Source organism: Eubalaena glacialis, chromosome 6, assembly GCF_028564815.1.
Source record: "Eubalaena glacialis isolate mEubGla1 chromosome 6, mEubGla1.1.hap2.+ XY, whole genome shotgun sequence".
Lineage (NCBI taxonomy): Eukaryota > Metazoa > Chordata > Mammalia > Artiodactyla > Balaenidae > Eubalaena > Eubalaena glacialis.
Window position 1 is genome coordinate 59,908,581 of NC_083721.1, and position 288,358 is coordinate 60,196,938.

The 288,358-nt window shown below is 37.5% G+C and overlaps 4 protein-coding genes and 1 long non-coding RNA gene across 10 annotated transcripts; 2 read left to right on the forward strand and 3 right to left on the reverse strand.

Annotated features, from left to right (window-relative positions):
- Positions 1 to 553: 553 nt before the first annotated feature.
- GCSAM (germinal center associated signaling and motility) lies at positions 554 to 12,345 on the reverse strand. Its single transcript, XM_061193072.1, has 5 exons — positions 12,317 to 12,345; positions 8,934 to 8,978; positions 7,561 to 7,607; positions 1,717 to 1,745; positions 554 to 823 (listed from the first exon to the last, which is right to left on the reverse strand). Exons 1-5 carry the CDS (start codon positions 12,343 to 12,345, stop codon positions 554 to 556), a joined length of 420 nt encoding a protein of 139 aa, XP_061049055.1.
- Positions 12,346 to 25,071: 12,726 nt separating this feature from the next.
- SLC9C1 (solute carrier family 9 member C1) lies at positions 25,072 to 139,549 on the reverse strand. The gene is made up of 29 exons (XM_061192729.1): positions 139,509 to 139,549; positions 138,362 to 138,864; positions 132,492 to 132,596; positions 131,241 to 131,341; positions 128,403 to 128,531; positions 118,703 to 118,868; positions 115,896 to 116,024; positions 110,834 to 110,995; positions 106,555 to 106,654; positions 102,415 to 102,558; positions 100,615 to 100,789; positions 88,274 to 88,355; positions 85,676 to 85,842; positions 83,780 to 83,905; positions 80,267 to 80,361; positions 76,819 to 76,938; positions 68,208 to 68,403; positions 64,414 to 64,602; positions 63,203 to 63,352; positions 61,480 to 61,531; positions 60,104 to 60,252; positions 48,628 to 48,753; positions 47,388 to 47,486; positions 46,686 to 46,859; positions 38,381 to 38,512; positions 38,062 to 38,247; positions 36,432 to 36,555; positions 27,382 to 27,446; positions 25,072 to 25,152 (listed from the first exon to the last, which is right to left on the reverse strand). The coding sequence occupies exons 1-29, from the start codon at positions 139,547 to 139,549 to the stop codon at positions 25,072 to 25,074; spliced, it is 4,068 nt and encodes a 1,355-aa protein (XP_061048712.1).
- Positions 139,550 to 141,947: 2,398 nt separating this feature from the next.
- On the forward strand, positions 141,948 to 179,102 carry LOC133093315 (uncharacterized). 5 transcript variants are annotated; one of them, XR_009701256.1, is made up of 7 exons: positions 141,954 to 142,023; positions 142,690 to 142,817; positions 144,100 to 144,203; positions 157,684 to 158,022; positions 158,754 to 159,053; positions 165,400 to 165,484; positions 178,582 to 179,102. It is a non-coding gene; the product is annotated as an uncharacterized LOC133093315 (long non-coding RNA). The 5 variants fall into 5 exon arrangements; XR_009701257.1 differs by lacking the exon at positions 178,582 to 179,102 and adding an exon at positions 177,758 to 178,233; XR_009701258.1 differs by lacking the exon at positions 144,100 to 144,203.
- Positions 179,103 to 179,167: 65 nt separating this feature from the next.
- Positions 179,168 to 198,337, forward strand: CD200 (CD200 molecule). Of its 2 annotated transcripts, none has more exons than XM_061193075.1 (6): positions 179,168 to 179,314; positions 183,037 to 183,118; positions 186,065 to 186,385; positions 188,745 to 189,017; positions 191,058 to 191,165; positions 197,520 to 198,337. In XM_061193075.1, the coding sequence occupies exons 1-6, from the start codon at positions 179,303 to 179,305 to the stop codon at positions 197,525 to 197,527; spliced, it is 804 nt and encodes a 267-aa protein (XP_061049058.1). In that variant the 5' UTR covers positions 179,168 to 179,302; the 3' UTR covers positions 197,528 to 198,337. The 2 variants fall into 2 exon arrangements, with proteins under 2 accessions (XP_061049058.1, XP_061049057.1); XM_061193074.1 differs by lacking the exon at positions 197,520 to 198,337 and adding an exon at positions 191,537 to 191,739.
- Positions 198,338 to 214,010: 15,673 nt separating this feature from the next.
- BTLA (B and T lymphocyte associated) lies at positions 214,011 to 270,097 on the reverse strand. Its single transcript, XM_061192730.1, is given in 7 exon segments — positions 214,011 to 214,250; positions 235,652 to 235,698; positions 237,228 to 237,386; positions 255,084 to 255,263; positions 255,266 to 255,375; positions 255,377 to 255,401; positions 270,010 to 270,097. Coding segments are annotated over 7 exon segments (849 nt in total).
- Positions 270,098 to 288,358: the final 18,261 nt, after the last annotated feature.

Here is a 288,358-nt window from a genome sequence, read left to right on the forward strand (position 1 = left end):
GGTGTGGAGTAAGAGGAACGCCACAGGTGCCCACCCGGAAGGCTGTGAGTGAGGAGCTGGGTCTACACACGTGTGGAATGAGGACTCCCCTTTGGGTGCACTTACTATGATGGGTGAAGCTTCCCTGTGACTTCAGAGGACAGTCATGTGGACATTTTATAGGAAGAACCTGAACAGAGGGGCAGGGGACCAGGGAGTTCTTCCCACCACTGAGTAGAATGGCCCATTTCTTAAAGCCACTTAGAACCAAAGATGGTCACTTCCTTCTCAGAGAGTGGGTGTTTGGGATAGTTGGTTGATCTTTGGATGTTGGACATTGAGAAGGATCTAAGAGGCCCTGAGGCTTGCAAACTACATTCTCCAGTGACCCCTACAGAAAGGGCCGTTGTGTGTGTGTTGAGGGGGAGATAAGCTGTAAGGGCTTTGTGCCCCATGCCTGCTTCAACCAGAGCTCCCCATCCCTCGCTTTTATTTGCTGGTATTAAGTGCTGATCCAGTCACTTCATTAGAAATGAGAAGATTGAGCCTGAGAAGGGGGCATAAGTGGATGTGGCTATATCAGGGAGTCAGAGAAGATTCTACTGGGCATGAGAAGTTCATATTCATCTTCTGGGGAGGACGGATGCCTAGGGGCTGAAGGCACACAAAGAAGCGAATACTCAGTCCCGTTTCCGCCCAGCGACTCTCTGGGCCTCTCAGCCTTGAGGGAAACGTTCTCATAGTACTCCTCAGCAGCGTTCCCTGATGGCCTTTTCCCGAGGACGCTGTGATTGATGAGGGTGTAACACAGATCCTCCGAGGAGCCCTGGTCAACATTCTCCTGCTGGTCAAAGGACAGCCATCATCAAGACCTGGCCTCTTGCCATTCCCTTTATACTTCGTCTCAACAGAGGTTCAGCCTTGGGCAAAGTCTGTCTTCCATGGTCTCTTCCCTTCCATCTCTTGTGTCTGGTTTTCCTACATGGCTGCCCCAGCCCAACCACTAGCCCAAGCTGCCAGAGTTCTCATGCTGCTCAGAGAACTCAGCCTACTCAGGCATGCATTCTCTGCCCCACGTCCCAGAGTGACCCCAGACCACACTATGTAATTCCCAAAGTCTCAGGACCCTGAGGCTGCTCAGTCTTATATAAGAGAACAATCTGAAGACACCTTAAAGTGCTTGGGTTATGATATTTAACCACCCATTCTAGAGATATCTGCATTATTAAAAAGAGAATCCACTTAAGAGAAGGTCTCATTCAGTGAAATCTCAGGAGATAAAAAGCAAAACAGCAAGGTACAGGAGAAAGAGCATGGATTTGGGAGTGAGACTTGTTTTTGAATCATGCCCCTGCCATCTTGTCGGCTGTCTGGCTTTGAGGGAACATCACTTAATGTCTCAGTTTTCTCATCTGTAAAATGGGTAGGAAAATAATAGTACAAATCTTACAGGGTTGTTGTGACAGTTACATGAGATGATGCACGTGAAGCGCTCAGCCCACTGCATGGCATAAACTAAGTGCCCAATAAATATTAGTTCCTTTCAATAAATTGTACAACAGAGATGGCTGTTGCTTCTGCTGTCAGGCTCTGCATATGTCCCTGGGCTCACAAGCACTGGTGTCTAAAGAATTCAATGTTAATGTCAGAAGGGGTCTTGGAGGTCTTCTTCTGCTATCTGAGGTGTCTGCATTTCTACTGTCATCTCAGAAAAAGTCTCAGAAATGTTTGCATTACCTGGATGGGAGCAGGTGATGTTTCTTCATCTGGAGAAAGAAAATACACTTAATGAATTTCAGGTCATGGGGAGGTTTCTGGGAGGGGAGGAGAGGGGCACTGAAAGATAAGCAACCAGAGAGCCAAGGAACAGCAGGGGTAGTCCTCCTCCAGCTATCCTGATCTTCAACACATCCCTGGGGAGTGACAGGGCCATCTAGATAAGAAACAGCCAGAGCTGTGCTGAGACACTGAGTGGAGGGAAACACATTCAGTGGGTCTTTGGATAGGAAATCACACTTCCCTCCCTTCCTCACTCCTTTCCTTCTCTGTCCTTCCTTACCTAAAATTTGTTGCATGTCTACCCTGTACCAGGAACTGGAGAGACAAAGAAGAATCAGACAGTCCCTGTCCTCAAGGGGCTCACAGGCAAGCATAGGAGGCAGTCAAGGATCTAAGAGAGATCCACAATGCAGAGGAAAGCTGTCATTTCTACTGTAGGTGACGGGACGATGGCAGTGTGGAAGCTGGTGCTCAAGGAAAGCTTTACAGAGAAAGAAACTCTTAAACTGAACATTCCCATTTTTGAGACTGCTGGCAGAAACAAACATAAGCAGACCAATTTTTCAAAAGCCAATGTACTTAAAACCAGCTGGCTCTGGCCACTCAGCAAAGAGGCAAACACACTAGCTCAATGAGCAAACATGAGAATTCACAAAGAAGCCTCATGATATCACCCTACGTGGGAGGTGGTTGTGCCGATGCAGGCCACCTTGCTGTGTAAAGATTTATATTCCCTCAGTACTGACATTCCAGATTCTCACATCTCTATAAATTCCCCTGCTTATCTAGGACTTCCGTGACTATCGCTGCAAGAAAAGGGTCTGTGGGGATCCAAGATGGTGGCGTAGGAAGACCCTACAGTCAGCACCTCCCGTGGACACACCAAATCTACACCTACATATAGAGCAATTCTTTCTGAAGAAGAACTGAGGGCTGACTGAACAGCTTTGCACAATAAATGACAGAAGGACCAAATAGAGATGGGTAGGAGAGACGGTATGGGCAGGAACCCCATCCTTGATACAGCAACCTGCAGGAGGGAGGGGTATCACTGAGGGGCCCATGCGTACATTCACCTGCCCCCCCCTCGGGGGTGGGGCACAGCAATAAGAATAGCAGTTTAAAAGGCACCTAGACTCTGTGAAGAAATCCATTTACTACCCCTAGAGCATCTGCCAAATGGGCAGGGAACTACTGGAACACTCCTCAGGTTCAAAGGCACTGGAGGCCACCATAGTCCAGGTGCCCAGCCAGGCTGCCAAGATGGCCCCTGCATGCTCCAGGCCCACAGAAGCTCCAGCCATCCCCCAAAGGCAACACCAGGGGGGGTGTACTCCGGCTCTCCACCCCCGACTCCTACCCCAGCTCCAGCCATCCCACCAAAGCTGCCCAGCACATACGGTCTACACAGAGGCTACTCCTGCACAAGGCCATGACTGCAAGACTGGGAGAGGTAGCTGTTTTGACTAATTCATAGAAACAAACACAGGAAATCAAACAAAACGAGGAGACAGAGGAGTGTTCCAAATGAAAGAACAAAATCACCCCCCAGATACAAACCCTAATGAAATGAAGATAAGTCATTTACCTGATAGAGTTCAAAATAATGATCATAAAGATGCTGACCAAACTCAGGAGAAGAATGGAGGAACCCAGTGAAAACCTCCACAGGGAATTAGAAAATGTAAGAAAGAAAACCAATCGGAGATGAAGAATACTATGACTGGAATGAAAAATACACTAGAGGGAATCAACAACAGATTAGATGATACAGAGGAAAGGATCAGTGATCGGAAGACAGAAGAGTGGAAATCACCCAATCAGAACAGCAAAAGGGAAAAAGAATTTTTTAAAATGAGGATAGTTTAAGGAATCTCTGGAAAAAACATCAAGCAAACTAACATTCACATTATAGGGGGTCCCTGAAGGAGAAGAGTGAGAGAAAGAGGCAGAAAATGTATTTAAAGAAATAATGGCTGAAAACTTCCCTAATCTGGGGAAGGAAACAGACATCCAGGTCCAGGAAGCAACAAGATGAACCCAAAGAGATCCATACCAAGACATATCATAATTAAAATGGCAAAAGTTAAAGATAAATAGAGAAAAGGCAGCAAGAAAAAAACAGCAAGTCACATCAAGGGAGCTCTTATAAGACTATCAGCTGATTTTTTAGCAGAAACTTTGCAGGCCAGAGGAGAGTGGCATGATATATTTAAAGTGCTGAAAGGAAAAACCTTAACAACCCAAGAAAACTCTACCCAACAAGGTTATTATTCATAATTGAAGGAGAGGTAAAATTTCCCAGACAAGCAAAAACTAAAGGAGTTTATCACCACTAGACTGGCCTTACAGGAAATGTTTAAGGGTCTTCTTTAAGCAGAAAAGAAAAGATTATAACTAAAAATAAGACAATATATGAAAGAAAATATCTCACTGGTAAAGGCAAATATATATTAAAGCCAGTGGAACAGCCGCTTGAGAAGCTAGTATGAAGGTTAAAATACCAAAGTAGTAAAATCAACTATAACTACAATAAGAAGTTAAGGGCTACACAGAATAAAAATGTGAAATATGATGACAATAACATAAACATAGGGGGGGCAGTAAAAATGTAGTGCCTTTAGAATGCATTCAAACTTAAGTAACTATCAGCTTAAAACTAACTGATATACACAGACACACACACACACACACACACACACACAATCACAAGAGACAACTACAAGTAAGCCAACAAACTGGACAATCTAGAAGAGATGGATAATTCCTAGAAACATCCAATCTTCCAAGACTGATTCAGAAAGAAATAGAAAAAATGAACAGACCAATTACTAGTATCAGTAGAATCAGTAATCAAAAAACTCCCAACAAACAAAAGTTTAGGGTGAGACGGCTTCACAGGTGAATTCGATCAAACATTTAAAGAAGAGTTAATACCTAGTCTTCTCAAAGTCTTTCAAAATATTGAAGATGAAGGAATGCTTCCATGCTCATTTTACAAAGCCTGCATTACCCTGATACCAAAAGCAGACAGAAAAAAAAAAAGTACAGGCCAATATCCCTGATGAACTTAGATGCAAAAATCCTCAACAAAATATTAACAAACCAAATTCAACAATACATCAAAAGGATCATACACTGTGGTCAAGTGGAATTTATTCCAGGGATGCAAGGATAATTCGATATCCACAAATCAATCAATGTGATACACCACATTAACAAAATGAAGGATAAAAATCATATGATCACCTCAATAGATGCAGACAAAGCATTTGACAAAATTTAACATCTATTTATGATAAAAACTCTCAACAAACTGAATATAGAGGGAATATACCTCAGCATAAAGACCATATACATCAAGCTCACAGCTAACATCATGCTCGATGATGAGAAGCTGAAATCTTTTCCTTTAAGATCAGAAACAAGACAAGTATGCCCAACACTCACCACTTTTATTCAACATAATATTGGAAGTCTAGCCCCAGCAACCAGACAAAAAAAAGAGATAAAGGGCATGCAAATTAGAAGGGAAAAAGTAAAACTGTCACTCTTTGCAGATGATATAATACTATATATAGAAAACCCTAAAGACGCCACCAAAAAACTATTAGAACTAATAAATTCAGTAAAGTTGCAGGATACAAAATTAACATACAGAAATCTGTTGCATTTCTATACATTAGTAACAAACTATCAGAAAGAGAAATTAAGAAAACAATCCTATTTACAATTGTATCAAGAAGAATAAAATACCTAGAATAAATCTAACCCAGGAGGTAAAAGACTTGTACTCTGAAAACTATAAGACATAGATGAAAGAAATTGAAGACCATGCACAAAAAATGGAAAAATATATTGTGCTCATGGATTGGAAAAACTAATACTGTTTTTCACAGGACTTGAATAAATGATCCTAAAGTTTGTATGAAACCTCAAAAGATGCAGAATAGCCGAGCAGTCTTGAGGAAAAAAAAGCAAAGCTGGAGGTGTCATGCTTGATGATTTCAAACTATATTATACTACTATAGTATGCTATTACTATAGTAGTACTATGGTACAAATACTATACTACTATACTGGATATTATTAAAAAGACAACAAATAACTACTGTTGTCAAGGATGTGGATAAATGGGAATTTTTTTCACTGTTGGTGGGATTGTAAATTGCTGCAACCTCTATGGAAAACAGTATGGAGTTTCCTCAAAAAATTAAATATACAACTACCATACGATCCAGCAATTCCACTTCTGAGTATTGATCTGAAGAAAACAAAAGGACTAATTTGAAAAGATATATGCACCCCAATGTTCATTGCAGCATTATTTACAACAGCCAAGACAGGGAGGCAACCTAAGTGTCCCTCAGTAGATGAATGGATAAAGAAGATGTGTTATGTGTATATACAATGAAATATTACTCAGCCATAAAGAGAAGGAAATCTTGCCATTTGCAGCAACATGGATGAATCTAGAGGGTATTATGCTGAGTGAAATAAGTCAGACAGAGAAAGAAAAATATCGTATGATTTCACTTATATGTAGAATCTAAAAAACAAAACAAACGAACAAACATAACAAAATAGAAACAGACTCATAGATACTGAGGACAAACTGGTGGTTACCAGAGGGGAGGGGGCGGGGGTGTGAGTTAATAGGTGACGGAGATTAAGAGGTACAAACATCCAGTTATAAAATAAATAAGTCATGAGAACATAATATGCAGTATAGGGAATATTGTGAATAGTACTATAATAATTTTGTATGGTGATGGTATATTATATATATTTGATATATATGGTATATATATCAAATCACTATGTTGTGCACCTGAAACTAGTATAACGTTGTAAGTCAATAACTTCCATAAAATTTAAAAAAAGAAAAGGGTCTCTGAGTTTCAGCATTAGAGGTCTTATTTCTACCATTAGAGGTCTATTTCTATTTCTGTTTTGCTGTGATGGAGATTGGGGTTTCCTGCACCCACAATTCCCCTGGGTGAAAAGGCTAGGGGTGGGAGGGCTGTATGATTTTTTTACACACCAATAGGGCTCGTTTTTTCAGAGTCAGAGTGAATGAACCAGGCTCTCCTCTTTAAACCCAGGAAGGCAAAAGCAAAACTCATTTGTTTTTCTTCTTTAGAAACAGTTGTGGCCTGTCCTCAGGCCTGTACTTCCTTTGCTTCCCCCCTTACACGTGACACTCTTCACCACCCTCTCCTTCAAATGCTTTTCTTTCCTTAACTTTAGCCCTGTTCAGTCACCAGAGACCGTTGCATCAGCCTCCTAAGTGGTCTTCCAGCATCCGCTCTTGCCACTCCCTCCTACAATCTGTTCTCTGCACAGCAAACTGGGTGATGTCTTTAATGCAAATGTGGTCATACTTGGCCCTTGTTTAAAGCCTTTCAGTGCCTCCTGTAGCTCTCAAGACAAAAACCCTAACCCTAAACTTGACCCCAAGGCCCTGCCCCTCCTCTGTGCTCTCTGTGCCCACACTGGCCTCCTTGCAGTTCCTTACATGTGCCTCACACCTCCACCTTTTGCTTTTATTGTTCCCATTTAACTCCTTCAGCCTGCAGACCTCGGGAAGTGACAGAAGGCTATGGAGATCGATAAGCCCGTTCTTGCCTCAATGAGCTCCCAATTTAGTGGAGAAAAAGAGACACGCAATTGAACAAATTGCAGCAAATGTGTGAGTGTTATACTAGAAATATGCCCAAGGAGCTTTGGGAGCAGAGGGAAGGGGCAGCTTGGAAACCTAAGTCTGTCAAAAGTAAAAATGATGTGAAAGCAATGACTTACTTTGCTTTGGGGAGTCTTGTCTCACTTTAAAAATGTGCATTTTTTTCCTATAAAAGAAAAGGAAAGGAAATCGGTTGTTTTAATACTCAGAAACTCTCAAAGGGAGTTACACTCAACTATGAAAACTTATGCTTAACTCATTTGTTAAAGTTATAAGCCTCTTATAATACCTCCTTCAGCCAGATAAATAAGAGGATAGGAAAAAGAAAAAATTAAAGATAAGACCGAATAGAAATCTACTCCTTTGTGTTTCTCTCTCTCCCTTTTTCTCATTCCCCCTCCTTTTTCTGAGGCTGGTATGGAATTGATTTATAGATGGAGAACTATGGTTATGTTATACATAACTTTTTTTTTTTAATTGGCTGCGTTGGGTCTTCGTTGCTGTGCGCGGGCTTTCTCTAGTTGCGGTGAGTGGGGGCTACTCTTTGTTGTGGTGTGCGGGCTTCTCACTGCAATGGCTTCTCTTGTTGTGGAGCACGGGCTCTAGAGCGCAGGCTCAGGAGTTGTGGTGCACGGGCTTAGTTGCTCTGCGGCATGTGGGATCTTCCTGGACCAGGGCTCAAACCCGTGTCCCCTGCATTGGCAGGTGGATTCTTAACCACTGCGCCAGCAGGGAAGTCCCCTCTACATAACTTTTTGAAGAGTTTTTTTCTGACAAAATTTCAATTTCTTTTATATCAAGGAACCATTGTTATATCCAATCCCAACCTCAATCCCAATCTATGATATCCAAACAAACAATCAAGCAAGCAAGCAATCAAACACCTCCCGTATGAGCACAGAGGTCACTGCACTGTACTGATGACCCTCGGAAAAACACAGTATAAATATAATGGCAGCCAGTTATCATCACAGGAGGCAAGGACAACATCTGCTCTAAGGAGAATGACCATATGTCCTGGTTTACACAGACAGTTTAGTTAATGTTGTTATCAATCATTTAGTGACACTTAACTATTTTTAGCCTCCTTTTCACTCGCAAAAGTTTCCCAGTTTGGACAATGAATTATATGGTCATCCTGGCTATATGTTCTCTGTGCAAGGGACAGAAATGAATGCTTCTGTCCCAGGTAGACGCTGCGATTTGCAGTGTGATTAAGGGGCCTTTCTCTACATTGATAACCAGTTTCATCCTTGCTTCTGAGGCTTTCCCGTTTGAAGAGTGTGTAACCACCCATGAGACTATTGTTCCTGTTTCTCATCAAACTCGAAGCGTTACTTCCCTGACTGACTCTCAGATGATGGTGCCTGGGCTAGTGCCCAGCTTCCACTGTGGCCACAGACAGTGGGTAATTCACAGGTAACTTACAGCAAATACCACGTTGAAACTACACTTATAGGGAAATAACCCCTGAAAACAGTTCTCCACTCACCATGGAAGGCAGAAACACCCGTCAGCGATGTGGCAGTCCCAGCATCTAAAATACCCAAGAGATGACACAAATCACAAGTTTAGTTTCTGCAGCTTTGTTAGGGTGACTCTCTTCCCTTTGTCATTTCTGTGAAAACCCTTTTTTTTTTTCTCCCCCAAGAGAATATTCATTCTAGGTGACTTGAACACATCTGTCATACTAGAATGGCTTCATCCTCCCAGTACATTAACTGGACCTTTGGAAATATGACATTATCAACTCCTAATCAGAGAAGGAACTTTCTGCTGTGTTCCCAGCAAAGGAAAAAAGGCTTGCTTATCTCCAATTCCAGCGATTTATGTGGCCTCTTGTGATGAAGGACACACAGAGTTATCTCCAGGAAATCAAAGTAAAAGTGTGTGGACATTTGAGAAATTTCTTCTAGGCACCGATTAGGCAATGTTTACATAGGATCCCGCTGCACTCTGAATTTCTCCTATTTACACTCTATTATAATTTTCTGCTCACTTGTCTATATCCTACACTAGAAGGTGAATTTCACAAGGTTGGGGACCATTTTGTCTGTTCATCATGGTATAGATTACCAGCATATGCTACAGTGTCTGGCACATAGTAAATATATTTTCAATAAGTATTTGATAAATGAAGGAGTGGCTAAGAACAGAGCAATTCTAACTGGCTCAGATCATCAGATCTGCCTTACTGACCTCAAGGTATAGCTATATAAACAGGACTTGTTATCTCTTTAATGGCAGAAAGGCTCAGGGTCTCTCTGCAGTCAGACATTGAGGCTAAGTCTGGGCATCTTTCTGAACTGAGTAACTATGTAGAAAAATATGTATTTCTATCTGACACCATATAATGAATGTATGATGCTAAATGTAAAGCAATAAGCTAAATGCAAGAATATCAGTGCCCGAGAAGGGCACTGGCCTTGTCTCATGTAAATTGCAATTTTCACAGAAAACACCAAGGCAGAGAACATGGGATAAAAGGGAAGGAAAGAATTAAATAAAGAAAATAAATTGGCTCATTGTTTGGGTTGGGTTTCTGTACAACTATCTTTTTATTGGTGGGAAGTTTAGGGTATAGAGAAAAAGAAACTAAAAATTAAACACAATTTACTATGTGCTTACTATATATATATATATATATATATATATACACACACATATATATATGCACACACACTATAAATGCTACTTACTATTATATATATATTACTTACTATACATACTACTTCCTAAATGTAAATAACATATACATTTTCTATGTTATATTTCACTTAATCCCAGAATAAATTCATGAGGTAGATATTATGATTCTATGTCTTACCCATGAAGAAATTGAGGTTAAAAAAATTTATGCAACTTGTCTGAGGACAAGTGGGAATAAGTGGGAGAAGCTGAGTTTGCTTCTGGCAGATTCATCCTCTGAAACTCTGAGCTCCTCTCATGAAGGGAATCGGTGCCATTCTGCCTGATGGTAGGAATTTCCCTGCTTTTTGTAACGAATTTGATCTGGAGAGACATGGTGGAGTGTGCTGACTGGATGATGACCAGGTGGTAAGGGTGAAGTTGAAACTCAGATCCAAGTAAGTATAAGACTTTTGAGTATATTAAGGAAGGCATTTTAAGTCAGCATAGAAATGAAGATGCTGGGCCAACTGAGTATGTAGAAAAATATGTATTTCTATCTGATACCATATAATGAATGTATGATGCTAAATGTAAAGCAATAAAACTATCAAAATTATACTTTGGCTTTGTCTTATTTTGGGATGGGGAAATAATTTTAAGCATAAATTGGTAGAAACCAAAAAGCTTCCTAGATTTAATTCAATTATGTTTAAATATATAAGAAAAACATAAAAATTCTGTATGGCACAAGACACTCAGATTGGACAAAAATATTTTTGGTAATATTTATGAGAAAGGGCTAATTTCTTCAAAGTAAAAATAGCTTTTACAATCAATAAAACAAAGTAGACCAAAATCCAAAACAAAAGCGGGCAAAAGGCATATTAGCTCTTCACGGATGAAAAAATACACATCTCTGATAAATATGGACAGTAAAATAAAGATAATGCTTCTAATGTTATAAGTAGTTATAATTGTGACTTCCCAGTTTATTTTCTTGTTTATACTTTATTTATTCTCCAATTTCTTTTACAACTAACATGTATTAATGTCACAATCCTTCACTGCCTCACCAAAGTTCTAAAATACAAAATTACAAATGTAACATCAATCATAACTTTCTCAGTCACATCTTATCTGTATTTTGTTTTATTTTTCTTTTCAAGACAGTATTTATTTAGGTTTCCAATCATTCATTCGGCGTTTATTGAGTGCCTACTATATGCCAGAAACAATGTTAGGAAACAGAAATTCAAAGATGAATAAGGAACAGTCTCTACTTTTGAGGACCTCACATCTAGACATAAAAATAGGGACTTATAATCTGATAGAAGAATGCTAGAGTTTCAGACTGAAGGCTGTGAGGATCTGAGGAGGAGAAGTCCCAGACAACACTGACCCTCAGGGAGGGCCGGGAGACATTCTTCGGGCTCACCAAGCCTCCTTTTGGCAGGTGGCTTTTTGGATTCTATGTTCTAGCTCTCAATGGCATGAACTGAGCTCTGGGACACCAAACACAATCCTGTAAAGACCACCCCCCAACTCCCCAGCTAGCTCATTTTCTCCAAACCACCTCACTTTGTGCCATAGGGATTCCCTTGTTTTGGGTGGTACTAATTTTTACAATGGCTGCTTTGACATTAATGAAGATGATGGTCCAAAAAAAGAATATCTTCTAATTATCGAACCCTACTCTGTATCAGGTACTATGCTAACATCACACACACTAGAACCCTCCAGCATAGGTATTGTGTTATTATTTCCAGTTATCAGGAGGAAACTGAGGCCCAGAAAAGTTAAGCCAAGTTCTCTACCAATTTCAATGACCTCTGCTTACCTGTTGCAGGGAATGTGCACCAGGTAAGGTCTTATGCTATCAGGAAGCTTGCTGTTTATTTCGAAATTTAATAGTGACTAAAAGGGTGGTGGTGTCTTTAACCTCAGAAGAGCGTACCCTCCGGGCCCCCAGAAAGTTGTTCCATTTCTTAGGGGGTAGTCTATTGCACAGAACTTCCTTGATAAAGTCTTGCCTTTCAGCTGTCCTCCACCAGCTGCTCACTGTGATTCTGGGGAGAAGGCCAACCTATAAGGAATTGAACGTGTTCTCTGGCACGTAGTAGGCACTTCATTCTTGTCAGTCCCTTACCCAATTGCTTTCTCCCTAAGAGTAGACCTCTTTTTCTCTTTCTGGCTACATTGCCCAGACCCATCTCCTCTGCTCCCCATTAGGGAGTCTGGGCTCACCTGTTTTCCCTCAGCAGAGAGTTCCCCATCCTCTCAGTCCTCTTGGTGCCTTCCCCTCGGCTTGCCCTGTGTTCTGACAAGGGCTGCTCCTGACTTAGAGACAGGGCTGCGTTGCTCAGCCACCAGGGCAGAGAGAGCTGAGAAGAGAGTATCCCTTTGCAGAGGAGAGGAGGAGCCCGGGGGGAGGAGATTTAGAAGTGCACACATGCACAACTTCCTAAAATGTCAGAGGCTGAACCAACTGGGTTATTGCCCTTAACCAGAAGTCGTTAGTCAATGAGAGTTTTGAACAAATGGGGAAGCCCCGTCTGCAATTGTAAACAAGCCATGGGGGTTTTTCACCTCAGATGCCTGAACTTATTAAAGCACTTTGTAGTCCTAGAAACATCAGATGGGGGGAACTTTGTTTTAAAACAAAAAAGCTTAAAAATCAAGCCATAGACCAGTAGAAAATATTAGCAAAACATACATCTGGTAAAAAGATTTTTATCCAAAGTGTGTAAAGAACTCTCAAAACTTACTAAGAATAGAACAAACATCAAATAACAAAACAGGCAAAATATTTGAACAGATATTTCATCAAAGAAAATACACAGATGGCAAACATTCATGAAAAGGTGCTCAACACCATAGTCATTAGGGGTGTAATAATGTAAATCAAAACTACAATGCAATACTTTTGCACATCTATTAGAATGGATAACATTGAAAACAAAAACAAAAACTGATAATACCAAGTGCTGACAAGGGAAGCGGAGCATCTAGAAGTCTCACATACTGCTGATGGGAATGCAATATGGTTTAGCCTCTTTGGAAAAGAGTACGGCAGTTTCTTATAAAGTTAAACATAGCCTTACGACACAACCTAGCAACCCCACTCTTAGGCATTTACCCAAGAGAAATAAAAAATTAAGATCTCTAAGAACCTGTATGTGTATGTTTATAGCTGCTTTACTCATAATTGCCAAAAAAAACCCAAAACAAAACAGAAAAAAACCCCTGGAAATAACCCAGATAATCTCAAATAGTGAATGGCTAAACAAACTATGTCACATCCACACGATGGGATTCTGCCCAGTTATAAAAAGAAATGGACTACTAATATATACAACAACATAGATGATTCTCAAATGCATTATGCTGAGTGGAAGAATCCAGATTTAATATCTACCTTTTGTGACATTCAGGATGAGGCAAAACTGTAGGAACAGAAAACACATCAGTGGTGGCCAGAGAAGGGGTAGGGGAAGGTTTGATCTTCAAGGATCAGGAGGGAATTTTTTTGTTATTGTTCTGTATCTTGTGGTGGTGGTGACATACATGACTGTATGCATTTCTCATAATTCATAGAGCTGTATACCAAAAAGCATGCATTCTACTATACGTAAATTATCTCAATAGAAAGAAAGGTTAAAAAATGAAAGAAATTAACTTGGGGACAGGAATTACAGATTTTTAAAATTATTCTTATAGTTGATGGTTGGTTCAAGTTTGGCCACTCATTTGTTCCTTCATTCCTTCAACAAGTATATGCTGAGCACCTATTGTATGCTGGGCACTGTGGATTTAGTGGTGAACGAAGCAGATACAGGCCTGCCCTCATGGAGCTCCTTGAAATGAAATGAAACAAAGTGCAAAAGACCTTACTGCTTGTCCTAGAGTAATGGAGAGGTCATACCTGCAACAGGCAGGGCAGCGTGGGGAAGCAGCTTAGAAGAAACCATGTTAGAGAAGCTGGGGTACTAGTCGTGCAACACCAGACCCATCACACATCACTCTTGCCCCCGTTGCTGCTCTCCAGACGTCAGGCTGTCTATGTGGGGGGTTTCCAGGAGCACTTTATGACAAATGGGCTGAGAGGTGGACAACCCTTGCCTAGGAGGACAAAGTATTCTGGAGTGAGTAGGGCTTGTGAGAGGGGAAGGAGGGTTATGCCAGTCTAGGAGGGCTCAATGCATGAAGTAAAATATATTATGATTTATAACATTTTAGTCCTGCAAGGGAAAATACAAATGAAAGATAATATCCTAATTCTCTCTGTTGAAAATAAGGGCAGAGACTTTTTCCCCTCCCTTTTTTTAGAGCATTTATTTTAGAAAACTTGTAAGTTCTTTCTCTCCATCTTTAAGATACATGTAAATCTTTTAAAAATTGAATTAAAAATTCAGGAACATTTCCCCCGGGACCTGGGGCCCATCTTTTTGAAATGCAATCACAAGGAAGATAAGGCCCTTATCTCCCGGTTTTCCTGGGAGAATAGGAACCAAACTTCAGCTGGCCCCTGGCTCCAAATTTCAAACCTACCTACAAGTAAAAGGATAAGAGGAAAATTTCTCTTTTAAGGACAATCAGCAAACATATTACCAAATGCATTTAGGGTGAATAATGTGTGAAAAATAATGCAGTCAAGTCCTCTTATTTGAGGACTAGACATTGTTTATCTTGAAAAAGTGTATACAATGGATTGTATCTGTTTGGCTACATAAAAGGGCAAGATTTCTTTGTTTTTGTAATCTCCTTAGTGGATTGCCTATGATTCTCATTACATTCTGGTTTAATGCTTATTCAATAATAAAACTTTCTCTTCCTTCTACTTTTGTGGAGAGATTTTCTGGGGCAGCAGGAGGTTGTGTGTTTTTAATTATATTTCTCCAGTAGAACCTCCATTCAATTTTTCATTAATCCCTCAGGTAATTTATCCTAGGAAAGATATTAAGATAGCAAATTTTCTTATCTTGGGAATATCTGAAATTCAGGAAACCCTTTCCTCAGTAAGTTAGTTGAACAGTGAGGAAAGAAAATTCTTAACAAAGCATATATAAAAACTAGGGATGTCTACTGCATACAGATCTAAGATATCTGGGGCTGCCCTAATCTGTTTCTCCCATTCTCCTGTGTCAAAACCACTTCCTTTCCCAGGTTGAATAATTACAATAAATTTTAAGGAATTTCTTCCAAGTTATCTAAAGCTTTCTATTCTGTTGTGGGGAGAAAAAAACCAAAACTAAACTGAACTTCCTCTACCCTTCTAGGTTCTTCTGGCTGGTCTAAGAATTAAATCCACAGGAGACAGACTAACAGGAAAAAAAACAAATTTAATTATATACTTACGGGGGCTCCATAAGAATATGAGGCCCAAGGACAAGTTAGGCAGATGAGGCTAATATGCCTTCTGAGAGAAGAAGAAGGGGGTAGGGGCTTGAGACTTCAAAGGGGAGGAAGGCAATTCACATGGAGATGGAGAAGTAAATGTTGGGTAACAAATGTTTGCTGGACCATGCAGAGACAATGGGACACAGACAGGACTTTGGGCTCCAGGCTCTGCTGAACTCCCCATACCACACGTAGCCCGAATTCTTTGTAGGTTTCTCTGGTGGTAGTGCTCTTCCTGGACCAGGCTCTTTGTCTAAATTCTTTTAGGCAGTTAAGGAGGGGGTGGTAAAAAGAAAGAGTTCTTGAACTTTTTGCTTTTTAAAAAAAATCAGCCCCAAATAATTCTCAAGCTAAAGGGATAGTCTAGGGTGGCAAGTTTTGTTCCTCTACACCATATACAGGAAATCTGAGATAACAGCCAATGGTCTGCCATTTTGTGTGTGAAGAAAGTGGTGTGTGTGTGTGTGTGTGTGTGTGTAGGAGAGAGAGAGAGAGTATGAAGGTGTCTTGACACACTGTTATAACTAACCTTTCTCTTCCCTATTACTTTCAGGAAAAAATTAAAAATTTACTTTAAAGTCCCTCTCCTCAGTGGCCTCTCTATGTGTTGTACCACCTAGAGGTCAGAAGCAGGGAACCAGAGTTTTTCAGCATCATGGAGGAAAGACAAAATGGACAAGGGAGTTAGCCAGTGAGTAGGGCAATTGTTGACTCCTCACTAGTATAAATTAAAATATCCTAGACGTTGGGTAGGGCAGCTTGAGCAAACAGCCTGGACTCTGCCCCAAGGGTGGTTTAATTAGTTCCAGTGTTGAGCAAAGCCTTCTTGCGTTCAGAGAGTCAGCACCATAGGGATGAGTGTTGGAAATCAACCTTCCATTATAATTTAAGAAAAGGCTGGGGATGGCTCCCTAACTTTCAACTTTGAGTTTTACTCAGGCCATTAGATGGAGAAGCTGAGCTGTGGAAGCGTTAGCTAATGATCATGAAAATTTCTTATGATTGTGTAAGGTAGCAGGAAGGAGCAGGACACGTATAATATGCACATTTATTGCTGTGAAAACAACTCTGGACTAAATAATCTACCTCTGCTCCACAAATGAAAGTCCAGAAATACTCACACCCACACAAAGAAGCCAAAATAACAAATCTTCGAATCATACATTCTCTGTCCTTCTTGGTGCTTACTCCAGTGCCTAATACATATGAGAAATTATATGAATTAAATTCTAAATAAAAGCCTGGATGTTTGTAAGCAGATGATGGTGAAATCAGAGGAAGGTTGAGTTGGAATCTTTAAATTAACTTTCCTATCCTTAGGCATTACTGTAAGAGAATTAATTACCAATGCAAAGCCTGTTTTGCTATATCTCCAAGATCATAGGATAGTATAATTAGAATAATCATTTGTTGAGCGCTTTCTATAATCTACATGCTGCGTTAAATGTTTTAGGTATAATTTCTTATTAGTTCATGCAAGAATTCTATGGGATAAATGCCATTTCCTCTATATTATGGATGAGGACACTAGGCTCACAGAAGTCAAGGGACTTGCTTAAGACACCCCAATAGTAATCTAGGATATAAGTGCAAACAGGGCATGCACTTTATTCATTTTCCTATTCAATAAGTACTTGTGGAAAGATGGCCTTGACTTTGAACTTAGGTCTGTATCACTCCAATGTGTCCAGAAAGGCTGAAACATATTTACATGTCTGGAGTATGTTATGGCTTCCCAGTTCTTGTGTGGCTTTTGTCGACTAAAAAAAAAAAAAAAAAAGCACAACATGAGAGCTGTGAGTTCAGTTTTATTTGGAGATTTATTAAGGACTATAGCCTGGGGATAGCTCTGAGGAGCTGCTCTGAGGATGTAAGGAGGGAGGTCAGTACATATGTGATTTTTGGAGAAGGGGTACTTGCAGTCAAGCACACATCTCAGTGGAAGGTTGCTGCTAGTCACAAAGAACAGATATCTCTGTTAATGATTTTTCTAAGTACAGGAACATACAAGAAATTAGGTTTATAAAGTTTTCTTCTGAAAATATATGCCAATTTTCCCAGAGCACAGAGTGCCTCATTCCTTATCTCCATCCTGAACTCCTTTCAAGGTGTGTTGAAAGTCAGCGACTGCAGTGGCTAATGACTCAATCCTTGTAGAACCAGATGGCGAGTGACATTTAGTTGGCACTTTCAACTTCAGACTGACTTCAGCTGCCAAGGCCAGTTAGAGGTCTTTTGGATAAGAGTGATTCTTTGAACTTTTTCAGTCTCAAAAAAAAGATGGTATAAATCAAGCCCTAGGTAGTCCTTTTTAGACTTTTGTGATTAGAGATGGGAGCTGGGAGAGCTATTTATGCTAAGGAAAATCATTTTGGAGCATTTTATGACAGGAAAAGAACTGGTTTATTTAAGAATTCTTATAGAGTCAGGAATATAATGGCTTAGTTAAGACATCACCATTCTGCCTTCCCTGCAAAAAGTCTCATAGAGAGGGTGAAGGCTGCATGATGGGATAATATTGAAAGGTCTTCCTGAGTATAATTTTCTAACTACTTACTTTTTGGTACATAATATGAGTTGATTAGGAATCCTGCCTAACGTCAGAGAGTTATGTATTTGAAAACTATGACTGTTAATTGCTGATATTCTTCATTAAGGAGTATTTGGTTTTATTTTTTTTAATTGTATTGAAATATAGTGGATTTAAAGTGTTATGTTAATTTCTGTACAGCAAAGTGACTCAGTTATACACATATATATTCTTTTTCATATTCTTTTCCATTATGATTTATCACAGGATATTGAATATATTTCCCTGTGCTATATAGTAAGACTTTGTTGTTTACCCATCCTATATATAATAGTTTGCAGCTGCTAATCCCAAACTCCCAATACTTCTCCTCTGTCCTGCAACCACAAGTTTGTCCTCTATGTCTGTGAGTCTTTCTGTTTCATAGATATGTTCATTTGTGTCATATTTTACATTCCACATATAAGTGATATCACATGGTATTTGTCTTTCTCTTTCTGATTTACTTTGCTTAGTATCTCTAGGTCCATCCATGTTGCTGCAAATGGCATTATTTCATTCTTTTTAATGGCTGAGTAATATTCCATTGTATATATACACCACATCTTCTTTATCCATTCATCTGTTGATGGACATTTAGGTTGTTTCCATGTCTTGGTTACTATAAATAGTGCTGTTATGAACATAGGGGTGCATATATCTTTTCAAATTTCAGTTTTATATGGGTATATGCCCAAGAGTGGAGTTGCTGGATCATATGGCAATCGTATTTTTAGTTTTTTGAGGAGCCTCCATACTATTTTCCATAGTGGCTGCACCAATTTACATTCCCACCAACAATGTAAGAGGGTTCTCTTTTCTCCACACTCTTTCCAGCATTTATTATTTGTAGACTTTTTAATGATGGCCATTCTGATCAGTGTGAGGTGGTACCTCATTGTAGTTTTGATTTGCATTTCTCTAATAATTAGCAATGAAGAGCATTTTTCATGTACCTCTTGGCCATCTGTATGTCTTCTCTGGAGAAATTTCTATTTAGGTCTTCTGCCCATTTTTTGATTGGATTGTTTGTGTTTTTTTTTGTTATGGAATTGTGTGTGCTGTTTGTATATTTTGGAAATTAAGCCCTTATTGGTTGCATCATTTGCAAATATTTTCTCCCAGTGTGTAGTTGTCTTTTCATTTTTTTATGGTTTCCTTTGCTGTGCAAAAGTTTATAAGCTTGATTAGGTCCCATTTGTTTATTTTTGCTTTTATTTCTATTGCCTTGGGAGACTGACCTAAGAAAACATTGGCACGATTTATGTCAGAGAATGTTTTGCCTATGTTCTCTTCTAGGAGCTTTATAGTGTCTTGTCTTATGTTTAAGCCTTTAAGCCATTTTGAGTTTGTTTTTGTGTATGGTGTGAGGGTGCGTTTTAGCTTCATTGACTTACATGAGGCTATCCAACTTTCCCAATACCACTTGCTAAAGAGACTGTCTTTTCTCCATTGTATATTATTGCTTCCTTTGTCAAAGATTAATTGTCCATAGGTGTGTAGTTTTATTTCTGGGCTCTCTGTTCCATTGATCTGTCTGTTTTTGTGCCAATACCACACAGTTTTGGTTACCATAGCTTTGCAGTATTGTCTGAAGTCTGGGAGGGTTATGCCTCCTGCTTTGTTCTTTTTCCTCAGGATTTCTTTGGCAATTCTGGGTCTTTTATGGTTCCATATAAATTTTAAGATTATCTGTTCTAGTTCTGTAAAAAATGTCATGGGTAATCTGATAGGGATCACATTAAATCTGTAGATTGCTTTGGGTAGTATGGCCATTTTAACAATATTAATTCTCCTAATCCAGAAGCATGGAATATCTTTCCATTTCTTTGAATCATCTTCAGTCTCCTTTATTAATGTTTTGTAGTTCTCAGCATATAAGTCTTTCACCTCCTTGGTGAGGTTTGTTCCTAAGTATTTAATTAATTTATTTATTTTGATGCAATTTTAAAAGGGATTGTTTGTTTATATAAGGAGTATTTGGTTTCAAAAAGGAGGTAGCAACACAGCTCCAATACCTCTCTAAGTGAGCTTTGGGGGAGGGATGTTAGCATATGACTTGCTGGGGGCAATAATAAAACAGAGGATTATTTTTAATGGTAAGGGGACTATTTGAAACAAAATGGGAATTTGTTCGGCTCACTGAGCGGGCTCCTACAGTGTACCCAGGCAGGTAGATAGTATAGCACTCTTCCCTGTCATTTCCTGGACTACTGTTTCAGAATGAATGACCCTTGGGAAGAATATTCCTTCATCAGCAAAGTTTCCTGTTTTTCATTAGTAAGACTAACATAGAATATAGAAAGTTAAGTTATGTATCTGGAGGGAAAAAAAAATACAAACTAGGTTTAAACACTGTAAAAGTTAAAAGCTAAGTTAAAAATAAAATTCCAAGGGTCTAAAAACCAAGTAAAGCCCTTATCTAAAAATATTAAAAGCAGACAATATTCTGGGCCTTGTAAGCAAATAAGTGGGCTTCCCCTGAGGAGTCAAGCAGAAATGAGCTCTAAGCACCTTTCTCAGGCCAAAATCGGCATTACATTCTTTCTGGTGAAGGAGGAGTCCTGGGCACACAATCACCATACCCTGCTGAGGAGGGTGGGTATACACCTTGCAAGGTGCTGCAATTATTTCATATCTCAGTGCCTTGATCAGGCTTCTTTCCCCACGTGGAAATGTTTACCCTCAAGGACACGGACCTAGTCAGACACTGACAATGACTAATATTTTTTGGAGTGTATCCTTCTACATTGGCTTAGATTTCCACCCCCCTCTCCCCACCCCCCCAAAAAATCTAGAGAACTTAAAAAGCGTTGTAAATTATTCTGAATGTATTTGGGTGATTTGAGTACCAGTGTCATCACGTCTAGCTGTGACTTTGAGCAATTTTCTGAATTCTTTAAGCTCCATTACTTTCTCTTTAAAATGGGATGATGATAGTACCTACCACCTAAAGTTCATGTAGTGATGGCTCAAGCTGAAATGAGGGCAAGACCCTCAGAAGAGTGCCTGGTGCACACTAAGCTTGCTGTCAGTGATGGCTACTGGCAGAGAGCACTTCTTCCCCCTCCTGATTTCTGGTTCCAGATTGAGGGCTTCACTCTCCATTGCCTTAACACTCCTGGCCTGTCACCACCTCCTCATTCATTCTGCTGAGGTGGAGTGGCTTATCAGGTTAATGAATTTGGAAGCAGAATCTGGATGTTCTTTGTCCAGCCCCTTCTTCCTGATTCCTTTTGGGGGTGAACTTGCCCTTAGAAATCTTATTTTCTACTGTTCTCAGCTATGCAGTAAGCTTAATGGTAAATGCCTACAGTGGTAAATCTGCCCAAATCTGGGAGTCAAAAGGCAACCATGTATTCCATGTCAGCTCAGTCACTAATAAAGGCATGTGTGTCGGTGTGGGGAGAGTGGGATGTGTGTGTTTTAGGTTCTAAGTGCCTTAATCCTCTGTCTTAATTTTCACTTGGTGCAGAACTCAGGAGAGGAAGGGTACTCATTAATAAGATCCCTCAGGTATTATGCTAAGTGAAATAAGTCAGACAGAGAAAGACAAATACATATCACTTACATGTGGAATCTAAAAAATAAAACAAGCTAGTGAATATAACAAAAAGGAAACAAACTCACAGGTATAGAGAACAAAGTAGTAGTTATCAGTGGGGAGGGGGAGAGGGGCAATATAGGGATAGGGGATTAAGGGGTACAAACTGTTATGTGTAAAATAAATACGCTACAAGGATATATTTACAATACAGGGAATATATCCAATATTTTATAATAACTAAAAATGAAGTATAACCTTAAAAATTGTGAATCACTATGTTGTACACCTGTAACTTGTATAGTATTGTACATCAACTACATCTCAGTAATAAAAAATAATGTCTCTTCAGACATTAAAAGAGCTGTCATCTAACTATCACTGGAAAAGAACTGGTTGAGTTTAGTTTTGGAGAGAAGTGATAGCAGTTTGATTTGACTTTCCCAACAGCAACAAACCAAACTGTCTTCTCCACAAGCACATTTTGTGAATGGAGTCTCTACACTTGGCTTCTGAAAACTGTGCCTCCCACCAGTTGTAGCAAGAAAAAAGTTTGGAATAACATTTCCCAACCCCTGGGTGGAAGCATGATCCTAAAGACATATATTTAAATTTTTATAAATTCTTCAGATACTTATTTAAGACTTACCATACTGGAGGCATATATGGTAAAATAGCTAATCACAGGCTTGTTTTCAAATCTCTGCTCTGCCTCTTACTAGCTGGGAGGTTTTCGGCAAATTGCTCACACTCACTCTTTCAATTTACTCGTTTGTAAATTGAAAATAATAGTACCTACCTTACATGGTTGTTGTGAAGATTATGTAAGTTCATAACTGTACAGCATTTGTCATATACCAGCATACAGAAAGCACACAATATCTCTTCACTGTTAAGATTATCTTTTAAAATTATGTGCTGGGCGTTGTGGTCACTGTTGTAAATATAATGATGAACAAAATGGACACTGGCAGTTTCGCTTAGGACTGAGTTACATGGTTCAGTCTAAATCCATTTCCACTCTTTGCTATTTTAATTCACTGAGTGCTTCCAAGATGAGTGAAGTGCAATGAATGACAAAAATCAATACTTGGTTCAAGAGCAACATCTAAAATACATTTTAATAGCATTTAATTTTCATAAAGTGAAGCAAACCATTTTTGCTCTAAGAGTAATATGCAAATTATTGAGGCGGCATAAGCTTATTTTCTGGCTCTAAAACTAAAACTCACTCTAAAATTTTCTGGGGTGTTTCACATATTTTAAATAATAGATATTTTAAATCAAGGAAATTTTGCAAAAGAAGTATTTTAAACGGAACAGTTGCAAGGTCCAAACTTCTTTCCTTGTGGCAACAAGAACATTCGCACAGGATCCAACTCGAAGTTGCTCCCTCTTGAGGTAGGGAAATGCATTTCAAAAACAGGAGGCATCTCATGACAGCAAGTGCCAATGCATGTGTCAGTCTTCAAAACAGCCTTGTCAACCATTTCTAAAAAAATGGAAAGGAAAGAAAACAAAGGCAAAAGAACTTTGGAATCTTTCAACATTGACCCACAACCCGGGATAGGATGTATTGGCGGGTCATTTTCATTCTCACAAGAAACATCTGGTCATTATTGATGAGGCCAAGGAAGGAAGTTGAGCAAGTGAGTGTGAATCATTCATCCTCATAAAGGGGTGGCAGCGTGATTTAAACTGGGAGTCCGAATCCAAGTAGCCCTTGGCGTCTGCTGAACAGGACAGGGGTATTTTATGCATTATCAGGAGGAGGGTTTTCCATTGTGGGAATAACTCACTGGAGTCATTATCACTCACTGAGTTTCAGCTCTGGCTAGTACCACTCCCTTTCCTAGCACTATGGATTGCTGAGGTAAAGCGTGGTAAAAAAGAAAGGACAATTTTAAAGTAATTTATATTTGAATAATGCTTGATAGTTTAACAATCATATTTTTCATTATAAGAGTAATAAAACTGCATAAAATAAGAGAGGTAAATAAGCCCATCCCTACTCTCACCTTTCCACTTAATTACATCATTTGGATTTATCTTTTCTGGCCTTGTTTTATGCTAAACAAGGTATAAGTACAGTTTTGCCTTCAGCTTTTATATTTTACATTGGACTACTCAACCAGTCTTTTTCATGGTTTTATGATATTCCGTGCACGGATGTTCTGTAGTGAAATTATACACTTTCTCGTTGTTGAACACTTAGGCTCTTTTAAATTTTTTGCCCCTAGAAATAGTAGTGTACTAGACATGTTGTACATATGTCTACTTGAATAATTCGGATTACTCTCTTTGGATTGATTTTTACTCTCTTTGGATTTCAATTTTCAGATTGATTTTTTCAAAAAACACTGAGCCCAAGAGTGTAAGCATTTTTATGACTTTTGTTAACAAATTACTTTTACTTATCCACCAGCTAAATATGAGAAAACAAGTATCACTCTATTTTCAGTTATTTCAAGGGAAATAATTCTACCATTGAATAAAAGTTGCGCATTTAAAAAAACAAATGTTAATACTTCATTGTTGTGTAGTTTTGCATTTTTAATTTTCTCTATATTCTGGGTATTGTCTTTTCCCTGAACTGGCTGTTCATAAGTTTGCCTGTTGGAATCATAGTGTTTTCCTCATCATTTTGTATACATTTTTCCCATGTGTTGCAAATAATTCTTGCAAACACCTTTTCGATGGTGTATTGTTACCTTTTAAATCTATTTTTAAATATGATCTTTGCCATAGGAAGTGGTATGCAAGAGCTAACGTTTTTTAAACGGAGATAAGATTTATCTGAAGGTCATTTTTAACCCAGTGATATTCTTAATGTAACATAGAGTCATATAAAGCACTTATAAACACATATTTCCCCAGAGACACCACATTTTGAATGGCCAACAGTCAGGCTGGTCTACTCATTGTTCCCCCAAAGTCTTGCTCTCTTGTGTCTTCTATTCTGAGCGTCCGCTTCATTTCTCTACAAAGGCTTTGTTTATGCTCAGTAGCTACTTTTTCTCTTTTGAATTCATTTAGCTTCAGCTGACGCTGTCCACGTTGTATCTCGTATTGTTATTTTAATTGCCTTCTGTGTGGTATGTTTTGTCTCCTTAACTAGAACATAACTAAACTTTTGGACATGAAGTCATAGCTTATTGCCTGTTTACATCTTCCACAGTGCATGGCTGCCTGAAAAATGACCTGCCAAATTGGGAGCAACCAGTGTTACATGTGAGACTAAATAGCAGAATATAGAGAGGGAACCACGAGACTATAAAGTTTTCAGAAATCCAGATAAAGGAATCTTATTTTAAAATTAATTTTCCAAATTCGAATTTAGAGCTAGTGCCATTAGCAGCATCTCTGGCTAGTGGAAGGTGGTATAATCATACTATCACACAAAGGCAAATAAACTGGCTTCCTTCTACATCTCCGGGGACAGGTGTGCTCCTGATCATGTTGGAGAAACTGAGGCAGCTTACCAGACTTTCATTTAGGCTTATTATAGGCGTCCTCATAGATGTTCTTATCCTCCGTGGTCTTAACAATTGATTCTGTAGGCTGTTGATTCTAAAAATGGAGATAGGAGTCAAAGTCTGGGACTGTTAATAAGGGTCAGATTTATAAAGCAGAGCTGGTGTCAAATCTGGTCTGTAGATCAGGGCACCTAGAACTGGGACTTCTGCCAGTGACAGCACTGTGTGGGGACCAAAACATTTTGTAAGGAGCCACTTTATGTTGTGTCAGGCTTTTTCATTATGTAAAGGTAAAGCTACAATTCTGGGGTGGTAGTAGTAGGGCAATGGTTTGAGGGGAGTAGGAAGGGAGCTGGCTCAGAAACATAGCCAAGATCTGACATCAGGGAGAAAAAAGCATTTACTAAATAACACAATTTGTTGATCTCTGTATGTCTCACTAGCTGATGTTTCTACCATTTAATGGACTGTCTCTCACTTTAACACTACTTCCTCCATATTAGCAACCATCATGCAATCATTTTTCTTAATTAAGAAAAAGCAGCATTTCGGGGCAAAAGGTACCGGGAGAGCACTAGCTTCCCTGGCTCCTCCCTCCATCCCCTCAAATATGCTATTAAGATGACTCCTACAGGCTTGGCAGCCTGCCAGGGCTAAAGAGAAAGATGGCTTAATCGGTAAACTAGACGAAGCCATCTAATATTTTATCTTAAGTGCCTTCCTCCTCTTTTTTTGTTTTTTAATTGTAATTTCCCTTTGTTATTTCCTAGTCCTCAGCAGCAACTGTGTTTGGGAGAATTAGAGGAGGTGACTGTATCCATATTTTTTTAGAAAATTAATATGGGGAGAGCAAAAGAGGTTTGGAGAAGTAGTTTACAATGTTAAGAAGGGGTTAACAAAGAATAATAGACATTTTGTGTATGTATTGCTTGTTATATGTCAAATACTATGCAGCGTACTTCCCATTTCTTTAATTCCCATGTAGTCGCACTATATGAAATAGGCATCGTTATTATCCTTGTTTTATAGACAGGGAAAAAGTGATGCTCAGGCAGGTTGAGAAACTTGTCCAAGGTCACATGGCTAATATGTGATGGAACCAGGAGACAAACCAGAGAATTTCATGCTAGAGCCCATACTCTTAGCCCCAGAGCTATTGGGTCAGGAGTTCCAGGTAACAAGCAACAACCAGGGAGGGTTTGAGGAAAAGCTTCCCCAGGAAGACTCCAAAATACTTAGGGAGAAAGTGAACTTCCTGCTTTTATGCAGAATGAGAACACGTGTGTTAAAGAAGAGTATTGGCCTCTTGAAGACCTGAGAACTTGGACACATTTGAGTTTAAGACAGACATGAGAAAAACACCTTCAACCTCCCCCATGGAACCTATAATCACCTTTCATTCAACATACACTCATGAGGAGAGTTTCGGGGGAAAGGGAGCATGTGTTTTGAGTTTGATGCCTACTGCTAATAGAGCAAATAGACTTAACTGATGTAAAACATTTTTAACAATCAAATATACAATTTTCGGATGTATTTGCAGTAGATATTTCTCAGATTCTGGTCATGATAATCAACATCTCCTGGAAAAATACAACCAGTTTGGAAAAGACAAGAATTAAAAATAAATTCTCCCCGAAACTAATATGTCAAATATGCCTCAATTGGGCTTCCCTGGTGGCGCAGTGGTTAAGAATCTGCCTGCCAATGCAGGAGACATGGGTTCGAGCCCTGGTCCGGGAAGATCCCACATGCCGTGGAACAAATAAGCTCGTGTGCCACAACTACTGAGCCTGTGCTCTAGAGCCCATGTGCCACAACTACTGAGTCTGTGTGCCACAACTACTGAAGCCCACATGCCTAGAGCCTGTGCTCCCAACAAGAGAAGCCACCACAATGAGAAGCCTGCACGCCACAATGAAGAGTAGCCCCTGCTCGCTGCAACCAGAGAAAAGCCCACGTGCAGCAACGATAGACCCAACACAGCCAAAAATAAAATAAATAAATTTAAAAAATATGCCTCAATTTAAAAAAAGAAAATTTATTAAAAAAATAAATAAATAAACTCTCTACCCCACCTGGAACTCCCTAAAATCCAGTTTACAGGTAGGCTGGTGTAGATCTAGTGAGGTAGAGTCGTCCCTAGGTATCGGCAGGGGATTGGTCCCAGGACCACATTCCCTCTTCCCACGAGGACCAAAATCCGTGGATGCTTAAGCCTCTTATATAAAGTGGCATAGTACAGTTGGCGCCCAGTATCCACGGGTTCCATGTTCTAGGATATGGAGGGCTGACTGTACTTTCACTCTATTTCACAGTTTACCTGAGTACTTGTCTCTTCTTGAGGATGTTCTTCATTGGTTCTGCTTTCAGCTGCTTCAAAAAAGACTGCATTAGTTCAAGCACTGAAACAAAGGACTGTATCAAATTGTCCGACTCTCAAAGTCAACCACGTTCAAGTCACTTACACCCAGGACCTGTGATCTGAAATTGGTGGTAATTTCAATTGGTAACAAGTGGGGTCACTTTTCAACAAAGGGATTAAAAGTCCTCTATTATAAAGATTGTGTAACAATTGTGCAGATGGTTTGGAAAGTAGAGAGACAAAATCATCTATTGTCCCACCATCCCCAAAATACTTTTATATTAATATGTATTGAGCATACCAGGCCCATTGGTAAGCAATGGGGATACATAAGAAAACAAACAAGTTATGATCTGTGCCCTCTTGGAGCAGACGGACCAGCAAAAAAAAATTAAAAATGGGAAAATAGGACTGTGTGCATAGCGGGCTATGGGAGCACACGGGAGAGTGAAGTGTTGTGAATTTGGAATGTATCAGTGATGCTGAGATTTGAAGAATAAGAAGTTAGCTCCATGGAATGGAGAGATGTGCGGAGAGGCATGTTTAGAAGTTCCAGGCAGAAGGAAAAGAAGGAATGTGCAAAAGTTCAGGAATGAGAAAACATGAGGTCTCCCAGATTATGTGAACCATTAGCCGTTTGGTATGGCTATGTTTTAGAGAGTGGGGAGGGGAGATGGCTGAAGAAAGAGAAGATGGTGAAGGTTTCAATACCATGTCCCATTTCTGCTTAATCTAAAGATGAGAGGAGACTCATGTGATGACAGTATTGTGTGTCCACATGGATTCAAAGGTATATAATTGTAACATAATAAAGATAAAATTTGTTTAATATTAGCAACACAATGTTGTATCATTGGTATTTTTACTTGACATGTATCATTGGTCTTTTCCAAGTTACTACATGGGAAATTAATTGTTTAATGGTTATTTAGCATTTAATCATGTGGACTAATGTGTTAATTTAATTAACCATTCATTTATCATTAGCCATTTTGATAACTTCTACTTTTTAGTTTTATAAATAATGCTCAATTACCTTTTTCACTTTTCTGCTTTATTTCTTTACAATAAATGTCTAGAAATTATACTATTAATTAATTTTTTATTGAGGTATAATTGACATATATAGAAATTATATTATTTAGGCAAAGGATATAAATACTTTTATGGCTTTTGGACTCTTGTGATAAATTTATTTTATCAATTAGTACTGGTATCAAGGTAAGAACATATATCAGATTCACAACATTTTTTTTTGAGTATTAAGCATTATAATTCTTTAAAAATCTCACTAATTAAACAGACCAATATTTAATTTCTGTTTCTTTAAATGGTAGTAGTGTTGAACTTCTTTACATGTTGTTTTCAATATAACTTTTCTTGCATGAATTGTCCTTTGCTGATCTCTTGATTGGTAATATTTTTATTGACACAGAATTTTAAAATTAATTTCTATATTTCTAAATTTAGAACTATGTCCCTTTCAGTGAAATGATAAATATTAAATTATATTACTATTTATTCCATAATTTAATTATTTACTATTTAATTTTAAAATCTACCTCAAACTCATTTTCCAAATTTTAATCAATAGGTTAATAGTATTTATTAAATAATCATTTATGTTCTGATTCAACTTTATTCATGCAAAGTTTGTATGAAGAATAGGCTTTATAATAAGGTTATTTATTGGGGCCCTGAACCAAGATGACGGAGTAGAAGGACGTGCTCTCACACCCTCTTGCGAGAACACCAGAATCACAACTAGCTGCTGGACAATCATCCACAGGAAGACATTGGAACTCACCAAAATAGACACCCCACATCCAAAGACAAAGGAGAAGCCACAATGAGACAGTAGGAGGGGCACAATCACAGTAAAATCAAATCCCATAACTGCTGGGTGGGTGACTCACAGACTGGAGAACACTTATACCACAGAAGTCCACCCACAGGAGTGAAGGTTCTGAGCCCCACATCAGGCTTTCCAACCTGGGGGTCTAGCAACAGGAGGAGGAATTCCTAGAGAATCAGACTTTGAAGGCTAGTGGGATTTCATTGCAGGACTTTGACAGGAGTAGGGGAAACAGAAACTCCACACTTGGAGGGCACACACAAAGTAGTGTGCACATCGGGACCCAGGGGAAGGAGCAGTGACCTTAGAGGAGACTGAACCAGACCTACCTGCTAGTGTTGGAGGGTCTCCTGCAGAGGCGAGGGGTGGCTGTGGCTCACTGCAGGGACAAGGACACTGGCAGCAGAAGTTCTGGGAAGTACTCCTTGGCGTGAGCCCTCTCAGAGTCTGCCATTAACCCCAACAAAGAGCCCAGGTAGGCTCCAGGGTTGGGTTGCCTCAGGCCAAACAACCAACAGGGAGGGTACCCAGCCCCACCCATCAGCAGACAAGTGGATTAAAGTTTTACTGAGCTCTGCCCACCAGAGCAACAGTCAGATCTACCCACCACCAGTCCCTCCCATCAGGAAACTTGCACAAGCCTCTTAGATAGCCTCATCCACCAGAGCACAGACAGCAGAAGCAAGAAGAACTATAATCCTGCAGCCTGTGGAACAAAAACCACATTCACAGAAAGATAGACAAGATGAAAAGGCAGAGAGCTATGTACCAGATGAAATAACAAGATAAAACCCCAGAAAAACAACTAAATGAAGTGGAGATAGGCAACCTTCCAGAAAAAGAATTCAGAATAATGATAGTGAAGATGATCCAGGACCTCGGAAAAAGAATGGAGGCAAAGATTGAGAAGATGCAAGAAATATTTAACAAAGATCTAGAAGAATTAAAGAACAAACAAATAGAGATGAACAATACAATAACTGAAATGAAAACTACACTAGAAGGAATCAATAGCAGAATAATGGAGGCAGAAGGACGGATAAGTGACCTGGAAGACAGAATGGTGGAATTCACTGTTGTGGAACAGAATAAAGAAAAAAGAATGGAAACAAATGAAGACAGCCTAAGAGACCTCTGGGACAACATTAAACGCAACAACATTCGCATTATAGGGGTCCCAGAAGGAGAAGAGAGAGAGAAAGGACCAGAGAAAATATTTGAAGAGATTATAGTCGAAAACTTCCCTAACATGGGAAAGGAAATAGCCACCCAAGTCCAGGAAGCGCAGCGAGTCCCATACAGGATAAACCCAAGGAGAAACACACCGAGACACATAGTAATCAAATTGGAAAAAACCAAAGACAAAGAAAAATTATTGAAAGCAGCAAGGGAAAAATGACAAATAACATACAAGGGAACTCCCATAAGGTTAACAGCTGATTTCTCAGCAGAAACTCTACAAGCCAGAAGGGAGTGGCATGATATACTTAAAGTGATGAAAGGGAAGAACCTACAACCAAGATTACTATACTCGGCAAGGATCTCATTCAGATTCGATGGAGAAATCAAAAGCTTTACAGAAAAGCAAAAGCTAAGAGAATTCAGCACCACCAAACCAGCTCTACAACAAATGCTAAAGGAACTTCTCTAAGTGGGAAACACAAGAGAAGAAAAGGACCTACAAAACAAACCCAAAACAATTAAGAAAAAATGGTCATAGGAACACACATATCGATAGTTACCTTAAACGTGAATGGATTAAATGCTCCAAACAAAAGACACAGGCTTCCTGAATGGATACAAAAACAAGGTCGATCTATATTATGTCTACAAAGACCCACTTCAGACCTAGGGACACATACAGACTGAAAGTGAGGGGACGGAAAAAGATATTCCATGCACATGGAAATCAAAAGAAAGCTGGAGTAGCAATACACATATCAGATAAAAGAGACTTTAAAATAAAGAATGTTACAAGAGACAATGAAGGACACTACATAATGATCAAGGGATCAATCCAAGAAGAAGATATAACAATTATAAATATATATGCACCCAACATAGGAGCACCTCAATACATAAGGCAACTGTTAACAGCTACAAAAGAGGAAATCGACAGTAACACAAAAATAGTGGGGGACTTTAACACCTCACTTACACCAATGGACAGATCATCCAAACAGAAAATTAATAAGGAAACACAAGCTTTAAATGACACAAAAGACCAGATAGATTTAATTGATATTTATAGGACATTCCATCCAAAAACAGCAGATTACACTTTCTTCTCAAGTGCACATGGAACATTCTCCAGGATAGATCATATCTTGGGTCACAAATCAAGCCTCAGTAAATTTAAGAAAATTGAAATCATATCAAGCATCTTTTCTGACCATATCACTATGAGATTAGAAATCAATTACATGGAAAAAAATGTAAAAAACAGAAATACATGGAGGCTAAACAATACGTTACCAAATAACCAAGAGATCACTGAAGACATCAAAGAGGAAACCAAAAAATACCTAGAGACAAATGACAATGAAAACACAATGATCCAAAACCTATGGGATGCAGCAAAAGCAGTTCTAAGAGGGAAGTTTATATCTAATAAGCCTACCTCAAGATACAAGAAAAATCTCAAATAAACAATCTAACCTTACACCTAAAGGAACTAGAGAAAGAAGAACAAACAAAACCCCAAGTTAGCAGAAGGAGAGAAATCATAAAGATCAGAGCAGAAATAAATGAAATAGAAACAAAGAAAACAATAGCAAAGATCAATAAAACTAAAAGTTGGTTCTTTGAGAAGATAAACAAAATTTGTAAACCATTAGCCAGACTCATCAAGAAAAAGAGGGCGAGGACTCAAATCAATAAAATTAGAAATGAAAAAGGAGAAGTTACAACAGACACTGCAGAAATACAAAGCATCCTAAGAGACTACTGCAAGCAACTCTATGCCAATAAAATGGACAACCCGGAAGAAATGGACAAATTCTTAGAGAGGTATAACCTTCCAAGACTGAACCAGGAAGAAATAGAAAATATGAACACACCAATCACAAGGAATGAAATTGAAACTGTTATTAAAAATCTTCCAACAAAGTCCAGGACCAGATGGCTTCACAGGTGAATTCTATCAGACATTTAGAGAAGAGCTAACACCCATCCTTCTCAAACTCTTCCAAAAAGTTGCAGAGGAAGGAACACTCCCAAACTCATTCTATGAGGCCACCATCACCCTGATACCAAAACCAGACAAAGATACTGCAAAAAAAGAAAATTACAGACCAATATCACTGATGAATATAGATGCAAAAATCCTCAACAAAATACTAGCAAACAGAATCCAACAGCACATTAAAAGGATCATACACCATGATCAAGTGGGATTTATCCCAGGGATGCAAGGATTCCTCAATATATGCAAACCAATCAATGTGACACACCATATTAACAAATTGAAGAATAAAAACCATATGATCATCTCAATAGATGCAGAAAAAGCTTTTGACAAAATTCAACACCCATTTATGATAAAAACTCTCCAGAAAGTGGGCATCGAGGGAACCTACCTCAACATAAAAAAGGCCATATACGACAAACCCACAGCAAACATCATTCTCAATGGTGAAAAACTGAAAGCATTTCCTCTAAGATCAGGAACAAGGCAAGGATGTCCACTCTCACCACTATTATTCAACATAGTTTTGGAAGTCCTAGCCACGGCAATCAGAGAAGAAAAAGAAATAAAAGGAATACAAATTGGAAAAGAAGAAGTAAAACTGTCACTGTTTGCAGATATGATCTATACATAGAGAATCCTAAAGATTCCACCAGAAAACTACTAGAGCTAATCAATGAATTTGGTAAAGTTGCAGGATACAAAATTAATGCACAGAAATCTCTTCCATTCCTATACACTAATGATGAAAATTTGAAAGAGAAATTAAGGAAACACTCCCATTTACCACTGCAACAAAAAGAATAAAATACCTAGGAATAAACCTGCCCAGGGAGACAAAAGACCTGTATGCAGAAAAGTATAAGACACTGAAGAAAGAAATTAAAGAAGATACCAACATATGGAGAGATATACCATGTTCTTGGATTGGAAGAATCAATATTGTAAAAATGACTATACTACCCAAAGCAATCTACAGATTCAATGAAATCCCTATCAAATTACCAATGGCATTTTTTATGGAACTAGAACAAAAAAATCTTAAAATTTGTATGGAGCACAAAAGACCCGAAATAGCCAAAGCAGTCTTGAGGGAAAAAAACAGAGCTGGAGGAATCAGACTCCCTGACTTCCGACTATACTACAAAGCTACAGTAATTAAGACAATATGGTACTGGCACAAAAACAGAAACATAGATCAATGGAACAAGATAGAAAGCCCAGAGACAAACCCACGCACCTATGGTCAACTAGTCTATGACAAAGGAGGCAAGGATATACAATGGAGAAAAGACAGTCTCTTCAATAAGTGGTGCTGGGGAAACTGGACAGCTACATGTAAAAGAATGAAATTAGAACACTCCCTAACACCATACACAAAAATAAACTCAAAATGGATTAGAGACCTAAATGTAAGACCAGACACTATAAAACTCTTAGAGGAAAACATAGGAAGCACACTCTCTGACATAAATCACAGCAAGATCTTTTTTGATCCACCTCCTAGAGTAATGGAAATAAAAACAAAAATAAACAAATGGGACCTAATGAAACTTCAAAACTTTTGCACAGCAAAGGAAACCATAAACAAGACGAAAAGACAACCCTCAGAATGGGAGAAAATATTTGCAAACGAATCAATGGACAAAGGATTAATCTCAAAAATATATAAACAGCTCATGCAGCTCAACATTAAAAAAACAAACAACCCAATCCAAAAATGGGCAGAAGACCTAAATAGACATTTCTCCAAAGAAGACATACAGATGACCAAGAAGCACATGAAAAGCTGCTCAACATCACTAATTATTAGAGAAATGCAAATCAAAACTACAATGAGGTATCACCTCACACCAGTTAGAATGGGCATCATCAGAAAATCTACAAACAACAAATGCTGGAGAGGGTGTGGAGAAAAGGGAACCCTCTTGCACTGTTGGTGGGAATGTAAATTGATACAGTCACTATGGAGAACAGTATGGAGGTTCCTTAAAAAACTAAAAATAGAATTACCATATGATCCATCAATCCCACTACTGGGCATATACCCAGAGAAAACCATAATTCAAAAAGACACCTGCACCCCAATGTTCATTGCAACACTATTTACAAGAGCCAGGTCATGGAAGCAACCTAAATGCCCATCGATAGCCAAATGGATAAAGAAGATGTGGTACATATATACAATGGAATATTACTCAGCCATAAAAAGGAACGAAATTGGGTCATTTGTGGAGACATGGATGGATCTAGAGACTCTCATACAGAGTGAAGTAAGTCAGAAAGAGAAAAATAAATATCGTATATTGACGCATATATGTGGAACCTAGAAAAATGGTACAGATGAGCCGGTTTGCAGGGCAGAAGTTGAGACACAGATGTAGAGAACAGACATATGGACACCAAGGGGGGAAAACTGTGGTGGGGTGGGGATAGTGGTGTGCTGAATTGGGCGATTGGGATTGACATGTATACACTGATGTGTATAAAATTGATGACTAATAAGAACCTGCAGTATAAACAAACAAACAAAACAACTAATACTAAACTTTCATTGGGTTATTTGTATGGAAATATGTTAATATAAATGTTTCAGACATTACATGAAATTTCTAAAAATCTTATATGTTCTGGTATAATGTTATAAGTCATAATCCTAGTTATTACTTTAAAATGTTTATCTCAGAAATAACTAATTTTCTTGTCAACTGCATTATTATGAACTTTCATCAAATCTTTAACCGTGGTCATTTTTAAGTCTTTTGTCATTTACAGACAGTTCTGGGTATACTCTGATGCTTTTGTAAATATGTTCCTATAAAAGGGTTTCATCTTCAGGAAATTCATGGAAAAGACTCTGACAAGTACAGGTTTCTGGTACCTGACTGTACTGCTGAACTGAATGAATAAGCATTTTCAGAACTCTAATGAAAAACTGATGAGCTCATAAAAGTGCTAACAAAAGATCAAGATGAAAAAAAAAAAATTAATTACATGGGACTGAGTGAACTGATGAGGATGAGTATAATTTTTGTGACTTTCTGGTTGAATTTAAAAAAAGAAAAAATCCCACAAGAACTCAGAGGCAAAGAATATACAAATCAATTTTCACTGCAAAGTAAAGGAGCTGTTGCAGTGGAGGATTACTGGACTGAATGTCAATATTATGACATAGTATGAGTGTGTTTCATGTTTGGTAATTGCAATCATTGTTGCTTTTGTTGTGGTCATCCATGTACAATGCTTGGTGTCAGTCTATTTATCTCTTGTAAAAATAAAATACAGTGTGTGTGAAAAAAAAAAAAAAAAAGAAAGAGAAGAATAAATATCGTATATTGACGCATATATGTGGAACCTAGAAAAATGGTACAGATGAACCGGTTTGCAGGGCAGAAATAGAGACACAGATGTAGAGAATAAACGTATGGACACCAAGGGGGGAAAGCGGTGGGGGGTGGGGGTGGTGGTGTGATGAATTGGGCGATTGGGATTGACATGTATACACCGATGTGTATAAAACTGATGACTAATAAGAACCTGCTGTATAAAAAAATAAATAAAATTCAAAAAATTAAAAAAAAAATAATAAGGTTATTTATTTAGTCACATGATTTATATCTCTGTTGTTCAGACAGTGCAACAATATTTTCATTATTACTGCTATATAAAATATTTTAACTTTTGGGAAGAATTAGAAATTCCCTCATTAATTACTTTTATACACAAATAATGTGTATAATATATAATACATATTATAATTATATGTGTTTGTTTTTATAGATTAAATATTAAAATTTCTAATAACTTAGATGTTCTCAGTTTTAATTCACACATTGGATATCAAATATGGCAGTTAAAAGGATTCCTCAATACTCTAGGTAGAATGCCTACAAGTTTCCAAATACATATAGGACTATTTTACAAAAGGAAAGTAAGTTCCCAATTACTCAAAGAAATCTAACATACCTGATGCTGCAGGATGAGCTGGTTTACGTGAAGCTATATACTTTCTAGTGTTCCACCTGAATTCTTTTGAATCAATCGCAGTTTGAACAATTGTTACCTTTGTGAAATCTTCAGTGCCTTGTATCTGAAAGTTGACAGATTACAAGCTATATCATACAGTTGAATGTTTCTCTGTTAGGCTACTATCTCAGACCCTCTCTAAATATCTGGGCCTGAAAATTGACAATATCAATAGATATTAGATATCTTTAAATACCTGGATATGTTAGTTTTGTGAGAGTCAATATTCTACATACTTTCACTGAGTTTTAATTATTTTGCTCATTTTTATTACAAATGAGAAAAATAATCAAGAGTTAATCATCAATGACCCTTTAAAATATCACCCAGAAAGTTTTTCTATGTGGCAGGGAGAAAGTTTGAAAATCAATGGATTTCAAGAAATCTTCCAACCTTGTGATTGTCTTCAATATGCTTTGAATAACATTGGTGCCCAAATCCACAGTGAGCAGAGCTTTATGCCTAGGAGAGTAGATAAGATTTGGGCAGGTTTGGGCTGCCTCAAGAATCTCTCACCTGGTCATCTAAATTCCCAACCAGCACCCCCTACTAAGCTCTATTATTATGTATTCAAGAATAGAGGTGGGGAGCACCATAGTTAAGAATAATGTTTTACTTCCTCTCACTTGGTATCAAATTGGTGCTAGTGGCATCCACGTAGAAAATTTTCTTCTGACTGTTTCTCAACTTAGGATTCCTATTATTCCCACCTCAGTTTTTTTCTTGTGTCCCAATTCTACCTTTTAAGCACTGCTCCCATAGCTGTAAATGTTTATTCATCCATTTATATATGTTTCTTTTCGCTTGGTTGAGAGATCTCTTGAGGGCAAGCTGAAAGTCTCATTCTTCTTGACCACTTTAGCATCTAGCACTGTTTCTGTCATAGTTGCTTTAAAAAAATGCCTGATTTAATTGACTCTAGGTCCCTCTTTCAAGTTTCTTTCTTTAGCTCTATTTTATGCGTCCTCTGATTCCTCCTGACATGTGCCTCTCTTACTCTACCCCAATACACACACACACACACACACACACACATACACAGACACACACAGAGACACACACATAATACAGTCTTACTTCTTTCTTTCTTCTCATGGCACAGCTTCTCATTTTAATTGGAAGGGTAACCCAACGGCTTAAATATGAGAAGTCCTTCATTTCTACATTCACTTTCAAAGCAGCTGGGGAAATACCACTGGTACTCACTTCAGCATGGGACTGACAGAACATTTTTAGAGCACTGCCGTTACAGTCCAGAGAGAGTAGTCCTTCTGCAATATGTACATGAACTTAATAGGTCCTCTTTTGCTATTTACAGTTGCACCAAAATCTAACTGTGGTCAAAATGTATAGCTTGGCCTAATTCATTGACAGTGAATAGGAATAGCTTGGTGTTTGGGCTACCCAGTGCCAAAGCAATCAATTAATTTGGTGTGTGTGTGTGTGTACACGGAGGTGGTGGGGGAAAGGGAGAGAATGGGAAGGTGGAAAAGTGACAATTTTTCTAATATTAACACATTGTTGGACAAACGGCATATTGACCTGAAGATATGAATCAATATTTCTTTACCTGATGGCATGTTATAGGAATTAAGAAAGGAGCCTTATAAGCTTTTCGTAACTGACAATCTTCCACAGCTCCATGAATGAGGATGACATAAATTACAGTTTCATCATAGATATCAGTTTTGGTGTTCTTTGGTATATCTTTTACATAAATGTTACAGAGTTTTAACTGCATCTTGTAATTCCAATCCTATAAGAAAAACACAATTTCATAGTCTATTGTTTATAAAGTTTAATATAAATTCCTAAATAGTTAATTTCTAACAATACTTTAGGGCAATTTCACTCAGAGAGAAGTACAATTTTATATAAACACCTCTTACCTCATAAGATAAATGCTCCCTGATTTTTTTGGCAGTAATAGAAAGTCCAAGTTTTAGCCACATTTTATATTCAATGTGAGGACAAAATTGTTCAAAAGCTTCATACAAGTGATGTTTGGGAATAAAGTATGCCTGGAAAAAAGAGGATATCAATTTTTTTTAAGTCTTTTATTGAATTTGTTACAATATTGCTTCTGTTTTATGTTTTGGTTTTTTGGCCGTGAGGCATGTGGGATCTTAGTTTCCCAACCTGGGATGGAACCCACACTCCCTGCATTGGAAGGCGAAGTCTTAACCACTGGACCGCCAGGGAAGTCCCAGAGGATATCAGTTTAACATTTCATCCTGTGCACCCATGATTTAATGAAATTAGGTTTTCTCATTTATATATGTAACATTAAAGCTAATAATTTAAATTATATAGATTCATGTTATTGCCTGGAAACCTAATAAAATGTGTCTATTTAATAAATATTTGTGCAATCTTGTCATACACTAAGCACTAAAACACTACATGATCCAATGAGAGGTTCTTTATTATTCTTATAGATTCTGAAAAAAATAGAAAACCAAGTATCAAAGATCATTTAACCTTTTCTAAAGACATAAGTATTTCTAAAAACATATTATTTGAGGGGAGCAAGTGTTTTGGTCAATAATAAAATGCGGATACTAACAATGAACAGACTATTGGCTATTAGGTATAAGTTGCTATGAATACACAAGACATTGTGTATGTTGGTTTTAATTTCTCTTAGTAAGTATCTATGAGTGGGGTTGCTGGGTAATAGGGTAAGTGTGTATTTAACCTTATAAGAAACTGCCAAACTGTGTTCAGATGAAGTTGTAACATTTTACCCTTTAACTAGCCATGTATGAGAATTTCAGTTGCTTCACATCCTTGCTAATACCTTGTGTTCAGTTTTTTTTTAATTTTTAGCCAATGTAGTAGGTATGTAGTGATAACTTATCATGATTTTAATTTGCATTTCTCTGAGAGCTAATGATATTGATTATCTTCTTCATGTGTTTATGGGCCATTTGTGTATTCTTTTGTGAAGTATCTGTTCAAATCCTTTGCCCAATTTTTAAAATTGAAGCATAGTTGATTTATAATATTATACTAGTTTCAGGTGTACAACAGAGTGATCCAGTATTATTATATATTATACTCCATTTAAAGTTATTACAAAGTATTGACTCTATTCCCTGTACTGTACAATATATTTTTGTAGCTTATTTATTTTACACATAGTGGTTTGTACCTCTTAATCCTCTGCCCTTATTTTGTCCCACCCCCCTCCCTCTCCCTATTGGTAACCACTAATCTTTTTTCTGTATCTGTGAGTCCATTTTTGTTTTGTCATATTAATTTGTTTGTTTTCTTTTTTTAGATTCCACATATAAGTGATAACTTATAGTGTTTGTCTTTCTCTGTCTGACTTATTTCACTAAACATAATACCCTCCAGGTCCATCCATGTTGTTGCAAATGTCAGAATTTCATTCTTTTTTTATGGCTTAGTAATATTACCATATATATGTATATAATATATATATATTACCACTTAGGTTGCTTCCATGTCTTGGCTGTTATAAATAATACTACTGTGAACATCGGGGTACATGTATCTTTTCGAATTACTGTTTTCATTTTCTTCATATACCTATCCAAGAGCAGAATTCCTGGATTATATGGTAGCTCTATTTTTAGTTTTTAGGAACCTCCATACTGTTTTCCATAGTGGCACAAATTTACATTCCCACAAACAGTGTATTAGGCCTCCCTTTATCCACATCCTCACCAACATTTGTTATTTGCAGACCTTTTTTTTTTCACTTTTTGACCGCACCATGCAGTATGTGGGATCTTAGTTCCCCAACCAGGGATCAAACCTGGGGCCCCTACGGTGGAAGCACGGAGTCTTAAACACTGGACTGGCAGGGAAGTCCCATTGTTATTTGTAGACTTTTTGATGATAGCCATTCTGACAGAGGTGAGCTGATATCGCATTGTGGTTTTGATTTGCATTTCTCTGATAATTAACAATGATGAGAATCTTTTCATGTGCCTGTTGGCCTTCTGTATATCTTCTTTGGAAAATATCTGTTCAGGTCTTCTGTGCATTATGTAATTGAGTTGTTTTGATATTGAGTTATATGAGCTGTTTATATATTTTGATATTAACCTGTTATTAGTCATGTAATTTACAAATATTTTCTCCCAATCAATAAGTTGTCTTTTTGTTTTGTCAACGGTTTCCTTTGCCATGGAAAATCTTCTAAGATTGCTTTTGTTTCCTTTGCCTTAGGAGACAGATCCAAAAAAATATTGCTATGATTTATATCAAAGAGTGTTCTGCCTATGCTCTTTTCTAGAAGTTTACAATATCCAGTCTTACATTTAGGTCTTTAATTCATTTTGAGTTTATTTTGTATATGGTGTGAGAAAAAGTTCTAATTTCATTTTTACATGTAGCTGTCCAGTTTTCCCAGCAACACTTACTGAAGAGCCTGTCTTTTCTCCATTGCATATTTTTGCCTTCTTTGTTGTAGATTAGTTGACCATAAGTACATGGGTTTATTTCTGGGTTCTTTATTCTGTTCCATTAATCTGTGTCTGTTCCTGTGCCAGTACCATACTGTTTTGCTTACTGAAGTTTTGTAGCATAGTCTGAAGTCAGGGAGCATGCTATCTCCAGCTTTGCTCTTTTTTCTCAAGATTGCTTTGGCAATTTTGTGTCTTTGGTAGTTCCATATAAATTTTAGGATTATTTGTTCTAGTTCTGTGAAAAATGTCATGGGTAGTTTGATAAGGATTGCATTAAATCTATAGACTGATTAGGGTAGTATGGACATTTTAACAATATTTTCTTCCAATCCATGAACACAGGATATCTTTCCATTTCTTTGTATTATCTTTAATTTCCTTCATCAATGTTTTATAGTTTTCAGAGTATAGGCCTTTTACCTCTTTGGTAAAGCTTATTCCTATATATTTTATTCTTTTTGATGTGTTAAATGGGACTGTTTTCTTTTATTCTCTTTCTGATAGTTCATTATTTGTGTATTGAAAAGCAGTATATTAATCTTGTACTCTGCAACTTTACTGAATTACTCTATTAGTTCTAATAGTTTTTTCAGTGGAGACTTTAGGGTTTTGTCACCTGCAAATAGTGACAGTTTTACTTCTTTGCTTCCAGTTTGGATGCCTTTTATTTGTTTTTCTTCTCTGATTTCTGTAGCTAGGACTTCCAATGGAACGTTAAATATAAGTGGCAAGAGTGAGCATTCTTGTCTTGTTCCTGACTGTAGAGGAAAAGCTTTCAGCTTTTCACCATTGAGTGTGATGTTAGCTGTGGATTTGTCATAAATGGCTTTCATTATGTTGAGATATGTTCTCTCTATACCAACTTTGATGAGGGTTTTTATCGTGAATGAATGTTGAATTTTGTCAAATCCTTTTTCTGTGATGATCGTGTGATTTTTATCCTTCATTTTGTTAATGTGGTGAATCACATTGATTGATTTGTAGATAATGAACCATCCATGCATCCTTGGAATAATTCCACTTGGTCATGGTGTATGATCTTTTTTATATATTGTTGAATTCAGTTTGCTAATATTTTATCAAGGATTTTTGCATCTGTATTCATCATAGATATTGGCCTGTAATTTTCTTTCTTTTTTTTCGCAGTAGTAGTCATGTATTGTAGTCATGTATTGCTTAGAATCTTCCCTCTTAGAACTGCTCTTGCTGTTTCCCACAGATTTTGCAAAGTTGTGTTTTTACTTTCATTTGTCTTGAGGTATTTTCTGATATCCTCTTTGATTTATTCATTGACCCACTGTTTTTTTTGGTAACATGTTCTTTGTTATTTATTTATTTGCTTGTTTATTTATTTATTTATTTATTTTTGGCTTTGTTGGGTCTTTGTTGTTGTGCACGGGCTTTCTCTAGTTGTGGCAATTGGGGCTGCTCTTCACTGCGGTACACAGGCTTCTCATTGCAGTGGCTTCTCTTGTTGTGGACCACAGGCTCTAGGTGTGAGGGCTTCACTAGTTGTGGCACGCAGGGCTTAGTTGCTCCATACCATGTGGGATCTTCCCAGACCAGGGCTCCAACCTGTGTCCCCTGCATTGGCAGGCGGATTCTTAACCACTGCACCACCAGGGAAGTCCAACAGTCTCCACGTGTTTGTGTTTTTCCCAGTTTTCTTTCTGTAATTGACTTTAGTTTCATATCATTGTGGTTGGGGAAAATGCTTGATATAATTTCTCTCTTCTTAAATTTGTCAAGACTTGTTTTGTGGACTAGTATGTGATCTATCCTGAAGAACATTCCATGTACACTTGAAAAGAATTTGTCTTCTGCTGTTTTTGAATGGAAAGTTCTGTAGATATTTATTAAGTCCAACTGGTCTTGTATGTCATTTAAGACCACTGTTTCCATATTGATTTTCTGTCTGGGTGATCTGTCCATTGATGTAAATGGGGCATTAAAAGTCCCCTACTATTACTGTATTGTCAGTTTCTCCCTTTATGTCTGTTAATATTTGCTTTATATATTTAGGTGTTCCTTATATTTGGTGCATATATGTTAATGAGTGTTATATCCTCTTCTTTTATTGATCCCTTTATCATCATATAATTCCTTTCTTTGCCTTTTGTTATAGACTTTGTTTTAAAGTCTATTTTGCCTGATGTGAGTATTGGTACCAGAGCTTTCTTGTTTCTATTTGCATGAAATATCTTTTTCCATACCCTCACTTTCAGTCTGTGTGTATCTTTAGCTCTGAAGTGAGTCTCTGGTAAGCAGCATATAAATGGGTTTTGTTTTTTTTATACAATCAGCCAGCCTATGTCTTTTGATTGGACCATTTAGTCCATTGACATTTAAAATGATTATTGATACATACGTACTTATTGCTATTTGTTACTTGTTTTCTGGCTGTTTTTGTAGTTCTCTGTTCCTTTCTCCGTTTTTCATTTCTTCCCTTGTGGTTTGATGATTTTCTTTAGTGGTAGGCTTGTGTTCCTTTTTTCTCTAGTTTTTGTGTATCTATTGTAAGTTTTTGATTTGCGGTTACTATGGGGTTCATATATGTTGACCTATAGCTATATCTACTTATTTTAAACAGATAGTCATTTAAGTTCAAACACATTCTAAAATATCTACTTTTTTACTCCCTTGTCTCAGGTTTTGTGTTTTGATGTCATATTTTACATCTTCATTTTTATCCCTAATTATTTATTGTAGTTATAGTTGATTTTACAATTTTTTGTCTTTTAATCTTGTAATAGCTTAATTAACTGATCCACAACTTTTACTATATATTTGCCATTATTAGTGGCTTTTTTCCTTTCCTGACGCTTTTTTTTAAAAATAAATTTATTTATTTATTTTTGGCTGTGTTGGGTCTTTGTTTCTGTGCGAGGGCTTTCTCCAGTTGCGGCGAGCAGGGGCCACTCTTCATCGCGGTGCACGGGCCTCTCACTGTCGCGGCCTCTCCCGTTGTGGAGCACAGGCTCCAGACGCGCAGGCTCAGTAGTTGTGGCTCACGGGCTTAGTTGCTCTGCGGCATGTGGGATCTTCCCAGACCAGGGCTCGAACCCGTGTCCCCTGCATTGGCAGGCATATTCTCAACCACTGCGCCACCAGGGAAGCCCTCCTGACTCTTTTTTACTGCCATCTCCAAACTACTCTTTTAAGTTCTAAAATTTCCTTTAGATTCTTTTCTATTTTTCAATATTTCCTATGTCTTCTCTCATAAAGATTATATTTTCCTTTAGCTGCTTGAACATATTTCCCTTTAGTTCTTTGAATAAGAACTAAAGGGAATAAGAACTATAAGAATAGTGCTTTCATGTCCTCATTTAATCCGTATTCTGGGCAATCTCACTGTTGGTTTTTTATTTATTAACCCACCCACCCCCAAACACACACACACACACACACACACACACACACACACACACACACACACTATGGGTCACATGTTCATGTTTCTTTGCTTGTTTAGGAATTCATGATTGTTGATGATAAATTGTAGAGATTCCAGATTCTGTTATCTTCCTTTGAGCACTGCTTATTTTTGTTGTAGTAGGCCCTTCATTTACTGTCTGATAACCTTGAGCTTGTATAGGTTGATTTGTTTAATCAGTAGAAAACTCTAGGTATTTTCCATGATTGTGTAATTTCGTGGTACTTAACCTCCAAATTCTGTCTCCACTGTGAAGCCTGCCAGGGCCTGCTCTCAGGCTTTGTTATAGTAAATCTAGAGCTAACCTTACTAAGTCATGGTATTTACTCCTAAGGTCTATTCCTTCTGTTCCCTCACCCCCATGCCTGAGGTTTTAAAAGTTCTATCCTTTCTGGCAAGACAGAACCTTAAACATCTCAAATCCCTGGCACTCCTTGACCTCTAATATCTCTGGTCCATTCTTAGCAATCTGATAATTTAGTTTTGTCTCATCTTGTGCATGTACACCCTATCCCTCAACCAAGGACTTGTGGAGAACCGCCACACAGATCCCTCAGTTCTCCCTCTGTGCAACTCCTGCTCCTATGCCCAGTTCTACAGATTCCAACCACTTTAGCTGCCACAATTTCTTATCTCTCCCATCTCAGCTCAGCAGGATCATGGCCTTCCTCTTGGATTCTTATTGCGCTGTGGTTGGAAACTGTCCTAGTGAGAGGGTCAGGGTGGATATGGGGCTTATCTTGTGAGCTTCTCTTCTCTTGAGGTTTCCAAACTTAACACTGCCTGTTTTCCAATGGCTGAAAATATTTGTCTCATATATTTTGTCAAGTTCTATGGTTATTTGTGGTGAGTATGCTACCACGTTCTCGGTAACTTCATTATATCCAGAAGCAAAAGGCTAGAGTATTTTTATGTGAATGCCCGGTATCATGTAATTTCACTTGTAAATATTCTAATATGCATTGCTGAATGATAGAGACTTTAAAAATTTTCCCTTGCCTTCTTCCTCCTCCCCTCCCTTTTTATTCCTTTGATTTGTTGAAAAAAAAAAAAAAGAAACAGGTCATTTGGCCTGTAGGACCTTCCACATTCTAGGTTTAGCTAATTATTCTCTCCTGGTGTCAATTAACTTGTTTCTCTCCTTCCTGCATTTTCTGTAAACTGGTTGGATTTAGAGGCTTCAGGTTTTCTCTTTTCTTGTGCAAGAAGACTCCATGGTGCTAGTCCTTATGTTGCATCAGATCATGACGTATGTGATGCCCCAGTTGTCATTATTTTAGTGATGCTAAGATTGTCCTTAGGTGGTGTGACCCTGGTTTTTCATTATAAAGTTTCCCATTAACATTCTGCTTAGTAGTTTTAGCATCAATTGGTGATTGTTGCATAGGTTTATTACTTCATTAGGGCTGGCAAAATGGAGATATTCTAATTCTGTCATTCTACATCTGTTAGCTGGAATTCTTCTGCACAGAAGAATTTTTCATCTTTTTTTTTTTCTTTTTAGCTTCCTGGAAAGAGTTCATAGAGGAAAGGCAGGATAAATGTTTAATTTTTTCCTTTTTAAAAGAAGCAATTCAGAATTCCCTGGTGGTCCAGTGGTTAGGACTCCAGGCTTCCACTGCCAGGGGGCTGGATTTGATCCCTGGCTGGGGAACTAAGATCCCGCAAGCTGCATAGCATGGCCAAAAAAAAAAAAAAAAAAAAAAAGTAAAAAAATAATAAATAAAAGACTGTCCTTTAAAAAATAAAAGAAGCAATCCATTTTCAGAGACATAAGTTGATATCCTAGCAACCTTTTTGGAATAAAAAAATAGGTGTCATTATCAACTTATGGGTTTTTATATATTTTGGGGGTTCAATTGTTTACGTCATTATTCTTTCTGAGTTCACATTAGGCCAGTGGGAGCCCCTGCTGCTTTGAGGATTTTGTCCTCAATTGTATGTCAGGAAACTTCCGTCCACTTTGCTCAACTTTTCTAGTAATAAATCCCAGCTCTTTGACTTTTTCCCTTCCTTACCCTCCAAATTATGGTATTGACAGTTAACATATCCCATCTAATTTTCCCATGAGAGATCTCATATAACCAGTTTTTCTGGTTAAATCCTTGTTTCAATACGGTAGGTTAACTTTTACAAACCATTTTGTTAGGACATTATACTGTGTTCATAAAATTTTATAACAAGTTTTATTTCTTTATCATCCCTATTTTTAAAAAAATTGTCGCTAGACTGTAAACATATACAAGTACAAAAATAACCTTAAATTTTGTACTAGATATTTAACAAGGTACAACAGTAAGACATAAGGTGATGGTTTCTGACCTCCACTACAGTTTTGCAGGTGGCAGAATATTTCATGGGTTCATTAGTCAAGCAGTTTAGCTCTCCTATTATTGCCCCACTGATCACAAAGTCTGTGTAAGTTATTTGGTAATCTTTCTCCTCTGACTCCCTGATTATTTGGTCAATTCCCAAACCTGGCTTTGATCTTTGAAGCTGTTCAGGAACAAAGAAAGAAAAAAAATACATATGCCAGTTAATTTACCAAAATTATTTAATTTATGGCTTTTTCCCTCTTTGGTTTTAACAATTTTAATATTTATATATTGTTTGAGAACATGTATTACTCATAACTTTTAAAGTGAATTTATTAAATTAGCAATGACTTGGAAAAAAAGCATTCTTAAATACCCTGATCTTTCTGATCCCACCTACTCACCCAACCTATACCTGTCTTAGAATGGCTAAAAGCCCAACTCAAACATAAGATAAATAACAATTTATATTATAACTTTCCATCTTAATGCTGATCCTTTGAGGTTTCTTGTTATCTATAGGAACGTATGGCTTAAAGGTGATGGCTGGTATTATCATTGTGTCTGAGGAAGAAAATTGTTGTTTGGATAACAGCTGCTGTCCAAAAAAAGGAATAATGGAGTTCTTAACATTGAAAGGTATTTATTCTCTATTATGTAACTTTTTAACTAGTGCTCACAAGTGCATTTATAAATGTCTCTGCCTTACCTTTACCATGCCTGAAATAATTACATAAATTCCTTGGGGCTCATCACCTTCTTCAAATATATCATTTCCACAATCAAATGTTACAATTCTGGATCTTTCCTAAAAAATATCACCAAATACATAAGCTATAAATAATATTTTAGTGGTGATTGAAGTTTACATTTTTTTAAAAGTTGTACATTTTTAAAGTAAATATTACTCAAAAATATCTGAGATTTTCTGTTAGTAATAATTTTGTAAGAGAAAATAGGAATTATGGCTAACAAAGAGAAGAAGGTGGATATTCACAGGTATATGTAATTTCAGATGGGGTGTTCATACATAGATTAGAAAACAATCTAATCTAGGAATAAGAATGTAGTAGAAGGATGAAAATATTTCATTTGGATGAAAAATAGGACAGATGCAAGCTAATGGCACATATGTGTCTTATACATACTCGTGCTCTAAACAGCTGATGAAGTAATAAAAAAATTCACTCATTCAAAATATTTTAAGCAGGTGAAAAAAATACAATTTGTCTTTTGGTACTTACTTGATATAGAAAATGATGTTAATAGAACAGGTTAAATCTGTTTATTTGTTCATCCCACAAACACTTATTGAACACCCGCTATGTGAGCTGCTACATGGTAGGAGTGGAGTATTCAAAAGCTGGATGAGGTAAAAATTATAGTAGGGGAGGGAGATGTAAAGATAATAATTGTAATGTAATGTAATGATGCTATAATAAAAGTATATAGTTACAGTGGTGATTCCTTTGGTCCTCCAAACTCTGGATGGACCATAGGATTTTCTTCTACTGGTGGGGTATATGACTCTAAAGCCTGCTTTTCAGAGTACCTTTGGTGGGGGTGTTTCCAGAGAAGCAATAAGCAGAGGAGGTTTGGGGGGAAAAAAATGAAGGCAAAGAGCATTTCAAGATAAGTAAATAGCACTCACAGAGGAATGGAATTAAAGAACAGTATAAAGTTCTTGGGGTACCATGAGTGGTTCAGTATAAATAGAGTATGGGGTATATGACACATGGGTAACAGAAAGTAAAGATGTAGAGGTAGGCAGGAGGCAGATTGTGGGAGAACTTTGCATGTCATTCAAAGAGATTTTGATTTTATCCTACAGGTAATCAATGACATTTAGATAATTTAAAACCAAAGAGAATCATGGTTAAATCTTTACTTTTTAAAATATCATTTGCTGATACATTAGAGATAGTATTACTAGTAAATACAAATATTACCTGAATAAAGCTTATATGGTCTTGGTCTTTATCTAGCCATGGAATATGATAGAGTGCTTCGTCAACAGTAAGAGGTTTGTACATAGGTTGAAGATCAAGTATCTCTCTTTTTCTGGCCATTATTAACTAAAACCACAAAAGTTAAGAAAGGAGATGAACAAAACTGGTGTTCACAGAATGTTTAAAACAATTATGGTTTTATACTATTTCCTTTTCTTGCTCTTCTGACATTTTTGTTCTTCTATGGAAACCTTCAACCTCTCCCCTATTATAGCATTTTTCTATGTTATCATTATTCTGAAGTCATAGATTACTTTTAAAAGTAAATCTTATATGTCCATGCCACTCTCTCACTTCGTCCCAGCTACCAAATGTAAAATAGATAGCTAGTGGGAAGCAGCTGCATAGCACAGGGAGATCAGGTTGGTGCTTTGTGACCACCTAGAGGGGTGGGATAGGGAGGATGGGAGGGAGACTCAAGAGGGAGGAGATATGGGGATATATGTATATGTAAGCTGATTCACTTTGTTATAAAGCAGAAACTAAGAAAAAAAAAAGTAAATCTTTTACCGAAGTATAGCACATATGCAAAAAGTGCACAAATCATAAATGTCCACTCAAAGAACATTTACCACATGAAAATATCTGCGTAACCAGCACCCAGATTAAAAAATAAAACATTTATTGAACCCTAGAATCCTCCCTTATGTTCTCTTCTAGTCATTACTTCTACCCCAAATTAATCACTCTTTTTCTATTACCATAGTTTAACTTTGTCTGGTTTTGAGCTTTATCTGCATGAAATCAATGAGTATGTACTTATTTGTGTCTGGTTTCATTTACTCAACATTATGTTTATGAGATTCATCTACAATGTTGCAAGGAGCAAACATTCATTCATTTCATTTTCACTGTTGTGTAGTATTATGTTTTATGAATATACCACAGCTTTACTTATCTGTTGTTGATTGACATTTGGGCTGTTCCAGTTTGGGACTTTTGAAATGCTTCAGTGAGTATTTGCTTGCTGTACATATGTACTCATTTCCGTTGTATATATGGTTATGTAATCTAATTTCTGGGTCTTAAGATATGTATATGTCCAAACAATTTTCCAAAGTGATTGCATCAGTTTATACTCCCACTCTAATGTTCCAGTTGCTGACACTTGGTATTGCCAGGTTTTTTGGGTTTTTTTTTTAATTTTAAGTATTCTGATAGTTGTGTATTTGTATTTACTTTTGGTTTTAATTTGCATTAAGCTTATGATGATGATATTTGGCATCTTTTCTTATGTTTATTGGCTTCTAGAATATTCTCTGTTGGGAAGTGCCTGTTCAAATCTTTTGTTGATTTTTTTTACAAATGAATTTTCTGTCCTGTTCTTATTGATTTGTAAGATATTTTTATATATTCTGAACATGAGCCCTTTTTTGGATATATTTATTTTGAAAATTTCCTCTACCTTTTTGTGGATTGTCTTTTCATTATCTTGTATCTTTTTTTGTCTCTCATTTTCTGCATTACTGTCTTCTTTTTTTTTTCAATCTATTTATTTTTGGCTGTGTTGGGTCTTCGTTTCTGTGTGAGGGCTTTCTCTAGTTGTGGCAAGCGGGGGCCACTCTTCATCGCGGTGCGCGGGCCTCTCACTATCGCGGCCTCTCTTGTTGCAGAGCACAGGCTCCAGACGCGCAGGCTCAGTAGCTGTGGCGCACGGGCTCAGTTGCTCCGCGGCATGTGGGATCCTCCCAGACCAGGGCTCGAACCCATGTCCCCTGCATTGGCAGGCATATTCTCAACCACTGCGCCACCAGGGAAGCCTTGCATTACTGTCTTCTTTTGTATTTAGTTGATTTTCTGTAGTGAAACATTTAAAACTCCTTTCTCATTTATTTATATGTAATTCTTTAGTTATTTTCTTTTTTATTACCACAGGGATTACATTTAGCATCCTAGAATATAACACTCTAATTTGAATTTATAACAGTTTAACTTCCATAACATACAAAACTCTGCTCCGTTAAAAGCTCCATCCCCACCCCTTGCAGTTGATGTCATAAAATTACATCTTTATGTGTTGTCTGTCCAAAACACAAACTAAAAATTTTTTTAAATGCATTCATCTCTTAAATATGACATTACAAGCCAAAGCTATAATAATTCTAGCTTTTAGAGTAATAATTACTTTAAAAAATGTATTAGTCTCTTAAATCATGTAGAAAACAAAAAAAATGGAGTCAGACACAATTATTACAATAATACTAGAATTAATAATTGCCCATGTATTTACCTTTACTGAGATTTTTATTTCTTCATATGGGTTTGAGTTATTGTTCAGTGTCCTTTCATTTCAATCTTCATGACATGTTTTAGAATTTCTTTCAGGGCAGGTATAGTGGTAATGAACTCCCTCAGCTTTTGTTTGTCTGAAAATGTCTTAATTTCCCTCTCACTTCTAAAGGACATTTTTGCTGGATATAGGATTCTTAGTTGACTATTTTTTCTTTTAGTACTTTGAATATATCAGCCCACTTTCTTCTGGTCTCCAAAGTTTCTGATGAGAAATCTGCTGATAATCTTATTGAGGATCACTTGTATGTGAAGAATTTTTTCTCTATTGCTGATTTCAAAATTCTCTCTTTATCTTTCAGCAATTTGATTACAATGTGCCTTGATGTGGGTCTATTTGAGTTCACCCTACTTGAAGTTCACTGAGCTTCCTGGATGTTAATATTCATGCCTTACATCAAATTTAGAAAGTTTTCAGCCAATATTTCTTTAAATTTCCTGTCTGTTCCTTTCTCTGTCTCTTGTCTTCTTGGGACATCTACATTGCATGTGTTGGTCCACTTGATGGTATCTCAGAGGTCCCTTAGACTCTGCTCACTTTTCTTCAATCTTTTACTTTCTATTCCTCAGATGCTATAATTTCCATGGTCCTGTTTTCAAGGAGACTTATTTTTTTTTATGCCTTTTAGTTCTTGCCACGTGGTGTTATACATATTTTACCTTAGGCTCATTCTTAAGGATTTAGAGTTTTTAATTGCTATTGTGAATACAATATTTTTCCACATTTTCTTTAGTTGTGGAATAATTTTGAAAGTTGATCTTGTTTCTGGAAACCCTATTGAATTACTTTATTGATCCTATATTATCGATTTTAAGTTAATTCTCTAGGGTTTTAGATTAAACAATCAATAAGCAATAACAATTTTATCCTTTTTCCAAAACTTCCATCTCTCAAGTTCCTTTTATTTTTCTTCTTCTTCTTTTCTTTAAACATCTTTATTGGAGTATAATTGCTTTACAATGGTGTGTTAGTTTCTGCTTTATAACAAAGTGAATCAGTTATACATATACATATGTTCCCATATCTCTTCCCTCTTGCATCTCCCTCCCTCTCACCCTCCCTATCCCACCCCTCTAGGTGGTCACAAAGCACCGAGCTGATCTCCCTGTGCTATGCGGCTGCTTCCCACTAGCTATCTATTTTACATTTGGTAGTGTATATATGTCTATGCCACTTTCTCACCCTGTCACATCTTACCCCTCCCCCTCTCCATATCCTCAAGTCCATTCTCTAGTAGGTCTGTGTCTTTATTCCCGTCTTGCCACTAGGTTCCTCATGACCTTTTTTTTTTTTTTCTTAGATTCCATATATATGTGTTAGCATACTGTATTTGTTTTTCTCTTTCTGACTTACTTCACTCTGTATGACAGACTCTAACTCCATCCACCTCACTACAAATAACTCAATTTCATTTCTTTTTATGGCTGAGTAATATTCCATTGTATATATGTGCCACATCTTCTTTATCCGTTCATCTGATGATGGACACTTAGGTTGCTTCCATGTCCTGGCTATTGTAAATAGAGCTGCAATGAACATTTTGGTACCTGACTCTTTTTGAATTATGGTTTTCTCAGGGTATATGCCCAGTAGTGGGATTGCTGGGTCGTATGGTAGTTCTATTTTTAGTTTTTTAAGGAACCTCCATACTGTTCTCCATAGTGGCTGTACCAATTTACATTCCTACCAACAGTGCAAGAGTGTTCCCTTTTCTCCACACCCTCTCCAGCATTTATTGTTTCTAGATTTTTTGATGATGGCCATTCTGACTGGTGTGAAATGATATCTCATTGTAGTTTTGATTTGCGTTTCTCTAATGATTAATGATGTTGAGAATTCTTTCATGTGTCTGTTGGCAATCTGTATATCTTCTTTGGAGAAATGTCTATTTAGGTCTTCTGCCCATTTTTGGATTGGGTTGTTTGTTTTTTTGTTATTGAGCTGCATGAGCTGCTTGTAAATCTTGGAGATCAATCCTTTGTCAGTTGCTTCATTTGCAAATATTTTCTCCCATTCTGAGGGTTGTCTTTTGGTCTTGTTTATGGTTTCCTTTGCTGTGCAAAAGCTTTTAAGTTTCATTAGGTCCCATTTGTTTATTTGTGTTTTTATTTCCATTTCTCTAGGAGCTGGGTCAAAAAGGATCTTGCTGTGATTTATGTCATAGAGTGTTCTGCCTATGTTTTCCTCTAAGAGTTTGATAGTGTCTGGCCTTACACTTAGGTCTCTAATCCATTTTGAGTTTATTTTTGTGTATGGTGTCAGGGAGTGTTCTAATTCCATACTTTTACATGTCCCTGTCCAGTTTTCCCAGCACCACTTATTGAAGAGGCTGTCTTTTCTCCATTGTATATGCTTGCCTCCTTTATCAAAGATAAGGTGACCATATGTGCGTGGGTTTGTCTCTGGGCTTTCTATCCTGTTCCATTGATCTATATTTCTGTTTTTGTGCCAGTACCAAACTGTCTTGATTACTGTAGCTTTGTAATATAGTCTGAAGTCAGGGAGCCTGACTCCTCCAGCTCCATTTTTTGTTCTCAAGATTGCTTTGGCTATTTGGGGTCTTTTGTGTTTCCATACAAATTGTGAAATTTTTTGTTCTAGTTCTGTGAAAAATGCCAGTGGTAGTTTGATAGGGATTGCATTGAATCTGTAGATTGCTTTGGGTAGTAGAGTCATTTTCACAATGTTGATTCTTCCAATCCAAGAACATGGTATATCTCTCCATCTATTTGTATCATCTTTGATTTCTTTTATCAGTGTCTTATAATTTTCTGCATACAGGTCTTTTGTCTCCTTAGGTAGGTTTATTCCTAGATATTTTATTCTTTTTGTTGCAATGGTAAACGGGAGTGTTTTCTTAATTTCACTTTCAGATTTTTCATCATTAGTGTATAGGAATGCAAGAGATTTCTGTGCATTAATTTTGTATCCTGCTACTTTACCAAATTCATTGATTAGCTCTAGTAGTTTTCTGGTAGCATCTTTAGGATTCTCTATGTATAATATCATGTCATCTGCAAACAGTGACAGCTTTACTTCTTCTTTTCCGATTTGGATTCCTTTTATTTCTTTTTCTTCTCTGATTGCTGTGGCTAACACTTCCAAAACTATGTTGAATAATAGTGGTGAGAGTGGGCAACCTTGTCTTGTTCCTGATCTTAGTGGAAATGGTTTCAGTTTTTCACCATTGAGGACAATGTTGGCTGTGGGTTTGTCATATATGGCCTTTATTATGTTGAGGAAAGTTCCCTCTATGCCTACTTTCTGCAGGGCTTTTATCATAAATGGGTGTTGAATTTTGTCGAAAGCTTTCTCTGCATCTATTGAGATGATCATATGGTTTTTCTCCTTCAATTTGTTAATATGATGTATCACGTTGATTGATTTGCGTATATTGAAGAATCCTTGCATTCCTGGAATAAACCCCACTTGATCATGGTGTATGATCCTTGTAATGTGCTGTTGGATTCTGTTTGCTAGTATTTTGTTGAGGATTTTTGCATCTATGTTCATCAGTGATATTGGCCTGTAGTTTTCTTTCTTTGTGACATCTTTGTCTGGTTTTGGTATCAGGGTGATGGTGGCCTCGGAGAATGAGTTTGGGAGTGTTCCTCCCTCTACAATATTTTGGAAGAGTTTGAGAAGGATAGGTGTTAGCTCTTCTCTAAATGTTTGATAGAATTCGCCTGTGAAGCCATCTGGTCCTGGGCTTTTGTTTGTTGGAAGATTTTAATCACAGTTTCAATTTCATTCCTTGTGATTGGTCTGTTCATATTTTCCATTTCTTCCTGGTTCAGTCTCGGCAGGTTGCGTATTTCTAAGAATCTGTCCATTTCTTCCAGGTTGTCCATTTTATTGGCATAGAGTTGCTTGTAGTAATCTCTCATGATCGTTTGTATTTCTGCAGTGTCAGTGGTTACTTCTCCTTTTTCATTTCTAATTCTATTGATCTGAGTCTTCTCCCTTTTTCTCTTGATGAGTCTGGCTAATGGTTTATCAATTTTGTTTATCTTCTCAAAGAACCAGCTTTTAGTTCTGTTGACCTTTGCTATTGTTTCCTTCATTTCTTTTTCATTTATTTCTGATCTGATCTTTATGATTTCTTTCCTTCTGCTAGCTTTGGGGTTTTTTTGTTCTTCTTTCTCTAATTGCTTTAGGTGCAAGGTTAGGTCGTTTATTCGAGATGTTTCCTGTTTCTTGATGTAGGCTTGTATTGCTATAAACTTCCCTCTTAGAACTGCTTTTGCTGCATCCCATAGGTTTTGGGTCATCGTTTCTCCATTGTCATTTGTTTCTAGGTATTTTTTGATTTCCCCTTTGATTTCTTCAGTGATCACTTCGTTATTAAGTAGTGTATTGTGTAGCCTCCATGTGTTTGTATTTTTTACAGACCTTTTCCTGTAATTGATATCTAGTCACATAGCGCTGTGGTCAGAAAAGATACTTGATACGATTTCAATTTTCTTAAATTTACCAAGGCTTGATTTGTGACCCAAGATATGATCTATCCTGGAGAATGTTCCATGAGCACTTGAGAAAAATGTGTATTCTGTTGTTTTTGGGTGGAATGTCCTATAAATATCAATTAAGTCCATCTCATTTAATGTATCATTTAAAGCTTTTGTTTCCTTATGTATTTTCATTTTGGATGATCTGTCCATTGGTGAAAGTGGGGTGTTAAAGTCCCCTACTATGATTGTGTTACTGTTGATTTCCCCTTTTATGGCTGTTAGTATTTGCCTTATGTATTGAGGTGCTCCTATGTTGGGTGCATAAATATTTACAATTGTTATACCTTCTTCTTGGATCGATCCCTTGATCATTATATAGTGTCCTTCTTTGTCTCTTGTAATAGTCTTTATTTTAAAGTCTATTTTGTCTGATATGAGAATTGCTACTCCAGCTTTCTTTTGATTTCCATTTGCATGGAATATCTTTTTCCATCCCCTCACTTTCAGTCTGTATGTGTCTCTAGGTCTGAAGTGGGTCTCTTGTAGACAGCATATATATGGGTCTTGTTTTTGTATCCATTCAGCCAGTCTGTGTCTTTTGGTGGGAGCATTTAATCCATTTACACTTAAGGTAATTATCGATATGTATGTTCCTATTCCCATTTTCTTAAATGTTTTGGGTTTGTTATTGTAGGTGTTTTCCTTCTCTTGTGTTTCTTGCCTAGAGAAGTTCCTTTAGCATTTGTTGTAAAGCTGGTTTGGTGGTGCTGAACTCTCTCAGCTTTTGCTTGTCTATAAAGGTTTTAATTTCTCCATCAAATCTGAATGAGATCCTTGCTGGGTAGAGTAATCTTGGTTGTAGGTTTTTCTCCTTCATCACTTTAAGTATATCCTGCCACTCCCTTCTGGCTTGCAGAGTTTCTGCTGAAAGAGCAGCTGTTAACCTTATGGGGATTCCCTTGTGTGTTATTTGTTGTTTTTCCCTTGCTGCTTTTAATATGTTTTCTTTATATTTAATTTTTGATAGTTTGATTAATATGTGTCTTGGCGTGTTCCTCCTTGGATTTATCCTGTATGGGACTCTCTGTGCTTCCAGGACTTGATTAACTATTTCCTTTCCCATATTAGGGAAGTTTTCAACTATAATCTCTTCAAATATTTTCTCAGTCCCTTTCTTTTTCTCTTCTTCTTCTGGGACCCTTATAATTCGAATGTTGGTGCATTTAATGTTGTCCTAGAGGTCTCTGAGACTATCCTCAGTTCTTTTCATTCTTTTTTCTTTATTCTGCTCTGCAGTAGTTATTTCTACTATTTTATCTTCCAGGTCACTTATCCGTTCTTCTGCCTCAGTTATTCTGCTATTGATCCCATCTAGAGTATTTTTAATTTCATTTATTGTGTTTTTCATCGTTGCTTTGTTCCTCTTTAGTTCTTCTATGTCTTTGTTAAATGTTTCTTGCATTTTGTCTATTCTATTTCCAAGATTTTGGATCATCTTTACTATCATTATTCTGAATTCTTTTTCAGGTAGACTACCTATTTCCTCTTCATTTGTTAGGTCTGGTGTGTTTTGACCCTGCTCCTTCATCTGCTGTGTGTTTTTCTGTCATCTCATTTTGCTTATCTTACTGTGTTTGGGGTCTCCTTTTCACAGGCTGCAGGTTCGTAGTTCCCATTGTTTTTGGTATCTGTCCCCAGTGGCTAAGGTTGGTTCAGTGGGTTGTGTAGGCTTCCTGGTGGAGGGGACTAGTGCCTGTGTTCTGGTGGATGAGGCTGGATGTTGTCTTTCTGGTGGGCACGTCCACGTCTGGTGGTGTGTTTTGGGGTGTCCGTGGCCTTATTATGATTTTAGGCAGCCTCTCTGCTAATGGATGGGGCTGTGTTCCTGTTTTGCTAGTTGTTTGGCATAGGGTGTCCAGCACTGTAGCTTGCTGGCCGTTGAGTGAAGCTGGGTCTTGATGTTGAGATGGAGATCTCTGAGAGATTTTTTGCCGTTTGGTATTACGTGGAGCTGGGAGGTCTCTTGTGGACCAGTGTCCTGAAGTTGGCTCTCCCACCTCAGAGGCACAGCCCTGATGCCTGGCTGGAGCACCAAGAGCCTTTCATCCACACGGCTCAGAATAAAAGGGAGAAAAAATAGAAAGAAAGAAAGAAAGAAAGAGGATAAAATAAAATAAAATAAAATAAAGCTATTATAATAAAAAATAAGAAAAAAATTATTAAGAAAAATTTTTTTTTAATTTTTAAGATAAATTTATTAATTTTTTATAATAAAAATAAGAAAAAAATTATTCAGAAAAATATTTATTAAGAAAATTTTTTTAATTTTTAAAATAAAAAATATGAAAAAACTTATTATGAAAAAAATTTTTTTAATTTTTAAAAATAGAAAATAAGGAAAAATTATTAAGAAAACATTTATTAAGAAAAAAAAATTTTTAAGTACAAAAAACAAAAAACAAAAAACGGATGGACAGAACCCTAGGACAAATGGTGAAAGCAAAGCTATACAGACAAAATCTCACCCAGAAGCATACACATATACACTCACAAAAAAAGGAAAAGGGGAAAAATTAATATATTCTGCTCCCAAAGTCCACCTCCTGAATTTGGGATGATTCGTTGTCTATTCAGGTATTCAACAGATGCAGGCACATCAAGTTGTTTGTGGAGCTTTAATCTGCTGCTTCTGAGGCTGCTGGGAGAGATTTCCCTTTCTCTTCTTTGTTCGCACAGCTCCCGGGGTTCAGCTTTAGATTTGGACCCGCCTCTCTGTGTAGGTCGCCTGAGGGCGTCTGTTCTTCGCTCACACAGGACGGGGTTAAAGGAGCAGGTGCTTCGGGGGCTCTGGCTCAGTCAGGTGGGGGGTAGGGAAGGGTACGGATGCGGGGCGAGCCTGCGGCGGCAGAGGCCAGTGTGACGTTGCAGCAGCCTGAGGCGCGCCGTGCGTTCTCCCGGGGAAGTTGTCCCTAGATCACGGGAGCCTGGCAGTGGCGGGCTGCACAGGCTCCCAGGAAGGGCGGTGTGGAGAGTGACCTGTGCTCACACACAGGCTTCTTGGTGGCGGCAGCAGCAGCCTTAGCGTCTCACGCCTGTCTCTGGGGTCCGCGTTGATAGCCGCGGCTCGCGCCCGTCTCTGGAGCTCGTTTAGGCGGCGCTCTGAATCCCCTCTCCTTGCGCACCGCGAAACAAAGAGGCAAGAAAAAGTCTCTTGCCTCTTCAGCAGCTGCAGACTTTTTCCCGGACTCCCTCCCGGCTAGCTGTGGTGCACTAGCCCCTTCAGGCTTTGTTCATGCTGCCAACCCCAGTCCTCTCCCTGGGATCTGACCTCCGAAGCCCGAGCCTCAACTCCCAGCCCCCGCCCGCCCCGGCGGGTGAGCAGACAAGCCTCTCCGGCTGGTGAGTGCTGCTCGGAGCCAAGCCTCTGTGCAGGAGTCTCTCCGCTTTGCCCTCCGCACCCCTGTGGCTGCGCTCTCCTCTGTGGCTCCGAAGCTTCCCCCCTCTGCCACCCGCAGTCTCTGCCCGCGAAGGGGCTTCCTAGTGCGTGGAAACCTTTCCTCCTTCACGGCTCCGTCCCACTGGTGCAGGTCCCGTCCCTATTCTTTTGTCTCTGTTATTTGTTTTTTCTTTTGCCCTACCCAAGTATGTGGGGGAGTTTCTTGCCTTTTGGGAGGTCTGACGTCTTCTGCCAGCGTTCAGTGGGTGTTCTGTAGGAGCAGTTCCACGTGTAGATGTATTTCTAATGTATCTGTGGGAAGGAAGGTGATCTCCGCGTCTTACTCTTCCACCATTTTGCCTATTTTTCTTCTTGATCTGGCTAAGACTTACAAGCACAGCATTCACTACTTGGAATGATACTGTTCTTCTTTTTTCCTGACTTTAATGGGAATAATTCTAAATGTTTTGCCATCTAGTACAATATTTGCTTCAGATTTTTAATAGATACTTTTTATCCAGTTAAGGATGTTACTTCTTTTATTAGCCTTTGAACATTCTGAATGAGAGTTGGATTTTATCAAATGACTTTTCTTCTTTGATCTCTTAATAAATGAGTTATATAGCTATTTTGGGAGACAAAACCTTCTTACTCATAGTGTATTACGCCAGATTCAACTAGCTTCTATTATGTTAAAAAGTTTTATATATGTATTCACAAGTATAATAGCTTTTTTCCCCTTATACTATTCCCGATTTCGGGAGTAAATTTTATACTTACAGAATGAGTTGGGACCCTCTCTAACTTTTTACATGTCACGGTACCATTTAAATAACTTAGAGAAAGGAAATGTAATTAATTCTTACCCTATAATTGAGTGCTCTTATAAATCATAGTTTTTACGGAAAAAGTTGTTTCAGTGTCACAGGTAACTCCCAGGAACATATTGATACCCAGTCTAGCCTAGGATGAGGAATAGTTTCATTATACCTTTAGTCTGGGTGCAAAGCATAGAAAGAGGTTGTCCCTCACTATGGCAAGAAAGGAAAGGGAAGTTGACCAATAGAATTGCAGGAAGGAAACTCTCTCTGGTAGGTGCTTTTCTTTAGACAACTATTTTAAGTTATATATTTATATTGCAGGAATGGCCTATATTGGAAAGAGCCAAAAGTAGGTTTGAAGATCATAAATGACTATATATCAAGTAAGTATATTTGCTTTGAAAATATTCTACCATACCTTATTAATTTCAAAAGCTTCAGTTTTATGAAGAATTCCTTTTAACCTGAAAACTTTAACAATTTCTCTAGCCAAACTGAGCATGACATTAATCTCCTCCTTTGTTTTCATAGTGACAGCGATTTCTGGGTGGTCATACTCTAAGTAGCCTGAAAAATAACAAAATATTTTCAGATGAAATAGGACTTTGCTTAAATATTTCATGTGGACAGTAAGCTAATATTTCTTCTTTAAACCCATGGAGTATAACCCTCATCACAGGGAAATGTACCTCTCCCTGAAGAGGCCTCTACAATCAATCAAAATTCACCAGTAGTTGCAGAATTCTGCCTGACATTTTCTTGTTGGCAGCCCATACCTGTGTCTAAGCCCACGAAGGACAGGCAGCCCTAGTCCTAGGATCAAAATTATACTGAAACACCTATGCTGGACACTGAGAGGCTCTCCCGGGCTCTAGGTCTGGAGTTCATGACCCAATTTTTTATTCTGTTTGAATGAAGATTTCTGACTACAGACTGTGTGCTTAAATATGGCTTCTGATCAAGTCCTCTCACTCCTCCTGGGTCATTTCCACCCATCCTGCCTGGGCATCTAGACGACTCATCTATCTATGTTCTCCTGCCTGTCTGATGTGGATTCCTGGATGCCTATGAGAGTTTCATCCACTTAGGACTTTTTCTTGGTCATGACCTCTTGTCTGGCTTGACAACTATCTGCCATGCAAGATCTCTCATGCTTGGCCTCATTCCCAGGCTTGCTGTGTTCTTTTGTTGTCCACCATCTGGTACCAAACACCCTTCTTCTCCATACACATAAACACTGTGCTATAGGGATGTGTCTGTCTCACTCCCAGGATTTGTGCTGCACTAGGACCATGAACTGGCGTGATTCAGAGAACAGGCTGTTGTCACGTTTGGGCACTGAGCCTCCTAGCAGTCACATCAGCGATCTGTGAGGCTCTGTTCCGATTTCAACTCGTTTTAAAGCCTAAATCCTCAGATGGCAACTCTGTGGCAAATGGAGGAAAAAATAGCTTCTTTCCTTGTGTTGCTCAGGAAGGTATGTTTGGAAGAAAATAGAATTTATAAGGTGATAAAGACATACATAACCATGGCATGCGAATGTGTTTTCTTTAAACAGAAATTAAAAGGCCTTCATTGTGGTATAAGGCAGAGAGAACAAATGTGGAGGGGTAATATTACACTATTCTCATCCAGCCAAAGATACGATCATGTTGATTGTTGAAGTTATTCACTTTGTTATTGATAGTAAGTAGGTCTCCTCAAAGATCAGTTTAGTTATCAAAACCATTACATCTCTGAAGAAATGATGATAAGAGATGGTCATGCTAGATCTTTAAGGTGAGAGGTACCTACCTAGCTCTTTCATAGCATGTCCTGTATTCTTCGTTACCCTCCTTAATAACATCTACAGAACAAAAGAAATGTTTTGGGAGACAAAACTGTTATAAAATGTCTTTACATTAGCAACTGATGAATTTTTAACCTAAATTAATAACTTTAGGGCTTCCCTGGTGGCGCAATAGTTAAGAATCCACCTGCCAATGCCGGGGACATGGGTTTGAGCCCTGGTCTGGGAAGATCCCACATGCCGTGGAGCAATTAAGCCCATGCTCCACAACTACTGAGCCCGCGTGCCACTACTGAAGCCCGTGTGCCAAGAGCCCATGCTCCGCAACAAGAGAAGCCACTGCAATGAGAAGCCTGCGCACTGCAACGAAGAGTAGCCCCCACTCACTGCAACTAGGGAAAGCCTGCACGCAGCAACAAAGACCCAGCGCAGCCAAAAATAAAAAAATAAAATGAATTAAAAAATAACTTTAAAGAAAAATACGATGGGGAACTTTCCAGGAATTAGAATTGAATTTTGTGCAATGAATTTTATTTTACTCCAGCAAGAGTGGTGGAAAGGATAAGAAGCGGCATTACCTAGGTTAATTTTGAGAAGCCTAAAGGTAAGTCGTATATTTTTTCTTAAAGTAACTTACTTTAGGATACTATTGATTCTGAAAAATGCAGGCATGCTAGGTACTCTCCCATTCAATATTTGAGAGCCTCCAAATTTGGGAAACAGGTGTGGCTTTCAACCTTAAATGAGATAGAAGTTTTAACCAAACTATGTGGGAGGAGAAATGAGGACTGAAACTGGCCAATATCTTAGAGATTCAAGTCCTTCTGTATTTTCTACTGTGTATCCTCAATATGAGTGGTTATAAAAGGTAACAAAATTCAGCAAAATAGTTTTATAGTTACAGGTGGTGAAGAGAGAAAAGATACAGCTCTTTGTGTTCAACTACATATTGAGTGTTCAATGTTCTCAACTACAAAGCTTTGGGCATATAGCATATAGAATACAGCATTCAAATGTTCTAAATTATCTTGAAAGGTGACTGTTTAATTCCACATAGCTGGCAAATTTGTGAGGACATATAATCTGCCTAATTGAGAAAATGAAAAATAAGGTCTAGAACTTAGGCCTTAGCATTCTTTTTGCTGTTTATTAGCTATGTGTGTGACTTTGGGCATAATCATTTAACCTCTCTTGGCTTCATTTTTCTCATCTGTATAATGAGAGAATTAGATGTGGTTTCCCTCTAAGTAAGTTATTGGTACTTCTTTCCATTTGCCATATCCCCATCCTTTAGTTCTTTCATTATTTATTGTGGGAAAATCAGGGATATAGAGAAATAGAAGGAGCCTTTGGGAATTATGAGGAAGGTCTGTTGGCTCAACCCTGCCATCACTTATCATCCTCCAATATTTCCTATTTAATGCATCTGTAGCCTGACAGATCCTGGAACTTGCATTGAGAGAAGCTGACCGCTGCACACGGGTTTCATGACAGCTCCACAAGGACAAAAAGATGTGCTCCAAGAGCCTCATAACTTGTTAATATGGCATAGACACTTCAGTAAGGAGCCTTTTGAGTAATCTAAATGTTGATCGGTTTCAGTTTTTACAGACATTTCTTAGTAAACCAGGAGTCAAAGGTCATATATAGACAGAAGACATGATGGGTGAGGGAAACTGAGGGGTGAGGGACATAAACCATTTTCTTAGTATTTAAAGTTTTCCTCACCTGTTTAACCTGTTTAGAACTTGCAATCTTATCAATTATAGTCATTATGTCTGCTTCGCCTTGGATATATCCTTTTAGTATAGCATACTTAAAGGACAGCTGATGACTCATCTTTTTATCTAATATCTGCAGCAACTTTGGTGTTACGAGCTAAAAAAACAGGACCACTATGTAATATAAATTGTACAAATTATAGTTGATTTTATGTTGGTTAGTTTAAAATAGGTATTAATAAAAAATGACATGTTCTCAATGGTAACTATAGTAACTTGTCAAGATTCTTGGTTATTTTATTCATAGTATCTCTATAATTTCATGGCTAGAGCTATTTCCCCATAACTAATAATATTAGATGTCTCTGTGAAGTTAAGACTTTATTCTTTACTTATTTCCCTTAGAGAGAATTGCATGCTATTTTCAACTGGTTTAAATTCTTGGAAAACAATATGATTAATCCTCTGGGCTTAGGCCATAAAATGACTGTCTATAAAGTACTGTCACTTTTACCTGCTAAACCTCCCACTAAACTTTTTAGATGGTTCATTTGAGTGAGAGTCCACCACAACTATACTTCCTGTTTGACCCCACAATTAACTTTTCGTTGTTTCTTTGCTGAGGGTTTAAGTCCCCAGGTTATCTGTTACCCTTGTACAGTCTCCTAACTTCAACAGAGTTGGCTGATCCCTAAGTTTTCTTGTCCGTTCTCCATAATCTCCACACTCATATAGAAATAAACAACTACTCATTATACTTGTTATAGGAAGACATTAATTAGACAGTCAAAAGTCATTTTTGATGCTGTGATTTTATAATATTATGAGCTTATATAACACAAAATGTGTATTTTTCGGTTTCTTAATTTGTATGAATGTATACTATTTACTTTGTCACTACATGGTTTGTTTTGTTGATTTCCATCATTTATTTCAGGTATTCATAAGAATAAACATTACTTTGGAGTTTTCATGTGCTCTCTATTCAAAGGAGAAACTGTGATGAGTATTTCTGTACTTTCATGTACTAAACAAATTTCTAATATAACTTGGATATTCATAATATAATCTGTTATAAAACTTAATTTGTCAAAGGGATCTAAAATATAAACATCAGCCCAACAGAAAGTGGAAACCATAAAACTAGTAAACTGATTTTAGTCCATATTTCATGAAGCAGTCAGAAGTTTGAAACTGCATGATTTAATAGTTCTTTACCTTCAAAATGCGTAGAATGCGAAGAAATCGAACAACTTTTATAAAGACCATTGTTTGAATCAAATCAAAAGTATAATAATTAATGGAATTTGTCTCAATAAACATTACATCTACGATGCCAATTAACGTAATTGTTAACTCAAATAGATTCCAGGCATGTAAAAAATATTCCTTCTTCATTGCTGCTATCTGTCGATTTAAAAAGAAATTGTATTATCTTATTTGTTTTTGCTTTTACTACACCATTTTCCATAATAACAGAAACATTACTAGTTAGGTTTTTCTCTGATTTACCTTAAGATTCTACTTGTCTAAAATACTAGAAAGTGATCATATCAACTTGAAATTAAATGGTTAAAATATTGAAACATCTATTCCAAGAGAGAAAATATTCAAAATACCTACTAACTTATTAATTCGTTCTTTATTTATTTAAAAAATTTTATTGAAAACCTACTATAACTAAGAGAGTAGGAGCAGTCAAAAATGATTGTGGAATCCAGCCTGGGAAATTAGGTTTCCAGGGGAATTTTGAAGCAAGAGTATGTTTAGAGATGATACATTTGTTTTGAATATGCTGTTTGAGATGTTTGCACAGTATTTTATTGTAGAGATCCAGTCATCAGTTGTCTGTATGATCTGAGGCTCGGAATAAAATCTGAACTGGAGACATGAGTTTGGGAATCATTAGTCTATGAATGGTAGTTGATGCCAGGGAAGTGGTTGAGATAGCCTGACCCATGAGGCCCTTTATTATTTAATTCATGTCTGTGTCTCCTGTCTCATTTTCCATATCCTCCACACAGATTTAACATCTCTCCAGTCTCCATCCTGACCAACCCATCCCTAAGCTCCTGTCATTAGGAATAACATTCCTTGTATGTGTCACATTGTTGCTTCTAAGTTTTCCCTTGTTCTTGTTGTCCACTCACATACTCACTCTCTACTTTGACTCCTATTCATTATTCAGAATTCAACTCAAGCATCTCCTTTCCTTAATAGCCTTCCTTCTCTGAACCTACTATTCTGTGTAAGGAACTCCGGTTTTTTCCCATAGCACCCTGTGTATGTCTCTATCATAATACTTAAATACTGATTTGTAATTTTGATTAATTTGTCTTTTTTAGCAGCCTGATCCCCCTACTCACTATGATTCAGAGACTGTAGCAGACAGACATATTTACGCCAGGGAAAGCGTAAGCTCGATTACAAATTAAGAAATTGTCATGCTTGTTTGTAAACAGACTGTTGTGTGTTTAGTGGTAGAGAGTCATTTCCCTTGAGTCTCCTCACATTTGGCTGGGCTGAGGAAATTCAGTGTCTGAATCTAGGGAGCAGAAGACCAGATCCTGGTCTTGTGAGGTCCTGCTCAAGGCACCATTCAGCTACTGTAGATGTCTCATTTCCTTCTTATTGAAACAGAGTATAGGTTAGATCATTCTCTTAGGAACTTGAAAGGACTGGTATAAACAGTAAGACTTTATCCAGATACCAAGTATTCAGAAACGTGAAGGAGTTTTTTGGAGGTCAATAGAATACAGCCACAGGAGAGGAAGAGCTTGGTATAAAAGGATAGTGTAGGCTTCAAAGAAAGAGGGGTTTGTTAAATATAAGGTTGTTAAAGAATGGTTAGAAATTCAGGTAATGGAAGCCTCTGGCACTCAGATACAGAAGAGTGATTACCCTTCCTCTGAGAAATTTTCAAAAGATCCATTACTCTAATAGGTTGAGGAGTGTTTTGGGAAAAGTTTGAAAATACAAGAAGGAAAGTTTAAGGCAGAATTGTGTATTAGAAAGAACGCAAACTTTGAGGGATTGGATCCCAACTCTACTATCATTAGCTATGTGACCTTAAACAACTTCTCAGAGACTCAGGTCCCTCATCTGTAAAATGCAAGGCATAATATATATCTACATTAAAGCGTTAACTTAAAGATTTGAAATGTTATAATTGCAATGATACCTGGTACCTTAGTGATCATTTATTATTGTTGTTATTAACATAATGAATATTTTAATAGGCATAGTACAAAGGGAGCAGAACTGGATTGTGTAGAAAAGACAGCAAAGAAAATGATAAGTGAAGGCAAGCTTGTAAATTGGGCAGTGAAGATATATCCTGAGTTAAATAGAAGGGAGAGACAAGAACAGGATTGCACATTTGGGAGTATCCTCTTAGCTATGAAGTGTAGTGATGTCTCTGCAGTCCTGTTCTGCTCTCTTAAGTGGACCTGATTGAAGGAGCTATGGCTATGCACAGTTGTGACAGCAGTTTAAACTTGGCAAAGCACAAAGACCACAGAACTAGAGGGATCATTATCTCTCATTTAGGTCAACCCTGATATTTTATAGAAGAAGAAACTGAGGTTGGGAAAAGTTTAGTGACTTGGTGAACAGCTAACTGTTTGTCAGAGAAAACCAAAACCAGAGCCAAGTCTGCTGCATCCCAGCTCGGTGTTCTTTCCACTATAGTACATATTAAGTGATTTTAGGGAACCCTTTACTCTCACCCTCACCCTGGTATTAACCCTAACCCTAATTGCTTTATTTCTTCTTAATTATGTGACATCTCCTATGGTCGTTCCAACTAATTGGAATTTATTACATACAATGTGATTGAATGTGAAGCCATTCCCCTCCCCCCACCAAGCACAGCTCTGCAGTAGCATTTTAATTTTCCAGTAATGATTTGAGATTTCATCCACTTTGTTTGAATGTCATATATAATTCTTCTATTTAAATCGTCTGGCTAAAAATATTTTATATTACAACTTGATCCATATGACACAATACTATTATCAGTTTGTGGACCCATCAATACATTTCCATCATTTAACAGCTACCTTTATACTGGATTTAAAAAATCAAATTATGAAATGTTTTTCAAGTATAAATGAATTTCTATCAATCTACTTATCCATCTGTTTATCTATCTAGTATAAAAACAGTAAAATGGGACTTCCCTAGTGGCGCAGTGGTTAAGAATCCACCTGCCAATTCAGGGGACACAGGTTCAAGCCCTGGTCTGGGAAGGTCTCACATGCCGTGGAGCAACTAAGCCCATGTGCCACAACTACTGAGCCCACATGCCACAAGTACTGAAGCATGCGCACCTAGAGCCCGTGCTCCGCAACAAGAGAAGCCACCGCAATGAGAAGCCCGCGCACCGCAACGAAGAGTAGCCCCTGCTCACCACAACTAGAGAAAGCTGGTGCACAGCAATAAAGACCCAAAGCAGCCAAAAATAAGGAAAGAAAGAAAGAAAGAAGGAAAGAAGGAAAGAAGGAAAGAAAGAAAGAAAGGAAGAAAGGAAGAAAGAAAGAAAGAAAGGAAGGAAGAAAGAAAGAAAGAAAGAAAGAAAGAAAGAAAGGAAGAAAGAAAGAAAGAAAGAAAGAAAGAAAGAAAGAAAGAAAGAAAGAAAGAAAGAAAGAAAGAAAGAAAGAAAGAAAGAAAGAAAAAATCTTCCATTAAAAAAAAATAATAAAATGAACATCCAGGTGCTCACCTCTCTGCTAAGTTAAAGAACTTTGCCGATACCTTTGTAACTCACTCTGCATCCCTTTGACACACACTAATTAAAAATTTGCAAATACAAAATCAATCCTTAAAGTATGAATATTTTCTATTGTCACCCTAAAATCACCTTTAAAAAATAAATTTGTTTGAGGAGTGAGGGAGAATTTTATACACTCCTTTGGAAAACTGTCTGTAGCTAGTGTTGGAAAATGAAATTAGGAAATCTCCCTGTTAGACATATCACACACACACACACACAAAATCACATTTTAGCTTACCTTTAGTAGTGCCTCCATAATATAAAATGCAAGAAAAGAGTAGTTAGCATATCTTAATTCAAGTTCATAGATATCGTTTAACACAGATATCCAAGAAATTATAATAGGAAACATATTCATTAGTATCACAAGGTATCCGACATACTCAAATTCATCAGTAAATACTATTTTATGGCATACACGAAGAAAACAATGTCTGTAAAAAAAAAAAAGAGATAGCTATATCTGATAAAATAATTACACTGAATTAATTTCAATATATGCTCAGTTCTGTTCTAATCATCAATAGTTACAAAGCCCAGCTTAATTCTGAGAAGTAGCTGTCACTACCATACACTTTCTGGCATCCTACTCCATATACCTTCCTTTAATTTCTTCCTCTGCTAAATGTCTTCAGGCTGGTTTCCCCTCTTTCTTTCTCACTTTCCTCACCTCTCATTCATTTTTACTTATACTTTTAGTAGAAATACTTCAGATCATAAGACAGGGATAATTCAAACTGGAAATATTAAAAAAAACAAAGCAAATCTCTCCCACCTTCTAATAATTCCACTTCTCAGAAATGGCTACTATTACCAGTTTGAATATTTTTCCAATATTTTTGTTTATATAATCATATTTATAAATACAAATGGAATTATATCATACATATTGTTCTGTAACCTGTTTTTTTTCTCTCTTAGCAATGGATCATGAGCATTTTTCCTTGTCAAGGCATATAATCTGGAACAAATCCCAGCATGTGTGGTAGTGGAACAGGTTAGGTTGCATTTTATCAAAAACTTTAAATTAACATACATGCTTTGAAAAATTATTTTTATACTGAGTATGCTAGACAGTAGAATTGTGGGTGAGATGATTTACTTAATGTATTTTTAATTTTAAATTATTCAACTAGTATAATAATGCATTATTATTGCTAAAACTCAAATGAAATTATTAATCAAATTATTGACTGAAGAGTGGGTAAGTGCTGGATTACTTTGCTATTCTTAGAGGTAGATCCGTGTTATGCAGGACCTGAAATTTTACAATTTGGAGCCCTATTTAAGGAAGAGGAGATGAAATTATGAATACATCTATGATGCTGTCATCAAATTGCAAAAATCCTCCAAGGCCTCAGGCAGTGCCAGTGTGAGGGAGGAGCTATAGAGTGTAAGTTTTGTTAAGTTTATGGTAACACTGCCACTGCCCTTCTCAGCCCTCTCTCCAAACTGTTTTTCTTTTCTATTTTTAAAAAAATGCAGCCATATTGAGGTATAACTGACAAAAAATTGTAGATATTGAAAGTGTACATCATATATACATGTATATGTACAATACAGTGTATATACATATACACTGTGAAAGGATTCCCCCCATCTAGTTGATTAACACATCCATCACCTCACATAACTCTTTTTTGGGGGTGTGACCATTTAAGTTCTACTCTCTAGCAAATTTCAGTTATAAAGTACAGTGTTCTCAATTATAGTCACTATGTCTTACATTAGATCTTCAGGCATCATTCACCTTATAGCTGAAAGTTTGTAACCTTTTATCAATCCCTATTTCCCCAAACCCTCAGCTCTGGTTTCTACTCTCTGTTTCTATGAGTTGACTATTTTTTTTTAATGAATGAATGAATTTATTTATTTTTGACTGTGTTGGGTCTTTGTTGCAGTGCATGGGCTTCTCATTGTGGTGGCTTCTCTTGTTTGCAGAGCATGGGGTCTAGGCATGCAGGCTTCAGTAGTTGCAGCAAGCAGGCTCAGTAGTTGTGGCACACGGGCTTAGTTGCTCCACAGCATGTGGGATCTTCCTGGACCACGGCTTGAACCCATGTCCCCTGCACTGGAAGACGGATTCTTAACCACTGCACCACCAGGGAAGTCCCTATGAGTTGACTTTTTAAAATCTATTATTTTATTTTATTTCAGTTTTTTCATTTTATTTATTTTTAGAGTTAACATATAAGTGATACCATGCAGTATTTGTCTTCTCAGTCTGGCTTATACTTAGCATAATGCTTTCAAGATCCAACCATGTTGTCACAAATGCAGGAATTCCTTCTTTCTCATGGTTGAATAATACTCCATTGTATTTTCTTTATCCATTCATCCATTGATGGACACTTAGGTTATTTTTATATCTTAACTATTGTGAATAATGCTACTGTGAAATGGGAGTGCAAATATCTCTTTGATATCTTGTTTTTATTTCTTTTGGATATATACTCAGAAGTGGGATTGCTAGATCATGTGGTAGTTCCATTTTTAATTTTTTGAGGAGACTCCATACTGTTTTCCATAGTGGCTGCATCAATTTAAGAGATAAGAGAATGTGAAATGAACAAAGAACTATAAAGTAGCAAGAAAACAATTATCAAATGGCAATAGTAAATCCACACCTATCTACTGATGATTTTCAGTAGTGGTATGCTTAAATTCCTTTATCTTTTGTGTATCTATTATTGTTTTTTGCTTTGTGGTTACCATGAAGCTTACATAAAACATATTTATATTTATAATGGTCTATTTTAAGATGAACTTAACTTTGAATGCATACTAAAATCTTTACATTTTTACTCCTCCTCTCCACATTTTATGTTTTTGATGTTACAATTTACATCTTTTTACCTTGTGTATCCATTAACAAATTATTGTAGTTATTTTTAGTACTTCTGTCTTTTAACCTTCATACTAGATTTATAAGTGACTTACTCACCATTATTACAACATTAGAGTACTCTGAATTTTACTATATATTTATTTACTTATGAAATTTATACTTTGATATGTTTTCCTGTTATTAATAAATTCCATTTCATTTTAGCTTGAAAAGGGACTTTAGTCCATTTAAACATTTCTTGTAAGGTTGGTCTTGAGGATGCTGAATTCCTCAGTTTTTGCTTGCCTGGAAAAACTCATTATCTCTTCTTCAATTCTGAACAATTTTGCAGGGTAGAGAATTCTTGGTTGGTAGTTTTTTTTTTTTTTTTTCTTTCGGTACTTTGAGTATATCATGCTACTCTCTTCTGACCTACAAAGCTTCTGCTGAAAAATATGCTGATAGCCTTATTGGTGTGTGTGTGTCCCTTGTATATAACAAATTGTTTTTCTCTTGCTGCTTTTAATATTCTCTCCTTGTCTTTAACTTTTGACAATTTAATTACCTAATGTGTCTCGGTGTGGATCTCTTTGGATTTCTTTGGATTAATCATATTTGGAAATTTCTGAGTTTCCTGGATCTGGATGTCTGTTTCTTTCCCTATGTAAAGAAAGTTTCCAGCCATTATTTCTTTGAATAAGTTTGCTGCCCCTTTCTTTCTCTCTTCTCCTTCTGGGACCCCTATAATGTAAATACTGGTCCACCTCATGGTGTCCCATGAGTCATTTAAGCTATCTTTATCTCTTTGTTAAGTTTTTCCCTTTGTTTATACATTCTTCTTCTGACCCTAGTGAGCATCTTTGATCTCTCTAACAGATAAATCACTCTAACAGATCTCTTTAAGAGATAAATCACTTATCTAAATTTCATTAAGGTGTTTCTGGAGTTTTATTCTGTTCTTTTGTTTGGAACATATTCCTCTGTTTCTTCATTTTCCTTCATGCTCTGTGTTGGTTTCTGCACATTAGATAAAACAGCCACCTCTTTCGGTCTTGATGGAGTGGTCTTGTGTAGATAAACCTTATCACTCAGCCTAGCCTGAGCTCTTGGTTGTCTCTCAAACCTTTGTGATTGTCCAAGCTGCCTTATTTGCTCTTAGTGGCTCCCAGTAGTTGAGGATGTGCCAAGACCTGTTTGTGTCCCATTGTGGAGAGTATCATTCATCACCTAGATGCAAGCTGATTGGAAACTGGACTCCTCAGGTAGCAGCTTTTGAGGTATGCAAATAGACTTCTCTCAGGGAAAGACTAGGAGATGGGTATTTCTATCTGCTCCATCTGCACTGAGCCCTGGGGCTGTAGCCCATTAAGAAGTGTTTCTTTGTTTGCTACAGTCCTGTGGGTCCTAAGATACAAGCCCCCTTGGCCACTAGAGCCAGGCAATCAAGAGGTGTGTCCTTTGTGTGGCAGCCACAAAAGCCAGGGTGCCAAGTTTTGCACAAGCTCCTTCGAAGGAGACAACATCCTCATGAACACATTAAGAACTGTTTCTTTGTCTGCTCTAGTCTTGTGTATTTTGTGGTTATAAGCCTCATTAGATTTCAGAACTAGGTATTTTGGGGGCCCATCCCCTAGGGTGAAGTCTTAAAAGTTGGGGTGCTAGATATTGGGCTCAAACCCTTTGCTTCTCGGGAGAGACTGGGTGCTGTGTGTTCCCTTCCGATTGTATGTCTGTGCCAGGGGGTGAGTTTTATGGTGAAAGTGTGTCTCAGCCTTTTCTACCTGTTTCAAAGTAGGTATTTTCTCATTAGCCTGATGTGTAGGAGTTGCTCAGATAGTTTCTGGATTTCTTTCAAGGAGAACTCATCCATGTTTAGCTGTAGATTTGGTGTGTCCATGGAAGGAATTGAGTTCAGGAGCCTCAATGCCACCATCTTGGATGAGAGCACAGACTGCTTTTTAAAATTTCTTCCAGCAATAAAATCACATCTGGCACAGCATTACACTTGAGGTTACCTTTTGCTTAAATTGATAATTGACTATAATCTGACTTGTTTATGTCAGATAGATAAATTAAAGGGGATATGATGGGAATTACTTACAATTCCTTTAAATCTTTAATGTTGGTGTTAGTTTTTAAACTCCTCCTGGAATGCTATATTGCTTCTTATTACTATTTGGGCCAAGGGTTCCACTTGGTCACTTGGCCATTTCTGCCATGATTCTTACGATATAGGTCAACAAGACAATGTGAGTGTTCAGCTAGACACTAAGTATATTCATCCCAATTATCCACTTAGGGACTTAGGAAAATAACCACACAGTGGACCTGGTGGACTTCTATGAGACAGACTGGGTCAGAAACTCCATAAATTATCTGGCCTAAAAGCTCCCAGTTTAACTTGAGGAACACAATAGTATTTCAAGCCTTTGGTGTCAGTATCATTTAAAATGTCATAACCCAAAGTCCTAAAAGAGTCTGAATATTTTCTTTTCCCAATGCACAGGAACTCTGGTAAAATGATTAAATGTCCATTTGAGAGAAGATTGAGGAAATATTTATCCTACATATTTGTGGTGTTGTTGCAGTTCTTTCTCAAGGACTCTGTTTCTGAGAATTGACTTAGCTATCTTGCAGTAATTGACTTCATCCCTTTGCTCAACAGCTCTCCCTTTCTATCTTTAGAAAAGTCAAGTAATACCATAGTTAACTGTTTGTCTATATTGTCTTTTAATATACAATATTTGTTACCCATCCTTAGGTCAAACACTCTGATTGCTACTCCAGGTTTGCTGTCCACAAAATAAAGTATGCCCACCTTGCCTCTGACATTTAAGTGTTGCCATCTGTCTTCTGCCATTCCCATTTCCTTTTGATACTAGAGAGACCAGTTTCACAGCAGACTTAATGATGGTTAACCATGTCCTGCAGAGGACATCTATCATTGAGTTTCTCACTGTTGCCATGGTGAAGGGAAATATCCTCCGTTCTTTCCCAGGGAACAAGATCATGAGGTTGGTTCTTCATTCTAATATAATAAATCTAGTTAAATATTCCAATTTTATCATCTGCACTTCATTTATTGTAGGTTATTGGCCTGGTCAAGCTTCAAAGAACCATCTCAGGAATATAATAGCACCAGTTCCAAGTGTCCTAGATAGAATGCTGAATCCTAAATTATCATGGATAAGACCTCTGTGCCAATAAATTTCTCCCAAATCTGGCCTTATGTTGCAGCCCTCTGGTCCCATATACTCAAGATCCATCCCCTTATATGTTCTACTAGTATTTGCTGATGCCAGGTCCTGTAATTCCGTCAGCTGACAAGTTGTAGTCTCCTGAAGCAGCCACTGTATTTCCCCCTCCAGCTGTGTTGAGACCTGACCTGGGTAATTACCTTGGAAGCAATGAAAAGGTGGTAGAAACTATTATATATATTTTCCATGTTATATAATTTACATATAAATTATATATTTTTTCATTTTCATTATATAAATCTTCTTTTGGTGATTGGCCTTGTTCATGTTTGTGATTCCATCACTTACTAATTTCAACATTTCATTAATACTTATAGTCCATATTGGATAATTTTAATGACTGAAGTCTTAGGGATATAAATCTGCTGCTGTTATTTCTGCTGATTCACTCTCACGATTATTTGTTTCCTTCTGTGTTTGTTCATCTTTGATAGTGACTTCGTCCACTGGTTAGAGAACTCAATTTTTATTTAGCATTTAGTAATAAATGCTAACATTTAAGTGCTTACTTAGTGCTAGTCTCTGGACTAAGTGCTTCTACACACACTATTTATGTAATCTTTACAACAATCTCATAATGTAGGCAGAGGTGAACCCAACTAGCATATACTAGTACCTACTATGTGCCAGTTATTTTGCCAAATGCTTTACATATATCAGTCTCCAGAATATGACATAGATATTATTTTATCCATTTTACAAATGAGAAAACTGAGACCTGTAAAGCTTATCCAGCTAATAAATGATAAAGACTAGGATTCTAAACTAAGCCGTCTGACTCCAGAATCTGTACTACCTACTGTGAGATGAATGATACATAAGAGACAGCCTAAAAGGTTGATTGACTATAAATCCTAGTTTTTCAGATCTCCATTTCTTTGTTACATCAACAGAAATAAGTACTCAGAAAGCTCTAGCTTAAGTCACTATTGAAGGCTTTAAAAGAACCATAGTACAAAAATATCCATTTGGTATTTACTGATACTCCTATTGAGAAGAGGGAGACCTCTCTTGAATCTAAGAAAAGAAATAAAAGACATCCCAGTTGGAAAGGAAAAAGTAAAATTATCTCTATCCCTAGGTGATATGCTCTTAAATACAGAAAATCCTAGAGAATTCACAAAAAACAGCTAGAGCTAAAAAATGAATTCAGCAAAGCTTCAAGATACAAGATCAATATACAGAAATAACTTGTATTTCTATACACTAGAAATAAACACTACAAAAATGAAATCAGGAACACAATTTTATTTGAAGTAGCATAAAAATACTTAGGATTAAATTTTACCAAAGACATGTACACTGAAAACTATAAGACATTCCTAACAGGAATTAAAGAAGATCTAAATAAATGAAAAGACATCCCATGTTCATGAATCAGAAAGTTTAATATTTTAAGATGGTAATACTACTCAAAGCAATTTACAAACTAAATGTAATCCCTATGAAAATCTCAATGACATTTTTTTATGTGCATAAATAGACAAGCTAATCCTAAAATTCATATGGAATTGCAAGGAACCCTGAATAGCTATACCAATCTTGAAAAAGAAAAGTAAAGTGGATGGACTCACATTTCCTGATTTCATAATTATCTAGCAGATGTGGAAAACAATTTGGTGTTTCCTCAAGAAATTAAATAAATTAATTAAATTAAATAAACTTTATTTTCATATGATCCAGCAGTTTTACTCCTAGGTGCATACCCAAAAGATGGAAAGCAGGAATTCAAACAAATACATGTACATAAATGTTCATAGCAGCACTGTTTATGATAGCCAAAAGGTGAGAACAACTCAAATACCCATCAACCGATGAATGGTTAAAGAAAATACAGCACGTCTGTACAATGGACTATTATTCAGCCACAAGAAGAAATAAAGTATTCATACATGCTACAAAGTAGATGAACATTATGCTACAGATACATGCTACAATGTGGAAGAAGCATTATGCTGAGTGAAAGAATCCAGAAACTGACTTACTTCATACTGTATGACAGACTCTAGGTCCATCCACCTCACTACAAATAACTCAATTTCGTTTACTTTTATGGCCGAGTAATATTCCATTGTATATATGTGCCACATCTTCTTTATCCATTCATCTGTCGATGGACACTTAGGTTGCTTCCAGGGTGGGATAGGGAAGGTGGGAGGGAGGGAGACGCAAGAAGGAAGAGATACGGGGATATATGTATATGTATAGCTGATTCACTTCTTTCTAAAGCAGAAACTAACACACCATTGTAAAGCAATTATACTCCAATAAAGATGTTAAAAAAAAAAAAAAAAGAATCCAGAAACCGAAGACTATATGTTGTATGATTCTATCTATATAATACATTTGGAATAGGTAAATTCATAGAGACAGAAAGTAGACTAGTGCTATCCAGGAGCTGGGGGGAAGAGAGAATGGGGAGTGACTGCTTAATGGGTACTGGATTTACATTTGGGGCAATGAAAATGCTGTGGAATTTGACAGAGGAGATGGTTGCCCAACGTGAATATACTAAATAACTCTGAATGGTACACTTAAAAATGGTTAACGTTTAATCTTGTATGAAATTTACCTCTATAATAAAAGTTATTACACTGTATCTTTTTTTCTTTAAGTAACTTTTTGTACGTATATAAGTAATTTAGTTGTAAACCACCTCAAAATATTTTACAAAGTATTCAGGATATAAATTTTTAAAAATAAATAAAAGGAAATTTCAAATGATTATAATAGCATTTCTAGTAAGGTTTATTAAAAGTACTTACCTTGATGGGATCCCTTTTTCCTTTTTCGTATTATACACCCAATTGAGCAATACTTTTCTAGTAAAGACAAGAATTTTTTTGCTTTCAGAATAATTCTTTATTGTCTCAGCACTCATATATCTAAAAAAAAAAAAAAGAAGAAGAAGAACCTTTAAACATGCTTTAACATTTTTGAGATAAGTTTAATGCAGTATTGTCAGGAGGCAGGAAAACTATTTTGTCCAGTGACGACAGGAAATGAGACACTTTCATGGGCATAGGTCCAAGTCATGGAGATGTAGATAAAGGTGGATATATAATTATGAAGTTAGATTGTGGGGCTCATCATTAAACAGAGAGTAAAAAAAAAAAAAAAAAATGGAGATAAATGGTTCAAAATAGAGAAGTCAAGTTTCAGGGAGAGAAAGCATACCATGACTCAAATATTTGGGATTCAAATATATGTGGGTTTTTGTGTTTGATCCTCCATTATCTGGGTGGCAGTGAACAAATTACTTCATTAACCTGTTTGCTCTCAGAATGGAAGTAAAAATACTTACGTCAGCCTGGGAAACTTAAATGAGAAAGCATATATGAGGCATCCAGCCCAACTCACACATTCGCCCATCTCTTTTCTTGCAACTTCTGGGCAAGTAATCAGGGAGTTTATGGGGAAAATACAAGTGGTGAAGTGAAAGAGTAAAAATGGTTACTTGGAGAAGTTGGTGCTCATAAACCCCCAAAAGACATTTGCCCCAAGTTGCCTGTAGGTTTCTTCTAGGTTTTTTGTTGAGACAGTTCAGATCTATGTGCTATGATTTGGTCTTGCTCAGCAAATTCTCTTGGTTTTATGAGGAACTTACCTGCTGCTGACCAGATACTTACATTAACCATTTTTAAGTGTCTTCATCAGAAGGAGGATGGGGCTCCATCCCTGGATCTGAGGCCCTACCTTAAAATACAGCTTAATGGAAGGGCATTGATGACTTAAGTTCAAAGGTGGACCTTGTTCTTCCTATGGATTATGACGTTCTCACCCTAAAATTTGGGCAATTTCTCTGTTACAGGGATACTGATATAATTAAAAAGAAGGAAGTTATTCCGTTCTCTGTGATTCAATATAATGATGTGGTAATTACACGGAAAATCATGAATGTATATATGACTTGATTCATTTCTGATTTTTAAAATATTTGATCGAGCACCTTTTATGCTTGATAAATGCATGGGGTAAACCATAAATACTGGTCTCTGCCCTCAAGAATCCAGAAGACTAGTGGAGTAAAACATGCAAACAACAGTTGCAGTTAAGTGTAGTTAAGTGTTCTGCAGAGACAATAAGAGGACACTCTGGACCCACAAAGGGGGGTGTTGAATATAGTCTTGGGGAATCAGGAAACCTTCCTGAAGGAATTAATGTCTAAGCTAAGACTTGATCATTTCACAAGTTCCTATGAATCCTAAAATTCTGTGATATCAATGTGTGTGATATTTTACCGGCCAAATTATTGTGTTTTTCAGGCTCCTGAGTTCCTATTTTATATCAACATGTTCACTGTTTAGACCTGATTTAGGAAAAGAGTATGATCTCTCTAACTGGATAGTGAGGTAGGATAGCTTTGAATCCATGCTCTATAATTCATTAGTTAAATAACCCTGGGTAAATTATTTAATCTCTCTGTGCCCCACTTTCCCCACCTGCAAAATAAAGATAATAATAGCACTTATAGGATTTTTATGACATTGAATGGGTAATACATGTAATATGTTTAAAACTGTGTCTGACACAAGACAATAAATATGAGCTCTATTCTAAGTATTGCTTCTTAGGCAATTACGCAGGCACTTAGCACAGGTCCTGGTACCTCTATTTAACCCCCTACTGTTCTTATCTTTAGACTTGTTTTCTTGCCGCAGGGTACCCCAACAAGTGGGGCTATGGCTAGGAATGATCAGCGGATGGTGAAATCAACTCCAAGGCAACACAGCAAAGCAGCAAGCACTGAGCACAAGTGTAATTAAGAGAAAGTTCTCCTCTGATCTGAGCACCATTTCACTGATCTTGATATACCCCAATGCTGGCATATAGTTTTGCACACATTAGTATTCAATGTTTATCTCTTGCATGTATGAATGAAAATGTAATAAATGTTTCAAAATTTGCCTTTGTTGCCCACTGTGAGTCCTTTCAAACCTTAACCCCATTTACTCTGGGTCCTCAGAGGCATACGTTGCTTCTGCCTTCGTGGGTTTTAAGAGGAAAAATCAAGGGGGTGGGCTGAATTGCTCTATATAAGTACTGTTTTATATGTATTCTACATATGTTAACCTCTCCTGGACAATGCAGTGATACTACTTTTCAGCATGTCATTTGTTCATTCATTTAAAAACTTCCGCTGTACATAGTGCATCTGTCTTTAAAGTATGAATCATACTGTTTTAAATTGATCACATCTGCCCAGGCTTCTCCCTCTACTTCACTAACACCGCTCAGGTCCCCTAAGCATTTGAGGGCCCTAGAGCAAGAGGGCAGGTGGAGGACTTGTACCATATGTGGAAAGATAATGTCATAACGATTTGCGTGGCTAGGCTTGAAATTAAAACTCTTAGACTCTTTGAAAATCTGTACTCACACTGCAGTGAGAGCATGCTCCAGTGTCGGGCTGCTTCTCTTCCCACACACAGCTTTATCTCTCACTGTACCTCAAGCCGGTGCATGTGAGTGGACACCAGGCCGGCACATGTCTTAGGTTTTGAGGGGTGCACACCAAGGGCCCAGTTTGCTTGTAAGATCATGACATAAGGGAAAAGGCCCAAGCAATCCTAGAAATAAGCTTAGGAGCACTTGAGCAGGAAACTTTGGTGTCCGTGGTACCAGAAGTGAGATCTAGAACAAGAAGGTATGTCTGGGTTTTGGGTGCTCGCTGTCGCACCTGCACTGCAGTTTAACTCGTCCCTCTGCCCAGTCATACATCCTTCATCCTTTCACTCCACAGGGGATGATCTGAGGGTACTCCCTAACATGCTGACTTTGAGGAACTCATTGATGACTCTGGAGGCTTGCATCTAAAGAAATCATTACGAGTATATCAGGAGAGGATGTGCATTGGGAAGATGTGCCTGGAAGGACTAAGGAAGTCTTTGACCTCAGTGAGGTATCTGAGTAGCCTAGAAGGAGGAGTGGTTTACCACAGCTTAGCTTTGCAAGGGTGGGCAAAAGGAGAAAGGGAAGAGCATCTCAGTTAGAAGCAGCAGCTGGTTCAAATGCACAGAGGTGTGAATGAGTGGAGCAAGTTTGGGAAACTGGAAGCAGGTGATTTGGCTTGGTTGTGGGGTGGAGAGCAGGCAGTGACTTGCACACATAATACTGGGTGATCTCAAGTTACCGGACAAAAGCGAGAAACTCATTTGCACAATTTCCTAAATGCAGTGGCTTAGGATGGAAGCTTTCTCCTGAAAATATACTTACTCTCCTTTCTCACCAAAGCTTCCTGCTGCACCTACCAGCACCTGGACTGCACTCTGGGACAGAGTCTCATTCCTGTATTGTCTCTGGTAGCTTGCCTAAAAGAAATGTTGAATCAAATCATTCTATAATATGGGTAACAGGGACAATATATTATTTTCTTTATGGAAAAATAATCTGTGAGAAAGAAGTCAAAATCCCCAAATAATCTAGTATCTTTATATAAAAAAATTTTTTTTCTACAGAGTCCAGACCATGAGGTCAGTGCAGAAGGTAGGTCTGAGTTTTGGGTGGAATGAAAATGGTTATGCAGGAAACTAGGTTCCTCTAGATGTTAATTAGGTTTTCAAAAATAAGCGGAGTTCTGTGGCCAAATAAGCGTGGGAACTGTTGCAAACTATCCCCATCTTAAAAGTTTATAATGCATATTAGAATATTAAAGACTCTGAGAAATTCTACAGTAAGGGATTCTGATTTATATCTTTATTTAATTCTACTTCCCCAAATATTTTGACAACAGAACTCTCTTGTCTCCAATCTATTCAGAGCATGAAATGAACTGCTCCTGTGGTGCAGAACACAGACATTCATTCAGTCCATATACTGAGAGCCCACTCGGCTTCTGTGTGCTGAACATTGTCGAGAATCAACTTCCTAAATTGGGATGTGTGATATGACTAAAGATTCCTGGTTCCATAGAAGACATTCTGTCTGCACAATTATTTACGGACATTGAAACATGGTTTTGCTCTTGGGGGATCCTAGAAAGGGACAGAACTAAATTTAAGGATGAAAGGTCAAAAGGTTATTTGTCAGTAATGGAAGGAATTCAATAGAGTATCATTTTCTCCTTAAACTTCATTAAAATACTTGCAAAATAATGTAAAATTAAAATATTTTCAGTATCCTCAAAGATAAACACTGTAGTTTGTGGGGAAAATAAGAAAGCTGAAAGTCATATGGAGCTCATGAAAGCTTAGCGACACAAATGACAAAGCAGTTAGATACTAGAAAAATGTTAACTCTTAAATGATCCTTCACACCAAAATGTAAGAAGAATTTAGAGAATGGTTGATTCCTAACAATAACTGCCATCTCTGAGCTCTCTAATATACTATTGAATTAACATAATAATTTATGTTTTACAGAAAATTATTTAATTCTTGCAACAGCTTTATGAGGAAGGTATACGAATCTGCATAGATGAGAAAGATGAGGCTGCTCAGGGAGTTCAGCAGTTTTCTCAAGATCACATTGGAAACTCAGTTCTTTCTGAATTTAAAGCCTGCCTCTCTTTTCCCCCATTATGTTGTGCTGCTCTCCTGTGCCACTGTCTTACCATGCTGTGCTTCCTCTTCTTTCTTTTTTTAATTAGTTAATTAATTTATTTGTCTTCTCTGGGTCTTAGTTGCCTCACGCAGAATCATCGTTGCCGCGTGTGGGTTCTTCCTTGTGGCATGAGGGATCTTTAGTTGCGGCATGCATGCGGGATCTAGTTCCCTGACCAGGGATCAAACCTGGGCCCCCTGCATTGGGAGCGTGGAGTCTTAACCACTGGACCACTAGGGAAGTCCCCCTCTTCTAACATACAGTAGGGGAGGAGATATTGGTCCCGTTAACAAGAGCTGGCTGAGATTTAAATAAAAACTCTCAGAGCTTTGAAAACTGCAATAACCAATTAATACTGTTGGGAACAGTGAACATTAGCATTGAGATTGCAGAAATCAAATCAACAAGCTAAGATACACGTGAAAATATGTCTAGAAAAAAGAAAGACTAAAAATATATGAGGTGAGATGAAGCTCTGGAGAATAGAACAGAGAGATCCAATATACTTTGAAAAATAGGATTTCTGGATTAAGACCTAACACACAGCACAAAATCAACGAAGATATAATAGTAGAAAAAAAAAACATTTAAGGCAATAAATCAAAAAGGTACAGGAAGTATATATTGCAGAAAACATAAGCTATCATGAGTGGAATGTATCTAAGAGGTCATTCAGGTAGCATAATTTCCCCTTTTACAGATGGGGAGAATAACAACTTAAAAGAATATGTTCTGAGTCACATATCATATTAATAATAAAAGCAAGACTCAAAATGGAGTCTCCTGCATTGATTTTAAGGGTTCCTGAATACTATATTTTCCTGAAATAAATTAAAAATCTGGAAGTGACTCAAAGACATGATCTCATAAAATCTGCTGGTGGAACAAAGCATGATATGGGCATAAGTTCACCCTTCATGGCACTGCCTCAATTGCTTAAAGAAGTTATTTAGGTCCTTGGAAAGCTGTCTTTGAGACTCAGCTTGTCTGCCAGGACTACTGCTGAGGAGGGAATAATCATACCCTAAAGATCTTCCATTTCCCAAGTTAGACTGAGCAAGCAGAATTCTATATGCATGGAACAGCTGAGAAATGCATGACAGTTCCACAGGCAGTGAGGAAGGCCCAACATGAACATTTTGAGAGGATGAGTCATGGCAACTGGTCAAGATTCTGACCTGGATAGAAAATGGTAACTAGGCTATTAGCATTTCCTCACAGAGTCCTATATGCTGCTGTGCTACAGAATTTCTTTAATTTTTACCCAAGATTTGATATGAAAACATACTAACTTATACCTGCAGTTGCTAGTGGACTTGGTGGTATTCTTTCGGGAAAAACTGGTTTGGTCCAGAGATAGGCAGTGTCATGGAACTGACTGCATAACGCATCTGGTGGTAGAGCTCAGCTGTAATTCCTGCCATTGGGATCTGTGAAATTCCAAGTTCCTCAAAATAAAACACCTTCTACTTAAGCTAATTTGAGTGGATTTCTTTTTCTTTTTGTCCTTTTCTTTTTTCTTTTTGCAGTCAAGCAGATGCCTAAGACAATGCCAAACTTCCCTTTGCCTTTGTAAACAATCTATTAAGCTGTGCAGGTGAGCATAACCAAGATGTCTTAAGCGAGGGAGAAACTTTTCAGTATAATTTTAGCCAATAATTTAATTTTTTTAATTTTAATTATTTTAGTATAGTACTGGCACAAAAACAGACACGTAGATCAATGGAACAGGATAGAGAGCCCAGAAATAAACCCATGCACCTATGGTCAATTAATCTATGACAAAGGAGGCAAGAATTTACAATGGAAAAAGACAGTCTCTTTAGTAAGAGGTGCTGGGAAAGCTGGACAGCTACATGTAGGAGAATGAGATTACAACATTTTCTCACATCATATACCAAAATAAATTCAAAATTAAAGACCTAAATGTAAGACTGGAAACCACAAAACTCCTAGAAGAAAACATAGGCAGAACACTCTTTGACATAAATCGTAGCAATATTTTTTGGGATCTGTCTCCTAAGGCAAAGGAAACGAAAGCAAAAATGAACAAATGGGACCTAATTAAACTTAGCAAAGGAGACCATTGACAAAACGAAAAGACAACCTACTGAATGGGAAAAAAATATTTGCAAATGATATAAATGATAGGACAATAATTTAAAAAGCGTATAATAAAATACTAACTATTTGTGCTGACAGGAGACGCCTCTTGGCCAGCTCCATTGCTTCAATGTTAAGGGTCTCATCTATTTCCTTGTTACAGTGTAGACATTTCACTTTTTGATGTTCTGTTGTTTCTTCTTGGCCCAACTAAATAAAACACAAATCAAAACCAAAAAATAATACATGAACATTAACATATTGTTTAGCATAAACCTCAAGCAATTCACATACCATTTTGGTTTAAAAAAATATAGAAATTTTGCTAGATACAGAAAAATGTTCAGATGAGTTTTCTCATCGTTTGCACCGTCATCTAGAAGGTAAAATAATTGCCAGTTTTTGGGGGAAGGAATTATATCATATTTTTACCTTTGCATGGCATTGGTAAAAGTTTATAAAAGCTACTACATTTCTGATCACACTTTAAACCACTGGTTCTGAAAGTATGGTTCCCCAGCACCAGTAGCATCACCTGGGTATTGTTAGAAATGCACATTCTCAAACCCCACCATAGACCTGCTGAGTCAGAGACTGTGGGGAGATGGGACAGCAATCTGTGTTTTTACAAACCCATTCCATGATTCTGCTACAGCTAAAGTGTGACAACCACTGCTTTAAACTAATCACTTAAGGTAGAATAAAAAGTGAACATGGCTGTTAGGAGATGGGTATATGGATAACTCCATCTTATAGATGAAAAAAGTTGAAGCTTAGATAAAATAAAAGGTTTATAAAAAGATCACTAAGCATTTATTAAGTGATAAAACTAGGATATGAACCCAGATTTTCTGAGTCTAAAACCAATGTTCTATCTATAACACTAGAATATCCCTCATGTCAGCATCATAAAGAGGAGAATGTAGTTGTTTAATTATCTGCCTTCTGAAACAGATCAAATACCAGAGTGGTGACCTCAACCCTGACTTTGCATTAGAATTAGCTGGGTAAATGGATTAAAAATATATATTCCTGGGAACCTCCTCAGACCATCTGCATCAGAATCTCCTGGGTAGAGGCTGGGAAATCAATCCGTATTTTTTAATAAGCTTTCCAGGTGATTCTGATGCAGCCAGATTAACAAAAGGCCACAATCAGATATTGGGAGCTACTATAAAAAATCCTTAGATTTGACTTGGTACTTTTCTTATCCAGAAATCCTGGCAATATTCCTGCAGACACAAGGCTTGATTCTGGGCCCCCATCTGGAGCTTCAAGCACCTGTTAGAGGATTTAAAATGGAGTTTTAGAAATCCTATTTCACAGCAACCAATTATCTTATGTCTACAGTCATAGAAGTTGGCCCCTCATATTGTGTGATGCAGAAAAACATTGCAATGAAAATTGGACATAATATAGGAGATGGCAACCCAGAAGAAGCATTGAGCAGATACCAGGACAACTTTTATTATTTCTCCTTGTGGCATTCATGACTGCTGATGAATTATGAACTCATATATGAATTAGAAGTCTGACCATGGAGATTCTAAAACATATCTCAGAAGCAGGATGTGACATTTCACTACACCTAATCGTATGACACTGGCTTTGAATTCTATTTTATATTACAAAGTAATATTAATCATAAATCAGGGCCTAGCGAGTACTTGGCTATATAATAGCCTAAATAAACACTGAATAAATGCTGTCCATCCTCGGTCTAGTAAAAAAACTAGCCATTTTCTAAGGCTCACTCTCTTCTTTTTATGCTGTCTTTTAAAGGCAGCTCCAATACACTAGTACTTCTTTTGAATTTACAATACATACTTGCTATACTCAAAGGGGTTGTCACTTCTACTTTGCCCCATAGTGGTCACAAAATTCCCTAAGAATTGTGAATTAATATTTATAACATTTATACTTATTTAAGGGCAATCATATCCACTTTGAAGGAGTAAACAAAAGGTATTACTTGCTTACTTCATATGGGTTTTGCAGTATAATTGCTTTCTCAACCATGTTCCAATCTGCGTTAGCAAGATCTTTGTCAAATTTGAGTGCAGAGGCTGCAGATATGGTTAGTTCTTGAAAGTGTTGAAATGTATAATACAGTGATTTATACTTTGTTGATGTGACATCACGAAGACCTTTGATACAAAGAACACATTTTATAAATAGTAGACATCATCATTTTGATGATATATATAGAATATACATATATACATATAGATGGGTAGGAGATATATGCAGGAGGTATAGATATACATATACATATATGTACACAGTGTATGTGTAGATATATACATATATTTCCCACCTATACATAAGGTCATATATATAAGTATTTATGATATATATTTATTTATCTCCAGATATATACATTTGACCCTTGAACAACATGGGAGTCAGGGGTGCCAACCTTCCACACATATAACTTTACAGTTGGCCCTTCATATCCATGGTTCTGCATCCTCAGATTCAATAAGCAGGTTCGTGTTATACTGAAGTACATATTAAAAAATTTTTTTTAATTAAAAAAAAATTCACATCCACTTATAAGTGGATTGGTGTAGTTCAAATCCATGTTGATCAAGGATCAACTGTGTGTGTGTGTGTGTGTGTGTGTGTGTGTGTGTGTATGTATATATATCTCCAGATCTCAATAAGGTTTGAAGGAATCTTACTACCAGACACAAATTCCCTTTTTCTGAGCCATAGAAGTTTCTTTGGAAAGCAATAATGTTCCATGAGCAAATGTTCACTGCTCTCAGTGCAAGTGAACAGATGCTCCACAATAAAAATTTTAGGTTTATTTAGCTACTAAGTAGAACATCTGATACACTGCAAAATTTTACCTCTTTAATCTGTTTTTCCCATTTTACTATGTTAAGGCTCAGAAAATAAAAATAGAGAAAAAAGTAAATGGAAGAAAAGATTTTGTTGCAAATATGAGGATGAAGGTGCAATATTATCCATAAAGATGAAATTTAAGATTGGTTACAAAATGCCATATGAATGAAAACTCTGCGTGTAACAAGAAAGGGTGATAAAGCAGTTAAGAATACAATGGATTAAAAGCATTAGAGCAATTTGTTTTTAGTTCTTTAACTGCCATTATCAAGCTGTGTGACCTTAGTCAAGAACTTTTACCTCTTTAGATTTCAATTTATCAATTGTTGAAAAGTAGGGGATTGAAACAGTCATATTGCATAATGCAGTTGCCTCCTAAAACTGATATTTCTGTTTCTACTCTCTTCATAGCTCCCAATCAGCTATCCACAGAACCAGAGTTGTCTTTTTAAGGACCTTATTCATAAAATTACACTTACTTGCTTAAAACCAACCAAGAAATCCCTTTATCCCTTAGAATAAAATCTTAAAATTCAAGGTCCTTCATTATCTAACTCTTTCCCTACCTCTCCCATCTGGACTTCCTCCACTATTGGCATTGTTCTCGAAGGTCCCAGCACCTTACCTTCTTTCCTTGAACACACTCATTTTCTAATTTCCTCAGGAATCTATTACCTGTTGTGTTTTCTATTTTATTTATATGTGGTTTGTTTATTTTTATACAAAAATGACTCTCTGATATTACCTTATTTGACTTGTTTACTGCCTGTTTCTCCTCTCTCCAACATAAGTTCCATCAACTCAGAAATCTTTTTTGTCTTCATAATGCATCACTATCAGTTAGAATAGTGATTGGTATATAAGAGGCTCTTAATAAAAAGTTTGTCAAATAACTGAATAAACTTATTGTATAATTTTACTTAAACTGGACTAACGTAAATAAGTAATCTTTTTTTTTAATTGGAGTAAAATTGCTTTACAATGTTATGTTAGTTTCTGCTGTACAATGAAGTGAATCAGCTATATGTATACCTATATCCCCTCCCCCTTAGACCTCCCTCCCACCCCGCCCCCCCATCCCACCCATCTAGGTCATCACAGAGCACCGAGCTGAGCTCCCTGTGCTATACAGCAGGTTCCCACTAGCTATCTATTTTACACATGGTAGTGTATTTATGTCAAACCTAATCTCCCAATTCGTTGCACCCTCCCCTGCCCCCTCTGTGTCCACATGTCCATTCTCTATGTCTACGTCTCTATTCCTGCCCTACAAACAGGTTCATCTGTACCATTTTTCTAGATTTCACATATATGCGTTAATAATATATGATATTTGTTTTTCTCTTTCTGGCTTACTTCACTCCGTATGACAGACTCTACATCCATCCACATCTCTACAAATGACCCAATTTCATTCCTTTTTTATGGCTGAGTAATATTCCATTGTATATATGTACCACATCTTCTTTATCTATTCGTCTATCGTTGGACATTTAGGTTGTTTCCATGTCCTGGCTATTGTAAATAGTGCTGCAATGAACACTGGGGTACAAGATTATTGCTTATTGGCCTAAACAATTCATATGACTTTACATAGAGATCCAATTTCCTCTTCAATTAGACACCATTGATTTGTATTTATATGGCTTCTTTCTTCATTATTAACAATTCTTTAGCATGTTTGGAATATTTTTCTCTTCACTCAGAATATGAATTTGCAGGGCTTACCGAGTTTAGTAACTGCCATTGGCAAAATAAATCTATTGACAATCAGGCTAACTAAGGATACTGACACTCCATGAAATAATATCTGGAATAGAAAAAAAAACAACAACAAAGTAAGTTTTCATCACAATGTCATATAATATACTCTATATTTACCAATGTAAATTAAGCTAGGATGTACTATGTCAATAGATACTCATGGCAGAGGGGAATTTGGATGTCAGGCATGATGAAAGTACTCTGGGGATTCTCTATCTTCTTGCATGTGCTTCATTCACATTTCTGGAACCAAACCAAAAATCAGGACACATGGTTTGATAAATATTTATGTACATATGGAGACATTAGGAGAAAATGCTTGTTCTTAAACTCCATAACTGCACTTCTTGAGCCCTGGAAATATACCTGTGCTTCACCAATTCTCACCCACCATACACACCTCCATGTACACAGCCACACAGTTCTCTGCTCAACATTATCAGCACATCTGTATGAAATAATTCTCTCCACCTAGGAAAAGAGAACAACTCAGAGGCCTTGGTATGTTTGCTCCACCTCATATTTTGCTTCTCTGGCATCCTTTCATTGCCAGTAGGGAGGAGCAATTGACGCCTTTGGTGCCACCTGTTTTTTTTTCTCCACTTATATCCCAAGTTAATCTCCATGGACAGATGAAGCGATACTTTTCAATTTGATACTACATACTTCCATTGATTTATGGAATTCTAACTTCCAGAACTTATTTTAAACTCTTAGCCAGTCCTCTATTCTTTGGCTACAAATGGAGGTTAGAGACAGAGCATGAAACCACACCAGAGGCTTTCAAGGTTGCATACTAGGATCACCAGAGAAACTTTAAAATATTGGTGCCCAGGATGTTCCCACTGAATATTCTGATTTAATTCTTCAAGGATGCAGCCCAAACACTGGTAATTAGAAAAACCAAGGTATAATCTACACACATTGAAATGTACTTATGTATCATTTGATAAGTTTTGACAGTGCATATACCCATATAACCCTCAGTCCTATTAAGATGTAGAATATTCTCATATCCCTCCAAATTTCTCCAGTGCTGCTCCAATCAATCCCCACCCGACACGAGGCAACTACTGTTCCTATTTCTATTTCTATAGGTGAGATTTGCCAGTTCAAAAACCTTCATTTAAATTGAATATTATGTTTCTCATTGTAGTTTTAATTTGCATTTCCCTAGAGTAATGATGTTGAGCATTTTAATGTGCTTAGTGGTATATATCTTTCTTTTTGAAACATTTGTTTAACTCTTTTGCCTATTTTAAAAATTGGGTTGTTTTTCTTTTATTATAAAATTGTAGAAATTTTGAAAAATATATTCTGGATAAAAGTGCATTGTCATACAGATGGCCAACAGGCACATGAAAAGAAGCTCAATAGCTAATTATTAGAGAAATGCAAATTAAAACTACAATGAGGTATCACCTTACACCAGTCAGAAGGGCCATCATTAAAAAGTCTACAAATAACAAATACTGGAGAGGGTGTGGAGAAAAAGGAGCCCACCTACACTGTTGGTGGGAATGTAAATTGACACAGCCACTATGGAAAACAGTATGGAGGTTCCTTAAAAAACTGAAAATAGAGTTACCATATGATCCTATTCCTGGGCATATATCTGGAGAAAACTCTAATTCGAAAAGATACATGTGCAGCAATCTTCACTGCAGCACTATTTACAATACATGGAAGCAATCTAAATGTTCATCCACAGATGAATGGATAAAGAAGATGTGGTATATATATATACAATGGAATATTACTCAGCCATGAGAAAGAGTGAAATAATGCTATTTGCAGCAACTTGGATGGGCCTAGAGATTATCATACTAAGTGAAGTAAATCAGACAGAGAAAGACAAATATCATAGGATACACTTATGTATGGAATCTAAAAAATGATACAAATAAACTTATTTACAAAACAGAAATAGACTCACAGACATAGAAAGCAAACCCATGGTTACCAAAGGGTTTAGCAGTGGTGGGGGGAGATAAATTAGGAGTTTGGGATTAACATATACACACTACTATATATAAAATAGGTAAATAACAGGACCTGCTGTATAGCACGTGGAACTATATTCAATATCTTGTAATAACCTATAATGGAAAAGAATCTGGAAAAGAATATCACTTTTCTGTACACCTGAAACTAACACAACATTTCAAATTAGCTATATTTCAATAGAAAAATACAGAAGAAAGTACATTATCAGATATATGTGTTATGGATATTTCCTCTCAGTTTGTGACTTACATTATCCATTTATGTAAAGCTATCTTTGATGAGCAAACATTTTTAATGTTGAGAACTCCAATTACTATTGTTTTTTTGTTCTAAAAACCTTTTGTCTATTCTAAGGTTGCAAAGGTATTCTCTTATGTTTTCTTCAGAAATTTTAGGGCTTTGATTTTATATTTATATCTATGATGCATCTCTAAGAACTTTTACATATGGTGTGAGGTAAAAATGGAGGTTTTACTTTCTTTGGCAACTTATTTACCTTATAAATGGGAGTCTGTACTTTTAGGCTGCCTTCATCCATTTCCTCCATCTCCTCTCACCACCTCTGGCCATCACCAATATGTTCTCTGTTTCTATGAGTTCAGTTTTTTTAGATTTCACAAATAGTTTTTTGAATGTTAAACTAATATTTCTGGACATATTTTTTGGATAAAGTCTATTTGGTCATAATGTCTTATACTTTTTAGATATTTAAAATTAATTGGCTATATATTTTCTAAGAATTTTTGCATCATGTTTAATTAATGGTTTTGTTTGTTTGTAATTATCTTTGTTGGGGTTTAGTATCAGAGTGGGCTGGCCACATAAAATAAGAAGGTGTTTCATCATTTTCTATTTTATGAGAGAGTTTATGTAGAATTGTTATCATTTATTCCTTAAATGTTTGGCAGAATTTGCCAGTCAAGCCATCTGGGCTTCTAGTTTGTGAGACAGTTTTAATTTATATACCCAATTTCTTTAACAGATATAGGGCTATTCAGATTTTCTATTTTCTTTTGTGTCGGTTTGGGTAAGTTGTGTTTTTGAGGAGCTTAACCATTTTCATCTAAGGTATTGAATTATTCTGACAAAAAGTTATGCATAATTTCTATTTTTACTCCTTTAATAACTGTATAATTTGTAGTCATGTTCTCTTTTTCGATATGGATATCAGTAATTTTTTCCCTATCTCTTTCTGCCTATCTCTGTCTCCATCTCTTGCTCTTTTTTAAGGTTTAACATTTTATTTATTTTATTTTTTTAACATCTTTATTAGAGTAAAATTGCTTTACTGTGTTGTGTTAGCTTCTGCTGTATAACAAAGTGAATCAGCTATACATATACATATATCCCCATATCCCCTCCCTCTTGCGTCTTATCCCACACGTCTAGGTGGTCACAAAGCACTGAGCTGATCTCCCTGTGCTACACAGCTGCTTTCCACTAGCTATCTACTTTACATGTGGTAGTGTATATATGTCCATGCCACTCTCTCACTTTGTCCCAGCTTACACTTCCCCCTCCCTGTGTCCTCAAGTCCATTCTCTATGTCTGCGTCTTTATTCCTGTCCTGCCCCTAGGTTCTTCAGAACCTTTTTTTTTTCTTTTATTAGATTCCATACATATACATTAACATACGGTATTTGTTTTTCTCTTTCTGACTTACTTCACTCTGTATGACAGACTCTAACTCCATCCACCTCATTACAAATAACTCAATTTAGTTTCTTTTTATAGCTGAGTAATATTCCATTGTATATATGTGCCACATCTTCTTTATCCATTCATCTGTTGATGGACACTTAGGTTGCTTCCATGTCCTGGCTATTGTAAGTAGAGCTGCAATGAACATTGTGGTACATGACTCTTTTTGAATTATGGTTTTCTCAGGGTATATGCCCAGTAGTGGGATTGCTGGGTCATATGGTAGTTCTATTTTCAGTATTTTAAGAAACCTCCATGCTGTTCTCCATAGTGGCTGTATCAATTTACATTCCCACCAACAGTGCAAGAGGGTTCCCTTTTCTCCACACCCTCTCCAGCATTTATTGTTTGTAGGTTTTTTGAAGATGACCATTCTGACTGGTGTGAGGTGATACATCATTGTAGTTTTGATTTGCATTTTTCTAATGATAAATGATGTTGAGCATCCTTTCATGTGTTTGTTGGCAATCTGTATATCTTCTTGGAGAAATGTCTATTTAAGTCTTCTGCCCATCTTTGGATTGGGTTGTTTGTTTTTTTGATATTGAGCTGCATGAGCTGCTTGTATATTTTGGAGATTAATCCTTTGTCAGTTGCTTTGTTTGTAAATATTTTCTCCCATTCTGAGGCTTGTCTTTTCGTCTTGTTTATGGTTTCCTTTGCTGTACAAAAGCTTTTAAGTTTCATTAGGTCCCATTTATTTATTTTTGTTTTTATTTCCATTTCTCTAGGAGATGGGTCAAAAAGGATCTTGCTGTGATTTATGTCATAGAGCATTCTGCCTATGTTTTCCTCTAAGAGTTTTATAGTGTCTGGACTTATAAGAGATCTTTAATCCATTTTGAGTTTATTTTTGTGTATGATGTTAGAGAGTGTTTTCATTTCATTCTTTTACATGTAGCTGTCCAGTTTTCCCAGCACCACTTATTGAAGAGGCTGTCTTTTCTCCATTGTATATTCTTGCCTCCTTTATCAAAGATAAGGTGACCATATGTGTGTGGGTTTATCTCTGGGTTTTCTATCCTGTTCCATTGATCTATATTTCTGTCTTTGTGCCAGTACTGTACTGTCTTGATTACTGTAGCTTTGTAGTATTGTCTGAAGTCAGAGAGCCTGAGATCTCCAGCTTCATTTTTCTTTCCCAAAATTGCTTTGGTTATTCAGGTTCTTTTGTGTTTCCATACAAATTGTGAAATTTTTTGTTCTAGTTCTGTGAAAAATGCCATTGGGGGTTTGATAAGGATTGCATTGAATCTGTAGATTGCTTTGGGTAGTATAGTCATTTTCACAATGTTGATTCTCCAATCCAAGAACATGGTGTATCTCTCCATTTGTTTGTATCATCTTTAATTACTTTCAACAGTGTCATAGTTTTCTGCGTACAGGTCTTTTGTCTCCTTAGGTAGGTTTATTCCTAGGTATTTTGTTCTTTTTGTTGCAATGGTAAATGGGAGTGTTTCCTTAATTTCTCTTTCAGATTTTTCATCAGTAGTGTATAGGAATGCAAGAGATTTCTGTGCATTAACTTTGTATCCTGCTACTTTACCAAATTCATTGATTAGCTCTAGCAGTTTTCTGGTAGCATCTTTAGGATTCTCTATGTATAGTATCATGTCATCTGTAAACAGTGACAGTTTTACTTCTTCTTTTCCGATTTAGATTCCATTTATTTCTTTTTCATCTCTGATTGCTGTGGCAAAAACTTCCAAAACTATGTTGAATAATAGTTGTGAGAGTGGACAACCTTGTCTTTTTCCTGATCTTAGTGGAAATGATTTCAATTTTTCACCATTGAGAACGATGTTGGCTGTGGGTTTGTCATATACGGCCTTTATTATGTTGAGGTAAGTTCCCTCTATACCTAGTTTCTGGAGGGTCTTTATCATAAATGGGTGTTGAATTTTGTCAGAAGCTTTTTCTGCATCTATTGAGATGATCATATGGTTTTTATCCTTCAGTTTGTTAATATGGTGTATCACATTGATTTATTTGCATATATTGAAGAATCCTTGCATTCCTGGGATAAACCCCACTTGATTATGGTGTATGATCCTTTTAATGTGCTGTTGGATTCTGTTTGCTAGTATTTTGTTGAGGATTTTTGCATCTATGTTCATCAGTGATATTGGCCTGTAGTTTTCTTTCTTTGTGACATCTTTGGTTTTGGTATCAGGGTGACGGTAGCCTCGTAGAATGAGTTTGGGAGTGTTCCTCTCTCTGCTATATTTTGGAAGAGTTTGAGAAAGATAGGTGTTAACTCTTCTCTAAATGTTTGATAGAATTCACCTGTGAAGCCATCTGGTCCTGGGCTTTTGTTTGTTGGAAGATTTTTAACCACAGTCTCAATTTCAGTGCTTGTGATTGGTCTGTTTATATTTTCTATTTCTTCCTGGTTCAGTCTCGGAAGGTTGTGCTTTTCTAAGAATTTGTCCATTTCTTCCAGGTTGTCCATTTTATTGGCATATAGTTGCTTGTAGTAATCTCTCATGATCCTTTACATTTTTGCAATGTCAGTTGTTACTTCTCTTTCCTCATTTCTAATTCTATTGATTTGAGTCTTCTCCCTTTCTTTCTTGATGAGTCTGGCTAACGGTTTATCCATTTTCTTTATCTTCTCAAAGAACTAGCTTTTAGTTTTATTGATCTTTGCTATTGTTTCCTTCATTTCTTTTTCATTTATTTCTGATCTGATCTTTATGATTTCTCTCCTTCTGCCAACTTTCTCTCCTTCTGTTAACTCTGCTAACAAAGTTTGTTCTTCTTTCTCTAATTGCTTTAGGTGTAAGGTTAGGTTGTTTATTTGAGATGTTTCTTGTTTCTTGGGGTAGGATTGTATTGCTATAAATTTCCCTTTTAGAACTGCTCTTCCTGCATCCCATAGGTTTTGGGTCGTCGTGTTTTCATTGTCATTTGTTTCTAGGTATTTTTTGATTTCCTCTTTGATTTCTTGAGTGATCTCTTGGTTATTTAGTAGTGTAATGTTTAGCCTCCGTGTGTTTGTATTTTTTTACAGTTTTTTTCCTGTAATTGATATCTAGTCTCATAGTATTGTGGTCGGAAAAGATACTTGATATGATTTCAATATTCTTAAATTTACCAAGGCTTGATTTGTGGCCCAAGATATGATCTATCCTGGAGAATGTTTCATGAGCACTTGAGAAGAAAGTGTATTCAGTTGTTTTTGGATGGAATGTCCTGTAAATATCAATTAAGTCCATCTTGTTTAATGTATCATTTGAAGCTTGTGTTTCCTTATTTATTTTCATTTTGGATGATCTGTCCATTGGTGAAAGTGAGGTGTTAAAGTCCCCTACTATGATTGTGTTACTGTCAATTTCCCCTTTTATGGCTGTTAGCATTTGCCTTATGTACTGAGATGCTCCTATATTGCGTGCATAAATAATTACAGTTGTTATATCTTCTTCTTGGACTGAACCCTTGATCATTATATAGTGTCCTTCTTTGTATCTTGTAATAGTCTTTATTTTAAGGTCTATTTTGTCTTATATGAGAACTGCTACTCCAGCTTTCTTCTGATTTCCATTTGCATGGAATATCTCTTTCCATCCCCTCACTTTCAGACTGTATGTGTCCCTAGGTCTGAAGTAGGTCTCTTGTAAACAGCATATATATGGGTCTTGTTTTTGTATCCATTCAGCCAGTCTATGTCTTTTGGTTGGAGCATTTAATCCATTTACATTTAAGGTAATTATCGATGTGTATGTTGCTATTACAATTTTCTTAATTGTTTTGGGTTTGTTATTCCAGGTTTTTTCCTCCTCTGTGTTTCCTGCCTAGAGAAGGTCCTTTAGTATTTATTGTAAAGCTGGTCTGGTGGTGCTGACTCCTCTTAGCTTTTGCATGTCTGTAAATGTTTTAATTTCTCTGTCAAATCTGAATGACATCCTTGCTGGGTAGAGTAATCTTGGTGGTAAGTTTTTCCATTTCATCACTTTAAATATGTCCTGCGACTCCCTACAGGCTTGCAGAATTTCTGCTGAAAGATCAGCTGTTAACCTTATGGGGATTTCCTTGTATGTTAATTGTTGCTTTTCTCTTGCTGCTTTTAATATTTTTTCTTTGTATTTAATTTTTGATAGTTTGATTAGTATGTGTCTTGGCATGTTTCTCCTTGGATTTATCCTGTATGGGACTCTCTGAGCTTCCTGGAGTTGATTGACTATTTCCTTTCCCATATTAGGGAAGTTTTCACCTATAATCTCTTCAAATATTTTTTCAGTCCCTTTCTTTTTCTCTTCTTCTGGGACCCCTATAATTCAAATGTTGGTGCATTTAATGTTGTCCCAGAAGTCTCTGCGACTGTCCTCAATTCTTTTCATTCTTTTTTCTTTCTTCTGCTGTGCGGTAATTATTTCCACTATTTTATCTTCCAGGTCACTTATCCGTTCTTCTGCCTCAGTTATTCTGTTATTGATTCCTTCTACAGAATTTTTAATTTCATTTATTGTGTTGTTCATCATTGTTCGTTTGCTCTTTAGTCCTTCTAGGTCCTTGTTACACGTTTCTTGTATTTTCTCCATTTTATTTCCAAGATTTTGGATCATCTTTACTATCATTACTCTGAATTCTTTTTCAGGTAGACTGCCTATTTCCTCTTCATTTGTTTGGTCTGGTGGGTTTTTACCTTGCTCCTTCATCTGCTGTGTATTTCTCTGTCTTCTCATTTTGCTTAACTTACTCTGTTTGGTGTCTCCTTTTTTCAGGCTGCAGGTTAGTAGTTCCCATTGTTTGTGGTGTCTGCCCCCAGTGGGTAAGTTTGGTTCAGTGAGTTGTGTAGGCTTCCTGGTGGAGGGGACTGGTGCCTGTGTTCTGGTGGATGAGGCTGGATCTTGTCTTCTTGGTGGGCAGGACCATGTCTGGTGGTGTGTTTTGGGGTGTCTGTGAACTTATTATGATTTTAGGCAGCCTCTCTGCTAATGGGTGGGGTGTGTTCCTGTCTTGTAAGCTATTTGGCATGGGGTGTCCAGCACTGGAGCTGGCTGGTCGTTGAGTGGATCTGAGTCTTAGCATTGACACGGACATCTCTGGGAGAGCTCTCGCCGACTGATATTATGAGGAGCTGAGAGTTCTCTGGTGGGCCAATGTCCTGAACTTGGCTCTCCCACCTCAGAGGCTCAGGGCTGACACCCAGCTGGAGCACCAAGACCCTGTCAGCCACATGGCTCTAGTCCTCCCCTTGGCACTCTGTGACATAATCAGGAGAAATCTCTGAGTTCCTGGGTTCTCGCTGGACCAGGCCCCCAGCCCCTGCTGCGGGTGTGCCTGATGGTGTTCAAAGAAGAAAATGGTTCCTGATGGAGGAGACTGAGTGGAGGAGGCAGCTTCACCAGGCTGCTGCCAGATGGGCTGGTTCAGAAACAGAGTGTAGTACCCTGAAGCTACCCTTAAAGGCAAATGTTTGAGGGACAGGTACAGTTTGTTCTCTGGCACAAATTTTTGACACCTCCAAGCTCCCAGGAAAAACTTCTTGACCTGAGGATAGTGGAAAGTCTTGTCAAGTTGCTGTAGCCTTGACCTTGACAGACTTAGCATGGGAGCCCTAGGTGTCCGGGCCAGAAGCTCCCATGCTACCCCAGGCCCTTTGGGTCCCTTCCTTTGCATATGTACTTTTTTAAAGTAACTGCCAAATTCTTTTCCAGAGTGACTGTACTATTTGTTATTCCTACTAGCAATGTATGAGTGGTCCAGGTTCTTTGCATCCTCACCAACATTTAGTTTCATCACCATATTTCATTTTAGTCCTTCTAATAGAGAGATATCTTTTTGTGGTCTCAGTTTGCATGTCCCCAGTGGCTAATGATGTTGACCATTTTTTATGCTTATTTGTCATCTGTATATCCTCTTCTGTGGAATGTCTCTTCCTGTATTCTGCCCGTTGGACTGTTAAAAGTTTTTAATTTTGATGAAGTATAATTCCTTCTTTTTTTTTCTTTTATGGATTATGCCTTTGATGTCTTTGCCTTATGCTAGGTCCCAAAGATTTTATCCCAAGTTAAAAAAAAGTTTTCTAGTTTTACATTTTATATTTAATTCTGTGACCCACTATGAATTAATTTTTGCAAAAGATGTGAGACTTTGACTCAATGTTCTTTTTTTTGGCTTATGAATGTCCTATTCTTCAGCACCATTTGTAAGACATCCTCTATTGAATTGCTTTTGCACCTTTATCAAAAAATAGTTGGGGATGTTTGTGTGGATCTAGTTCTGGGTTCTCTATTCTGTTCCACATGTCTCTGTCTCTCTGACAATACTATCTAATCTCCATGACTATAACTGTAATAATGCCTTAAAATTGGGTATACTGATTTTTCCCACTTTTTCTTCCCTTTCAAAATTGTTTTCATTATTTTAGTTCCTTTGCTTTTATTTCTTGAATGATTGTATGTGGAATTGTATCTTTATTTTCATTTCCTTGTATCAATTGCTAGTATATAGAAATACTTGAATTTTTATACTTATCTTGTATCCCGAGACCATGCTGAACTCACTTATTAGTTCTAGGAGGGCTTTTTTTTCTCTTCTTTTTGAAGACCCTTGGGATTTTTTATATAGATAATCAAATTATCTGCAAATAGGGATAATTTATTTTTCCCTTTTCAATATTCATGTGGGGTTTTTTCCTTTATTTTATTTTATTTTTTTATCTTATGGAGCAAGCTAGAACTTCCATCGTGATGTTTAACAAAAAGAGTAAGAGTAGACATTCTTGGATTGTTCCCAATTATAGGGTGAAAATGTCTTTCACTATTAATTATAATGTTACCTGTAAATTTTTTTGTAGCTGTTCTTTATCAACATTAGGAAATTCCCTTCTATTTCTATTTTTTGAGAGATTTTGTCATTAATGGATATTGATTTTTGTTAAGTGCTTTTTCTGTATCAGTTGATACAATTCTATAAATGTCAATTAGATCCTGTTGGTTGATGGTGTTGCTTAGTTCTTCTATATCCTTGCTGATTTTTTATCTAGTTGTTCTACACTTTGTTGAACAAATTATAGAAAGGAGTGTCAAAGTCTCCAAATATAGTTTGTCTATTTTTCCTCTTAGTTCTCAGTTTTCGCTTCACATATTTTTATGCACTTGTTTGGAACATATTCCGTTCAGTCATTGAACTTGTGAGTAGTAGAGACAGGATTAAGTTAAAATTTTAAGCTTTCATTGTAGTGCCTCTTTGTGAGTATTAATAAATTAGCTGTAGGATTCAGCTAAATTAAATTAAGTAAGGAGTGCTATTTTCTTCTCAACTAGTTAACTACTACTGAGACATCTCTCAAATGATTTTATTTACCAAAGTTTTATTTGAAAGCAAGTCTACATGGCAACATCATCATCATCATCATCATAGCTCAGATTTATTGTACATTTACTATATGCTAAACAATGTGTTAAGCATTTTAGGTATATTTTCAATTTATCATAATAACCCTTTGAGACAGTGGAGATAGTGAGATAGCCAGATAGACCTGGCTCATACAAGTTTGTGAGAGCTGATCATTAAATTTTCAGGAAGTTTATGAGCAGATTGATGTTCCTGTTGGTGCCAGTGATTACACAACAGAAACTGGCAAACACTACAACTTAGGGTCTCCCCCTCTCTGAGAAAGTTACTTGTTAAATATTTATTAGCAAACCATTGGTATTATTACTAAATCTGTTTTGGAGTGAGGAAACTGACACTTTGGGTGAGGTGATGGGAATTAAATAACTTGTGGATGGTCACACAGTAAATAGCAACCAACTAAAAATTTTGGAACCCATATCCATGTGCAATGTTCACCATTATACTGGTCAGGATGTATGATGATGACACTGATTTTTATTCAGGCAGGTGGAGATAGGTTAAAAAGAAGGAGGAGGTCATGTAATATTAGATAATTTGGTTTAGAAAGCAGTGCTTGAATATTTAGTTTTTAATGTTTGGATTATACAAAATAATGGCCTTTGCACTGTTCCCTTTACTCTTGGAATTTATGTAAAAAAAAAGCCACGATAGAAGTATTAGATGTGTTGTGATGTCTGCATAGAAAATTTCTTAAAGAGCTCCTTGAAATTATCTTATTTTGAGATGAGGTAGAGGGAGAGTCATACCCATTATATTCTGTTAGGCAGAGTTTGGGGGTTCTATCTTAGAGATAACTTCCATTGATAAACAAAATGTTTTGGTTCCTAGCATTACTAAATGTGGCCTCATAAAGTTACAGAAGGCAATAGAGCTAATTATAAGTAGGTATCTTCTTTTCTTGAGTAAGTGTTAGAAGTAAATAAAAATAGAAACATTTATTAAGTGCATAGTCTGTATCAGGTAATATTTTAAATGATTTATAAGTTTTAATTCCCTTAACTTGTACAATAAACCTATCTTTTAGGAGTGTGATGAAGGGATTTAGGAATCCCTAAGCTAGAATGGAGAAGAGGAAAGTTGCCAGTTGTTTTTCCCCTCCCCAGTTTTACCATCATAGCTAAATCACTCCCACATTCCAAGTGGGGTTGAGCAATCTCACTACAAAAGCATATTTTAGTACACAGAAACAGTTTTCATAAAATATTCAAATAAAAAAACACATCTTTCTTTACTTGAGATTTCTCCCTCTCAGATCCAAGAGAATATTCAGAGTAGGCAAGCAGAAGAGCCATGTTTATATTAGGAGTCCCTTTCATTTCACTCCAGACCATAATGAATGCCCAGCGCCAGCTGAAGTCATGACCAAGTCGAGACAAAAGAGGGCTCAATAATAGAAAGACCAGAAGTCTAAAAGACAAAACAGATTTTAAAAAGTTATTTTTGTCATAGAAATTTCTTTCCATCCCATTCTATGCTATTCCAATCTATTCCCTGTGCAACTGCCAACTCTCAGACAAATGAACCATCTTTCACACTCTGTTGACATGGCACCAAAGGAAGGCAGAAGGGCATTCCATACCAAGAGAATGGTATTATTCTTTTTCTTTCTTTCTCTTAGGTAAGTAGTAGAGTAATTCCACATCACCTTTGAGTGGTGCTTCTCCAGGTGGAAAAGAAAGTGTTAGAGATATTTTGTAGATATACGCTATTCTAGATCTCAAAAACAAATAAAAGCAAATCTAATAAATACAAGAGAAAATAATGTCCTCTCTTTCTTTTTCTTTGCAGATTTTAATCTTACTGAATCTTCCCAGTATCAGTTAATTCATTTCTATTTCTTCTTTTAGTCACAGATCATTCTTATTACACTAACTATCTCTGATAATTTGGGACTAATTTCCATTTACTTGGCACTGGCTGACTTGATGTTGAGTCCCAACTCATCTTCCTAGATGGAAGTAGAATGTTAACAATTTGAGTGATGGAGATTAAAGAATTGTTATGGTGGTTTTCCTCTTCTATGTCATCTCCTTTTCAGTTACATAAGCAGACTGCTTTCTGCCTTTTAACACTGGAAAAGGGGCTACAAAAATTATTTAGGCAAAAAAAGACATTTACAAAGAGGACTTCCATATGATTTTTATTTTTATTTATTTATTTATTAGACATGTGATCATTTAATTTATTTTTAATTTTTTTTGAATCAAAGCTAGAAAAATGTTACCTAAAAGTAACATAACATAACATCACATAACATAACATAACATGGCAGAATGCCAGAATCGTCAGAACACCGAACAGAGCAGATATCAAATAATAGTGAATAATAATTTAGGAGGAAAGAAAGCTTATCTTTCTTTCTTTCAAATTTTTATTGGAGTAGAGTTGATTTACAATGCTGTATTAATTTCAGGTGTATAGCAAAGTGAATCAGTTATACATATACATACATCCACTCTTTTTTAGATTCTTTTCCCATATAAGCCATTACAGAGTATTGAGTAGAGTTTCTTGTGCTATACAGTAGGTCCTTATTAGTTATCTATTTTATTCATAGTAGCATGTATATATCAATCCCAATCACCCAATTTGTCCCTCCCTGATTTTTAAAAAGCTATTTCCAACTATACTTTATTAATAGTAAGTTATTTGTTATATAATATTAAGTGAACAAAGCAAGATAACATTTTTATTTATGATAGGTGTTTAACTTCATGAAACCTCATAGAATAAAAAACAATAAAAAACACTGGAGGAAATATACGAAATGTTAGTAGTGGTTGCCTCTCGGTAGTAAGATTATGAGAAATTTTTTTCTTTTTTCTAATTTTCAAAAATTTTACAACATGCTTACATTGCTTTGAAATGTAGTTAAAAATTGAATAAAACACTGAGTGCTAATTTGCTGATGATTCCTTGGAAAGTTTGAGTGAATTTTTCATTCTAAGGAATGAAACATTTCTGTCATTTAAAGAATGTCTTCAGGCTTAGTCAATGTCTTATAAATAGAAAAATTCAAATGACTTTCTTACCTGAAAACAATAAGTGTTAAGCAGATATTTAATGAATAATATATATCAGAAAATGATATATATAAATATGTATGTGCAGGAATTAGAAGTCCAATGAAAGTGAACACCATAAGAAAAGCAACAAATGATAGACAATTCCAGAATCTGCATTTTTAGAAAAAAATTTAAATATAGTTAATTAATCTAACATATTCAATGCAAGACTTATCTATGTAAGGCATTGTGCTAGGCATTATAAAGAAAATAAAGATGAATAAGGCATTCACCAACACTCAAGGGGCTTATAACTTAACTGGGGAGAAAGGAGCACTAAGGCAAGTAAACAAATACTTCTAAAGCAATTTTAACCAGCTTACACTGAAGGTAAATTAGTGTCTTTTTATTTGGGTTGACTCTGAAAGACATGTTAGGTTGTAGCTATGCTATTTGACAGAACTCATTCAGGCACTATGGTTCAAGTAGCTGGAAAATACTGATTGTGAAGTCCTTGTATCATTAGGAAGATCTAAAATTGTTTATTTTAAAAGGAAATACTGAACTACTAGCCTGATTTACATAGTGATAGAATTAAGCCTTTGCCCAAAATCTAGCTAGCACTTAGAATATGTGAATGAATCTTTTATTCACATGAATGCCCTTTGTAGGTTCTCCTTTTGTGATTTCTGTCTGTACTTATTCAAGTACTCCAGAGCCCAGGAAAACTCTGCATCATTCCCAAAGCTCATGTTCTCATCAGCTGCAGGCAAAGCAGTTTGAAAAAGTACACTCAGACACGATTATTTGTCACTTTTGGGTGTTGGGACCATAGCTATTTAAAACTTCTTGTTATCTTTCTGTATATTTCATGTCTTTAATGTTGACATTATATGTATAGCAAAATAAATGGAAAAGATTAAAAGGGCACGTGAATACCATTTTATGAGAGGAAAAAGAGCTTGGTTTTACCCATATGCTGCCAGACTCTGTCCCTGAAACACAAATACCTAGGCATTACCAGAGAAAATTTCAATATGAAACACTGTGGGAAAATGCCTCCAAATATCAAAAATCTCAGTCTTGTTGAGATTAGCACAAAATGTAATCAAATCAATTAAGCAACATATATTGAAGAGTTATCAAGACTATTTCATATATGGTAGAAATTAATGGGAGAAATCTTATGAGGAGGAAACCAGATTCTGTAAGGAATCAATGCCCATCAAATTCAGAGTGGATATGAGCTGAATAACCAAGCTCCAAATCCATCTAATAGACGTGCACATGTACGTGTGTGTGTGCATGTGTGCAATCGGTCAGGCACACAGAAAAAAAGCTTCTGAATTTTTTTTAAAAGTCTGTTTCCTTTATTTGGTGATCATGAGTTATCCTAACAAATCTAGACCTTTTACGGGAGCAAAGGGTCACAACCCTGTCTGTATATAAGTATCATCTGGGAAGAGTTTTTAAAATCAGACATCCCATGCTCTCACCCTCATAGATTTTGATACTATAGATCTAGGCATCTGTGTCATTTTTATATCTCAATGTTGCACAGCCCTTAGCCTAGAGGAATGATAAGACCTTATGGCCTGGACATTTTAGGGACATCAATTTGCCAAGAATAAAAGATTATACAGGTTGGCACTTCCCTGGTGGCACAGTGGTTAAGAATCCACCTGCCAATGCAGAGGACATGGGTTTGATCCCTGGTCCAGGAAGATCCCACATGCTGCGGAGCAACTAAGCCCGAGCGCCACAACTGAGCCTGCACTCTAGAGTCTGTGAGCCACGACTACTGAGCCCGTGTGCCACAACTACTGAAGCCCACGTGCCTAGAACCTGTGCTCAGCAACAAGAGAAGCCACTGCAATGAGAAGCCCTTGCATCGCAACGAAGAGTATCTCCCACTCGCGGCAACTAGAGAAAGCCTGCGCACGGCAACGAAGACCCAATGCAACCAAAAATAAATAAAATTAAAATAAAATTAAAAAAATAAAAATAAACCAAGTAGTACTATATGACTTAAAAAAAAATTATATGGGTTGACAAGGAAGTATCTCTTATTTGGGGAATTTCTTTCTAACAAGGTGATGTATGAATAGAAGCATGAAATAGAAGCATGAAATTGGCAGCTACTTATGCCAATATGTAAAGGAAGCACATTTCAAGAGCAGAAGCACAAGGACACAAGCCCAAACAGGAAGCCTGTTTGGTATATTTGAGGAATAACAAGTGTGGCTAGAGCAGGGTGGGTGAGGGTGAGAGTGGTAGAAATGAATCACAGAAGTAACAAGGGGACAAACATATCATTTGTTTGCCATTAAAACAACTTTGACTTGTAGCCAAATGAGAAGTTATTAGATGGTTTTAAACAAAAGAAATGATCTGGGTAAGGAGGAAGTGAGGTGGGTGAGAGTCAGAAAACATCACAGGTTCAATGCATTATATTCTCAGTGTGACAACAGAATTGTTAGAATTGGGGTCCTAGGGGGTTAAGCTGAAAAGATGGGAGATGGTGCGCCTCCTCTCTTAGAGAGTAGCATGGACCTGCTGTAGACTCTTGTAGGATTTACCATTATTATCTTAGATTTCTACTGTTTTGTAGAGTAGGAACTGGTACATATTATATTTTAGATAGTAAGATTCTTGAAATTGAGATTATGAAGTTATTATTTGTATGAGCATAAAGTGGGTGGCTGAAGCAGAGTGATAGATGTGCTCACAGGAGGAGAGGAAGTCTTGGAATTGAAAGGTGAGGGAATAGTAGGATCAACTGTGTGAATATTGATTGATGCCACTAAGGATGGTGATAGCATGATGTTGGAGAGAGTTGCAGTGAGACAGGGGCCAAGATCTTCACAAAATGGAGAGTGTGACTCAGAGTTCTAGAGATAACTACAACCAAGAGGGTGGCCGATGGTATAATCTGATGGCATGGGCTTCAAAATTGGGCTCCTCTGGGGAAGAATAAGAAAAATAATATAGAAATGACTGAGGTACAGAAAAATCACCCACCTCAACCCTAGGCTTATAGCACCAGGGATGCAGGTGAGAAAGACACTATAACCTTTAAGGAACACGAAGGAAATAACGTCTTCAGGGGAGATCCAGCTTTCAGTTACAGCAAGAATGAAGGGAGCCTTCAGAATCACTTCCCATAGATATAAATACATGCATAACATTTTAAATTCTTCCTACAATGGTGGCCCAATTAATGCTGCCTAGCTGCTAGTACAACTGGCTTCCATTGTAATTGACATGAAATTTTAGTGACATGCTCTCAAATCCTATAAAATCCTATACTTTTCAGCTTCTGACTTCTGAACTCATTTCATCTTCCATAATGTTCTCCCAAACGCCAAAAAATCATTGATTATGTTCAAGGCATCTGTTAACACATATTAATATGTTGCCATTGTGTGATTTAGGCCAAGTTCCTATCCCATGTATTGGAACATTACAGAAAGTACCCTTCTTCAAGACTGACACAGATTCCACTCACCCCCTCAGCTGGGTGCCCTTGAGCAAGGCACAAATTGTAATCTTCTATTTTCTTTTTTAACAGTGCCAATTGTATTTAAATGCCCCAGCTTAATCTTTTAATTGGCTTTGCATGGCCTCTCTTCCCTGTCCTTAAAATATTGGTCTTCCATTCTAGTGGCAGTGCCAAACTGATCCATATTGTAGCCTGAGGCAAAAGGAACTGTTAGTAATATTGATCTTTCTTTTAAAAGTTTGTATTTTCACCATGGATTTTTTGTGTTAATTTCAATTTTAAAATATTGCATTAAAATATTTACTTTGATTACTGAGTGTTTTGGCACCCTCTTAAAGTTTGTGCCTGAGATGAAGATCTGTTGCCTTACCTTAATCCTAGCCCCTGTCTAGGGGATTAGACTGAACATTACTGAGTAATATGGTCAGAGACTTAAGGGAATTAGTGGTGAAATAGAGTCAACATGAACTCAAAGTGAGGTTACAAATTTTGCTTAAAGATAGAGGTTTAGAGGACACAGGCAATAGAGTTTTTAGAACGGGTTTTTAATTAGCTAGTTTTCAAGTCAGTTTCTTATTTTGACCATGTAGACGTAGATGTAGTTACTATTACAATATTATAACTTCTAATGTACAAAACAAAGTGAAAATATGCTAGCCACTCACTCAAGAAGAAGTGCTTCAACTCCTGGTTTAAAACTTGTAGAATTTAAAAAAAGTCCCATAATGACGATGGTAAATATTCCAGACATTCCAACTAGCTTACCTATTTTTTTAAAGAAACAAATATAAAGTATTAATTTAACATCAACAGTGGCACAATTTTGCCAGAGATGAAAACATCAGATATCTGATAGTAGTGACTTCATATAGAGAGGCTATCCCACTTGGTTTCAACTGATAATATCACAAATTATTATCACCACCCATTGTCCTTCTTCCTCCTCAGATTCATACCCAACTGTGCAGAAAAGTCTGTAATGAACATCCTTGCACTGCTTTGGCTTCTGATCATTGGCAACAATGTGGAGCTCACAAATCTCTTCATGTGCCCTAGTGAGGCTAGAGCACCCTCCACAGGTCTAATTTTTTCAGAGGGGCTCTGGATGAATTAAATGGAAGTGAGCTGATGAGCTCTCTATGGACTAGCCCACTTCACATACCTTTTCTTGGCAGACAGTAGGAGATAGAAATGGTTTGATCTTGTGACAAGACTAAGGGAGTGGAGCCAATAGAAACCCAATATGGATCTACTTCCCCAGTTTAATTTTGGTTTGGTGAATTTACTGTCAGGGACTGAAAAGTGTACAAAACTGCGGAATATTCTTAAATATTCTCTTAGCTTTCATGAGCTAGAGGGAAAAATAATTTGAAAGTAGCTTATGAAAGTGATATATTATCACTGTGAAAAATTCAAATAATATGGTACAGTATAGAGATTATAGTTTTTAGAAAAAGGGAATACCCATAATTCCACTGCCAGGACTTCAGGTATAGTTTTAAAGAAAATTTTGATTGAAATTTCTATTGAAGAGAGGACTATATTTGCCTAGAAAAAATCATAAGATAAGCTACTTGAAAGTACAGAATGAGACCCAGAAGGCAACTCCAAGCATTAAAGGCTGCTTGCTGAATTTCTATACTGGAGACAAGTGGTAAAAATTAAGCGGGAAACATGGAAAAGTGAGGAGATAGGGGTAGCTGTTAGATCTCATAGAGTTGTGAACTACACAACGTAATTTTCCTTGTGAGCTCCCCTTGTCCCCGTCTTCACTAGAGTTTACTAAGAAGAAGAAATTGCTATATATTTATGAGGAGGCAGCAGAGATTATGAGGAAGAAAACTCCAGAAATTTTCAGAAATGATGAGGAGACACCTTTGGGTTTTCATAGACTATAGAATTGGAAGCTTAAGATAATTGGATCAAGATCTTAGAGAGGAGTGGAGTACCCTGTGAACACTCACAGAGGCTTGTTTCTAACATACATATACACAGTCACACATTAAGAAAAACTACAGAGGGATTATACAGCAATACAGTTCTGTAATGAGCTTATTTTTTTTCTCTCTTAATGTTTAGCAGACATTGTTCTAGTTAACAAGTACAAATTAAAATTTTTGTTTTAATATTGAAGAATATTGTGCATATGCCACTTTGATCATTATTGCCATGTTTATCAAATTGTCATACATGGATCTGTTTTGTGCCCCTTCTGTTTCTTTGGTTTACTTTGTATTCCTCTGTTAATAGCAGTTGTATTTTAATTACTATAGGCTTATTAAATGTTTAATACCTACCTAATAGTAAAATTCTTCACTTTAAAAAAATTGCCATGCATAGTCTCACAGTTTATATTTCCAGATGAATTTTTAAAATTATTTTGTAAAATTTCACCTCCCTCCAAAATTCTATCATTATTTGATTCAGATTGTGATAATCTTAATTTGATGAAATGAACATCATTACCACACTATTGAGTCTTCCCTTTTAGAGATGGAAAATTACAAGTTTTATATTCTTTATTTTAGTTCTGGCTAGGAATGATACCTAAGCCAGAAACGAACACTTTACTTAGTCATTTTTGAATCGTGAAAGAAGAGGAAACTGTGGATGTACGTGCTATGAGGAGATCAAATCCTGGACTACTCTTTATAACTTGTTAAGTAATGGTAAAATTTGGAAAATATTTATGATGACTACCTTGAAGATATTAATATAAACAATAAGCCAGGTCAGGGTAAAAGTTCTTTTACATTAGATTTATATTTACTCATTATCTGTTTTCATGAAATTCTGTCCTAGGATTTTTTTTTGCTAAAATGTTTATTGAGACATCTTGACTCTAAAAATTTAAAATACTTTTCTTGGAGATAGGGTAGGGGATTATGAGATACAAATTATCATGTATAAAATAAATACGCAACAAGGATCTACTGTACAGTGCAAGGAAATATAGCCATTATTTTGTAATAACTTCAAATGGAGTATAATCTATAAAAATACTGAATCACTATGTTGTACGCCTGAAACTAATATAATATTGTAAATCAACGATAATTCAATTTTTAAAATTAAATAAATAGATAAAATTATTTCCTTGAGCGTAACTCTTAATCTTGAGGCTATGCTTCCTTAATGATGTTAGAGGAAATTATATTTGCTGGAATATAAATTTTGTAGGGTTAGGAATACACCATTAAAGTAGTATGTCACGAATGTACTTGTACTGACTCATCATTCTCTCACTGTCTATTAATTCATTAACGATTCTGCAACCTCACTAGATTAAAATTGGTTTAAATCCAGATTAGTTAGGAAACCTCAAATCCCTATGTTCTGCCTTTCCTTCCTCAGACATGAAAGTAATTAATCCTGTTACTCTAGCATTTCTAAAAAGAAGCTTTTCTTTGTGTCTATTTAAATTTTATACTTCTCAGAAAACTTGTGTAGCTTTCTGTTTAAGTCCAAACTTCTTGTTAAGTTTATTCCTTGATATTTTATAACTTTTTGCTAATGTAAAGAGAATCAATTTTCATTATATTTTATAACTAGTTACTGCTGCTTTATAAGAATGCTATTCGATTTATTAATTTTTGTATATTTACCTTATATCAAACTATTAAAGAACCTTGTTGTCTTAGTTTATTAATTACTTCTCTTGGATGTTTCTATATAATCTAAAATGTTGTGACTAATGTAACCATTTTCTCTTTTAAAATATGTATAAACGTCTTTCTTTTTTTCTTATTATATTAGCTAGAGCGTCCAGAACTTTTTTTTTTAACCTCTTTATTGGAGTATAATTGCTTTACAATGTTGTGTTAGTTTCTGCTTTATAACAAAGTGAATCAGCTACACGTATACTTATATCCTCATATCTCCTCCCTCTTGCATCTCCCTCCCACCCTCCCTATCGCACCCCTCTAGGTGGTCACAAAACACCGAGCTGATCCTCCCTGTGCTATGCAGCTGCTTCCCACTAGCTATCTATTTTACATTTGGTAGTATATGTAAGTCCATGCACTCTCTCACTTCGTCCCAGCTTCCCTTTCCCCTTCCCCGTGTCCTCAAGTCCATTCTCTACGTCTGTGTTTAATCACGGATATGAGGCTAGGCAACACTCTTATTCCTAAATGTAATAGAAAGACATAGTGTAATTTGGGAAGTAGGTATTATCACACATGCCAACTCCAAATCATTTGTGGAGCTGTCTAAAGGACTGGGGTGAAAGTGCTTCTGAGGCTCTGTCAGGGAACAGTGATATGGCTAATTATCATTGCCTGCCATACTTCTGTAAGAAGGGAGTTGTGGTAAATGGATTAGTAATGTTGATAGAGTTTCTAATGTTTAGCCTTCTATTTTTATTTCCTTTTTGACTGAAGAGTTACCAAGAAAAGTTTTTTTAAATTACAGGCAGTTAGAATGTTTATTTTTAAAGATCCTCCTTTTGTAGTTAGCATTTAATTGCATTGTAGTTGAACAATGTTTGAAATTTTATTGTAATGTTCTTCTAGTCTAGTTTATTTCTGTTAATGTCTATAGGTATATGTAAAGGATAAGCATTCTGTTTTGGAAGATAAAACTCTTTATATATCTTGTGAGCCAAGCATTTGAGTTTTTATTTAAATCTTTTTATAGCCATAGTCATTTTTTTTGTCCAGTTGGTTATGAAATTATCTAGGAAAGGCATGTTCAAGTATCTCATTGTAATTATGATTTTGTCAAATTTCTCTTGTTTTTTATAATTGTCTTTATATATCGGTACATTGTTTCCCATTGTATACATATTAATATTTTTAATCTCCTTTGATACATTATTTTCAAAAATATTCCTTCTAGATCAGTTGAATGGTTTTTTTTTTTTTTTTTGGCCTAAATATTTCCCACATCTTTATTTTCAATTTTTCTACATCATTTAATTTTAGGCATAGCCCTCTTACTTACAAATATAAAAGATGAGGTACAGAATTGAAATGCTGAGACTTATATGATTCACATCATCTCCAAAAACAGTAGACATCCACAATTGTACCAGTTTTGAAGTTAGAATTCCAAACAAGAGACTTGCTATACAATATGACCAAATTTTATCCATTATGCTATAGGCTGCAAGAAAGGGGAGTAAACAGAAAATAATTAATAGAACTTACTTGCTCTTAATTTTAAGTGATAATCTGGGTCAACTTTTCTTTTTGTCATTATCTTTAAAAATAGCTCATAGTCTTTGGGGTAGATGTAGGGTATTTTCTTATTCCTAGATTGAAAGCGTTTCTTTTCAAATGTTAAAAGTCAGATGCAAATTTGTAAAATTTAATCAGTTTAGTGTAAGAGCTTTTTTCAGTCCCCATTAGGGAATATATATTTATTCAGTGCCAAAAATTGTAATACATTTTGGAAAAACAGTAGTGAACAAGAAGTAGAAAGTCTCTAAACCCATGGAACTTATTTTCCAGGTCTAACATAATACACACAAAGAAATACAAAAAAAGGAATGCCTCTGAGTCCCAGCTGAGTGAATTTCCTGTATTGTCTTGGCCTGCCAAACTGAACCAATTGGTTCCTTATTGTTGGGCGTTTCATTGTTTCCAGTTTTTTTCCCCGATAAGCAATGTTGCAGTGTATATTTCTGTACATAATTATTTTGTAATTCTCTTATTACTTCCTTAGGCCCCAGAAGTGGAATTACTGCACTAAAGGATAGTTGATCCTTTATCGATATTATTATATCTTGCCAAATTGCTTTCTACAGTTGTTATGATGCCCTTCCCAGGAAAACAGGAAACCTAAGCCCTTGATAGCCTTGATTGCTGGAATCAGGCATTTTCAGTGGGTGAGGAAGTCCTTCCCACCTTTACAAGGTGAGGAACAGAGGAGCAAAGTTTGAATTATAGATGAGAGTGGGTCTTGGGGTCAGGAAAGCCTGAAGGGTCAACTTCAACAGAATATGTGAAGAGCAAGAACAAAATCGAAACAAAGAATGGCCAACAGAAACCAGCAACAGCAACCACATCAAAAAACAAGGCTAAATTTGGAGAAGTAAATCCTAGAACTATGCTTTGAGATAGTAAAATGAAGGAGAAAGAATCCATTTATGAATCCTTAATCATATCCACTGGTGGAGAGGGCACTGTTAAGAGTACTGAGGCTATTTAGATTCCTTCTCTACCTAGTCTCATTCTTATGGCTGAAAGGGAGCCACGGTTTCTAGATATGCCAAGCAGAAAGATTTAACATCCGTAGGGATAGTGTGAACTTGGGAGGAGAATTTCATGAATGACCTTCTAAGTCACATCCATTCTAGGTATGGAGCTGACCATGATGATAATTTTGGGAATCCAGCACCTCCTGTAAATGAAACATAGGCTGGAGGCCGTCTCTGGTTTCAGAAGGATGCAGGGAACTGGAGTTAAAAAACCCAGTTTAAAAGTTGCTTTCCCCTTTAAGAAAGAAAAATAGCTCTTAATGAGTACAATATGTGCTGAATGGATTTATTAGGTCAGGAAAAGTCTCAAAGCAAATCCATTATTTCTTACAATGTTCTTAAACTTCTAATATACAAATTGGAAAAGGTAAGAACCTCTGAGTGCAATAACTTCTTGGTTTTCCCTATTATGAAATATGTGTTCACTTCAAAGATAGAGCAATACTGTTTAAATAATTACATGTTATAAAATAATGATTACTATGAAAATTACTGTTTCACAGTTGTGTTAACTGATATAAATGAAATACCAGTAAAACTTATCAAGAACCTTTCTTAAGGGAAATTCTCCTATTAAAAATTCAGAGAAAGTCCTGATGTCAAAGAAAATAAGTTCACTCTTCTCTTCTTCCTACAGCAGACATTTGTAATAAAATGTTGTTACTATTATCATTTTAACAGTGATTACTTAAAAGTTTTTACTCCTCTGAAATCTAATCAAAAACAAAATTCTATTCCATTGATTATAGTCAAAATTTTGAGGCAAGCTCCACGAAAGCAAGGACTATTATGTTCCTGGCTGAATCACCAGGGCCTAGAATAGGAGCTATCACATAGTACATATCAACAAGTAACTGTTGGATTAATGAATGAATTAACTTCTACATCAGTACTTTTCTTTTTTCCTTTTTTTTGCTTCTCAGTGAATATCAAGAAAGTTCTTTTGATTAGATTGTAGATGTCACCTCTGATAAAGTTCCCTGAAGTTCTGTGATCAGTATTTACTATCTTAAATGGGACCTGGTAGAATACTAGATCAGGAATAGGGGCTGGGCTTGGATCCTTCTGACCAGCATGTATGACTACATTTTACATTTTTCAGTTTCCCCCAAGGGTGGCTCTTGAGTTTTTAAGATGCTTCTGAATATAAACATTTCTTTTTTGTTCACCTTATTCATCTTCAGGAAGGCCTTTTTTGCAGCAAGTTTTATGGTAAAAACTCTCTAAGTGCTGTATGGTGTCACCTCGTTTTGTAATCTGGATTTTGGAAAAGGTTATATGTAGGTAGTTGGTTTGGTTTTCTTATACACCACAGATGGCATATATGAAGCATTTAAAGAGGATGTACCTTCCTGTGCTAAACTGGGGTTCCAGTTGATGTTCCAAGCTGCCATGTCCTGGGTAAAATAATTGGATACAGAACAATGCTGAAAGCAAGTGCTTCTTATGCCCAAGTAGGGTAGTTGTCCACCACCTGAACCAGCTCCCTAGAGGAAGACATGAGAAGGGTGATTCTTTTTGGAAAAGAATAGTCAGTAATCAAAACGGTATGGTATACAAGTACCATACCGTTTTGATTACTGTAGCTTTGTAGTATAGTCTGAGGTCAGGGAGCCTGATTCCTCCAGCTCTGTTTTTCTTTCTCAAGTTTGCTTTCGAGGTCTTTTGTGTTTCCATACAAATTAAAAAATTTTTTGTTCTAGTTCTGTGAAAAATGCCATTGGTAATTTGATAGGAATTGCCTTGACTCTGTAGATTGCCTTGGGTAGTATAGTCATTTTGTTGTACAATATTGATTCTTCCAATCCAAGAACATGTATATCTTTCCATCTGTTTGTGTCATCTTTGATTTCTTTCATCAGCGTCTTACAGTTTTCAGAGCACAGGTCTTTTGTCACCTTAGGTAGGTTTATTCCTAGGTATTTTATCTTTTTTGATGTGGTGGTAAATGGGATTGTTTTCTTAATTTTCCTTTTTGATCTTTCATTGTTAGTGTATAGAAATTCAACAGATTTCTGTGTATTAGTTTTGTATCCTGCAAATTCATTGATGAGCTCTAGTAGTTTTATGGCAGTGTCTTTAGAATTTTCTGTGTATAGTATCATGTCATCTGCAAACAGTGACAGTTTTACTTCTTCTTTTCCAATTTGGATCCCTTTTAATTCTTTTTTTTTTTTTTTCCCCTCTGATATCTGTGGCTAGGTCTTCCAAAATCATGATGAATAAAAGTGGGGAGAGCAAACATCCTTGTCTTGTTCCTGATCACAGAGGAAATGCTTTCAGTTTTTCACTATTGAATGTGATGTTAGCTGTGTGTTTGTCATATATGGCCTTTATTATGTTGAGGTAGGTTCCCTCTACACCCACTTTCTGGAAAGATTTTATCATAAATGGATGTTGAATTTTATCAAAAGCTTTTTCTACATCTATTGAGATGATCATATGGTTTTTATTCTTCAATTTGTTAATGTGGTGTATCACATGGATTGATTTGCAGATACTGAAAAATCCTTGCATCCTTGGAATAAATCTCACTTGATCATGGTGTATGATCCTTTTACTGTATTGCTGGATTTGGATTGCTAGTGTTTTGTGGAGGATTTTTGCGTCTACGTTCATCAGTGATATTGGCCTGTAATTTTCTTTTTTTTCTGGTATCTTTGTGTGGTTTTGGTATGAGAGTGATGGTGACCTCATAGAATGAGTTTGGCAGTGTTCTTTCCTCTGCAATTTTTTGGAATAGTTTCAGAAGAATAGGTATTAATTCTTCTCTAAATGTTTGGTAGAATTCACCTGTGAAGCCATCTGGCCCTGGTCTTTTGTTTGTTGGGAGTTTTTGAAATCACAGATTCAATTTCAGTGCTTGTAATTAGTCTGTTCATATTTTCTATTTCTTCCTGGTTCGGTCTTGGGAGATTGTACCTTTCTAAAAAATTGTCCATTTCTTCTAGGTAGTCCATTTTAGTGGCATATAGTTGCCTATAGTAGTCTCCTATGGTCCTTTGTATTTCTGTGGTGTTGGTTGTAACTTCTCCTTTTTCATTTCTAATTTTATTGAGACTACACTCTGAGAACCACTGAAAGCATGGGGACGGGACATATAAGATGCTCATGGGAGTGCTGGTAACTGTATTTCTGGTCCTGAGTGATAATTACTCATCTGTATACTTTATAAATACTTTATAATCACTCATTATAGTGTGCATATATCATTTATTTCATACACACACATGCACACATACACATATGATAAAGGAAATAAAATACTTATTGTTCAGGGCTATCTGAATGTGGTAAATGAGCTTCCAGGCATATTACAGTCTCTTTGATTACAAGCACTGCGCTCAGGCCCTGTAGATGGCTGTATATAACTCACATTTCCTCCCTGAGCTGACAGCTTTCTGTCTTGCCCGCAGGGAGATAGTCCCAGGGCGAAGGGAAGGGAAGCCACCTCCTCTCGCCACTGGTGGATGCACTACCTGGCTTATCTTTTGAGTTCATCTTCAACGCATAAAAAACAACATCTCTTATTCTTGTTATCAAGCATTCTGTTTCAGCTTAGGCCTGTGGAATGTTGCTTCTATGTGCATCCTAGTGAAAAGTCCCAACTCAGCCTCACAACAAAACTACAACAGATATTAAATAAGGGATGTGTGGTAGTGCTTTGTAAAGAGTAAATCATTATACTAATACAATTATGTTTGTATAAGCATAACTTATGGTAAGGTGTTACAAAATCTATATCAGCTTTCAGAAAATACAGGATTCTAATTTTAAGAAATTAAGAAAAAAATAAGTCCTTACCTAAGGAATAGTTTATCTTTTTTTGCAAGCCAAAGTTAATATCCATAATACTAGTAAACACTATTAAAGACACTATAGAGGTCATCAGACTTTCTCCATTAATTAAATTGACAAGGCCTCTAGAAAGACCTGCAGAAGGAAAAATATTTTTTTAAGGTGGGAAAAACTTCATCAACGTTGAAGAATAAAATTTTATCAGCAATTAGAAGGATATTCTTAGCTATGTATTTATATCACATACTTTTCCTACATACTTAAGTATACTTTAGTCATGTTTGTAAACTCCCTTCAAGGAAATTTCATTATGTATCAACTACAAGTTAAGTCTAGATCACCATGATTAGTTACCAAATTAATTGTGGTTGATTATAGTTTATGTAAGTAAGATAATCAACTAGAGCTCTCATTCCTTGTTTCAAAGCACAGATGAAAACATGAAATTTATTATTTTTAATTCTGAGACTTGGTTTATGTAAATACATACATCATGCATTTAAGACAAGAAAAAAATGATGGTGGAGGAATAAAGTATATTTATAAACCAAGGCTTTATACCACGGTATAAATACTAACCAAAGTATTAAGGCAATTGTCCTGATAATCACACTATAATTAGAAATTGTCTGACTTTCCCATACATCACTTTCAATGGTTTTAGAAATCAAGTTCCATTAATGGAGAGCACCCTCATATAATCTACTTTCATCCTAATTCTCCTCTGTTTATGATGATATTCTAAGTTTAGATATCCATCAATTATCATTTTTTCTTTGCTATTCAATGTGCCTGTAGGGGCAAAACTATAACTTTGAGCATCTTTAATGATTTTCAAAATGTCCATAGAAAGGAAATATTATTAAGGAAATGGTAAAAACCCTCCTTGTGAACCAACCACTCTACAGTTGTGATCACAATCGAATACAGTAAGTATGCTGTTGGAAGAGAAGAAAAGCCAAGGCAATCTGTTCCTGTGGAAGTTCAATTGCCTTGATGGTCCAATTCTTCACCTCTCCCTGCATCCAGGCCCTCTGCGGTAAGACGTTGCAGTTTCTCTCACCAAAGAGATCTGTTTTTTAAATTAAAAAAAATTATTATTATTATTTTTTTAATGAGACTTGATGCAAGCAGAGGCTTGAGGAAGATTTCTGCTTCCTCTCTCTTGGATCCCTGCCACCACCATGGCAGCATTCCCTGGCTACCCTTCTGGAGGAATGTGAGAAATACATGGAAGAAAGGTGGATCTTCCTAGTTGAGGCCATCCTAGATCACTTAGTCCCCAGATGACCCTCCAGCTGACTGGAGATTCATTAGTGAGCCTAGCCACGATCAGTGGAGCCCAGCCCATGCCATCAGAACTGCCAGACTCATGAGAAATAAAATATAATTGTAGTTTTAAGCCACTATGTTTTGGTGTTGTTTTTTTAGTCAAAAACAAAGACAAAGACAAACCCTAACTGACACTGTTGTATAACTATTCCATTTTAGAAAATGGGGCGATAACAAAATGTGAGTATTTGGAAATAAATAACAGACAAGGAACATAAGAGAAGTCAGTGGACCCTAAAAAGCCCAAGACAATGTGAATGTATTCATGTACTCCAAACATTGGCCTGGGCAGATTTTATTTTTGAGAATAAAGTAAAAAATATATAAAAGTCTTGCTTTGAAAACTCAGACAAAAATGTTGCCAAGAGAAAGATACTTTATTTTAAAAAAAATTTTTTTAAAGATGCAAATTGAGGAGAAAAATAAAATTCCAAAAGTAATGGCAAGATGGCCAAAGTTTATGAGAACAACCTTGTAACTTAACCCAAAGAAATTATTTAAATTCAACAATGGTAAGCCAGGAAGTCAGTGGAATAAGTAACTAGATTCCAGTTAAGAGGAGTATGGAATTCTCTCAGGTAGCATAGAACTCTTCCAAATCTTTTGAGTAGGAAAGGGCCTGACATTGACAGAGTCTCATAGAAGCAGGGTTGCGGGACAGACAAATCTCCTTGTCTTAAAGATCTGGCTTTTCTTTATTCACATAGGTACACTTGAAGTTTCTGCACTACTCTGTTTCTACTTGCCTCAGAGAGCTCTTTCCTTTTCAAGTGGCCATAAAAAGTGTGTGTGTGTATGTGCATGTATGTGGCATATTAAAATTCTACTTTAATTCTACTTTAAAGCAAATGATTTTGTTCTCATTAAAAAATAGCTGAGGGAATACAAATTAGGTTATTTTTTCTTTTGAATGAGGCTCTTGGATTTTTTTCTGGGTTACATTGACTTGGTATTTTATACTTTTAAATATAGATTTCTTTCTCCTAAAATAGTACACACTGTATCATTATTGATTTTATTGTTTTTGACTTTTTAGGCTTTTGGTCTTAATGGTGACAAACACTCCAAAGACTTTGCTTTTCTCTTTTTTTTTTTTACAAGTAGCATTATCTTAACGACAGTGTTTTCAACAGAAAAGAGGTTTTGGGCAATAGAAATGTCACCGCAATGTACATGCAATATTGCGATTCCCGCAGAACTACCCTGTTGGCTCAGGGTAGAAGCATGTATAAAGTCAAGGATTAAAAATAATCCCTTGCCCTATTCCACAACTGAATGTCAGACTTAAAATACTAAGTAAGCCCATCACTGGCATTTCCTTCTGTTCTAAGCATCACCACCTGAATCTCTACATTCAATCCCCAATGTCCCAGCACCTCACTTCACATAGTGAAAAACTATAGTGAACAAAAGATCTTAAAACTAGACAGTTTAAGCATGGAATATATTTTAAATATAGGAAAAGAGAAAAATATACTTGCCCAGGTCTTTTATAGCAGATGAAGTCAGCATAGGATCTGAACTCACAAGGATAGCTGAAAATAATAACCATGTGGTGGTTTTCAAAGTTAATTTATTCACAGATGCCAAATACCAAAGAATTAAGGTATAATTAATCAAAAAGCCAGGAATTGTAATTAAAAGTATCTGCAAAGAAATTTTATAGATAGAAAAATCAGATGGCATTTGTATTCCATTTTAAAATGCAGATAATCAGGATACTGGAGATGTAGAATCACATTCAATCCATTAAAGGGAAATTTTAAATTATCTTATTTAACAACTATGTGATTGCAACTCTGGAAATAAGGAACAAATATTGCAATGAGATTCTTAGGACCTAAGAAATACCAGTTACAGGAAATACCATATTATAGTTAAAAAGGAACTTTTATACAATCTACTACATATAAAATAGATAAACAACAAGGTCCTACTATAAAGCACAGGGAACTATATTCAATATCCTGTAATAAACCATAATGGAAAAAAAATGAACTTTTAATTTTCTTGATAAGGCCACTGAATATAGATGTATATGTGTGAAGGTATATACATACATACCATATATATATATATATATATATATATACACATTTAACAATGCATAAAAACTGAGACATAGCCTATTAACATAGAAAAAAGAACACAAATTTAGAAAGAAGTTACAAAAGAGGGGAAAAAAGAAAAAACAAAATAATAGAAGGAATGTATAGAAAGGGCAGAGGACCAGAAAAAAGATGGGAAGGGACATTCTGTTATTCTAGGACTGGATCCTGGCCTTCTGCCTTCCCACCATTGCCTTCTACCTTCTCTTATTCTACCTGTGGTGGTTATCTAGCAAGATTTTATTACCAAATGTGCTTGGGAAAATGTGGTGATTGTGCCTTAAAGTATCTACGAGAATTCACAACTACACCCTCATGTTCACTGTAGCATTATTTACAATAGCCAAAACATGGAAGCAAGCTAAATGCCCATCTATGGATGAATGGATAAGGAAAATGTGGTATCTATATAGAATATTATTCAGCCATAAGAAAAAGAAAGAAACCTTGCCATTTGCCACAATATGGGTGGATCTTGAGGGCATATACTAAGTGAAATAAGTCATACAGAGAAAGACAAATAACATATGATCTCACTTACTTATATGTGGAATCTAAAAAAACAAAAAACTAAATTCATAGATACGGAGAACAGAGGCGGGCAGTGGGGTGGGGTGGGGGGTTGGAGGTGTGAAATGGGTAAAAGGGGTCAAAAGATACCAATTTCCAGTTATAAAACAAATAAAGCATAATAGGGGATGCAATATACAGTATGGTGACTATAGTTAACAACAATAGTGTATTTCATATTCGAAATTTGCTAAGAGGGTAGGTCTTAAAAGTTCTTATCACAAGAAAAATGATTTGTAACTATGTGTGGTGATGGATGTTAACTAGACTTATTTTGGTGATCATTCTGAAATATATACAAATATCAAATCATTATGTTGCACACCTGAAGCTAACATAATGTTATATGTCAATTATATCTCAATTTAAAAATAAAGTAAAATAAAAATGGATAACTAAGAATTTCATAATGACGTTGAAAAATGCTCTTACTGCCAATATAAAATTAAAAACAGCAATATCATACATCCTTAATTATATCCTTAGAATTTCAATGAGTAAAATTAAAGACATGCATCATTTTGGGACTTTCCATAGAGATTACTAATATATCCTCCAAAAAGTTTTACCAGCAAACACAGCCACCAGCAGTGTACTAATCATTCCCATTTAAAACAATTCTCCATAGAAGTAAAATCAAATAAAATCCCCAGGTTCCTGTCTCAGCTTTTGCTACATCAAGAAAAATGAAAAAGCACAAGTTCTTAGCCCCTTATTTATTACACATTTATTCACTACCTACTATGCAATGAGGCATTGCAATAGGCACTGGAGAAAGACATACCTAATGCAGTTAATGAAAAAGAGAATTCAGAAGAGCTAAAATATTAAAAGCTATCTTCTTTCTGATTATTTTAGTCTTTTGTTTGTACAGGGACATTCTTGCAGAGTTAGGGTCCAGTTGGGGAATAACTGGACTCTGATTCAGGAGGCCTGGGTGCTAGTCCTGAGTGATTTTGGTTAAGTCACTTAATCAGACATTTCTAACCCAATCTTAAAATGGACAGAACAATGACAGAGTGCTTATATGGCATTACTGAGGCCTGACACTATTGAGAGGGAGTCTTTGGTGGATAAAGCTTGATAACAGCATCAGAATGGTGAAAGAAAATCAAGGTCCCCTAGGTAATTTACCTCTAGGGTGGCTGAATTCTCAATTTAAGGTTTTGGTGGTAAAGGGAGTTGTATTACTAACTCCTGTTCAAAGGAACAAATTAAAATGAGGCTTTGAGACAAGAGGATTGAGGGTCAGGATATCCAAATCCTTGTTCTTCCACCAAATAGCTGTTGATACCTCAATAAATCACATAGTATATTGTTTGCAAAAATGGCTGCAGTAATTCTGCTCCCTGATTCCACACCATTGGGTAGCTATCTTCCATACTGACTGAACAAGAGCAAACGTGATATAACTAGAGACTTAAAAAGTGGGGAGAGGGAAGTGGGGAGGGGCAATATAGGGGTAGAGGATTAAAAGATACAAACTATTATGCATAAAATAAGCTACAGTGATATATCATACAACACAGGGAATATAGCCAATATTTTATAATAACTATAAATGGAGTATAACTTTAAAAAGTTGTGAATCACTATATTGTACACCAGTAACTTATAAAATGTTATATGTCAACTATACTTCAATAAAAATTTTTTCTTAAAAAGCACTAGTAAATTCAAGTTTGCCCTCTCCCGCTGATGTTTGAGACTCTGAAATCACCATGTGAAGAAACCTGGAATAATTGCCTGGATAATGAGATACATATACAGTGACACTCATTGCCTATAGCCAATACTAACAGTACCAACCAAAAGACATATGAGCAGAGCCATCTAGCTCATCCTACCTCAGCTGACCCCCCAGATGAACAGAGACTCAGGAGACGGCTTGACAGGGAACACTAGAACCAGCTCAAACTACTATTATATCTCTATTATTTTCAATTTCATTTTTTTGGTAATTTGTCTGAATTTCATTTGCCTGGACTCTGTTTCAAGTGTAAATTATTTTAATAGTTTTGATTCTAATGTATTTTAGGTAACGGCCTTATACTTACAAAACTGTATTGATTACTTTGAAAGAAATGCACATCCTGCTTATAATCTAGAGTATTTTTTCTCAAGGTCTTTCCTGGAGGGGTCCAAATATCACATGATTAGAAAATAATCATAATAGTTTGTGAATTAGGATTATTGCTGTTTCTGTGAGTAGTCTTCTCTGTGTTGTTCTTTTACGTGTGGATGTGGGAAATTTTAGAAGGTGGGTATTTGAAACACAACTTTTATCAGTAATTTCCTTTTACTGGACCTAATATATTTAATAATAGCTTTCTTATAGTATCTCAGAGTTAAAATCATAAGTGGCATTAAGTTCTGCCAGTCAGATTTTTTTGAGTTACTTTTTTCCTCCATAATGTCTTTCTTGAGTCTTCAACATGTTAGACAATTGAAAAGATACAGTTTATTCACTAAAATATAGAGCTGAATTTACTTTTTTCACACTTTATACTTTTTCCTTGTTTTCTGTTTTATAATTTGGAGCAAAGTTTTAAAATTTTTGAATATAGAGGGCAGTGGCAAAGACGGGGGGATGCGTGGAAAGACCTCGAGCTCACCTCCTCTCATTGGAACATCAAAATTACAACTATTTACAGAGTAGCTTTTGTTGAGAAAGACCAGAAGACTAGCAGAAAAGATCTTCTACAACTAACTATATAAAGAACAAACCATGACAACCCAAGTGCCCATCAACAGATAAATGGATAAAGAAGATGTGGTATACGTATTCCATAGACTATTACTCAGCCATAAAAAGAATGGAAGGCACCTATGCTCACCACTATACAACCAATGCAAAAAAGAATGAAATTCTGCCATTTGCAGCAATGTGGTTGGACTTAGAAAATATTATGCTTAGTGAAATAAGCCAGACAGAGAAAGACCAATACTATATGATATCATTTATATGTGGAATCTAAAAAATTAATACAAATGAATGTATATGCAAAACAGAAACAGACTCATAGACATAGAAAACAAATTAGTGGTTACCAAAAGGAGAAGGGACAAATTAAGTGTATGGGATCAACAGACACAAACTAGCATGTATAAAATAGATAAGCAACAAGAATATATTGTATAGTACAGGGAATTATAGTCATTATCTTATAATAACTTATAATGGAGTATGTTCTCCAAAAATACTGAATCACACTACATTGTAAACCTGAAACTAATATAATATTTTAAATCAACTATACTTCAAAAAAAACCCAAAGAAACAAACCATGAGATGTGTAGAAGGGCCAGAGACACGGTATAGTCAAGATCCATACCCACAGTGAGTGAGCCACAACTAGGAGGATAATTACAATTGCAGAGGCTCTCCCTAAGGATCAAGGGGTCCAGGCCCTGCATCAGGCTCCCCAGCCTGGGAATACTGCACCATGAAAATGATTCCTCTAGAACATTTGGCTTTGAAGGCCAGCAGGGCTTGCTTTTGGGAGAGCCAGATGGCTGTGGGAAATAGATACTCCACTCTTACAGGGCACACACAAAATCTCAGATGCTCTGGGACCCAGGGCAGAAGCAGTGATTTGAAAGGAGTCTGGATCAGACCCACCTGCTGATCTCAGAGAGCCTCTCAGAGAGGAAGGATGAAACTGGAGCTCACCTTGGAGACATAGACACTGGTGGCAGCCATTTGGGGGACCTTGTTCTACCACATGAGCACTGGTGCTAAGCAAGTGCCATTTTGGAATCCTCCCTCTAGCTTATTAGTGCCAGGACCTGGCCCTGCCCACCAGCCCGTTGGCAAAAGTACTGGGACGCCTCAGGCCAAGCAGCTACCTGGGTGAGAATATAGCCCCACCCACCAGCGGGCCAATTGCCTTAACACTCTCTGAGTGTACAACTATCCTGGGACACAGCCCTGTCCACCAAAAGGCCTAGGATCCAAGCCCACACACCAATGTACTGGCACTAGTCCTGGGATCCCCTGCATATCCACAGCCATCTGTAGGGACCTGGCTCTGCCCACCATCAAGCTGGCACTAGCCCCTAGACAAGCCTCACCCACCAACGGGCTGGCACTAGCCCCAGGACCACCCAGGCCCCAGCTCTGCCCACTAGCAGGCCAACACACCAATTCCAGGACCCTCAGGGCCCTGCAGCCAGAGAACCTAGGCCATAGCTCCACTCACCAGTGGGCTGGCACTAGCCCCAGGACTCATCCTCACTCACCAGTGGGTGGACATGAGCCCGGGGACCACCAGAGCACCAAAGTCATCCAGATCAGCAGGACAGCACTTGCTCCAGGACCCCCTGGACCATGGCCCTGTCCATCAGCAGGCCAACACCAGCCCTGGTACCCAACGACCAAGCCCATCAGCAAGCTGACACCAGCTCTGAGACATCTTTGACCCCTCAGCTCCCCACCTCCGGGTTCAGCCCTACTCACCAACAGGCCAACATGAACTTTGGGGTACTCCAGACCCTGTAATCAGCTGTGTCAGGAACTGGGCCCACCCACCAGAAGCAGACACTAGACCCAGGATACCAGGTCCCACAACCACCCACTCCAGAACCCAGCTCTGCCCACCAGTGGGCCAGCCCTAGCCCCAGGACCACCCAGGGTTCTGCAGGCAGCTGCTTTGTGGCCTGGCCCTGCCCACCAGCAGCTGGCAGCATCCACACAAGGCAGGACCTGGCAACCAACTGGACTGGGGGTCAGCCACATCTACCAGAATACACATAGTAGCCATCCTCCTTCAACAGAAGGACCCACAAAGCCCACATAGGAAGAACTCCTAGAGGATACAGCTCTGGTGATGAGAGGAGAGTGTGTTGCTGGGTCACAGAGGACTTCTAAAAAAGACCACTTCTCCAAGGTTGGAAAATGTAACTAACTTACCAGATACATATAAATAAAACAGCAAATTAGGCAGAATGAAACAGCAGAGGAATATGTTCCAAATGAAGGAAGAAGATAAAACCCCAGAAGAACTAAGTGAAGTGGAGATAAGCAATCTACCTGATAAAGAGTTCAAGGTAATGATCATAAAGTTAAAGCAAGAATATTAAAAGCAGCAAGGGAAAAGCAACAAGTTACATACAAGGGAATTCCCAAAAGATGGTCAGCAGACTTTTCAGCAGAAACTCTGCAGGCCAGAAAGGAGTGGTATGATATATTTAAAGTGATAAGAGGGAAAAACCTAGAAACAAGACTACTCTACCCAGCAAGGCTTTAATTAAGATTTGATGGAGAGATGAAAAGTTTTATAGAAAAGCAAAAGCTAAAAGAGTCCAGCACCACCAAACCAGCTTTACAAGAAATGTTAAACGTACTTCTCTAAGTGAAAAGGAAAAGGCTACAACTAGAAATATGAAAATTATGAAAGGAAAAAATCTCATTGGTAAAGGCAAATATACAGTAAAGGTAGTAGATCAACCACTTAAAAGCTAGTAGGAAGGTAAAAAGACCAAAGTAGTAAAATCATCTATATCAACAATAAGTAGTAAAGGGATACATAAAGCAAAAATATGTAAAATATGATGTCAAAAACAGTAAATGTGAGGGGGGAATAAAAATGCAGGGTTGTTAAAATGCATGTGAGCTTAAGAGATCAGCAACATGCATCAATGGAACAGAATGGAAAGCCCAGAAATGAACCCACACTTATATAGGCAATTAGTCTACGACAAAGGAGGGAGAAATATACAACGGGGGAAAGGCAGCCTCTTCAATAAATGGTGTTGAGAAAACTGAATAGCTACATGCAAAATACTACTACTCTCTCTTTGTGCAGGATGTGTTCTACTCTCTCACATCCTGCACAAAAATAAATTCAAAATGGATTAAAGACTTAAGTGTAAGACCTGAAAAACTTCTAGAAGAAAACATAGGTAGTAAGATCTTTGTTATCAGTCTTAGGAACGTTTTTTTTGGCTATGTCTCTTCAGGCAAGGGAAACAAAAGCAAAAATAAATAAATGGGACTACATGAAACTAGAAAGCTTTTGCATAGTGAAGGAAACTATCAACAAAACAAAAAGATCACCTACTGAATGGGAGAAGATATTTGCAAACAATATATTGAATAAGGGGTTAAGATCCAAAATTTACAAAGAGCTCATACTACTTAACATCAAAAACAAACAAACAACCCCATTAAGTAATGGGCAGAGGATCTGAATAGACATTTTTCCAAAGAAGACAGACAAATGGCCAATAGGCATATGAAAATGTGCTCAACGTCACTAATCATCAGGGAAATGCAAATCCCTGATTTCAACAATGAGGTATCGCCTCACATCTGTCAGAATGGCTATTATCAAAAAGACAACAAATAAGTTTTAGAGAGGATGTAGAGAAAAGGGAAACCTCACGCACCATTCATGGGAATGTAAATTGGTGCAGCCACTATGGAAAACGGTATGGAGATTCCTCAGAAAATTAAAAATAGAACTACCATACCACCCAGCAATTCCACTTTTAGGTATTTATACAAAGCAAATGAAAATGCTCATTCAAAAAGATATGTGCACTCTATGTTCATTGCAGCATTACTTACAATAGCCAAGGTATGGAAGCAACCTAAATGTTCTTCGATAGATGGATAAAGAAGATGTGGTTTATATATGTGTATATATATATATATACAAACACATACAGACACACAATGGAATATTACTCAACCACAAAAGAATGAAATATTGCCATTTGCGGCAACATAGATGGACCTAGAGGGTATCATGCTAACTGAACAAATGTAACAAAACAGAAACAGATTTATAGATATAGAGAACAAACAGGTAACCACCTGGAGAGGGGGTTGGGAGAAGGAAAGAAATAGGTGAGGGAGATTAAGACATACAAACTTCCAGTTGCAAAATAAATGATTCACAGGTATGAAATGTACAGTGTGGGTAATATAGGCAATAACTATTTAATATCTTTGTATGGTGACATATTGTAACTAGACATCATGATGATCATTTTGAAAAGTATATAAACATCAAATCACTGTGTTGTATAACAGGAACTAACACAGTGGTGTAGGTCAATTATACTTCAAAAATAAACAAACAAGCAACCAAACTCATAGAAAAGGAGATCAGATTTGTGGTTACCAGAGGCAGGGTGGGAGGGGGTGTGAGGGGGAGAATTGGATGAAGGCAGTCCAGAGGTACAAACTTTCAACTATAAAATAAATAAGTAGTAGGGATGTGATGTACAACAATATGATGAATATAATGAACACTGCTGTGTGTTACATACAAAAGTTGTTAAGAGAGTAAATCCTAAGGGTTCTCATTACAAAGAAAAATATTTTTTTCTATTTCTTTAATTTTGTATCTGTATGAGATGATGGATGTTCACTAAATTTATTATGATAATCATTTCATGATGTATGTGAGGCAAATAATGCTGTACCCCTTAAACTTATATGGTGCTCTATATTGGTTATATCTCAATAAAACTGGAAGAAGGAAAAAAAGAGAAAAAAATGGAAGAAGAAAAATGATTTTGTAAAAATTGAACATCCATATGAAAAAAAAATGAAACAGAACACCCATCTCACATCATATAAAAAAATTAACTCAAATTGGACCTTAGACCTAAATGTGAAATCTAAAACTATTAAACTTCTAGAAGAAAACATAGCAAAAGATCTTAGTGACCTTAAATTAGGCAAATAATTTTTAATACGACATAAAAACACAAATTCTAAAAGAAAAAATTGATGAATTGAACTTCATCAAAAGTAAAAACTTTTGGAAAAAAGAAAACTACAGTGGTATCAAAGTGGAGACTTATTTTTGATTGTGAATCTAAGTCATACATGGAAGACAATGAAACTGTTATGTAAATCTTGAAGAACCTGCTAAAAACAATATGTAATGGGTTTTTTAATCAATTTAATTGAATATAATTTATCTTGCTTAGGAATGACTTTTGAAAATAATGCCTGTAATAGTCACTATGCAAATTTTTTCACCTGGCATCTATTTGAAACTTTAATAACAAGGCTATAGAAATGATTTCCTACTTTTCTCTTTGAATTAATATTCAAAAGAAATATACTATATGGAAATGACAAGTAATGAGAAAGTTAGTCTTGGCACTTGTACCCCATGACCTTGCAAATGACTATCTGTACCAAAAATTGCATAATATTTGGACAGAATTTCTAAGGTAAATCAAATGAAATTGAATCATTAAAAAAGAGAAAGTTGGATCAGTACTTACCTCTCTGAGGCATTGATGAGGGATTGGCTTCAATGAAGTCTGAGGGAATTTTCTAGGATAATGGAAATTTCTATATCTTGATAGGTTGATATTTGTCAAAACTCATCAAACTGTACTCTCAAAATGTATGCATACTACTGCATATAAATTATACCTAAATATAGTTGATTTTTAAATACGTAAAAAAATCTGAACATAGATAACATGTAGTAGTTCATGAGTGAATAATATTATTGAAAATAACACTTCTTACCTGCCAAAATAACTTGTGGAGCAGGTAAACATCCATGTCAAATGCAACATTAAAGATAATTACTGGTGTAAATATATCAAAAAATAAATGTGGATCCATCCACTGTATGGCGTCTGCATATTTTTGGACCTAATAATATAAAAATGTTATTTTCTCATTTATCTGTTGGTCTATTAGCATGGAATACATGCCAGACACTCCTATGCCTAGCACAAGATAAAAAGATAAATCACAACATAGTAAGTGCTAAAGTCTTAACTCTTGGATTTTCATAATTTTGCATCAGATCATTACCAACTACAGCAAAAGGTTAATGAACATCTCTATGCCTTTTTTTTTTTTTTTTAAGAATCGATATAGGAAACAGTTTGACAAAAGTACTAAAGGGTACGTAGGAGATTTTCAGGCATACAAGAGAAAGAAAGAGATTTCAGGTAGATGGATCATAATGCAAAAAATCCACAAAGGAGTAAACAATCATGTCAATTTCCAGAAACTATATAATTAGCCATGGATTATACAGAAGATGTGTATGGAAGAATAGCAGGGATAGAGACTAGGAAGGTAATGCAGATTATGAAATAACCAATTAATGGTGTTTATCCTAAAATATTTAGTTGATAGTTTTAAATCCTATATGGGCATCTGTAACCAAGCAGGACCCTATGGGGCCTTCCCCAGAGAGATGTCTCCCTTATATCCTCTGCTTTAGGTCTTCTCTGAAGTACCTAGATAATAGTATCTCAGGCACATTTCCTGAGTTGTTTTATGGATGCTAAAACCCCCACCAAATGAAAGAAATTAACACATCCCTTCAGGAGGCTGGCTGGAACCAGGAAATATTTGCAACAATTTTTGATCTTTTTACTTTACCTCACCATCAACCAATCAGAGAATTGTGCATGAGCTCATCACATACCCTGGGACTCCCTTCCTTTGCCTTGCTTTTAAAAATACTTTGCTGAAACCCATTGGGGAGTTCAGGCTTTTTGAGCACTAGCTGTCCCGTACTCCTTGTATGGCACCTTACTATAAACGCTGCACTTTCCTTCACCACAACCCACTGTCAGTAGATTGGCTTTACTGCCCATGGGCAAGCTGAGCCAGTTTGGTTCGTTAACACATCCATTCAACATTCACTCATTAAGGAAATACTGAGTACCTACTGTGTTAGGCGCTATCCTTGCATTTGGGAGATGACTCTTCATGGGGCTCTTGTGTTTCTCTGTATTCTATGGATGGAGGCACTGACTGCTTTTCTTCCAGGAATATTTTCTTTCAAGAATATTTGTATGGCTAACAGCTTTGGAAGATAAAGCAAGTGTCTCCCTCCAGAGAAAAAGGCAGGTTTACTATACTGTCCAGTGTTATAAAGATATTATCTCTCTCTGGAGCAAGAGGGCAGATGAGCTCACTGCCCATCATAAAATATTCAAGTTCTCTAAGCTCAGATTTCTTCTCCTATAATGCAACCCATTGTGTATGCAGGTTTCACCTTGCCCTCTTTACTTCTCCCTGTGGGGCTCATGGAACAGGGACAAGAAAATGCTGATACTCTGGCTTCTGTTATTGCTATGAGTAATAAAGTCCTTTGTCTCTAGCCCAGGAGTCCCTGTCTTTTGCCAGGACCGTGAAACTGTGGCAAGCGAAATTATTAGATTGAAAGTTGCGTAAAATCTTAGACCGTTCACTGTTCTCAACATTTGGTCCCTTCCTTTAAAGAGTTGTTGACAAATAGTAAAGTTTATAGAAGTACTTAAAATTGCATTTATGTCAAAAATCAGATGATTATAAAACCTGTTCATGACAAATGAAGGAGTAATCTGCTTCTGGTTCTGGCATGGATACATGGTTTCCATTATGGTTTTTAACATCATTGGTTAAATTTGTTTGGGAAAGTCAATCATTTTCACACACGTTCGTATTTATATACTGATTAACTAGGGCAGGTGTTGGCAAACTATGGGCCCTGGGAACAAATCTGGCTCAATGCCTGTTTTTGTAAATAAAGTATTATTGGAATACAGCCATACCAATTTACTTATGTATTGTCTATGGCTGCTTTTAAACTACAATGGTAGAGTTGAGTAGTTGTGACAGAGATCATATGGTCTTCATAGTCTAAAACATGCACTATATGACCTTTTACAGAAAACACTCTGCCGCCAACCCCTGGGCTAGAGGACTATTTAATGTGTCAATAATGCATTCTATATTCCTTGTAGTAAGCATATTGTCTCTCCTTTACCTGACTCCAGCTCTTCCCAACTATTTAGTAATACTGTATATGCCTTGACTGTATAGTTTGTCTTGTTCCTCACTTCCAACTCCATGTAAGAGGTTCAGTGTATGTTTCTTGAAATATTCTAAGGCAGGTGCACGTAGAGAGTAGCCTCTATTCTAATGGGAACCCTATGAAACATTCCTGAGGCAATAGATTGGTTCAATGTCAGAATTCTCTTGCTACTAGAGTCCTGTATCAGTAGCTCAAAGTCTCTCTGGGCTTCTATCTTGTTTACCAATTTCTTGTCTAAGGTTTTGAATTCTGATTAAATACTCAGCTACTCACATTCTTAGCATCTGTACGTGTACTTATTCTGAATTGCCTACCTAGTTTCAGACCTAGGCTCTGTTTTGACTATGTTACCTGGATTTCAGCTCTTTCATGCCTGGTTCCTTCTTCTACACAGCTGATATGATGTTATCCACATCATAAGCATCTATCAACTGGCAGAGCAGTGAAGAAATACGTTTACAAATTTTCTTAAGCCATCTTTGTATTTATATGAATCTTAGATATAGTCATATATATAAAATACTCATATTTACTATACACACCTGGTCAGATGTAAAACTTAACATTTCAAAACTGCATCCAAATAAAAATAATATCACAGGGAGAGGAATTGGAAAGTCTTTCAAGTGTAGGTTCAAAAATGCTGCAAAAAAAATATGTCTATTGAAAGGCAGTGAAATACCACATTTATAGAACTTTAATTTGATATGACTTCTTAATACTGAGGACAATGAAATACTGCACCGCCCCTTACTTGCTATATTCCTGTAACTGAAACCCTCCCTCACACTTAAGCATATAGAATCAGTATAATTGGTCATCCACTAAATTCATGCTTTACTTCTTTTACAAAGTCTACCATTTTCTTAGAATCTTTACTAAATATTGCTATTTATATTGGTTCTTGTGTTCCTACTAAAATATTTATAGTAGTTTATGTACATGCTATAAATCAGATATTCATTTCTTTAGCAATCCTGCAATGAGGGATTAATAAACTACTAAACTTAAATGAAATATCCTGGCTGATTCCCAAGATAACAATGAGGAATTAGTATAATAATTTAATAATGAGAAAAACTAACTACCTATTACTAATTACCTACTACCCATTAGAAAGTCTATAATGAATATTTAACTTTGTTCATAATTTTTTTCAAAGTGCAATAAGCAATATCACAGCATTTCCTTCAGTTTAATGTTTCTAATTCTTTGTAATACAATTCCTAATCAGGTCAAAGGATGCAAAAAATGTGCTTTCTTTTGATTTCTACAGTGTTCTTTTCTTCTCATAAAAGCTGGGCATAATTTACCATTTGGACAAAACCTAAGGGAACACCTACCAAGGGGTTAAAAAGTAACTGAATCATTCAGAAGACCCATCACTTTGAAAATTCTTTTTCCAAGTGAAGAAATCTGTGGGACAGCTAATTTTAAAATATGAATGAAACTCTAGTTTATGATGATGCAAGTAACAATAAAATCCCTAACCTTTGATTTTCTGCTTATCTGGTTCAATTCCCCACATCACTTAAATCTAACCACGACCTAGCAAGTAAGAAGGTATGAATACTCTGAACTCAATAGAGGTGAAGAATGTGGATCAGATCTACAGGGTCTCTCCTCAGAGGCAGATTACTGTTGGATTCATCTGATTGAAAATCTTGGTATAGAGGTATGAATTTAGAAAAAAAAATCTAATTTCCTATTATTGCTACTTTTCTTAATTCTCTCTGGTGACATTTACAAAATACATCCACAAGACACACTTAAATAAAAAGAATTACACCTACCTCCGATTGTACAGATCAAAGACAATATTAGAATGATTTCAGGGAGGTCCTGAGAACTTTGCATGAATGTATTCCTAAAAAAATCCAGCCATATGTTGGTAAATCCTTTGTTAAGAAAAGTCAAATTAGAAACAGGGCCATTCATCCTGTGGTTTCTCATAGGCCGTCTGAATCCAACTCTTAGGACTCTCTGCAAAACTCACCTAGGACCAAAAGAACATAAGATTTTCCTTCTTGGTGGCCTTCTACAGCTTTTCTTAAAAAATAAATAAAAAGCCTATATTTCTCTTTAGTTATTTCTAGTGATTTCTTAGGGTGTGCCAAAATTAGGGATGCCTCCCTCTTCCACGATGTTTTCAATTTAAATGATAGAAGAATTACAACCCCAAGTGATAGAGACGAGCCAGTGTCATCCTGTGTTCTTATGATGCCAAGCACTACTCAGCTATTTTTCACCCTGTATCTATCCAGCTGAAAAGAGGATTTTTCATCTAACCATTCACCAGGACCACAAGCTGGTACAGGTTACTTAGTTCTGAGGATGGACAACTGAGGGGTTTGCTCTCAGCTTATCTGAGCCTCTGGAAGCATGTTCTGGCAGCTATTCCAAAGTAGGAAGTGGTGGTGGTGAGAATATTCTGATCTCTTTTGTTGTTCTATCCAGACAGAAATTAATAAACCGTGATGATGTTCAATAACAGCCTTCTTTTATCTCCTTTGAGACATTGATGGGCTATGTTTTCTCTAACTTTTAAATATTTTTATAGCAACCAAGGACCTAAGAAAAATATTGAAAACAAAATGATTTAAAACAAGGGAGTTGTTCCATGTTTCTATTGTTACTTCTTGGAAAAGGAACAAGGGCCATGGTGTGTCTTGGTTTGAAGAAATAGGTGATAGCTGCAGTCTGCCAATCCCACTTGCTTCCCATGGTGAGGAAAGTTTTACATCGGGGTCTTAAACTTCATGCAGGGAACTCTTCCAATTCTCTCATAATATTGGCTTAACCTTTTCTAGTGTCCATTAGCATCTCATCTGGCTGCCTCGCTAAGCAATCAATTAGTTATTACTAAACTTCCTCTCACAATCCAGCAATGTCTTTTTCAGTTTCATATTTCACATACATATGTTTTATAATATGCTCTTTACTGACTATAAAAACAAACTTTTGAAAGAAAATTAAATGAATACATGCTTATTGTGAATATTTTTGAAATAAATATGTAAAGAAGCATTTCAAAAACAGAAAAAAAAATATGCACAGTCATGTTATCTAGTGGCTTTTATATATTTTATTTACATAGTTCTGTTCATCCTTATATAATTATACTTTCTGCTTCTTTCCACATGGTATTGTATCACCAGCATCAAAGGGCCTCATGAACACTGTTTACAAACGTTGTACCATATTAACACCAATGTAAAAGTGCCGACTCTCTGGTCAGATTGCGACTCTCTGCATGCAAAGATCTGATGGGCTGCTGCTTGCAAGGTAAAAGACTCTGGGCAACTTGCTGTTGGCCTCAGTTTTCTAATCTGTATAGTTTCCCAGTCTATGTAATTCCTCTCCCTGTATTTATAAGTTTATTTGAAATCACCTGGGGAGCTATAACGATACTATTGCCTGAGTCTTATCCTCAGCGATTCCTATTTAAATCAGTCTAGGTGGCAGCTTGGGCTCCCCAGGCAATTTTAATGTGTAGCCAACGTTAGTAACCACTGTGATTCACCCAATTCAAAGGCAGCATTGCTCAATTTTCAGTCTCAAAGCCAGCTTATTTTCAATATTCTTGAGTCAGGTATTTTGAGAAAGGGTATCAGTGCCCTTCTGGTGAAGACCCCAGAAACACATCTGTAGTTGACAAGTTTGGATTATTATGTGTCTCAGTGAGGGAGGCCATTCACCCTGGGGAACTGTTGGGAGGTTCAGTAAAAGGATGTTAGAAAGAACTAACTGTGGATCTGGGTAATTTTGGAGAGGGTCTAAGGAAGTGAGAGTTTACTATAACTTGGGTGCTGTCAGAAAGCAAGGACAATTCTGTGATGGGGTATCGCGATAAATCTTATGTATAGCGAAAGCAGATTAGAATGGGGATAAAGCTGTGATGAGTACAGAAGCAGCAGCCACTCATTTTAGATGAGGGAGGGGATGTTTGGTACTGTATGGGTTGCATGGTGACTTCTTTTTGTACAACTCTATTTACGGTCTCCTAGTGAACTCATCTGATTTTGATGTTCTGTGAGATTATGTCCAACAGGAGAACAACATGGACTAGCTGTGAGCATCAGACTAGCTTGTAGTAACACTAAGTGACACCTAGCTCTGGGTGTCAGACCAGTTCCCTGATGTTTGGGGCTGCTTTTTTTGGGTTTGTTTCATTTTTTCTCAAGGGATTTCTAAATTCCTTAACCTCACTTTAACATGTTAAGAACTGAAAGTAGACCAAGGGATCTTGATAGTAATTTAAGTGATAGAGGAGAGCAAGCTCAGTTATCCCTCTAAGACAGAGATTTTCAACCTTGACTGCATATTGGAATCAGAGAGTTTTAAAAATACAGATACGTGGGTGGCACCACAGAGGTTAATTTAATCGGTCTAAGGTGCAGCCTGAGTATTAGGAACCTAAAAACTTCCCAGTGATTCTAATAATCAGCCATTATTTAGAAACACTGCTCTAGGAGAAATCTGTGCCATTAGGGAAGAACATTGTGATAGACTGATGGTATTTGCTCTCAGCATCAAACTATTTAGGAAAATATTGTCAATTTCACCTATTAATTTTCTCACTATTACTCCAGGACTAAATATTCTGGAGCAAACGGGTTTGACCAAAAAAGGAAAAATATTTTCTGCATCATAGTTATACATTCCTATAGGCTCTCAGAATTTAATACGGTTAAGGAAACTATTGTTTTCCAAACTAAAAGCAGGGATACATGTTCCCATAAGCATTTTCTCATTTCTAAAATTGTTTATTTGAAACCTTAATAACCATAACTCAAAAAGACACATGCACCCCAATGTTCATTGCGGCACTATTTACAATAGCCAGGTCATGGAAGCAACCTAAACGCCCATCGACAGATGAATTGATAAAGAAGATGTGGTACATACATACAATGGAATATTACTCAGCCATAAAAAGGAACAAAATGGGGTCATTTGTAGAGATGTGGATGGACCTAGAGGCTGTCATACAGAGTGAAGTAAGTCAGAAAGAGAAAAACAAGTATCATATATTATTAACGCATATATGTGGAATCTAGGAAAATGGTACAGATGAACCTGTTTGCAAGGCAGAAATAGAGACACAGGTGTAGAGAACAAACGTATGGGCACCAAGAGGGGAAGGGGGGGGGTGGGATGAATTGGGAGATTGGGATTGACATATATACACTAATATGTAAAAAATAGATTACTAATGAGAACCTACTGTATAGCACAGGGAACTCCACTTCGCTGTACAGTAGAATCTAACACAGCATTGTAAAACAACTATATCCCAATAAAAAAATAAAGAAAGAAAAAAAAAGAAAACCTTAATAAGTGTTTCTACATTCAATCCTAATAAATCCCTTTCATAAAAGAATAAAATTACTCCAAATCTTAATTATTCTTGAACTTTAGGGACATATATGATCAAGTTCAACAGAATTTCCCTGTTTGGCTGTAAATACTCAATTTGGCTTCTTCAACCTCTACTCCAAATTCTCCTAACAAACTTTTCCCCTGACCAAAATGATCTCATGTTAAGTTAGCATGTAAATGCTAATATTATTCTAGTTTGATACTTTAAAGGATATGGGTAAAGAAGTAGCAGCTTAGATTAAACAGTTTTTCAATGTAATTAAAACTCTTCTTCAGCTTAACTTGACTTTTGACAATTTTGAATAAGTTTATGAGTTAATGTCTCATTAAGTAAAAAATATTGATTTGTCTTGAAATTGCCACATAGGTTTCCTATATTAACTTATCAATAAATTAAATAATGCCTCAAATCTCTTTCTGTGTGGAGTTAATAACCGTCCTCTCAAAAGTGGCATGTGGATTTGTCCTCAACATCACTCAGCCTTGAGAAATCCTCTCTCATGGAGTGGAAATCGTACTGATTCACTCTGTACTTGAAAATGGGAAATCTTTCTTCCTTTTAATCACCACATTTTGCAGGAATTAGGTGACAAAATTATCGTGAAAAGAGAGCTGTGGGATCCCAGTAATCTTCATTAGCTGTAAAGCTCTCATTGATTTATGACAGATACAGAACTGGGGTTGGGTTGTCTCTGCAGAAGACTCTCCACACAATACAGCGGGGCCTTACTCACAGACTCTGAAGGTGAGCAGCCTGTTGCCCTCCTAAGGTTTCTTCACTCAGAACGAGCCCTTCCTCCCTCTCGGCTCTGCTGCATACACCTGAGGAGATTCACCACGGCATCAGTGTGCTTTCCTCTTGGTGCCTCATAAGGCAAAGGGTACAATCACCAGGCAGGTGAGCAGAAGTCTGGAAAGTTGATATGGGAAGTGTAATGGAGGAGGGGCAGGGGCTAAGGGACAGAAATTCACACTGAAAGGCTGGTTGATCTTCGGAAGAGTGTTTGATTGGCTGCCATAGGAAAGTTGGAAACTACAAGAGGGAGTGGCTGGCTGAATCTGTAGCTGGAATACTGTGGGAGCATTTGTTCTTCTTTGTGGAAGAAAGTACCCAAGGGGAAGGGCAACTTCCTGAAGGGGAAGCCAAGGGAGGACTCACCATCTAGAGCCTCAGGAGGAGTATCGTGTGGTATGTAGGTGATAAGTGAAGGCTACCTAATCCGTTCACCCTAGAACAGCCGCAACTAACTGCTACCTCACTGACAGTTACTTGCTGTAAGCCCCGCCCCTGGTCTGCACCCATTGGCTTCAGCTTCACAACCCCTGACTTGATTGGCTGACGAAATACAGTCCTAGAAGGTGCTACACAGCATCATTGCCCCTGCACATCTACGGCAACCCTTGAAGCCTTAAGGCCGTTTATTTTAAAAAAATAAAATAAACAAGGTTGAAAAGGAACCTCCAGAAATTGTATTGGTATATTAATTTAAAGCTTAGGAACAGTGGATTTCTGGCAATAGACACTGTTTTCCTAGAATTCTGGTGGGAGTGAGACTCCTAGATAAGACAGAGTGATAGCGATTTTGAAATATGAGGATGCAGGTTGCTGGGTTAGGAAACAAAAAAGAGAGAGAGGGAGATAATGGCTATTCTAACCATGTAGGAGAATGCAATCAAGACAGGCAAGATAGACTTTATCTTCTGAGTCCTTTATCTAGGGAAATTTTTTGGAATAATGATAGACTCATTTCTTTTTTCTAAACATAATATGAAAAGGATATTTTCATTGAAATTACTTAGTGATACTACCATAGAGCCAGTTTTCATATTCCCACTCTCATCATAAAATATTTGGGAAGGAATTTTGTAATGATTTTGAAATCTGGATTCTTATTTGGCTCTGTGCTCTAGAGGTGCTCCCTATTTTGGCTATATGGGTCCTTCTGGCCTCTGGTTTGGTTGGTTGCCATGCCTTGCCTTGCAAGGAGGCTCCCAGCCACTGGAAGACAGGCTCAGGTCACAAGGCTGCTGGCCACATGGCCTCAGGAGGTCCTGGTGTAGTTCTGGTCTACTGGTGGGCAGAGATGTGTGCTGCAGTGGGCGAATGTGGGGCTGGCAGCCTCAGATCTAGTGTTGGCTTGCTGGTGGGTAGGACTGGTTTTTGACATGGCTGGCTGTTGGGTTTGGGCTGTCCCAAAGCTGGTGTTGGCCCACTGGTGAGTGGGGTAGATCCCACGGTGGCTGGCTGAGGTGTCCAAGTTGTCTCAGATCTGGTATTTACCTTCTGTTGGGTGGGGCTGGTGCCTAGAGGATCCCAGGGCTAGAGCTGCCACACTTGTGGGTGGAGTCAGGTTCCCAAGTCTCGATCTACAGCACCCTGGAGGTCTCAGAGCTTGTGTAGGCCTGCTGGTAAGGGGGGCTGGTTTTTGACATGGTTGGCTGCAAGGTCTGGCATGTTCTGAGCTGGTGTTGCCCTGCTGGTGGGTGATTCCAGATCCCAGGGTGGCTGACTGAAGGTCTGCCGTGGTCCTGGGGCTGGTGTCTACCCACTGGTGGGTGAGGCTGGCCCTAGGGCTACTGCCAGCTAACTGGTGGATGAAACTGGATCCCAGAGTCTCTGGCTGCAGGACCCTGTGGGTCCCAGGGATAGTGCCAGAGGACCCCTGGGTCCAGGGTCCCCTGGTGGACAGGGCCAGGTCCTGAGGCAGGTGTGGGCTCTGGGGTATTAGGGCAGCAAGCCTACTGGTGGGTATAGCTGTGTCTCCACTCAGCTCATTGCTTGTCCTAAGGTGTCCCAGCCCACAGGCTGATGGATGGGGCTGAGTCCTGGCACTTATAAGCTAGAGGCAGGATTCCAAAATGGGTCTTGCCAGCACCCAGACCACATGGCAGAATGAGCTCCCCAAATGGCTGCCACCAGTGTCTATGTCCCTGGGGCAAGCCCCTGCTGCCTTCTGCCTCTCCAGGAGGCTCTCCAAGATCAGCATGTTTCTCTGATCCAGGCTTCTTTCAAATGACTGCTTCTGCCCTGGTTCCCGAAGCATGTGAGACTCTGTGTATGCCCTTTGGGAGTGCAGTCTTTATCTCCTATAGCCCTCTGGCTCTCCTGAAAGCAAGCCCTGCCTGCCTTCAAAGCCAAATGTTCTGGAGGAATCATCTTCCTGGTGCAGTACCCCCAGGCTGGGGAGCCCAATTTGGGTCTCGAACCCCTTGCTTCTTTGGGAGAACCTCTGCAATTGTAATTATCCTCCCACTTGTGGGTTACCCACCCAGGGGTGTGGGTCTTGACTGTACCACATTTCCACCTCTCCTATCCATCTCATTGTGGCTCCTTCTTTATATCTTTAGTTGTGCAAGATATTTTCTGCCAGTCTTCCAGTTTTTTCTCATCAATAATTTATGTGTGAATAGCTGTAATTTTGGTGTACCCATGGGAGAGGGTGAGCTCAGGGTCTTCATAGTCCTCCATCTTGGCCACTCCTCTTAGCACTTTTTAATTTTAATTGGGGTATCGTTGTTTTACAATGTTGTGTTAGTTTCTACTGTACAGCAAAGTGAAGTAGAGTTCCCTGTGCTCTAACAGCAGGTTCTCAGTAGTTATCTATTTTATACATATTGTTGTATATATGTCAATCTCAATCTCCCAATTCATCCCACCTCCAGCTTTCCCCCCTTGGTGTCCATATGTTTGTTCTCTACATCTGTGTCTCTATTTCTGCCTTACAAAGGTTTTTGATAAAAATTAGCTGTTAATGTTATTGAAAATCCTTTGTGGGCTTCCCTTGTGGCGCAGTGGTTGAGAATCTGCCTGCCAATGCAGGGGACACGGGTTCGAGCCCTGGTCTGGGAAGATCCCACATGCCGCGGAGCAACTAAGCCTGTGAGCCACAACTACTGAGCCTGCGCATCTGGAGCCTGTGCCCCGCAACAAGAGAGGCTGCAACAGTGAAAGGCCCGCGCACCGCGATGAAGAGTGGCCCCCGCTTGCCGCAACTGGAGAAAGCCCTCGCACAGAAACGAAGACCCAACACAGCCAAAAATAAATAAATAAATTAATTAATTAAAAAAAAAAAAAATAAAATAAAATAAAATAAAAAAAAAAAGAAAATCGTTTGCTACTTTCAAGATTCTCTTTGTCTTTGATTATGTTTGATTATGATGTGCCTTGGTGTGGATTTTTTTGTATTTATTCTACATAGAATTTACTGATCTTCTTGGATATGTAGACTAATGATTTTTTTAATCAAATTTGGAAAGTTTTTGGGCATTGAAAAAATTTATTTATTTTATTTATTTATTTTTGGCTGCATTGGGTCTTTGTTGCTGCACGCGGGCTTTCTTTAGTTGCGGCGAGCGGGGCCTACTCTTCGCTGCGGTGCGCGGGCTTCTTGTTGCGGAGCAGGGGCTCTAGGTGCGCAGGCTCAGTAGTTGTGGCGCACAGGCTTAGTTGCTCTGCAGCATGTGGGATCTTCCCAGACCAGGGCTCAAACCAGTGTCCCCTGCATTGGCAGGCGGATTCTTAACCACTGAGCCACCAGGGAAGCCCTCAGGCATTATTTTTTAAAATATTCTTTCTATCCCCTTTCTGTATTCCTTCTCCTTCTGGGACTTTCCTTACGAATATGGTGGTGCTCAGATAGTGTTCCACAGATCTCTGAGGTTCTGTTCATTTTTCCTCAGTCTTTTTTCTGTTTCTCAGACTAAATCTATCTTCAAGTTTATTGATTCTAACTTTTGCCTCCTTGAACCAGTCGTTGAGCATTTCTAGTGAATTTTTCATTTCAGTTATACTTTTCTAATCCAGAATTTCTGTACATTCCTTTTTATAACTTTTAATCTCTTTATCGATATTTTATACTTAGTGATACAGCATTCTTAATACACTTTCCTTTAATTTTTTAGACACGGTTTCCTTTAGAGTACTTTGCTGGGATCCCAGTCATTCTTCAACGTTATAATGCTTGTGTTCACACCTTTATTACTCACAAGAAAAGAATCAGGGGCAGTGTTTTCACCTCAATAGAACTTCCTGTTCCCCAACGTAGCAGCAGTACTTCTCCCTGACTCAGAGGCTGCTGGGCATTTAATCCTAATATGTTTTACTCACAATGAGTTCTTTCTCTATCTCAGGAAGAGCTCCCCAAACCAGAGGTAATATATTCATTATTCAGCATCAGTTTCCATTTCCCTTTGAAAACTGAGTTTTCTCTGTCTCATTACCAAGGCAACCTCTCTCAGGTGGGTAGTAGACTTATAAGTGTGGGTTTAGAAGCTGGAATTTAGATAGAGGGAAGTTTTGTCTTAAGGGAAGTCAGGAAAGAAAGACCTCCAATACCTAGAGCCATAGGAAAGAGATGGATATTGGTTATATGAGGTGGGGGGAGGGTGGGGACCATCTATGCCAATAGAGGCTTTTGTTTTCCTGAGACAGGAGCTGAGGAAGAAGTTATGAGAGGAGAAGGTAATTTTTAGAGGGATTTATGAGTGACAAAAAGAGAAAAGAAAAGGCTTAGTGCCCAAAATGTGTTCAGTATGTTCACACATTAGCGTGGGGTGGGGTGAGGGTATGGCTATGTGTGTACTAACTGGAGGCTGGTTAATGATCTCACTCCAGAGAAGCTAAGCCCAACTGCACTTCTCTGAGAACACTAATTTCCCCAAGTCCTAGCCCTGGTTTCAATGCCCCACCCCTGGTCTGTTTGGCTAATTAAGTGTAATTCTAGGAGGTTCTGGATAAAGATCACCAACCGTAACTTGTAAGAGAGGACATACAGTCCAGAAGACACTAATCATTAAACCAGCAATAACAGAAGTGCAGGAGGAAAAAAAAATCCTCACTTTCAAATGAATTGTTCACATTAAAAAAAGTATGCTGTGAATTGGTAGAGAATGAACACCGCTTTTCCAGGATTCCAGCAGGAGGAAGACCTTCCGGGGAAGCTGGTATGAATTCATGTGCATAAAACACCAATAAGCAGGTGGCTGGGCTGGAACTGAAGGGAGAAAAATAGAAACCAAAAGCACCAAGTAAGGAGTGCTTTCCCTCTACTTAAAATTGTATATAGAGAGAGGAGTTTATAGGAAGGTGAAAATGACCTGTTTGTTTGTTTGTTTGTTTTTTCATTTTAATACATAAATAGTATTTACTTTGAAACTGCTTAATGATTTTACAAGAAAGTTATTTTTTAATTTTCCCACTCCAGCTGTTTGAGGAGATGGATTTTAGGGATTAGATCCCGAGAGGAATGATTTTTAGACACTTAGCATACCTCTGTGGAAAGCGGTCTTCTCACCTGATCTCATTGTGGGTAAACTAGTTTGATATGCATGACATACATAAAAAACTGGGAAAGGTTAGTAACACTACCCAAAGAAGAGCTAATTAAATTTTCTTGCAAGTCAGCAGGTTAAGTTTTGAGGCCCTGTGTATGAATCATGTGACAGCTACAGGACAGCAGGCAGATAGGTTTAAGTAAAATTTTATGCATAGACCTAGGATTCTGAATAGGGTTGGCACACAGGAAGTTAAAAATCAAGACAATGTTTTAACGGATTTTCGGAGCAAGTGGTTACCGAGTAACAGATTTGGCTGTAAACGCTTCATTTCAGTTCCAGAGTTCAGTTAGAAAATGAAATACTGCAAATGTTAGTGAAGATTTTATCATCAAATTTCATGGGCTTTCCATGCCATCCTATTATCCAGCTCCTCATGCTACCCCTCTGGGTACAAGGATCAGGTAAATTTCTACTTTTTCTCTCGAATGCATTTGGGTGGAAATCAATGGCAAATAAATACCAGGCTGTAGTCTTTTTACTTTCATAAGGTTAGGTGAAGAGGACATTATGTTTGGGTCTGCATGTTAATCATGTAGCTATCCAAGTTGTTGACAACTAGCAAACAGTTTAAGTTGAGCATATTTGAAACAGTGACTTAGTAAACAGAGAATGAAAGAAATATAATAAGCACTGCTTCTGAAGTGAGCCCAAGTAGCTCAAACAGGGGAGCCAGAAACCTGCTGGAAGCAAATGAACTCTTTGCAAGTTAGTTAGTTTTGCAGTATTCCTTGCAGCCCATTTGCCTTTTAAGTTTGACTTGTTTTGAGGCTCTTCTTGGTCATTAAGAAGTTTTCATTTTTGTGTTGTCATATCTGTTGGGGTTTTTTGTGGGTTTGCTTATCATTACAAACTGAGGTACACCTGAAACACATCAAAGATTTAATAAGTATTCAAGTCCTGCTTTTTTCTAGTCATTTAAAAATAATTTGATTAAAGATATTTAACTCAAATCCATCTAAAATCAGTTTGGTTCACAGTAAAGGCAATAACTAATGTTCTATAGGAACAGCAGAGAAAAAAAATCATGATAACTTCTAGTTAAGGATTTTTTCATGGGGCAAGTATCATTTGAATTTAGCTAGATGGTTCAATCAAAAGTTAAATGTGGGGTGACCTATGCTGAGGAAAAGAAAGAGTGTGGCAGGTACAGGAAACCACTATGTTCAGGTTTCTTCTCCTTAACTTACTTCTGCATCTAAAATGCAAAATGGAGAAGACTGTCACCAAGTAACTCAGAATCTAGTACGGGACACACGCATGTGAACAAGTAATAATGAAGGAGTGTGGTAAGCCCAGTTATAGAAATTGTTATGGAAATAGTAATCGTTAGCTTGTAACTCTTTTGTGTTGCTCGTTTGACTTCCCTTAGTACTTTTCCCTTTTTCCTTGAGGGCGGGGACTATATCACCCATGACAACTAAAATGTCTATGGTTATTTATAACCAGCATTACATCTATATGTTCTCCTTTCATATTCACAATATTCTGTGAGTCAGGTACCACTAAGCCCATTTTTCAGATGAAAATCCTGAGGCTTAGGAAGGTAAAGGATTGCTACAAAACCACACTCTTGAAAGTAGCCCAGGTAGGACATCATCACAGTCTTTTGTTGACAAATGAAATACTATGTATGCAACAAACATGTGATATGTATTTAAATATTCTACAATACTGTGTACATAGTTCCAGACCAAGAAATTTTTGAAAATTATTTGAAAAAAGTTTTGCTTATAATTTGAACATGAAAATCAAGAGAAGTGGATGAAAAGCAGAGAGCATAACATGAGGTAAGTAAAGTACATGAAGATTTTTTTTTTAACATCTTTATTGGAGTATAATTGCTTTACAATGGTGTGTTAGTTTCTGCTTTATAACAAAATGAATCAGCTATACATATACATATCCCCATATCTCCTCCCTCTTGCGTCTCCTTACCACCTTCCGTATCCCACCCCTTTAGGTGGTCACAAGCACCGAGCTGATCTCCCTGTGCTATGGGGCTGCTTCCCACTAGCTATCTATTTTACATTTGGTAGTGTATATAAGTCCACGACAATCTCTCACTTCTTCCCAGCTTACCCTTCCACCCCACCCGTGTCCTCAAGTCCATTCTCTATGTCTGCGTCTTTATTCCTGTCCTGCCCCTAGGTTCTTCAGAACCCTTTTTTTTTTTTTTTTTAGATTTCATATATATGTGTTAGTGTACAGTATTTGTTTTTCTCTTTCTGACTTACTTCACTCTGTATGACAGTCTCTAGGTCCATCCACCTCACTATGAATAACTCAATTTCGTTTGTTTTTATGGCTGAGTAATATTCCATTGTATATATGGGCCACATCTTCTTTATCCATTCATCTGTCTATGCATACTTAGGTTGTTTCCATGTCCTGGCTATTGTTAATAGAGCTGGAATGAACACTGTGGTACATGACTCTTTTTGAATTATGGTTTTCCCAGGGTATATGCCCAGTAGTTTGCTGGGTTATATGGTAGTTTTTTTAAGTTTTTTAAGGAACCTCCATGCTGTTCTCCATAGTGGCTGTATCAATTTACATTCCCACCAACAGTGCAAGAAGGTTCCCTTTTCTTCACACCCTCTCCAGCATTTACTGTTTGTAGATTTTTTGATGATGGCCCTTCTGACTGGTGTGTGGTGATACCTCATTGTAGCTTTGATTTGCATTTCTCTAATGATTAGTGATGTTGAGCATACTTTCATGTGTTTGTTGGCAATCTGTATATGTTCTTTGGAGAAATCTCTATTTAGGTCTTCTGCCCATTTTTGGATTGGGTTGTTTGTTTTTTTAATGTTGAGCTGCATGAGCTGCTTATAAATTTTGGAGATTAATTCTTTGTCAGTTGCTTCATTTGCAAATATTTTCTCCCATTCTGAGGGTTGTCTTTTCATCCTGTTTCTTGCTTCCTTTGCTATGCAAAAGCTTTTAAGATTCAATAGGTCTCATTTGTTTATTTTTGTTTTTATTTCCATTTCTCTAGGAGGTGGGTCAAAAAGGATCTTGCCGTGATTTATGTCATGGAGTGTTCTGCCTATGTTTTCCTCTAAGAGTTTGATAGTGTCTGGCCTTACATTTAGCTCTTTAATCCATTTTGAGTTTATTTTTGTGTATGGTGTTAGGGAGTGTTCTCATTTCATTCTTTTACATGTAGCTGTCCAGTTTTCCCAGCACCACTTATTGAAGAGGCTGTCTTTTCTCCACTGTATATTCTTGCCTCCTTTATCAAAGATAAGGTGACCATATGTGTGTGCATTTATATCTGGGCATTCTATCCTGTTCCATTGATTTATATTTCTGTTTTTGTGCCAGTACCATACTGTCTTGATTATTGTAGCTTTGTAGTATAGTCTGAAGTCCAGGAGCCTGATTCCTCCAGCTCCAGTTTTCTTTCTCAAGGTTGCTTTGGCTATTTGGGGTCTTTTGTATTTCCATACAAATTGTGAAATTTTTGGTACTAGTTCTGCGAAAAATGCCATTGGTAGTTTGATAGGGATTGCATTGAATATGTAGATTGCTTTGGGTAGTATAGTCATTTTCACAATGTTGATTCTTCCAATCCAAGAACATGGCATATCTCTCCATCTGTTGGTATCATCTTTAATTTCTTTCATGAGTGTCTTATAGTTTTCTGCATACAGGTCTTTTGTCTCCTGAGGTAGGTTTATTCCTAGGTATTTGATTCTTTTTGTTGCCATGGTAAATGGGAGTGTTTCCTTAATTTCTGTTTCAGATTTTTTCATCATTAGTGTATAGGAATGCAAGAGATTTCTGTGCATTAATTTTGTATCCTGCTACTTTACCAAATTCATTGATTAGCTCTAGTAGTTTTCTGGTAGCATCTTTAGGATTCTCTATGTATAGTATCATGTCATCTGCAAACAGTGACAGTTTTACTTCTTTTCTGATTTGGATTCCTTTTATATCTTTTTCACCTCTGACTGCTGTGGCTAAAACTGCCAAAACTATGTTAAATAATAGTGGTGAGAGTGGGCAACCTTGTCTTGTTCCTGATCTTAGTGGAAATGGTTTCAGTTTTTCACCATTGAGAATGATGTTGGCCGTGGGTTTGTCATATATGGCCTTTATTATGTTGAGGTAAGTTCCCTGTATGCCTACTTTCTGGAGGGTTTTTATCATAAATTAGTGTTGAATTTTGTCAGAAGCTTTTTCTGCATCTATTGAGATGATCATATGGTTTTTATCCTTCAATTTGTTAATATGGTGTATCACGTTGATTGATTTGCATATATTGAAAAATCATTGCATTCCTGGGATAAACCCCACTTGATCATGGTGTATGATCCTTTTAATGTGTTGTTGGATTCTGTTTGCTAGTATTTTGTTAAGGATTTTTGCATCTTTGTTCATTAGTGATATTAGCCTGTAGTTTTCTTTTTTTGTGACATCTTTGTCTGGTTTTGTTATCAGGGTGATGGTGGCCTCGTAGAATGAGTTTGGGAGTGTTCCTCCCTCTGCTTTATTTTGGAAGAGTTTGAGAAGGATAGGTGTTAGCTCTTCTCTAAATGTTTGATAGAATTCGCCTGTGAAGCCATCTGGTCCTGGGCTTTTGTTTGTTGGAAGATTTTTTATCACAGTTTCAATTTCAATGCTGTGATTTGTCTGTTTAAATTTTCTATTTCTTCCTGGTTCTGTCTTGGAAGGTTGTGCTTTTCTAAGAATTTGTCCATTTCTTCCAGGTTGTCCATTTTATTGGCATATAGTTGCTTGTAGTAACATGCCATCTCTCATGATCCTTTGTATTTCTGAAGTGGCAGTTGGTACTTCTCCTTTTTCATTTCTAATTCTATTGCTCTGAGTCTTCTCCCTATTTTTCTTGATGAGTCTGGTTAATGGTTTATCCATTTTGTTTATCTTCCCAAAGAACCAGCTTTTAGTTTTATTGATCTTTGCTATTGTTTCCTTCATTTCTTTTTCATTTATTTCTGATCTGATCTTTATGATTTCTCTCCTTCTGCTAACTTTGGGGTTTTTGTTCTTCTTTCTCTAATTGCTTTAGGTGTAAGGTTAGGTTGTTTATTTGAGATGTTTCTTGTTTCTTGAGGTAAGACTGTATTGCTATAAACTTCCCTCTTAGAACTGCTTTTGCTGCATCCCATAGGTTTTGGGTCGTCGTGTTTTCGTTGTCATTTGTTTCTAGGTATTTTTTGATTTCCTCTTTGACGTCTTCAGTGATCTCTTGGTTATTTAGTAGTGTAATGTTTAGCCTCCGTGTGTTTGTATTTTTTTACAGTTTTTTTCCTGTAATTGATATCTAGTCTCATAGTATTGTGGTCGGAAAAGATACTTGATACGATTTCAATTTTCTTAAATTTACCAAAGCTTGATTAGTGACCCAAGATATGATCTATCCTGGAGAATGTTTCATGAGCACTTGAGAAGAAAGTGTAATCTGCTGTTTTTGGATGGAATGTCCTATAAATATCAATTAAGTCCATCTTGTGTAATGTATCATTTAAAGCTTGTGTTTCCTTATTTATTTTCATTTTCGATGATCTATCCATTGGTGAATGTGGGGTGTTAAAGTCCCCTAATATGATTGTGTTACTGTCGATTTCCCCTTTTATGGCTGTTAGCATTTTCCTTATGTATTGAGGTGCTCCTATGTTGGGTGCCTAAATATTTACAATTGTTTTATCTTCTTCTTGGATTGACCCCTTGATCATTATGCAGTGTCCTTCTTTGTCTCTTGAAATAGTCTTTATTTTAAAGTCTATTTTGTGTGATATGAGAATTGCTACTCCAGCTTTCTTTTGATTTCCATTTGCATGGAATATCTTTTTCCATCCCCTCATTTTCTGTCTGTATGTGTCCCTAGGTTTGAAGTGGGTCTCTTGTAGACAGCATATATGCAGGTCTTGTTTTTGTATCCATTCAGCCAGTCTGTGTCTTTTGGTTGTAGCATTTAATCCATTTACATTTAAGGTAGTTATCGATATGTATGTTCCTATTACACTTTTCTTAATTGTTTTAGGTTTGTTATTGTAGGTCTTTTCTTTCTCTTGTCTTTCCTGCCTAGAGAAGTTCCTTCAGCATTTGTTGTAAAGCTGGTTTGGTAGTGCTGAATTCTCTTAGCTTTTGCTTGTTTGTAATGGTTTTAATTTCTTTATTGAATCTGAATGAGATCCTTGCTGGGTAGATTAATCTTGGTTGTAGGTTTTTCCCTTTCATCACTTTAAATATGTCCTGCCACTCCTTTCTGGCTTGCAGCGTTTCTGCTGAAAGATCAGCTTTAAACCTTATGGGGCTTCCATTGTATGTTAATTGTTGCTTTTCCCTTGCTGCCTTTAATATTTTTTCTTTGCATTTAATTTTTGATTGTTTGTTTAGTATGTGTCTTGGCGTGTTTCTCCTTGGATTTATCCTGTATGGGACTCTCTGCACTTTCTGGACTTGACTGACTATTTCCCATATTGGGGAAGTTTTCACCTATAATCTCTTCAAATATTTTCTCAGTCCCTTTCTTTTTCTCTTCTTCTTCTGGGACCCCTAAAATTCGAATGTTTGTGTTTTTAATGTTGTCCCAGATGTCTCTGAGACTGTCCTCAATTCTTTTCATTCTTTTTTCTTTATTCTGCTCTGCAGTAGTTATTTCCACTATCTTATCTTCCAGGTCTGTTATCCGTTCTTCCACCTCAGTTATTCTGCTATTGATTCATTCTAGAGAATTTTAAATTTCATTTATTGTTTTGTTCATCATTGTTTGTTTGCTTTTTAATTCTTCTATTTCCAAGATTTTGGATCATCTTTACTATCATTACTCTGGATTCTTTTTCAGGTAGACTGCTTATTTCCTCTTTATTTGTTTGGTCTGGTGGGTTTTTACCTTGCTCCTTCATCTGCTGTGTATTTCTCTGTCTTCTCATTTTGCTTAACTTACTGTGTTTGGTCTCTCCTTTTTGCAGGCTGCAGGTTCGTAGTTCCCATTGTGTTTGGTGTCTGCCCCCAGTGGGTAAGGTTGGTCCAATGTGTTGTGTAGTCTTCCTGCTGGAGGGGACTGGTGCCTGTGTTCTGGTGGATGAGGCTGGATCTTGTCTTTCTTGTGGTTGTGTGTTTTGGGGTGTCTGTGAACTTATTTTGTTTTTAAGCAGCCTCTCTGCTAATGGGTGGTGTTGTGTTCCTGTCTTGCTAGTTGTTTGGCATAGGGTGTCCAGCACTGTAGCTTGCTGGTCGTTGAGTGGTGACGGGTCTTAGCATTGAGACGAGATCTCTGAGAGAGCTTGTGCCATTTGATATTACGTGGGGCCAGGAGATCTCTGCTCGACAAATATCCTGAACTCGGCTCTCCCACCTCAGAGGCTCAGGCCTGACACCTGGCCAGAGCACCAAGACGCTGTCAGCCACATGACTCATAAGAAAAGGGAGAAATAAAAAGAAAGAAAGAACGAAAGAAAGAAAGAAAGAAAGAAAGAAAGAACGAAAGAAAATAAAGTTATCATAATAAAAAAATTATTACAAATAAAAAAATTTTTAAGTAATTAAAAAAAGAAAGAGAGAAAGAAAGAAGAGAGCAACAGAATGAAAAAACAAATCCACCAGTGATAACAAGAGCTAAAAAGTATACAAGAAAAACAAAACAAAAGTAAATGGACTGTCAGAACCCTAGGAGAAATGGCAAAAGCAAAACTATACAGACAAAATCACACAAAGAGGCATACACGTACACTCTCACAAAAAGAGAAAAAGGAAAAATATATATATATATTTAAAAAAAGGAAGAGAGCAACCAAATCAGTAAACAAATCTACCAATTATAATAAGCTCTAAATACTAAACTAAGATAAACATAAAACCAGAAACAAATTAGATGCAGAAAGCAAACCCCAAGTCCACAGTTGATCCCAAAGTCCACCACCTCAATTTTGGGATGACTCCTTGTTTATTCAGGTATTCCAGGGATGCAGGGTACATCAAGTTGATTGTCGAGATTTAATCTGCTGCTCCTGAGGCTACTGGGAGAAATTTCCCTTCTCTTCTTTGTTCACACATCTCCTGTGGTTCAGCTTTGGATTTCGCCCTGCCTCTGCGTGTAGGTCGCCTGAGGGTGTCTTTTGGGAAGTCTGAGGTCTTCTGCCAGCGTTCAGTATGTGTCCTGTAGGAGTTGTTCCACATGTACATGTAGTTTTGATGTATTTGTGGGGAGGAAGGTGATCTCCTCGTCTTATTCCTCCACCATCTTGAAGGCGCCTCTCGATTTTTTTTTTTAACCTTAGCATTTCAGTAAAACAGACATACATGAAGTGTATAAACATATGTATATAGTTAGATTAATTTTCATAGTGACAACACCAATATATCCAGCACAAATCAAGAACAGAACATTAACAGCATCCCAAGGTCTTATTTATGCCCCCTTTCTTTTACTGTCCTCTCCTAAGAGTACCACCATCTTAACTTCTTAAAACATAGATTCATTTTATCTGTCATTAACTCTTTCTCACCAAACTTGGTATTGTCTAACTTTCATGTTAGTTATTCTGGTGCATGTGTAGTTCAGGTTTTAATTTGCATTTCCTTGGTGACTAAAGAAGTTGAGCATCTTTAATATTTATTGGCCATTTATACATTCTCTCTTGTGATGAGCATACTCAAATATTTTGCTCAACCTTTTTTTTTTTTTTTTTTTGGCTGCACCGTGCAGCATGCAGGACCTTAGTTCCCTGACCAGGGATTGAATAGGTGCTCCCAGCAGTAAGAGCATGGAGTCTTAACCAGTGGACTGCCATGGTAGTCCCTCAATTTTCTATTGAGTTGCTTGACTTTGTCTTATTGATTTGTAGAATTATAAACACATAAGAATACAAGCCCTTTGTTTTATATATAGCAAAAGTCTTCCCTCACTGTGTGGGTTGCCTTTTTACTTCTGAAAATATATCTTTTGCTGGACTAAAGTTATTAAACTTTAAAAAAGGTCAGTTTTCACTTCTGATTCTTTATCATTTAATATTCCTAAGAGAGGAATAAGGCATCAAATAACAGTTGATGTGTGTCCTATCTAAAAAATTGTTGGCTACTCCAGCCAAATAGATGTTCTACAATACTTTATTTTTAAAGCTGTGTTTTATCTTTCACATATATTTAATGCACTTGAAATAGATTTTTGTCTCTGGTCTTAGATGGGGGTCCATATATAATTTTTCCAAATAGTTATCCAATTTACACTTCATCATTTATTGGAAAGATCATCTTTTTCCCAATCCTATGTACTGTCTGTTCCATTTGTCATAAATATCAGATAACTTGATATGTGTGAGTCAGTTTCTGATTCTCTATTTCATTATTTTCATCCATTTGCTTTTCCTTGAATCAATATCACATTGTATTACTTTAGCTTTATGTCTGGATAGCAAGTCTTCAGTTTATGGCTTTGGCTTTTTTAGAAACAGCTTGTCAATTTCAGGAATTAAAATTTTTAAAAAACTGCTTTAAGTTTTATCAAATTTGTATTAAATCTAAGAAGTAGTTTGGAAAGAATTGACATCTTTATGCTTTTTCCTATTTATAATCTAATCTATCTTTCCACTTTAATTTTTCAAATGTTTTGTAGATTTTAGTGGCGAAGTCTTATATATCTTTCAACTGATTTATTCCTATGAATTTTTTTCTTTTTATTTGGGGAGGGTATTGTAAATCATACTTTCAAGTTTTTCTTTTCCATTTAATTATTGGAGATATATATGTATATACATATGTGTGTGTGTGTATATATATATATAACTCTAATTGATTTCTTTAAAATATTTTATTTTTTAGAACAGTTTCAGGCTTACAGAAAAGTTGAGGAGATAGTACAGAGTATGTCCCTTACCCAGTTTTCCCTGTTATTAACATCTTGCATTCTTATGATACATTTGTAATAATTAGTAAATCAAATTGATACATTGTTCATAAATAAAGTCCACAGTTCATTCAGATTTCCCTAGTTTTTATCTAAAGTCTTTCTGCTTAAGGATCCCATCCAGGATACCACATTACTTTTCTTTGTTGTGTTTCCTTAGGCTTCTCTTGACTGTGGCAGTTTCTCAGAATTTCCTTGTTTCTGATGATGTTGACTGTCTTGCAGGGTACTGGTCAAGTATTTTGTAGAATTACCTTCTATCGAAATTTGTCTGATATTTTTCTCATGATTAGACTGGGGTTGTGAATTTTGGGGAGGAAGGCCACAGAAGTATAATGTCATTTTAATTATATCATGTTAAGTATATCTACTATCAACTTATGTCTACATAAGATACATTTGCAATAAAGTTAGATTTTCAGGTTACAATCTTCACTCCTTGGGATCCTCAATCTTCTAAATTATTTTTTTAATTGTATACATTAAGGTTCATTTGCTGTAAAGCTCAATACGTCTTGACAACTGCATAATGTCACTTATTGACCACTATGGTATCACACAGAATAGTTTCATTACCCTAAAACTCTCCTGTGCCTCACCCATTTAACCCTACCCCCTACCTCTGAACCCCTGGCCACCACTGATATTTTTTACTGTGTCTGCAGTTTTACCTTTTCCAGAATGGCATATAATTGGAATCATACAGTATGTAGCCTTTTTAGACTGGTTACTTTCACTTAGCAATATGCATTTGAGGTTTCTCCACATCTTTTTGTGACCTGGTAGCTCATTTCTTTTTATGGCTGAAAAACATTCTGTTGTATAAATGTCATTTGTGTACACATTTACCTATTGAAGTCATCTTTGTTGCTTTCAGTTTTTTGTGATTATGGATAAGGAGGCTATAAACATTTTCATGCAGATTTTTGTGTGGATATAAGTTTTATAATAAGTTGGGTAAATACCTAGGAACACAGTTGCTTGATCATATGGTAAGCATATGTTTAGTTTTGTAAGAAACTGTCAAAATGCCATGCAAAGAAACTATACCATTTTGCATTCCTATCAGCAGTGAATGAGAGTTCCTTTTTTTGGCCACATTCTCACCAGCACTTGGTATTTTACTTTTTTTTAACCACTCCAATAAGTCTGTAGTAAAATCTCATTATTGTTTTAATTTTCAGTTTCCATATTACAAGAGATTTTGTGCATTTTTTCATGTGCTTATTTGCCACTTACATATCTTCTTTGGTGAGGTTTCTGTTCAGACTTTTGCCTAATTTTTAATTAAGTTTGTTTTCTTATTGTTTTTTGTATATTTTGGATACAAATCTGCTATAGTCTAAATATTCATGTCTCCCTCTGCAAATTCATATATTGAAATCCTAACCCCCAAAGGTTATGGTATTAGTAGGTGGGGCCTTTGGGAGGTGTTTATGTCATGAGGGTAGAGCCCTGATGAATGGGATTAGTGCTTGTATGAAAGATCCACAGAGAATTTAGTCCCTGTCACCATGTGAGGATACAATGAGAAGTCAACAAACCATAAGAGGGCTCTCACCCAATCATGCTGACACCCTAATCTTGGACTTCCAACCTCCAGAACTGTGAGAAATAAATTTCTGTTGTTTATAAACCACTCAGTCTGTGGTGTTTTGTTATAGCAGCCTGAAAGGACTAAGAAAAATTCCTATATGACGTACGTATTTTACAAATACTTTCTTCCAATCTGTCTTATCTTTATATTCTCTTAACATTGTCTTTCCTAGAACAAAAGTTCTTAATTTTAATGACGTCCAACTCATCAAATTTTTTTTTACATTCATGTATCATACTTTTGGTATTGTATCTAATAACTCATCACCATGCCCAAGGTTACCTAGATTTCCTCCTATGCTTTTTTCTAGAAGTTTTATAGTTTTCCATGTTTTAATTGATCTATAAATCCATTTTGAGTTAATTTTTGTGAAAGTTAGTTAGATGCCTATATTAATTTTTTTTTAGCATATGGATGTTGTGAAAGGTTGAATAACGTCCCCCTTGCTCCCAAATTTATGTCTACCTGGAACCTCAGAATGTGATCTTATTTAGAAATAGGGTCTTTGCAGATGAAATTAAGGTAAGGATCTCAGGATGAAATCATCCTGGGTTAGGGTGGGCCCTAAATCCAATGACTGGTGTCCTTATAAGAAGAGGATAGGACACACAGAGACAGAGTAGAACAGATAGAAGGCAGATATGAAGATAGAGGCAGATACTACAGTGAAGCATCTATAAATCAAGGAATGCCAAGGTTTATTGGAAACCGCCAGAAGCTTGGAGAGAAGCAGCCAACACTACTGACACCTTGATTTAGGACTTCTAACTTCTAGATCTGTGAAAAAATAAATTTCTATTGGTTTAAGCCACCAAGTGTGTAATAGTTTGTTATGGCATCCCTAAGAAAGTAATCAGACATCCAATTGTCCCAGCAACATCATTTGTTTAAAAGACTGTTCTTTCTCCATTGAATTGCCTTTGTGACTTGGTCAAAAATCAGCTGACTATATTTGTGTGGGTCCATATCTGGACTTTCTATTCTGTTCCATTGATCTATTTTCTATTCTTTGGCCAATACCACACTGTACTGATTACTGCAATTTTATAGTATGTCTTGAAGTCGGGTAGTGTCACTTCCCCAACTTTTTTCTTTTCTTTCAGTAGTGCGTTATTCTGGGTCTTTTACCTCTCCATATAAACTTTAGAATCAGTTTGTCAATATCCATAAAATAACTTGCTGGAATTTTGATTGGAATTGCATTTAATTGACAGATCAAGTTGGGAAGAACTCATATCTTAACAATACTGTCTTCCTGTCCATGACTATGGAATATCTCTCATTTATTTTGTTCTTTGATTTCATTCATCAAAGTTTTGTAGTTTCCCTCATATAGATCTTGCACATATTTTGTTAGATTTATATCTAAGTATTTCATTCTGGGGCTGCTAATGTAAATGGCACTGTGTTATTCATTTCAAATTCCACTTGTTCTTTGCTGATATACAGGAAAGTGATTGACTTTTGTATATTAACCTTGCAATTCTACAACCTTCTTATAATCTCGTATTAGTTCCAAGAGTTTCTTTAGTTGATTCTTTCTAATTTTCTACATACACAATCATACCACCTGAGAAAAAAGATAGTTTTATGTCTTTCTTTCAAACCCTTATATCTTTTATTTCTTTTTCTTGCTTTATTGCAATAGGGAGAATTTTCAATATGATGTTGAAAAAGAGTGGCAAGAGGGGACATCTTTGTATTGTACCTGATCTTAGGGAGAAAGCTTCAAGTTTGTCACTATTAAAATATGATAGTAGCTGTAAGCTTTTTGTAGATATTCTTTATCAGGTGGAGAAAGTTTCCCTCTATTCCTAGTTTACTGAGAGTTTTTATCATGAATTGGTGTTGAATTTTATTAAATGTTTTTACTGTATCTATTGATATGATTCTATGTGACTTTTCTTTTATAGTCTGTTGATGTGATGGATTATATTAATTGATTTTCAAATGTTAAACCAGCTTTGCATACCTGGGATAAATCCCACTTGTTTGTGGGGCATAATTCCTCTCACACACTTTTGGATTCAATTTGATATTTTCTTTAGGATTTTTCCATCTATGTTCATAAGAGATATTGGTCTATAGTTTTCTGTTCTTGTAGTGTCTTTAGCATTTTCTTTTTATTCTTTTTAGAGTTTCCATATCTCTGCTTACATTATCCACATGTTCTTGCATGTTTCAACTTTTCCACCAGAGTTCTTAATATATTAATCATAGTTATTTTCAACTTCCTGTCTGGTAATTTCAAATTCTAAACTGTCAACTGAAAGAGAAACATACAACATAAAAGCTGTGAGTTAAATTTTCTTGGAAAACATTATTGAGGGACTACAGCCCAGGAGACAGCCTCTCAGATTGCTCTGAGAAACTTCTCTAAAGAGGTAAGGGAAGAGATAGGACATTATATATATATATATATAAACTTTTTTGCTGGGAAAAACATGCAGTCAGGCATAAAAATATCACTGCTAATCACAAGAACAGACATCTCAGGTTAATGATTTCAGTACTTTTCTATGAATGGGAAGATGCAAGAATCTGGGGTCATTGAAATTTTTCCTTAGATATTTATCTTAACTATCTAGGGGCTGTTATATCCAAAGCAAAGAATGCTTCCTGTTTTCTCCATCCTGAATTCCCCTCAGGTTCACTGTCAGTGGGTGACTGCAGTGGCTAATGGCTTGATCCTTGTAGAACTGGGATGGCAGGCAACAATTTTTACCTTATAGTCCTATGTTTGAATCTGGTTTAGATGCTTGCTTTGTCTCTTCAGACTGCTTTTTTCTTTAGTATGCCTTGTAATTTTTTGTTGAAATCCAGATATGATACATCAAATAATAGGAACTAAGGTAAATGGAGATTTCGTGTGGGTTTTACGGTAATCTGGCTAGAAGTTGGATTGTATTTACTGTTTACTGTAGGTCTAGGTTTCAAGGGCTTCAAAGTCTTGTAGTTTCCTTGGTTTTTATCCCCTGTTGTTTTTTAATTTCCCTAAGAACTCCTTATTTATTGGAGTCTGAGCCTTGTAACCATTTCAGCTGTAATCCACTCTCATATTTTAGCCTTGTTGATGTGGAGGTAAAGAGAGAGGGAGGGGAAGTTTTAAAATATCTTATGGCTAAACCTCACTCTTTTAGTAGGCCTGTGTCCCTTGGCTGTGACCTTCACAAGTTTTTTTACCTATTTTTCTCCTCCTTCCTCCCACTTAGATCAGTCAGGAAAGCTAAAGGAAACTGAAATTAGGTCATTGTCCTTCCACCCACGTGAGCTAAGGCCCTGGTAAGGTCTTTTACACTGGACAGTAGGTCTTTTTATGGAAAATGCACTGGACTTATTTCAAAATGGCAACTTTCCCCTCCCCTTGCCAAAGATATGACATGATTTTTTTGGCTCTTCACCATGAGAACCTGGTGGAGTTCCTGCTGGTGAAACCTATGGAACATGGGGTCCTCCCTAAGCCTGGGGCCCTGAGGAGTTTATCACCCTCGATTTAGGTCACACTCAGCCTCCAGAAAGTCATCAAAATTATGATTACTCATAATAAAATTACTCATTTTATGTTGGTTAATGTATGTTGCAACTTTTGGACTTGATAAATATTTATTAATTAGGTATTATACAACAAAAACATTTTTAGGATCAGTGGTGAAGAAGATAGGAGAGTTCATTTTCTAATGGGGGAAGAGAGAGAATAAAAAGATAATTATAAAACAGAGAGATAAGTGCTATGATAGGGGTAAGTCTAGGGTAGTATGAAGTACATTTCTCAATTCATACTGGGTTTTATTTTCAGATAATCGACATAAGATAAAGCACAAAAATAATGAGACAGCTATATTGGGAGAAAACATGACGATTTTCTGCAATTTAACAACTCCAGCAGACGTTGTTCAAATTACCTGGCAGAAGATCCAAGATTCTTTGCCACAAAATATTGGCACGTATAGCAGTAAATATGGAGAAAAGAGTCTTCCACCATACATAGATCGGCTACATTGTGAGGCCATCGAACCCAATTCCTCATTCATAACTATCTGAGAGGTGACATTTGAAGTCGAAGCCTGCTACAAATGTTTATTTAATGTGTTCCCACACGGAAGCCACGGAGGACAAATCTGCCTTAACATTATAAGTATATAAATTTTTGTGTGGAGTCAAAATCATGGGGATGTGGTCTTTGAAGGTTAAGATCCAGAGAAAGAATTTTAGAGAAGGAAAGACTATAATAGAGGTCATTCAGCCGAAGTCTTTTATTATATAGAAGAAAAAAAAACGGAAGTCAATGATGGTCACATAATTTCCCTTTTTTTACACAGTGCAAGACCAGGCATAGCATTAAGGTCTTCTGCCCTCTCATCTAACTTTTTTGTACTACACTGCACTGGCTTCAATCCATTAGATAAATCTCATGAGTGGCATCAGGGTTTTCATTGGGAAAAGAGAGGAAAAGAAAAAGAGACAATAGAGAAGAAAAAAGAAGAAAGACGATGCTAAGAGAATAAGAATTTCCCAGTCTTCAAATTAACAAAAGGTTGAAGGGGTAGTGATAGTGTCATAAAGTCCCCTCATTATGTTTCTATAAATTTAAAGTATTATGAGTTTATTTAATGTAATTTTAAGTTTGAACGGAAGTGGAGATACAAATTGTTCCTCTCAAATTGGAGGATAGTGAGTATAGGAGATGGAATTAGGAGGTTTTGTAATATGTGAGGAGAGGTGTTTGAGATGGACATGTTTTCAACATTTTGGTTTCATATAAAAGTTTTGGAAAGTCCATCTTTAACACCATAGGAATCTAGGGTGACATATTTTTGAATTTAATTTTGTTTCTCTCTTTTTATTTTTATTTTTATTTTGCCTCAGCTGTATCTGAATTAAGAACTGAACTCCAGTCCAATCTTGACTCTGAAGATTTTCTTAGACTTACTTACTCGGCTGTGGGAAAACCTGCTCCTCAAATATCTCTTTTCCCATTACAAGTCTTAATTAATCCACCAGAGGAATCCCTCGCTCTGAACCCCAATGGCACAGTTACTATCACTGAAATGTATAATGTCTCCTTGGAGACTGCGAGGTCCCTAAGACTCCAACACCTGATTGTGCACATGGATCATCCTCTAAGGAATGAAGAGAAGATCATTCCTCTGTCAGTCAAACAAGAATGTAAGTAAAAGTAATAACCAAAACAAGGGGGACTATTTATCTTTAAAATTCACTACCAGAAGTGTTTGCATAGTCATCAATTTTTAAAAATCTAAATCAGGGTCATACACACACACGGTTAAAAGAATCAAATAATGAAGCTATGATCTACTCCAGCCCTGCTTCCAGGAGTAACTGTTCTTACATGGCAAATTTTTAATTGATCTCCCTTACATGTTTTCCACTGAATTTCTGCCACAGTCTATGAAGATCAGGCTCCTTCAACTTTTGTTCCTCCCAATATAGTCCCTTTCCTCACAGTACAGTTCTTTTACTACTTACCTCTGCAACCTTCAACAGCATGATTAAACCTGTGTTTTGCTTCATTTACCATAGAAAGTCTTTCTTAGCTACCCACTTCTCTTTTTGCCCACCTTCCTTTCAAGCTTTGTCAACTGTATCTTCTGTTTCAGAACCATAATTAAGCAGTCTAATTTTCCTAAAGAATGTAAATAATAATTTGAATATATTTGTATATTTAAATAATATAATTTTCTATATAATTTAAATAATTGCTTTCATATTCCACCTGAAAATCTTTTAAAACTAGAACTTTTAATCTCTATATATTCGGTAAATATACTGAGGTATTTGGGTTTTAATCTACCACTTTATTATTTGTTTATTATCTGACCAGTTTTATGTCTCTTTCTCTCTCTTCCTCAATTCTTTTAGATTATTTGTTTTTATTTCATTTCCCTCCTCTATAGTTTGTTAATTATACATTCCTATACCCTCTTTAAGAGGTTGACTTGGAGATTATAACATATATCCTTGAAACCTTCTCTTACTATCCAATTTTATACTGGCTATTATCTTTTCATCTTTTTTATTTATTTATTTATTTATTGGCTGCGTTGGGTCTTTGTCACTGCGCGTGGACTTTCTCTAGTTGCAGCAAGCGGGGACTACTCTTTGTTGTGGTGCCCAGGCTTCTCGTTACGGTGGCTTCTCTTGTTGCGGAGCACGGGCTCTAGGCATGCGGACTTCAGTGGTTGCAGCACACGGGCTCAGTAGTTGTGACTTGCAGGCTCTAGAGCGCAGGCTCAGTAGTTGTGGTGCACGGGCTTAGTTGCTCCACAGCATGTGAGATCTTCCGGACCAGGACTTGAACCCGTATCCCCTGCATTGGCAGGCAGATTCTTAACCACTGCACCACCAGGGAAGTCCCATCTTTTCATGTTTTGTAACTGCATTTCCATAGCTTCCTTGTCGACAGGGCTCTTGTCACCATGTTCAGTAATTAATGTGCTTTGACCCAGTTTTCAGAAATTCAAGAAAGCACAGTTTCTTGCCCTCATTACATAGCCTTAAATACTTTTTATAGAAATAGAGAAGAGCTCTTGGCTTATCTGGCAACTGGAGTTTCCATCTCTTCCTGCAGAAGATATCTACTGTAGGTGCTTATTATTCAGATAGTAATACTTCAAATCCTAGACTCTATAATGAGAGTGAAATATTTTCTTTCTCCAAAATACACATTGAGAAGGCAAGTCACTACTTACAGATCATTTTAGAAACAAGACTATAGTACCTCTGCATATCTTTTGCCGAAAGCACAATCTAATGACTTTTCCAGAATCTTATTTGATGGGACAGCTTGCAGTAGAACTTAGGGTATCTTAATTCCCAGTCTTATATTTTGACAGCTTTCATAAAATTGCTATGTTCAGAGTTGGTGAGAACATTAAGTAAGTCATGTTAGTCAGCCCGCTTATCCTATTTTATTAAGATATCTTTAACATAATCTATACTTTTGGTTTTTATAAACTCAGGAAAACGATGAGAAGATTAAAGTATCTCCATAATTTGTCACATTCATCCAAGAAACAAAAAGCATCACTAGCCTTCAGTGATGTTGAATCATAAATTTTGAATGAGTGAAGGAGACATCACATCTTTTGGAAATATAACAGTTTTTGTACATAGCCAACTACAGGAGTATTGGAATGAGTAGTCTAGTAAGCAGTCCAGATGGGCTAAACATAACCTCATTTAGGAAATCTCATCAATCTCTGAATTAACCTTTGGGCTAATCTAAATAAAGCACAAAATGAAGGCTAACACCAAATGAGATGGTTGTAAAACATAATACACTCACCACCAAAAACTACCCTCTTCTGTCATTTTCAGCCTCTCCAAGCTACACAACCTTGTTCAAGTAGAGTTCAAAACTCAGTGCTATAGGGAAACTAGCAATTTCCCTGGTGACTCTGGTGGTCATTCTACCAGGCCACAGGATCTATCCTATGGTCTTAGAATGCTTTCACATGTGATTGATAGCTTGTTTGTTATACAACTTTAGTTTAATCATCCTTCTGCCCTCAGAACTTCTAGAGTATTTCTCCATTACCCTGACCATCTATTATTATTGATAAGAAGCCAAGTATCAATCAGATAATTGTAATAGTAAATATTACTTCTCATTGGTAACATAGTATCTTCTCTTTATTATTAGAGTTTTGAAACTTCCTAGTGCTATTTTTAGTTGTATTCTTTTTAATCCTTTAATGTGATGGGCATTTGGTGAGTTCATTCAATCTAGAGACTCAAATCCTTCAACTCACTATCTTCTCATTTCTTTGAGACTTTTCCCTTTGTTCATCTAACATTCTCTTTTGATAAACTTTGATTAAGTGGTCACTAAAATATTTAGATTGGATTTTATTTTATTTTTTCTTTAATATTCACATTTCTTTTTCTTTTTTTCAGACTATCTGAGTTTCTAAAATTTGTCTTCAAACTCTTTCATTAAATGTTTCCTTCTTTTGATGATCAGGTTTATAATTTTGAATTGCTTTTACAATTTAAAATTAATTTTAAAAATTAAAATTGCTTTATCCAACTCGTAAAAAAAAAATTGCTTTAATTCATACACTTATCTTCTTATTTTAAGGAAATAATATCTTCTCAAATCTATCTAGGAATAATAATTTAGAGGTGCTATAATTATCTTTAATTATCTTCACCAGTCCCTGCCTCACCTCCACTACCATCATTTTAATTTTATATTTCTTTTACTCAGTGTTTTTCACTTTGATTACAGGCTTCTTCAAAGTCTAGTGAGCCTTCACTGGGAGTTTAAAGAATCCTTATTTGGTTTATTGCATCTTGTGAAGAGACAAACTTTTTTGTAGAGAGTAGGTAGCAATTAGCCAGGAGAGTCTAAAAGCCGGAATGCAGAGGCCTTTACTCTGGTGCTCTGACCCCCTCTACCCTGGTTATTTCGTATGTTTAATAAATTACTTGAACTACCACCTCATGTTTTTTGCCTGAGTGGTTGGCAAAAGCACTTGGCTGTCCAAAGTTGTGCTTTGGGTTATGGAAGTGGATGCTTATTTATTTATTTATTGAATTTTATTTTATTTATTCATTTTTTTAATACAGCAGGTTCTTATTAGTTACCTATTTTATATGTATTAATGTATATATGTCAATCCCAATCTCCCAATTCATCCCACCACCACTACCTGCCCCCCTCCCTGCTTCCCACCCCCTTGGTGTCCATATGTTTGTTCTCTACATCTGTGTCTCTATTTCTGCCTTGCAAACCAGTTCATCTGTACCACTTTTCTAGATTCCACATATATATGTTAATATAAGATATTTGTTTTTCTCTTTCTGACCTACTTCACTCTGTATGACAGTCTCTAGGTCCATGGAAGTGGATGCTTTTGACTCTTTTATTCTGTGATTCAGAATATTCCTTCCTTTGTTGTCTGAATCCTGAGCCTCTCCAGGTTCTGCAGGGCTCTCTCTGCAGGAATAGTCTGCTTTGTACATAAATGAACATGCAGCTTCTTTCATCCTGCACCTTCATAGGCCATTCTTCTAACCTTTTTACGCCTTTCATAAGTTTGTTTAAACTTCTTGCTAATGAAGGTCTCTCTTCTGTCTACTTGTTATTTTTCATTTAATTATTTTATTTTTGTTACTGTTACTTTAATGGAGTTTCAGGAAAGAATAGAGGTAAGTATTTCTGTTACATGTATCTCTTAAAACTGAAGTTAATCAGCTTTTTTCCCCCTGGTAAGTTTCCCCAAATCATGATATTGAATTATGGCAATTGAATAGTATATGTGTGTCCCCTCAATCTATTGGGTAGATTATTATGGTTAATTTCACTTATCACTGAGATACAAATGTCTGTAAAGAAGTAACATCAATTCAGAAGAGGATTCTTCCTTGCTTAGCTTCATAACAAGTATTTGGGATATAAATCCCTGATTTTGCTGAAATCTTATATAGAGCTCCCTCCTGCCTTTTTTTGTTGCCATTGACTTCAGAGCTGTGTTCACATTTTTGTGCCAAATTCTTCCCATTCAACTTCCTCCACACATTTTGAATGAGCGAAGTAGTATCTCATTGAAAAAGAACATAGTTAAAAATAGAAACTGAGGCAAAGTGATATCTGAACAGTCAAAAATAAATGGCACCAAGTTTTTCAACTAAATATGGACTTTCTAATAGTATCTCAGGGAAGAAGTAATTGCTAACAAGAATTTATCTTTTTCTTCAATGATAATGGAAAATTAAAGCAGCAAATTGAAAAGGAATGAGAGGATACAATGAGCAGAGAAATGACATCAATCTGACAATCAGAAAGAGGACAAAAACAACCAATCACAAGAAGACCTAAGAATTCAAAATACACAGTAGTTCATGCCACTTAATATAAGTGCAAATTTCCTTAAGGTCCATCCACGAGGTATAGGTTCATTTTTATGTTACACCTAAGAACTATCATTGATAATCATAATGATGGCCATTTTTTGAATTGAAGTTACAATGTAAAATACAAATTATATTCAGAAGACTATGTAGAAAGAAGTGACATTTATAGTACAATTTAAGTACACTGTGGTCAAAATACCTGCTGTAAAAAGTGTTGATGTTAAAAAATTTTTTTTGAATTTTATTTTATTTATTTATTTCTACAGCAGGTTCTTATTAGTCATCCATTTTATACACATCAGTGTATACACGTCAATCCCAATCTCCAAATTCATCACACCACCACCCCCACCCCCAGCTGCCTTCCCCTCTTGGTGTCTGTATGTTTCTTCTCTACATCTGTGTCTCTATTTCTGACCTGCAAGCCAGTTCATCTGTACCATTTTTCTAGGTTCCACATATATGTGTTAATATACGATATTTGTTTTTCTCTTTCTGACTTACTTCACTCTGTATGACAGTCTCTAGATCCATCCGCGTCTCAACAAGTGACCCAATTTTGTTCCTTTTTATGGCTGAGTAATATTCCATTGTATATATGTACCACATCTTCTTTATCCATTCATCTGTCGATGGACATTCAGGTTGCTTCCATGTCCTGGCTATTGTAAGTAGTGCTGCAATGACTAACTTCCAAAGAAGTTATACAGATTGCCAAGAAGCACATGAAAAGCTGCTCAACATCACTAATTATTAGAGAAATGCAAATCAAAACTACAATGAGGTATCACCTCACACCAGTTAGAATGGGCATCATCAGAAAATCTACAAACAACAAATGCTGGAGAGGGTGTGGAGAAAAGGGAACCCTCTTGCACTGTTGGTGGGAATGTAAATTGATACAGCCACTACGGAGAACAGTATGGAGGTTCCTTAAAAAACTAAAAATTGAATTACCATATGACCCAGCAATCCCACTACTGGGCATATACCCAGAGAAAACCATAATTCAAAAAGACACATGCACCCCAATGTTCTTTGCAGCACTATTTACAATAGCCAGGTCATGGAAGCAACCTACATGCCCATTGACAGACGAGTGGATAAAGAAGATGTGCTACATATATACAATGGAATATTACTCAGCTATAAAAAAGAACGAAATTGGGTCATTTGTAGAGATGTGGATGGATCTAGAGACTGTCATACAGAGTGAAGTAAGTCAGAAAGAGAAAAACAAATATCGTATGTTAGCGTATATATGTGGAACCTAGAAAAATGGTACAGATGATCTGGTTTGCAGGGCAGAAATTGAGACACAGATGTAGAGAACAAACGTATGGACACCAAGGTGGGAAAGTGGTGGGGTGGTGGGGGTGGTGGTGTGATGATTTGGGAGATTGGGATTGACATGTATACACTGATGTGTATAAAATTGATGACTAATAAGGACCTGCTGTGTAAAAAAATAAATTAAATAAAATTCAAAAAAAAAAAGAAAAACTATTTTGATCTGTCAAGAGAGTTTTAATCTCCCAATTTTTTATTGATAGCATGCTCTTACAATATATCGCCATTAGGGGGAGTGTTTGGGTTATATTCATCTTATGTATAATAGTCTTTATACCTCTAGGTCTGAGAATGTGCTTGAAACCACACCCCAGCTGAGACAGCCTGGCATGGACACCCTAATGAACCACACACCTTAGTGAACACAGGTAATTGGCAGATGTGTGATTTTTGCTGTCATTGTGTATACTTCAAATTTAAGACTTACCCTTCCATATTAAATCATCCATTTGGTAGCAGCAATTATTATTTTAAAAATAAGTGGAAAAAATTTGTTTATATATCCAATTTCATGAATTAGTAATTTCAAATGAGGTTATATTAATATTAGTGTCTTTGAATGTTTCTATTCATTTCCTGATTCACTGTCTATTCACCCCTCCTACTGTCACCAATCGAATGGCTACTCTGATTTGGGGTGTGTTCTTTTCTGATTATTAATAATTATGAGCCTGTTTTATATATATTTGTTATGCACTCCCCTTCTGTGAAGTTCTTGTCTACATCTTCATGTGACTTCGGGTAGGTGGACTATATTTGTAGAAATTGTAGAATATCATAGATTCTGTAAATACTAGATATTGATTACTTCTCCCTATTTGGCATCACTCCATTAAATTTCTCAGTTATATCATTAAAAGAACAGAGGTCTTTAATGTTTTAATGTTGTTAAATCCATCACTTTTTTAACCTACTTTTGAGTTTGGGGTCTTATTTAAGAAGTCCTCATCCACCTAAATTCACAAAAATATAATCATATTTATTAGCTTTATATTTTCCTATTTTCTATTTAGGTCTCTAAACCTTTATACATAATGTAGACTTGATAATATAGTGTTAATTTTCATCATATAATGATCCAGATTTCCTAACATCAGCTACTATACGATCTATCCTTTCCTTACTGATGAGCTCTGTTTCCAGCTCTCTCAGGTGGAACTTTTGTTCCATTGTTTAATTTTTTTTCATGGATGCATAGTTTTTATTACTATGGTCTTGTGTTAGGTGTTAAAATGTGGTAGGGAGAGGTTCCCCTTTTTTCTTTTCTAACTTGATATTTCAATTCAAGGATACACAAACATACACATGTATCATGAAATAAGTTTATTAAGTTCTTAAAAAAATACAGCTGGAATTTTGCTTAGTCCTACATTGAACTTATAGATTAATTTAATTTTGGAAGTTTGGTATCTTTACAGTGTAATTTACTCCACCTATAATAAATATGTTATCCATTTATTCAAGTCTTTCTGAATGTCTTTTAGGAAAGTTTAAAAATTTTCTCTCTGTAGGTTTTGTGGAACTTTTGCTAAGTTAATTCTTTGGTACTTTTTATTTGTGTGCTATAATGAATGGTATCTTATTTTTTAAATGAAATCTTCTAGCTTGTTATTAGTGGTTTAGGAACTGTTATGGATTTTGTGACTTAACCTGTAGCTGGAAACCTTGCTAAACTCTTTACTAATTCAAAGTTTTTCTGTTGATCTAATGATTTTCCACATAGATAACCATCTCCCTTGCACATAATGACATTTTTGCTTTAAAACATTTCTGAATTTAAAAACTATGTCTAAAATTTCTCTAAGTATGATATTTGCTGCAGTGTTTGGTCTTTAAGCATATTATCAAGTTTAGGAGATGTTTCATTATTTCCAGTTTCTGTGGTTTTAACATATATCGGTTGTTGAACTTAAGAAGTAATGTTTTTGTACCTGTTGAGACAGTGACATGAACTTTCCAAAGTGGTTCACTAACATGATAAATTACATTGACAGATTTGCAAATGCTAAACCATTCTGGGAATTTTTGCTGCTTTATAAGTAAAACAGGACTATACTTTGAGTTTTTTTGAATCATCTTTCCTTGCTTTGAAATAAAAGTTTCAAATTAAGGTTTTGAAATTAACACTCAAAGATAGAGCTTAGTCATACAGTATTTCTCTTTTTAGAAACATGTATAAGATAGAGATTTCTATTCCTTAATAGCCATCCGGATCTATGGATTTTTTGGCAGGGGAATTCTTTGATTTCAGTTATTTCCTTTCAAAATTATTGGATTATTCCATTTTAAATTTCCTATAATTTGTATAATATTATTTCTCTTTATAGCATTTTATTTTAGTGTGGTAAGAACATTTAATATGACATTACCTTCTTAATAAAAATCTTAAGCCTACAATATAATATAGTTGATTATTGGTACAATGTTGTAGAGCAGATCTCTAGAACTAATTCATGTTGCTTAACTTATGCCCTCTGACTAGTAACTCTCTACTTCTCTCTCTCCCCAGCCCCTGGCAACCACCATTTCACTCTCTGATTCTATGAATTTGACTATTTTAGATACCTCACATAAGTGGAACTGTGCAGGATCTGTCTTTTGTGACTGGTTTATTTCCCTTAGCATAATGCCCATGAGGTTCATCTATGTTGTCACATATTTCAGAATTTCTTTCTTTTTAAGGCTGAATAGTATTCTACCACATACACCATATTGTCATTATCCATTCATCTGCAGATGAATATTTAGGTTGTTTCTACCACATTTTCATTATCCATTCATCTGCAGATGAATATGTAGGTTGTTTCTACACCTTGGCTAATGTGCATAGTGCTGCAATGAATACAGGAGTGCTAATATCTCTTTGAGATCCTGATTTCCATTCTTTTGGATAAATAGCCAGAAGTGAGACTAGAACATATGTGGTTCTATTTAAAATTTTTTAAGAAACCTCTGTACTGTTTTCCATAGCAGCTGCACCATTTTGCATTCCCACCAATAGCAAGCAAGTGTTGTCACTTCACCACATCCTCACCAACACTTGTTGTCTTTTGTTTTTTAATAATAGCCATCCTGACAGATGTCAGGTGATATCTCACTGTGGATTGATTCATATTTCCCTGATGATTAGTGACATTGACTATTTTTTCATATACCTCTTGGGTGTTTGTATCTTCTTTGGAGAAATATCTGTTCAAATTCTCAAGCCTATTTGTTCATTGGGTTATTAGGGTTTTTTATTGTTGTTGTGTGTATTTTTTTTTTTTGGCTATGAGTTATAGGAGCTCTTTATATGTATATGTTTTGGAGATTAACCTCATCAGATATATGGTCAGCAAATTTTTTTTCCCAGGGTCATGTTATCTTTTATTACTAGCACTGATTAATTTAAAAACACATCTGGAAACATGCTCTAAATAAAATGAAAACTACTTTTAGAAACTCATTAGGCCAGATGATGTGACTATAATTGGAAGAAGTTAGGTGCAGAGGCTCAAGACAGTTTCCTGTGCAAGCACTTTGGGGTTGAAGCAAGACCTCCAAGATTCACATGGAGGACAAACCCTGACAGTGACCAAATGTCGTTGCCTATCCTGGAGCTACTTGCCTGTGTATCTGAGTAATTGTTTCCAGTTCCATATCTGGAACATACATGAGTAAGTTATGGTTTTAAATGTCATTAATGACACTGAGAAACCAACATTTGCATGCTTGTGATGGTTTTATGACGCTTAACGACTCCTGGAAATATTTCTCATATTCTTTAGGTTGCCCTTTCATGCTGTCATTGTTTCCTTTGTTGTGCAGAAGCTTTTTAGCTTGATATAGTTCCATCTGTCTATTTTTGCTTTTGTGGCCTGTGTTTTTGGTGTCACATCCATGAAATCATTGCCAAGACGAATTTCATGAAGTTTTTCCTCTATGTTTTCTTCTAGGAGTTTAACAGTTTCAGATCTTACATTTAAGTCTTTAATTCATTTTGATTTGATTTTTCTGCATGGTGTAAAATAAGGGTCTAATTTCAGTCTTTTGCATGTGGATATCCAGTTTTCACAACATCATTTGTTCAAGAAACAATCCTTTCCCCATCATGTGTTCTTGGACCCTCCCTTGTCAAGCACCCTTGTCAAAGATCAGTCAACTGTATACATTTGGATTTATTTCTGAGTTCTCTCTTCTATTGCATTGATCCATATGTCTGTCATTACCCCAGTTCCATACTGTTTTTTTTTTATTTTATTTATTTATTTTTAGCTGTGTTGGGTCTTCGTTTCTGTGTGAGGGCTTTTTCTAGTTGCGGCGAGCAGGGGCCACTCTTCTCTGCGGTGTGCGGGCCTCTCACTATCGCAGCCTCTCTTGTTGCGGAGCACAGGCTCCAGACGTGCAGGCTCAGTAGTTGTGGCTCATGGGCCCAGTTGCTCCGCGGCATGTGGGATCTTCCCAGACTAGGGCTCGAACCTGTGTCCCCTGCATTGGCAGGCAGATTCTCAACCACTGTGCCACCAGGGAAGCCCCCATACTGTTTTGATTAATGTAACTTTGTACTATATTCTGAAATCAGGAAGTGTTATACCTCCAGCTTCATTCTTCTTTCTCAAGATTGATTTAGCTATTGATGGTTTTTTGTGTTCCATATGAATCAAAGATTTGTTTTTTTCTATTTATGTAAAAAAATTCTATGGGAATTTTGATAGGCATTGCATAAAAAAACCTAATTCTACTCCTTAGGGAACTAGAAAAAGAAGAAAAAACTGAGCGCAAAGTTAGCAGAAGGAAGGAAGTTACAAAGATTAAATGAAATAGAAAATTAAAAAATAATAGAAAAAAATCGACAAAACTAAAAGTTGGTTTTTGAAAAGATAAAAAAAATGACAAACCATTAGCTAGACTAAGAAGAAAAGAAAGAAGACTCAAATAAATAAAATCAGAAATGAAACAAGAGACATTATGATTGATGCACAGAAATAAAAAGGATCATAAGAGACTACTGTGATATATATCAAAAAACTAGATAACCTAGAAGAAATCGATAAATTCTTAGAAACATACAACTTATCAAAACTAAATTATGAAGAAATAGAAAGTCTGAACAGACTGATAACTAGTATGCAGATTGAATCAGTAACCAAAAACCTTCCAATAAAGAAAAATCCAGGACTAGATGGCTTCATTACTGAATTCTACCAAACATTTAAACAGTATTTAATGCCAATGCTTCGCAAACTCTTTCAAGAACTTGAAAGGGAGGGAACAGTTCCAAACCCATCTTATTAAGCTAGATTTACCTTGATACCAAAGTCAGACAAAGACAACACAAGAACAGAAAAACTACTGGACAATAGCTGTAACAAATATGTATGCAAAAGTCCTCAACAAAATGCCAGGAAACTGAATTCAATAGCACATTAAAAGGCTTATATAGGCTTGGACTTGGCCAAGATGGTAGAGGAAGAAGACCCTGAGCTCACCTCCTCCCATGGGCACACCAAAATTACAACCATTTTAAGAGCAAATATCAATGAGGACAACCCAAAGACTAGCAGAAAAGATCTTCTACAACTAAAGATATAAAGATGGGACCACAACAAGATGGATGGGGGAATGGAGACTCAGTGTAGTCAAGACCCACACTGCCAGGTAGGAGACCTGCAAACAGGAGGATAATCACAATTGCAGAGCTTCAGGAGTGAGGGGTCCAAGTTCCATATTGAACAACCCAGGCTGGAGGTCCTGCACCAGGAAGATTAGCACCTAGAAAATCTGGATTTGAAGGCCAGTGGGGTGTGCTTTCAGGAGAGCCAGAGGGTTGTAGGAAGTAGAGACTTCACTGTTAAAGGGTGCACACAAAAATCTCACACAACAGAGACCCAGGGCAGAAGCAGTAATTTAAAAGTTCCTGAGTCAGACCCACTTGCTGATCTTGGAGAGCTTCATGAAGAGGCAGGAGACAACTTGGTCTCACCCTGAGGATATAGATGTTGGTGGAATCTGGCCCCAGCTGCGCCAGGACATGGCCCTGCCCACCAGCAGGCCAACACCAGTCCTGGGACTTGGCCTCACCCGACAGTGGGCAGGCACCAGCCCTGGGACTCCTAGGCCACCACCGTCAACCATACCAGAACCCAGTCCTGCCCACAAGTAGGCAAGGAGCAGCCCACCAACTCTGGGGTGCAGAAGTGAAGAGAAATCATTCGCAGCACCCCATGGGCTCCAGTCTGGTGCACCAGTGGGCCAGCACCAGCCTCAGGACCCCCTGAACCCAACAGCCAGCTGCAACAAGATTGAGACCCAACAATCAGTGAGCTGGCACCAGCCCTGGGACTTAGCTCCACCCACCAGTGGCCAGCAACTTCTGTACTAGGCAGGGCCTGACAACCAACCATGCTAAGGACTAACCATGCTCATCAGAGACCCACAATAGTCAGTCCCACAACAACAGAAGGGCCTATGCAGTCCACATATGGAACCCCTAGAGCATATACCTCTGCTGAAAAGAGAGGACTGTGCTTCAGGGCTCCATAGGACATCTTCCTCATAAGGCCACTTCTCCAAGATCTGAAAATGTAATCACCTACCTAATATTAGGTTTACCTAATACATAGAAATAAAAGCAGAGTATCAGGCAAAATGAAATAACTCAGGAATATTTTCAAAATAAAGGAAGAGGTTACAACCTTAGAAGAAGAGGTGGAAAGTGGAGATAAGCAATCTACCTAATAAAGAATTCAAGGTAGTAGTCATAAAGATGATCAGTGAACTTGGAAGAAGAATGGATGGACACAGTGAGAAGTTTGACAAAGAGTTAGAAAATATAAAGAAGAAGCAAACAAAGCTGAAGAATACAATAAATGAAATTTTAAAAAATACACTAGAAGGAATCAACAGTAGATTAGATGATACAAAGAATGGGTCAGAGAACTTGAAGACAGAGTGTGGAAATCACTCAAGCTGAACAGAAAAAAAGAAAAAAGAATTTTAAAAAATGAGGACAGTTTAAGGGACTTCTGGGACAACATCAAGTGCACTAACATTGTCATTATAAGGGGCCCTGAAGGAGAAGAGAGAAAAAGAGACAGAGAACATATATGAAGATACATTAGCTGAAAACTTCCCTAAGTTGAGAAAGGAAACAGACATCCAGGTCCAAGAAGAACAGAGAGTCCCAAATAGGATCAACCCAAAGTGGAACACACCAAGACACATTGTAATTAAAATGGCAAAAATTAAAGATAAAGAGAGAATTTTAAAAGCAGCAAGGGAAAAGTAACAAGTTATGTGCAAGGGAACTCCCATAAGCGTGTCAGCTGACCTTACAGCAGAAACTCTGCACGCCAGAAGGGAGTGGCACGATATATTTAAAGTGATGAAAGGAAAAAAACCTACAAACAAGAATACTCTATTCAGCAAGACCTTCATTCAGATTTAATGGAGAGATCAAAAGTTTTATAGACAAGCAAAAGCTAAAAGAGTTCACCACCAAACCAGCTTCATAAGAAATGTAAAAGGAATTTCTCTAAGCAGAAAAGAAAAGAACAAAAACTAGAGGTATGAAAATTATGAAAGGAAAAATCTCATTGGTAAAAGCAAGTATACAGTAAAGGTAGTAGGTCAACTAATAAACTTAGTAGAAAGGTTAAAAGACAAAGGTACTAAAATCAACTATATTCACAATAAGTAGTGAAGGGATACACAAAATAAAAGGATGAATAACATAATGTCAAAACAGTAAACTTAGTGGGAGGAGTAAAAATGTAAGGCTGTTAAAAAGAGTTTGAACTTAAGAGATCAGCAACTTAAAATAATCATGTATATATAAATAATCTATATATAGATTGCTATATATAAACCTCATGGTAACCACAAATCAAAAATTATGATATATACACACACAAAATGGAGAAAGAAATCCAAAAATAAAACTAAAAATAGTCACCATATCACAAGAGAAGAGAGCAAAAGAAGAAAGGAACAAAAAAGGACTATAAAACAACCTGAAAACAATTAACAAAATGGCAATAAGTACATACCTATCAATAATTACTTTAAATGTAAATAGACTAAATGCTCAAATCAAAAGATATAAAGTGACAGAATGAATTAAAAAAAACAAGACCCATATATATGCTCTTTATAAGAGATTCACTTCAGATCCAAAGATACACTAGCCTGAAAGTAAGGGGATGGAAAAAAGTATTTTTCACAGAACTAGGACAAATAATTCTAAAATTTGTACAGAAACACAAAAGACCCCAAACAGCCAAATCCATCTTGAGAAAGTAGAACAAAGCTGGAGGTATCACACTCCCTTATTTCAAACAGTACTATGAAGCTACAGTCATGAATGCAATATGGTACTAGCACAGAAACAGGTACATAGATTAATGGAACAGAATCAGAGCCCAGAAATGAGCCCACACTTATATGGTCAGTTAATCTATGATATAGGAGGCAAGAATATACAATAGGGAAAAGACAGACTCTTCAATAATTATGTTGGGGAAAGCTGGACAGCTATGTTCAAAAGAATGAAACTGGACTACTTTCTCACACCATATACAAAAATAAACTCAAAATGGATTAAAGATGTAAATGTAAAACTTGAAACCATAAAACTGCTAGAAGAAAACATTGGCAGTAAGCTCTTTGTCATCAGTCTTAGCAATATTTTTTTGGCTCTGTCTCTTCAGGCAAGAGAAACAAACAAACAAACAAATGAACAAATGGAACTACATCAAACTAAAATTGGATATTGTAAATAATGCTGCAATGAACACAGGGGGAACTAACAAAATGGAAAGGCCATCTACTGTTTAGGAGAAGATATTTTTAAACAATATATCTGATAAGGGGTTAATATCCAAAATATACAAAGAACTCATATAAGTCACCATCAAAAAACAAACAAACCAATTTAAAAATAGGCATAGGACCAGAATAGACATTTTTTCCAAAGAAGACATACAGATGGCCAACAGGCACATGACATCAGGATCAACATCACTAATCATCAGGGAAATGCAACTCAAGACCACAATAAAATACCACCTCACACTTGTTAGAATGACTGTTATCCAAAAGACAACAAATAACAAGTGTTGGCAAGGATGTAGAGAAAAGAGAACCCTTGTGGAAATGTAAATTGGTGCAGCCACTATGGAAAATAGTATGTAGGTTCCTCAAAAAATGGAAAATAGAACTACCATATGATCCATAAATTCTACTCCTGGGTATTTATCCAAAGAAAATGAAAACACTAATTTGAAAAGATATATGCACCCCTGTGTTCATTGCAGCATTATTTACAATAGCCAAGATATGGAAGCAACCTAAGGTCCCACTGATAGATGAATGGATAAAGCAGATTTTGTATATATATACCATGGAATACTACTCAACCATAAAACAGAATGAAATCTTGCCATTTGTGACAACATAGATGAACTTAGATGGTATTATGCTAAATGAAATGTCAGACAGAGAAATATAAATACCATATGATTTCACTTATATGTGGAATCTAAAAAACAAAACAAAGGAACAAACATAACAAAATAGAAAAAGTCATAGATACAGAGAACAGATGGTTGCCAGAGGGGATAGAGTGGGTGGATGAGAGAAATAGATGAGGGAAATTAGGAGGTACAAATTTCCAGTTGCATAATAAATGAGCCACAGGTATGAAAGGTATAGTGTAGAGAATATAGCCAATAACTATGTAATATCTTTTTATGGTCTAGGAGGTAACTAGACTTATTGTGGTGACCATTTTGTAATGTATAGAAATATCGAATCACTATGTTGTGCACTGGGAACAAACATAGTGTTGTAGGTCTACTTTACTTCAAAAACAAGCAAACAAACAAACAAGTTCATAGTAAAAGAGATCAGATTTGTGGTTACCACAGGCAGTGAATGGGGGGAGGGGGAATTGGATGAAGCTGGTCAAGAGGTACAAATTTCCAGTTATAAGATAAATGAGTACTAGGGATGTCATGCACTCCATGATAAATATAATTAACACTGCTCTATGTTATATATGGAAGTTGTTAGGAGAGTAAATCCTAAGAGTTCTCATCATGAGGAGAAAAAATTTTTCCTTTTTATTTTATTGTATCTATATGAGATGATGGATCTTCACTAAATTTATTGTAGTAATTATTTCATGATGTATGTAAGTCAAATCGTTATTCTGTACACCATAAACTTATACATGCTGTATTCTATTATATCTCAAGAAAACAGGAAGAAATAATTAAATATATAAATAAACAAAACAAAAATAAGTAAAATGCTCATACACCATCTACTATACAACACAGGGAACCATATTCAGTAACATGTAATAACCTATAATGAAAAAGAATCTGAAAAAGAATATATATATGTATGTATAAATGAATCACTTTGCTGTACACCTGAAACTAACACAACATTGTAAATTAACTATACTTCAATTTTTTAAAAAAATTTATTGGCGTATAGATGATTTACAATGTTGTGTTAGTGTCTGCTGTACAGCAAAGTGAATCAGTTATACATATACATATATCCACTCTTTTTTAGATTATTTCCCCATATAAATCATTACAGAGTATTGAGTAGAGTTTCCTGTGCTATACAGTAGGTCCTAATTAGTTCAATTTTTTAAAAATGTTAAAAAAAGAATTGTAAAGTGAAAACTATAAAATATTAATGAAAGAAATTACAGAAGACAAAACAAATGGAATGACATTCCATGTTCATGAATTGGAAGATTTTATGTTGTTAAAATGTCAATTAAAATGGTAAAAATTCTTATGATCAATCTGTCACTTTCAGAATTTTTTAATTGATATGATTGTTTATAATACTGTCTTGTTATTTTTTCTATTTGTTATACCAGTATTATTTCTAACTTTCATTCTATATTGTTTATTTTTATTTTCTATTTTTCTTAGTAAATTTTGCCATAGTTTTGTTCAATCAATCTCTAGGAAAAAAATCCTTTTATGTTTATTCAATTTTGTTCCTTTTTATTGATTTTTGCCTGTAGTTTTATTGTATCTGTCCTTCTTATTTTGTTGAGTTCACTGTTTGCTTCTTTTGCTCAACATTGGTAGCTGATATATGTATTTCAGGTGATAAATTAGCTCTGAGTGCTCCTTTAAATTTGTCCAAGAATTTTAAACATATTTTTCCTTTCTTGCAAAGTGTTAAATTATATAAGCACATTTCTTCTTTTCCAAAGAATTTTTGAACAATGTTTATGCTCCATGATGGCAGGGATTTTTTTCCCCCCTCTTTTGTTCACTCTTCTGCATCCCAAGTCTCTATCTTTTGTGTTTTTAGCTTATTTGTATATGTCATAAATGCTAATATAATAGAACATTTTTTCCATTTTATTTTTGACTTTCACATTTCATACTGGTAACATTTTTCTCTTTTCTCCTATGCTGTCTTTCACTAGGTTAAATATTCTTTTGCTAGTTTGAATCATATTTTATGCTATTCTTCTGGTGTTTTGCCTTAACTTACTAAGAACTTATATTTTTATGTTTATTTCTTAAACATACACATCTTGGCATAATTCTCACCTACCTGTCATAATCTTATTATCTAACCTCTTACCCCCTTCCATGCACATTTGAATTATTGAATTATAAACATACAATTTTGGGGATCTTGCTTTTTCTAGGCAGTTATAAGTTTTGATGAGTTTATTTACCCTTTCTGCATATCTTTCTATGTAGCATCCTCCTGGATTAATTTTTCTTTTTTCTAGAATACTTCTTTTGAAAATATTTTCAAGGAGAGTCTTGATGTAATAAATTTTCTGAGATTTATATGCTTAACAAAATCTTTTTTTTATCCTGTCATTTTATAATATTTTGCTAATAAAATTTAGGACAGAGTCTTTCAGTAGATTTATTAAAATGTCAAAATATCATCTGCAAAATATCATCCATATACTTGGGGGGGAAAACAATAGAGAAAATTTTAAAGTAAAGTGATAGAAAAAGATAAAACTGGCAAAAACAAAAAATAATCTAACAGCATGGTGTACATGTGTTTAGGAAAAGCCATGTATAAGAATGTTTATAACACCACTATTAAAAATAACCCCAAAATGGAAACAAACAAATGTCTAGTAACAGCAGAATAGATAAATAAATGTGGCATTTAAAGAATGGGATAGTATACAGCAGTGAGAATGAATGAACCACAACTACATGCAATAACATGGATGAATTTTTCAAATCTGTTGAGTGAAAGAACCCAGACACAAATGAGGACATACTCTATGATGCCATTTATACAAAGTTTATGAACAGGCAAGTCTAGTCTATGATGTTGAAAGTAAGAGTGGTGGGAAGGTGGCAGTGACAGGAAGGGTAGGCAAAGAGAGTAGGACAGTTTCTGGTGAGCTGGGAATAGTCAGTTTTTTATCTGCTTCTGGCTATGCAAGTATGTTTACTCTATGATGATTCATATTGGGTAGTTATGATGTATGCACTTTCCTCTATGAATAACACATTTAATCAAAAAATTGAAAGTATTTTTTAAATATATCTTTGTAACAATATTTATAAAAGATAAAGTAGAATTCAAAGTTATTTTTCTTCAATATTTTGAAAGTTAACTCATTGCCTTCTTGCATCCAGCACTACCTTGTGACATTTAAAGCCACTTTGGGGACTTCCCTGGTTGCACAGTTGTTGAGAATCCGCCTGCCAATGCAGGGGACACGGGTTCGATCCCTGGTCTGGGAAGATCCCACATGCTGCAGAGCAACTAAGCCCGTGAGTCACAACTACTGAGCCTGTGCTCTAGAGCCCGTGAGCCACAACTACTGAGCCCACGCACCACAACTACTGAAGCCCGCACGCCCTAGAGCCCGTGTGCTGCAACTACTGAGACTGCATGCTGCAACTACTGAAGCCCGCACGCCTAGAGCCCGTGCTCCGCAAGAGAAGCCAGTGCAATGAGAAGCCCGCGCACCACAACGAAGAGTAGCCCCCGCTCACGGCAACTAGAGAAAGCCTGCGCGCAGCAATGAAGACACAATGCAGCTAAAAATAAAAATAATAATAATTAATTAACTAAATAAAACACAGCTGTTTAAAAAAATAAAAAAATAAAGTCACTTCGATTCTCTTTCTTGGTGTTTCTACTTGTCATTTTTGAAGCTTTAAGAATTTTCTTTCAATTTCCTTAATTTGATCTTAATTCCGCTATGTCTATAAGTTGGCTTTCTTTTATGTATCCTGTTTGGCACTCCATGAATATTTTAGTCCTTTCAATATGTTTGTGTTTTTCTGAAAATCAGTCATTATTTTAGTTACCGCCCTGGAATTTACAGCCCCATGGATCCTTAGGTAAAAGCTCTGTCCCAGCACCTTGTCATAGGGGTGGTGGTAGGAAAACAGAAAAGGCTTTAGGAATTGAACACTTCATTGATCTGTTTGTCTTTCTTTGTTTGTTTAAGAGCCAAGAACTCCGGAACTTGTTAAAATGAGAAGAATCCTCATCATCAATACAAATGAAAGAAAACTCCTCACATAGAGAAAAAAACCCAGTCACATCATGAATGGAGAGATCATTACAGCATTGATGGCTTCAATATATAATTTGGTTCTGGATAAAAATATACATTTGTTTTGTAAAGTGTCTATTGGTTAAATTCAGCTTCAAAATATTTGGATTTTCCGAGGTGGTAATTGTGGAAACTGTGTAACATTTCTCAAAAATCATTTCGTACTTGCCAGCTCCACAGTGTAGATTGCCATTCCTCCAAGCGCCAACGCAGTGAAACAATTCATGTCTTCCCACCTCTCCCTGATTCCTTTCTCTGTCTGCACAATGAAAATGGAAACGGTGTATATTTTTTCAAACATTTTCTGTTTCCCCAGTTGCCACCTCTGAAAACTGCGAATCGTTTTGAAGATAGGAAAAGAGGAGTACTATTTATTTTATTTTATCCCCTACAAGTAAACTGGAAAAACTGGCCTTCACGTCTCTGCTTGGGGGGCGGGGCGGGGGTGGGGAGGAGGGGCATTTGTGTCGGAGGAGGAGTGAGGCAGCTCTCCGCAGGCGCTGACGGGGCGCATCCTTGCTCCACAGAACTGGAGGAGCTCTGTCTGGTCCGGTGTGAGATCCCTCCGGGCTTCCCAGCTGAAGCCAAGCACCCCGCGCGGCCAGGAGCGAGGATGGAGTGGCTGGTGAGCCGGGCCAGGCGTGGGAAAGAGGGCGCAGGGTGGGCGACATCGCTCCGGTGGCCCTGGGGCGGTGGCGGGCTGAGAGCGCCAGGCTGCGGCTTTCCCCAGTCTGGTTCGGAGGTGGGATTTCTGCTAGCGCTTTCCTCTCAGCCCTTAACCTTGCTGAGAAGCGGATTTTGCCTTCCAAAGGGTGGTTTACAGGCCATTCCTGGCGTTCCGGTGCTCTGTCCCAGTGCGCTGGAAAAAGGATGCTGCCAGGCGCAGGCTCCGGAGACGCTTCTCCGAAGATCCTTGACATCCTCAGACAGGAACTGGGCTGGGAGGCGGGCGCTGGCGGCGGGGATAGAGGGTGCTGTATTGGCTCCGTTTTGGCCCTGAAACCTGGGGTGGGGTTGCAGAATTTCAGGCTCAGGCTCTCCAGGAGAGCTGGCTCCCTCTGTGATGCTCCAGCCTCTTTCTGCATCCTCTGGGCCTTTGCCTTGGGAAGCCATAAAGGATTGGATAAATCAGGGTTAAAACCCAGGGTATCCGCGAGAGACAGACATTTTGTTTATTCAGGACCTGTGTATATGACAAAATGAAGGAAGGAGAGGATTTTCATTTACATTGGTAATTGATAAAAATAATAAAAAATAAAATCTAAATACAAGTAATGCCTGAAGTAATTTTTTTTTGTATATAGTTTATTGGCAGGATCACACAGCCAGTTATTTCACTCTTTTCCTTAACAAAGGAGAATGGTGGCCTTAGAGCTAGTGTTTACTGAGTGCCAGGTGCTCTTAATCTTCACCACTATCCTTCAAAGGAGGAGTTATTACCCAATTTTACAAATAAAGAAACAAGCAGAGAGGTTAAGTTTTCCAAGTCCATGTGACTGTATGTGGCAGGGTCAGGATTTGGACCTAGAAATTTTCAGGGAAGAGGTATGTATAGGGGCAATGTAGATGGGCAGCTGTCAGGTAAGACCCAGGCCTGTGAACCCTGGCCCTCTTGACAAAGGTTATAAATGGACTTCTGTATTTCCATTATTGTGTGATCTGATTAATGAATTTTTTAAGCTACCTAACACATATTGGCTTTTACCATACCTTAGGCACTGTATTAAATACTTTAAATGCTTAATTAATTCTCATAGTAACCCAAAGAGATAACAGCAACATTGATTTAGTGCTTATTTGTATCAGTCACTGTTCTAGGAGCTTTACATATACTATCTCATTTAGTCTTTTTAACAGAGAGAAGGTTGGTACTATTATTTTTTTCTGCATTTCAGAGAGGTAAAATGATTTGTCCTAGCTTACACATCTAGTATTGGTGCTAGCCTGAACTCAAGTCAGCCAGAGGAAATGTGTATACAATTAATAGCAAAGCTTTCTTTCTAATTCCCTTTGCCTCAATCACTGTGCTTCTGTTTCTTAAACATTGCTGGCCCCCAGTTCGTGCATCTTGTGTTTTGGTGTGTGTCTGCTTTCTCTCTTATCCTAAAAGACAGATTTTTACTCTGAAAGCCAAACTATTTGCATTTCTCATCACAGCCTTTGCTAGAGCCTGGATTTCCATGTGGCATGATGGTGTGGAATTAGAATGCCAAAGAAAACTTTTTAGTTTCAGAAGCCAAATTTTTTTTTTTTAACATCTTTATTGAAGTGTAATTTCTTTACAATGGTGTGTTAGTTTCTGCTTTATAACAAAGTGAATCAGTTATACATATACATATGTCCCCATATCTCTTCCCTCTTGCATCTCCCTCCCTCCCACCCTCCTTATCCCACCCCTCTAGGTGGTCGCAAAGCACCAAGCTGATCTCCCTGTGCTATGCGTCTGCTTCCCACTAGCTATTTTACGTTTGGTAGTGTATATATGTCCATGCCACTCTCTCACTTTGTCCCAGCTTACCCTTCCCCCTCCCCGTATCCTCAAGTCCATTCTCTATGTCTGTGTCTTTATTCCCGTCTTGCCCCTAGGTTCTTCATGACCTTTTTTTTTTTTTTTTTTAGATTCCATATATATGTGTTAGCATACGGTATTTGTTTTTCTCTTTCTGACTTACTTCACTCTGTATGACAGACTCTAGGTCCATCCACCTCACTACAAATAACTCAATTTCGTTTCTTTTTATGGCTGAGTAATATTCCGTTGTATATATGTGCCACATCTTCGTTATCCATTCATCTGTTGATGGACACTCAGAAGCCAAAGTATTGAAATAGCAAGAGCCTAAGCATTTGAGTTTTAAAAGCCTAAATCCTGTAAGACCAAGGACAGGCCTTCATCCCAGAAAAAGTTGATGGGAAGAATACAAAGTGATGGAGGAAGCAGCTTCTTTAACCCTAGGCTGGGAGAGCAAAGAGGGACTGAATAGTGTCGGTTTGTGTCCTGAAAAGGATGCTCTGTGCCTGGCCCCCGGGAGTAGGGAGTCCAGGAGGGTGGTGAATAGAACTTACAGGTAGGTGTTGAAATCAAAGAACAGAAAACACCTGTGCCTTGCTTTCTTGCGGGGAACTGTGGGAAGAGGAAAGCCTGCCCATCATGGCAAGGGAACTGTAAAACAGAGATGGACAGACACATGGGAGTCTAGTCAGAGAGCCTTGTAGAATTCTCCTTTGTTCAGCACAGAAGAATCCAGGAGCACAGAATCTGGAGAATCGGGAAACATGAGAGAACATCCTGTACGCACAAGATTTAACTGCACAAACCAATGACCAGGATGACTTGAGGGGAACACAGTGCCAGCATGGATAGATGGTTGTAACCAAGGGTTAATGGTCCTGTCCCACGGCTTGGCATTCCCAGGACTGTGGATGCAGTGCCAGAGTTTGGGACAATTGTGAAGTGTTGGTGGGCTAAACTGACAGAGAGTATGTGATATTGACTGAAATTAAGTCTCTACCTCTAGTTGGAATGGCAGCATGAAATAAAAATAAAGTTCAGTTAAAGAAAAATACAGAGAAACCTATATTTCTTACACACCTCATTTATAGAAAAATATAGAATATAGGAAAAAATATAGGGAAAATTTACATTCCTTGCTTGTACCCCCTTACAGTGAACACACTAACGTAGACCAAAGCCAGCCATGGGGCTGCTGCAGAGTAAAGTTATTCTGTCTCCATTCTACTCTCTCATTTTATAACAAAATTATACCCAGAATAATATTCCCTTAAATACCACCATGATTTGTAAAAAGGCCAAGGATTTCTGCCAGACACATGAAAATAAAGCAATGACGAAAAAATAAAGCCATTACTGGTTTTTAAAAGGTAAAATTTACATAAACTGTGCAGAATTTGCAGGAAAATCTACCTCAGCAGTCACATATTCTGCCAAGTGGTTACAACCTGAGTTACATTTTTAATATTAACAGATGTGAATTATTTGGGGAGTGAATGTTCTTCAGCATTTGCAGTCTCTATGTTTTCCGGGTATACTCATGGCAGTTTGTTTTCCCAGCAGTCTTGACAGTGGTGGCTTTGGAAGCAAGGCCTCAAATTGCTTATTGATGGCCATAATGAAGGAACCACACTGCTGCTTTTCCCTTCCCATATCCTGAGCACCCTCTGTTATTTCTTCCATTTATAGTCTCTGGTTCTGCTTCCACAAAACCAAAGGTTTCCGGTGGTTAAAACTTTAGCTGCAACATTTCCTGAAACAGCGATTAGATTGAAGCTTCCTTAGCTTTGTCCACATCCAAACGCCCATTTCTGTACTTTGCTTTCTATCTTCAGGTGTTGAGGAGGCTCTTCTGTCATCTGTCTACCTTCCAACTGATTTGGTTCTTGGCTGCCATGATGTTATGCAGGGCACAAGGTAAAGATACTCAATTCCCCTGCGTGGAATCCAGGAAACACAGTTTTTGGAGTGGAGACATTTGGCCACTCTTGTTTGTGCTGTGTTAGTTCATCTGTCTGCATGAATTATTTAAATGCGTGATTCGTTTGGAGGACTGGGAGTGGTTCTTTCTGCTTTCCACATTTTTCCCAATGTTTTCAAAGACTTTAATGTTAAGAAACTTTTCATAGATAAAACCAGACATGAAAAAATTCTTCCTAAATTAAGATATCATTTTTCACCTATCAAATTGAATAATGTTTAAAATAATAATTCCCTGTGTTTGTAAAGATATGGGAATGCCTAAGGGAGTGTGAATGAATATGGCCTTTTGGGAAGGTAGTCTGGTAATAAGCCTTAAATTTAGGTGTGTCCCTCTTACAGAAAAATACTAAAAATAATGAAATATGGAGGTTACATAGGTTCACATAGTCTATTATATAAAACGTACACCTATGCTCTCCACTCACCTGCTGAATTTCCTACTTGTGCCAGTCCCTTCTCCTCGGTTCCATAGGGGACCACACCTCACTTTGCTGCTGGCCTTTTATCACCTTCTGCGTGACGTTGTACTACATCAGCCTTTACAGGGGTAGGAAAGGGAAGCTTCATACCATGTACAACACAGGATTTACCAACCCTAAATGGAGTTTCATATATGCAGCGAAGAATTGTAAGCTTCCCACTAAATTATTAGTCAAAGAGAAAAGTTACCCAAGAAGTTAAAACTCTAGTTTTGATCCCTTTTCTACTCTCTATTCTAAAAGCAGCAATTTCTTCAGATCTCTGCTCTGCAAAATCTCAACAAACCTTTTGGAAACCCCAGTCCTAACAACCGGTATTCCCCCCAGAACTTTTCACATCTACCAAGAGTACACCTCACTAAAATTGGAATTATGCAACACTTGCGGGTTCCAATTTGTATTTGTTGCTATGCCCATCTTTTCATTCTTGATGTTGTTGAGTGGATATTGTTTGTTTGTTTATGCTGCCTTCTTTTTTTCTAATTACTCTAGACAGTTTATCTGTGTTATTAGTCTTAAAAAAAATAACAGATTTTGGTGTTTTAAGTCAAAATTTTGTGTACCATTTTATTAATTTGTGCCTTTAACTTTATTAATTCACTCCTTTTATCATTTCTTGGGTGGGGTGGGAATTTTGGATATCTGTGTGTATTCATTTTCTTCAATCTTTCTTGTTTCCCAATAAATTAAGTTAGGATTAAATATTTCCCTCTGAAAACTGCTTTGTAAATTTCTACAGATTTTAATATATGATATTCTTATTGTCATTCATAGTGATTTATAATTCTTGTTATGATTTCTGGTGTAATTAAGGAGTTAAAAGAAGCATGTAAATTTCTAATTTTATTGCATTATGGACAGAGTTCAAGGTCATTTTTTTGTATACTATTTCAAGTTCAATTTTGGGGTATGTTCCACATGTTGTTTGAAAAGATTGTATGTTTTCTTTTGGGTAAAAGTTTACAAATACATGCTCATATGCACATACTACACATACATATATAATAATTTATATATAAAAATTTGTTTTTCAAATGCTCTATATCCTTATATTTGGTTTTATTGCTTTACTTATTTTTTTAATATATGGAAGTGAAAATTCCAAGAGAACAATGAAAAACTCTCCCATTATGATTATGGATTTATGGATTTTTCTTTGTAGTTCTATTAGCTTTTTATATATTTCAGAGTTATGTTGTTAGGTGCATGAAGGTTTATGATTAGTATGTCTTATTTTAGATTCCTCCTTTTATCATTTTGAAAAATACATTTTTGTTCCTTACAGTGTTTTTGTCTTCTATTCTCCCCTTTCTCTCCTTTTAAAATTCTTACTGGACTCATGCTGAAACATTCTAGTCTTTGAATTTTTCTTTAATCCTTTCTATATCTTTATCCCTTTGTGCTACATTCTGGAAAAATTCTATGACCTGGTCTTCCTACTTATAATTTACTCTTCAGTGATATTCATTCTGCTAAGTCTGTTAAGAGTTTACATTTCTCATTTTCTGCATCTCTAGTTTCTACTATTTACAGTGCTGGTTCCTTTTCACACTTAAGATATCACATTTATTCACATCAAAATGTTTATTTATGATATCTTTATTCATTTGGTGAGTTCTTGGGTTTGTAGAGTTTATTATTCCTCTATCATTGTGTTAACTTTCTCAAATGTTTGGCTATTTGTTTTATTGAGATCTCCCATTGAGTCATGTATCATATCAATATGACTAGCCAGCATTGGAGGGGGAAGAAATTATTGCCATACCTTATATTCTGCACTGCATACAGTAAAAATGGGGGAATGTGTAGATTGTCATTTGGTGGTCAAATCTCTCCGGTACTATCAGCCTCCTGGAGCACTGTCCTGTATATCTCTCTATCTTGTGTTCCTATATTCACCACTGCTTCCTGAAGGCAGACATCACTACTGCTGCTCCTTCCTTTGCAGGTATGTGTGTGGAATGTATAGAGCTGCTATACCTTCTTCACTTAAACTAATCACTCTGCCTATTGTCCATTGGCCCTTTCTTATTCCTAGCTGTTACTGCTCCAGGCATAAACTCACTTGGTGATGCTTCTATCCTATTTGGCACTTTCCATCTTCAACCTCACTTCACCTAATTTCCAGCCTACAGGGATTCTTCATGTAATTTCTGGTCACTGGGAGTTTGCTTTCTTATTTTTCTACTCTGCTACTCTTAAAGACTGAACAAATATTTGAACTTATATTTCTCTAGCAACATCAGGAAGGTAGGTAAATGTTGTTTTCTTTTTTTTGCATTTTTCTGTATCTTTTCTAAATTTGACTTTGAACGTGCATTGTTTTTCATCAAAAAATGTATATTTGTGTATGTATTAAAATTTAAAATATAAATGTTTTTTTATGATTCCATGATGAAAGTGGACACCCAAGATGTAAGAGAGTTGCTGAACGCACCTGCTTCTTTAAGATGCTCTCTGCAAAATCCCCAGGAAGTTTTGATTGTGACATGGCAAAAAATCAAGGCTGTTAGCCCAGAAAACATGATCACCTTTAGCCAGAACCATGGGGTTGTAGTCCAGCCTGCCTATAAGGACAAGATAAACATCACCCAGCTGGGACTCATGAACTCAACCATTACCTTCTGGAATACCACCTTGGAAGATGAAGGGTGTTACAAGTGCCTCTTCAATACCTTTGGTTCTGGGAAGATCTCAGGAATAGCCTGCCTCACTCTCTTTGGTGAGAGTCTCTGAGAATACATTGTCTCTGGCTTGAAATGTTATCTTGCAGAATGTTTGGAATGTAGTGGTAGTGCCTAGTTTTTCAGGATCCTAACCCCAGAAAGGCTCATGAGAAGACACTTGGCCTTTCATGTCTACTGTAACTGTGGTTACTGTTATTTGGAGAGTTCATAGGACTATGTTGAATCTCTACCTGGAGTTATCTTTGCCCTGACAAATACTGTTGTCAACAAGAGTAAATTAAGGACCATAGTGAGGATAAGTTCTCCATAAGCACTGATGTGGTTCAGACCTGGCTTTGCAATTAGCAGTCATGTGACCCTAGAAGAGTCCTGTCCACTCTGTACCAGAGTTTATTTATCTGCACCAGAAGTGTGAAGTAGATCATCTCTAGGATCTCTAACAGCTTTAGTATTTTTGGATCTAAGGACAAAGCCAGATTGGGCTAAGCTGGAGCCAGTTATGGGGGTCCCTCTCATTTTGTTTCAGTGTAGCTGTATCAGGATTGATAAGGAGACATGCAGCAGAGGCTCTTCATTCCTGATGCCTACTAGGAATTTAACTGAATAATAAGCATTCTTTTAAAATCCAAGAGGCTTAGTTTGACAAGATTCCTTTCTTCTTAACTGATGCTTAGCTGAGATCAAGAATTGAGAATTAGGAATAAGGGGTAACTTTGGAGGATGGCACACTTGGTGGTAGTTTTAGAAGGGAAATGACAAACTTAGACAGGGTTATTAAGAATGTTAAAATGAGAGTTCGCGCACACCAAGAATACTGGACAAGGGATAAGAAGAGGCTCGGTAAATAAGAATGCAAGGGAGGTAAGACAACACCGAATACAAGTTTCTTTCACTTATTTTGCCTGTAATGAGTCCTCTCGGCAGGATCTTGCATCAGGCTTTCTTCTTGATTTCTATTTCTTTCATTCCTCTGTCTCCCTGTCTTTCTCTCTCTCTCCCCTCCTCCAATCCTTCCTTCCTCTTTCCTTTCCTTTTTTCCTCCCTTGCTCTTTTTTCTTCCCTCCCTCCCTCTCCTTTCCTTCCTTCCTTCCTTCTTTCCTTCCTTCCTTCCTTCTTTCCACCATTTTTCTTCCTTTTCCTTCTTGTGTCACATTTTTCTCATTTCTGTTCTGTTTCCTTTTCTTTTTCTTTTTTGTTCATCTTTCTTTCTCCTACTCCCCCTTCTTTACTCATAATCTTTGTATTATTTTTTTGCCCGAAAAGCAGACTCCTCTGCATCTTCTAGCGAGTAATTCTGTAGTTCTTTTCCACACTGATCCTTTCCAGCCACACCTTATAGCTTTCATCTAAGTCATTCTTTGATACATCAGAGAACCCTGCTGCCAGTCTGGCCACGTCAACCATACTCGTCTTCCTTTACCTTATGTCTCTTCCTCCAGGGCTTATTGATGTTAGTAATCTGGGCACTCTGGACAGAGCCACAGTCCTATAGGCTCATTTTCTCCAGCCTACTGCCACCCACCCACCTCTTGAACTTCTGAGCACGGACAAGCTTTCATTTAGCATTGCCCTTTAATTATCTTGTGGGCTCCAAAGCCAACCACAGAAAGGCAAGTTTGCATTTGCTCAGCAGAGATAAACGGTATATTCCAAGGAAAATGAACTCATTAATCAAGGGACTTTTGAAAGGGAACAGGGTACAGCTGACCTAAAAATAATGTCCTTTTTTCATAAGCTAGTTATTTTCTGTTAACTCTATAAGGTGATCTCCACGGTCCTTACAACTGTCATTCTGTGATTTTCTGACTACTGACTATGAATTTCTAATTGACATTTTGTATAGGTATTTCAAACAGGGACTTGCCAAGTCTGCTCCATGCATCTTGCTCCCTGGCCCAGTTCCAAACAGAAAAAGGCTTTCTCTAAGCAGCAGCCCCCCTATGGGCTCTCTGTTCTGAAACTGCCCTCATGCTTCTGAGAAGTGCAGACTACTTGTACGGAGGTGCTGATTGGTGGTCATTGTCAAACTATTTGAGAGGGGTACCCAGAAGAAGGCAGAGATATTGCATTGCCCATGGAAGAGAAAAGAATAATTAGGCTCTGCATTGTTTGGGGGAGAAGGTACCTTCTGTCCATCCAGCTAATTCTCCTAGAGGCAAACTACAGGGAGGATCGTACTTGTCACAGGGTTGTACTAGGCCAGTGTCCATCCTGCAATTCAGAGAATTAGACACAGGAAGAACCCAGAAGGCCCCAGTTTGGACTGGATGTGCTACCTTATCTTTCTAGCCTCCACTGTCTTTCTGTAAAGATCTTCCTCTCATCTCTCTGAGGAGAGTGTGGGACTCACACCATGCTTAACTGATGGCAGGTCGTTTTTTTTTTTTGTCCCAGTACAGCCCACAGTATTCCTTCACTATAAATTATCTGAAGACCACCTAAATATCACTTGCTCTGCCAATGCTCGCCCAGCCCCTATGATCTCCTGGAAGGTCTCTGGCTCAGAGATTGAGAACAGTACTGAGATTCTCTCACACCCCAATGGGACAACGTCTGTCACCAGCATCCTCCAGATTAAAGACCCCAAGAGTCAGGTGGGGAAGGAGGTGATCTGCCAGGTACTGCACCTGGGGACTGTGACCGACTACAGGGAAACTGTGACCAAAGGTAAGAGAGAGAGGGCAACATTTACCGTGGTCACATTTGTGGACACACACCTGCAGGGTGGTGAATGCTCTGCAGAGCCTCTTGGCCTTTAGCAAAGGAGCTGATAAGGGAGAGAATGGGATAAGTAGGGAAAGAAAAACAGAGTTGAGGAAGCCAATAAAGCCGATTTTACCTTGGCAAATGTGGTATGTTGCCCACATACTGAACGCTTTTGCTGAGATCCATCCATTGATTTATTCTTCCGTGCTACTAACTGAGCATTTGTTATGCCAGAAACGCAATGGTGAGGACTCAGTCCCTGCACACAGGGAGCTTCTAGTCTAGGAGGGAATGCAAAAGGAGCTGGGCAATTGTAAAACTTCATGTTAAATGCTTCAATAAGAAAGCTACAGTAGAAGTTCGGGTTTTTGAGCGTGAGCCACCTGTTCTCCTTTGGCCCTGCAATAAACCTTTCTCTTTAAGAAAAAAAAAAAGACAGCTGTGGGAGGATTGAGAGTGGGGAGAAGGAACATCAGCTCAGTCTGGAGGGATTAGGATGTTTTCCTGGAAGAAGTCACACCCAGGATGAAACCTTTGCATAATCTACACTGTGGGAAAGGGGCTTTTAAGAAGGGGGCCAATCTGAGATGTTTTCCTCACCCCCTTTTAAAATAAACTGCCTCCTGTTCAGGACCTCTTTTGCTCTCCTGTGTTTCTATCTAAACTGCTGTCTCTGGGCCTCATCAATACAAGAGGTAAAGATTATGGGAGAGAGAATAAAGAAAGCGGTGGTTTTAGAGACAGGACACTTCAGTGATAACAGCCACAGTTTTCTTTCTCTATGTAGTTTTGAAGCACTAACTCTGGATGAGGCACTCAGTAAGAAGCCTCCTATAAAAAGATATTGCTGCTTTTTGCTGGGCGCATTGTAAACAATAAAAGCTGGAAAAGTTTAGACCTCATTGGTATGGTGACCTCTAGTGAACATATCCTGTAGTCATTTCTGGGGTCCTTGAAAAAGCAGACTAATCAAAAAGTAAATATTTAGGTAAATTTGCTCAAGAGGTTTGCAGTATTAGATTTGGACATTTGTGAAGAGATCCTCAGATTCAGCCACGGTGAAGGGTAAATTTCCCTGAAAAACAAAAATCTGAAAAGGAACATGTCTTTCCAAGAGTGCCAACATTCACTTATATCACTTATAATGTTTATACGTCATTTGTATAATGTTTGTTCATTCTGCGAACATTTACTAAAAATCTTTCATGCTTAAAGCATTATGTCGAGCACTAGAACTAGTGAAATTAGACAAATCTGAAGGTGCTCAGTTCAAGTATGACGTGACAAATTCCATTATAAAGGTATGGAGAAGATGCTGGACACTCCCAAATCAGGGAGTGCTTCTTCTGCCTTTGTATTACACAGTGACACTGAGGAGATGATATTCAGGCTAAGTTGCATTTATTGACTATTGGAAAGAGATTTAATAACAAAGGCATAGATTAGAAATAACACAATAAAAACACTGAGATGAGTTATTCCTGGGGGTTGGAATCACGAGATTCATTATTCTTTTCCTTTATATTTCTCTGTATTTTTCAAAAATTCCTCAATAAACGTATTACTTTAATGGACAGTATGGCAAAGAATATGTGCTTTGAAGGCAAACAGACCTCTGACCAAGCTTTGTTCTACCACTTACTACACTGATTTGGGGCTAACTTAACTTCTCTGAGCCTCGGTGGTTTGTTTTTTTAATCTGTTAGATGATTATAATAAGACCTAACTCTTGGGCTATTTTGAGGATTAAATGAGGTAACACATTCAAAGCTCCTACTACCTAGTAACTACATAAAACATGTTAGCGATTATTATTATTTAAGTGTTATTAAAATAATGTGAGGTCATGAATATAGACCTCAGTATATATATATTTAAGAATAGTTTTCATCGAAAGCTCAGCTCTAGTAAAAACTCATCACAACTGTCTCTTTATCACTTTTTGCCTCTACAGCTTCCACTTATGACTTGTTTTTCCTTTTCTCCTTTCAATATCCACAGGCTTTTGGTTTTCAGTTCCACTATTGTTAAGTATTGTTTCCTTGGTAATTCTTCTGGTCTTAATTTCAATCCTACTATACTGGAAACATCGTCGGAACCAAGACCGAGGTGAGTCCCCATGGGAAGTACAAAGAAGGAAAAAAATGATTGTTTAATGACAATTTGGGGGTCAAATGAAGATATAAGTAAAGGGGTGACAACCATGTGTTTGGTTTGGTGTTTCCAGAATACATAAATGTTGATGGTATTTTAAAACACTTCAGTGTCATTTTCTTGCAATTAGACATTAGTTTCTGCATTTCGTTTGCCAAGATGGTTTAAAGGCCAATTATTTTATAAATTGAGAGTAAGGATTGATGAGAGGAAATGTGGAAAATGTTTATTCAATCACTATGGAATCATCTAATAGCAAAAACAGGGAAGTCTTGGCACCCAGGCTGTGTTCATTCTACCCAGGACAATCTCTTCTCTTTTTACAGCATTCCACAGGTCAGCTACCCGACTTAAGAGACTGTGAACTTGTCTGATATGATCACTAATTGAGTAGTGCTTTCTATGTTATACCCTCACTATGGCTCAGACACTCTAGGCAACATACAGGTGATCCATACTTATAATAACTGCATCATGTCATTCTGCCCTTATACACTGTTAATTTCTCTCCATCCCCTACAACAACTATCACAGTGCCTTATGTATACCAGGTGCTCAATAAATGTTCATTAAAAGAATGAATGAGTGAATGAATGGAAGGATAGATTTTCAAAGGGATTTGTTCAATTCCATTTTTTTTAAATTGCAAATTCAGTACCTCATAGATGTCGAGTCTTAAACACTGTGAGACAATATAAAACAAGAGATGCTATCAAACAAGAGGAGTCAGCCAGAGGGGAAGAATTAAATTTCTTTGGTTCCTGAAGACAGTGCATAATTTATGAAAGCTAATGCAAAGCTGCAGTTTATGTTGTATGTAATGGGAATTTCCCAAGATGAAGGGGTGGTATGGGGGTTTTCTCCAGCTCACATGACTGACAGAGAGGGAAGAAAAAAATGTTGGCTTTGAGTGTTATTTTACATTTCTATTAAAAATCTCACTCAAATGCTACATTTTTTCCTTTTTATTTTATGTCTCATAGACTAGTATCTTTCACCTTCTAAGTTTTTTGAACATTTAATTTTGCATAAGCCTTATATAAACACCTGATTAATTCTTGTGACTTTATAAGAAAAGCAACAAATCACCAGTGTCAATGACCCTTTTGCAAAAGTAGATAAAGGGATTTGTTCTGTACGGGACAGGAGATTGCAAATCAGATAATCTTATTGCACATAAACCTAAACCCATAGAACTCCTTAGCACTCTGCAAAATGTCAAAGGCAGAAGGCCGTTTGATTCCACTTTTTCCAAACATTTCACTTTTCCAGTTAGGAACTGAAGTTGACTTCCTTCCCTAAGGTCACACAGTTAGTTAACAGCAGGCCTAGGATTAGAATCCTGGTCTCCTGACCTCTGCCGGAATGTTCTTCCAGTTATAGTTTCCTGACTTGAAAGGTGCTGTTGTTAGTTGCATTTATTTCTGTCTGTGCTTGCTGATATTACTGTATTCTTCTGTAAAGTACAAGCAGACAAGTATGAAGTGTTTAAATTCATTTTAAAAAGTCCCCTTGGACCAGAATCTTATAATACAACCTATTCAAGCCCAAGGTAAATTTCACTAGAAAGGGGCATTTGCAAAATAATTGTCCTTTGTTCATTAAGTCTTGTATTTTCTGGGAAATATGATTGTTCAATGCCTTATTCGGTTGCTGAAGTGAAGCGAGTCAGCTTAAGATTATTTGGTTCCATATGCTTAAATAGCTAGTGGCTGTATCAATTTACATTCCCACCAACAGTGCAAGAGGGTTCCCTTTTCTCCACACCCTCTCCAGCATTTATTGTTTCTAGATTTTTTGATGATGGCCATTCTGACCGCTGTGAGATGATATCTCATTGTAGTTTTGATTTGCATTTCTCTTATGATTAATGATGTTGAGCATTCTTTCATGTGTTTGTTGGCAATCTGTATATCTTCTTTGGAGACATGTCTGGAGGTTCCTTAAAAAACTAAAAATAGAACTACCATATGACGCAGCAATCCCACTACTGGGCATACACCCTGAGAAAACCATAATTCAAAAAGAGTCATGTACCAAAATGTTCATTGCAGCTCTATTTACAATAGCCAGGACATGGAAGCAACCTAAATGTCCATCATCGGATGAATGGATAAAGAAGATGTGGCACATATATACAATGGAATATTACTCAGCCATAAAAAGAAATGAAATTGAGTTATTTGTAGTGAGGTGGATGGAGTTAGAGTCTGTCATACAGGGTGAAGCAAGTCAGAAAGAGAAAAACAAATACAGTATGCTAACACATATATATGGAATCTAAGGGGAAAAAAAAAGGGGTCATGAAGAACCTAGTGGCAAGACGGGAATAAAGACACAGACCTACTAGAGAATGGACTTGAGGATACGGGGAGGGGGAAGGGTAAGATGTGACAAAGTGAGAGAGTGGCATGGACATATATACAGTACCAAACGTAAAATAGATAGCTAGTGGGAAGCAACCGCATAGCACAGGGAGATCAGCTCTGTGCTTTGTGACCACCTAGAGGGGTGGGATAGGGAGGCTGGGAGGGAGGGAGATGCAAGAGGGAAGAGATATGGGAACATATGTATATGTATAACTGATTCACTTTGTTATAAAGCAGAAACTAACACACCATTGTAAAGCAATTATACTCCAATAAAGATGTTTAAAAAAAAAAAAAAGCTAGTAAAATCAAATGTTAATTATGCTGGAGACAAACCCTCAAGGCTGAGGGAATACTGGTTTGTTAAGACCAAAATTTAAGTAATACAAAAAGCTGGGAGAAAGGGAAGAAAATCATCAAAGATAGAGACATTTTTTATTTCTTCAAGTAACAAATTTTGATTGTCAATTTGTGATGAAAGTGAATAGTTCTACCACATTTGCTTTCCATCTTTCTTTTTTTTATTTTTATTTTATATTGGAGTATAGTTGATTTACAATGTTGTGTTAGTTTCAGGTGTGAAGCAAAGTGATTCAGTTATACATATACATATACCTATTTTTTTTTTCAAATCCTTTTCCCGTTTAGGTTATTACAGAATATCTTTCTCTACCCTTACTTTGTGGTTTTTTGCTTTCTCTCTCTCTTTTACTTTCTGTTATCTTCTGAAACATAAAACTTTTGGATGGGTGGGGAAACATGATCAGTCAAAAATGACACCAAGATTCTGGACCTGGTGACCTGAAAAAATGGTGATATGAACAGAAATAGAAGTGGAGAGGGGGAATTGAGTGTGAGAGTGTGTGTGTGTGTGTGTGTGTGTGTGTGTGTGTTCAGAGTTTGTGGGGAGAGAAAGAGTAGAGATGAATTAGTTCTTGAGCTTATTGAATATGAGTAGACAAAGAGTCATCTCCTTGGAGCTGCCCAATCGTAAGACAAATCTGGTAAGTAAGAAAAGTCTGTTAAGTAAAGTTCAACTCTTTGTTAGATAAATGACCAAAAAAAGTTTATTTTAGATTAAAATCACTAATTTTTTGCTCACAAAAACATAAGCAAATTTATAGTTTGTGGACAGAGAGGTAATCTCTAATGGCAGATGTTATTTTCATAGAGAAGTCAGGCTCCCTGCAGTTTTCCTGTGATTCTGTATAATGCCAGAGAGTGTGATGTTGGTTTTTTCAACTGTAAAGCTGTACTAGTGATGAGCTAGAGTTGACTTCTCTTTGCACCATTCCTAATGGAATCATCACAATTATTTCCCATGAGACTACAGCAATACAATAATAGGTTAATAGGTTTTCAAAGAACGTTCTTTTTTTTTTTCTTTTATGAATCAGTACTTTATTACTGAATAGAAAATGGGAAGAAATTAAAATTTCCTAGGGAAATTTTCTGCCATTTCATGATAGTTCTTTCTATTAAAGCCAGTTGTTGCCCCTTCCACATATACTACAGTGAAGTAAAATTTGAGGTTGAGGATAATCTTTTATTTCTCATTAGCCAACCCACCAATGATCACAAGCTTCTCAGAAACAACAACTTCACTTTGGGGCAGATCATCATAGATAATCACCAAATTTTTAGAGATCTTTATTTTGAGTAGCAGTCTACTTGTGTTTGATTGGGTCAAGGCTGAATTGGAAACCAATAGAAGATTTAGAAAATCATATGAAATGCATATTCCAAACCTCACTTTTCTTCAAGTATCTAACTATTTCAGGTAAAAGTGGGTTTTTTAAACCCACATTATCTATATAATTGCCTTGACTTTTTTCAGTTCGCTTCACAATAATCTAACCTTATAAATAGGTTCTTTGCAATGCTAATAATGGCAATGTTGGTAAAACACTATATCTTGGGTGGAATCATGTCACTTTCTCCTATTATTTTTTTTTAACATCTTTATTGGAGTATAATTGCTTTACAATGGTGTGTTAGCTTCCACTGTATAACAAGGTGAATCAGCTATACATATACATATATCCCCATATCTCCTCCCTCTTGCGTCTCCCTCCCACCCTCGCTATCCCACCCCTCTAGGTGGTCACAAGCACCGAGCTGATCTCCCTGTGCTATGTGGCTGCTTCCCACTAGCTATCTGTTTTACATTTGGTAGTGTATATATGTCCATGCCACTCTCTCACTTCGTCCCAGCTTACCCTTTCCCCTCCCCATGTCCTCGAGTCCATTCTCTATGTCTGTGTCTTTATTCCTGTCCTGCCCCTAGGTTCTTCAGAACCTTTTTTTTTTTTTTTAGATTCCATATATATGTGTTAGCATACGGTATTTGTTTTTCTCTTTCTGATTTACTTCACATACAGATTGCCAACAAACACATGAAAGGATGCTCAACATCACTAATCATTAGAGAAATGCAAATCAAAACTGCAATGAGGTATCACCTCACACCAGTCAGAATGGCCATCATCAAAAAATCTACAAACAATAAATGCTGGAGAGGGTGTGGAGAAAAGGGAACCCTCTTGCACTGTTGGTGGGAATGTAAATTGATACAGCCACTATGGAGAACAGTATGGAGGTGCCTTAAAAAACTAAAAATAGAACTACCATATGACCCAGCAATCCCACTACTGAGCATATACTCTGAAAAAAACATAATTCAAAAAGAGTCATGTACCACAATGTTCATTGCAGCTCTTTTTACAATAGCCAGGACATGGAAGCAACCTAAGAGTCCATCGACAGATGAATGGATAAAGAAGATGTGGCACATATATACAATAGAATATTACTCAGCCATAAAAAGAAATGAAATTGAGTTATTTGTAGTGCAGTGGATGGACTTTCTCCTATTTTAAGCTTAGTACTACGTCAAATAACAGAGGTGCTCAGTAAATAATTTGTGATGTGGAAATTGGTGATTAGTTGGAAGGATAATACAAAAGATATATGTTTCCAAAAAAATGAGAATCTTTGCTTTGCTAAATAATTGTACTTACACTTCCCAGATGAAGGCTTGATGAGTGGTAACCCTCACCTCTATCCCAGTGTCCTCCTAGTTCCAAGCAGAAGGAAGGGTGCTTTATATGAGAAAAGTGTGAAGCAATCTTTATTGAACCGACTAGGTTAGAATTGCTGGGAGGAATCTTGCATTCCAAGGCTACTTGTCTACAAAATTTCACCCTTGAATGGGTGCAAATGCCACACATCATATCAAAATGTCATAACAAAATCCAATCACAAAGTAGGTGGCTAACAGACCCGTAAGCCTGGGCATTCTTGCCTGAGCTGTTCTGTCTTTCACGGCTGAACAGATCACTGATATTGGAAATGTTGGCACAGTTAAAACGTGCAGAACTTTGCAGTTTCTGGTAAAGAATTACTTAAGATTACATGGAGGGTGAGATGTGGAACCAAGATGATATCCAAGGTCTTTTACTTCACTGTTTACATGCCTTGTAGAGAGGCCCACACGCTCCAAGTTTAAGTGCTAGAAAGCTAATAACCTTGAAAGGACCTCTATCTGTCTACTTTGTGACCATTCCCAACCCGACCTCCAGTAAATGAGTATCCACAGGAAACAAAGCTCAAGGTCTTATAAATAAAATATATGTAGATCATTTGGAATTCTTGAACGTGTTCTTTTACTTGTAGTCTTAAATGTATTACTGAGCAAGTACAGTCTTACTTAGGAATAGCAAACTATTATTTCCTAGAATTACTCATGTCCTTTTAAAGAGAGTCACAGTTGCCTCACATCATGTTGGGTCACGAATGTCTACTTTCTTCTCTTGGCTGATGAAATATGCACAAGAGACTTCTGTGTTTATTGATCCTTCTGTTATTTATCTTCTTAAAATCTATTAGAATAGAAATTATAAATGTTCAAAGTTAATATCTTGATCTTTCTTTTACCCAGAGCCATAGAAGAGTCACACAGAACCCTGAAAGTTATTCCCTGGTCTACTTGAATCTGACTCAGGAGGCAAGCAGGAGAAAGAGGGTCATTCTCCAAGGAACCTAAAAGAGCAAAAGAAGTTGGAGTCAAAGGCCTAAGAATTTCAAGATTTTCTACTGCCATCTAGGCTACCCAATGCTTCTGTGAGTTCCAAGAGGAAGTCATTTTACCTCTCAGGTCTGTTGTAGGACTTGATTTTGTAAAACAATGCAGTGTTGTGCTTTTGAAAGGGTACTGGACTTAGAATCAGGGGCCACCGCTCAGAGGCTGACTTTGACTCCGACTGGTGGCAACTCTATGTTAATCACTATCTCAATGAGCTTCCACGTTTGCATACAGAAAATTAAGGATTTGGACCAAATAATTTGCCATTCTGCTCTAAAACTGGTTGTAATTCCAGGGAAAAAAAAAAGGAATAAACAAAGAGAAAAGAAATGAAAAAGAGAGAGAAGAATACAGGAAGGTAGGGACCAAAGAACTTTTCTGAGACTACCTTTTGCCTTTCTGTGGCTATTCCACCTCTTCTTCCCTTCTTCTTTGGTCCGTAAGTCTATTTCCTCGTCACTTGGTATCTAGTCCACCGCCTGCTTACTGTTTTGCTAATAACTGGTCTTTCTAGAACCCTCAGTTTCACTGCTATTCTTCATGTACTTCTGTGATATTTACCACAGTGGAAGTGGAACTGAATTTATTGTGAAGTAACATTGACAACCTTAACTTTACTTATCTGTTTTTATAGCAGACTAAATATTATTAGTCTTAGCAGCTCGCATTTTTAAACAGGCATGCATTTCTCATCCATTTGTTTCATAATATGACCCAGCCCTATTTTAGTCATTCTAAATTCAGCCTGGTATAATGAAGACATATTTAGAAAATACAGCATTTAGAAAGTTTCCTGAATAGCAGTCAGCTAATTCAAATGCTTTGTCTCTCCCAGCTTCTTTTCTCATGAGTTAACTTCTCACAGTAGCAGAGAAAGCATGTATGGGTGTACAAATTCCTTTGTTGTAAACATATGGTTCTAACTAGTGGAACAATTTTGAACTTTTAAATAATCATAGGACCAAGTTGGTGACTTTTTCAGTATCTTTTGCTTTCTTGTCTCTATCCAGTGACCTAGGAACTAAAAACTAAAACTTAAGTTGTTTTCACTGTTGAATTGAATATTTATATATTTAGTAAGGTTTTCGTATGTTATTTAATTCTGTATTATTTCGTATATTTGTATTAATATACTGAATAATTAAAAGTGTCAACTCTAAATATTTGGTTCATGATATTCTCGTAGGGAATGTGGAAAATGTGGGCATTAATGATAATCTGTATATTTTTCCTCTGTGTGTGAAATCCTCCCCTCTATCTCTTACCCCCTAAAAGATGCTGTTGGCATTTCTGATTTGTCACAGCGTCACAGATCAGATGTTCTTGATCTGACCAGTGAAAGCTGCTTCATGTTGGTGCCTGTGTCCTTTTGATATGACCCGGTCAATTTTGGAGTACTTCCTTATATGTGCTGTTTTGATTTTGCTTTTTTGTTTGTTTGTTTAGGAATTTTTTTTAATTTAATTAATTTATTTATTTTTATACAGCAGGCTCTTATTAGTTGTCTATTTTATACATATTAGTCTATAGATGTCAATCTGATTTTGCTTTTAGATACCAACCTTTGCAAATGGATTAGCTCACACAGTTTTGAATTTAGTAGGAATTATCATCCTGCTTCTGGTTTTGCTGTTTTTTCTGGTATCTCAGCTGCCAGATCAGACAGGGTAACTTAAAGCAGCAGTTCTCAAACATTTAAAGGTCTCAGGACCTCTTTACACACGTAAAAACATTATTGAGGACCCCAAAGAGCTTTCTTGTAAAGCGAATTATGTCTGTTGATAGTTACCATATTTGAGATTAAAACTGATAAACTTTAAAAACAAAAATCTACAAGCATACATTTCATTAGTCATCAGAGTGATAGCAACATCACACATCAGGTAGATTCTGGAAAGCTCCGCAGCACACTTGTGAGAGAGTGAAAATAAGGAATTGATGTGATTATGACGGTAGTTTTGACTTTGTGGAACCCCGGAAACGGTCTCAAGGACAATTTTGAGGACTGCTCACTTAACGTATAGGCAAAGAAGGAGACCATCTTATGAGATTTCATGAGTCTCTCCCAAAGGCTCTCCTTTACGAAACAGCTATCGTCACAGTGCCTAAGCATTCCACCATTCCACCATAATTTTAGTTAGGCCATTATCTTTCTGGGAGTTCCCCTTAAAGTGCAGAGAGGCCTAGGTCTACTCCTTCTTCCTCACTAGCAATTCAACTTAAATTGCCTTATTAAATGGCTTATCAGTTACCTTGCAGGGTATTGAGAGACTTGGACTTAGAATAGGTAAGTTTTGATGGGAAAGACTTGGGAGGGTCATAGAGAGCAAAGAGAGGATGTGGAAGGTGTGACTCAGAGCACATGACTCTGTCTGACAAGGCAGATCTCTGGGTAGCACCAGTCTTGCCCTACGACGCCTGCCCTCTCACCCCTGGGAGGGGCTCACCAACTGCCCCTTACTCATCCTGAACCTTTCAATTAGGGGAGTTTCTTCCAAATCTATGAATTGGAAAGAGACAGTTTGGGCTTTGTATGCTTCAGCAAGGTTGGGAAAGTTGTAAACATTCAAGTCACTTCGAATAACATCACAAAGTTTTCTTGGCAGTAAAAATTTAGAGACTTTCCAGGGTGATGGTAAATGAGCTCAGAGACAAGGGAAACCAGAAGAAGTTTTTTGTGCTTAAATAGAACTAAAACTGAAGGTGAAGATTTGGGGGGAGCGGTTGGAATTTATTAACCACCAGCTAGGTAACATTTCATAAATACAAGTTCAAAGAGTACAAAATCCCATAGTATGACTAGGGATTATGAGGCTTTGGTTAAAATAGTTTTCTTGGACCAACTTTCTTCTATGTTTATTTAGCTCGTCAAGAAAGAGATTTAACTTTGTAAAAATAAAGCTTCCTAAAGTAATTCTTCACAACTGTAATGTTTTTGTTTTTTATATTTGCTCTCAAAATGTTCCAGATAGGACTTCAGTCTCCCTACCACCTAGGCTAATAAACTTGGACAGGGTCACAGAGAGCTGTGATTCAATTGTAAGCAAGCCAACTTTTGCATAGACATCATATTCATTTGAGCCTTGTGAGGTCGGGAAGGTTTTTAAGCCCATCTTTATAGGTGTGAAAAATGAAGCCTTAAGCTTTTCAGTGACTTTCTTAGGGTAACACTGAAAACATGACATAGGACTAAAACTCCAACTCAGAATCCCAGACTTCCTGCCCAGTGATCTCTCTGTTCCCTCCACTCTTACTGTCATTCATCCCAAATCCTACTTGTCAGTATATCCTATTTGCTCTATCAATATATTTAGAATCCAACTCTTACCCCCAATCTTACCACCTGGCCCAAACCATCATTACCTTTCTCCTAGATTGTTGACATAGTTTTCTAATTAATCTCCCTGCTTCTGCTTTCTCCCCTTTTTAGTCTATTCTCACATCTGTTTTAAAATATAAGTCAAGACAAATCGTGTCATTCTTTTGCACAAAATCTCCAAGTGCTTCCCATCTTATTTAGAGGAGAAGCCAAGGTCTTTACATGGGCTATATGGCTCTACATGATTGGGCTCCCTGATACTCTCTGAAATCACTTCCTGCTGCTCTTTCTCCTGTTCATGCTCTGCCAGCCACACTAGCCTCCTTGCTGTTTCACTAACATTCAGACAGGTTTCCACCACAGGACCTTGGCACTTACTTTTCTCTCTGCCTGGAATGTTCTTCCCAAAGGTGGCCACATAAGCCTTTTCCCCAACGAACCCTTTCTGTCTCCCTCTCCTGCTTCATTTTTCTCCCTTGCATCCATCACCATCTAGCATGCTACATGCTTTACTTGTTTATTTTATTATCTGTCTCTTTCCAATAGATTGTAAGCTTCATAAGGGCAGAGGTTTTTTCATCTGTTGGCTTGCTTGCTTGCTTTTCCCTAGCACCTAGTATAAGCAGTCAAGCAATATTTCTTGAACAAATCAATTTTATGCCAATACATTATGGGAGGGAAGAGTAGTTCAAACGGCTTTGTACTGGAGCATCTCTCCTGCCCTGTGCGAGAGTATGATTGAACTAGAGAGTAGGAAAGGACTTTTAGAAATTGTTGGTCATGAGGCATAGAGACAAGCATAATGGATTTAGAACCAAAAGAATGGGGTTTAAGTTCCATCCCTGATATTTAGTAATGTGTTCATCTTGGACCAGTCACTTAATCTCTCTGAATTTACATGTCCTCAATTTTAAATTGGGTGTGCACCAAGTTTGTCTTCTGTAAAGGTTCAAGTATGAAGGGGTATAGCTCCCAACATGTGCAAGTTTATGTGCTGAGGCATGTCTGCCCTGTGACCTCAAAACCCCCACTGAAACAACACAGGCCTCATGTCCTTCCCAGTTCCTTCTCACAGTCAGCCCCACCCTTGTCCAGAAGTGGATGTGGGGTTGAGGTGGAGATAGGAGTGCTGGCAGTGGGAGCTGCCTTCTGGCTGAACAGAGAGAAAACCTACTGGTCTTTGCTTCAACAGAAGCAAGGACCCTACTACATCATCCAGGATGATTTGGCCTTTCCTTGTGCTGAGGATAGGACCAAAGTAATAAAACACACAAAAGTTGGTGTCTCAGCAATTTGGCTTGCTAAGTGTTGGGCAAAGTGAACTTGATTAGCAAGAAGGTGCTGTCTGCAAACCAGGAAGAGAGCCCTCCCAGAACCCGACCATGCCGGCACCCTATAAAAACAAAACCAAAACCAAAAAAATCCCACAAAAGTTAAAGTCCTTTCTATTGAGCATCAGCTTCTGAATACAGTTTTGCCACCTTGCTCCAGAGTATTAACAGCCACCACCTGCCATAAGAGATGGCAGAGAGCTCTCCAAACACTTAAAGAGGATGCAAAAATTGATACCGCTGAAAGCTTTCCCTAGAATTATGTTGCTTTACCAGATTTGATAATATGTCATGATAGAAGGACCTTACCAGAATTTGAAAGGTTCCAGAGAATTCAACAGATACCTAGGTACTTTTCACCTAAATCATATTAGCCTAGAGAGTGGAGCACTCAACTCAAAGAGTTGGAACTCAAAAGGAGAGTTGTGTTTTTCTGGAAGTAGCTTTCACTTTCTAGTCCAACAGCAAAAGACACTGAAGACCAGCTGCTCGGATGATGCATTTCAAATACCACATGATTCTGGATCTGTCATTGCTGTTTAGCTTTGTATATAATTCCCTTAACTTGTACACACATTGGTTTCCCTTCTTATAAATCAAAGACAATATTGTAAATATCTCATGTAAAAATAAGTCAGATGATGTCTTTAATTAAATGCTCTTATGTAATGTATTGATTAGTAAACCTGGTGGTTCTTAGTTAAGAAATATGAGGAAGCACTAAAATTTCAGCAACAGTGACCAGCTGGATGGAAGCACACTGATACCTTCAGGAGTAGGTAGCTCTGGCCTAGGCCAGTGTTTGTGAAATATAGCTCAAAGATAGCTTAGAATTTTATTCCCCTTTTTCACTTGTCCCAGTGAGTTTCAGAGAGACCAAGCTAGTTCTGCAGCTGCCCATGCTTGTTTGGAACCACTTGGGGAAAGGAGATGCTTTTCTCCACCTTGTCTTAGAGCTAACTTTAATTTACAAATCCCTTGGAAAGAGAGAATGTATTCTTTGAGGGAACTCTAGGCCTACCAAGTTGTATTTGATTTGACTAGGTCCTACCCTCAAAGTGTCATCAGAAGCCACCATCTTATGTAAATAAAGATCAGCAACAATTCCTGACACCTCAGGAATTGGCTGACACTTATGTCCCTGGGTAAGCTGATACTTCCTGTTGCATGCCAAGAGGCATTGAAAGAGACTGAGTTAGAATCATAGAAAGTCAGAATGAAGAGATTTCAGAGATAAGGAAACAGGCCTCAGAATGCCAGGTGACTCACTAAAATCATGTAAGACTTTACCAGGACACAGGAAAAGACCAGGCAGCAGAAACTCCCCATGTAGTTACAGATAAAAGACTCTTACACGGCCTGCCATAATCTGGTTAGCCAAGAAAAACCATTTCCTAAGTTTAAATGTATCTGCAGGCCCACAGGGCTTACTGGAACCCCAAACTTTCCTGAACTGCCTCCTTCTGCATGAGGTTCAAAGCTGTTCCCGTCACTGGTTTTTGATGTACCTCCAGCTTCTTTGGCAATGAACAGGTAAACATCTGGTTTGATAGATAATATGTAGTTTTGACTTGATGCTTAAATTCTGGAAAATTCTTTCCCTTGACTGGAATAGTTTTGATTGTTTTCAGCAAAGGTAATTTTGAGGGGGGGGGGTGGATCTTCATGCGAGAGAGAGAGAGAGAGAGAGAGAGAGAGAGAGAGAGAGAGAGAGACAGCAAGCACATTCTTGGTTAGGGAGGAGAAAGTTTCCAGATATATCAGATTAAAAACAAAAATTTAAAAAGCCCCAAGAATCACTTATAAAGCTAACACTTATAAAGTCAGACTTGAATGAATTTCCACTCATCAGGTTTCAAAAGCAAAACATATTAAAGGGAACATTACAAAAATGGTGAAAAGATGAAGAGAAAGAAAAAAAGTGATTTCACAGGTTTGGGGTTCGTGTTTGACTTGGTTTCTTGAACAAAGAGATGGAATAGAGGTGATGATGTCATTAGATGAAGTTTGTGATAATTGGCTTTTATACCAATTAAATATATAATAATTTTCTAATCATATAGCTGTTAGAGAGCAACACTGCATTTATCTTTGCTATTTTATCAATATTCTGTTAGCTGTGTTTACGGTGATGAGAACAGCAGCATGTATCTTGCAGTGGGTAGCATTTATGAAGCACTGTTTCAACCACCCAACTGTCCTGGGTCCTGAGAGGTAGTTGCAGAGGGAGGCATGGAAAAAAATTCTTTTCCTGGAGAAATTTAAAACTTAAGGACAGACAAAATAAATCTACCTGCATGTATTTAAAAACAACTTGTGAAATTACATGAAGTACTGTCATGAATGGGAAATAAAATTTACAAATGTATTTATTATAATTCAATTTATACTTTGATTCCACATCATTATATGTGTAATGATATGATATCTTGGATATGGATGATAGAGAATAAGATTGGCCATATGTTGATCACTGTGGAAATTGAGGTTCTTTATACTCTACTCTCTACTTTTGTATATGTTTGAAAATCTCATAAATCAAATTAAAAAAAAAAAGAACTGTGTTCCAACTTTGCTACTAATGGGCTACTCGAGCGAAGACTTTCCTCTGAGCAAGAATACGATTATCACCTCTATTTTCGCAGTCTATTCATCTCTGCCACATTTTCATCTGGCTTCCAAATAAAATCTTTCCTCAGTCAACAACCTTGAATTCCATTACTCTAGATCTTTATCAATGGAAATATAATCCCGAATTCTCTGCTGTCAATCTTCCATCAAAGCTCAGGTGTTAAAATGATTTTACAATCACTCTCTTGACAAAGGTCATAATAGGAAAGAGTTGACAGGAAGATCAGGCACTGACAATTTGGGTAAACAGGCAGGATTTACTTTTGGATTCAAAAGAAAATCAGCATGATCAGGATACGTGGCAGAGAGCTTTGCAATAGTTTCTTTGACCAGTCGCGATGACCCTCTTGACCTCCAGTGCTTTATCAAAGGGTGCAGTGTTGCAGATGATACAGTTGGAGTGATATTTACTTCACACCTTCTGGTAGTGTCACTGTCTTCCTCAATGACTAGAGTGTTCCTGCTCTTAGTTTAAAGTTGGCTACAGGCTAAGGGCCACCCATCTAGACCAGGTATTTCATCATTTCTGGAGTTATACTGTACACGATATTATTGCAAAACTTTAAACACATGTTTATCATCCCCAGATACTCCAAGCTGTTCTAGCCAGCTCTGGGCACATTTTCAAACTCAGTGCTGATGAACCAGATCCAGGAGTGATGCCTTTCTACTCACTCTTGGGCTCACTTCACGGTGATCTTTAGGAGTAATTGTCTAAGGACCACATAATCTTACTCCATTACAGAATCACGTACACCTTCTGCTCTTTTTGATCAATGCTGCAAGAAGCATCTGTGGGCATTGTCAACGTATTTGCTGAGAAATTATGCTGAGTTCAAAGTACATTATACTGATTAGTATTCAAAGTAAAAACAATACTAGAAAAACTTATTTTCCTGAAGGAATTGACACACTCCCTCCTTTCTGATTTTACTATATAAGTGACTGACTTTTTCCCGTCTTCCCTTGACTATCAAGAAGGCAACGTTCAGTTAAGAAACTTCTTTCTGATTATGAAAATAATAAATACATACATGTTCATTATAAAAAAATTATAAAGTACAGGAGAGTAAAGACAGGGGAAGGAGAGACATAAAAAAATGAACCCATTATTCCACCATCCAGAAGAGCCATAGCCACTGCTAACATTCTTGTAAGAGACAAATATGACACTCAATTGATGGAATTGAATCTACCATTATGGTTGATATGAATACTTACCTTTCACTTGGTTGATTTTCCAAATATACTGCTTTTTAAGTATATATTCATATATATACACATATATATTTTGAAACTGCTTGAAGTCACTTTGGGGAAGAGAAGGGACAAATAAAAATTATCTTTAAACTAATATTGAGGTAATATCTTGCTGAGTCTAGGTCTCCTGACATAATACCTACTTAACTGTGGGATTATAAGTATTAAATCAGATGAATCACTGGTTACATATTAAAAACTTCAAAGTACTATAAAAGAATAATAATAACAACGAACATTTATTGAGCAGTGTGATATTTTGGCAGGCATAGTGCTGATTGCTCTTCATATATTATGTCATTTAATATTCACAACAACCCTATGAAAGGGTATCATTATCCTATTTGACAACAACAACAACAAAAACAACAATTACAGCTACAACAAAAATCCTGGAGGCTTAGGAAGGCTAAGTAATTTTTCCAGTTATAAACTGGCAAAATGACATAATTCGATGAAAAAAAAATGTGATGTGATATAAATTTTTGAAGTGGTTTTAATCAAAACTTGGAGAATTTCTCCAGGAATTAATACTTAAAATCCAGCCTTTGGTGCTATGAAACAGTCCACTTCACTCTTCTGTAAGAAAATGAGGTCCACATCTTAGTCCCTAGAACCGAAGAATGTGATATTATTTGAAAATAGGTCTGTGCAGGCATAATTTAAGATAAGGACCTTGAGATGAGATCATCCTGGATTATCTCAGCATGCCCTAAATCTAATGAAAAGTGTCTTCATAAGACACATATAGAGGAGAGGAGAAGGCAGTGTGACCATGGAAGCAGAGATCAGAGTAACGTGGCAATAAGCCAAGGAATGCCTGGAGCCACCAAAAGCTAGAATAGGCAAATAACAGACTGCCCACAAAGCCTTTGGAGGAAGTGTAGCCCTGTGGGCAAACTTGATTTTGGACTTCTAGCCTCCAGAACTGTGAGAGAATCAATTTATGTGGTTTTAAGCTACAAAATTTATGGTAATTTGTTATAACAGCCCCAGGAAAATAATACAAAGATCCAGAGAACAGAACTAGAACCAACTGGGAGAAAGTGAAAGGATGAACTTTCTAATTATTAGAATTGCTCAAGAGTGTGAGGGACAGAATTATAAAAGTCCTGGCCTCTGGCAACTGGAGTAATAGTTCAGCAGTTGAAGGGTCAGGAGGGAGAGAGTCCATTGCATGGAATTGAGAGTCAGATTTCCATACTTCTGACTATAGTTTTCTGGAATCACTTCTCAGGAATACCCAGGTTTTATTCAGATCATCGTCCATTATCTCTGTTTGGGTTAAGAATAATACAGTTAAGTCCAAACAGGAAGATTTGTTTCCAGGGCAGGAGGAAGCCAATGTTGACCGTGCTTGGAAAATAGATTGGGAATACCTGGCAGAGCATCATATCTGTGCAACCATCTCCCTGAAGTTGATTCACCTGATGCTGTCTACACTTGGAGAGACACAGACCTTCTTACAAGCAAATATGCCTTCTTTATATTATTATGACCTCTTTCTTTGGGCCACTAGCCTACCTGAAGACACAAAACTCACATAATTGCAGTTGGCCTTAAAGTCAACTAAAACTTTTCCCCTGTCTTTGAGATAGTAAAGAATTAATACTTTGAATCCAGTTAGGTTATCTGATTAGATGGCTTTTAGGAAGACACAGGTAGGAGTTTTTAACCTGGGTTTCAGGGGTATGTGATGGGATACCTCTACCATCCTCTTGAAATTGTTAGCAAAGTTTTGCTTTTTGGAAGGATTCTGGTGACCTCCATATCACTACATTCAAGGAATATTTCTTACCTCTTCTCACAGTATCTCACATTAGACTCTCTTTCTTTAAACTCTCTCTTCCATTATCATCTGTCATATTATGTGCTCTTGATTTTCCTCTTTATCTTTCCAGCCCATCCTCCTGTACCTAACCTTTTAATTTTGCAGTTCTTGAAAGCTTGGATATAGAACCTGTCATTTTCTCACTCTGTACTCTTTCCCTGTATGACCTCATCCATGTTCATGGCTTCAACTATGATCAATACACTAACAACTCCAAAATTACTACTTTTAACACAGACCTCTCCTCTGAGCTTCAGATAAATGTATGCAACTGCTTACCAACATCTTTACCTTACAGGAGACTCAAATAGAACAGGTCCACAACTGAACTCTGGTCTTTCCCAGACCTACCTCATCCTCTTCTAGTTTTCCCTATCACAATAGATAGCATCATCCATCCAGGCATATCAACCAGAATCTGGCAGGCATGCTTGACACTTCTCTCTTCATCTGTTCCCATATCCAATTACTCAAAGTCCTATTACTGTTACATCCTAAAAATAAAATATACATCTCTGCATCTCCACCACTACTACCTTTATTCTAGACATTATCATCACTTGTCTGAAATATTGCCAATCCATTCCCTACACATATACCCAAGGAGTCTTTCTAGATTCTGATTATGACATCCCTCTGATTTACATATTCCAATGGCTTTCTATGGCTCTTGGAATATAACCTAAGATCTATAATAGGATCAGCACTTATCGTACCATTTTGCCCAACTCTCTTTGGCCAAGTTGACTGTGCCAGATATCTAATGCCATGATTATGTTGCAAACCACCATCAAATATCAGGGTGTATGACCATTTTGTATTGCTCATGGATTCATCATGGTTGGCTGGACAGCTTTACAGTTCTTGGCTAGGCTTGCTCACATGTCTGAGAGTCAGTTGGCAGTCACCCAGGAAACCTTGGTTCTACTCCATATGTCTCTCATCCTCCAGCAGGCTATCTTGGGAATGTTCCTGTAGCAATTAGAGAAGGTACAAGAGAAAGCAAACAGAAGTGCACAGGCCTAGGCTTGGAACTGGCACATGTCATTTCCACCACATTCTATTAATTGAAGCAGATTCAAGGAGTGTGACAATAGAAGGGTTTGTCACAGGGAAAATTATTTAGTTGACTTTAAGCCTAACTGTAATTATGTGAGTTTTGTGTCTTCAGGCAGGCTAGTGACCCAAAGAAGGCGGTCATAATAATATAAAGAAGGCATGTTTGCCTGTAAGAAAGTCTGTGCCTCTCCAAGTGTAGAAAGCATCAGATGAAATCAACTTCAGGGAGATGGTTGCACAGATATGATGCTCTGCCAGGTATTCCCAATCTATTTTTTAGTAAAAGGAACTTCAAACCGATTGAGCAAAGGAGAAGATAAAGGGTGAGGAGAAGACTCAGGATCATCATTACACTCTTTCATCTTTCATTTTTTTTCCTTTTGTCTCAGGGCCTTGATACATGCTCTTCAATCTGCTCTTCAATGAGTTTTCCCCGCCTTAACATCATCACTCCAATTGACTGGCTAAATTCTACTGAATCTTCAGCTATTGGCTGATAAAATTTCCTTAAAAAAACCTTCCAGAACTGCCCCCTCCAAACTAGTTCAGATATTCACACCTCTTCACTGTGCCCCATATATCCTCTCCTTGAACCAGTATTTCAACCAAAGTGAATAATTAATTGTATAAGCTGCTATTTAATGTCTGACCACCCTTCTAGAACATAAGCTCTGTGAGTGCAAGAAAAGGGTATCTGTATTGTGTAATATTGTGTCTCTAGCCCTGAACATAGTGCTTTGCACAGATTGAGTTTTCTGTAAATACCTTTCAAACATGTGATTGAATGCTGACATCTGAGAAAAAGTTCCATAGCTTTCATTAGAATCCCAAATGGGTTTGTGATCCTCTAAAAAGTTAAGAGCCACTACCTGAAGGTGATGTGACACAGACTATGGGCAGATATATTTGGGGCATGGAAGCCTGAGGGCTTGGAGAAGTTAGGGTCTGAGTTGAGTGCTCCGCTGATGGCCCAGAGTCCAACATATAGCATAAGAATATCTAGGGTCTTTTTGAGGCTTCGGGGGTGAAGGGTTGGTCACAAAAAGCAAACTTCTTCTACTTCATGTTTTTGCTCCCCTCCTGGTCCCTTTTTGAGCCACTTTGACAGAACTATTCTGGTAATTCCCTTGGAGTTGCCATTGCCATAAAGAAATTATAGAATAAAATTATAGAAGATAATGCAAAATATAACAGGTTTTTTTGAGGGGGGTGAGTGTTTCATTCTATATTTACTCAAAGGCTTCATGCCATTCTAAAACCATTATTTCTTTCTAAGATACTGAAAGTTATTTTTCTGGTACCTAAGCCATGAGAGAGACTTAGAAGCCCAGGATTAATTCCTAGAAAAGTGCTCATTCCTTCAGACACAAATCTTTATAAGGTGCTGTGAATTCCCTTTCCTGACCGTGCCTCCCACCAATCTCCAACTCCTAAAATCCTTCAACTCTATTCCCTGGAACATATGACCAGTCATCAGCAAACTCCCCTATATCTTCAACCTTTTTCTAAAGGTTTCCTTTTTATCTCCTGCACTAACTGAACCTGGTGCCCTTTTGAGAACAGTGCCCCCCTGAAGTCCTCTGCCTTGGTTTTGCTTTCCTTGTACCACTGGACTGGGCTATGGTGTGGGGAGGTATCTTTTTTGCTCCTTGTTGCCACTTCTAGGTCATTCTCCTTTCTGATTCCATGAAAAGCCCCTTCGTTAGGCCTCAAATCAGCAGATAATTTACTAAGCTCTCCTCCTTCTTACAGTTATTACCTTTCCCAGGTCACTACCCCTCATTGCTTGAAGATTTTAATTCCTGTCTGTCACTGGCTCCGAAACTACTTCTGTCATAATTATTGATTATATCAATATGTACGTAGATGATTCTTTCATTCCCTGGCCTCTTCCCCTACACTAATCTAGTTCTCACCCTTCTTCAGGCATTCACTCCTATGATCATATCCTAATCTCTGTTATTACAAAACTGCTACCCTTCATGACCTCCTTTTCACATTTCACACTTCCCACCGCCATAAGACAACCTCTTATTTTTCCTGTTTTTATCCTCAAGTACTCCAACTCCAGCTATCCTTTATCTGTGGTTCTCAAATGAGGGCAATTTTGATCTCTAACCTCCAACCCCCAGGAGACATTGGAAATGTCTGGAAACATTTATGGTTGTCACAACTAAGAGGGTTCTTCTGGAATCCACCAGGTAGAGGTCGTCTGCTAAGCATCAGACAATGCACATGACAGCCCTCCACAGCGAAGGATTATCCAGTCCAAACTGTCAATAGTGCCAAGATTGAGAAACTCTGCTTCACATGACCAGGATCTACAATCCATTGATTCTACACGTTGTTATAGATTGAATTGTGTCTTCCAAAAAAAAAAAAAAGGTATATTGAAGTCCTAACTCCTGGTTCTTCAGAATGTGAATTTACACAGAAATAGAGTCATTGAAGATACAACTAGTTAAGTTAAGATGGGGTCATGCTGAAGTAGTGTGGGTCTCTAATTTAATATGATTAATATCCTTATAAAAAGAATACCATGTGAAGAAACAGAGACACAGGGAGAACTCCACATGAAGACAAAGGATTAGAGTGATGCATCTGTAAGTCATGGAATGCCAAAGATTACTAGCAAGTCATCAGAAGCTAGGAAGAGAAGAGGCAAGAAAGAATTCTTCCCTACAGGTGTCAGAGAGAGCATGGCCTTGTTGACACCTTGATTTTGGACTTCTAACCTCCAGAACTGTGAGAGAATAAACAATTCAGTTTGTGGTATTTTATTACAGTAGTTGTAGGAAGCTAATATGCATAGTTTCATTGAACTTTACTCCATTTATGTCCTCATTTCTTGCTTTGCCCAACTTAAATAATGGTGGTTGTTAAAGCAATAAAATATACAATATTGCACAACTGTATTTATTCCCATCAGAAAGCAAAGAGATTGAAATCTGGGTATGTGTTACAGTACTCACCTAAATCATGTAATAAAATGTTGTAAGTAAATATGATAAAATTTGGGTAAGGGTGATACTGAAAAGAGGACCAGGACTTACATGATACACTAAATTGATATACTAGTGGGTTCTCCACTGACATAGCAGAACCCTTGAAAAGACTTACCCTGTAAACCTGAGCTGAATCTTCTTGGGATGTGTTTTGTGCTGGTTTATATCTTCCAAGTTTTAATTCCTTGACCAATGACCAATAACCCCCAATCCATAGCATTGGTATCAAATCTCTGACCGAGGACTCTGAGTAAATAATTTCAGCTACTATGGTGGGCCTGAAATCGTGATTCTGTTCTACTTAGTTAAGTAAATGACTTTGCAGACCTAAGACTGTACAAAAAATAAATACATAGATGATGAAAAACTAAATATGATGTTTTCTGCAAAAATTTATTTTAATGCAAATATATCAAGTTTAAAAAAATCATTTTACTGCTTTGTATATGCTTTATATTAAAGATACTTAGGAGAAACTAACATAGTAGACAAATGATTTTTACTGAAACACTTAGGGGATTTTACCCATTTATGTTTGTAGTCAATTTTCAATACTCAAGATAATCTGATTTACTAAATTTATGAGTTTAGGCTTTAAGATGTTGAAATGCTTATGAGAATCATGTAAATGTACAGTTGACCACTGAACAACATGGGGATTAGGGGAGCTGCCCGCCTCCCCTACCTCTCTTTATCCACAGTTCTGCATCCATGGGTTCAACCAGCCTTGTAGTACTGTAGAGTGTATTTACTGGAAAAAGAATCCGCATATAAGTGGACTCATGCAGTTCAAACCCGTGTTGTTCAAGAATCATCTGTATAAGTTTTTGTTATTATTAGCTTTATTATAGTTGTTTATGTGTTTAGGAAGGTTTTGTTTATGGGGTTTGCATGTCTGCTTTCTTAGTGGCTTGCAATTCTTGAGGAAATCCATTATGTGAAATGTTTTTTGCAATTGTGTTTAACAGTGTAAGAAGAGCAGGGTTTTCAATTTATAACTGTAGAAGATGCAACATCGCTGAGAACACAGGCTACTGTACGTATTGTTTCCTACACACAAAAGCTTCTATGAGATTAAAAAAAATGCCAACTAATGTCACTCTGGGATGGATCCAAAAAATCTTTTTGATAAAAGTGACTCTGAGGCTGAAAATAAGGAATTTGAAAGAGAGCCAGAACAGAAAGAGCCTGAGCAGGAGAGAGAAACAACAGTGTTCAGAGGACCATAGAATTTCATTCTCAGTGGAGCAGAGAGAATGTATTAGGGATCCCTAGGAAGGTAGGTGCCAAAACCCCTTAACTGGAAAACTATGCAAGGGGCAGCTAAAAAAAACCCTCTCCAAATGGCTCCCACTTCCAAAACACACACACATACTTGATATGGTAAAAATGAATCTGACTGGTTCCTTCCAGAACTCTTTGCCCTGAAGAAGCTCTGGTGGGCAGTGCCTGGTTGGAAAACAAGGCTGTGATTTGTGCCTTTTCAGCAGAGCCTGGTGCCTGTTCTGTGGCTCAGGAAACAGAGCTCAATTGTCCCTCCCTCCCCTTGCCTCACTTTTGAACTTAATAAACTTTCCTGGCAGGCAGTGCTACCAAGCCAGACCTCCTCCGCTTGTAGGTACAGGATCTCCATCTGCACTGAGGTCAACACATGGGCGTGAATGGGCAGAAACAGACAGGAAAGCAGATCAGGAGAAACATGTTTGGATGCAATAAAATGTAAACCCGGTAGACTTCTGCCCTGCTGCTCACCCTCCCAGGCTGCCCCAAACTCCTCCTCCTGCCAGCAACTTCTCCTACAGTGACTTTACACAGCTTCACCAGGGTTGAACCACACGGAGCTTGGCTGCTGGCAGCCATCTGCTGGGTTTCAGCTCAGGGGTTTTGTCCGTATTTGCTGTTTCCTCTACCTCAAATATGAACCTTCTCTCTCTTGTCCACTCCTATACTTCCAGTGTCCAGAACCGTATCTTCACTTAAGAGCCACTCGGAGAACATGCGTGGACGCCTGAGTGGAGAACAGGAAATGCGAGGATGCTCTTTCAATGGCTTCTTCAGCATTTTCTGCTTTAGTTCACCCAAGGGGCAGAGAAGACCCTTCAGGTTTTGCTTTCCACCTTCTGCACAAGAAAGAGGACTTTTGCCATTGTCCTTAGGGGCTCAAAAGAGAGGAACAGGCAGCTCTCTGGAAAACTCATAAAGCAAAGCTTTTTAAAGGCGCAGATGAGGACTTCCCTGGTGGTCCAGTGGGTAAGACTCCGTGCTCCCAACGCAGGGGTCCCGGGTTCGATTCCTGGTCAGGGAACTAGATCGTGCATGCATGCCGCAACTAAGAGTCCACATGTCACAACTAGGAAGTCCGCACGCTGCAACTAAAAAAAAAAGATACCGCATGCCACAACTAAAGATCCCGCGTGCCACAAGAGACCTGAGACCTAAGACCTGGCACAGCCAAAATAAATTTAAAAATAAATAAATAAATAAAATAAAGGCACAGATGGACTCTGTACTCAGTCCTTTTTTTTCATACTGGTGTCCTAGGTCCTGCTCGATCCCACAGAAGAAGAGAACGCCAGGTTGGTATGCAAGAACCTTGGATTGGCTCTGTCTCTTCTATTTACTAGCTCTGTGACCTCAAGCAACTCACTGATCTTTATACATCTTTTTCCTTATAAGTAAAAAGAGTTAAAGATAATACTTGGCCCATAAGTTTGCAATGAGGAACAAAGAAGATAATATTTGCAAAGATTTAGTTAATTTTCTCAAGAGGTGTGTGCTCAATCTATGTTAACTATATTATGGTTATTGATGATATTATTATTTATCAAATCAAGGAAAGTCTCACTTGGTGTGTTTCAGATGACTGGAGGTTTCTTAGAGGTGCTTCAGGTTCGGCAAATGTTTAATTCTATTTTTTAATAGACTTTACTTTTTACTGTTTTTTAAAAAATAGACTTTAGTTTTAGGTTCACAGTAAAATTGAGCAGAGTAAAAATGAAGTTTCCCAATACTCCTTGCACACTCCCCAGATACAGCCTCGCCCAGTATCAACATCCTGCACCAGGGTGGTACATTTGTTACAATCAAAGAACCTACATTATTACCCAAAGTCCATACTACACATTAGGGTTCACTCTTGGTGTTGTACCTTCTATGGGTTTCAACAAATGTACAGTGACGTGTATCCACTGTTATAGTATCATATAGAATAGTTTCACGCCCTAAAAATCCTATGTACTCTGCCAGCTCATCCCTTCTTTCCCCCCAGCCCCTGGCAATCACTAGTCCTTTATTCTCTTCATAGATTTGCCTTTCCAGAATGTCATATAGTTTAAATCATACAATGTGTTACCTTTTCATATTGACTTCTTTTACTTGGTAACATACATTTAATTTCATCTATGTCTTTTTGTGGCTTGATAGCTCATTTCTTTCTAGCATTGCATGATACTCCATCGTCTGGATGGACCACAGTTTGTTTTTTCATTCACCAAGGACATCATGGTTACTTCCAAGTTTTGTCAATTATAAATAAAGCTGCTATAAACATCCCTGTGCAAGTTTTTTGTGCAGACATAAGTTTTCAATTCTTTTGGGTAAATAACGAAGGAATGCAACTGCGGATCATATGATTAACAGAGTGTTCAGTTTTGTAAGGAACTGCAAAACTGTCTTCCAAAGTGGCTGTAGCATTTTACATTCGCACCAGAAATGAATGAGAGTTCCTGTTGCTCTGTGTCCGTGCCAGGACTGGTATTGTTAGTGTTTGGATTCTGGCCATTCTAATAAGTGTAGAGTGGTAGCTCATTGTTTATACATGTGCTTATTTGCCACCTGTGTATCTTCTTTGGTGAGTTGTCTGTTCAGGTCTTTGGCCTTTTAAAAAACTGGGTTGTAGCCTGATTGTTGAGTTTTAAGAGTTCATTTTATATTTTGGATAACAGTCCTTTATCAGACATGCATTTTGCAAATATTTTCTCCCAGTCTGTGGCTTGTCTTCTCATTCTCTTGACTGTGTCCTATGAAGAGCAGAGACTTTTTATTTTAATGAAGACCAGCTTATCAATTCTTTCTTTAGTGTATCATGCCTTTGATGTTGTATCTAAAAAGTCATCACCATGCTCAAGATCACCTAAATTTTTCTCTTATGTTATTTTCTTGGGCTTTTTATAGTTTTGCGTTTTATATTTAAATTCAAGATCCATTTTGAGTTCATTTCTGTGAAGGGTAAAAGATCTGTGTCTCTATTCTTTGCCCCATTGTGTTGCCTTTGCTCCTATGTCAAAAATGAGTTGACTATATTTATGGGGCCTACTTTGGGGATCTCTATTCTGTTCCATTGTTCTATTTGTCTATTCTTGCACCAATACCACACTGTATTGATTCCTGTAGCTTTATAGTTAAGTCTTGAAGTTGGGTAATGTTGGTCCTCTGACTTTGTTCTTCTCCTTCAATATTGTCTGGACTATTTTGGGTCTTTTGCCAATAAACTTTAGAAACCATTTGTTGCTGCCCACAAAATAACTTGCTGGGATTTTAATTAGGATTATGTTGAATCTATAGATTAAGTTGAGAAGCACAAACATCTTGACAATAATAAGTCTATGCATGCACATGGAGTATCTCTCCATTTATTTAGTTCTTAGATTTCTTTCATCAGAGTTTTGTAGTTTTCCCCATATAGATCTTGTACATATTTTGTTAGATTTATACGTAAGTATTTCATTTTGGGAGGTAATAATGGAAATGGCATTGTGTTATTCATTTCAAATTCCACTTGTTCATTGCTGGTAAATAGGAAAATGATTGACTTTTGTATATTAATCTTTACCTGCAACCTTGTTATAATCACTTCTTAGACCCAGGAATATTTTTGCCAATTCTGTCGAATTGTCCACATATGGCATCTGCTAACGAAAACAGTTTTATTTCTTCTCTCTCTCTCTCTCTCTCTCTCTATACATATATATATATATGGTCTTTCTGCATTAGCCAGGACTTCCAGTAAAATCTTGAAAAAGAGTGGTGAGAGGGGACATTCTTGCTTTCTTCCCGATCTTAGCAGGAAAGCTTCTAGTTTCTCACCATTAAGTATCATGTTAGCTGAATTCTGTTTTTAAGAATGTATTTAAGCTATTATAAATTTAAATTAAAAATAACATTCAAGTATGTTTGCATGCCTAATTTTAAATAAGTGTGAACAATTAAGGCACTATATTTTTCTTCCAGGGTGACTTCTGGGCAGTCTTGGGATGAAGGCCACTTCTGCATCCCTGAAATTCTTTTAAATTTGTCATTGATTAGGAACATTTTAGATCTGGAGTAGTTTTTTATTCCTTGGAAGACAATGCTGAGCTTCCTCATCATTCCTTCTAGAGAAGGTGCCAGCAGATTAATGGACTATAGCTGACTCAGTCAAACTCTGATCAAACTCTAGGATATTTTGACATGGAATTCAGATCTAGTTCACTAATAGCTGGTTTAAAGGTTGAGAAAGGATCATTTCCTTACTGTAGACTCTGTGCTTCCCAGTACTGAATTCAATGGCAGATATAAGTTGCATTAAAGTGGCTCCATAATAACTTCCGTAGAGTCATATTAGTGTCTTGGGTCCTAAGGGGCATTCAAAAAAAAGTATTTTGTCATATGTTCAGACTGTTTTACAAAACTTCCTTATGGATAGAAAAACAGAGAAACGAGCTGGTTAGTAAAATCCTCCCAAATGCCAGCAGAATGGACTCCATGGCACTCCTAGACCTTCCTCATAGGAGGGTTTTGAGAGGTTTGTCTGCTCACTCCTTGCCAGCTTCAGCTTCAGCTTCAGCTTCAATTCCTCCCTGACACTACAGACCTTACACTTTGGCAGGGGACAAAATAATGAGGTTTGTTTTGTTAGTTCATAAAATTTGTTTTTATTTATTTAAAACTAATTTATTAAGAAAGGCTTTATAAGGAATAAAGAGTAATATAATAAACATGAAATCCACCGCCATGAAATTTAAGGAATAGATCATTGTCAACTACCAATGTTGTTTAAACTCTTAGGAGGGCAATCTTAGTTCATTTTCTAGATTGTTAAAGTTTTGTTTTTTCTTCATACCTTTTGGAAATAATGAAATTTGATGTGGGAACCAGATGTCCATTTTTTGTGCCATCAAATGTTATATTTACTGCCAAACAAGGACAACTGTTATACGTGTCATAATGACTCTGATTCACTTATTCCTCCATTCAATAAATGTTTATTGAGCTTCTATTATATGAGAAGTGCTTGTGTTTTACTTGGCATCCAGTGTCGGTGTTTTTTTTAATTTTAAGTGAGATGATTCCTATAGCTTATTCCTTGGGCCATATTGTTAGTCTTATGGTTCTTTCAATACCATCTCTGAGGGAAGCTTGATGCAACTCTGTTCTCTGAGGTAAATGGATCCTTCTCATTTTTGCCTAAACCTACGTATTATACTTACATTATACTTACAGCTGTCTGCTCTGGATTTTCAAGAGCAGCTCTGTGTTCAAATTTTTATCTTAATTTTTGGCTCATAAATGTATATGTAAATGGTTCCTTTGCACTTGTCTTTGTTGAGAACATACCCTGTATATTCGTCACATAGGGAAAGTTTTCTGTAAATATTTGTTGAGTAGATTGATAAATATGTTTTAATTGGAGACAGAATTTATCAAAAGGAAAAAATTATATATTGCACTTACTTTTCATCTAGATTGGAGTATTTTTAAAGGGAAAATAAGATCCTTACCACCTAAAGCTTCTATGTTTGCCCATCTCTGACTCAAAAAACCCTGTTACAACATTTCACATTGCTGTGTTTGTGTTCATATGCACACTTTTCTCTGACAAGGCAAACTGTCCCTCCAATTCTACTCCCCTTTGTAAATTTTCCCCATCCCTCAAAGGCAATTCCCCCAGGAAATTTCCCCAGGACCAGTCTCCATGTTCCTTGACTAGACATGTAAAGTCTTTGGATAAAAAGAGAAAAATTCAAGTTGTTTTCTCTAGGCTTTTGTCCTTTTGCTTCCCAACTTCTTCAAAAGAAAAACAAGAGTATGAGGGCAAGGGGACCCCTTTCCTCCAGAGTTTTTCAATAAGACAAGTATATATTTTAAGTATAACAAACTGAATTGTTTAAATAAACAATTCAGGTGTTGCATAATAGACTTTCACGCCTCCAAACAACATGATTTTAGATTTGCCAGTTATAAAAGGAAAAGAAAAAAGAAAATATACATTTTCCCTTTTTAAAAAGTCAGTCATTTCTAACTTCACTCTCCTAACTTACAGTTTTTGGCACACATTTGGAAATTAATCATGTACTGACTCATGTGATGATATATATCATGTTACTTAATGTCTGTAGAGTTGTTTAATAGTTTATTGGTTTAGAAACATGATAAGTGTTCCAGGAAGATACCCCAGGAATCTTGGAAGAAGGAGAGGAATTATTTGGGGGTTAATTGAAGTGTTGGGGCACTGGAATTGAGATTCCTAAGTGAAAAGGAAAGGTGTGGGAGCAAAGTTTGTTTATGCCTCTGGAGTGGGAGCATAGCCTCAGATGCCTACAGGAGTCAGCGGAGATAAATGAAAATAGTTTAAGAAGAACAGGGAGTTGCAGAATATGTGTCAGACTTGAACTCAACTACTAGGTAGTGGGAAATAGAATGGCTAGGAAGGTAGAGAACTGCCCCTGTGGCACTGGGATAATTGTTTGTGGTGGATTGAAAATTAATATTTTTAAGTGTAAGTCCTGGTCGTATTGTTCAAATGTCCCAAAATATCCTTTGACTGAGCTCAGGGTAATTTTTCCCAAATTTCTCAATGGAGTATCCAACCTGACTTGAAGCTCCATCCTCTCCATCTCACTTGGAATTGCTATTCTCAAGGGAAGAGTAAGGGGATTATAATGAAGGTTGTGCCCCCTGGAATATTTTAAAAGGTTCTTATCTCTATCTTGGATGCCTCAATAAAATTCCTCACGCTCTGTCTTCGTAGGCACTTTTAAGCTAGCCCTTGCCTTTCTCCTCACCATTATCCTGGCCTCTTGGCCTTGCATCTGATTTTCTCCCATGAAACACACTCTCACCCTATTTAAAGAATTCTTTGTTTGGACTACTCGACTCACAACTTCACTTTCTCCAAGATTCTGTTTTGTTTCCCCTTTGCTCGACAATTTTTTCCGTTGTGAAGCCGCATGTTCTTCCCAGACTCAGTGCCAGCCTTCAGAAACCCAGCCAAGAGCAAAGCCCTCAGGTCCCTACACACTAAGGAAAGGAACTTAGACATGGATAATGTCACAAGAAAACTAAGGAAATTGAGAGAAAAAGTTACCCAAGAACAGCAAGAGCTCCGATAAAGGTGAATGAGTGGACAAAGAGCCTTCCCCACTTTGGCAGTGATAGCAGCCAGTGGGATTGGTTTTTACAACAGTTAGGCTCAGCTGCTCTCCAGTTAGCAACAAGGTTTCTGCAGCCACACTGCAAATTGTGCTTGAACTTCTCATTGAATGAGGCCATAAGGAAGTAAGGGGAGAGGAGAAGCATATCTCCAGGACAAAAAAAGCTCAAATACCTGCCACAGGGACTATAAACCACTCTAGACCTTCACTGGAAAATAGAAAGGAAATGGGAGAGGACAACTCTTGAAATCCTTAGTGGAAGGAAACCACTGTCAAAGATCACTGAGATTTTTGTCGTCCTTCCTCTGCTCCCCAGGAAGAAAAGCTACAGATGTTTCCTCAACAGAACACTTTGAACATAGTAGAATAGTGCAGCTATTCTAGACTTGGAGCCAGAAAACCAAGGTTCACATTCTGTCACAAACGTCATTGTTCCATCTCCCACAAGTCAGTTACTCCTCTAAACCTTGACTTCCCCATTTTAAAAAAAGGATTCATCTTGTACTATTGCACAAGAGGTAATGTGTATAAAAGAACTATCAAATACTAAAGCACCTCATTAATTTGAAGTTGCATTGTGACTTAATATTTTAGCACTTACGGTATTCATACCATGTATTTGTGATTTAAATGATACAGATTTGAAAGGAAATTTGGATTTTCAGTCCAAAACAGTGTGAGTACTAAAAGAGACCCCCAGCAGGATAGAAATAAGTAGTATAATAGTATGATGGGGTTTGGAGTCAAACCTCAGTGCAAATCCAAGGTCTGCAATGTACTAACTACATAATGATAAATTTGACAATTTCATGCCCACATGTCCTCATCAGTGACTAATTCTTGGCATTGTTTTCAATGGGATTAAGTGAGAAAGCATAGCAGAGCATAATGTTAGTTTTCTTTCTGCATTGATGAGGAGCAATAACAGGGAAGTTCTGAGTGGTTGGACATGAAAAAAGAGGGAGCTGAGGACACACAAACTGCAATGTCACGTATAATAATACTTTTGTGATCAAAAAATAAAATAAAATTGGACAAAGACTGCAAATAAATTCTCAGAAAAATCTCTCCTAAAGGGCCAATCAATCAAATCTTAGCATAAGTTTGAGAGGACACACACAGGGAGAAAAAAAAAAACCCAAAAATGTGAGTTTAGTGATAAAAGTGAAAGAATATCTCATTTTATGTGTACTTTTCCCCTTTTATGAGATGATAAAATTATAGATTATAATAACTGGTTTTGCTTAATTATATAGGCACAGTGAAACAGTTCTAATCAATAATTATCAATTATCAGTTAAAAAAAAAAAAGACTTATTTTGCTTACCCAGGAGAGAATATCTGCCTTAAATGTTGCTCCTTTGACTAGTCACTCACACCTACCTGGTATGTTAACAGAAAATTATTGCAAAAGAACACAGCAGGGACTGAATATAGCTAACCTCTTCTCTTTAGCTATACCTCAACCTGGACTTACAAGTGACAGGCACTTGTTAGAGTCATTTGATGGTAAAGTTAGGTGAATAAGTATATTCAGGAGATTGGTTGTTAGAAATTCTAGACAGGATTAGACAAAAGTAAGTCTGGGTCTTCAGGAGGCTATTGTAAACAAATTCAGCAAGTGTGTTTTACAGTAACCACTCTGTTATTTAGAATTCCATCTACTACAGCTTACTTCCTCATTTCATGATAACAACCCTGAGAGAGCAGTATTTCTGAAATAATGCAAGACCCAAAACATAATAATTCTTTCTTACATGATTAATGATATCCTTATATCAAAGCACTTTCATAAATTTTACTACATTTATTGTCATTTTACATATTAGGAAACTGAGGTTCAGAAATGTGACGGGATGGACTCAGTCTCATAGCTAGCTCGTGGCAAAGCCAGGACTCAAATCCCCTTCTCCCAACACCAAAGACAGTGCCCTTTCCAGTGTACCTTGCCTGAAAGAGTATCAGATACATGAAAAAATTAAATTACATTTTCTTTCCCTTTAGTATGGGAGGGGACATCCTGACTCATTGGCTGAATTGATAGAATAGAAAGTGACTAATCCAAGGCAAACAGACTGACCTGGGGGCCCAAACAGAGATGTCCTTCATTCCAGACCTCTTTCTACTGCTTTATCCTTGCTCATTTATTTGTCATCCATTCCAAAGATTAAGAAATGGAAAGAAACTATTACAATAGAAAGTTCATAAAGCGAACTATTTGTAAAACATGTGCCAAATATGATCAAATAACATTAGATTATAAACCTGTCACTTACTTCATCCGTTTAATGTTTTGAACTTGTGTCAAATTGACTTGACACTTGAAAACAAATAATTGAAAGTCTGTCATTTATCTCATTTGTATATAGTTTATTAGAAATTATGCCCTTAAACATAGTCATGAGCTATGTTTTTCATTCCAAAAACCGCCAATACTTAGAACAGAGCCTGGCACACACTTGATGCTTAAAAACTATTTGTCGGGCTTCCCTGGTGGCGCAGTGGTTAGGAATCCGCCTGCCAATGCAGGGGACACGGGTTCGAGCCCTGGTTCAGGAAGAGCCCACATGCTGTGGAGCAGCTAGACCCGTGCGCCACAACTACTGAGCCTGCGCTCCGCGACGAGAGAGGCCACCGCAATGAGAGGCCCGCGCACGGCAATGAAGAGTAGCCCCCGCTCACCGCAACCAAAAAAAAAAAGAAAGCCCACGCGCAGCCACGAAGACCCAACGCAGCCAAAAATAAATAAAAAGCTGTCAATTGCTCAAAAGCATTTGTGTAAGACATTAACATTAAAAGGAAAGACAACCTCAACTTTCACCAAATCTACATGAGTTAGGAATATCCTTTAAAAAAAAAAAAAACTATTTGTCGAATGAATGAAAGTACAAACTGTGCAGTGGTAACGAGAGGCTGAGAAGGAATAATGAAAGAAAAGAGGAAAGAACTGTATATTACAGACATGACCTTCCGTCTTCTATCTGCCTGGATGGTGACAACGAAAGATTACACAACTTTGGCAACAGTAGAAAGCTGATGAGGAAATTTTCTGAAATAGGATGCTTCATATCCAAGGAAATCAGAGAACAAAATTCACTGAATTTAGTTTCCTTGTGCATTCAAGTGTTATTAGTAATGGAACTCATAAAGACATTTTTATCGTATATCAACAGCAAGGAAATTATCACCTTCTTAGACAACATTGTTCTTGAGTTATTCTAGTGCTACTCAAACTCTTATGTGCACATGAGCCACCTGGAGAACTTAAGAAAATACAGCCCTTGTAGATTTGATTGAATGAGTCTAGTGGGGCCTGAGATTCTGCATGGCTAAAAGCTCCCACGTGCTGCCAACACTGTGGATCCGTAGATTACCCTATCAGTAGTGTGTGTTTTGTTTAGTTTTGGGGGGGATTCCCATATTTTCCTTCATCTTCACTAAAACCTTACCATTTCACCATAAATATATACTCGATGTCAAATATAAAGGTCTGCGATGTACCTTAGGTGAAATTTTGGATTGATCCTTCATCCTTCCTGTATCACCAGTATACTTAGGTCACCAAGTCAGACTATTGATGTGAGATATTCTGATTCGTCAATCTTATTATTATGACAATTTTCATCATTGAGAATGTGAAATTAACCACGTTAGGAAATCACTGACATCCCACCTGAAAATGACTGATCATAGTTTCTTTAACAGGTTGTCCAGCCATCAAAAAAATTCTCTTTAAAGAAATTCCTTTTTTTTTTTTTTTTTTCAGTTTATTGCTATTACCTGAGGCTATGAGCTGGGTCACACCTCTCTGAAAATTAAGGCTAAGCAACCATTTTCAATTATGGTCTCTGTAGGTTGTGAAATGTTTTGAAAACAATTTTATGGTGAAATTGAATACCATAAAGTAGTGAAATTGGCAAAAGATTTACATTATTTAACAACTATAGTCCAATCAAGGTAATATTTCTGCCAGTAGTTCTCAGACTTGAAAATCAAAGTCACTTGGAAGACTTCTTAAACCACAAGTGCCATCTGTTTCTGCTTCATTAAGTCTGGGTGGGGCTTGATAATTTGTATTTCTAACAAATTCCAAGATGATGTTCTATACCACAGTTTCTCAACCTCAGCACTATTGAAATTTTGGTATGAATAATTCTTTGTTATCCAAAGGATAACAAATGAACCAAAGGAACCAAAGAAACCAAAAAAAAGGACCTACTGTATAGCACAGGGAACTCTGCTCAGTATTCTGTAATAACCTAAATGGGAAAAGAACTTGAAAAAGAATAGATACATGTATATGTATAACTGAATCACTTTGCTGTACACCTGAAACTAACACAACATTGTTAACCAAATATACTCCAATATAATTTTTTTTTTTTTAAGGTGTAGACTTATTTATTTATTTATTTTTGGCTGTGTTGGGTCTTCGTTTCTGTGCGAGGGCTTTCTCTAGTTGCGGCGAGTGGGGGCCACTCTTCATCGCGGTGCGCGGGCCTCTCACTATCGCGGCCTCTCTTGTTGCGGAGCACAGGCTCCAGACGCGCAGGCTCAGTAGTTGTGGCTCACGGGCCCAGTTGCTCCGCGGCATGTGAGATCTTCCCAGACCAGGGCTCGAACCCGTGTCCCCTGCACTGGCAGGCAGATTCTCAACCACTGTGCCACCAGGGAAGCCCCAATATAATTTTTTTTTTAAAAAGGAATCAAAGACTAAAATTGTCTTTGTGGTGTTTTCCAGCAAGAGGCCAAAAGCCCCACACCTGCTCCAACTTCAGTCTCCTGGAGCCCTTCTTTAGCCATGCTCTGTTCATTTGGTATCCTCACCTTTCTCCAGGAGATTGTCCCTATTACTGGTGTATAGAATATGGGGAACTTGATCCATTTCCTGAATGCAGAGATATGTTCCCAGAATCCAACGCTGTGAATTTGAATGCATTTTTATTGTGTCCCAACCTTATTGGCTGGTAAGTCACTGCTGTTGCAGAATTTCAGACATATCGAAGGTTAAATAGGTTGTTACTGATGTTTTAGGACACTACTGTCCTAACTAACATTGTTCCAAGACCTAAACAAAAGACTACAAATGGACATTGGAACACAGTCCATTCTTATGGCAGGGGCTATCTCCTGATACCAAGTAGCTTGTCTAGAAAACACATGTGATTCATGCAAAATCACATCCTCCCTCTTTCTCTGTCTTCTATTTCTCACTTTGTCTCTCTCTCACTGAACTGCACTTTCCCTGTGTTTGAACAGTATTTTTTCAATTTTCCTTTGGATTCTCCATTAAAAATTTATTTTTGCATCCAAGAAGTATTATGTAATCTTTGTAACTTCATTATGATTGTGTATTTCCTTCATTTAATTCATTGAGTCACTTCTGGGGAAAAATATTACAAGAGACTTAATGGAAAGTCCAATGAATAATGATGCTATTGATATCAATAAAAGGCAATTTCTTCCCGTTAAAGTTTAACTTTCATATTGACCCAGAATTCTTATTAAGGGAAATTTCTCAAAACTTATTTTTGTTCATTTACTGAAAGAAGTCCATTAACATTGAATTCAAATTTACATTGAAACAGGAAAAACAACTTTCTTTAGAAAATGTGATTCAAAGACACAAAATGAATTCCAGAAGTCTCAAATAATGAAGACTAATAGAGGGCTGAAGAAGAGAAGAGGGTAGATTTTCTTCAAACAAATCCTGTACTCCCTTCCTCTGGCTCTCATTCCTAACACCCTTACCACAAGCCCTGCCAGACCCTGCAGTTCCCTAGTTTCCTTCTCCATCTTCCTTTTGCTCTGCCTACCCCATCTCCACTAAAAAAAAAAAAAAAAAAAAAAGACTGAGAAAGGCCTGAGTAGATGCCATCTGAAGTGGGAGGATCTCTTCTCTAAGGAAGAGGAGGTTTTAGAACACGGGCAGTACAAGGCTATAAGAAAGACAAGTAAAAATTCCTGCAGAACAGGGCCAGGGCAGAGGAGAGCTCTGGGAGCTAAGCATAGGATGCTAATACTGATGCTCAGAGGGACCAGCTACATCAGAGACAAAGCTCAGAAGATGCCCTGGGGCTAAAGGAATTGATGTTGAAGGAAGCAGCAGAGCTAGCAAGAATGGTAACTTACCTTCACTTATAAGTTTACATTTTATTTGATATTTTGTAATACATACATAAATTTTTGCGTTTGAAATGTATTATATATTTAGCTTTGTGGGTTTTTAAAATTTTATGAGTTCTGATCTCATTTTAAAATTAAACTCCTGGATGTGGAAATAGTGAAACAAATCCTTAAATACCAGCATTGTAATTTTTCTCCAGTACTGTGCTCACTTATTCAACACGTCTAAAACTGAAGTGATACTTGACCTCCAAGCACTTCTTCTCCATCAGAATCCACAGTAAAAGGAATCTCCATTCCTTCCTAGGCATTCAAACCCTGGGTATTATCACTGATGCCTCCTTCTCACTCAGTCTCCAAATCCAACTTGCTACCAAGTCTCAAAAGTTCTACCTGTTAAATATTTCTGGAATCCACCTCCACCTCTCCATTTTCTGCTGGCAACGTTCTTGCTCACCTAGATGACTTCCAGAGGCTTAAGATTTGTCTCCCTCCACCCCTTCTTTCCTCCCCAGTTAATTACCCATACACGAGCTAGTGATTTTCTGAAACCCATCTCAGGCTTTACATTGTTGTTAGAATAGAATCCTCACGTGAGGCGTACATTTTTGCTAGTCAGTTTTCTGGTCAGTCAGACTCCATTCCCTATCCGTCCCTGAAACATAACTCCAATTTTTATGTGTTTTTGAGGAAGGTGATCCCACCCATAATCTAAGTTGTCTTAAAGGGTGGGACTTTGTTGGTTTCATCCAATCAGCACTTAGCATTTGTCTGGTTCAGGAAACATACCAACTTGAGAAAAAGAGACTGCAGGAGGTGTTTATTGGATTCTTAGGGAAAAGCAGCATTCTACTCTTCCAAGAGAGAATTGGGTGAGATTTCTTTTTTGTTTTTTAATCTTTTCCTGACGTGAATAAAGAAACACAGAACCTCTAGGAAAACTGGCAGCTATCATATGCAAAAAATGGAACCATAGTTACATTAACACTGAAGACATCTGAAGAAAGCAGAGAGGGGGACAGGTAATAAATTAGTTCCTTTTGTCCATATTTGAGTTGCTGGATATACCCTTGTCTGAAGCTCAGTTTACCACTAGAATTTTCTATTATGAGAGCCAGTAATTTTTTTCTTTTTTTATGACTTAAGCCCATGTGAATTTCTTTCTGGCCTCTCCCAGCCTCTTCAGTCTCATCCTACCCCTCTAAATGAACCTCTCTGGGCCACATGGCCTTCTTTCAGCAGCTTGACCACATTGAGGGTTTATCAAAGAGTTTCCTACGTATTGTTCCTTCTGCCTGAAACATTCTTTACCCCTGTGCCATTACCAATGTATTGCCTCTCAGCTCCAAATTCACCTTGTTGCCTGATCTGTAAAAATAGACCTGGGCCCTTTAAATATTTTCCTTTTGGCAGCTGACATGATGTTAAGCCTTATCAGTTGAGGGCACTGGAGAGATACTGTAGGAACAAGGAGTTTCCTTCCCTTTCCAGTGTCTCATTTGCCAGGCTCCTGGAGAGCATGATTTCTTCTTCAGTGCTTGGACCATACAGTTTTCATCAGTGCGAGATGCCTGCATGGCACAGCTTTCTCCAGCATTTGGCTATATGTTTTCTTTAATTCTTGACTAGAGCAGTGGCTCAGATAGTGTGGGCCTGTTCCCTAGCTCAGGTCATTGTTTTCTGTACCCTCAGCCCCATGTGTGCACATGCTGGCCCTGAGCTGCCCTAGCCTGAGCTGCACATGGGAGTGCACTGGGTTCATATAAAGGAATCCTCTCCATTCCAATGGTACCCTCAACTCCCACTGTGTGCCCCACCCTTTCTTCATGGCTGCCTACCAGTCTGCCTGCCTGTTCTCTGCCCAGAGATTGTGAACCAGCTCTGGCCCAGGCCATCTGGCAATCTTCTCCACCCTCCAGTGTTCTACAACCACATCTCTTTCAGCAAACTCTTTCAATGAAAGCTGAACCTTCCTTGCAAATTTGTCCTTCCTTAGGTGGGCTACCCAGCCCTAAGGTACCTTTTAGAGTCCTCTTTCCATGTACATAGTGAATCTCCTATCTTAGCTTGATAATTTTTAAATTAAACTTCCCATGTTTAAATTACTGTCACCTGATGGGACTCAAGACGATGCACCCCCTTTTCCTATGGCCGCTCATATTCCTGATCTCATTTTCTCCAGCAAACTTCCCTTAACCTCCAGACTTAAGTTAGATCCTCATATTAATTAGCTCTCATTGCATACCACAGATTTTTTTTTTTTTTTGGTTTATAATGCTTACAAACATAATTAATGTTTGTGTGGTTATTTGCTTAATATCTTAATTACTATCCTGGAAAGGATATTAAGAAAGGGGAAATGTCTTTCTTGGATTCCTAACATCTAACACAATGCCTGATACAACATAGCAGGCTTTCAGAATACTGATTTTTTTTTTACTGTATATTATGTATGTATGTGAATTTTATGAAAAGCCCAAAGTAGCTATGAATGGGATAAACAGGGAGTATGAATTTAGGCAGGTGTCACTCTCTTAACCAAGTTCACTCTGGTAGGGCTAACAACATTTTGAGTGTTCAATAAATAGTTTATTAACTGATGGCAAAGAAAGTATGTTTCCTCCTACATTTGGACAGCATTCCCTTGTACCATGAAAGGAAAAAGCTTCAGAAAGTCATTTATATTCTATCAACCTCCTCAGACTAATGACTAAAGAGGGCCCTTTCTTTCCTGTCAGAATCTTGGTAGAGTGGAACATAGCCAGCATATGTGGACCCTTAGAGTTCAGAGTGAACAAGTTCAAGATGCATAATTTTATCTGATCACTAGCTGACCCCCCAGGCGTTGCTATTCAGAATGTTAACGATTGTCAAATTAAATAAATTCTGTTGTTGCTTAGTCAGGAGATAGTTCTCTTAAGATGCAGCACAGTGATGGATTAATACCGGAAAGCTGAAGCATCTGCTTTTATGATTTTTATTTTTGGCTCATACTGGAAGCCAGTGTTTTCTTTATTTGTTAATGGCCTTTTAATATGAATGGTCTTTCCAGATCAGCAGTTTATGGGCATCTTTCCAAACATCAATTTGATGTTTCCTGAAGAATGACTGCTTCTTTCTGTGAAGCCCCCAAAGTAACTTTTGTATGTACTACAGAGACTATATTGTATATCAGAACATCTATAATGGGCATTCGTTGGTCTTGCTACCAAAGTCAAGACTCCCATCCTGTGGGCACAGGATCCTGATTTGGTTTTGGGGAGTCACCCTTCTCCAAGCTTCTGTCCATATGTGTAGAGTGAAGTTGACCTTACACCTGGCTCTGGGGATGCTCTTGTGGCCAAATCCTAATTCAGACAATACATTTGTGCACCACAGTTTGGTCTGGTTACAGTTTGATTCACGAATGTGCATAGGGTCTAAGTCTGGACAGCCAATCACTGAGATGCCATTCTGAGGTTTCTCTTTGAGCTTCCTGAGACCAGGACTTTCTCTTTCCTGCTGCACTTGGAGTTCTAGAGCTGCTGCAGACAGAGCCTGACTGAGGGTTGATCCAAAATAGAGGTGAGCAGAACCAAAAGATGGACTAAAATATCCAGATTCTGATAGTTTTATATAATCTTCTCATCAAGATTCTCCGAAGATGAACTATTCTAGACTTTTCAATTATGTGGGCTTATAAATTCACTTACTGATGAATCAATTCACGGTGTTAAACACACCTTTTCATCTTGGCGAAAATCCATCCACCTGTTTTCCGATGTAAATTGATGAGCTTGAATAGATGAGAGGCAGAAAATAAGTTTTGGTCACATAGATTGGAAAAAATAAATAGTGATCAAGCACTGAGGTAAGATATGCTTTTATCAGTCATTTGTTTAGTACTTAAAATACGTTTTGCAAAATTCAAGAGATGGTAGAGGTGTCAAAATATAGGTTGTTGTTATTTCATTGTCATTTGTTTCTAGGTATTTTTTGATTTCCTCTTTGATTTCTTCAGTGATCTCTTGCTTATTTAGTAGTGTGTTGTTTAGCCTCCGTATGTTTGTATTTTTTACAGATATTTTTCCTGTAATTGATATCTATCTCATAGCGTTGTGGTCGGAAAAGATACTTGATAAAATTTCAATTTTCTTAAATTTTCCAATTCTTGACTTGTGGCCCAAGATATGATCTACCCTGGAGAATGTTCCATGAGCACTTGAGAAGAAAGTGTATTCTGTTGTTTTTGGATGGAATGTCCTATAAATATCAATTAAGTCCATCTTGTTTAACATATCATTTAAAGCTTGTGTTTCCTTATTTATTTTCATTTTGGATGATCTGTCCATTGGTGAAAGTGAGGTGTTAAAGTCCCCTACTATGATTGTGTTACTGTCGATTTCCCCTTTTATGGCTGTTAGCATTTGCCTTATGTATTGAGATGCTCTTATGTTGGGTGCATAAATATTTACAATTGTTATATCTTCTTCTTGGATTGAATCTTGATCATTATGTAGTGTCCTTCTTTGTGTCTTATAATAGTCTTTATTTTAAAGTCTATTTTGTCTGATATGAGAATTGCTACTCCAGCTTTCTTTTGATTTCCATTTGCATGGAATATCTTTCTCCAGCCCCTCACTTTCAATCTGTATGTGTCCCTAGGTCTGAAGTGTGTCTCTTGTAGACAGCATATATACGGGTCTTGTTTTTGTATCCATTCCACCAATCCTTGTCTTTTGGTTGGAGCATTTAATCCATTTACATTTAAGGTAATTATCGATATGTATGTTCCTATTACCATTTTCTTAATTGTTTTGGGTTTATTATTGTAGGTCTTTTCCTTCTCTTGTGTTTCCTGCCTAGAGAAGTTCCTTTAGCATTTGTTGTAAAGCTGGTTTGGTGGTGCTGAATTCTCTTAGCTTTTGCTTGTCTGTAAAGGTTTTAATTTCTCTGTCAAATCTGAATGAGACCCTTGCTGGGTAGAGTAATCTTGGTTGTAGGTTTTTCTCCTTCATCACTTTAAATATGTCCTGCCACTCCCTTCTGGCTTGCAGAGTTTCTGCTGAAAGATCAGCTGTAAACCTTATGGGGATCCCCTTGTATGTTATTTGTTGCTTTTCCTTTGCTGCTTTCAATGTTTTTTCTTTGTATTTAATTTTTGATAATTCGATTAATATGTGTCTTGGCATGTTTCTCCTTGGATTTTTCCTGTATGGGACTCTCTGTGCTTCCTGGACTTGACTATTTCCCATATTAAGGAAGTTTTCAACTATAATCTCTTCAAATATTTTCTCAGTCCCTTTCTTTTTTTCTTCTTCTTCTAGGACCCCTATAATTCGCATGTTGGTGTGTTTAATGTAGTCCCGGAGGTCTCGGAGACTTTCCTCAATTCTTTTCATTCTTTTTTCTTTATTCTGCTCTGCAGTAGTTATTTCCACTATCTTATCTTCCGGGTCACTTATCCATTCTTCTGCCTCAGTTATTCTGCTATTGATTCCTTCTACAGAATTTTTAATTTCATTTATTGTGTTGTTCATCATTGTTTGTTTGCTCTTTAGTTCTTCTAGGTCCTTGTTAAAACTTTCTTGCATTTTCTCCATTCTATTTCCAAGATTTTGGATCATGTTTACTATCATTACTCTGAATTCTTTTTCAGGTAGACTGCCTATTTCTTCTTCATTTGTTTGGTCTGGTGTGTTTTTACCTTGCTCCTTCATCTGCTCTGTGTTTCTCTGTCTTCTCATTTTGCTTAACTTACTGTGTTTGGGGTCTCCTTTTAGCAGGCTGCAAGTTCGTAGTTCCCATTGGTTTTGGTGTCTACCCCCAGTGACTAAGGTTGGTTCAGTGGGTTGTGTAGGCTTCCTGGTGGAGGGGACTGGTGCCTGTGTTCTGGTGAATGAGGCTGGATCTTGTCTTTCTGGTGGGCAGGACCACATCTGGTGGTGTGTTTTGGGGTGTCTGTGACCTTATTATGATTTTAGGCAGCCTCTGTGCTAATGGATGGGGTTTTGTTCCTGTCTTGCTAATTGTTTGGCATAGGGCGTCCAGCACTGTAGCTAGCTGGTCCTTGAGTGGAGCTGGGTCTTAGCGTTGAGATGGAGATCTCTGGGAGAGCTTTCACCGTTTGATATTACGTGAAGCCAGGAGGTCTCTGGTGAACCAATGTCCTGAACTCAGCTCTCCCACCTCAGAGGTACAGGCCTGACACCTGGCCGGAGCACCAAGACCCTGTCAGACACACAGCTCCGAAGGAAAGGGAGAAAAAAAGAAAGAAATAAGTAAAATAAATAAATAAATGAAATAAAATAAAGTTATTAAAATAAAAAATTTAAATTATTAAAAATAAAAAATTTAAAAGTAATGAAAAAAAAGAAAGAAGAGAGCAACCAAATGAAAAAACAAATCCACCAATGATAACAAGCACTAAAAACTATACAAAAAAAAAAAAAAAGGACAGACAGAACCCTTGGACAAATGGTAAAAGCAAAGCTATACAGACAAAATCACACAAAGCATACACATACACACTCACAAAAAGAGAAAAAGAAAAAAATATATATATATATCTATATATAAGAAAAAAAGGAAGAGAGCCACCAAATCAATAAACAAATTTACCAATGAAAAGAAACTCTAAATATTAAACTAAGATAAACGTAAAACCAGAAACAAATTAGATGCAGAAAGCAAACCCCAAGTCTACAGTTGCTCCCAAAGTCCACTGCCTCAATTTTCGGATGATTCGTTGTTTATTCAGGTATTCCAGAGATTCAGGGTACATCAAGTTGACTGTGGGGATTTAATGCGCTGCTCCTGAGGCTGCTGGGAGAAATTCTCCTTTCTCTTCTTTGTTCACACAGCTCGTGGGGTTCAGCTTTGGATTCGGCCCCGCTTCTGCATGTAGGTTGCTTGGGGGCGTCTGTTCTTTGCTCAGATAGGACGGGGTTAAAGTAACAGCTGATTAGGGGGCTCTGGCTCACTCAGGCTGGGGGGGAGGGAGGGGTACGGAATGCGGGGCGAGCCTGCTGCGGCAGAGGCCGGCATGACGTTGCAACAGCCTGAGGCACGCCGTGTGTTCTCCCGGGGAAATTGTCCCTGGATCACTGGACCCTGGCAGTGGTGGGCTGCACAGGCTCCCAGGAGGGGAGGTGTGGATAGTGACCTGTGCTTGCACACAGTCTTCTTGTGCTTGCACACAGCCTTCTTAGCATTTCATGCCCATCTCTGGTGTCCATGCTGATAGCCGCGGCTCGCACCCATCTCTGTAGCTCGTTTAGGTGGTGCTCTGAATCCCCTCTCCTCGTGCACCCTGAAACAATGGTCTCTTGCCTCTTAGGCAGTTCCAGACTTCTTCCCAGACTTCCTCCCAGCTAGCTGTGGCGCAGTAGCCCCCTTCAGGCTGTGTTCACGCAGCCAACCCCAGTCCTCTCCCTGGGATCTGACCTCCGAAGCCTGAGCCTCAGCTCCCAGCCCCCACCTGCCCCAGCAGGGGAGCAGACAAACCTCTTGGGCTGGTGAGTGCTGGTCGGCACTGATCCTCTGTGCGGGAATCTCTCCGCTTTGCCCCATGCACCCCTGTTGCTGTGCTCTCCTCTGTGGCTCCGAAGCTTCCCCCCCGGTCACCCCCTGTCCCCGCCAGTAAAGGGGCTTCCTAGTGTGCAGAAACATTTCCTCCTTCATAGCTCCCTCCCAGAAGTGCAGGTCCTGTCCCTATTCTTTTGTCTCTGTTTTTTCTTTTTTCTTTTGCCCTACCCAGGTACGTGGAGAGTTTCTTGCCTTTTGGGAAGTCTGAGGTCTTCTGCCAGCGTTCAGTAGGTGTTCTGTAGGAGCTGTTCCACATGTAGATGTATTTCTGATGTATTCGTGGGGAGGAAGGTGATCTCCACGTCTTACGCCTCCGCCATCTTGAAGGTCTCCTTAGATTACTGTTTTAAATGGTGTCATAGTTCTTAGGCCTGTTCGTAACAGAATGTATTTTGTTGTTGTTGTTGTTCACTATAGGAAGAAAGGAAATCACATTTAAGAAAATTTCCGTACTTGAGGAAACAAAACCTTAGCACCCAACACAATGATGTTTACTGATGCTTACTAAAATTTTAATACAAATTTATCAAGTTGAATATATTTAGTTTTATTTAAAATCAGGCAACCTGGTGGAGAATGCTGAGGGCCATTTAATATTATATGTAGAACTATGGGCTATATCTGCCTCTGGCATTTCTGGAAATTTCAAGAAGTTTACTACATCTTTATTTCTACTCTTCTTAATGGAAACACACACACCCACATAAGTTCTTTTTGTAGTATCTCATTTATAACTATTTGTTTTTAGTCAGAGCTTCATAAAATTTTTTTTCAGAAATATGTTGCCTCATCTTGCATTCTGTTTTGAGTTCCAGTATTTACAGAACATTGAACCCAAAAGAAACAACTAAGTGTGTATTCCAAGAACTTGTGGGAAAACTTTGCACTGCCTCCAAAACGCCCTTTGCTTTGTCTGTGAACTCTCTTCCTTAATGAGACCACAAACATTATGAGGGACTTTTGCATAGTAATCAGACCTGTGATCATGCTTCTTTATCTGCTGGTATGATTTATGAAGAAAGCATACCTGATTTTATGAGGTTATTTATGATTCATTCTTTTATTAACTCCCAACTCCTTTCTGGAAACACTTTAAAGCATTTTTGTGAGAACAAATGAATAGTCTGAAGTCACATACCAGGCAGAGAACAGAGTCAAGGTTGTACAGTTCAGCCTCTGACTTCTCTGCTTAGGTTCTACACTGCCTTACATGCTCTTCCAAAGGACCACTTATTACAAGATTTGTTAATCCTGAAGTATCTTTGCTGCAGATGAAAGTAAATGTATTAAAATAAACACATTTTAAAAGTAAGTCAATATATGTAGCATTTAGAACAGTGCCTGACACATGGTAAGTGTTACATAGACTCATTACATTTTTAAAAATATATAAATATTAGCATGGTATAACATAGACTGCATTTGTTTTAACAGATACATCAAACATACCAGGTTACTTTCCCTTCCTGTTGTATCAGAAAGCTTCTTTTGTTCCCCTGGAATTCAAAACGAGAAATAAGAAATCAAAAGGGGTAAAAAACAGTACAAAACAAAATTCTTCCTCAATTCCCTATAAGTTAGGGTCATTTAAGAATAGAGGTTCTGGAATCAGATTGCTATCTGCAATCTGAGGACTGAAATCTAAGGATTGAAATTCAGTCCTTAGAGCAGAGGTGGGATACCCCCCCACCCATGCTCACCCACTTGCATGCCATCAACAGCATCATTATTAGTTTGGGCTTGTTTATTTGCTGTGTCTAGCACGGCACACACACATCTGTTTGTGAGAATTCATGCTGCCCATTTTGTTCATTGGTTCTTCACTTCTCACTCCAGAAAGGCATATCCAAGAGGAAGGGGCAGGACCTAGCACATCACTTTAAAAAGCCTGGGAATCCTTGTTCTGGGGACATTCTATAATTAATGCCACACACACTGCTGTCCTGCCCCTGCATAGTCAGGATCTCCTACTGCCTAGTTCTCTTCGGATGGGGTAAATCAAAAGATTTACCCCTGACTTTTTTTCTGAAGCTCCAGCTGCCAGAAGAAAGGTGGCAAAAACTGGAGGGGGACCATGGAAAGAGCCTTGGAGTTGCAGATGTGGACTTGGAGTTACAGAGGAGTCCCTCATTATCCTGAGAAGGTTCTGGGTTCTGGAAGTCCTCACCACAGAACAGCAGAAGCACTTTTGCTCAGACAAAGCTTTCTCTCATGGCAGAAATAAGGATTGCTCTGTCCAACTTAGTCTCTATAGCTACACTGTGGCTGCTGCTGTTGTGGGGAAAGGGATTAGACGAGATGGCAGAGGGGAAAAAGGAAAGAGAGAGAGGACTGAGTTGGTTTTGACCCGAGCTAGACCAGAAGTCGCCATACATCTCTCTCTTACTGTCTTTCAGTGTTTGCTAGTGACATTGAGTGAATTCTTACAAAAACAGAATTGTTTTCAAAATATCACACCTCTCCCATCATAGCCAAACCCACATTTTTCAAATGCATTATTGTTGGGTGGGGATACAGTTCAAGCATGTGCTTATGATGGCAACAGTAAGCACAGACATATGAATTTCCTCTGGGGACACTGGGTCTTCATTTAGACAGGGGTGTGGATGACTGGCATGATGTGATGTGGCTGTAAAACACAGGATGAGACAAACTAACTCAAATCAGACATGTTGATCTGAGAAATTATTTCAACCTCCCTTTCAACACCCTTAAAATTTAGAAGAGTTCCTCCTAAGATTGACACAAGTAAAATGAATAAGTCCCAACAATATGCCTTCCTCACCACAACCCTGACTGGAGCACTGTGCTGTGCTGAGCATGCCTCATCATGACTAGAGGAGACTTGAATTAATCCACTTGGCTTTCTGGTGGAAAGATGAGTTGTCCCCTAGGAAATCATTGTCCACAGTTTATAGCAGAATAGTGTGTAAAAAGCCAACAGAAACCAACTAAAAACCTATCAGCCCTTGTAACCGAACCCCAAATGTGTGACACAGAGCAGCAGAGAGAAGATGGAACTCACCTCGGTGCTGTCTAAGGCAGCGCAATAGGTGGAAACAGGTAATGAATAGAAGTAAAGCCCCCAAAGGAAGCAAACTATAAAGGGTCCATTGTTGGTCCACCGTCTCTTCCTTGGAGGGTGGTCCCGAGGCATTCCTTGTATCTGGAATGTTAGTCAGTACTAAAGATGGTTAGGAAATATGAGATACATTAGGTAACACCCTCTGAATTGTCAAAACTTGAATGGAGTCCCAGCTGATGCCCCTATTTCCCTTTCAAGAGGCTTCTCCCAAGAACCCCGGGACTCAGTACTCTCACCCACCTCTCGCTTTATTGCTGAGCATATGTGAATGACTCCAGGTTATAATTTATCTTTTGAAAAGTTTTTTATTCTGCTAGGGTTAATCCCCTGGAAAACAATATCCATAACAACTTTTGGAAAGCATTTTACCACACCCTTTCATTACATTGTCTTACTTAATTTTCATATTCATCACTTAAGAAAAGTAAGGAATATTTTTTATCCAGTCACTTGCCTTGAGAAGAGCAATTGTCCCAAGACTTGCCCAAGGTCTGATAGCTAGTAAATGGCAGTTGAGACTCAAGCCAACATGCTTCTGAAACTAAATTGAAGTTCATTTAACACAGTGCCTTTTTGTTGTCTCATAACCCTAATATCTCCAAATACTTCTATTATCTTCAGATAACTTTGGTATCTCCAGATATGCTTCTCTGGGCATACAGCTGGTTCCCATTACTACTGATCAGTGTTAATGTGTATTAAGGCCCTTTTTGTTCATGATAGGTTGCAACTTACTAGTGGGTCATGGAACAATTTAACAGATAAAAAATAACTTCAAAAAATGAAACATAACAAAATAGAAAATATCAGAATTCATCGCATATCTTTCGATTTTGTACTTGTGTTAATATTTTTTATGTAGGAAAGCTTTATTTCTAGATATATTAACATAGTTACATATTCCTTCCCCATATACTTGGTTTTGGGGTAAATGTGGTCACGGGCTACTGGATCTGGGCATGAAATGGTTTGGTAATTGAGCAGTAACAAATGCTGTATTGTTCATGCGGCAGCTATTGTTTAGGTTGGCAAGCAGTCAAATCATTACCAAGAGTGACAAACTCGGCTGTCTGGGGGAGGGGAATGGATAGGAATAGGGACTAAGATTCCGACAACAGATAACCTAATACAGACAAATCCACTCAATTAAGAAGATGCAACTTGTAATACTTTCCAACCACTTAACAATCTAGTTTCCTTAATTTTATTTGGCAAGTTTGATACTTACTTCTAAGAGGGTGTTCTGAATTATTTTGAGTCCATTTTGAAATAGAAAGACAAGATAAAGAATTGAAATTGATTGTGAAAACAATGAGGGTTATACTCAAGTGTGTCCAGAATCAGAGCTAGTCTCTGAGAAGACTCCTGCATTTACATACTAACAGATAATCCAATAATCCAGCTCAAAGGCAGTTTGCAAAATTTGTCGATCATCACCTCAAGATCATGGACACAAAGAAAATCCCTGGGTTTATTTTGAATCTCAAACAAAGACTGTATAAATACAACACAATCTTCCTCTCTCTGCTTTGACTCCCTCTTTCCCACTCCTTAAGTATAAGGACACAATTCAGCCTATATGACACCCTTTGGCACTTGAATAACAAGATGAACATTCATCAGGTGTCCCAAGTGAGTATAGAAGGCCACGAGGAAAGAAGACTTTTGATGACATGGTGGGAACTATTTGTGAAATAAAGATTGTGCTTCTCCATGAAAAGCTGCTCAACATCACTAGTTATTAGAGAGATGCAAATCAAAACTACAATGAGGTATCACCTCACACCAGTTAGAATGGACATCATCAGAAAATCTACAAACAACAAATGCTGGAGAGGGTGTGGAGAAAAGGGAACCCTCTTGCACTGTTGGTGGGAATGTAAATTGATACAGCCACTATGGAGAACAGTTTGGAGGTTCCTTATAAAACTAAAAATAGAATTACCATATGACCCAGCAATCCCACTACTGGGCATATACCCAGAGAAAACCATCATTCAAAAAGACACATACACCCCAATGTTCATTACAGCACTATTTACAGTAGCCAGGTCATGGAAGCAACCTAAATGCCCATTGACAGACAAATGGATAAAGAAGATGTGGTACATATATGCAATGGAATATTACTCAGCCATAAAAAAGAACGAAATTGGGTCACTTGTTGAGACATGGATGGATCTAGAGACTGTCATACAGAGTGAAGTAAGTCAGAAAGAGAAAAACAAATATCGTATATTAATGCATATATGTGGAACCTAGAAAAATGGTACAGATGAACCTGTTTGCAGGGCAGAAATTGAGACACAGATGTAGAGAACAAACGTATGGACACCAAGGGGGGAAAGCAGTGGGGGGTGGGGGTGGGGGTGTGACGAATTGGGCGATTGGGATTGACATGTATACACTGATGTGTATAAAATTGATGACTAATAAGAACCTGCTGTATAAAAAAATAAATAAAATAAAATTCAAAAATTCAAAAAAAAAAAGAATGGATAAACAACAAGGTCTTACTGTATAGCATAGGGAACTGTATTCAATATCTTGTGATACACCATAATGGAAAAGAATATGAAAAAAATAATGTATATATAGGTATAACTGAATCACCTTGCTGTATACCTGAAACTAACACAACTATACATGAATAAAATAAATTTTTTTTAAAGTAAAAAAAATAAATAAATAAATAAAGATTGTGCTTCTCACCCTGCTCACTCATACACCCCCACTTTCCTGCTAAGATGGCTTTGTGAAGCTCCTAATCAGGAATTGACCAAAGGCAGATTGGGGAGGACAGAGTTGCAGGCCAGTGTGTGTTTCAGTGGCTGTTCTATTGACTTTCCCTCCGGGACTTTGCTCTGCAAAGTGCTTTTCTTCCTTCTCAGAGATAATTGCTTCCCCAACAGCATCCAAACCCCCACTCTGTCACAACCATGTTTACACATGGACCAATTCTTAACTTGAACATAAAAAGCAAAGCAGAGTCAGATATAAAAACAGGAAAATTCCCAGTACCTCCTAAGAAAGATATTTCAAGGGGAAAAAATGAAAGATTTTCTATCATACCTCCAAAATTTATTTACTAAAAGCATGGTCCTGAAATATAATTTCAGAGTATATATATTTTTAAATAAATAAATTTATTTATTTATTTATTTTTGGTTGCATTGGGTCTTCATGGCTGTGCGCGGGCTTTCTCTATTTGCGGCAAGCAGGGGCTACTCTTCATTGCAGTGCGTGGGCTTCTCATTGCGGTGGCTTCTCTTGTCGCGGAACACAGGCTCTAGGCACGCAGGCTTCAGTAGTTGTGGCTCACGGGCTCAGTAGTTGTGGCTTGCGGGCTCTAGAGCACAGGCTCAGTAGTTGTGGCGCACGGGCTTAGTTGCTCTGTGGCATGTGGGATCTTCCCGGTCCAGGGCTCAAACCCATGTCCCCTGCATTGGCAGGTGGATTCTTAACCACTGTGCCACCAGGGAAGTCCTCAGAGTATATTTTTCTCCTCACCTCATACTCAGTTCATTGAGTACTCCCTGGTACATAAAGAAAATAATTTTTCTTTGACACTCTTCCCGTTATGTTTGTTTTCATCACTCCGCAAAAGGAAAATCCACACCCAATTCAAAGACGATTTCTAAGTAATTCATTTGACTATTGTGAAGGAAGCAAGGATGATCCAAAGAAATATGACACAGTTCCTCCTTGCCAGTATATCATAACCCTTCATGAAATAAAAGACATTTCCCCACATTTCTACAGTACAAAGAAATCTGTGATAAATGAGAGGCAAAAACCTTAAATGGCATAAAATTACTAGAAAATAGAAATCACTTCCTCTAGTGTAAACATAGAAGGCTTCATAAAGAATTAGGAAATGAGCTGGGCTTGACAGAAGAGGTAGAATTTTGATAGGTGGAGGCAGATTGGTGTGAGTTCAATAGTGTAAGCACTGGGAATGTTCTTCACGGGACTCAATAAAAGAGTGGCTTTATGAAATAAGTTTATTAGGCAAATTAAGCATATTAGGAAGATTTTTGGCTGAAATGAACCAAAAGTGGGAAAACTTTAAAGACAAGGAGTTCATAAAACTAATTGGAATTTTAGAAGGAAGATAGTGAACGTCTGAGATGATCATGAAGCTCCAGGAGGGAACCAATCACAGAGTGGAAGGCTATTGACAGACAAGAGTAGAAGATCAAAGCAAAGTCCTGATGAATTCCTAATAGGCTCAGAAGCATTAATCATCGATGTGATAAGAAAGGGGGTGATAAGAAGGTGGGAGAGTAGAAAATTAGAAGAGTAGAAATCTTCAGAGAGAACTTAAAAGGCCCTTCATGTCTCCTACACTGCTCTTAGACTTCCCCCTCACTACTTCATCCTTCACACTCTTTGTTCCAGTCATTCCCTAGAGGCATTGGGTTTAGGAGGGAATACTGCCTCCCTTCCCTCTGAAGTTAGGCCCCCTCCTCCCCAAGGGAGACAGATTGTAGATCCCAATTTCATCTCTGACTTGAGTTAACACTTATCCTTCCCAAACTATTCCAAAAAATTGCAGAAGAAGGAAAGCTTCTGGACTCATTTTACAAGGCCAGTAATATCCTGATATCAAAACCAGACAAGAATACTACAAGAAAATAATATTTTAGGGCAATATTCCTAATGAACATAGATGCAAAAATCATGGTGTATGATCCTGTTGCAAAAACAGACAAAGATATCAGAAAAAAAGGGAAAATTACGGCCAATATCAATGATAAACATAGATGGAAAAATCTTCACAAATATATTAGCAAACCAAATCCAACAATACATTAAAAGAATCATACACCATGATCAAGTGGGATTTTTCCCATGGATGCAAGGATGGTTCAATATCTGCAAATCAGTCAGCATGATATACCACATTAACAAATTGAAGAATAAAAACCATGTGATCATCTCAACAGATTCAGAAAAAGCTTTTGACAAAATTCAACATCCATTTCTAATAGAAATGCTCTACAAAGTAGGTATGGAGGGAACATACCTCAGCATCATAAAGGTCACATATAAGAAGTCCACAGCTAACAACATATTCAATGGTGAAAAGCTGAAAGCATTTCTTCTAAGGTCAGGAAAAAGACAAGGATACCCACTCTCTTCATTTTTATTCAACATAGTATTGGAAGTCCTAGCCACAGAAATCAGACAAGAAAAAGAAATAAAAGGAATCAAATTGGAAAGAAGTAAAACTGTCGGTGTTTGCAGGTGATATGATACTATACATAGAAAATACTAAAGACACCACCAAAAAACTGCTAGAGCTTACCAATGAATTTGGGAAAGTTGCAGGACACAAAATTAATATACAGAAATCTGTTGCATTTCTATACACTAACAACAAACTATCAGAAAGAGAAATTAAGGAAAAATCCCATTTACAATCTCATCAAAAAGAGTAAAATGCCTAGGAATAAACCTACCTAAGGTGGTAAAAGACTTGTGCTCAAAAAAAAAAAAAAAAAAGACTTGTGCTCAGAAAATTATGACACTGATTAAAGAAATTGAAGATGACATAAACAGATGGAAAGGTATATCATATTCTTGGATTGGAAGGATTAATATTGCTAAAATGACCATACATACCATACTATTCAATGCAATCCCTATCAATATACCAATGGCATTTTTCACAGAACTAGAACAAATAATTTTAAAATTCGTATGGAAACACAAAAGACCCTGAATAGCCAAAACAATCTTGAGAGAGAAGACCAGAGCTGGAGGAATCATGCTCCCTGACTTCAGACTACACCACAAAGCTATAGTAATCAAAACAGTATGGTGGTGGCACAAAAACAGACACATAGATCAATGGAATAGAAATAAATGCATTCACTTATTGTCAATTAACCTATGACAAAGGAGGCAAAAAACTATGCAGTGGGGAAAAGATAGCCTCTTCAATAAGTGATGCTGGGAAAACTGGACAGTTACATGTAAAAGAATGAAATTAGAATATTCTGTAACACCATATACAAAAATAAACTCAAAATGGATTAAAGACCTAAATGTGAGGCCAAAACCCATAAAACGCTAGACGAAAACATGTGCAGAACACTCTTTGATGTAAATTATAGCAATTTTATTCTGGATCTGTCTCCTAAGTCAAAGGAAACAAAAGCAAAAATAAACAAATGGGAGCTAATTAAACTTCAAAGTTTTGCACAGCAAAGAAAACCATTGACAAAACAAAAAGACAACCTAATGAATGGGAGAAAATATTTGCAATGATATGACAGAAAAGTGGTTAATATCCAAAATATATAAACAGCTCATACAGTTCAACATCAAAAAAACAAACAACCCAATTTAAAAATGAGCAGAAGATCTGAATGGACATTTTTCCAAAGAAGTCATAGAGATGGCCAACAGGCACATGAAAAGAGGCTCAACATTACTAATCATCAGTGAAATGCAAATCAAAACCACAGTGAGTTATCACCTCACACCTGTCAGAATGGCTATCATCAAAGAGACCACAAATAACAAATGTTGGTGAGGATGTGAAGAAAAGAGAACCCTTGTACACTGTTGGTGGGAATGTAAATTTGTGCAGCTACTGTGGAAACCAGTATGGAGGTTCCTCAAAAATCTAAAAATAGAATTACCATATGACCCAGCAATTCCACCTCCACGTATATATCTGAAGAAAATAAAAACACTAATTTGAAAAGATACATGCATCCCAAAGTTCATAGCCGCATTATTTACAGTAGCCTAGATATAGACACAACCAAAGTGTTCATCACCAGATGAATGGATAAAGAAGATGTGGTATACAATGGAACACTACTCAGCTATAAAAAGAATGAAATTCTGCCATTTGCAACAATATAGCTAGACTTGGAGGATATTATGCTTAGTGAAATAAGTCATACAGAGAAAGACAAATACTGTATGTTATCACCTATATGTGTAATCTAAAAATAAACAAATGAATATAACAAAACAGAAACAGACTCACAGATAATAGAGAACAAACTGGTGGTTTAAAATGGGAAGAGTGAAGGAAGGAGGGGCAAAATAGGGTAGGGAATTAAGAGGTACAAACTGCTATGTATAAAATAAATAAGCTACAAGGATATATTGTACAGCACAGAGAATATAACCAATATTTAAAATAATTATAAATGCTGTATAATCTATTACAATTTTGAATCACTCTGTTGAACACTTGATAAGAACATAATGTTGCAAATCAACTATATCTCAATTTCAAAAGTGCAACCATCACCACTATCTAGTTTCAGAAAATTTTCATCACCCCAAAAGGTAAACCCAATACCCGTTAAGTAGTCACTCCCCATTCTCCCTTTCTCTCAGCCCCTGGCAACCATCAAACACTTTCTGTCTCTATGGATGTTTCTATTCTAGGTATTTCATATAAAGAGAATCATACAATATGTGATCTTTTCTGTCTGGCATCTTTTACTTAGGATATTGTTTTTGACGTTCATCTATGTTATACCCTGTACTAGCATTTTATTCCTTTTTATGGATGAATAATATTCCATTGTATGGATATATCACATTTCCTTTATCTATTTATCAGTTAAAGGACATTTGGGTTGTTTCTACTTTTAGGCTGTTGTGGATAGTGCTGCTATAAACATTTATGTACACTTTTTTTGTGGATATGTATTTTCATTTCACTTGGGTATTTTCCTAGCAATGGAATTGCTGGGGCTTATGGCAACTATGCTTAACCTTTTGAAGAACTGCCAGACTGTTTTCCAAAGCAGCTGCATTAGTTTGCATTCCCATCAGCAATGTATAAGGATTTCAGTTGTCCATATTCTTGCCAATACTTGTTGTTTTCCATGAAAAAAGAAATTCTAGTTTCCCCCGTGGGTGTGAAGTGGTATTTTATTGTGGTTTTAATTTGCATCCCGATAGTAACTAATTACATTGAGCATTATTTCCTATGTTTATTAACCATTTATATATCTTTTTTGAAGAAATGTCTATTCAACTATTTGCCCATTTTTTAATTGGGTTGCTTGTCTGCTTGTTTTTGAGCTGCAAGAATTCTTTATATTCTGGGTACTAGTCCCTCATCAGATATATGATTTTTTTTTTTAACAACTTTATGGAGTATAATTCCTTTACAATGGTGTGTTAGTTTCTGCTTTATAACAAAGTGAATCAGTTATACATATACATATGTCCTCACATCTCTTCCCTCTTGCATCTCCCTCCCTCCCACCTCCCTATCCCACCCCTCTAGGTGATCACAAAGCACCAAGCTGATCTCTCTGTGCTAGGCGGCTCCTTCCCACTAGCTATCTATTTTATGTTTGGTAGTGTATATATGTCCATGCCACTCTCTCACTTTGTCCCAGCTTACCCTTCCCCCTCCCCATATCCTCAAGTCTATTCTCTAGTAGGTCTGCATCTTTATTCCCATCTTGCCCCTAGGTTCTTCATGACCTTTTTTTTTTTTTTTTAGATTCCATATATATGTGTTAGCATACTGCATTTGTTTTTCTCTTTCTGACTTACTTCACTCTGTATGACAGTCTCTAGGCCCATCCACCTCACTACAAATAACTCAGTTTCATTCCTTTTTATGGCTGAGTAATATTCCATTGTATATATATGTGACATCTACTTTATCCATTCATCTGTTGATGGACACTTAGGTTGCTTCCATGTCCTGGCTATTATAAATAGAGCTGCAATGAACATTTTGGTGCATGACTCTTTTTGAATTATGGTTTTCTCAGGGTATATGCCCAGTAGTGGGATTGCTGGGTCGTATGGTAGTTCTATTTTTAGTTTTTTAAGGAACGTCCATACTGTTCTCCATAGTGGCTGTATCAATTTACATTCCCACCAACAGTGCAAGAGAGTTCCCTTTTCTCCACACCCTCTCCAGCATTTACTGTTTCTAGATTTTTTGATGATGGCCATTCTGACTGGTGTGAGATGATATCACATTGTAGTTTTGATTTGCACTTCTCTAATGATTAATGATGTTGAGCATTCTTTCATGTGTCTGTTGGCAATCTGTATATCTTCTTTGGAGAAATCTCTATTTAGGTCTTCTGCCCATTTTTGGATTGGGTTGTTTGTTTTTTTAATGTTGAGCTGCATGAGCTACTTGTAAATCTTGGAGATTAATCCTTTGTCAGTTGCTTCATTTACAAATATTTTCTCCCATTCTGAGGGTTGTCTTCTTTATGGTTTCCTTGGCTGTGCAAAAGATTTTAAGTTTCATTAGGTCCCATTTGTTTATTTTTGTTTTTATTTCCATTTCTCTAGGAGGTGGGTCAAAAAGGATCTTGCTGTGATTTATGTCATAGAGTCTTCTGACTATATTTTCCTCTAATAGTTTGATGGTGTCTGGCCTTACATTTAGGTCTTTAATCCATTTTGAGTTTATTTTTGTGTATGGAGTTAGGGAGTGTTCTCATTTCATTCTTATACATGTAGCTGTCCATTTTTCCCAGCACCACTTATTGAAGAGGCTGTCTTTTCTGCACTGTATATTCTTGCATCCTTTATCAAAGATAAAGTGACCATATGTGCGTGGGTTTATCTCTGGGCATTCTATCCTGTTCCACTGATCTATATTTCTGTTTCTGTGCCAGTACCATACTGTCTTGATTACTGTAGCTTTGTAGTACAGTGTGAAGTCAGGGAGCCTGATTCCTCCAGCTCGGTTTTTCTTTCTCAAGATTGCTTTGGCTATTCGGGGTCTTTTGTGTTTCCATACAAATTGTGAAATTTTTTGTTCTAGTTCTGTGAAAAATGCCAGTGGTAGTTTGATAGTGATTGCATTGAATCTGTAGATTGCTTTGGGTAGGAGAGTCATTTTCACAATGTTGATTCTTCCAATCCAAGAACATGGTATATCTCTCCATCTATTTGTATCATCTTTCATTTCTTTCATCAGTGTCTTATAATTTTCTGCATACAGGTCTTTTGTCTCCTTAGGTAGGTTTATTCCTAGATATTTTATTCTTTTTGTTGCAATGGTAAACGGGAGTGTTTTCTTAATTTCACTTTCAGATTTTTCATCATTAGTGTATAAGAATGCAAGAGATTTCTGTGCACTAATTTTGTATCCTGCTACTTTACCAAATTCATTGATTACCTCTAGCAGTTTTCTGGTAGCATGTTTAGGATTCTCTATGTATAATATCATGTCATCTACAAACAGTGACAGCTTTATTTCTTCTTTTCCAATTTGGATTCCTTTTATTTCTTTTTCTTCTCTGATTGCTGTGGCTAAAACTTCCAAAACTATGTTGAATAATAGTGGTGAGAGTGGGCAACCTTGTCTTGTTCCTGATCTTGGTGGAAATGGTTTCAGTTTTTCACCATTGAGGACAATGTTGGCAGTGGGTTTGTCATATATGGCCTTTATTATGTTGAGGAAACTTCCCTCTATGCCTACTTTCTCGAGGGTTTTTATCATAAATGGGTGTTGAATTTTGTCGAAAGCTTTCTCTGCATCTATTGAGATGATCATATGGTTTTTCTCCTTCAATTTCTTAATATGGTGTATCACGTTGATTGATTTGCATATATTGAAGAATCCTTGCATTCCTGGGATAAACCCCACTTGACCATAGTGTATGATCCTTTTAATGTGCTGTTAGATTCTGTTTGCTAGTATTTTGTTGAGGATTTTTGCATCTATGTTCATCAGTGATATTGGCCTGTAGTTTTCTTTCTTTGTGACATCTTTGTCTGGTTTTGGTATCAGAGTGATGGTGGCCTCGTAGAATGAGTTTGGGAGTGTCCTCCCTCTGCTATATTTTGGAAGAGTTTGAGAAGGATAGGTGTTAGCTCTTCTCTAAATGTTTGATAGAATTCGCCTGTGAAGCCATCTGGCCCTGGGCTTTCGTTTGTTGCAAGATTTTAAATCACAGTTTCAATTTCAGTGCTTGTGATTGGTCTGTTCATATTTTCTATTTCTTCCTGGTTCAGTCTCAGAAGGTTGTGCTTTTCTAAGAATTTTTCCATGTCTTCCAGGTTGTCCATTTTATTGGCATACAGTTGCTTGTAGTAATCTCTCATGATCGTTTGTATTTCTGCAGTGTCAGTTTTTACTTCTCCCTTTTCATTTCTAATTCTGTTGATTTGAGTCTGCTCCCTTTTTTTCTTGATGAGCCTGGCTAATGGTTTATCAATTTTGTTTATCTTCTCAAAGAACAACCTTTTAGTTGTATTGATCTTTCCTATCATTTCCTTCATTTCTTTTTCATTTGTTCCTGATCTGATCTTTATAATTTCTTTTCTTCTGCTAACTTTAGGGTTTTTTTGTTCTTCTTTCTCTAATTGCTTTTGGTGTAAGGTTAGGTTGTTTATTTGCGATGTTTCTTGTTTCTTAAGGTAGGATTGTATTGCTATAAACTTCCCTCTTAGAACTGCTTCTGCTGCATCCCATAGGTTTTGGGTCATCGTGTTTTCATTGTCATTTGTTTCTAGGTATTTTTTGATTTCCTCTTTGATTTCTTCAGTGATCTCTTGGTTATTAAGTAGTGTGTTGTTTAGCTTCCATGTGTTTGCATTTCTTACAGATTTTTTTCCTGTAATTGATGTCTAGTCTCATAGCATTGTGGTCGGAAAAGATACTTGATACGATTTCAATTTTCTTAAATTTACCAAGGCTTGATTTGTGGCCCAAGATATGATCTATCCTGGAGAATGTTCCATGAGCACTTGAGAAGAATGTGTATTCTGTTGTTTTTGGATGGAATGTCCTATAAATATCAATTAAGTCCATGTTGTTTAACGTATCATTTAAAGCTTGTGTTTCCTTATTTATTTTCATTTTGGATGATCTGTCCATTGGTGAAAGTGGGGTGTTAAAGTCCCCTACTATGATTGTGTTACTGTTGATTTCCGCTTTTATGGCTGTTAGTATTTGCCTTATGTATTGAGGTGCTCCTATGTTGGGTGCCTAAATATTTACAATTGTTATGTCTTCTTCTTGGATTGATCCCTTGATCATTATGTTGTGTCCTTCTGTCTCTTGTAATAGTCTTTGTTTTAAAGTCTATTTTGCCTGATATGAGAATTGCTACTCCAGCTTTCTTTTCATTTCCATCTGCATGGAATATCTTTCTCCAGCCCCTCACTTTCAGTCTGTATGTGTCCCTAGATCTGAAGTGGGTCTGTTGCAGACAGCATATATACGGGTCTTGTTTTTGTATCCATTCCGCCAATCCTTGTCTTTTGGTTGGAGCATTTAATCCATTTACATTTAAGGTAATTATCGATATGTATGTTCCTATTTCCATTTTCTTAATTGTTTTGGGTTTATTATTGTAGGTCTTTTCCTTCTCTTGTGTTTCCTGCCTAGAGAAGTTCCTTTAGCATTTGTTGTAAAGCTGGTTTGGTGGTGCTGAATTCTCTTAGCTTTTGCTTGTCTGTAAAGGTTTTAATTTCTCCATCAAATCTGAACGAGACCCTTGCTGGGTAGCATAATCTTGGTTGTAGGTTTTTCTCCTTCATCACTTTAAATATGTCCACCATTCCCTTCTGGCTTGCAGAGTATCTGTTGAAAGATCAGCTGTTAACATTATGGGGATTCCCTTATGTGTTATTTGTTGTTTTTCCCTTGCTGCTTTTAATATTTGTTCTTTGTAATTAATTTTTGATAATTTGATTAATATGTGTCTTGGCATGTTTCTCCTTGGATTTATCCCGTATGGGACTCTCTGTGCTTTCTGGACTTGATTAACTATTTCCTTTCCCATATTAGAGAAGTTTTCAACTATAATCTCTTCAAATATTTTCTCATTCCCTTCTTTTTCTCTTCTTCTTCTGGGACTCCTATAATTCTAATGTTGGGGCATGTAATTTTGTCTCTGAGGTCTCTGAGACTGTCCTCAGTTCTTTTCATTCTTTTTTCTTTACTCTGCTCTGCAGTAGTTATTTCCACTATTTTATCTTCCAGGTCACTTATCCATTTTTCTGCCTCAGTTATTCTCCTATTGATTCCTTCTAGAGAATTTTTAATTTCATTTATTGTGTTGTTCATCATTGTTTGTTTGCTCTTTAGTTCTTCTAGTTTCTTGTTAAACATTTCTTGTATTTTCTCTATTCTATTTCCAAGACTTTGGATCATCTTTACTATCATTATTCTGAATTCTTTTTCAGGTAGACTGCCTATTTCCTCTCCATTTATTAGGTCTGTTGGGTTTTTACCTTGCTCCTTCATCTGCTGTGTGTTTTTCTCTCATGTTGCTTAACTTACTGTGTTTGGGGTCTCCTTTTCGCAGGCTGCAGGTTCGTAGTTCCCGTTGTTTTTAGTGTCTGTCCCCAGTGGCTCAGGTTGGTTCAGTGGTTTGTGTAGGCTTCCTGGTGGAGGGGACTAGTACCTGTGTTCTAGTGGATGAGGCTGGATCTTCTCTTTTTGGTGGGCAGGTCCACGTCTGGTGTTGTGTTTTGGGGTGTCTGTGGCCTTGTTATGATTTTAGGCAGCCTCTGTGCTAATGGGTGTGGTTGTGTTCCTGTCTTGCTAGTTGTTTGGCATAGGGTGTCCAGCACTGTAGCTTGCTGGTTGTTTAGTGGAGCTTGGTCTTGGCGTTGAGATGGAGATCTCTGGGAGATTTTCACCATTTGGTATTACGTGGAGCTGGGAGGTCTCTTGTGGACCAGTGTCCTGAAGTTGGCTCTCCCACCTCAGAGGCACAGCCCTGACACCTGGCTGGAGCACCAAGAGCCTGTCATCCACACGGCTCAGAATAAAAGGGAGGAAAAGAAAGGAAGAAAGAAAGATGAAGATAAAATAAAATAAAATAAAATAAAGTAAAATAAAATAGTTATTAAAATAAAAATAATTATTAAGAAAAAAATTTTTTAAGTAATTAGAAAACAAAACAAACAAAAAAAACGAACAGACAGAACCCTAGGACAAAGCAAAGCTATACAGACAAAATCACACACAGAAGCATACACATACACACTCACAAAAGGAGAAAAAGGGAAAAATATATATATATCTTTGCTCCCAAAGTCCACCTCCTCAATTTGGGATGATTCGTTGTCTATTCAGGTATTCCACAGATGCAGGTACATCAAGTTGATTGTGGAGATTTAATCAGCTGCTCCTGAGGCTGCTGGGAGAAATTTCCCTTTCTCTTTGTTCGCACAGCTCCCGGGGTTCAGCTTTGGATTTGGACCCGCCTCTGCGTGTAGGTCGCCTGAGGGCATCTGTTCTTCGCTCACACAGGACGGGGTTAAAGGAGCAGCTGATTCGGGCGCTCTGGCTCACTCAGGCCGTGGGAGGGAGGAGTACGGATGCGGGGCGAGCCTGTGGCGGCAGAAGCCAGCGTGACGTTGCAGCAGCCTGAGGCGCACCTTGTGTTCTCCCGGGGAAGTTGTCCCTGGATCACGGGACCCTGGCAGTGGCGGGCTGCACAGGCTCCCGGGAGGGGAGGTGTGGATAGTGACCTGTGCTCGCACACAGGCTTCTTGGTGGCGGCAGCAGCAGCCTTAGCGTCTCATGCCCGTCTCTGGGGTCCGCGCTGATAGCCGCGGCTCGCGCCCGTCTCTGGAGCTCATTTAGGCGGCGCTCTGAATCCCCTCTCCTCGCGCACCAGGAAACAAAGAGGCAAGAAAAAGCCTCTTGCCTCTTCGGCAGCTGCAGACTTTTTCCCGGACTCCCTCCCGGCTAGCTGTGGCGCACTAGTCCCTTCAGGCTGTGTTCACGCCGCCAACCCCAGTCCTCTCCCTGGGATCCGACCTCCGAAGCCGGAGCCTCAGCTCCCAGCCCCCGCCCGCCCCGGCGGGTGAGCAGACAAGCCTCTCGGGCTGGTGAGTGCTGCTCGGCACCGATCCTCTGTGGGGGAATCTCTCCGCTCTGCCCTCCGCACCCCTGTTGCTGCACTCCCCTCCGTGGCTCCGAAGCTTCCCCCCTCCGCCACCCGCAGTCTCCGCCCGCAAAGGGGCTTCCTAGTGTGTGGAAACGTTTCCTCCTTCACAGCTCCCTCCCACTGGTGCAGGTCCCATCCCTCTTCTTTTGTCTCTGTTTTTTCTTTTTTCTTTTGCCCTACCCAGGTACATGGGGAGTTTCTTACCTTTTGGGAGGTCTGAGGTCTTCTGCCAGCGTGCAGTAGGTGTTCTGTAGGAGTTGTTCCACATGTAGATATATTTCTGATGTATTTGTGGGGAGGAAGTTGATCTCGGCGTCTTACTCTTCCGCCATCTTGAAGCTCTCTCCTCAGATATATGATTTGCAAATATTTTTTTACATTCTGTGAGTTGTCTCTTCACTCTCTCAATAGTGTCTTTTTGGGGGGGGGCATCTTTTTTTTTTTTTCCCACACACACACACTGTATTTTATTTTTAAAAGAGATAAATAAACTGACACCAAGCATTGTAAATGGATGACCACAACAAAAGCAACAATGATTGCAATTACCAAACACAAAACACACTCATACTATGTCATAATATTGACATTCAGTCCAGTAATCCTCCACTGTAACAGCTCCTTTACTTTGCAGTGAAAATTGATTTGTATATTTTTTGCCTCTGAGTCCTTGTGGGATTTTTTCTTTTTATTCAAACAGAAAGTCACAAAAATTATAATCATCCTCATCAGTTCACTCAGTCCCATGTAATTAATTTTTTTTCATCTTGATCTTTTGTTAGCACTTTTATGAATTCATCAGTTTTCCATTAGAGTTCTGAAAATGCTTCTTCATTCAGTTCAGCAGTATAGTCAGTTACCAGAAACCTGTACTTGTCAGAGTCTTTTCCTTGAATTCCTTGAAGATGAAACCCTTTTATAGGAACATTTTTGCAAAAGCATCAGAGTACACCCAGAACTGTCTGTAAATGACAAAAGACTTTAAAATGACCATGGTTAAAGATTTGATGAAAGTTCATAATAATGCAATTGACTTGATAGTGTCTTTTGATGCACAAAAGTTTTCAATTTTTATGAAGTACAATTCATCTATTTATTCTTTTGTTGCTTATGTTTTTGAAATTGTACCAAAAAACTATTAACAAATCCAAGATCATGAAGATTTACTTCTATGTTTTCTTCTAAGGAAACATAGCATTATAGTTTTATATAAACAGAGATTTTATTATTTTAGTTTTTATATTTAAATATCTGATCTATTTTAACTTGTTTTTTGTATATTGTGTGAGGTAGAGTTCCAAATTCATTCTTTTGCATGTGGATATCCAATTGTCCCAGTATCATTTATTGAAGAAAGTATACTTTTCCCATTGAATGGTCTTGGCACTCTTGTTAAAAATCAACTTACCAAATATGTATGGATTTATTCTGGACTCTTAGTTCTCTTCCATTGATGTATATATCCATTTTTACATGAGTCCCACACTCTTAGTTACTGTAGTTTTGTAGTACGCTTTGAAATAGAGAAACAGGAGTTCTCCGATTTTGTTCTTCTTTTTCAAGGTTTTTGGGGTTTTTTTTTTTGGCTATTTAAGGTTTATTGTAATTCTAAATGAATTTTAGGATCAGCTTTTTCATTTATGCAATATATATATTATATACATATTATATATGTATTATATATAGTTTTGATTTTTATGGGTATTGTATTGAATCTGTAGATCATTTGGGGAATATTACAATCTTAACAATATTAAATCATAGAATCCATAATAATGGGATATTTTCCCATTTATTTATGTCTTCTTTAATTTCTTTCAGCCATATTTTGTTCAGAGTACAAGTCTTGTGCCTCCTAGGTTAAATTTATTGCTAAGTATTTTATTCTTGATACTATTACAAGTGAAATTGTTTTCTTAATTTCCTTTTCAGATTGTTCATTGCTAGTATATAGCATACCACTGATTTTTGTGTTGATCATACAACTTTGTTGAATTCATTTATTGGATCTAGTAGTTTGTGTGGGTTTTTGAGGATTTTTTATATTTAAAATCATTTCATCTGTGAACAGAGATAGTTTCACTTCTTCCTTTCCAAGCTAGATGCCTTTTATTTCTTTTTCTTGCCTAATTGCTCAGGCTAGAACCTCCAGTTCAATGTTGAATAGAAGTGGCAAAAGCAGACATCTTTGTCTTATTCCTGTCCTTAGGGGGAAAGCTTTCAATTTTTCACCACTGAGTATGATATTAGCCGTGGGATTTTCATAAACCAACTATTTTTTACTCTCCTCTACTTTTCTCTATCTGTTTTCCATGTTTTGTTCAGCATAGTTTTGCCCAACATAACTCAACCTGTCCTTGCTCTGTTGTTTGAGCCTATTAAGGGCCTCTGAGGAGGGACTGGGGAGGCAGCTAAAGCTATGAATATTCTCAAAACTCATCAAGGAGTCAGGTTACTTGTGTGCTGTTTGCCCTCTATGCAAACTGTGAACTATTAACAAGAGTATAATTGAGCAACACAAACATAAACTCAAGGATTTATTATCAATAAAAGTCAAGGACTGATAAATGGAAGAAAAAATTCAAAGGACAAAAAATAAAAAGCTGTCTACTACTATTGGTATTCACTTTGTAATTTTTTCCATATTTCAGTGGTCAAATTTTGGCCTTATCAAATAAATTTTATACCCCCTAAAGGCAAGAACAATAACTTTTATTATATTTTTCTCTACTCTTTTCTGCCTCACTCCAAAACACAAACACATGTATGTGACCACACATCACAAACTGTGAGATGTGGCAGCCTTTTGATGTCTTACATGAGTTCAATGTCTAACATAATCACTTGAGAATCTGAGTCCTCCTTTTCTTGAAACAGATGAGAAAAGCATTAGATAGTCTTGATGTCTAGAACTCACCTGTCACATTAATGGTAACTGAGTGGCTTTCAATGAGTCCAGGCGAAGAGTTCACACAACAGCGGCATGACCCATTGTCACTAGCAAGCACTTGATTAAAATGCAGAATAAAACCTGAAATACTCTTCCTTTCTTCCCAACCCATGAAGCCCTGAAGTCTGTCCCCAAGATGTAAACAGTGTTTCCTTTGGCCTTGCACCAGGTCACAGTAGGTCTATTAGAACAATATTTCACAGGGCATTCCAGTTTAAATGGGTCTCCTGATGACACAACATATATGGAATATCTCTTAAAGTTGTATATCACATGATTCATCCCCTGGAAGATAAAAACAAAATTAAAAACAATTCTGTTCTGGAAGGATCAGCTATTTGCCACTTCAACAATTTCTGTCAAAGATTTCTCAAGCATGATTCTATAATTTTCCCAGATAACATTTTACAGTATATTAATCCTTACTAGCAGAGTGTCTGCTAGTGACATATAGTAGATACATAATAAATATTTGTTGAAAAAAATTAAACAATTTCTTCAATTGTTCAATAATTTCCTCAATTTCCAAAATTTTACCATTTTTATTATAAAATTAGATTTTACTTTAATTTATTTTATTTTATTATCATATAGCTACTCCAATAGTAGCAAATAATAGTAACTTCTTGTCACTTACTTATTATATTCCAGGGGCGGTTCAAAACACATTACATATATTAATCATTTAATCCTCACAACAAAAATAATATATTATTATGAACCCTGTTTTATGGATATGGAAACTGAGGTAATAAAGAACTTGCCTAAAGTTATATGCTAATAATTAAGAGAATCAAGATTTAAACTCATACTAGAGTCCATTAGTCTATAATTCATTATCCATTACTCTGTTGTTGTTTCTTGAGCAAAATCACATTTTCTATTACTAGCTCTGGTATATTTCAATAAATAGGAGAGAGGAATTTTTGTAGACAACTATTTCCCTATGATAGTTGGCATTAGGATTTTTTTTTACTTGTTTTTCAAAGGCTTTAATGATGCCTTGCAATTTTTCCATGACTTTTTCTATGTAGGAGATATGCAACTCAAGAAAACTTTCTGAAGAGAGGATGTTCTGAGATAACCTGAATTTTTTATGCTTTTCCAAATGGGAAGAAGAGAAGTTATCCACCTTTTTGGAAGTTCTGCCTTCTGGCCTACAGGAAATATGCTTTCCTTTGTTTTGGTGGGGAGAGTGAATTTTCCTGGAAACAGATTTTTCTACTATCTTCTCTGAGCCTTCTGTTTGCAATTGTCGACTGCATATAAAATCTGAAGCTAAGAAAAAAAATTTAATTCTCTATATTATTGAATAAGTTCTATTACCCTTAACTTACCATGAAAGTTTATACCTGGTAACCTCAGCATCTGAAGTATAACTGATAACCAAGATAAATGAAAAAGAAATTTTCTCCAAGCAAACAAAATAAATATTGCAAGATCCAAAATTTATCTCATTTTTATACACAATTCTTACAATTCCATTATCATTTCCTATTTAACCCAGGGAATAATTATGTTATATAATACAGACTAATAACTCTTTTCATAATGATAAGGTTGAATCAACAATAAAACTTTAAATTATGTTTAATAGTATCCATTTTTAGAAACAAAGAAGTGTTCAATCTGTTTTACAAAGAATTTCATCAGAAATGGTTACTTCAAAAAATGTTTTGACCTCCAAAGGGGCAAACTTCAATTATTTAGAATGTACATTTATGTGAAAATATTCATTCTCTGACAATTGCTGGAGTGTACTGTGGCTTTTGAGACTCATGCATAAAAGGAGCGTGAGAAATCACACCAATTCATGACAACCACTTAGCCTTTTTGTATCAGTTACATCAGGAGTGTATATAAATCATGGAATATTCTACTATGGGCCTGACCCTGTACGGTGGTGAAACAAAATAACTAAAAGAGGCCAAGATTCCTTTTAGTTAAGCACTGTGTAGTTATTTATATCTTTTTATTATTTCTAGTAGAGTTAAGTCTTAAGAGTGTTTTCTCTCCGAGTTCCTTTTCCTACATCCTTATAGTTCTTTCTTGGCTCTGTCTTTCCCTGTTTTGAACACTCCCTCAGCCATATATCGAATCCATCCTCTTCATTAATTTCCTTCAATAATTGTAAATTATTAGATTTTAATAGATTCATACTATCATAGATTATAATAACATAGCATAACTGAGATTATAGCCAAAACTCTTTTTTAAAGACAGAGGGTTAAGGGCTATTCAGATGTTGAACTGGGGGACAACTTTTGGTCTTGCATTCCACATACCGCTTTACCTAGCAGAATGTTTCACTTTATTTCTACACCCTGGCCAGAGTAAATATTCTCATTTTTAGCTATTTCCTATCACTCAGTAAACCTCTCACTATAATTTATGCTCATATTTCATCAGCCACTGCTCAGAATAATTGTAAACTGATTGAGTTTTCAAGAATCAGATTGAGACAAGAGATCTGCAGAGAACTTTTAGAAAACCCTGAATATTTAGATATTTACAACTGCTCTGAGACCTCAGACAAATTCACTTTAATACTCCCTAACCGTTTCCAAAAATCCAGAAAAAAATCAAGCAAACTCAAAGTCAAGTTATGAGGTTATCAAAAATTGAAGAGAAAGAGTAAGATAATTTACCAAAAGGAAGTGTTTAAAAATATAACACCTGGATGTGGTTAGAATTACAACAAAAAAACAAGGAGGCCAGAGGAAGAAAGGTCAAGTGAAACCCTTGTTTCCAGAAGTCCATTCCTCTCCCTAAAGTTAATAAGCTACCTCAGCCTTCTAACTTCTGTTTTCATTTTCTTGGATAAGTCAATCACAGTTTATGGAGCCTACAACTCTGCGCCAGCATTGTGAAAAAAGAGTTATAGGCAAAGACCTTTTTTTTTTTTTTTTTTTTAATTTATTTATTTATTTAGGCTGTGTTGGGTCTTCGTTTCTGTGCGAGGGCTTTCTCTAGTTGCGGCAAGTGGGGGCCACTCTTCATCGCGGTGCGCGGGCCTCTCATTATCGCGGCCTCTCTTGTTGCGGAGCACAGGCTCCAGACGCGCAGGCTCAGTAATTGTGGCTCACGGGCCTAGTTGCTCCGCGGCATGTGGGATCTTCCCAGACCAGGGCTCGAACCCGTGTCCCCTGCATTGGCAGGCAGATTCTCAAGCACTGCGCCACCAGGGAAGCCCCAAAGACCTTTTTGACCTCGAAGAGCTTACCATTTAATTGGTGAGGTAAGCTTAACTAACAAGACCACTTTTCTGTAATAAATTTACTATCTACCACTCTTTTTTCTCCAAGTTTAACTGAGCTGAAAGGAAGGCTCAGCGGGACCTTGTATGTTAGTTATTAGGCAGTATAGGAATAAATAAGACAAGGTACCTCCCTTGAAGGGGCTTGCCTTCTAATGGGAAATAGAGAGCTTGACAGATGGAAGAATGAAATAACACTATAAGAAGGTGCAGACCTTGCTTGGGTGTGCCGAGGATTAACTTCGACTGGGACTATAGGGGCAAGGCTGAATGGAAAGTTTGTATTTGAGCTGAACCTTAGTGAGTGAGTAGCTCTTTGATAATCAGAGCAGTGAATGGAACAGGGTGGGGGTATCTTAAGTCTGGGGAAATTGAAGGGCAAATGCAGACTGTCCAGGAATCTCATGGCAGATTGAGGGAATTGCTATACACTTGGATTGTAGTTTTCTGAAAATACTGGTATGCAGACCACTAGTCGTTTCAGAATAAATGGACTAAGCATTAGGGGGGAGAAGTTTAAACTTTGCTTATCCACCATGAGGAAATACAGAGCCTGATTCTTTTGGGATATTTATAAAGTTCATGTAAATAGCTAAAAATGAGAATTTTCAATTGAACATGGTTGTTCAAATGCTAACAGATTGTGTGATGTTGAGATAGTCACCCAGCCTCACCAGCCCTCAATTTTTAAAAAAATAAGATGAAAGGACTGGACTACAAAAACAGGAAAAGTCTTACCCACCATCCTTTCCTACACACAAACACATATACAACTTCACCTCCCTCAGTGTACAACTGATGCTATAAAACCACTTCTAAGTCTCTCTATTACAATATGTTACCTTTCCATTTAGCCACTGGGCTGTCACCCAATGCTAATAGCACTGTTGAACATCCCGGCTAGTTGAAGGATTCCACGACTACATGCTTGGGAGGAGTGTACAAAGTGGGTTAAGAGGGGAGAAGAGCTAGCTGTTAGTCCTGACCACATCACTGACTTGCAATGGGATAATAGATTCATCACTGTGGTTCTTGTATGTTCTTATCACCAGGATGAAGATCATTGGCTGTCACATTGACTAGCATAGGAATTTTTCTTGAGTGGAGGAAAGAATGGATGGAGGCTTGTGAACAGGCATTAAAAGTCATCAAGAGTGCTCCCTCTTTGTACAAAGAAGACATTAACACTTCCTACCTCCACGAAACTAAAACTGATGTTTGTAGTACAGGAATGATGCACTGAGGTAAATGATAGAATTCTAATTTTCCATCTGACAAGCATGTTGACACTTTTGTTGCTTGTCCCAAATTATGTATAATCATCTTATGACACTCAGGTTATCCAAAGCTGTCCCCAAGGGGTTTGTCTTGTCAAAGAAACATCTGAAAAGGAATGAAGATCACAGTTGTTTTTGGCTGGGATTTATCTGTCAACATTAGTTTTGTTGTTCCTGCTGTTTTCTCAGACATTTATATCTAATGGTGGGGAATTTTCAATGCTAAAAATAATTAAAATAAATGCATGCAGTGAATGATGAAACCTCTACCATCTTCAGGCTCTCATATGATAAAGTATCCCTTTTTAAGTACTATACATTTAGGAAGCCTCTCCTTTTAAAAATTCTCAGGTTCCCCTGGTGGCACAGTGGTTAAGAATCTGCCTGCCAATGCAGGGGGACACGGGTTCGATCCCTGGTCCGGGAAGATCCCACATGCTGCAGAGCAACTAAGCCTGTGAGCCACAACTAGTGAAGCCTGCACGCCTAGAGCCCGTGCTCTGCAACAAGAGAAGCCACTACAGTGAGAAGCTTGCGCACCACAGCGAAGAGTAGCCCCCACTCGCTGCAACTAGAGAAAGCCTGTGCACAACAATGAAAACCCAATGCAGCCAAAAATTTTTTTTTAAATTAAATAAATAAATAAAATAAAAATTCTCATGAAAACCACTGCTGCATTATTACAGAACATATATTCCATGACTAGGGTGTACCTAGCATAGCTGATGCCCAGAGTGCATGATTTTTAACAATGCTTTTTTCTATATGGAAAAATATTCGGAAATAATCATGAAATTAAACAAATAATAAAATGGCCAGGAAAGAAACATAGTGACTATTTTTTTCATTAAACTTCATATATAAAATGGTGCAAGTTGGACTTCCCTGGTGGCGCAGTGGTTAAGAATTCGCCTGCCAGTTCAGGGGACATGGGTTCGAGCCCTGGTCCGGGAAGATCCCACATGTCGTGGAGCAACGAAGCCCGTGTGCCACAACTACTGAGCCTGCGCTCTAGAGCCCACGAGCCACAACTACTGAGCCCTCGTGCCACAACTACTGAAGCTCGCACGCCTAGAGCCTGTGCTCCGCAACAAGAGAAGCCACCACAATGAGAAGCCTGCACACCACAACAAAGAGTAGCCCCTGCTCGCTGCAACTAGAGAATAAGAGCTGCGCACAGCAATGAAGACCCAACACAGCCAAAAATAAATAAATTTATAAAAAAATAAGAGAAAAGAAAAAAATAAAATGATGCAAGTTAAAAAATGTTTGAAAAATAATAATAGAATAGAAAAAAGGAAAAATGCACAGCTATTTATTTAATAATTTTATATCTATCTAAACAGTGTGAACTTGGATCCTTTAGTTACAGCCTGATATTGTAGTTTATGTAAGTAATTTTCCAGTAATTAGTAAGCAAATTTTATTAAAACTGAAATTCTATAAAAGACATAATTTAGACCATTACTAAAGTGTACCACTAATGTAAAGTTTTATTTTCTTGATCCCTTCTTTAATTTTAAAACAACACTTTAAAGATTATAAATTATAAAGGTACAATTATAAAGATATTAATCAATAAAACATTTCAGATATAAACTTTAGTTCATGCATGAGAAAAACAATTGTATCTCACAGTTTGTATTCTGTTTCACTGTTTTAAATTTTAAACAAATAAATATTCAAAACGGTTGCATGGAATGAAAGAAATGAAACAACACACATTCTGTTTCTTTGGCTCTCTAATCACTGTGGTATTACTGTTTATTTAAAATCTACTGTTTAAATGTAGAAATATGTAGTACCACAGGGGTTGGAGACACAAACTATGCCTAGAGCAAGCTCATGTGATTCTGAACATTATGAATTTGCTCTTGAAGTGAACACATATAGCTGAATTTGAAGTTCTCTGAGTTAACTTTCATGTAGATGCAATGTTTCTTAAAGGGGAAGTACTGAAAATGTGCTAATTTGAAACTTACATACATATTATTAAAACTTAGGAGTAACCATGGTAATTATTTAGAACTTAGACCAAAATATTTGGGGCTGGGGGAACATTTTATCACTGATATTTTTCAGAATTGCTGGTACATGGTGATCATTTAAAGTAGACCAACTTTTATTTGCTTTAAAACTCTGTACAGACAATATTCCCCCTTCTTGCCCACACCCAGGGGGGTGGACATCCCACTGTTCATGACTATTTAGTTATGGGACAGTTTCTAGTGCAAAAGGGATGCAGAAAGAGGCTCACTTGGCTCTTCAATTTTCCCATAAGATTTTTTTCTTTTTTAAAGATTGAACAAGATACAATCTCTCAGAGTTTTCAAATCTCAAGAGGGAGAGAGCCCTTCTGTCTGGGTAATCAGGAAATGCTTCAAGGAGGAGGTTGAATCTCCTCCTGTCCCAAACCCCACTCTAGGGCAGATCTGGTCCTCCTCCCATTACCACAGTATAAAATACCATTATCTACCTAATCACATGGACCAGAACCTGGGTGCCATCTTTGTCTCTTACCCCGCTCCATCAGCCACCAAGTTAAGTTAATTCAGCATCCAAAATATCATTCAAATTTGTTTTCATGCCACTGCCTTAATTTGGGTCTCATTCTACTTCATGAGGATTGTCACAGCTTACCAACTAGTCTTCTACATTCCAAATTTGGCCTTGTTCCCCTCCCTGCACCCCAATTCATTCTCCACATCACTGTCACAGTTTACATTCCTTTTTTTTTTTAAAGATTATTTTTTATTTTTATTTATTTTTGGCTGCTTTGGGTCTTCATTGCTGTGCGTGGGCTTTCTCTAGTTGCGGCGAGCGGGGGCTACTCTTTCGTTGTGGCGCCCAGGCTTCTCATTGCGGTGGCTTCTCTTGTTGCGGAGCACAGGCTCTAGGCACGCGGGCTTCAGTAGTTGTGGCGCGTGGGCTCAGTAGTTGTGGCTCGCGGGCTCTAGAGCGCAGGCTCAATAGTACGGCGCATGGGCTTAGTTGCTATGTGGCATGTGGGATCTTCCTGGACCAGGGCTCAAACCCCGTGTCCCTTGCATTGACAGGCAGATTCCCAACCACTGCGCCACCAGGGAAGTCCCACAGTTTACATTCTTAAGACGAAAATCCAACTGCAAGACTTTTTTGCCTAAAATCCTTTAGAGATTCTTCAGTGCCTGCAGGAAAATGTCCAGACTTCATCAAATGGCATTTTGCCCCTGCCTCTTTATGCAAACTTGACAGCACCCCCCCACACACACTCCAGCAACCCACATCCACTTGATGTTTCTCCTACCAAATGTCCCATGCTATTTTGTGTGACATGCATCACTCTATTATGAGTAAATATGTGTTTATGCATCTTTCTTCTGATCTTGTCTACAACCTTCTTGATGGGATGGCAAAAGGAGATGGCCTTAGAAAAGGTATGAAAGTGAGAAAGCATGAGACTGAACAGAGAGAGCTTCATGAAGAGAAAAATCTCCTGTTCACACTCTAATGCTCTCTGTGCACTAAGACACAGAGCAGACACAGCTGAGTCCTTAGATATGTAGACTAAAGACATTGAGGTGAAGGATGTATGTATCTCAACATACCCTTTAGTGGTTATAACTTAACCACTAAAGAAAAACTACACCTTACAAGTATGCAATGAGTAAAGGCCTGATTTATGTCCATTCAGGGGTGATATTCAAAATATTTAAGAAGTGACACTCCATGGTCATCCAGATACCCAGATCAGCCAATCAGAAAGGTGTGCCGACCACAAAAAACTGCATGGTCCAGTACCTTCCAGCTGAACAAGTGTAGCTGCTGGTGTAAATAACATCAGGAGCTGAAGGGAGTAAGTAATTTGTGAAACTTACTAACTACTAAAAACCTAAAAACCAATCGACAGATGAATGGATAAAGAAGATGTGGTACATATATACAATGGAATATTACTCAGCCATAAAAAGGAACAAAATTGGGTCATTTGTAGAGATGTGGATGGACCTAGAGACTGTCATACAGAGTGAGGTGGGTCAGAAAGGGAAAAATAAATATCGTATATTAACGCATGTATGTGGAGTCTGGAAAAATTGTGCAGATGAACTGGTTTGCAGGGCAGAGGTGGAGACACAGATGTGGAGAACAAACGTGTAGACACCAAGGGGGGATAGTGGGGAGGGTGGTGGTGGTGGTGGGATGAAGTGGGAGATTGGGATTGACATATATACACTAATATGTATAAAATAGATAACTAATAAGAACCTGCTGTATAAAAAAATTAATTAATTAAATTAAATTTTTCAAAAAAAGAAAACAAAGACCATGAAATGAATAGATAGAATTTTCACATTCATCTTCTATCACTATTTTCTCTTTAAAATCTTCTTAAAATTGTATGTGAAACCTTTCTTTAAGTTTGCTTTCATATGGTATTTATAGAGCACATTTTTTAAATAATTTTTTTTTTTGGCTGCACTGCGTGGCATGAGGGGTCTTAGTTCCGTGACCAGGGATCGAACCCGTGCCCCCTGCAGTGGAAGTGCAAATTCTTAACCATTGGACCTCCAGGGAAGTCCCTATAGAGCACATTTTAAAACAATTTCTTCTAGGGCTAGAATTTCTCATAATGTGATATGACTATTTTGGAGAATATTTTGAAGACTATCTCTTTAATCCAGTAGTATTGAGCAATCTAAGACTTTAAGCCATATACCTCTTGCTTTTTTATAGTTTGGGATAATTCTGAAATTTTTTTTGTCTTGATATAGTCATTCTAGTATTTGCCATAGCTTTGTCTAACAGCAAAGCATCTAAAGTACCTGTGCCATTTCCTTTCCTTGAGATATTAAAGAATAGTACAAGCAGAGAGCTTTAGTGATCATCAGGTCAGATAATTCAAGTCACATTTGGAAGGTAACCTTCCGAATCACTGCTTCATATTGATTGCCACTTGCCCACAATTGCAACATATTTCGCATTATCAAAGTACTGTAAACCCATCCTAGGTGCTCCCGACAGGAGGAAAATAGGGATATGACTAATAGTTTTTGAGTTCTTATTATGTGCTATGCACTACTATGCACCATACATATATTGTTTCCTTTGATCTTCACAGCAGTTCTATGAGGTAGTTACTATTATTATCTTTATCTTAAGTGGGAGAAACCAAATATTAGAGAAGCTAAGCCACTTACTCAAGATCACCAGTGGGCTGGAGGCAGAGACAGGATCAGGACTTGAACCCAGGTCTGGCTAACTCCAAACCACAAGTTCTTTTCTGGTAGAATAGTTGTGAAAGTGCATGGGAACACATAGGAAGAGTTGTTAGCACTGTGGTTCATTCACAATAAATAATAATAAATGACAGGCATTACTATTTTTTGGATAGGGTGAATTTAGGGGAGCAACACAGCAGTAGAGTAATTGTCCAAGGGTGCAAGGCCTATGGGAGGCAGAGACAAGATGGAAACCCTGAAGGTCTGCCCCAAGTGCCTCTGCTCTAAACAGTTACTTCCAACTTCTTTCGGGGGTCAGCAGTGATGTGATCATGGGTCAGTGATGTGGTATATTCACCAGCCAAATGAATATAATAGAGATAGAAAAGGTGTTACATCTCATAGAAAAAAGTCCTTTTATATGAGACATGAAATTCTTGAGAATCATACTAATGAAGAAGGCTAGTCTTGGTCAAAACTAGGAGGTAAAAATCCTTTGCTTTTTGGTACTTTCTCAGGCTTTCTCTGAGTACTTCTTCATTACATTTCCACCAAATGACAAATGTCCCCCTGCAGTTCTACCCTACTGGTCATGCTTTTGTCTCCCCAGACCAGAGGATTCACTCCAGTCCTTCAGAGTTCTGCCTGTCCTATGTGATAAGGATGAGTTTCTGGTGGAGAGTTCGTTGGCCAATGTGTAACTATCTCTCTGGAATAGCAAAAGTTTTTAGCCAGTTCAATAGACCCTAAAGAAAAATGATTCATGTTGACAATTTAGAGAATAGTTCTGGGTAGGGAAGACTGTCTGGTATAGGTGGGTCTGTCCTTCAGAGATGCTAGGCCTTCTACCTTCCTCACAGTGACTTTAGGAAGAAAATCAGGTCAAGAAAAGCCTAGAACATACCTTGGAAGCTGTGGACAGTAGCACTCAAGAGAGCCTTTGGCATTTTATAAGAAACCAACATGAGTATTTCTAAATGTTGCCTTCAGTGTTTGAGTGGTTACATGTGATGCTCAGAGTAACCGTGGGTCATGTGTTGTTGGAAGGACACGAGGAAAGTCCATCTCTACTTCTTTTCCAGATACTTCCTCACCTTCCTAATACATTCTACTACAGAGATCACACTGAGATTCATTGGCATTTTCAAAGCCCTAGAAGATACCTAACATTATCTATGTGGGCAGAAACTGCCAATTGTCCCCCAGTATTAATTCTCCTAATACCCCAGAAGAAAAAGAAATGGGGCCATCACCACCCAGGTAGAACCTAAGTGTCCCAGCCTTCCTTATAGCCACTTCTGGACAATGGGCTGTCTGTGATACATGCAAGTTCCAGATTATGCTTATAAGATAAATGTGGCTATCAGGAAGGAGAAAAGGAGGAGTTAAAGAGCTCTACCAGCTAAACCTAATGTTTCCCTGTGACTGCCTAGATGGCCCCTCTATCACTCGCCTGGACTGTGTTCAAAGTGAACCTCACATTGTACATGTTTAGATTCTGAGCATACTAACATGATTCCCTGCATGTGTACACACAGACACAGGCACACAAGTAATTTCTTCCATGGAGATAAGCATGGAGATCAGAGTCCATAACCATGAGAGGACACCGGAAAGGTGGAAACTATTGAGCTTATTTTAGGTAAGGGAGTGAAGAAAATTGGAAAAGTGAAGCAAATTGCTTATGATACAACAATTCACTGACACAAAGTAACTCAAGCCTCATGACTCCCAAACTCTGTTCTCATTTCTTGGTGATGGGGATGATGGGAGATAATGATATCAAGAGTTGTTTATAGACAACTTTTGTCAACCCCAAATGAGAGATGATCTCCCAATACTACTTTAAGGGGACTATCAAGCTAATTAAGTTTGGGACTAAAAGGGAAAAAAAACCTAAAACATTATTAGCTAAACTTACACAGCACTTACTATGTAAGTTTAGCTAATAAACTTCAGTCACTGTCCTAAGAGTTTTATAGAATTAATTCACTCAATACTCACAACAACCCTATAAGTTCGATATCATTATTGTCCCCATTGTTTAGATGAGGAAAGAGAACCAGAGAGGTTATAGTCACAGAACCAGTAAATGGCAGAGATGGGAGAGTAATCTAGTAATCTAGAGTCCCTGGTCTTATCTGCTCCACCACTGCGCCTCCAAGGAACAAAGAAAAATGTTGATTTCATTTTTGGACCTGATTACAAATGCCTGTGAACACTTTTCTTTCAACAAATTCTGAACTCTAAGTAAAGGTGAAACTCACAAATGATGGAAATTAAGTAGGAAAGTCCCAGTGAATCAAGATAAACTGTTTGTCTTCAACATTACAATAGAGGAAATTTTGATAGTGGGACAGAGGAAGCAATAATTAATTAAAGAGCTCAGTGTTAGGAAAGGCTATTCAAGGCTGTGATCAACACAAGAATTGGTCTTTTCATACCTCAATCCAGGAAATCCTGTAGCTGCAGAATGTATTTCTAGACATTTACGTAAAAGGTAGTCATATCTTATGACAGGCATTTTTGTAATAACAATACACAGGCATTTGGCAGAAGGCAGAGCTCTATCGCTGGCATACAATGTGCATATTTCAATAAGAACAAATAAGTAGAGCCAGAGAAATAAGCCTGATAAAGACACTGTGTTACAAAACCAGAATATGAAGGAATGAGAGACAGATTCAGAGCACTTTTGCCCCAATGTTTCTTCTTTGACCCAAGGATATCGCCTGTTCATGGTGGAGAAACAGAATCTGGGAGGAATGTGGAGTATGGATCCATGGATCACACTGAACTACTACCATAAAGGAGAAAGAGAACACATGCAAGACCCACATGGAGACTTGGCCCCAACCACTGTGTTTTCAAAGGCACCAAACTGTCAGTGGCTTCTGGTACTAGACCAGATTAGGATGATTTTTTATTACAATAAGCAGTGATCAGAGATTTCCTCCTGCCTTTATTCAGGATCATATATAATCTCTGCTATAGCCAGACGCTAACCGCAGTGCTCCTGGCTGCTTGAAGCTGGGATCCTTGGTTGATGCCCAGCTGAACAATGTCCCAGGACCTCTCAGCTGGAGCCGCTCATTGGGGGTGAGGCAGGTGACTGACAAGGGCCATCTCCACCTGCAGTCTAGTTCTTGCCAGAAGAATCTCTCCATGTGTAGGTGCTAAAACTTTTATTACTTTCATCCAGACAGAAAGTATATGCTAGATACAAAGGGACAGAGTTCCCCCTAATTTTTTTTTGAGAAACACAAAAGGCAAGCAAGCGTAATTTCATTATAAAGAAAGACCTTAAGCAGGAAGTTTGTAGAGAGCTTTACCTTCTTTACAACCTTATTACGGATGCAGCCTCATTCCTGGGAAGAGGCACACAGACTTCACATTGCTTTGAAGTGGAAAGGAAAAAATCTTTAAAAATTATTTTTAAACAGTTTGAAACTGTGCCAGTGTAAAGAATTCAGTAAGCAAATCACGGGAAATCTCACCAACCTCTATTCCTAATTTAATTCAAGTAATGCTACAATCCAAAAACTGCTGGATAAGATAGCTGGCCAGTACTTTATCTAAGGCTCTCCGTTTCATTTTTCAAATAATTCATGTCACTATACTTTGGGCTAAATATATTGTACAATATATTTCATTTATTCATTTTATTTTAGCTTCAAAACCTCAACTATTTTAAATGATAGTGTTAAAACTTGCTTCCCACTTAATTGAATATTGTGTGGGTTGCTTGGTGTAAAGAATATTAGCAAAAATACCATTAATGTTTTTCAAGCTTTTATTATGTGCACTTACTATGCCAGGCACTTTATCTACTGTATTTGTAGTCTTCACAGAAGCCCCATAATTTAGGTACAATTATTATTATTTCTATTTTACAAAAGAGGAAACTAAGGATAAGAGAGGATAAGAAACTAAACCAAGGTCACACAGTAAGTGGCAGAGCCAGTCAATGAACCCAATTCTAACAAACACCCAAGTCTGTTTTTGTAAGCATATTGAGAGGAGGAACAGAGTTGTACCGTACTCCCAGTGTGATGCAACACTGCATATTCTTTTACTTCATTTCACAGAGAATAGTTTATATATTCTTCAAACTGGTATGATTTCTGTTTAATAATATTTGACTTCAGTTGTAGCTAAAGTGAAAAATCCAGTCAGCCATCCTACACCTCATCGACATAATACCAAATACTTAGAAACATAAAAACGCTTAAGTGAAGGGGATTTTTATTTTGCACCTGGTTGTGTGCCATCCTGGCACCACAAAGACATTCCAAACCGCACAGTTCCAGAATTGAAGATGACATTTACAGGATTTCAGTGACCATATTTTCTGACTTGAAAAATTTAAGAGTATGTGTGCTTGTGGGGATAATAAGGCAAGGTATGTGAAACCAGGAAATCAGAAACTTCTGCTAGCTTTTTATAGCCCTTCCCCCTTTACAATATGCGGGCATCTGTGACCATGTAAGGGAGCAAGTGAACCCATCACTTTTTTGCCTGCAGAAAGTCTTTGCAAAAGTGGCCAAACATCATCTACGCAGAATCCAAGCTGTTTTCTATATCATATGACACCCAAGTAGGAACATTCTTTTTTCAACATACTAGAAGCAGAGACAGAATGCTCCGATCCCGTATTTCTCAGCATTGCCTCATTCAGTATTCTCAAGGCACGTTCCCCACTGAAGCAAGTAGCGAGATTTTATTTAGCCACATTATTCCAGAGTAACCATGGAATCAGATATAACCCCAGTTATCCAACACCTAACCTACCCACCTGAGTACCTCAACACTCCTCTAGCTTCAGTTTGGAAAGAACAAGCTATTTATTCACCATCAGTATGGCATCCAGAACATTTTTGCTAGTAGGAGGGATAAATTTCTACTGAACTATTTATAATGTTTGCTCAATTCTCTTTTCTTACCATCAGAACATGTTTTTAAGAAAACCAGCCAAACTATGAGTTAAATACTGTTTTTTCTAATTTGGTTTATGTCCTATAATGTCTTCAGTGAGCAAGTCTAACTACTTGGTTTCATCTACCATTATCCTCTTGACATAAACACTACATCCTACTACGATCAGCAAGGGAAAACATTGCCTCCAACCCCCCCCTGAGAAATATAAGAAGTCAGTGCCTTACCATTGATACTCCAGATGCCTACAAGTGGAATTAGGAAGAGGACCCAAAGCAATTTCCCGATTCCAAGCATGGTAGGTGATGTCTTCATTTCCTGTTTATATCATGGATGCTCAAGTAGAAAGCTTCCCTTCCTCCCCTGAATTCTTCAGAGTTGGATCAGGTTACCTACTCCAATGACATCTATAAAATAAATAGAGAAGAGAGAGGAGGTGGGAGAGAACAGTAAGTAGAGCCCAAATAGTCTGTGAAACAAAATGAACAGAAAGACTAGGCGGTACTCTGTTCTGTGGGTTTTGCTTCTTGTCAGATTGGCTGTTCACTTTCAAATGCTCTGATACATTAAGCAGTGCAGTCCTTAACTTCTCCTTCCATACCACCCTTTTTGCCCCACATTTAGGTTTTTCTCATTCAAACTTCAGTGAATGAACAATTAAACTCTAAAGAAATTTATATTGTTGAAATCTTTAGGTTGAGATTTTAATCAAATCAAGGTCAGGAAATTCATGGTAAAAAGTACTTATGGTAAGTATACATTTCCCCCCTTTCCACAGCTTGTGATTATGAAACTTCTTTTATGTAAGAGATTTTAGATTTATCTTCCCAAAAATCATGTCATTATAAGATGAGAATGCTTATTAAACCAGTGGAGATTCTTCTGAGGTTATGGAGAAAATGAGTGATAGGAAGCCTTTCCTCAACAGATGAAGGAAAGGCAACTGTCTTTAGTCTATAGATAAATATCAATGGGACGAGATCATCATTAGTACTGGCTACATGTTCTCTCTAAATAATAAAGTTCCGAGCTGAATAACACCTTGAATATCAATTAAAGGAAACTTCCATTTTCAACATTCTTCACGTGGTTATTATCTGGATTAAATAGAATAGAAACAATAAAGGAAGAAATGGAAAAGTTCAAGATCAGACAGGATCAATGTGGGACTGTTTTCTCCAAGGCCACTTGTAATAATTAGCTTAGCTTCTAATCACAGAAGCTAATTAAATTCACCCATTTGAGATTCCAAATGAAAAATCTAGATTTGTGACATATGTGGTCATTGACAGAAGTTATTTTGTAAGTCTTTCTCTCAGAGGCTGGTGATTTTCTTCCAAGGCCAAATTTCAATGGTTTTATGTATATAAGGTTAAAAAACAGTTATCATGTATTCACTGATTCAGATAAACACTGTGCAATGGTTGGAGGAACAAAGGTGAAAAGTCACTCTTCCTGATTTTAAAGGGCTCAACCAGCACTGTAATTTCCTCATATCAGCCTTCAGTGTTGGGACATAAATATTCAGGCATTTCAACCACCACATTGTAATACAGAGCGACTACACATAGCTTCTTAGAACTTCCGTTACTGGAGTAAACATCCTGCAAATACTACAGTATTTATGTAATATTTACACAACTTTCTTTCCCATGCTCAAGGTGGAATGCAAATGACCTATACCAGCCGAGTTAAGGCTCATTGTCCCTTTAAAATGGTCTCAGAAGTTAAAGCCATAAACCACAAGGCCAAGGATCTCAGGATATTATCCCAAACCAGAAAGAAGTCCTATAAATGTTGTTTATCTCACCATAAAACCTTCATGATTCACTATTCTAAAGATTTTTTTCATATAAAAATGACTGTGCTAATTAGATAAATTTGGGGGAAAAAACTTATGTAACATCTAATGTATTTTTTAAAAGATATCTATTTTGTGACTTTTATCAGCATGACTGGTCCTTTGTCCCCCCAGAGCTGGAGTCCTTAGAGCCCCACTGTAGACAGAATTCTCAGTCAGAATCTGACTCCTATCTTCATTCTGGTAAAGAAGAATTGAAAGAAGCCTGGCTCAGAAGTTTGTTAGCTCAGCAACAAATCAATTTTGTTTTAAATTTATACCTAATCTAGTAATTAAGCTTCTATCTTGACCCTTGTCCCATTATAATTATGTACTGTTTGATCAGAAAATTATACTTTTATTTAAATGTGCAAATTTGAAGAATTTACTACATCTTAAAAAGTAATTGCATCGTATTTTAGAAACAATTTCAAAAACATGAACCTATCTCTGATTTTATAGTGAAAGACAAAAAGCAAAATAGAATTTGGAATCTTCAAATTCATTTTGCAAACATCTCTGGAGCTACTTACAGGGCAAATTCTTCAGTTCACTTACAGGTGCAGTTGCTTTCATGAACCATGAAGCAGCTGTACTTTCTTCAATATTTTTACCCAAGGGTGATCAGAGAAACAGCAATCACAAAATAAGACGCAGGGTCCTGGTGTGGTCTTGCCACTGACTTTAGATAACATCAGCCCAGGGGATGAATCTTGATTCTGAATTTTTTTAACACTCCAAAACTCATTAGGTAACTTCTATCAGAAACGTAGTACAGTGTTTAAAACCATTTCCATTCTTCTACTTGGCATCCTCTCCTCATCAATTATAGCAATAGTTTCTATATATGACTGTACTTTTGAACCAGCCTGGGCACTTTTTATTAACTAGGTGGAATTCTTGGATCTCACCCACATCTACTGAATTAGAATCTCACAGGATTGAGGCCAAATATTCATATTTTAAAGAAATTCCTATTTTAAAAGTGATTCTGATACAACTAGTTTGGGTGAATATTTGGAAACCAATTATAAATTAGTGGGGAGCATGGACTTTTGAGCCACAAAAGACTTGGTGTCAAATCTTTGCCACTTACTAGCTGTAGACTCTTTCATATATTTCCTACATTCTTAGAGTCTGTGGTAGACACAGACGTACCACTCAGATCCTTTTTCAAGGACAGATTTGTTTTTAGCTGTTGGGGAATGCAGTCAGCAGACTGCATCCAGGTGTATGCTCCTTCAAGGTCTGCTCAGCTGAGATTCCCTTGTCCAAGGTCATGCTTTCCCATGACAGCCTGCATCCAGTGATGGAGCAAGGAAAGTGTATACAGGGCTGGCCATTTTGACTCCACATGGGATGTCGATGGGCAATACTTGACCCAGAGCTTCCAGTTCAGTCAGCCAAAGTTATGTCAGGCTTATATCACAGTTTGACTTCTTTCTCTGCCCAATCTCCCTTACACCCCCTTTCTTTCACAGGTGTTGATCCCTAATCTATTTTGATGTCTGCTTCCAGAGAACCAAATCTGCTCCATATCTCAATTTTTCCTGTTCTGAAGAACACAGATGGTAATAATATCTATCTTTTATGTTGGTTAACTGAGCTAACATATGTAAAGTGATCAGTAAATTATATCTATAATTATTTCTGAACCAAAGATGGGTTTTCTTTTGGACAAGATGGATACCAGGAAGCCCTGTATTAATAAGCCAAAAAATAATGATGGTAGAACAACTTGAAAATGTGTATTTGCTAATGGTAGTCACTGTTGCATAAGGAACGAGACTCAGAAATGTCATAACAAAGCTTTGATTAGCAGAGAAATGTAATAGATTAAAGGTCTGAATTCCAGAAAATTCACAAGGATGGATCAGCTTCACAAACAGGCCACAGAAGTAAAGGGCAGAAAGAATTAGAGGCCTGAGAACAGGAGATCTAAAAAAGGGTCCAGCCATTGGGCCTGTCCCTCAGGGAAAGAGCTGTAACCCTTCAAAAGACTGGAAGGGGTCAAAGTAGTCACAACAAGACTAGAGGGCTGGACAGGTAAACAAGGCAGGGGCCACTTACTGAAACTGGGATACAGAAAAGGATCATAGTCATTGGCACCACACCTGAGAGCCTGAGATGGGCAAGGATGCTGACTTGATACTGAGCTCTTCCCCTTGGCTCTTTAAAGTGTATGTTTGGTGAGAGAATCAATCCCATACTGTGAGGTGGATAGGGTTGATCCAAAAAAACAGTATAAAATACCCTCAGCTGCAAAAATTAGAAGACTGAAGTTGCTTTGGGGAAAAAAAAAAATCCTTGCAATAAAAAATGTATATATAGACAACACCCGAAAACACCCTTCTCCCCTCACTTCTGTATTGGTGGACTTGAAATGTATTGTGGTTCTGTTATTTACTAGATGTGTGTCCTTAGACAAGTTACTTAACTTTGAATATATTACCTCTTTGAAACCCATTATTTCCTCTGTAAAGCAGGAATAATCACACTTACCTGGAACCTTGTTATGAGTAGTCAGTAAGAGACAAAAATAGTAACATACATTTTAAGTTTAACAAATGTGAAACCACTTACCACAGTGACTGGCACAAAACCAGGATCCTGATAAATGTATTTTCCTTTCTTTCCTCCCACTCAGACAAAAAGTATAGAGTGCCTATGTCTTGTTTATTTGTATCTCTGAAGCATGGGCAGGGAGAGAGTTGACTTCTCTTATATCCCAGGAACCTGTGTGTACTATATTTGTATACGCTCATATTTTTGTGCCATATGTATGTTTATCTCATTGCTTGTGTCATGAAACCAATTTATGGATGCATCATTGCCTTGCAAATTGTTTTCTCTTTTACTTTTGTGGATGTCCACATGTTTTGATGTGCCTATAGCTTCAGATCTCAGCAAAATGTTAGGGTCTGAAGCCATGAACTTGTTCTTCCAGGAGGGACTAGGGGGTTTACATGGAAAAGAAAGGTGGCATACCTTGTAGATTTCCAAATATAAGGGTGTAATTGACCAAAAGCCCCAGGTTCTGCACGTTGAGATTTATCACCTTATTTGTGCCATGAGGCTCTGCTTCCCAGCCAATGACTGAGCACAACAGAAATACCAAGGTAGGTCCATTTCTGAGGGACACAGGATACTTCTAATGACCTACTTTCACTTAAGAACTCCCCTAGAGCCTTGCCAAACCTTCTTGTGGTACACAGCACTCTAGGATTCTTCCACCCAACCTATTTCCTGCAGTCACTCAGGATCACACTTGCTTTGTGGTCTAATAGTTCCTCCTGGCATTTTTTTTCTCACAGGCATTTCCCCTAATCTAATCCTTGCATATTTTATCCTGTTTTGGAGTCTGCTTTTTGGAGCACCCAGTCTAACACATTAATTTTGCATAGTTATGACAATGTTGAATATACAACTTTTTATCTTGCTTTCCCATACTCCTTGTTCAATAGATGATATTCTGCATAGAGGGGATCTATTCTGCAGAAAGTGGGAAGGCATGAAAGCTAGTTAGTAGAAATCGCAGTATTAAATTAGTCATTCTGGGAGAAACTGTGAAGATCAGCCAAACCAATGGGAACAATAGTGAAAAACAGGCATAGAAAGCAGGCAGAAACTTGGAAAATTCACATCCTTTTAACTACAGAAGTGAAAGTAGCTAAGAGCACAGTGGGAATTGGACCAAATAAAGCTTTATCAGAGCTGCACTGCGCATGCTCCACTCGCATTTGTCTAGCAGTAGAATCCTCTCCTTATTTACATGGCTTTATGAGAAAAAGAACATGCAAATGAAGTAAATAGTAATTCAAAGCAAAGGAAATGGATTTAGTTTTATTTTGGAGTAAGGTCAAGGAAAGAATTTGGGAGAAGTTTGTCCTGAAATGAAATATATATATACATATATATCTCCAGCAGCTTCCTGAAAGCCCAATTGTGCCGGTCATTTCAGTTGCTCAATAATGAAGAGATCCCAAAATGATAGGTCCCAAGGAAGGATCCCAGGGGGCCAGGGATGCAGGGAGTACTCAAGGGCTCCGGTCAGGGCAGCAACTAGTTGTCATTCACCAACCAGTTCAGAAGTGCAGCATTTCATATTCTAACATCTGGTAGAGCCATATCAATGGTAACTGACTGAATTTTGGGCCTGTTTATCCCTTTAATGCCAATTGGAGTCAGTGTTAATAAACTCAGATAACTATATACCTAAATTTTCACACATAATGGTTTGAAAGGAAACTCAGAAAGATCAGGTCCAGGGGAGGCATGTTCTCCTGACTTCTGAGCAGATTTTTAGCTGCTGCTCAGCTGCCTTGTAAGATTGCTCTCCCTGCCCTTACCATAGGTGTTTCTCCAAGTGAATTAGGAAAAAATACTTTCCAGTAGCATACATTTAAATAGCTGAATACTATTCTATCTTATAATTACAGCACTATTTATTTAGTCATTTTCCTATTGTAGGATGTTTAGGTTTTTCTAGTTTTTCACATAAAGATAAAGATAAGCATTTTTGCTCTCCTGCATTTTGGATGATTTCCCAAAAGTGGTATTACTGAGTAGAACATATGAACATTTTTAGCACTCTTGATACATAGTGCTACATAACTTCCAAGGAAGACCAACATATATTTCTAGGGGCAAGTTATGAAAGCATCCAGATTTGGTTAACTGCACTCTTACCATTAGTAATGTCTTGTTATGATTATCATAATTCTAAAAGTAAAACTTTCCATTTATTTTGGAATTTTATGCTTAATGAGGATGAACAGATTTTGGGGGTGTTTTATCATTTGTGAATTGTTGTTCTTGCACAATTAACTGTTTATGAAAATATTGGAGTCAGTGATTTTCTTATTATTTTAAAAAATTTTATAGTGCATATATTGAATATATTATACTTTTGTCACCTTGCCTGCTATATTTTCAGCAAATAGTTTGTTTTTGCCTTTAAACATTTTAATAGTAGTATTTGATTTATGGAAGCTGCCTTTTTAAAAGGCAACCATATCTAACTGTAACCATATGTAACAATTTCTGTTGCTTTTAAATTAGAAAAACACCTTTCCTGAATGATTTCTAATCAAGATGTCTAGATAAGTGGAGTCAGCCTCCCAAATGTGTCCACATCCTAAACCTTGGAACTGTGGAACCCCTGCTACCTTATATGGCAAAAGCTAATTCACAGATTTGATTAAATTAAGGATCTTGAGATGAAGAGATTATCCTGGATTGTCCAAGTGGGCCTGATGTAATCACAATGATCCTTATGAGAGGGACACAGAAGGAGTCAGAGTTGGAGGAGAAGGAAATGTGACAACAGAAGCAGAGGTTGAAGTGATGTGGCCACAAGCCAAGGAATGCCAGCTGCCTCTAGAAGCTGGAAGAGACAAGGAACAGATTCTCCCCTCTGGAGCCACCAGAAGGAACCAGCTCTGCTGACATCTTGATTTTAGTCTTGTAAGAGTCATTTGGGATATCTGGGTCTCTAGAACTGTAAGAGAGTAGATTTGTGTTGTTTTAAGCCACTTAGTTTGTGGTAATTTATTACAGTGGCAATAGAAATGTAATGAATGATGTAATTTTGCTCTCCATCACACAAATTGCCAGTAAATGTCAAAATGTTATTGTCCAGTAAATATTCTCTGCTAATATAAAAGGAAACTTGCTTCACTATAAAACTTTCATGGAATTTCTTTTAGAAATAGTGTGGATGAGGCTGGACCATAAGACCATAAGAAGCTACAAGTTCTCGAGCCTAATTCATCTCCTGTGAAGCTTAGTGTACCTGGTAACTATGAAGGCCACTAGGCAGCACACCCCTAACCTTCCCTAGGAAGAGTGATGACAGGTCAAAAGGCTATTTTAGGATTACACCACTGGAGTTCTATATCAATTTAGATTGAGTGCAGCTATATATAGTGGAAAAGTCCAAAACAGTGATGGCTTTAATAAAATAGAACATTGTTTCTTTTACATGCAAAAGAAGTATAGAGGTAGGCAGGACAGGGTTGATATTATGGCTCCTCACTAATCAGCAACACTGTATCCTGTTTTTTTGTTTGTTTGTTTCACTATCTTAACTCTGACATCCATCTTCTGGGTCCAAGATGTAAGATGAATGGTCTCAGCTCCAGTCATCATGTCTGAGTTATAGGTTTGAAGAAAGAGGCAGAGGACAAAGGGAGCAGACCTTGGGGATGACTGAGACTCTTTAAGGAGATTTTCTGGAAATCCAATACCAAACTTTCACTTACAACACACTGAACATGACTTAATCATATGACCACACCTTCCTTCAAGGAAGACTTGGAAATGAAATTTTCTATCTAGGCAGGAAAAAATACACAACTAAATTTCTAGATTCCATTATTAAGAAGGGCCAAAGCTTTATCTACCACATCCACCACTTTGAGCACTTAAACATCCCTGGAAGAACACACATCCCTCTCCAAAAGGGACAATATCAACATCTCACCTTGCTAACTCATCCAAAGTCAAGGTATTTGGAGGACACATATTCTCTGCATCAGATTTGTACATAGCTTCTCATGGTTCTATGACCTGTGAACTAAAAGGTAACTCATATGCTCCCAACATTTATATGATAGTGTTTAAAAAAGATTTTATAAGCATTTTTGATTGTTGAATGAAATGTTATTTGCAATGATAAAACATAACATAAAGGAGGCCCTCTTTTAAAACAACTGGTCTCCCCAAATGAAGAAGGAATATAGTATCCATAGTTTAAATTATTATATGACAATAATAAATTCTAATCGGGTAACATTTTGTCCATTTTGATAAAAATAACATAAGTTTCTGCATATCTTTTCTAGACCATGTTGTATCAGTGTTCCGTATTATATAGATGGTTACTTCAAACCAAAGGCAAAAATGTCAATATGATTTCTTTTCAGCTTTTAGGAAAAAGATACACATTTCTATACAGAAAAGGGTATAAAGGAAATACGGGTAGCTATTGACAAGAGTGAGGATATCCTGCTGCAACAGTGGACAAATTCCTATGTTTGGGCTTCCAATTGCCCTAGCCTTTGCCCTCTAAAGTCTCTTCCTAGTTTTGAAGATTAAGTTCCTTGGGAAGCAGTCTCTGAGGCTGAGATGAGCACATAGGAATTTTATTAAAGAGTGCTCTATGGATCATTGACTGTAAGGACAGAGAAGAGAGGCGTATTAAGCAGAGGGATACACCAGGCTGTGATATGGTCTCAGCAAAGGCTTCAGCCAACCATGGGGACGGCTGAAACTGGATTGGTCCCTTAGAGTAGATCTGAGCTTGGCTGAGAAGACTGGGACTTTACATACCTGCGTCAACAAGTCATTGGATATAGGCTGTCTTCAGGAAAGGTGGTGTGTCCTTCGGTGAAGTATTTCTCTTCAGCAATTTCCCAGACAAGACTGACAGCTGAGAACACTCTCAGCAGCTGAAGAATTGTCCTTCAGTCCTAAAGGGGATCTGGATCATACATCATAGCCTCTACTACACTGGTCCTTTTTCCTTTAGGACCACAGCTGAGCGGGGCATTGGAAAGGATGACTTTGGGGAATGCACAGCTTCATCATTCTATTTCCTGTTTGTGCAAGTTGGGGTCCAAGTACAGTGTTGATATTTATCAGTCACAGGCTATTATAAGCTAGTCTTGGGGTTCCCTCAAAAATCTAGTAGGATTTCCTTCTATTATTTTTCAGTAAGTTTCATGCACAAATAACCACAGTTAAGGAGCTGGTATAGTTGTGAATTTTTAAGCCAGAAGACTTACTTACTGGCCACTATCCTTTGTCCACCCTCCAGCTCTCAGTTAATGAGAGCTATCCTGAGACTATTTGAAAGAGGATTAAGTGGGAAGTTAATTCTTAATCTGATTTTTATCAATGAGCTAGCTCCCATTATCAGGCAAACAACTCTTATGGGACTTGCTTGAAAAAACTTGGGATCAGAAACTTATCTCCTTCTAAGGCTAAACAGTAGCCTTTACTCTTGGGGTAAGAAAGCAGTTGATTTTTAAAAATAGACTTTATTTTTTTAGGGCAGTTTTAGGGTTCACAGCAAAATTGAGCAGAAAGTAGAGAGTTCCTATATACTCCCTTCCCCCACACAAGCACAGCCTCTCCCACCATCAACATCCTGCACCAGAGTAGAACCTTTGTTACAACAGATGAACAAACATTGACAGATCATTATCACGCAAAGTCCATAGTTTATATTATGGTTCACTCTTGGTGTTGTACCTTCTATAGGTTTTGACAAATGTATAATGACATTTATCCCCCATTATAGTATTATACAGAGTAGTTTCACTGCCTTAAAAATCACTGTGTTCTGCCTAGTCACCTCTCTCCCTCCCCTCTAACCCTTGGCAAACACTGTGGTCACCTTTTTGCTTTTTCCAGAATGTTATATAGTTGGAATCATACAGTATGCTGCCATTTCAGATTGGCTTCTTTCACTCAGTATAATACACTTTTAAGTTACCTCCATGTTTTTTCATGGCTTGGTAGCTCATTCCTTTTTAATGCTGAATAATATTACATTGTCTGGATGTACCCTAGTTTATTTACACATTCAACTGAAGGATGTCTTGGCTACTTCCAAGTTTTGGCAATTATGAATAAAGCTGCTATAAACATCTATGTGCAGGTTTTTGTGTGGACATAAGTTTTCAACTCATTTAGGTAAACACCAGAGTTGCATCTTTTAACTCTGCAAGATTCCCAATTACTAAAGGCTCAGTCTATTTAGATTGCAGGCAACAAGCCCATGGCCTCTCTTAGCCAAGTTCTACTTCCTTCCACCTATAGTTTGAGTTGATCTGTATCTTGCAGGACTTCACTGAAAGCAGCAAGAATCAGCACACACACATTAACATTTTGAATTTTCCCTAACATATTGGTTAATGTAACGAGCTTGGGCAGCATGGGTTCTGCCATCTAAGGATTGTTTGATGTCATATAACTAGGTTCACAAGCTTTCTACTCTTCAAAGTCTAAATTCTTAGTATCTTTCCACCTACTTCCTTCATGAAGCCAAAGCCACAGTTTAGGTTGTGATGCTGTCTGTACACAGTCCTGGTAAAAATGATTGCGTTTCAGATAGCAGAATCATCTATAGTTAGTTTAATCAAAAGAATTCATTTCATTTCAAATTCCTTGAAGTGCCAGGAAACCAACTTAGAGGTCACATAATGAGAAGGAATACAGCAAAGAGAAATATCCAGTTATCCAGTAGGCTTGTTACAACAAAATCACACTGCTGCCACAGCACTCAACACATGTGAAGCCAGAGACTAGGCCATCACCACTACTGTTCTAGAAACAAAGCAAAACAAATACCTCAATGACAGTGCTTGTCCGCTGCCTCGTGATGTTCACTGCCATGTTCCGAGTCTCACACGCAGAATCCTGACTATGAGAGAGTCTGGGGAATGTGATCTTCACTTGCTGCCTCCAGGGTACCAGAAGGCAGGATGAAAAGGAGTTGGAGTTACATGAGGAGTGGTTCTCACTGAGGGGTGATTTTGTCCCTCCAGGATATTGGACAATGTCTGGAGACACTTTTGTTTGTCACAACTGAGGCGGGGGTGATAATAACATCTAGTGGGTAGAGTTTAAGGATGCTGCTCAGCATCCTACAATGCATAGGATAGACCTCAAATAAAGAATTATCCAGCCCAAAATGTCAATGGTGCCAAGGTTGAGAAACCCTGGTATAGAGTGAGCCAATCTATAGTATCTGCCTTAAAGTTCCACCTCAGATTCACAGTCCTTGGTGACCATGGAGGCCCTAGGTGTCACTTCTGGAGACTCACAACACAGAGCCTTACTCTAAGCACTGAAGAACCACACAATGAACACATCCAAAGACAGGGGGAAAAAAGGCAGGGACTATGTTTTGTTACCACCTGAGTCTCAGACTTCCACCCACTTCCCAAGGCCCTTCCATCCCTGCACCTTGGAAATGATAAAAATTTCTGATAAATATAGAACTCTCTTCTTCAATCCAAACTTGAAGAATCTAAACAAGTACCTACATCGGTCTCTCACCAAAACTATCTCAAGCTCTGTTTTAGATTGCATTTTCCCAGAAGCAAATCCCAATTCAAGGACTTGAGTGTAAGCGGTTTTTCTGGAGGTGTCTCCAACACAGTATGGGAGTGAAGAAGTTGGAGAGGAATGGGAAGGAAGCAAATAAGTGGTTTGTTTTCTAGAAAAGTACCACTGTAGATAAGGCACTTAATCCCCACCTCCAGGAACTCTGAGATCCAACAGAAAACATATGCCTCAGAGTCACCCCACTCAAGCACTGAGAAAGCTGGTGTATTTAACCATTTTATTAGTTTCCTATTGCTCCTGTAACCAATTGCCACAAACATAACACAATTTATTATCTTACAGTTCTGGAGGTCAAAAGTCCAAAATGTGTCATACTGGCTAAAATCAAGGTGACAGCAGGGCTGCATCTGGAAGCTCTTGGGGAGAATCTATTTCCTTGCCTTTTCACCTTCAAGAGGCCACCTGCATTCTTTGACTGGTGTCCCTTCCTCTATCTTCAAAGCTAGCAGCATAGCATCTTCAAATTTCCCTGTAATTGTGACTACCTTCTTCCATTTTTAAGTGGATTAGGATGTGCACCTCTTTGAGCAGGTCATTTTTTTGTCTACCAAATATATCTATTCTCATCAGTTGTTACTTGAAGACTACTCTCAAGAGGGGCATTAGCATGTCTAGCCTGCTACTCAGATAAATGAAGCAGGCTCTGGTGGCTAGGGAAAGCCCATAAGCAAAGAAGTGCAGGTGCCAGCAAATTGCACCAAAGTGGTGAGGATGAAAGATATAGGTGGGGCTTGGACACCATCTGATGCAGTTCCTCCTGAATATAAGTCAATAATGGAAAACACAGGCAGCCCTTTTATTAGTTTTTGTTTTGGTTTAAGAGAGGAAGGAAGGAAGGGAGGGAGTGAGAGAGGATAAAAATCATAGTATATCTATGTAAAGATATTGTTTATATGTAAGAAAAGGTTCATATAAAGGTAGAAGAGGGACACAGAGTTCAATAAGTAAGCAACCATATTTTTAAACACTATTTTTAAAAAAAGAAAGGCAACTGTAAAGAATCAAAGGGACTGCCTCCTTTTGAAAGAGATTTATTAAGAGAAACAGAATAAATTTTAGAAAGTTTTATGTTTTCAATGTAATTCATGAGTTCACTGTTCATTTTGGGAAGATGGGGGTGGTAGCAGCATGGTTTTGGAATGTTTCCAAATTCCCACATCAAAACAAACAGAGTAACTGCATAGCAAAACCAAAAACTCCTAGCATGTACAAAAAACCAAAACCAACAAACCCCAAAACCCCAGGTAACAAACTGCCCCACAGGCTACAAACGAGGACAAACTACACACAGGCATAAATCTGCATGGTATCAGCTCTGTGAAAGAGGAAGTAGAGGTATGCAACAGGGCATGTGACAGACCTGAGAATAGTAGAACCTCAAAATAGCCAAGGAACTCACTGGAGCATACAGTGGGCCTAGCGGAAATAGCAGCTGAAACTGGGAGGGCATGTCTACTCCATTAGCAGGTAATCACAGGAGCCTGCTGTAAGAGGGCTGAAGAAGCATAGTCTCTGTGAACTTTCAAAACTTAGCCACATGGCTGTATCCCAGGACATGGCTCTATCCCAGGACATGGCCCTACCCTAAGCAGTAACTACTAAGGGTGGCATCAAAGTAGATGACAGGGGTGATAAAGGTGAAGAGAAGAAAGGGGTCATATGAAGGTGAGGGAGGAAAATAGTGTTCAAAAAGCAAGCCACAATATTTCTGAACTCTGAAGGAAAAACAAAAACAAGACAAAAAACAGACAATAGAGCTCTCTGCAGTTAGAAAAGCTACCTTGAATCATTCATCCTTCTAAAAATTTGGAAAAACTAACTAAGAAACAGGAAAGTATTGAGGTCAAATCCCATACAAAGTTATTATAAGAAAAGAGAATAAAGAACAAAATAACTTCCCTACCAACAATGAAAGCATGCCAGGGGATTTCCCTGGTGGCGCAGTGGTTAAGAATCTGCCTGCCAATGCAGGGGACACGGGTTCGAGCCCTGGTTCTGGAAAATCCCATATGCCATGGAGCAACTAAGCCCGTGTGCCACAACTACTGAGCCCATGTGCCACAACTACTGAAGCCCTTGCACCTAGAGCCCGTGCTCTGCAGCAAGAGAAGCCACCACAGTGAGAAGCCTGCGCACTGCAACAAAGAGTAGTCCCCACATGTCAAAACTAGAGAAAGCCCATGCACAGCAACGAAGACCCAATGCAGCCAAAAATAAATAAATAAAAGTAAATAAATAAATAAATTTATTTTGAAAAAAAAGAAAGCATACCGGAAAGACATGTTCACAGAACAGATTTAAAAAAGAGCTAAAAGAAATTAAATACACAAGACATGAAAGAACAAGATAATTTAGATCAGAAAAACTCAAAATGAGGTGACAATTCAGAAAAGAATTAGAACTAAAAGAAATTTATTTTAGAAACAAAGACTAAACAAGAAGGAACACAAGGGTGAATGAGCACAACAGATAATGCCTTAATAAAATAGAAGGTGAAAAATTAGACAAGTTTTTAAATTCAAAAGAAATGAATAGGTAAAAAAGGATTTGAGAGAAAGTAACTGTATCGAAAGTAGGAAAAAAAGATCAACTATACAGTCTTTTTTTTTTTTGGCTGTGCTGGGTCTTCATTGCTGCGCACGGGATTTCTCTAGTTGCGGCAAGAGGGGGCTCCTCTTCGTTGTGGTGCGCAGGCTTCTCGTTGCAGCGGCTTCTCTTGTTGCGAAGCATGGGCTCTCTAGGCGCGGGGGCTTCAGTAGTTGTGGCACGCAGGCTCAGTAGCTGCGGCTTGCAGGCTCTAGAGCATAGGCTCAGTAGTTGTGGCGCACGGGCTTAGTTGTCCCATGGCATGTGGGATCTTCCCAGACCAGGGCTCGAACCGGTGTCCCCTGCATTGGCAGGCGGATTCTTAACCACTGGACCACCAGGAAAGTCCTTGACTTTCTGGTGAAGAAAAATCAAAGCAAGAGAAAAACTAAAAAATATAATTTAAAAAATTTCTGAAATAAAAAATATTGTTATCCTAAGACTATTATGTGTGTAATATGGGATAAAGTAAGTAAGTATAGGATAATCTAATTGTTCCAATCCCTATGTCTCTGAGAACAGAAGTCTCTGTGACAGGAAGGAAATACAGATGTAATATCGAGGTCCAAGACGCTGTAGCATTCCCAAATTTTAATTGGAGATATAAAGTATTTTATCCTAAAATATGTATATACATAAGCACAGAGCTAGGAGATAGATGGAGAAAGGAAGAAAGGAAGAAAGGAAGAAAAAAAGAAACAAAGAAAGAAAGAAAGAGAAAGAAAGAGAGAGAGAGAAAGAAAGAGAGAGAGGAAGGAAGGAAGGGGGAAGGAAGGAAGGAAGGGGGAAGGAAGGAAGGAAGGAAGGGAGGGAGGGAGGGAGGGAGGGGGGGAAGGATGGAGGAGGAGATGAAAGATGGAAGAAGGAAGAAAGAGAGAGAGGGAGGGAAGGAGATCTTTCCAAGTTCTACCCACTGAAGAGGCCTAGAAACAATGACCAACCCAGTAGCAGTGAGCATCTCTAGAACCCGAATTGTGGTCTTGACATAATATTTCCCATTTAAAAACAAAACAAAACAAACAAAACCAGCAACCAAAAACTAGGGCCTCTTGGAGAAACAGTTGATTCAGGACTTGGGGCAGGAAATGGACAAAATAAACCTGGAATATCTTGTCAGAAAAAGAGCAAGGAAGCTATGAAAGATTACTAGGGTTATACAAAAGGATTCAGAGCCAACTTGAAGAGGCTCCTATTGGCCAAAGATGAGACAAATAAGCATATAAATGGATAACTGCAATTTGTTAAAATCAATCAAATGTGAGGAACGAAGTAAGCAGGAAGAGAATAGACAGCATGCCCATCCTAGCAAGGCCAAGAGAGAAAGCTTAATGTCAATTCAAGGGTTTTGTCTTCCATGTTAGATTGAACATAGTGACTACTGAATTATGACTCTGTTTGCAAAAATGATTCTAGGACAATCTATTACTCAAGAAAGATCAGAACAGCCATGGGCTTGTTGGAACTTTACCCAGAGTAAGGGGAAGATTGCTGCTACTTCATAAAGTTTGAAGGAATGGTGAAAGACAAAAATAAAGTTATGATTTTTTTAAACATCTTTATTGGAGTATAATTGCTTTACAAAAAAGTTATGTTTTGATTATAATCCATGTGTCATGTTTATTCAACATACCAGTTACACACATAAATATATGAAATCTGTCCCCATGGAGCAGATAATCTAGGAAAGATTTTACATGTGTACAAATAACTATAATGCAAAATAGTACGAAATAAGTGCCACAACGGAAGCACAATCAAAATTCTATAGTTAAGTAGGCAGAAATATCACTTCTGACAATGCTGAGAGAAAGAAAGAAGAGTAAGATCTGAGTTGGTCTTTAAAGGAAGAGTGGCATTTAGTGGGCAGAGATGAGAGGGAGAACACGCTAGCCTGAAGAAATAGCTTGAACAGAAATGCAATATAGAAAATGTAGGGAATGTCTTAAAGCACAATGAGAGATTCCACTTGTCTGGAAGGAGAAGGTATATGATGGAGGAGTGAGAGGCAAGGCTGGAAAAATGGATTGGGACCAGGAAATTGGACAGGGCCTTTATTAAAGATTTTGAATTTATCTTACAGTCAATCATTGAAGGTTTTTAAATGGGAGAAATTTCTACCAACTAAAACAGCATTTTAGGATGCCTGAAGGATGCGTTAAAAGGAAGGGCATATGGAAGCAGAGAGACCAGTGAGGAGGCCACGGCAATCAGAGAACTGAACTGCCATGGATGCGGAGGAGGTGAAAAGAGAGAGAGGTGCCAGAAATATTCTGAAGGAAAAATCAAAATGGGTTTTTGATGAATGATGATGCATGATTAGATAGGGCATTGAGAAACTGGAAGGGAGTAAGGATAACTGAGGGTCTGAGCTTAGTGATTGCAATGAGCTGTGACTGGGTTAGGGAGAAGAGAATTCTGTGCTTTATAAACTTGAAATGAGTTTACCAGGAGGAACAGGACAATGCAAATGAGAGACTGGAGTCAGAGAGAGGGGCTGAAGCAGGAAATAGAGTTTTGGGAGACAGGTCTATAAATTCGACTCTGAGAGAGTAAATGAGAACTCAAGGGAGTGCAGAGAAAGAAAAGAAGGGAATCAGTGATAGGCCCTTGGGGGAGACTGATGTTTGGTGTGGGCAGGAATGGATGGAGAGCAGGATGGAGCAGGGCAGAGACCCAGTGCTGTTCTCCTGGGTATGCCAGAGTCTCCCAGTGTTTAGGCTGCCCCCCAGACATGGATTAAATCAACCTAACCAATCCGCCAGGTTCTATTTGAGAATCGGCACAGTTTAGAGCAGTGCTTCGCAACCTAACCGTGGTGAAAGACCAGTTTTCTTCTTTCCAATTTGTTGTCATCAATACTTTTTTAAAATCAATAAAAGTTAATTAATAGAAAAATGATAAGTGCTTGGATGTTGTGGCAATGTCAAATTGCTGTAAAATATTCTGTGGGCTTACTTTCAATTTCTGTACTAACATTGTGAATATAAAATAAACACCAGTACACCCGAGTAGCACTAAGAAGAACTGAGTCAGGATACTATTCCGGGTCCTGTCGTTAGCACCTTGTGTAGGCAAGCTTTTTAATTTCACTGGGCTTACATTCACTTGTTTGTAAAGTAAGGGAATTAAATTTGCCCTAAAGTCTAGAACATATGGTCCTTAAACATTAGTTGACACTGAAAAGGCCTGACTTATCATTCTGCCCATACTCGCTTCCTTGCCCAAGTAAGGTTTTCTTCTTCTGGGAGCCTTTTCCTCCTCCTTTCTAGTATTTTGAGGTGCATTGTTGTGTGTTGAGGCTGGAAGGCTAATCAGAGAAAAACAAGCCTCCAGGGAGCCAGATTTTCTGCAAAACTATTCTGAGCTAATCTCTATCTCTAATTGCGGCACATAGAAATCACAGGAAATCTAAAACAAAAACACTAACTCTGAACCACAGATCCCAGCTTACACAACAGGATCCATGACTCAGTAGCTCAAGATTCCAGGTTACCAGCACCTTGCCCAGATCTGAGTGTGCGCATTTCCACATCCACCAGCTGACTTGACATGGTCAGTGGCATTTATCATATCCTGTTCATCTTATATGCTCCAAATGCCAAACATAATGCGAGGCATGCAGTAGATGTTCAATAACTCTTTCTCAAATAAATAAATGAATGAGAAACACTCATTTCCTTCAAAAACCTTCCATACCCCCAGGCTGACACTACTAAGTTTTTCCTTATTCAGTGTTCCCTTAGCACTTACTCTGTGAAGAAATTACCCGTTTCCTGCCATTTGCTATAGGAACTGTGATTCACATCTCTAGAAAATACCTGTTTGGACTGAATTGTGTCCCCCCCATTCTCCTGCCTTCCAAATTCATGTTAAAGCCCCACCCCCAGTGTGGCTATATTTGGAGACAGGACCTATAAGGAGGCCATAAAGATTAAATGAAATCATAAGGATGAGGCCTCAGTCTGATAGGGCTGGTGTCCTTATAAGAAGAGGAAGAGATTTCCCTCTCTCTC

Coding starts and splice junctions, on each gene's coding strand:
- SLC9C1 (XM_061192729.1), bottom strand. CDS start 139,549: ATGGAGGACTATGAAGACCCTGAGCTCACCCTCTCCCATGG. Junction 128,532..131,240: donor TAAGTTTTACATCTGACCAG/GTGTGTATAGTA, acceptor TTATATTATTAG/GTCCAAAAATATGCAGACGC. Junction 68,404..76,818: donor GAAAAAGGGATCCCATCAAG/GTAAGTACTTTT, acceptor TTTTTTTTACAG/ACATTGTTTTCTTCGTGTAT.
- GCSAM (XM_061193072.1), bottom strand. CDS start 12,345: ATGGGGAACTCTCTGCTGAGGGAAAACAG. Junction 8,979..12,316: donor TCTCTGCTGAGGGAAAACAG/GTGAGCCCAGAC, acceptor TGGGTATTTTAG/ATGCTGGGACTGCCACATCG. Junction 1,746..7,560: donor ACAAGACTCCCCAAAGCAAA/GTAAGTCATTGC, acceptor TTCTTTCTCCAG/ATGAAGAAACATCACCTGCT.
- CD200 (XM_061193074.1), top strand. Junction 183,119..186,064: donor GATGTTATGCAGGGCACAAG/GTAAAGATACTC, acceptor CCATGATGAAAG/TGGACACCCAAGATGTAAGA. Junction 191,166..191,536: donor TCGTCGGAACCAAGACCGAG/GTGAGTCCCCAT, acceptor CTCTTTTTACAG/CATTCCACAGGTCAGCTACC.